Source organism: Rhineura floridana, chromosome 1, assembly GCF_030035675.1.
Source record: "Rhineura floridana isolate rRhiFlo1 chromosome 1, rRhiFlo1.hap2, whole genome shotgun sequence".
Classification (NCBI taxonomy): domain Eukaryota; kingdom Metazoa; phylum Chordata; class Lepidosauria; order Squamata; family Rhineuridae; genus Rhineura; species Rhineura floridana.
Genome location: NC_084480.1, coordinates 216,352,849 through 216,579,175, shown reverse-complemented (window position 1 = coordinate 216,579,175; position 226,327 = coordinate 216,352,849). Strand labels below are relative to the sequence as shown.

The 226,327-nt window shown below is 42.2% G+C and overlaps 3 protein-coding genes across 15 annotated transcripts in view; all 3 read left to right on the top strand.

Annotated features, from left to right (window-relative positions):
- Positions 1-6,090: 6,090 nt before the first annotated feature.
- On the top strand, positions 6,091-7,508 carry NHLRC1 (NHL repeat containing E3 ubiquitin protein ligase 1). Its single transcript, XM_061587683.1, has one exon. It carries the CDS (start codon positions 6,164-6,166, stop codon positions 7,340-7,342), a length of 1,179 nt encoding a protein of 392 aa, XP_061443667.1. The 5' UTR covers positions 6,091-6,163; the 3' UTR covers positions 7,343-7,508.
- Positions 7,509-20,051: 12,543 nt separating this feature from the next.
- On the top strand, positions 20,052-206,153 carry KIF13A (kinesin family member 13A). Of its 11 annotated transcripts, none has more exons than XM_061592869.1 (42): positions 20,052-20,107; positions 22,066-22,159; positions 60,863-60,875; positions 71,213-71,273; positions 72,850-72,942; positions 77,707-77,887; positions 79,486-79,573; positions 80,660-80,794; positions 82,593-82,705; positions 83,846-83,957; positions 85,197-85,409; positions 85,805-85,915; positions 100,025-100,159; positions 101,209-101,339; positions 103,657-103,743; positions 104,712-104,878; positions 105,440-105,650; positions 107,972-108,134; positions 108,539-108,679; positions 113,634-113,783; positions 116,629-116,793; positions 118,168-118,341; positions 119,622-119,773; positions 124,623-124,755; positions 124,844-124,990; positions 127,768-127,809; positions 129,765-129,864; positions 132,054-132,180; positions 134,284-134,339; positions 134,795-134,919; positions 153,066-153,242; positions 155,171-155,263; positions 155,454-155,606; positions 155,920-155,997; positions 156,340-156,384; positions 158,296-158,407; positions 163,203-163,328; positions 172,454-172,602; positions 173,081-173,185; positions 200,226-201,282; positions 202,776-202,909; positions 203,753-206,153. In XM_061592869.1, the coding sequence occupies exons 2-42, from the start codon at positions 22,098-22,100 to the stop codon at positions 203,921-203,923; spliced, it is 5,988 nt and encodes a 1,995-aa protein (XP_061448853.1). In that variant the 5' UTR covers positions 20,052-20,107; positions 22,066-22,097; the 3' UTR covers positions 203,924-206,153. The 11 variants fall into 11 exon arrangements, with proteins under 11 accessions (XP_061448853.1, XP_061448830.1, XP_061448842.1 ...); XM_061592846.1 differs by having other exon boundaries at positions 20,105-20,870; XM_061592876.1 differs by lacking the exon at positions 20,052-20,107 and adding an exon at positions 20,893-21,084.
- Positions 206,154-211,842: 5,689 nt separating this feature from the next.
- The window catches only part of SIRT5 (sirtuin 5), a 24,501-nt gene continuing 10,016 nt past the window's right edge, over positions 211,843-226,327 (top strand). Inside the window, exons 1-4 of one of the 3 annotated variants that reach the window (XM_061592834.1) lie at positions 211,843-212,026; positions 214,111-214,167; positions 214,497-214,633; positions 220,711-220,844. In XM_061592834.1, the coding sequence (XP_061448818.1) occupies positions 214,519-214,633; positions 220,711-220,844 (249 nt within the window). In that variant the 5' untranslated portion in view covers positions 211,843-212,026; positions 214,111-214,167; positions 214,497-214,518. The other 2 variants (XM_061592815.1, XM_061592826.1) reach the window with 2 other exon arrangements.

The window sequence follows — 226,327 nt, the reverse complement described above, 5'->3', positions numbered from 1 at the left end:
GTGTACTAAAGAACGATAAGGAGATTGCAGAGAAGCTAAATGAATTCTTTGCATCTGTCTTCACAGTGGAAGATATAGGGCAGATCCCTGAACCTGAACTAACATTTGCAGGAAGGGATTCTGAGGAACTAAGACAAATAGTGGTAATGAGAGAGGAAGTTCTAAGCTTAATGGACAATATAAAAACTGACAAATCACCGGGCCCGGATGGCATCCACCCGAGAGTTCTCAAAGAACTCAAAGGTGAAATTGCTGATCTGCTAACTAAAATATGTAACTTGTCCCTCGGGTCCTCCTCCGTGCCTGAGGACTGGAAAGTGGCAAATGTAACGCCAATCTTCAAAAAGGGATCCAGAGGGGATCCCGGAAATTACAGGCCAGTTAGCTTAACTTCTGTCCCTGGAAAACTGGTAGAAAGTATTATTAAAGCTAGATTAACTAAGCACATAGAAGAACAAGCCTTGCTGAAGCAGAGCCAGCATGGCTTCTGCAAGGGAAAGTCCTGTCTCAGTAACCTATTAGAATTCTTTGAGAGTGTCAACAAGCATATAGATAGAGGTGATCCAGTGGACATAGTGTACTTAGACTTTCAAAAAGCGTTTGACAAGGTACCTCACCAAAGGCTTCTGAGGAAGCTTAGCAGTCATGGAATAAGAGGAGAGGTCCTCTTGTGGATAAGGAATTGGTTAAGAAGCAGAAAGCAGAGAGTAGGAATAAATGGATAGTTCTCCCAATGGAGGGCTGTAGAAAGTGGAGTCCCTCAAGGATCGGTACTGGGACCTGTACTTTTCAACTTGTTCATTAATGACCTAGAATTAGGAGTGAGCAGTGAAGTGGCCAAGTTTGCTGATGACACCAAATTGTTCAGGGTTGTTAAAACAAAAAGGGATTGCGAAGAGCTCCAAAAAGACCTCTCCAAACTGAGTGAATGGGCAGAAAAATGGCAAATGCAATTCAATATAAACAAGTGTAAAATTATGCATATTGGAGCAAAAAATCTTAATTTCACATATACGCTCATGGGGTCTGAACTGGCGGTGACCGACCAGGAGAGAGACCTCGGGGTTGTAGTGGACAGCACGATGAAAATGTCGACCCAGTGTGCGGCAGCTGTGAAAAAGGCAAATTCCATGCTAGCGATAATTAGGAAAGGTATTGAAAATAAAACAGCCGATATCATAATGCCGTTGTATAAATCTATGGTGCGGCCGCATTTGGAATACTGTGTACAGTTCTGGTCGCCTCATCTCAAAAAGGATATTATAGAGTTGGAAAAGGTTCAGAAGAGGGCAACCAGAATGATCAAGGGGATGGAGCGACTCCCTTACGAGGAAAGGTTGCAGCATTTGGGGCTTTTTAGTTTAGAGAAAAGGCGGGTCAGAGGAGACATGATAGAAGTGTATAAAATTATGCATGGCATCGAGAAAGTGGATAGAGAAAACTTCTTCTCCCTCTCTCATAATACTAGAACTCGTGGACATTCAAAGAAGCTGAATGTTGGAAAATTCAGGACAGACAAAAGAAAGTATTTCTTTACTCAGCGCATAGTTAAACTATGGAATTTGCTCCCACAAGATGCAGTAATGGCCACCAGCTTGGACGGCTTTAAAAGAAGATTAGACAAATTCATGGAGGACAGGGCTATCAATGGCTACTAGCCATGATGGCTGTGCTCTGCCACCCTAGTCAGAGGCAGCATGCTTCTGAAAACCAGTTGCCGGAAGCCTCAGGAGGGGAGAGTGTTCTTGCACTCAGGTCCTGCTTGCGGGCTTCCCCCAGGCACCTGGTTGGCCACTGTGAGAACAGGATGCTGGACTAGATGGGCCACTGGCCTGATCCAGCAGGCTCTTCTTATGTTCTTATGTTCTTAAGAAACAGGACCACAAAATGGTGTAGACATGTCCCCTCATGAGTGCCCTTGTTGGAGAATTCTTCTCCATTGGGATCTTTTGCTGGGGGTCCTTAAATAAATTTGAAGACACAGTCTTGAAGCAAAAAGGTAGGCCTTTCTTCTTTACAAGCATATGCAGGGTCAGCTCCCCAGAAACATCCAGGAGAGACTGCACTGAGACACTGTGTGCAAGCTCTTTTATACTTTAATATTACAACATGTGACAGTAATTCACCAATCTTATGAGTCCTTGCTCACCCAACATAACAGTTCCTCCTCTCTACATTCATTCCAAACCAATCAGAAAGCATTAGCTAACTCCCTTGGTGATTCCAAGATTCTGTCCATATCATGTTACCATTGTCCTACTGTCTCTTCAAGACTAATGAATTTTGGTTCTAGTTAGAACAGTTTCTACTGTGAATATGTTTCAAGCATATGCCATTGTTGCATTGTTTTCAGATGGGTCAGGCTGACTCAGGCACACCTGGAAATATTTTGGACAAGTTCCCTGAGTTAAGTTTGGGAACTTAACTCAGGGTGTTTTGTGAATGTATGAGCACCCCCAGTTCTATTCCTTTGCCATAGTGGTTCTTGTCCTTGTATTTTCTCAGAAATCCCTTTTCCTTACTTATAAAATACATAGCTCAAGAGAGGGAATTATATTTAAAACACTTGGGCTCATTTTGAAGTCACACAAGCAAAGGAAAGCTGGGTGACTCTGGTTAACTAGCATCTTTTTAGCCTCAAAATATAGAGGCAGACAAGCAGGCTACCCCAGAAATACTTTTTTCTTAATGAACTTATAAAGTTGTAAATTTAGTACACTGATTTGTTTTAAAATCATTGCTATTTCTCTTTTCATTAAAACATTTTGATTATTCTATAAAACTTTTCTCCTTTAGATGGCATTCAAGGATCAAACATTGGAAATCCTTACTCATTTCATCAATCACAGCTTCTTGATTCTAAACAATAAAGCAATTAATCTCAGCCTTGTCAAATATCGGCGATTTGGCAGGAAAACAGGAGACTGCTGTGACCTGTTGCCATCGCAACAGGGTTTTGCTATTAGTCTGAATAAAATGGGAAGATTCTGTTTTTTCTATAAGCATGAACTCAGGGCCCCACTAGGCCTGCAATTCAATACTTAATTCTTTATCATTATAAAACATATACCCCCTTTTAATAGTTATGATCATACATGTATGGATATATAAAATTCCCCATTACCGTGCCATAGAAAAAAGGCACCTACATCAGCAGAAGCTCTCTGCACCTTTCTTCTGCTCGGAAAAGAAGGGAAGGGTGAGTGTCCAGTCCTAACATCCATCCCCAACAAGATCCCTGTCCCGTCTCTGTAACCCAACACCAAGTACAAACCCTCACATCCAGCTGCCATATAGACTGGCCTCCTGGTGAGGGTGGTGAAACTGGTGACTGCTATGACCCCCTCCCCCCATTCCTCTGACCTTGACTGGTACTGCACGGAATACCCAGGTGGGCACAACTGGGTACGGTCAAGGCCACCGAGGTCTTGGTAATGCACACCAAGTCAGCCACATCATCCATGATCAAATCATGGATGAGAGTTGTTTTACTGTGGAGTGACCTGACATTATGTAGCAGCAATGCCAAATTGGCGGGGGCGGGCATTATGGTTTCTTAGGGACAGGTTTGATCACGGCTTCCTAAAGAAGATATTGTCTTCCTCAAATGAAGCACTGACAACCATGGACAATAACATCCTAAGTGCAGAATGGACAGCCTTCACCTGTCAGAAGGAGAATATGTCCAAGATACCTGTGGTGTCCTTCACAATTCCCAGCATCCCCTCCACATCCTTTAAAATTAGCACACTGAAGTGATCCAATAAATTTAACATCAAGCTTTTGACACCTCTGAAACAGACGCTGCTGTAAAAGCAGTGTCTGAGTTGGATCAGATCAATGTGATTTTTTTAAAACAAAGAAAAATCCTCACAGTGGGCCTTAAACTCTGAATCTAAATATATCTTTGCCACCATGCCCCTGTAAAAGGACTGTATGGTGTGCTTACGCAACTCTGGCATGAGGCTGCAGACAAGTGTTGACAAAAACAAGATGATTAGTTCAATTGTCAGAATGGCAGGTGTCATTCATTACCTGAGCTGTTGTCTTGGGTTTATATGAATCCTTCCTCATTCAGCTGTTCCATCTGTTTCAGCCATTTGTGTCCTTATTGTAAGAGACTTTCTTGTACTATGAAGAAAATCCTGCAGCTGAAGAAACAGCTGCTACCACAAGAACCCTTTCTTTTGCTTCTGGGGAAACTGAGAGGCACCAGCAAGGAGAAGCAGCTGGTGGTGCATGTAGCAAGAAAACATTTTTCCTCTTTATTTTTTCCAGATGCTTTTCCATGGGAAAGTAAAGGGGTATCCCATCAAGGGTGAGGATGATGTTCATACTGCTGTTTTTTGTTTGTTTTTTAAAAGTCTGTTTGGTCATTCTCAAGAACAAAGACACACTGTTGTATGAAACTAATGACAAATGGGTAGTTGACTGGAGTGAAAAGCAATGTTTCCGGGCTTGATTCAAGGTGCTGGTTTTAACCTATAAAGTCTTACACGGCCTAGGACCGCAATACCTGATGGAACGCCTCTCCCGATACGAAGCTACCCGTACACTTTGTTCAACATCGAAGGCCCTCCTCCGGGTACCTACACATATAGGGAAGCTCGGAGGATGGTAACAAGAAAAAGGGCTTTCTCAGTGGTGGCCCCTGAATTATGGAACGATCTCCCTGCTGAGGCATGCCTGGCACCAACATTATTATCTTTCCGGCGCCAGGTTAAAACATTCCTCTTCTCCCAGGCATTTTAAGCATTTTAACATTTTAACATTTAACATCCTATTACATTTTACTATTTAGTATGCTAGTATATTGGCATTTTAATGTGTTTAAATTGTTTAATATTGGTTTTAATTGTATTTTGATGTTTTGCTTGCTTGTTGTGAACCGCCCAGAGAGCTTTGGCTATGGGGCGGTATAGAAATTTAATAAATAAAAAATAAAATAAAAAATAAATCTGAGATTTTGCCAAGAATGGCAACTTAAATGTGATATTATGAGGCAAGGCAGGACTTCTTTTCAAAAAGCCATTGATTATCAGTAGGTAAAGATGGTGTACCACTCATATGAAGGCCCCTTGGAAGGAGTAAAGATGGTCATCTTGTCCATTGGAAAGGGATAGTATTTTTAAGGTGCATTAGAAGGGCCTAGGTGAGTGACTAGGGGTCTTCTACTCAGACATTATAATTCTCTCAAAACCCTTTTTTTAAAAGTTCTTTGAATGTTTTAAAATGTACGTGAAAGACCCCATAGTATGACAAGCTACAAATGCACCTATGCAAATGTTTGCTATACAATTATTAAAGGTGTAAGAGCCACTCTGTGTGGGTGGGAGGATGATGAAATCAGGATAAAAGAGAGCAGCAACTGGGACAGAGGAAGTGCAGCAAGGGTTACAAAATAGAGCAGGGTTACAAAATGCCAGGTCCAGAAGAAAGTGAGAGAAGGACATTGCACAACAAATAAGAGGCAGCCACAAAGGTAGCCTTCGCTCAACAGTGTTACCTGATCTCCCACTAAATAATTAACAGTGCCTAGCCTTTTTTTTTTTTTAAGGCTACCAAAATGATTGATTTTGACTATATAACTGAGGGCAAAGTCTTTCGTAAAGCTACAAATGTTTCTGGTGCTGAAGTCTGCGGGACAGCTAATATGTTTGAAACCAACTTTCTCTCTCTTTCCACCCCCACTTTGTTTGTTTTAGTTGGCTTTAATCTAACAGTGATCCTTGATGAGTAGACTGATGATGAAACCCCAGATGTGCTGGATTTAAATTCCATGGGTAATGTGGGAGCATTATCAGTGTTCAGATTCATATTGCAATTGAATCAGGTGCATATTTATTTGCATTTTAATTCATGCTAAAGATAAACACACAGAAGGATAAGATGAATATGTAAGTAACTCCTGGTATCTTGGAGCTTCTTGCAGGTCCTTCTGTGAACTGATTCTTTTATTTTGAGTTTCCTTAAGAGGGCAGCAAACTACAGCCAAAGCTTTCATTGTGGAATGTAGCGTAGAATTCACTGCGCTTGCTGGGAAGGCCTCTGATGTAAGAGGGTCTTGTGACTATACCAATGTGACCAGATGGCATAGCACACTACCAGCAGAGCAACAATCCTCTTAAGAATTGCACAAATATCTGCCGAGGCCACAGACAAAATGCAAACTATGACGGAACTGCTTGATCAGACTGAAAACGGTCTGCTTGAATGCAAAGTGTGCTTTGAAAAATACAACCAGCAGAAAAAACGCCGGCCAAGAAACTTACCGTGTGGGCATGTTATGTGCCTGGAGTGTGTCACATCACTAGCCCATCCCAGGAGTTTTAAGTTGGAGTGCCCTTTCTGTCGCAGAGCTTGCAAATCTTCTGAGACTAGTGACTGCTTGCCGTTGTTGCACCTGATGGAAATCTTGAGCTCTTCAACTAATAATGCTCTAGTTTCAGGAAGGACAATTGGGACAGGTGAGGATATGAGTACACCAGCATCTCGGATCTTATCATTTCACCTCTCTTTTGGAGGATGGGGAATCCTGATCAATCCAACAGGGACTGCTGTGTGCCAGAGGTCTGGCTGTGTAGCAGTGGCTCACGATGGCAAGAAAAGGATTAAGCTGTTTACTTTCAATGGGAGCTGTGTACAACAGTTTGGAGAAAGAGGACAGGCAGGAAATGACATCAGGTACCCGATCGACGTTGCAGTCACATTGGATGGTCATATCGTAGTCACCGACAGTGGGGAACGTTCAGTCAAAGTATTCGATTTTAATGGGAGAGGCAAGCTAGTCATCTCACAGTCCTTTTGTTTACCATGGGGGCTGGATACTACACCTCAGAATGATATCATAATGACCGATTCGGAGGCTGGTACTCTGTATCGCCTGACAGCTGACTTTAAAAAGGGAGAATTAAAGGAAGTGAAAAGACTTTATTCTAACTTGTGTACCCCGAAAAAAGTAGCAGTTTCTTGGACCTCTGGAGCCATTGGAGTCATAGAGCATTTGATGGCAAAAGGACCAAGCTATGGCAGCACAAGAGTGAAGATCTTCACTGCAGACATGCAGCTCATAAGCCAGGTGGACACTTTTGGCCTGAATCTAGTATTTCCTTCCAAAATATTTGCCAATGCTATAACCTTCAGCAGGGAAGGCCATATAATAGTAACTGATGGCTATAACCAAGCAGTATTCTGCCTTGGAAAACCTGAAGAATTCCCTGTATGTAAGCCGATAATTACCCAGGGTCTTTCTTACCCATTGGCATTAACTTACACAGAAGATAGTTATCTGATTGTTTTGGATGGTGGAGATCATTCTTTAAAAGTATATAGTGCTAGCTGAAGTGTGCTTTTTTTGGGGGGGGGGGAGGTTTTGCTTTCACACAGCCTGATCCAGTCCGTAGCTTAACAGAGAGAATACATGTAAGTTCTTCATGCCTAACTCTCCAACTTAGGGTTGCCAGGTTCAGGGCCTGAGAATGATGCTGTATCTTTAGGAGAAGAGAAAGTCAGCCAAGTGCAGGTGTTCTTGCAACACTGTAATGGGAAAAACCACAAGGTGGAATTCTCCCTTCCCCCCTGCACAACTTTTAAAGATACAGAAGACCTCTTGGTTGCCAGGCCCGGCCTCCAATAAGTCTTCTGTATCTTTAAAAAGTGTGCAGGGGGAAGGGAGAATTCCACCTTGTGGGTTTTCTCATTACAATGTAGCAAGAACACCTGCACTTGGCTGACTTTCTCTTCTCCTAAAGATACAGGATCAGACTCAGGCCCTGAGCCTGGCAACCCTACTCCAACTCGTTTATGAGTAACTGATATGAGTTGTTTCCTGTTATCGATAGTGGAATTCAGTGTAGGTGATGTGAAACAGCCTTAAGGCTGCAGTACTATATCCATATACCTGTGAGGACGTCCCATGGAACTCAATGTATCGGACATTTATGTTGGCCATTGCCAAAGGAATTATTGCAGTAACATTATGGAAGCTGTATGTGAACAATGCTGGTATTTTCTGTGTTAGGGTCTGGACAGGATAGTGTTTCTCTTGGATTTTAGCAGGGGTGTAGTCATCTGGGGTTGCGGGGTAGGGCATAGACCCCTTCCTTTTTTGGAGCAGGGTCCCAATGTCTCCAGTGTCCTACGAGTCAATCAGCATGAAAGGGGAGCATGTTAGCTACTGAGAAGAGTCTTCTGGAAGCTATAATTGTCTTCTTGCTGAACCTGTAAAAGACATGCCCTCATCTACATTCATAGTTCAATAGAACTTTAAACAAAATAAGAGTCTGAAAGCTAATTTTATCGTATACTCTTAGAAGGTTGCATAATCTTAGAAGGGGACGTGGCTCTAAGGGCTGTGGCCAGAGCTTGGAAAAGTTACTTTTTTGAACTACAACTCCCATCAGCCCCAGCCAGCATGGCCACTGGATTGGGCTGATGGGAGTTGTAGTTCAAAAAAGTAACTTTTCCAAGCTCTGGGTGTGGCATGACTATTATGAAGGGCCCTGCCACTACAATGCTGGATTTTAGATGATACATGTGAAAGCCCCTCTTCAGCCAGATTGTATGATCCCCTGCATAAGCAGATTCATATTTCAGAGAATGGACAGCTTCTGTGCTAGTGCAGTCTCCCCCCAACCTGGTGCCCTCCAAATGTTTTGAACCCTAAATCCCATCCACTCTAGCCAGCATGGCCTTGCTGGCTGGCGCTGATGAGAGGCGCAGTACAAAACATCTGGAGGGCACCAGGTTAGGGAAGGCTGGTATCAGGTCATGCTTTTTGACATTGCACTGGCCATTGTGAGCTGACCCAAGAATGTCCCACTACGGCAGCAGTGTTAATCAGAGCTGTTACACTGGAAGCGATGCCTTCACCAGATGTGTGGCCATGTCATCCTACAAAGCATTTAAGCAGAACAAAACAGGGCGAAGAAGGGGCATGCTCAGGATGGTGGAAGCACGGAGATGACTCATTGCCATGTCATTATATTATTATTATTTCCACACACTTTGAAGCCCATTAAACTAGTGCAAACCTGCATTCCCAGGACACAGCGCTAACTCTTTTCAAAGGTGTTCCGCTGGGCGTATCTTTTATAGCACAGATCTGTTTCATCTGTTTCGCACTGGATACCTCTGAATCTGTCAATGACCATTGTAACTGCACATATTTATAGAAAGAGTGCCTCTTTGGCTGGTTAAATTAATATAATTCTTTCCATTGCAGATGTTAAAAGAAGCTATGTTTTAATTGCACTTGTGTGGATTGCTTTAAATACAAAAGCGTGAAACCTCTTATTTAGATGAATGTAAGCAATGAACTACACATTACACCCAGCCGTGTGCTTCTTTTCTTTTCTATTATTTATTTATTTATTTATTATTTTACCAAAAGCTGCCTCCAAGAGGGTGCGTTTCAGTGAAAGAACAGTAGGGAAGGGCTGCTTACCTATTTCCCTTCTGGCTATTTTTTAGTTCAAAGTTGCTCTTCTGCAACTTTACTGCTTTTTGTCCCATACCTATATAATGTCCCTGCCCTGTGTAGCTTCACTTTTGAGTCTGGGGGTGAGGGGAATGGCTGTAAGAGAAAAGTTACACAAAATCTCCCTCTTGACATTTTTCTCTGAAATTTGCATCAACAAAAGCTGCTTTCAGTTTTAAAAAAACCAGAAAAAAGATTCATATGATTGCATCTTGGCTCTCACAAAGTCTTTGGCATTGTTGCAAATTCTGAGATCCATGTAAACAGAAGGCACAGTGTATTCCAAGCAACACACAGCAGTTTATTTCCATTTGTTCAAATATAATGTAAAAGTGGTTTTAGAATGCTATTGAGAGCTTAAGGAATCTCTGATTATGGGGAAATCAGGTATTTTAGCTCTTTGGAATAAAACGAATGCAGTGCCTTGCCTCCACTAGTTATTCTGGTAGAATTGTTACTTTACACAGCTCTTCGATAAATTAAGGAAGAAACTGATGAAAAACTCATGAGAGACTATTCAAAAAAATTATTGAGACTGCGGTGGGAAAGGCATATTGCATCAAGATATGGTCTACATAAAATTTACCATGTGAAATTTTGTTCAAATCCCGTTGTATTTAGTAATAAAGGTATACATTTCATTTGTGGAGAAAGTGTTGGAAGTCCAATATCTCCTCATGCCAGAATCTGTGCTATCAAGTAAGCATTGAAATGGCACAATGGACTGAGGTGTAGCAGGTGTATCAGTCTTCATTTTCATCTGTAAAAGTGATATTTTAAATGATAACGGGTAACTCTGCCTTGCAGTGTAGGGAGGGCCAACTCACTGGCTCATCTTCTACACACTGAGAGCCAAAGCAGACATCAACACTGAAATGTCAGTAGGAAGTGGAAAGATTTGCACTCAGTTTTAGATATATAGAGGATTAAACTTCACTTTTTTAAAAAAAAAGCAACTGGTGGTGTGTTATTTTTATTGTATTTTTAATGTTCACCGCCCAGAGAGCTGTTACTAGTCGGGCGGTATATAAGCTTAATAAAATAAAAATAAAATAAATAAATAATAATTCAATGCAATGCTGAGTTGCTGGTTCTGTCAGCATAATGATTTCTCCTTGCGCAATGGAATGTTCTCCCCTTTTCCACCCCCACATGCACCTCAACTCTCGGGAGCAGATTTGGGGACAGCGCAGGTTACGCATGGGGAGGGGTTGCGCCAATCCACTTGTGCTAGCCTAGCACTAATCCTTGTGCAAATGCAATTATTTTGCTGAATACGGCCTGAAGTTAGCTGCACTTAGTTCCCACTGAAATGGGATGAGTTAACATATTACTGACTCATTTGAACTGGAACCAAGCACAACTAACTTGTCTTGATCCAGCCCAAGGTGGTTTAAGAGCATTTCTCAGTTATTTTTAACTATCCCATAGGATAAACTATAGCAACATTATCAACACATCTTGTCCAAGAGCTCAGGGCCCAGTGAGACATCATACAGAAGATCTATGATTGGATCAACTTTGTTTTTCCTTTAAATGGGCTGCAAGGCTGTTAAAATCTGTTTCCCTTCCTCCTCTGAAATCTGTAATCCTTTCCCATCGACACTCTGTATCTTATTTATGTATGTGCAGCTTTGTTTTCTTAGGATAGTCTACCAAGTTTTGTCTCCCAGTGTATTTGGGAGTAATGTGGATGCCCCACAGAAATGAATGGAGGCTGTGTGGCTACCACAACTCGAGTTGACAGATGCTCCATTAGTTTAAAGAAAAGATAGGTAAGAGGTGACAGGATAGAAGTGTATAAAATTATGCATGGCATGGACAAAGTGGATAGAGAAAAGTTTTTCTCCCTTTCTCATAACACTACAGCTCATGGACATCCAATGAAGCTGAATATTGGAAGATTCAGGTCAGACAAAATAAAGGTTTTTTTTCACAGAGTGCATAATTAAACTATGGAATTAGCTCCCAGGAGAGGCAATGAATGCCACCAACTTGGATGAGACAACAGATTCATGGAGGAAAAGGCTATCAATGGTTATTAGTAGTTAGAGGCAGTATGCTTCTGAAGACCAGATGCTGGAAACCACAGGAGGGTAGAGTGCTCTTGCACTCAGGTCATGCTTGCAGGCTTCCCACAGGTATCTGGTTGGCCGTGGTGTGAACAGCATGCTGGATTTAGATGTTGATCCAGCAGGCTCTTCTTATCTTCTTATGTTCTTATCTATGTTCAGCTTTCTCTTTATTCAGAAGAAGATCCTTATCATGCCATATTGTTGGTGTTATCTAGGTTAGTAGGAACTCCTAGATAAAAACAAAATACTATATGTTGCAAGATACATACTATAGGAATTTGCCCCCTGCACATTATTACATTATCTTCAACACACAATGATTAATTGAGCATAAAATCACATGGTTGTGTGTTATGAGCTAGTAACAGGCACAGCAGCCCATCAATTGTCTGTTATAGTTCTGGACCTTTATTTTCTCAACCTTAATTAAAATCAGTAAGTGCCACTTCGTCTAATGTGTTGAATGTTCTGTGAAACCCATACTTCCTCGCCTGATCCAACTAGTGAGATTTTCCAGAAAGCACATTTCTTCCCTGCACATACCATTTGCTGCATCCATGGATCACAACAGGATCTGCATCCAAATGCATCTCCAAGTATGCATGCTGTCTCCCCACATTAATTGGAATGAGCACTCAGATACACATCTTGATAGAGATGCACATTTGAATGGTCAAGCAGGAGTATGAATATGAAACCACTGAAAGCAATGCACTGTACATAGATCACATTTGACTTGCCTCTCAATCCTTTAAATTGCCTTAGAACCCCTCCTGATCTCCTTTTTATTGTGCATTCATGATGATGTATGCTCATTATGGCATTGGGGTGGTTATACGTGATCCAGCTTTTAATACTCTCTCTGCCTGCAAAGGTTTTGGGGTGGACATACCGTTTCATTTCCAGTTGGTGCATGTCCCAAAACTTCTTGCTGAAATCCTGCAACTTTTCATACCACAAATATTCTAGTTTGGTGGGGGATATTTTTGTCCTGCTTTTGTTGTGGTATAGAGCAACTGGTTTTTTTCAGGCCTTCACATCTCTGTGCAAGAGTGCCATACCAGACAGCAATGTGGTAACACTGCTGGAGCATTGCTGGACTAATAAAGCAGACTGGTATGTGGACAGTCCAGTATAAACCTACAACTAATGCACTATTATTGCATCAATGACATACTGTAGAATTCACCCACAAAAAAACACCAATCGGGAAAGGCCCATGGAGAATGCCTCCTAGAGGTGTGAAGGCCTGGAAAAGACCTAGAAAGATATGGGGAAAAGCTGGGGTTTCTTTTGTCCCCCCCCCAATTTTTCAGGCCCTCCCCCACAAAAATGTTTTTTTCCTTAAATTTTTTCAGTGTTTTTCACCCCAGCCCTTCACATCTCTAGTGCCTTCCCTCTGGAGAAGGAGAAATTTCACACAAAGAAGGGCCTGGTGATGCACCTCCTCTGAGACCAATTGCCCATTCACTTATGATCCTTTAGTTCATGAAGCTCTTACGGAGTTTGCAAATTTTATATTAGAAATAGAAAATACATTCTACTCAAGCTGCAACAGGAGTAGGGATCTGAGAAAGATCCAGAAAGGACTTGGAAACTGTGTTTTGGAAGAGGTTTGCCAACTGACAGTTATTGTTCTTTCTTTTAAAAGTAGTCCCCCTCTTCATTTCCAGGACATAGAAGCCAGGATATCCAGATCAGGGAGCACACATACCATTGTCTCTTTTTGGGAAGCGCCGTAGCTCAGTGGTAGAGCATCTGCCTTGCATGCAGACAGCCCCAGGTTCAATCTCCAGCATCTCTAGGTAGGACTTTCTGCCTTGAACCCTGGACAGCTGCTGCCAGTTGGTGTGGACAATGCTGAATTAAATGGACCAACTTTCTGACTCTGTATAAGGCAGCTTCCTATGTTCCTGTGCTCCTGACAGAACCATCAATGGGCCTGAGAGTGCTGTTAGGGCAGCCCCTCTCCAAGCTTCCCTGGGGCTGCCTAAGACCTGTGCGCCCCCTGAGGGAAGGCAGAAGTGAAAGTGCCTACACCAGGGAGTTTGTGCCATCAGCTCCTGACAGCTCAGCCTGAGAGGTCTCTGTTGCTCTACATTATGCCATTTATTTGTTTTAGTATTTTATGAGATCTTACCAACAAGCCAAGTTTACAAGCAGCTAATGGGAGCAAATGCCTGTTTTTTTATTGTATGTCTGTGTGTGTGTGTGGATCCATGCACACACACTGCCACTTTTGGTTTTACAGATTTTGGGATGCTGCCATTATGGTGAAATTTACTGCTTGTTTACTTACCTGGGAAGGTAGGCAAATGGGCTGCCATTTAATAGAAAGCTGGTGCTTATTCATTATAGTTTGGAATGATAGCTTTCAAGATTATCTGCATCCTTACACTGCTTTTAACATGCAAAGTTGTATTATTTCCATCTTCATGTATTGCTTCCTAAAAGTACAATTGAAGAAAAACATTTGTTTTGCGTACATAAATAATAACCTAACAGTATTCTCAAATCAGCCTCCTGCTTTGTTTTGCCAGACCTTCATCTCAATTCAGGATTCATGTTCACAATAGAAGTATGGGGATCTGCTTCAGCCATACTTGCATACCAGACATTCTTTATTGTAATGATGAAGAGCATGAATGCTTTTTAGGGAGGGGCAAATAATGGAAGGCTTGTCCTTTCTGCAGCGCCTGCTCATTTATGTTGTACATTTCACAAACTGACTGTGGCAGTTAATTGCTTTTTAGGGATAAGCAATTCATTTTGCAGATTTGTGAGAGCATGCAGAAACAAAAACTAAAGTGAATGCGGTGGGGCAAAGTGACTCAAATATAAGAACTTGGAATGTCTCATCTCTTTTTAAAAGGAAACCGCTTTGTTTTGCATTAGGAGAAAATATAAGTGGGAACATCCATATGTTTGTTTCTCTCACATGCAATGCTTCATTTACGATTCCTGACTGCCTGTCATAAAATGTTACCCTCACAGTGGCATTTGTGGGATTGATTAAATTATTGATTAAACAAAAGAAACCTGTATTTTCCCCACTGTCTGAGAGAATTGTGTGCCTGTTTATTTTAATAAAGTTTGATGGTGGGGTTCCTACAAAAACTTGATAGATTTTTTTATGTGTAGTTAGCAGGCATCAGAAAATCTTAGACCCAACTATAGTCTCTGACCATAGTCTTTTAATGCCTTGGGAAATGGCCTTAGAAGGGGAGAAAACACTACAGCGCTATCTTTGGGAACTCATTAAATCCTTCACAATAATCTTCTTGCTACATCCTGAAATAGTTTTAATCACACACTAGTGTGGCTTAGACAAGGTTAGCTACAAGCTGGAAAAGGTTCAGAAAATGGCAACCAATTTTTTTTCTTTCTTTCTTTCTTTTTCTTTCTTTCTTTCTTTCTTTCTTAAATTTATGTCCCGCCATTCCTCCCAACAGGAGCCCAGGGCAGCAAACAAAAACACTAAAAACACTCCATCCAAAGCAGGCAACTGACCAATGATCTGAACTCAGGAACCACCAGCCCATAGTGCCCCTGTGTTGCTAGGATTCAGACTCAGTTTATTGGCCCTCATCCAGCCCACCATCAAGTCCAGGCACCAGTCCAGGGCTTGCAGATCCTCTTCCGATTCAGATGTTATACAGAAATAGAGCTGGGTATTTGCTGATGCCTCACCCCAAATCTCCTGATGACCACTCACAAAGGCTTCATATAGATGTTAAACAGTATTGGTAACAAGGTGGTACCCTGTGGCACCGCACAGCACAACTGCCAGGGGGCTGAAAGACAATCACTTGATGCTATTCTCTGAAAACGACCCTAGAGGTAGGATTGGAACCACTGGAAACAGTAAAAATCCCACTCTATAAAGCTGTTTAGAGACATAACTCTCCTTCAAATACTATTTAATGTCAATAAGTTGCTTTGTTGTTGTTGATGGTGAAGAAATCAGTGGCACTTACTTCCAAGTAAATATGTAAGTAAATCAGGGTGCCTGATGCAAAACAGGTAAGGTAGTTTAATTTATTGGACCACTTTCTGATGACATTACACAACTTTTAAAGCTATACACAGTAATCCCACACTGCTTATAGTGCAAGCCAGCCAAAGTTAAAACAAGCATCATTGAAAATTGAACTTTAGAATGCTTTACTTTAGCTGGATTACGTATTTAACTGTGTCTCTTTTCCACTGTGATCAATATTGTGTATGAATATGTTTGTTATATATTGCTCATAAGCAGAAATCTCCTTTTCCTCTGAATTAATCCATGGCTTGGCCCACTGTCTACTTAAATTATCTGTTGAATTTATGGTGGTATAGTACATATTTGGTTCTACTATGACATCTTACTAATAAGGAAAACCTCATTTCTCTCAATGTGAGATACATTTGAATTATTCTGCATACTATTGAGAACAAATGTTACATTGTCTGTGGCGTTGGGATTAAATAATAACTTTGTTTATGAGAGGAGAGTGTAACTTCACAGGTGCCATAATAATCTAGCAATATCTGGCTCATTTTGTTAGATATAATAATTGTAAAGGTAGGAAAACAGGATAACATTTTTTCTTCTCACTATTTTGAAAGCAGGGGACTAGAGGATTATTTTCTACAGAATTTTAATGTAATTAACTATGTCATTAAAACAAGTTATTCACACAAATGTAGACATCAAGACCTGTTTTTGCACCTTTTGTGTTGTGCTGTATGGTAACAAGTTGGCACCACTAAAATCCTCTATAGTAGAAACCAAAAGACAATGGTTTGGATCCATTCCAGACTACCTTAGGCTGCAATTGTTTTCCCATTTATCTGGGAGTAAGCCCCATTGAGCTCAATGGGATTTAGATGTCTATTCCTATTAGATTGCACTATTAGTCATAGCTAATTTAACATAGTTGATTTCAGTTGGACTAAAGGATTAACTTGTCCAACTGATTTAAATGGGGACTAATATCTGACTAACATGCAGGGCAATCCTATGCTTAATCTCATTCCTCAGAAATAAATTGCATTGTGTTTAATGAGGCTTACTCCTGGGTACGTGCACATAGGATTGCGACCTTAGAATGGATTAAATTCATTCCAATTGATTGAAAGATCTACATCTAGTTACATGTAGTTGCCTCATGATCTCAGAAGTATATTAAAATGGATATGGACTGCCTCAAAAATTATGGTGAGTCTGAAATGGCTGCTTTTAACATTCCAGAGTATGTAGGTAAACCCTGGATCAGCTACAATGATGAAAACCTTCAATTATCAAAACCAAAACTGTACAAAATCCTCTGTATAGAGGATCTTCTGTATATCCAGTAAAAAATAACACAAAAGATATTATACAAATTGTTCCAATGACATTCAGCCTTAACAAAATGAAATTTGCCTTTGCTAATATCATATGGATTTAAGAACTGATGCATTCAGGGCTTATCCAAATGATAGGAAGGCCATTCCTCAGATTTCTCTACAGATTTCTCTAGAAAATAAATATGGTCTTGAATTTGGTAAAGGGGTATATCACTATGGTTTTGTCTAGAGAGTTGCCTAATAGAGGTTGGGAATTTGATTAAGAAACCTTTGGATTGTAGCCAATTAAGTTTTACTTCATTGAAATTAGTGGTCCTACGTTTGTCATGTTTACTAATTTCAATGGGACTGCTCTGAGTAGCACTGGCAATGATACAATTGATTATGTTCTTGGTCTTTAAACTGACACCCATCAGAGCTGAAGGGGGTTGGACAGAGAAATGAGCTAAAAACAGTTTGGAGCCAGCTTTGCTGTTTGAAATGTTGGAATGACATCCAAAAAGATTATCTGAAAATTGGAAGTGGCAGTGAAGAAGCAGCACAACACTAAGGAATGATGATTTAATTTGCCAAAAATTAATGGTCTGTTAAGAGCCTTTAAAATTGTATAGGATTTTGTGTTGTATTTTTCATTAACCACCTCAGGACCACTGGCTGAGAATAGACTATACATTTCAATAACTACCTGGAGATACTAGGAGCAGAACCTAGGATTTTATACTTGTAAAACACATGCTCTAAAACTGAGCTGGGGTCTAATCCTTATGGGCCATGTTTGCAGGCACAAGCAGCGATTTTGACAAGTCTTGGCCTTTCAGGTATGATGCTGCTTGTGTGGATTTTGTGCTGAAGAACAGATTCCATTAGTAAAAGTCTGCCCCTGTAACATTTGGCTCATTTCCCTTGAATTCTCAAGTTGTAACATCTGTCTTTCTTTGCAGTGTCTTTGTTATGGCACACCGTAGTTTGTACTATTTCTACTTCAGTATTTTGTTTAATTTGTATGTACAAATTAGCCAAACATAAACAGATGTGGCCCACCCTCCATATCATATGACATCAGGTGATTAAAACGACAAAGGAAGAATCTCTAAGTGTGCTCCCAATTCTTTCTTTCAAATTTGGCACCTTTTCTGTGACACTTTCTTTTGGAAATGGTCGGATATACTTGAGAGCATATGGTGATGTCTTATCACTTTAAAAGTGCAACAACAGCAAAACAATTCTGACCACTATGCAGAAATTAAAAGGTAAGTCCCTGTCTGCAGGTTCACCATCTATTTGACATGATACAAAAGAAACAAGAAACAGGGAGGGATAAAGAAAGCAACGTAAACCACTAATCTTTAATCTCAGCAGTATGATTGATCTGAATAGATGGGTTTCCCTGTCTATAGGTACACATATACACACATCCCAACAGCCCTTAGTCCCCTGGCCAATTGTCAGGTCCCAGCCAGGAGTCCCCATCAGAGGAATATCAAGAGACTCTGGTCTTGGACCAGCCCCGGGTCAGGCTCCTTCTGGGGGTGGGGAGCCTGGGTCTTGCAACGAAGCTGAGGAAGGGCTCTCTGCATCCAGGGTGATTCAGACATTGAGGCTGAACAGATTCCAAGTCCAAGGAAGAGATGTCACCTCAAACACCAGTTGGAGACCCAGCCCATCTGGAGGAGTGCCTAACTGCAGGCCGGGATTCCTTGGGAGTAAAGTCTGGCTGAAGGTGGTTGAAAGGAGTCAGCTGAGGTTTGGGGTGGGGTTCCAGCAGCTCAAAAAATCCAGTGCTAGGCTGGAACTATGTCTACATACTGATTCTGTATTTGACCTGTCGACTGATCTCCTGTTGTCTCCAGACCCGACCTTGGACTACCCTGGACCTGCCTCTTGCTTTGCCCTTGACCTGCTTTGCTCATAGACTGCTTGATGTTGACCTTAGACTACTCTGACTTTCCTTCTTGACTGGCCCCTTTGTTGTTATGGACTCTTGTCTTTGGACTGGCTCTGGATGTTGCCTTGTGTTGCCCTCATTTGTGTTATTGTTGGGAAGTCTCTTGCCTCTTCAGGAGCCTGGTGAGAACAGGACACCAATGGGTGGGGCCAGAGTGTGTTTCTCCTCACTTTTGCAGTCCTAAGGCAACTGACAGTTGGAAGAAAGTGTCCTTTTTGGCAGGGAAGAGAGGAAGCTAGCTCCCTGCAGCTGCTCAGTCAATGGGTGGGGTCAGGCCTGACCTGCTTTTACCATGATATTCTTCCTGGGAGACAGGGGGTGCAGCCTCTCAGTAGGCCAAGTCCCTTAACTGATAGCAGAGGCCAGAGCTCTGCAATCTCAGACCAACATGATCTCAGGCAAGGCACGATTCCTCAGTTTCCACCTCCCACCAGCAATGTGTGTTTTGTTTTAGTTGTTGAAGGTTCACTGAGACAAATGTAGGTGCAGCACTTTGAACAAGCTGAACAACTGGACTTCAACAAGTGAGCTGGAAATGTCAACTGGATCATGCTCCAACTTTTAAAATGGCTTGCACAAGCTATAATACTGCCATGTAGTCTTTTTTTTGTTTTTTAAAGCAGGGGTGGCTCCAGAAAAACTAGTTTGGGAGAGCAAAGGGATGGAAAAGATTAGAGGAGGGGCAGGACTTAATCCATGTTACATAGGGCTTTAATACAGTGATTAAAAACTGGGGAGTGGGAAACTTATTGAGGAAGGTCCACCACACCTTGGAGTCATTCAAGAGAAAGATAGGGGACAGAGGAGAGTGGGGAGAAAGGAGGAAAACAGATAACAAATATATATTGCAGATTGGGGTTAAAAATATCAAAAAGGTGGACTATCGTTCTACATCCAAGATCTCAAAATATTAGGACTACAGTATTGCCCTACATCGCTATTATTAAGTATGACTCTTAAACCCTGGTAAGCCAGGGTTCAAATGAAACCATGATTTTGTCTAAACATAAAGTGAATCTAGAGAAGGCTTCCAATTCAGGCTCCTACGATCTTCCTGAAAATGAGCAACTCTCCTCCTTCCTTCCTTCTCCTTCCTCAGTGCTGCCAGCCGTTCTCCATGGCGACACATTCTACCCCATTACTTCTTCAGCAGCCTCCCTTTGCCTTAAACTTAGCCTTGCGGCGGCAGCGTACATAAAGCATAGACGCAAAGGGGCGGGAGAGGAGGAGAAGAGCAGCGAGAACGGGACCCCACGGCTTTGCGAACAGCCTGAAACGGTATTTCCCCTTCTGATCGCTTCCGTTTGCGCTTGCGCGAACTCATTGAAGCGCCGCAGCCCGACGAGCGGGCAAAAAGCTCGCGCATGACTTTTAGGGATACTTTCTAACGCCATCTACCGTCCTCCCTTCCCAATTCACTCGGCTATCTTCGTCATTTTCCGAGGCGCCCCCTCCCCCCTCCCCGTCTGCCTGACCCTGGAATCTCAGCAGAGACTGAGGAGAGAGAGGGAGAGAGACGAAGGCAGGAACCGCCGTCGCGGGGGCTGGAAGATGGCGGTTAGGATGGGGAGGAGGCGGCGGCAGCAGCACGAGCAGCAGGCACTGGGCTGGGGAAAAAGGCAGCGGGGCTTGTCGCGCCGACGAGGCTGAGGAACGTAACGTTCCCGCCGCCGCGTCTCTTGGAAGCTCTTTATTTCCCCAGACACTTCTTCCCAGCTGCTTAGCGGCTCCCCTCCTTTCGACTCGCCGCTTTCCCACCGGCCCGGGATGGACCTCGGCGCTGCGCTTTCCCAGTTGGCAGCTTTGCTGTGGGAGCGTCCTCCTCGTCGAGGCTTGCTGCCGTTGCCTTGAGACGCCGCCTTTCTGCCGCTGGTTCCTGAGGGGGAGAGGCGGGCTCCGCGGGCTGAGTGTCTCGCTCCGCGCGAAGCAGGAGAACTCGCTGCTGGGTGGTGGGACCTCACGCTGCCTCTGCCCTCGCTAGGGAAGATGTCGGATACCAAGGTGAAAGTGGCCGTCAGAGTCCGGCCCATGAACAGGAGAGGTAATAAATAAATGAAGAACTGACGAAGGCGTTAATCCTCCCAGCAGCCCTACCCTGATTAACCCCGTCTTAATCTTCCCCCCTCTTGCCTCCTCCTCCAAGTTTGCAGAATTGTTGGGATGGGATTGGGGGAAGGAAGAGAGCGGAAAAAGAGTTGAGAATTACAGCGCATTGGCGTTATAGAACCTCTACCTTGTTTTTTTTTGGCCGGTCGGTGAGGAATAAAGGGAAGGGTGTTTGATTTTAACAAACTCTGTCTTCCTAGTCGGAGAAGGTCTTGGGAGCGGGGCTTAAGTGCAAACCTCTGGTAGTAAGACGAAGATCCAATCTCTTATCTACGTTTTATAACTAACAGTCCAGAGGTTTTCGTTGGATCGCAGCTCCCTTTTCTAATATAAGGGGCGTGGAGTTGAGGGCAAACCCCGTCGGTCCTTGTAAAGCTGCCTGCTACGAACTCGTCCTCTCGCTTTTTGGGTGGGGAAACTTGCTGCTTCTCTGAGCGATTTCCCCTTAGATAACCTCCCAGCCTGTGGCTGTTTTTCTTCTTTCCCCCTCAATCTTCCCCCCCTTCCAGTGGAGGAGCTGACAGTACTGTTTTGTAGTGTTGGGACAGTTCTCTGAAAAGTTTGTCATGGTCCTTTCCTTCATTCTTGGGGATAGATTTTTAAGTCCACTCTAACTTGGCTGCCCTTGTCACAAACACTGTGGTTAAAGAAAGCTAGAGCTTTTCTCCCTTTTAGTGCAGGTGTATGAGGGAAGTGGATCTTGTAATCTACAGTAGTGATTTGTGAACATGGGATTAGGGATGGCACACAACGGTATGATCTCGCATGTGTGCCATGAGTACCACACAACTCAGGCAATGGCACTCTGCCCTGAGGCAGATAGAGGAATTGCTATAGGTGCATCTTAAGTTAAAAGCAGCGCCCATTTGCTTTCTGTTTCCAGAAAGCACCTATTTCCCCATTAGGTGAGGATCTCTGCTAATTTGTAGGTCTCCAGCTTCTTTCTCTAGGGTTTAATTTTTATTTATGTGGGAGAGCAATGCTCATGCCATTTCCTATACTCTTAGTAGCAATGGGAGTTGTTTTCTAAACACAAGAAGAAACAGGAAAAGCCCTGCTGACTAGGGATGAACTGTATATATCATTCTGTAAGGGAATGTCTGACATTCTCTACTGCTATTATGTTCCAGAGCTGGAGTTGAATACCAAGTGCGTTGTGGAGATGGAAGGGAATCAGACTGTGTTATATCCTCCACCTTCAAACAGCAAGCAGGGAGAAAACAGGTAAAAATCCAAATCTATGTTCTTAAGCCAGATAATGGCATGTGCTTTGTTAAGGAAGCATTAACTGTTTCTGTAACTTGCTTCTACTAAGGGGGAAAACGTTCTGGGGCACAATCCTCTGATTCACAACAGTACAAATAAGGTATAACAGCAGTTAAACTACAACAATCCTGGTGTTTAGTTGCATGGAAAATAATTGGTTATGGATACTGACAACGTTGAATAATGTTGATAAACTGTAAACAAGATAAGCTACTAAGAATAATGGAAATCAAAACTTCTAAGTAGTGTTACCTTGTAAAATACATTTTTCCATGTAGCATTCTAGGTTGATTTGGGAGCAAGATAATACTATAGATTCTTAGGCAGCAGTTACTGATTCCAGTATACATTCATATGAGATGTATCTCCTGAATTCCCTATTAATTTTGCTTATTTGAATGAAGATAGAGTGTAGAAATAATTCATATCTGGCATTTATTTGTTACTACCTGAGAAGAATGGTTGGAAAAAATCCAAAATACCAATGTGCCACACTGTAAAAATAGATAGAATTTTTTTCTTTGTAAGGGGTCAGGAATAGACGATGTTCAGATAATACATAGAAGGAAAAATTCGTGTCTGGTGTTTTTGGTTTGTTACTGATTGTCATAAACACTTGACTCTGCAAATGTTTTCTTTGAATGGTATCTCGGTTGTAAGTACTTTTTAATAGGAAAATACTGTTTTGCCTAGAATAGGTGGGGGTGTACTATTTACAGAAGTGGTTTGTTGAGAACCAGCATTCATCTGTTGGGAAGGGAGGAAGGGTAGCAGAATGTTTTGTGCTGTTGACGAACTGTTTAATTGTAGGGCTTTTCCTTCCGATTCCAGTGGCATTTATTTTAAAGTTTGCCATAAGGAAATAAAGGGCAGTTGGTGTGTGAAACTGCTCACTTGGCTAATTTCATTTTTAAACAATTAAGTTAAGGCTTATTCCTGTATGCCAATACAACAGATTTCATCAGTGCAACATGTGGCTTGTGCTAGAATTTCAAGTTGACAGCAGCCTCCATTCTTAAAGATGCAATGCATTGGTGTCATCTGTATGTATTATACATATATTATACAGCACAGAAACAAGGCTTTGTGGTGACAAAATGGGAGCACAACTGGGGATGATTCCTTATACAGTGCACACAAGATGTTTTACTGAGTTATCTGTGTTGTTGTACGCCTGTGTGTTTCATATTTGTTCATTTAGATTCATAGGTCACTCTGTCCTAAAGGTTCAGGACAGGTTACAGTTTGAAAGTTAAAAACAATTGTGGAAACAATGTTTTTATTTTGGCATTTATATGCTTGGTTTATAGGATTTTGAACCCTTTTGAAATTAGCAGTAATTTAAGATATGCACATGATACCATACTACTAGCAGAAACCAGTAATGATTTGTAACTAATGCTGTTGAAAGTTAAAGAGGAAAGCACAAAAGCAGGACTACAGCTGAAGTAATGACAACAGAAGATTTATGTAACTTTAACGTTGACAACAAGGACATTGAACTTGTGAAGTATTATCAGTACCTTGGCACAGTCATTAACCAAAATGGAGACAATAGTCAAGAAATCAGAAGAAGGCTAGGATTGGGAAGGGCAGCTATGAGAGAGCTAGAAAAGGTCCTCAAATGCAAAGATGTATCACTGAACACTAAAGTCAGGATCATTCAGATCATGGTATTCCCAATCTCTATGTATGGATGTGAAAGTTGGACAGTGAAAAAAGCGGATAACAGAAAACTCAACTCATTTGAAATGTGGTGTTGGAGGAGAGCTTTGCAAATACCATGGACAACAAAAAAGACAAATAATTGGGTGGTGTTATATGCCTTCAGGTCGATTACGACTTATGGTGACTCTATGAATCAGCAACCTCCGATAGCATCTGTCATGAACTACCCTGTTCAGATCTTTCAAGTTCAGGTGTGTGGCTTCCTTTATGGAATCAATGCATCTCTTTTTTGGTCTTCCTCTTTTTCTACTCCCTTCTGTTTTTCCCAGCATTATTGTCTTTTCTAGTGAATCAGGTCTTCTCATGTTGTGTCCCAAGTATGATAGCCTCAGTTTCATCATTTTAGCTTCTAGTGATAGTTCTGGTATAATTTGTTATAACATTTGTCTTTTTTGCAGTCATGGTATGCGCAAAGCTCTCTTCCAGCACCACATTTCAAATGAGTTGATTTTTCTCTTATCAGATTAAACCAGAACTATCATTCTGTCCAGTGGAGCTTTTTTGTATTGTTAGGGATCTGTTGACATCAACTCCAGGAAATTGAGTTTTAGACCCTTCAGAGGCCCACATTGAATTGTTTGCAAGGCACTTTGAGGGTAAAGTTGTTTTTCTCTGTAGCAGTTTTGATGCCCCATCCATATATACTGTAGTCCCAGTGAGGTGTCCAGTACAATTTCTTGGGATCGGTTTCAGTTGATGCAACCTGACGACATTGACAAGGTGTTTGCGACGATGTGGCCAGCAAAGTTTCTTCTCGACTCTTTTTAATTTTTTAAAATTATTATTATTTATTTATACCCCACCTTTCGGCCAAAGGCCCTCAAGGTGGCTTACAAAAAACACAAGTATAAAAATACAATATAAAACACATCAATAAAACAATACAATTTACAAAATACAATTTACAAAATTTAAATAACTGCTCTTAGGCTAACAATGTAAAATGCACAACACATGAGGGAAAAGGAACAGGGAAGAACAAGGGGGGAAAAGCACTCTTGCCCTTCTTGGGTTATTACAGCCTGTTGAGGGGGTGTGACTGAGTAGGTCTAGGGTGTGGTCAATGCATATTTGCAGGAGGGAGTGGTCCCAGCCACCCTGAAAGAGGCAGTGATCTGACCGTTCTTGAAAAAACCCACCCTGGACTTAATTGGTTTGTGACAACTACCCCCAGTTGCAAATACTTCCTTTTTGGAGAAGGCGATTGAGAGGGTTGTGGCATAGCAATTGCAAGTACTCTTGGATGAAGCAGATTATCCTGACCCATTCCAATCTGTGTTCAGGCCTGGTTATGGGACTGAATTGGCCTTGGTTGCCCTGATGGATGAACTTTATCAGGAGGAGGATGGGGCAGTGTGACCCTGTTATTCTTACTCGATGTCTGGGTGGCATTTGATGTTATTGACCATTATATCCTTCTCAGCTGACTTCGTGAGATGGGTATTAGAGGCACTGTTTTACAGTGGTTCCAATCCTATCTCCAGGTTTGGTTTTAGAGAATAGCATTGGGTGATTGTCTTTTGGTGCCTTGGCAGTTGTGCTGTGGAGTGCTGCAGGGTGCCATTTTGTCCCCAATGCTGTTTAACATCTATATGAAGCACTTGGTAGCTTTCATCAGGAGATCTGGATGAGGTGTCAGCAGTACACTGGTGATACCCAGCTCTATTTTTCTGTATCATCTGAATTGGGAGAGACCGTACAAGCCTGGTCTAGTGCCTGGACTTGGTGATGGGCTGGATGAGAGCCAATAAACTGAGTCTGAATCCTAGCAAAGTGGAGATGCTGTGGGTTGGTTGTTCTCAAGTTTGGAAAATTAGTCAATTGCCTGCTTTGGATGGGGTTGTTCCCCCTCTGAAAGAGCAGGTTCATAATCAGGTGGTATTCCTGGATCCATCTTTGTTGCTAGAGCCCAGGTGACCTCAGTGGCTAGGAATGCCTTTTACCAGATTTGGCCAGTAAGGCAGCTGCAGCTGCTTTTCGACCGGGATAGCCTGGCCACTGTTGTCCATGCACTGGTAACCAGGGCTGTGGAGTAGGTATGCCAAACCTTTGACTCTGACTCCTCCTTTGACATTTTGAATTTATATTTTAAAAAGTTTGTCAATCGAAATTTATTTTGAAGTCAGAGTCGGTACATTTCTACTGACTCAGACTCCACCCAAAATTGCTTCCAACTCCACAACTCTGCCTCCACAGCCCTGCTGGTAACCTCCAGGTTGGATTACTGCAATGCACTCGATGTGGGGCTACCCTTGAGGTTGGTCTGGAACCTGCAGCTGGAGCAAAATGCAGCAGTGTGAGTGGTCCCTGGGACAGGATATTGCCAATATGTTACCCTGTTGCTGAAAGAATTGCACTGGCTGCCCGTTAGCTGCCTGGCCAATTTCAGGGTTCTCGTTTTGGTGTATAAAACCCTATGCAGCTTGGGACCAGGATACCTGCAAAATTGTCTTACTCCTTATATACCCAGTCAGTCACTGTACTTTGCAGGTGAGGGCCTCCTGCATATATCATCTTATCAAGAGGTCTGTTCCACAAAACATTGGAAGTGGACCTTTAGTGTTGTGGCACCTAGTCTTTGGAATTCCCTCCCCTTAAATATTAGACAGGTGCCGTCTCTGTTATCTTTGCAGCTCTTACTGAAAGACCTTCTGCTTTCAACAAGCTTTTAAAGCAGAAACTTTATGCCAGTCTGTGTCTGTGTTGGAATAACTTTTAGACTGTTTTTTGTGTTTTTGTGTGCCGCCCTTGGCTCCTCCTGGGAGGAGAGGTGGGAAATCAATAAATTAATTGATTAAATAATAATAAACTTTCCCCTATTTACTCCTCTACACCCCCCATTTCCCTCATGTTCCTCTGTTGTTTCCCTTGTATCTGCTTTTTAGATTGTAAGCCTTTTTTTTTTTTTTGGTAGAGCACCATATACTCAGATGTATATATAAAAATAAGAACTACCCTGGACCCACCATTTAGAGTTTTAACAGTATTCAGCACCTTGAATTGGGTACAGAAACACTTCAGGAATAAATGAAGATTAAACATTATTGGTGTATTGTGCTCCAAATAAGTATCACCCAGTACCAGATTCGCAGCATTCTGTACTGGCTGCAGTTGTGAATGCTTTTCAAAGGCAGCCAACATAGAGTACTTTGCAATAATCTTGCTAGATATAACCAAAGCATGTGGCCACACCTATCTTAAGGGCAGCTGCAGTTGTCACACTAGCTGAAACTGAGAAAAAGTACTTCTGGCCATAGAAGCACCTGACCCATCTACAGCAATGATGGATCCCGAGTACTCTCAACCTGTGAATCTTCTACTATACTATCATCTTTCTGCTGCCTTAATCACAACACTTGATATGGACTAGCATCCTAATGAAATTGTAGTACCTACGTTCACATGGACATGCTCAACTCTGCATAGAATCAAGCTGTTAGTAGGATGAATTTACAGGATTCTGCAATGTCACACTTTATACACCTTTAGGATTAAGGTTCTAAACTAATTTCTTCAGTTTTCCCCCAAACATTGAAAAAGATTGTTGTAATGAATAAATTAGTTTGTGAAGAAGGAAGATAGGCTTTTTAAAATATTGCATAATGTTTTAAAAAATGATACTATTTTTTTTTATTATGGCTTTTCTCAAAGAACATGAAGGCTGTGACTGACAATACAGGCTAATGGGTGGCATTTATAGTGGTGGATGTGGTTTGTCCTTTTATTTACCACTGCCTTAGAGGAAGTTGAGGAAAAGGTTCCAACTCTGGGGAGTTGGTGTTTGTTGCAAAAGCCTCAACTGAAACTTATCTAAATGGAGTGTCAAGTGAAATGAGACAATTACCAGCTGTCTGTTTTGTCCAAAGGAATTATCAGCTGGAAAGAAGCTGCTGCAGGCTTTCTTAATATCACCTGCCCGAGGTAGTGGATAGGATAACAGCTGACAACAGCCTTGTCTTTGTATATAGGAAACCGTAAAAAAAACAAAACCTGATTTTGCTCTTTTAAATTACCTTTCTTGATAGAAGTTACTTTTCAGTTTATGAAGTACTAGCGCTGATTTAGGTAGGATTATTATATGTAGAATCAACAAAAAACATTTATGAGCTGCTTTAGCAGTGTTTCAGTAATCGCATTCTAGCCAGTGACCTAGATACTATTTCAGTAGAGTACCATTCTCAAACGGTGCATTATTAAAACCCCAGAGTTCAGGTTACCAGGTTTGTGGCAGTGTTTCTGATATATATAAAATCAAAGTGGAATGTACTCTTATTTGTTCCTGTTTGGTTGCTGTAAACTGCCCAGAGAGCTTTGGCTATGGGGCGGTATACAAGTGCAATAAATAAATAAATAAATAAATACATTTACACAAATACTTTTTCCCTCTGTGTCTCTAGATACTGATGGTTGAACTTCCAGAGGTTCCTTTTTCTCTTCAGAAAAACCAGACAGTCCTCCTACAAATTTGGAAATAATCAAAGTAGATTTTTGAGGAAACATTTTCCATGTTGTTTTTGAATGGAAGATCTTAGCTAAAATAAGACCTCTCAAAAATTAGATCAGCTTCTGTTGGGATGGGGTCTACAAACACTTTTGAGTAGCACAGAAACTTATTATTTTTTTTAATGTATTTAGACATGGCCAAAGACCAGAACAAAGAAAAACAAAAAAGACACATTAATAGCAGAGCAAAATATAAATGAGTGGTTTAAACAATTTTCAATTAAACAATTAAAACAGTCAAGTTTATTTATTTATTTATTAGACTTTTATACCGTCCGACTAGCTATAGCTCTCTGGGCGGTGAACACAAGATACAATAAAATCACACAATATAATACAGCAAAAACATATAAAAATAAGAACAATCTGAAATCAATTGCAACAAAATTTAAAAATTAAGTTAACTTAAATTAAAATGCCTCGGAAAAGAGGAAGGTTTTAACTTGGCACCTAAAGGAAAGCAACGTCGGCGCCAAGCGCACCTCCTCGGGGAGACTGTTCCACAGTTTGGGGGCCACCACTGAGAAGGCCCTAGATCTTGTCACCACCCTCCGGGCTTCTCTATGAGTCAGAACCCGGAGGAGGGCCTTCGTAGTAGAGCGTAGTGTACGGGCCGGTTCGTATCGGGAGAGACGTTCCAACAGGTATCGTGGTCCCGCGCCGTATAAGGCTTTATAGGTTAATACCAACACTTTGAATCTAGCCCGGAAGCATATTGGCAGCCAGTGCAAGCGAGCCAGAACAGGTGTTATATGCTCGGACCGCTTGGTCCTTGTTAACAGTCTGGCCGCCGCATTTTGCACTAGCTGAAGCTTCCGAACTGTCTTCAAAGGCAGCCCTACGTAGAGCGCATTGCAGTAATCCAAACGCGAGGTTACCAGAGCATGTACGACTGATGTGAGGTCCTCCTTGCTCAAATAGGGACGTAGCTGGGCTACCAACCGAAGTTGGTAGAACGCATTCCGTGCCACCGAGGCTACTTGAGCCTCAAGTGTGAGGGAAGAGTCTAAAAAGACTCCCAGACTACGAACCCGCTCCTTTAGGGGGAGTGTAACCCCATCCAGGATAGGGTATGTATCCACCATCCGATCAGAGAAACCATGCACCAACAGCATCTCAGTCTTGTCAGGATTGAGCCTCAGTTTGTTAGCTCTCATCCAGTCCATTGTCGCGGCCAGGCAACGGTTCAGCACATCGACAGCCTCACCTGAAGAAGATGAAAAGGAGAAGTAGAGCTGCGTGTCATCAGCATACTGATGACAACGCACTCCAAAACTCCTGGTGACCGCACCCAACGGCTTCATGTAGATATTAAAAAGCATGGGAGACAAAACTGACCCCTGCGGGACCCCACATTGGAGAGCCCACGGTGTCGAGCAATGTTCCCCAAGCACTACCTTCTGGAGACGGCCCGCCAAGTAGGAGCGGAACCACTGCCAAGCAGTACCTCCAACTCCCAACTCCGTGAGCCTCTCCAGAAGGATACCATGGTCGATGGTATCAAAAGCCGCTGAGAGATCAAGGAGGATCAACAGAGTTACACTCCCTCTGTCTCTCTCCCGAGATAGGTCATCATACAGGGCGACCAAGGCTGTCTCAGTGCCAAAACCAGGCCTAAAACCCGATTGAAATGGATCTAGATAATCGGTTTCATCCAATAGCGCCTGGAGCTGGCCAGCAACCACTCGTTCCAAGATCTTGCCCAGGAATGGAACATTCGCTACTGGTCTGTAGCTGTTGACATTTTCTGGGTCCAAGGAAGGTTTTTTCAGAAGTGGTCTCACCACTGCCTCTTTCAGACAGCCAGGGACCACTCCCTCTCGTAAAGAGGCATTTATCACTTCCTTGGCCCAGCCAACTGTTCCATCCCTGCTGATTTTTATTAGCCAAGAGGGGCAAGGATCCAGTACCGAAGTGGTTGCACGTACCTGTCCAAGCACCTTGTCCATGTCCTCGAGCTGAAGTTATAAGCCTGTTAAAACCTTTTCAGATTACTTTAGTGTAATTGAAAATTTGAATGTCTACACATAACAGAAGTTGATCCATTGAAATATTACCTTAATTTTGCACATTTTAGAAATATTATTGAATAGAAAAATGGCAAGAATCTCATTTTTGTTAAGTGGTTACAAAGCGTACATTTGATGCTCTAACTATTAATATGTGAGAGATTAGCAAGCCTTTTAATGTAATTAATTGATTATGCTTATACGTGATAGTTATCTGTGCAGTTCAGAGAAGTCATGAGAGGTGTGGAGCAGTGTTAAATTTAGCATTCTGCTTGATTACTTAGGTACTGCAAGAAGTAAAATAAATTAAAATAAATGCAACAGTGACATTTTAATGTCATAGTAGTGAGGTACTAGTACTATAAGCACCTCAGTGTGGTTTTGATTTATGAAACACTTAATAGCTTTTACGGCAGGGGTGGGTAACCATTTTTCTGTTGAGATCTGCATCATGGGCAGTATGTTGAAGGTTGCATGCTGATGGTGGGTGAGGCTGAAGCCGATGATGGCTGGGGCCACTGTTTCCTTCCTCTCTTCCACTCCCTACCCATTCAGTGGGCTGTGCTGGGGAAAGGACAGATCACTCTTTCCAGAGGTCTGACCTGATTGCTTGTAGTGTCCCCTCTTCTTCTAGTACTCCATCCATTTTGACCTCCCCTCTGTTTTTCTCATCCTCCCCCCTTCTCTCCCTACAGGCTCCCTCTATCTGCATGAAATTAGTCAACCTGCGGCAGGTTCCCCACCCCTGTTCCAATGTATGTACATCTACAGCAGACCATCCCCCGCTTACTTTGTTGTGGAGATCGTGTAATATTTGTTACAGAAAGTTTAGTTAGATATTTGCAGTGAAGCTGCAAAATCACACTAAATGGTCTGTTTTGATTTTGAAGTCACAAGTGTGGGATGGCTTTCAAGGCCCCACGGTGTAGGTGGTAGTATTTTTTTCCAGGTGACTTAACTTTCTGTGAGATTTCTTATAAATGTGATCACAGGCCATAGTAATCATTTATGAAAAACCATCTCATCCTCCATGTTTGTGAAATACAGACTAATTGGGTTTGTGTGTGTATTTCGAAAGTATGTAATGGTTGCGTAATAAGTGAGCATATTATAGTCCATCCAGGGTATCTGCAATAAAATGTTGCAGGGTAGAATTTTCCTGTTTGAGATGACAGCCAGTTATAGCCTTTTCCCACTCAATTTCATTCCTGTCTCCTGGTTTTCTGTCATCTCTCCCCCTGCCTTGTTAATCTGTCAGCATTCTGTGCACACTGAGCATGCTCAGTCCTCCATTGAGCTGTTTGGGGTCTCTCCGCCACCCCCACTCCCTCTAAGGCTTTTTCCCCTAAAGATTTTTTAAATCTCAGAGTTCTCCTAAGCCTGCTAAAATCCTTTTTGTGTGTTGATTGTACTGCTTTGGCTGTGTAAGGATCTATGTTGGAAGAATCAGTTCATTGTAGTGTAGTATATCAGCAAAACTGGAATAGCAAGCATGAACATGTCCATGACTTGTAATAAAAGAATGGACAAATTTGAGGAAGCATGACCCCCCTTGACTAGGAAGAAATAGGCTGCTGCAAACATAGCTTAAATATCTTAACTCTTTTATTTATTATTATTATTTATTTAAAATATTTCTTTCAGGGCAGCTCACAATAAAAATACATTATTAAACATTAAAATAGATAAAAATACATAAAATACACTTAAGAAATCTAGGGGATTGATATTCAAAGGGGACTAAAGAGGTTAAAAAAGGAGGAAGTAAAATCAGTTTTAGGCTCAGCCTTCAGTCCCTCCTAAAGGCTCTCTGGAACAAGGTGTTTTTCAAAAATCTCCAGAACACCATTGGGGAGGGAGTAGAATGGGCTTCTTAGGGTAAGATATTCCAGAGCTTGGAGGCCATGGCTGAAAAGGCTCTTGTATTGCGTGTCTGCCAGTCTAACATCTTTCATTCCAGACACGCAGAGGAGACCAGAGGTAGATGATCTTAAATCATGGGCCGGTACATATGAGCCCAAGCGATCCCTCGAGTACATTGGTCCAAGGCCATTTAGGGTTTTAAAGGTCAAAACCAGCACTTTGAATTGGGCCCGGAAACAAATAGGGAGCCAGTGGAGTCAATAAAGCATACAATATGATCCCCACGCCATAATCCCGTTAACATTCTGGCTGCCACATTTTGAACCAACTGCAATTTCTGAACCATTTTCAAAGGGAGCCCCATGTAGAGTGCATTACAGTAATCAAACCTTGGTGTCACTGATGCGTGTGTCACTGTGGCCAAGGCAACCACTTCCAGGAACAGGTGCCAGTAGTAGACCAGTTTGAGTTGACCAAAAGTACTCCTGGCTACTGCAGTTACCTGATATTCATGCATCAGGGCAGGATACAGGAGTACTCCCAAACTGTGGACCTTCTTCAAGGCGAGCGTGACCCTGTCCAGAACAGGTTGCAGCCCTATCCTTGGCGCATCTTTCCCTTGACCAGCCACCCTTCTGTCTTGTCTGGATTAAGTTTCAGTTTGTTAGCCCATATCCAGCCTTTCATAGCCTCCAGGAACTGGTTTAGGATGAGCACTCCCTCCCTGCAATCAGATGGTAGGGAGAGATAGAGTTGTGTGTCATCAGCATATTGATGACATTATACTCCAAATCTCTGCAAGTCCTGTCCCAGCGGTTTCATATAGATGCTAAAGAGCATGGGAGACAGAATGGAACCCTTCAGGACCCCGTAGGCCAGCGGGCCAAGCAGTATTATTATTATTATTATTATTATTATTATTATTATTATTATTATTATTATTATTATTATTTATACCCCGCCCTTTTTCCAAACTGGAACTCAAGGCGGCTCCAGATAAAAATAAGTACATATCATTAAGAACCTATAAAAATATAAAACATATAAAATCAGCATTAAAACAGGATTAAACTATTAAGATGTTAAAACCAATTAGATATACTCTTAAAATACTGCAACCCAGTTTAGGAGCATACAAGTAAAACAATAACATACAGCATCCTCTTCAGTCACTACCCATAAAACCTTCAGTTCCAAAGGCCTGCCGGAAGAAAAAAGTCTTTAGCTGTCAGCGGAAAGACTGCACAGAGAAGGCCATTTTTGCCTCCCTAGGGAGGGAGTTCCAGAGCCTAGGGGCAGCCACCGAAAAGGCCCTATCTCATGTCCCCACCAGTCGCACTTGTGAAGGTGTTGGGATCGTGAGAAGGGTCTCTCCTGAAGAGGGCCCGGGCAGGTTCATATAGGGAGATACGGTCTGACAAATAGCCTGGACCTAAGCCGTAGTCTCCCAGTACCACTTTCTGGAACCTGTCTGCTAGGTAGGATCAGATGCACCCTAAAATAGTACCTCCCAATTCCATCCCAGCTAGATGGCCCAGAAGGATACCATGGCTGATGGTATTGAAAAGCAGCAACAGGTCCAGCAGCACCAACAGGGACGCACCCCCCCGTCTGATGCCCGGTGTAGGCCATTAAGCAGGGTGACAAAAGCAGTCTCTGTCCTATGACCAGGCCTTTCCATGTCTTGTATCTTCCACTGCTCAAAGGGCTTTTCGTTTGGAAAATCCTCATGCCTGTCAAAACACATTTTTATTTTGTGAATCTTGCAGGATGATTATGTTTGTGTGGATTGTTACTTTGTTCTTCACTTTTGATGAAAAGATTACACAAACAAAATGTAAATATTTATACTGTTTACATGCTACTGTATGTAAACTGTATAAATATTTACATTTACATGCTACCCATAAAATAACATTGAGAGAATCCCTTCTTTCATTGCAGGGTGAAAATAAGGGCTATGAAAAAAGTATCTTCTATACCTGCTAAAGTTGCACAGCTTTTACTCTATTTGTGCAAATTGGTTTTAGTCTTCCGGCCTGCTCTAAAAATTGATGAAAGCGATTGTGACTATTAGAGGAATTGTTCTCATTGCATAAAAACACCAAACTAATACATAATATCAATATTTTGGTATAGCTCAGGTTGCACCACCGCCCTTTAGATTCAGCCAAGTCTGGAGTTTTTATGTCTATATGCATTGTGAGCCTGTGAACAATTCCTCTTTCTTTTAAGCATAGAACTCTTTTAAAATATACTTCTACTCAAAAGTAAATCCCATTGTTGAATAGTGCTTACTCCCAGATAAGTGTGGGTAAACAGGGATTGCAGTCTTAGCTACCGAGTGGCCAGTTACGAGCATAAAGCTCCTGACCATGAAGCCAAGTGGAGGCTGAGGTAGTCTTAGATTGAAAGGTATGAATGTAACCTTTAGGATTCAAAGGAAAAAATATTTTTAAACTTCAACAAAATAAAAATAAGTGAAATAGTTTGCACATAGAAAATAAAGCATAACCATGAGCTCTCAATATATGCTCTTTCAGGGATGTTAAGTACTTAAAAGATCTGGGGGACAGGCATACAACACAAACATGCATAAATATATTGAGTACCTCTGATCAAATTAAGATTGCAGGTGGCTCGGTCTTCTAACACCACACTTTGAGGCGCATCCAGCTGCTCTGTTGGCAGAGTAAAAAAAGAAAACCTTTTTAAAAAAAGAGGGGAAAGGGCAGGACATCTGGGGCTTAGCACAAAAGGACCTGGGGCTTGGGTCCCCTAGGCCACAGGAATGTCCATATTATGCATGTTTGAAGAACATAAGCTCATTTCAGAAAGCTTTTTACATGTGTACTGGGTTGCTGAGCATGTTTTTGTTATCATTAAATAACCTGTAAAGGATGCCTTAAAATAGCATCTTGCAAGTGGCAGTTCTGTAAAAGCAGATAAGGGAGTATAGATAAAGTATAGAGATAAAGTATAGACATATGTGCATGGTGGTGGTGGCGAACAAAAAAGAAAGGCTCTCCCATATATTGGCAGAACAAAACATTCTTTCAAATGGATTTAGTAATCCTGTCTGGAAAAATCATCATGATTAGGTTTAGGAAAAGATTTTAAAAAATTTCTGTGCCCAGATAATTAAGATTGTGGGTTGTGCTCAACTAGTGTTAAGACAAATGTTCCATCAGCACAAAGATTTCTCCTTGCGCAACAGAATGTTCCTCCCCTCTCCTTCCCTCGCATGCCCCCTAAATCTGCTCTGGGTTTCTCCCCAACCCTCTGGAGCAGATTTTGGTACAGTGGGGGGTGTACGTGGGGGGAAGTTCTGTTAGGCTAGTGATAATCCTTGCTTTTTCACTTTTATTTAGTTGAATACCATCCATTGTGTCTGTTCCCTTGCTTATTGAAAGTGTTAAGTAGCATTATTATTGCTATTTTGAAAGCAAGTTGTGATGGACGATGTGTGAGTGGTGGCTGACATTCACAGTTAGGTAAAATGGTGTAAACTAGGAGTGGGGAACCTCCAACCTGTGGGCCAATCTTGACCCTTGAGGCCATTTCCCCCAAACCACCCTCATGCATGCATCAGCTGGTGCTACCCCTGGCGCCATGTGGACGGCGAGGTTAAATCCTCTGTTGGTTGTGTGTGCCTATTCCCAGCAGAGAATAGTGGTGCCCAGCCAGAGCAGCAGGATTTAACCCTCTGGTCATCAGGTGACAACTTGGGGGTGGTGAAGTCCTGCTCCGTTTGCCTGTGTGCCCCTGTTCCTATCAGCTGATGTTGTTGTTATGTGCCTCCAAGTCGACTACGACTTATGGCAACCCTATGAATCAGTGACCTCCAAGAACATCTGTCATGAACCACCCTGTTCAGATCTTGTAAGTTCAGGTCTGTGGCTTCCTTGATGGAATCAATCCATCTCTTGTTTGGCCTTCCTCTTTTTCTACTTGCTTCTGTTTTTCCAAGCATTATTATCTTTTCTAATGAATCAAGTCTTCTCATTATGTGTCCAAAGTATGATAACCTCAATTTCATCATTTTAGCTTCTAGTGATAGTTCTGGTTTAATTTGTTCAAACACCTAATTATTTGTCTTTTTCGCAGTCCATGGTATCCGCAAAGCTCTTCTCCAACACCACATTTCAAAGGAGTTGATTTTTCTCTTATCTGCTTTTTTCACTGTCCAATTTTCACATCCATACATAGAGATCGGAAATACCATGGTCTGAATGATCCTGACTTTAGTGTTCAGTGATACATCTTTACATTTGAGGACCTTTTCTAGTTCTCTCACAGCTGCCCTCCCCAGTCCTAGCCTTCTTCTGATTTCTTGACTATTGTCTCTGTTTTGGTTAATGATTGTGCCAAGATATTGATAATCCTTGACAAGTTCAATGTCCTCATTGTCAACTGTAAAGTTGCATAAATCTTCTGTTGTCATTACTTTAGTCTTTTTGACGTTCAGCTGTAGTCCTGCTTTTGTGCTTTCCTCTTTAACTTTCATCAGCATTTGTTTCAAATCATTACTGGTTTCTGCTAGTAGTATGGTATCTTTAAGATATGCAGTCTTAAATTATTGATATTTCTCCCTCCAATTTTCACACCTCCTTCTTCTTGGTCCAATCCTGCTTTCCGTATGATATGTTCTGTTTATAGATTAAATAAATAGGGTGATAAAATTCACCCATCTCACCCCCTTTCCGATGGGGAACCAATCGGTTTCTCCATATTCTGTCCTTACATTAGCCTCTTGTGCAGAGTATAGGTTGCGCATCAGGACAATCAGGTGCTGTGGCACTCCCATTTCTTTTAAAGCATTCCATAGTTTTTCATGATCTACACAGTCAAAGGCTTTGCTGTAATCTATAAAGCACAGGGTGATTTCCTTCTGAAATTCCTTGGTCCGTTCCATTATCCAACGTATGTTTGCGATATGATCTCTGGTACCTCTTCCCTTTCTAAATCCAGCTTGGACGTCTGGCATTTCTTGCTCCATATATGGTAAGAGCCTTTGTTATAGAATCTTGAGCATTACTTTACTTGCATGGGATATTAAGGCAAAAGTTCGATAATTACTGCATTCCCTGGGATCCCCTTTCTTTGGAATTGGGATGTATATGGAACGCTTCCAGTCTGTGGGCCATTGTTTAGTTTTCCATATTTCTTGACAGATTTTTGTCAAAATTTGGACTGATTCAGTCTCAGTAGCTTGTAGCAACTCTATTGGTATGCCATCTATTCCTGGTGATTTGTTTGTTCCAAGTATTTTAAGAGCAGTTTTCACCTCGCATTCTAAAATTTCTGGTTCTTCATCATATGGTTCCTCTGTGAATGAATCTGCCATCCTGGCATCTCTTTTATAGAGTTCTTCAGTGTATTGCTTCCATCTTCCTTTTATCAGCTGATGAGAGGGGCTTAAATCCTGCTCAGGATTCCATGCATACCCCTTTCTCATTCAGGAAGGAGTTTTCATGGAATCCTCTACTAAAACAATGTTTTTTCCCCTCCATTTTAGGAGAGCTTTTGATGCAAACCCTCAGGAATGGGTTTGCATTAAAACCCTGCTAAAACTGAGGGGAAAACCTTCATTCTAGCAGGACCTTAGGTGCTTTGAAGTTCCAACTTCAGGACTTTCCAGGCAATTGACAGGTGGGCAAAATTGAAGTCCATTGTGCAAGTGCATGAACAGTGTTGGATACAACACTAATAGTTCAGGCTGTAATCCTGATCCTATTTACCTGAGATTAAACCTCATTGAATTCAGTGGACCTTAACATTTGAATAGACATGGGTTGGATTGCATTGTTAGTCTGCCTTAGAAAATGAATACTGAAACAATCACATTGGTGTTTTATTTGATGGTTTCTGTCACTTTTGAATGTACTTCAGAGTTGTTGTGAAAGTTGAGATTCTTAGTATGTATTAAGGCAACAAACCAGGCACTCCTCCTATAAGAACTGACAATTGCTCAACAAAAACATAGAACTGCTGTAGAAGTGAACAGTCTTAGCCTAGTATGGAATGCAATTTTATCTACTTTTATTTGGAAGTCCTACCAATTTTAGTAGGATTTGCTTCTCCTGTAAGTACAGCTGTACTCTTTTTATTTATCCTTTCTGTTGTTGTGTAGTTTGGCTTGGTTCTGGATTTTCCAAGATGAGATTATTTTTATGCTAGTTGTAGAAATGCAATGAGTGCCTTTTTTGGCTTTCCTCATATGTAGAATCTGGTTCTTGAGCTAATTTTGTTTAAACTCTGCTATCTTTCATAGCCAGAATTATTTGCTTCCTTTCTTTGAGGAGTGAAAATAAGGATGTGTCAGCATGAGTGCAAATCAATGTGTCCCACGTTCAATGGACAGTAGTATGTAAATGCTATATTGCAATCTGGATTGTGCTGTTGATGGATTGCAAACTGTGACTAGGCAAGTCCCTGTTCTATATAGTTTTAAAGAGCTTCTGAGTCTGACTATTTTCAAAGTTAAATGGGAAGTGTCACCATACCTAGGGTTCATATCACTGTCCTGCTTAATCAGGGAATGCATTATGGTTGCTCATGTAGGACATTGTATTTTTTCCTTTTAAACAGGAGCCCATACCTTTCCAGAGGCAGATGAAAAGTAGCAGCTTCTGTAAATTTAAGTACAGTGCCCATCAGGGAAAGCATCTAGAATATTCCACTTTAGCAGTAATGTATAGGCTTCTCATTACCCATGTACCTTGGTTGGCACTGGTAAGTAGAAATTGCGCTTAGGCAACTAGATTTTACAGCCATGAGAGTGGCTGTATACTATAGTCAGCATGGATTTTTTGCATTCCGCAATGTTAAATTGAAAATACCCTCCATGCTATTCTGATGCTTCCTATAAGCTCATTTCAGAACAAAGACTTACAAAATGTATAGTCCAGAACTCAGAAATGCTTGCTTAACAACCCTCCTAATTTTCATGGCAATACACAAAACAGTCAGAGAGAATTGAGAGTTCAAAGTGTAAAAAGATGGGGGGGAAAACAGACCACTGTTGGACTTCTTTCTGTCAGAGTTCTCATAATCTGTTGAAATTCATTAAAAATCAGCCATGTTCACAGAGTACCTGTAATCCTGTTATTGACTTTTGACTTCTGCAGTATAAAAGTTAAAAAAATGTGTGGCTGATGTTTAATTAATTTAAGAAATTTAGCATTGAACTCAATGATAAGGCCAGGCATACTCATTAAGAACCAACTGTCAGTGTTCTAAAAGCCAAACTCCCAGCTGCTGGACTTGCCTTATCAGGGAGCCACACCCACACCAGACCTTTATTCACTAATAGGCAAAAAACCTTGTGGTTGAAGAACGTACCTATAGCCTACAGATATTTCTATCAAACTTTAAAAAGCAGGGAAATTGGGCAGCCATAGTGAATGCACCAGGGGAGCAGGAGAGCTGACCTCTTCTCTGAGATAATGTACTGCCCTACCAATTGGTCAAAATGCAAGCACAATTTGAGTTGGTCTTTCACAGTCCAATCCACTTGCTGTGTAACTTGGAAGAATTTGGTAACATGTGCCTCTGAGCATATGGTGAGTGGTGGCAACACCTGCCAGAAATATCTGTTGGCTGTAGGTACATTCGTAAACCGCAAGGTTTTCTGCCTGTTAGTGAACTGAACCCATGGTCAGTTTTGTGGTGATTGAACGCTAGTCAGTTATTGAAACATTACTTTCATATTGCAAGACTTGTGCTTTATGTTTGTAAACTGCTGTTTGTATCATTTTTGTGCCAGTAAATTAAGGTAATGATTCAGTCAGCTGACTGTGCTCTGTGAGGGTGGCCTTTGCCTTTGAAAGAACAGTTCTGTCTGTTTTATCTTTTCTATGCTCTGAGATTGTCATAAGCTAATTAGGTCTCTTGAATGTAGCTCAAGCTGTAGCTTGAACTGCATGCAATATGGAGTTTATTTGAGGGCAAAACAAGTCTGCTTATGGTTATTCTTGAGTTGAAAATATAATTTGCTAATGCTCAGAGATAATCTATTTGCTTCTCAGGTATTGAAGGAACTGGCTGAAGAACTCTAGGAACCACTGCCTATTATCTTTGGGAAATTGTGGAGGATGGGTGAACTGCTGGATGACTGGAGGAGGGCTAATGTTGTTCCTATCTTCAAAAAGGGCAGAAAGGAGGAACCTGGGATCTACAGACCAGTTAGCCTGACATCAGCTCCTGGGAAAATTCCAGAGCAGTTTATAAAGCGGTCAGTCTATAAATACCTTGAAAACAATGCAGTGATTACTAGAAGCCAACATGGGTTTATGAAGAACATATCCTGTCAAACTAATCTTATCTCATGTTTTGATCGGGTAACCTCCCTGGTAGACTGTGGGAATGCTGTGGACATAATATATCTTGACTTCAGCAAAGCTTTGGACAAAGTGCCCCATAATAATCCGATTAGCAAGCTAGCTATATGCTGGCTGAATGGAACAACTGTCAGGTGGATCCAAGTTGGCTTCAGAATTGTACGCAAAGAGTGCTTATCAACAGTTCCTTTCCAAACTGGGGGAGGTAACGAGTGGAGTACCACAGGGCTTGGTTCTGGGCCCAGTGTTCTTCAACATTTTTATTAATGATTTGGATGAGGAGGTGCAGGGAATGCTTATCAGATTTGCAGATGATGCAAAATTGGGAGGGATAGCTAATACCTTGAAAGAAAGAAAGAAAATTCAAAGGGATCTTGATAGACTGGAGCATTGGGCTGAAAACAACAGAATTAAATTTAACAGGGATAAGTGCAAAGTTCAATACCTAGGAAAAAGAAACTAAATGCACATTTATAAGATGGGGGATACTTGGTTCAGCAATACTACATGCAAGAAGGATCTTGGGATTGTTGTTAATCACAAGTGGAATATGAGCTAATAGTGTGTTGTGGTTGCAAAAAAAGGCAAATGCTATTTTAGGCTGCATTAACATAAGTATAGTTTCCAGATTGCATGGAGCATTGGTTGCCCTCTATTTGGCACTGGTTAGGCATCATCTTGAGTAGTGTGTCCAGTTTGGGACACCACACTTTAAGAAGGATGCAGACAAACTGGAACGGGTTCAGAGGAGGTTAAACAAGAATGACCAGGGGACTGGAAACAAAGCGCTATGAGGAGAGGCTGAAAGAACTGGGCATGTTCAGCCTTGAGAAGAGAAGACTGAAGGGAGATATGACAGCATTCTTCAAGTACTTAAAGGTTGCCACACAGAGGAAGGCCAGGATCCCTTCTTGATTATCCCAGAGTGCAGGACACAGAATAGTGGCCTCAAGTTATAGGAAGACAGATTTCAACTGAACATCAGGAAAAACCTTCTAGAGCAGTATGACAATGGAACCAATTACCTAGCGAGGTGGTGGGTTCAACATTGGAGTCATTCAAGAGTCAGCTGGACTGCTACTTGTCAGGTTTGCTTTAATTTGGATTCTTGCATTGAGCATGGGGTTGGACTCAATGGCCTTATAGGACTCTTCCAACTCTATGATTCTAGTTTGCCTCCATGGGACTGGAAGCAAAAAAAATGAACCTCCACAGATACTAAAGACAATGATGACTACAAAGCCCAGCCAAAATTTGCAAAGTTTGAAGAGGAGCATGGTAGAGCTGTAATACTAGTTTATTGATCAGACAAATATTCATGAATCTAAGAATGGCCTTGTGTCTGGTGGCGTGCTGTATTTCTTGCATTGTGGTGGCTGAGAAAAGGTAAGATTTGAAATTATGGAGAGTCAGGAAAAGGAAAACCATTTCTATTAAGCATGTTTAGTGGAAGGTATCTGGGAAACTTACAAAGCTCAATGCAAGTTTTATTCTTCTCTGAAATATTCACAAAACATGGAGAAATGCTTGTTGAATTCTTGTGCTAGGTTTCTAGTTGTTAGAATGTGTTGCATGCAAACAACAAGGAACAGCAAACAGGTGTGTAGTGGAGTTTTTTCTTTGTATTAGAAATATTTGGCTCCTTAGTTGACCAAGGACATTTGACTATAGTCAAATCCTCAACCCTACAGTATTGAGTGGAAAGACAAGTTGAGGATGTGAAACGGGGGAGGGGAATAGGCTTAGAAGAGTATATAATGGAATTGATTCTTTGGTAAAACAATATCTGTGTGTATAAGTAAAGTGAAGATGTAGGAGCTGTGTGTTCTGCAGTGTGGTTCCTGTGAACTTCCAAATATGGTAGGCCAGAAAATAAGAGTGAAGTTTTATTTCTGTTAAAAATGTAAGAGCAATTAACATTGCCAATTCAACTTTGACTGAGGAATAGTTTCCTAGTAAGATTTCGGGATGTTCTTTAGATTCTAACTGTTCAGGACTTGCAAAACTGATAATTTCCTGAATCTATATTATTATATGTAATCATCTGGAATTTCAACACGGGGCAAGCCAATATTTTTGTAAATACACTTTCTAGGTATATAAATGCAATAAAATAAATAATTAATTAAATAAAATCAAACCAAACTTATTGTCTCTGTGCATTATAGAGATACTGATTTCCTCTAATTTAAACATGATCTAGAAAGGCAACGTATAAATATTTTTAATTAAATAATGCTGCTATTTGCATACTTAGGAACTCAAGCTATGTTAACAGTCTGTATGCACAAAACAAATATTTACTACTCAAGTTGTCAATGTCCAAATAGATTTCAGATACTCTAGGCTGGATGAAAGCAATAAACTTAAGTTGAACCCTGACAAGATGGACACATGGTAGGTTGGTGGTTCTTGTGTTCAGGAAGTTGGTGTATTACCTTTCCTGGATGTAGTTGCCCTCCCCCTGAAGGAGCACCAGTTTAGATTAGAGGTGCTCCTTGATCCAGTGTTGTCACTTGAGGCTTCCTTGGCTCAAAGCACTGTTACCAGCTTCAGTTGGTTCATCGGCTACAACCTTTCTTTGATAGTGATGGTCTGGCCACAATTATGTATGTTTTAGTAACCTTCAGGCTGGGTTACTGTAATGCAGGGGGCTGTCCTTGAAAATGGTTCTGAAAATTCTGGCAGGTTAGCCTAGCGGGAGGCATGTTACATCAGTTCTAAAGGAACTACATTGGTTCCCTGTTCACTGTCAAGTCCAATTCAAGGTGCTGGTGCTTACCTTTAAAGCCCTAAATGGTTTGGGGCCCAAATACTTGAAGGAACTATCCTTTCATACTGACCTGCCTTATTTTATTTATTTATTTATTTGTTGAATTTCTATACCGCCCGACTAGCATAGCTCTCTGGGTGGTGTACAACAGAGGAATATAAATATACACTGTAAAATCCAATAATTCAGTGCTATCATTGTCAGTTTTTGTTACATCTTGATGATGTGTATTTATGTTATTCTTAAAAATGCAATAAAATACTGTTGTTGTTTTTAAAAAAGTTACTGAAGAGTTGCATTTCTAATTATGCCCAATGTGGCAAGTGCATGCCTTTCTTGGGGGCTTTCCTACAAGAAATGGGACAACAATTGATACACACTCTTAAAATATAAAAACCTCAAAACGCCATCTCAAAAGACACACATTTATAAAACCACATTGCCATTATTCTCATAACCATCCACTATCAGTAACAGTACACAATTATTATTTTTTCCTGTATAAAAACATAACTTACACAATTCCTTATAGAAATTTCAAAAAATCTGTAAGACAGAACTCCTAAGGACCCACAAAAAAAATACAAGAATATATGTCTTGGATGAAAAATTCAGGTATCATTTCTTTAAAAAATTGGGGATCGTTATTCAGTTCTTGTATTTTTAATAATAAGCAAGGTATATCTCGAAAGAACAAATTTATTCACAGAAACTGAAGTATTAATTCATTAATTACCCACTCTTCCATGTGACATCATACATAGTATATATTATGAAAGCATGGAGGGGAAGAATGTATTTAATTCAAGCTTTGTTGGGATTATAATTATCAGTTCCAAAATCCACTACATTTCTTTTCTGAGTAGAATTTTACACTTGTCTGATCTGATTTCTCTACTGGCCAAAAATGTATGTCTGATGTTGAATGTTCTTTCCTTCTAAGAAAGTCTGTACAGCAGATATACCCATCCTCTTATTCCTGATGTTGTAAGATGTTCTCCTGTTATTTTTAGAACTTTTTTAGTTCTTCTGCTCTTTTTAGTATTTTTTTTCTACATAAAATTTCTTACATGGGCATTGGATAATGTATGCCATAGTGGTGATACTGCATGTAGTGAATGATCCTAAATGGAACCATTCATTATTTTGGTGATACCCGAAACCAGACCCATGCTGGGGCTGCCTCCAGTGTTCCGGCTTGGGACTTCATGGCCTCCATGATGACCATGAGGCTGTTTCAAGTTGTCACCAGCTTGACACATAGGGCAAGGCACACCCTCGACTTGTTTTTTTGCTCCAGATGGAGAAAGGGGTGGTCTGGAGATGGGGGGGTGAATGTCACCCATTGTCACTTCCTGGTGAAGTTTAGACTTATGGCTCTGATCCTTCCCTGCAGGAGTGATAGACAGATTAAGATGGTCCACCCGCAGAGACTAATGGAATCCCCTGGATTCCTGAATGCCCCTGGGGAGTACCCAGTAGATAGAGCAGATGACCCTGTTGAAGCCCTTGTCATGCTGTGGAACAGCAAGGTATGTCGAACTCTTGACATGGTGGCCCTGAGTGCCCTCTCCGGCTTTGTGGAGCCCGGTTTGCACCTTGGTACACCAAGGTGCAAATCAGCTGGAACCAGCTGGATGATGGCTAGAGTGCAAGTGGCAAAAGGCGTGCTGTGAGGCTCATCAGGTATGACTAAAACATCATAACCTGTGCATCACCAACATGTCACCACACTGCTGAAAGAATTGCATTGGCTACCTATTAGCTACCGGGCTAAGTTCAAAGTTCTGGTTTTGGTGTACAAAGCCCTATACAGCTTGGGACCAGGATACCTGGAAGATCATTTTATCCCTTATATACCCTGTTGATCACTGCATTCTGCAGGTGAGGGCCTCTTGCATATACCATCTTATCAGGAGGTCTATTCTGCACAACATAGGAAACAGACCTTTAATCCAGTGGCCTCTACCCTTTGGAATTCCCTCCCCTTAAATATTAGACAGGTGCCATCTGTTATCTTTTAGGTGCCTACTGAAGACCTTCCTCTTTCAACAAGACTTTTAAGTAGAGACCTTATCCCAGTCTGCGTCTGTGTTGGAATTGCTTTTTAATATATTTTTAAAACTTCTTAAAAAAAAAAAAGTTTTTAAAGCTTTTAAAAATGTTTTTTTTAATATATTTTTAATGGTTGTTTTGTTTTAATTATACAGCCACAAGATTGCGCCTAGGCAACTAGATTTTACAGCCATGAGAGTGGCTGTATACTATAGCCAGTATGGATTTTTCACATTCCGCAATGTTAAATGGAAAATACTCCCGCATGCCATTCTGATGCTTCCCATAAGCTCATTTCAAAACAAAACCTTACAAAACTTATAGTTCTGAACTCAGAACGCTTGCTTAACAACACTCTCAATTTTCATGGCGATACATAAAACAGTCAGAGAGAATCGAGAGTACAAAGTCTAAAAAGAGAGAGAAAAACCTCAGAGCCCTTTTGGACTTTTTTCTGCCAGAGTTCTCATAATCTGTTGAAATTCATTAAAAATCAGCCATGTTCACAGAGTACCTGTAATCCTAATACTGACCTAATACTAGACCTTCATCTACTGCAGTTTAAAAGTTAAAAAAATGCCTGGTTGATTTTTAATTAATTTAAGAAATTTTGGCTGGGAGCCTATTATAACGTGGGGCATCCTCAGTAAGAACCAACTGTCAGTGTTCTAAAAGCCTCACAGCTGCTGGGCTTGGCTAATAAGAGGGCCACACCCACACCAGACTTGATTTCACTTGAAATAGTCATGGCTTCCCCCAAAGAATCCTGGGAAGTGTAGTTTGTGAAGGGTGCTGAGAGGAGACTCCTATTCCCCTGAGAGAATGGTTAACAGTCAGCCACTCTGATTGAAGGTCTGTGAGAGGAACAGGGCATCTCCTAGCAACTCTGAGCACCCTTCACTAATGACACTTTCCAGGATTCTTTGAGAGAAGCCATGATTGGCTTTGAGAGAAGCCATGATAAATTCTTTTAAATTGTTTTTAAAAGATGTGTTTTTAAATTTGTATATTTGTTTTTAATGTTTTTAGTTATTGTAGCTTTTGCTATGGGGTGGTATATAAATACACGAAATAAATAGATAAATAAATAATGATTGTCCAAAGTGTAATAGAGGCCTGGTGTGGATGTGGCCAGGGACAGCTTTGTTTTAAATTTGGGTGGAAGGTAGGGTTGCCAGGTTCAGGGTCTGAGACTGATCCTGTATCTTTAGTAGAAGAGAAAGTCAGCCAAGTGCAGGTGTTCTTGCAGCATTGTAATGGGAAAAACCACAAGGTAGAATTCTCCCTTCCCCCAGCACAACTTTGAAAGATACAGAAGACATCTTGGTTGCCAGGCCCAGCCTGATTAGTTTTACCTATCCTAATCATGATTGCATAGGAGTATATCCGATTCAACTCAATAATCATACAAATGATCAGACCTACCTTTTCCCCCCTTCCCCTTTCCTCTCCCTTTCTCTTCCCCTGCCCTCTTCTTTCTGCCTCCTCCCCTGTCCACTTCAGGCTTCCCTCCCCATGGTCAGTTTTACCTATCCTAAGCATGATTGCACGGGAGTAAATCCCACTGAACTCAATAAACATACAAATGACCACATCTATCCTTCTCCCCTCCCCCTCCTGCCTGCTCCCATCCCAGTCCTCCCCTCTGCCTTTCCTCTCCTCCCCCTCCTCCCTTCCCCATCCCCTGTGGTCATTTTCACCTATCCTAAGCATGATTGTCGTGTGTGTGTGTAAATCCCACTTAACTCAATAAGCATGCAAATGATCAATCCATTCTCAGCAAACTTGTGCCGGATCCCATTTCTTTCCTCCCGGCTTGGAAGAATTTGGTAACATGTGCCTCTGAGCATATGGTGAGTGGTGGCAACATCTGTAATCAGCCCAAATAATAGAAAGAAGATATGTCCTGTCCTGTGCTGATCTTGTTTTAGCTGGGAGGAAGCAACAGTATTAAGACAGTTGATATTGTTGAGATGGTCACTTTAAATATGTCTGATTTACTTGGCAATTTTAGTGAAGTTTTCTATAGGAAATCATTTTCTTTTGCTTTTGTTTCTATGAATATGTGAAGTACAGCAACACTTTGCAAAATTTATACTAAAAAAACTCCAAACATAATTGTGGAATAATGGCACTGACTTCTGCAAAATAGTCTCCAGTGGACCTCAGAAGTGTCTCAATTTGCACAAGATAAGACAGTGGAAGGTGAAATATATTCTAGCAAAATTCTAGATGTGCTCTATGTTTTTAATTGATCGTGAACACCTTGCCTTAAATAAAGTGGTTTAAACATAGCAGGCTGAAAACATGCATCCTCTTTTTTCCAACAGCTAGAGTCATTGCTGAAGTAGCAACATATTGTGATCAGTCTGATTTTACATCAAACTGCAGTTTCAGATTCAACTGTTAATGCACCCAAAATAGAAATAGAACATAACCTCCAATATAAAACACAAAAGGCTGTCTTCACCATCACATGACAATGACCAATAAAAAGGCTTTGAAATTAATAAAAATACATTTGACACAGATTTCTAGGATGAATAAGGAGGGGGGAAATTTTCTGGTTTAGATTCTCTGTAGACACATTAGTAACACAGGAAAGAAGCAAAGTAAGAAGAACACCAACAAACATACACAAATATAATTCTCCATCTTTGGAGATGGCAGGTGTTGCCACCACTCACCGTATGCTCAGAGGCACATGTTACCAAATTCTTCCAAGCTACACAGCAAGTGGATTGGACTGTGAAAGACCAACCCAAATTGTGTTTGCATTTGGACAACTTTGTAGGGCAGTACAATATCTCAGAGAGGAGTTCAGGTCTCCTGCTGCCCTGGTGCATTCACTATAGCTGCCCAATTTCCCTGCTTTTTAAAGTTTGGTAGAAATATCTGTGCGGTATAGATACATTCTTAAACCGCACTTTTTTTTGCGTATTAGTGAATATATTTTAAAGTCTGTTTTTATGATATTTTAAAGTGTTATGACGTTTTAGTGCTTTTGTTTGCCACCCTGGGCTCCTACTGGGAGAAAGGGTGGGATATAAATCTTATAAATAAATAAATAAAAATATTGCATGTATTGCAGATGTTATGCAACAGGCACAATGGCCACATGGATTATGACCCTTTGGAACTGTGGTTACCAGACATGTTGAATCCAAGAGTGAAATCAACCATTGCTTGTATCAACATCACACATGATCTGTATGTTGCCGTTGACTCCTATGCAGCTGTGTTTTGTGTAGGAAGTGTTTAATAATTGAAATGGCTTTCATAACTGTTATGAATTGTTCCTATCTTATGGATTTGGCAATAACTGCTTGGCCTGATTACCAGTGCTTTGTACATTTGCATTACTGTTGCTGCCAGTTCGCTCAGGATGAATTATATAAGGCTATCACTATTCTATAAGTCCTCCTCTTAGTAGCTTGGAATTGGCATTAGGAGATCAGAGTTACACATAAAGCTTCCACTTTGCTGCCTGTGTGGTAGAGCTGTGTAGACTCTATAGACAGCTTTCTTTTTTCTTTCTTGCCTTCAGGAACCAGTTATATGAAATTTAAATGGCTCTCGCTGTACGCTTTGAACTGCTGTCTATAAGGCTAGATGGGAAGATGACTTGCATGCAGCTTTCACAGTGCTGCATTCTATCAAATCATGCAGCGCCTTGGAGAGGCGTGGTGTGGCTCTGTCTTCATTAATGGCAACAATGGAGTTGCTGGGGACAATTTTGCTGCCACAGGTATTTAGGGTCTTTTAGATCACTATTCTTGAAACCTGGGCCTTCAGATGTTGTTGGCCTACAATTCCCAGCATCCCTGTCAGCTTAGCCAATGGTGAAGGGTGATAGGAGTTGTAGTCCAAGAACATCTGGGAACCTAAGGTTGAATAACACTGTTTTAGATGAATTAAGCTTCAGGTTAAGATTGACAGTTTGCACACAAGAGGCAGAAAGATCAAGATACCAGTGTAATTATATCATTCCTATTATTTAAATATTAAACCCTTCTTAGTAAGTGACAGTATTTTCTTTTATCCTTTCAGTTGGAGGCTTTCTTTTGGGTTGGCTATCAAATCTTCTGAAAGATCAAAAGCAAAAAAAAGTGTGCCCCTTGATGAAGAATGCAGCACTTTCAACAGGGCCTCATCAGCAGACCATAGTAACATGACAGGGATGTAGGTGGAGAGGTGGTGTCTTGGCTAACCTGATCCTGCATAGTTTTGGTATTATGCACAGAATTCAGCAACATTAAGATGTCAGAATTTTTTAAAAAACAACACCCTTAGTTTCTAACCCTTGAGGGTCTAGAGTTAGTCTAAAGCCTTTTTGGTAGTTAGTTAACAAGCTCAATATTATTGTACAACATATGATTAAATAAGTTAGTAATTATTGATTATCTTGACATGCCTACAGTCGTGTGTTTTGCAAGTGCAGTTGTGAATATTGAAAAAGAAAATAAAAAATTAATTTTGAAATTAAATTTATGAATGTGTTCTTTATAGTTTAATGAGAAACACCAGGGGATTAAAAATTAAGTATGAAAATGTTTATTTGTTTATTTCATTTATATCCCGCCTTGCTTTACATGCTAGAATCCCAAGGTGGCTTACATATGGTTCCCAGGTGGTCTCCCATCCAGGCCCTGACCAGACCTGACCTTGCTTAGCTTCAGCAAGGTACTGGCCTCATGTGCCTTCAGACCATAGCCTGGGACCTAGTGTTCCCAAAGTAAGATTCACAGCACTTCAATCAAGATACTACTGAGCCACTTGCCCCACACTTCCAAAACGGGAGTCTGGAAGTGAGCTAGAGAATGAAAATCCCATGCAGGAATATGAGAGAGAAAGGTGGGAAATACATTTCAAATCTTTGTGTAAGCAGTGTTGCATAAAAGTATGTGCACTAGGCAGGAGGAAACATGGAAGGTATGTATGCATGCATGTGCAAAACGAGTAATAATGAATAATGGGATCAGAGGCTCTGGGCAAGGAAGCAGAATAAACTGTCTATTGGTTGACCTCAATTGACCCATCCCTGATTTATAAAAAGTCACACAGGAAGTTGCTAGTATAGCAGAGAGATTAGCATTGCTGCTGCTGGAAAGTATTTTTTGTTTTGTTTTGAAGTAGCAATATCCTTTTTGGTGAACGGCTATTGCTTTTATTCTAAATATTAAAAATGATTACTCAGATGTTGCAAGCTATTAACTGTGTCATATGAACATATGAAACTGCCATATACTGAGTTAGACCATGAGTCCATCTAGGGCCATATTGTCTGTTCTTGCTGTCAGCAGCACCTCAGTGTTTCAGAAGCAGCACTTGAAGTTATTGTAAATTTTACCCAGCCCTGCTGCCTGAGATCTGTTTCTTGGAACTGGGGCTTCATACATGCAAAGCATGTGCTTTATGTCTGAGCAACTTGCATTCAGTTCCTATGCAGGTATTTAATTCCTCTTTAAAATAAGTTCCTTATTTAGGTACTGTTACACATATGTTCAAGAGTCTATAAAAATAGACAAAGCATATGTTGACATTACACAGTGAGAAAAAGTTAATTTAGCTTATTATTTTTATTTATTTATTTATTTAATTTAATTTATATACCGCCCTAAGCCAAAAAGGCTCTCTGGGCGGTGTACATAAAAGATAAAACAAGCAAAATATATAAATACAGTAAATATAACAAAATCAAAAGTCAGAACAACAAACAACAACAACCAAGCAACATCAGAATATAACAATAATAAGATACTGTTTAAAATACACGATAAAAACAATTATTAAGATACATTTTAAAATGCCTGGGAGTATAAAAAGGTTTTCACCTGGCGCCGAAAAGATAGCAGTGTTGGCGCCAGGCGTACCTCATCGGGGAGACTATTCCACAATTCGGGGGCCACCACCGAGAAGGCCCTAGTTCTGGTCACCACCCTCCGAGCTTCTCGATGGGATGGCACTCGGAGGAGGGCCTTAGATGTCGAGCGCAGTGTACGGGTAGGTTCGTATTGGGAGAGGCGTTCCACCAGGTATTGCGGTCCCATGCCGTGTAGGGCTTTATAGGTCAAAACCAGCACTTTGAATTTAGCCCGGAAACAAATAGGAAGCCAGTGCAGATGGGCCAGAACGGGTGTTATATGAGCGGACCTTCTGGTCCGCGTCAGCAATCTGGCCGCTGCATTCTGGACTAGCTGTAGTTTCTGAACTTATTAAAGTGAATGTAGTTGAAATAATTATGTAAATAGCAGTTGTGTTCTTCTCAAGCAGTACTCCTTATACCCTTCTCTTTGACAAAGCAGAATTCCTAGTTACTGTGTTTATCCGGAGTGACACATGAAGTGTTGTTTCCATTATCTTTCAGGAAATTGAGATTGTTGCATAGAAACATGAGACTTGGCAAGTGTATTTTTTGTGTTGTGGTTATAACAGTTTCTGGAAATATCATTAAAGGCAGATCCATGCATGCATACATCTCACTAGATATTTCATCCTCAATGATTCATCTGAACTGACTTAATTGAAGTGTCTGTGTTTAGGGGATATGAAACCTCTGCCTATGGTGTGTGTTCTGTGATGGCAGTTTTGTACATGTAAGTTATATTTACACCCCCCCAAACTAAGATTTTATTTCATTAAGCATATTTTCATGTAATGACAATCAAGGTAAATAGAGCAGTCCCAAAAGATAACCAGGCCATGTATAATGATGATAGAAGAATACCATGACTTGTCACAACACATGCTTTTGAAACACTCTCAGCCAGTTAGAATGCACAGTCTTATGTTTAAAGAGAGAAACCAATTGCTGCCTAAGGTCTCAGTAGACCATAAAGAACAAAATGAGGGCTGTGTGACCAAATATGACCTAAGCCAGCAGCAGGTGGCAGGGCAGCAGATGTGGGATTGCATTGTGTGCCTGACTTTCTAACACAGACTGCTACTGTCACTTTCCAAAAGAGAGGGGTGAGGCATGGGATTTCAGCGTGATGTGGGCACTGCAGCAGAGCCAATCCAAAGTTCCTGCCATTGTGCCTGCACTGTGTTGATCTCCCCGTGCGTCTCCCCACCTCTCAGTAAGCAGCAGTGATGGTCAATGTTGGGAAGCCAGGTGCACAGCGCTGGCTGTTGCTGACCTAAGCACGACATGCTGCAGTAAATGTGCCTGCAATGTGTAACTATCTCAAACAGAAACCGCAAACATATGTTGCTTGTACTGTACATGCAATCACAAATTAATGATACACTTGTCCATCTTGGTGCAGCTCTCTAACGATGTGAAATTGCTCACACATAAACTAAGGGTCCCAGATGCAGTTCAGCATTGCCATCTGTGTCAAAAGACATGGCCAGCCAGTTCAATGGGACCTTAATTACAGTGCAGATGTGAACACACATCCAAGTGAAAATCTGCATCATCTGCATACATGGAAGTTTGCTTTTTCACACAAATCTCCTTTCTGGACCAGAGAACTGTTATGATTAAAGGAATGTATGAACTCGCCATGTGGTGGCATTACAAATGAAATCTTTGAAAAGGTTTATGATATAAGCAGCAAGGACTACATGAGAGGATGTAAAGCTATACGTTTATTCTTTTATATCTTTAGGGAAATTTCAGTTATTCAGGATGCTTAAAAGACTTAAAAATTAAACCCCAAAGCTGTAGGTGTTGATATATTGACTTCTCCATTATTCCTTGTTTCAATTTTGGAAGGATACATCCATTAGTCTGCAAATTATTTTCAGGTGAAAGGTTAATTTTTAAGGAGGTGCTAGAAATTACTTGTCTGTTGATTAATGACTGTAAGTTTTGGGAGATTTTTTACTCAATTTCCATAATAATTATGACATTTAAGATAACCTATATGGATTTGGCTGTATTCTAGGAAATCTCATCCCTTTTATAATTCTCTTAATTTGAAATAGATTTGTTTTAAAGTTGTTTCCAATTAAAAAAAATGAAAATGTGTGAATGCTTCAAAGGACCATTCTTAGAAGACAGCAGGGACCAACAATGACAAAGGGACACTTTTCAACTAGCCTACTTCACAAACCCGGGCTTGTAAAAAGCCTCCTGTGGGCAATAAGTGTTATATCAAAGTGATCAGTCAGGAAAGCATATAGCTTTTCTTTATTGCATTGTCTGAAAAGAGAGACTAGTGTATATGTGAGGCCTAGTTACTTCTATGAACTTATTTGCAAGGCTGGGTTTAGTGGTAAGATTTTCTAGCCTGCCATAGAAGTCTTTACTTGCCCCCCAGATGATGAAACAAACGGCATCTGTGGGTTACTAGTGATTATATAGCCAGAAGAGTGGCTATATACTATAGCCAGCATGGATTTTTCGCATTCGGCAATCTTAAATTGAGAATAGTCCCCATGTCATTCTGCTGCTTCCCATAAACTCATTTCAAAACAAAACCTTACAAAGCTTATAGTCCTGAACTCAGAAACACTGGCTTAACAACCTAAGTTTTCATGGCGATACACAAAACAGTCAGAGAATTGAGAGTTCAAGGTGTAAAACAAGACAAAAAAATCAAGACCCCGTTGGACTTTTTTCTGTCACTGGTCTCATAATTGGTTGAAATTAATTACAAATCATCCATGTTCACAGAGTATTTATAATCCTATAACTGACCTTGCCCCGTACTCTGACCCTCATCTTCTGCAGTTTACAAGTTAAACAAACATGCCTGGCCGATTTTTAATTAATTTAGGAAATTTAACATTGAAGTCAATGATAAGCACGGACATGCTCAGTAAGAACCAACTGCTAGTGTTCTGAAAGCCAGACTCACAAGCTGTTTGGCTTGGCTAATCGGAGCCACACCCATGCCAGACATTTAGTTCAGTTTAGACAGTTATGGCTTTCCACAAAGAATCCTGGCAAGTGTAGTTTGTGAAGGGTGCTGAGACTTTTTGGAGACTCCTATTTCCCTGACAGAGCTCCAGTGTCCAGAGTGGTTTAACAGTCAGCCCCTTTTCTGGGAATTGCCATTTTGTGAGGGGAATAGGGCAACTCTACACTTCCCACGATTATTTGCGGGAAGCCATGACTGTCTTAAAGTGAAATAAAAGTCTGGTGTGGATGTTGCCAGGGACAGCTTTGGCTTAAATTTGGGTGGGAGACTATTCTACATTCTGTAGAATAAAAAGGTGGGAGAACCCCCCCGAAAAATAATGATTCTATTAACAGTGTTTTACTTTTGGAAAGGAAAGGGGCTTTCCCTCTGCCCAGTGCCTACCCATCCAATCTCCTCCTCTCCCCTCCATCTTCCTCCCTACCCTTCTTTCCCCCCCCCTCCCCAGGTCAGTTTCACCTATCCTAAGCATGATTGTACAGGAGCAAATCCTACTGAATTCAAAAAGCATGCAAATGATAAAACCTGCCCTCCCCTCCTCCCCCTACCTATTACCTCCCGTTTGCCCCTCCCCCTTCCAATCCCCTCCCCTCTCCCTTCCTTTCCTACTTCCCTCTCCTCTCCCCCCTTCTCTTTCTCCCATATGGTCAGTTTTACCTATCCTAAGCATGATTGTACAGGAGTAAATCCTACTGAACTCAAAAAGCATGTAAATGATCAAACCTTCCCTTTCCTCCTTCTCCCTCCTAACCGCTCCTTCCTGCACCTCCCCTTCCTCTTCTTCCTGCCCCTCTCCTGCCCCTCACCCTTCCCCTTCCAATCCCCTTCCTCCTCCCCTCCTCTCCCCTTAGACCTGCCCTCAGACCTTTCTTTCCCCTCCCCCTGTCCTCTCCTTCCCTCTCTCTCCTTCCCCTCCCCTCCTCCCATCTTCCTCCCCTCCCATCTTCCTTCTTCCTCCTCGCCTGCCACTCCAGCCCTCCCTGTCTCTCTCCTCCCAGATGGTCACTTTCACCAATCCTAAGCATGATGGCCGAGGAGTAAATCCCATTGAATTCAATAAGCATGCAACTGTTCAATCCATTCTCAGCAAACTTGCGCAGGATCCCTTTTCTTACCTCCCATATTAAAAAGCAGAGAAATTCACTAACAGACAAAAAAAAAAAAAGCCTTGCGGTTTAAGAACGTACCTATAGTCAATAGATATTTTTATCAAACTTCTAAAAAGCAGGGAAATTGGGAGGCGATAGTGAATACACCAAGGGAGCAGGAGACCTGACGTTCTCTCTGAGATATTGTACTACCCTACAGATTTGTAGCAATGCAAACACAATTTGGGTTGGTCTTTCACAATCCAACTCACTTCCTGTGTAGCTTGGAAGAATTTGGTTACATGTGCCTCTGAGCATATGGGGAGTGGTGGCAACACCTGCAACCAGCCCAAATAACAGTAACAAGTTATGTGCTGTGATGATCTTGTTTTAGCAGGGAGGAAGCAACAACATTAAGACAGATAATACAGTTCAGATAATCACTTTAAATATGTTTGATTTTCTTTGCAATTTTAGTGAAGCATTTTCTTTTGCTTCTGTTTCTGTGAATACGTGAAATACAGCAACATTTTGCATAATTTACACTAAAAAACCTCCAAAATGATTGTGGAAAAATGACACTGACTATTCTGCAAAGTAGTCTCCAGTGGACATCAGGAGTGTCTCACTTTGCACAAGATAAAACAGTGGGAGGTGAAATATATTCTAACAAATTTCTAGATGTGCTCTATGTTTTTAATTGACCATGTCCACCCTTCCTTAAGTGAAGTGGTTTAACCATAGCAGGCTGAACACATGCATCTTGGGCAGGCCAAGTTTGTTTTTTCCAGCAGCTTGATTCATTGCTTATTTATTTGTAAAAATATTTGTATACAGCTATTTCGTTAAAAACATCAAAGCGGTTTACAACATGTTTTAAAACAACCACAACTAAACAATCTGTTGTTTGTAGCCAATGCCCATAATTGTAGTGCACACATGTTAATGTTCAGGAGGTCTCCAAAACACAGCAGTGCAGCATATATGGCAGGCCTAAATAATGCCTCAAGCCAATCCAGCTGCAGCATTTTATTTATTTATTTATTTTATTTATTTTATTAGATTTCTAAACCGCCCTATAGCTTTCTAGCTCTCAGGGCGGTGTACAAAAGGTAAAAACAGATTAAAATACAATAAACATGATAACAATACACTGTAAAATATAGAAACAAAATCAAGACAAAGACAAATAAAATAAAATAAAATTAAAATGCCTGAGCAACCTTTGTCTTTTGACCAGAAGCCACTTGACTATTTACTGATAAGCAAATTCCCCATCAACAGTAGGTGCAAACACTCTAGACCAGCACTTGACAGAACAGATCTGAAGGAGATGGTATCCATAAACATTATGACATATCTCCCCCCCCCCCATACACTGACCCTTCAGGTTGTGCTCATGCTGCACATGGACGCAGTCAAGAAATCTCCCTAGCTCATCAACCCAGGTTTTGGTAATACACATTAGGTCAGCCTCCTCTTTCACAATCCAAGTTGTGGATGATGCCTTAATACCATCCTTTTGGGAGGAAGGACAGCATAGAAACGCAATTAATACGTTTTTTAAGAAAATGAGATAATGGGGCTGAATTGGCATCAAACCCATTGTAATTAAGTAGCAACATATTGTAGTCAGTCTGATTTTACATCAAACTGCAGTTTCAGATCCAACTGTTAAAGCACCCAAAACAGAAGTAAAACATAACCTGCAGTTTGAAACACAAAAGGCTGTCTTCATGATCATGTGACATTGACCAATAAAAAGGCTTTGAAATGAATAAAAAATAAATTTGACACAGATTTCTAGGACGAATAATGAGATAAATACAATTTTCTAGGTTAGATTTTATGTAGAAACAGTAGTAACACAGGATAGAAGGAAGGCAAGAAGAACACCAACAAACATACAAAAATGTAATTCTTCATCTTTGGAGATATAGTCCTGATTGCAGGTGTTGCCACCACCCACTATATGCTCAGAGGCACATGTTACCAAATTCTTCCAAGGAAGTGGATTGGACTGTGAAAGAACAACCCAAATTGTGTTTGCATTCTGACAAATTGGCAGGGCAGTGCAATATCTCAGAGAGGACGTCAGGTCTTCTTCTCCCCTGGTGCATTCACTATAGCTACTCAATTTCCCTGCTTTTTAAAGTTTGATAGAAATATCTGTAGGCTATAGGTACGTTCTTAAAGTTTTTTTGCCTGTTAGTGAATAAAAACACTAGTTGGGTAGAAGTGTATTAACTGTTAAAATGACTGGTTTTCAAAATGGACTGATAACATTTATGACAGCATGAAGACTTTCTTAGAAAAGCGCACTTGAAAGACAGTTGCTTAGAAAGTAAAACCAAGATCTTGATAATAAAAAATAAATTCTCTGCAAGGCAGACCTGGTGGAGTGCTTGATTGTGAGAGGGAATTAATAACAACAATACTGGAACAAGAATCTCATGGCATTCAACAATGACAAAATTATTTATGACTCACTGCATGTTTGCATGTTAACTTATTGGTTATTTTCAACCTTGAAATAATTGGGGGGTAGGGATAAGTGGAATATTTTAAGTTTTGTTTAAAACAGGCAACATTATTTTTTAAAATAGTTTTATTAGCTTCTGTTATAACAATAAAGTTATTCTTGTTGCAACTTCTGGTAGGATGTAACTTTTCATATTGTAGTTACAATGTTACTACTAACAATTATCATCATTGTAAAGGAATCTGTGTAGTTTCAGCCTTTGAGGATTATAGTACAGAGACACCGGAGTCTGCACTTCTAGTCCATGATGCATAAGCATCCCACTTAATGTATTAGAAGAGCTTGCATTCTGCATGAAACAGTTTTTCTTTACTTTATCAATAAAAATATGATAGCGTTATGACAGTAAGGTTTTTGATTTTATTTTCCTCAAAATTTAATTTGGTATTAATCTATGATGTACACAGTATTTTATAAATAGTGAATGGTAGTAGGAAAAGACAACTGAAAACTACAGTGTGGATTGTTCATCCCAAGAGCTGCTCTTGTGTATATTATTATTATTATTATTATTTATTAATTTATATACCGCCCGACTAGCGATAGCTCTCTGGGCGGTGAACATAAAATAGTATAAAAATACAATGAATAACAGAATAATATTAAAATACAATCAACAATACAATAAACATTATTAAAATTAGATCAATGTAACTTAAAATGCTTCAGAGAATAGGAAGGTTTTGACCTGGCGCCGGAAGGAAAGCAGAGTCGGCGCCAGGCGTACTTCCTCAGGGAGACTGTTCCATAGTTCGGGGGCCACCACTGAGAAGGCCCTAGATCTTGTCATCACCCTCCGGGCCTCCCTGTGAGTTGGAACCCGGAGGAGGGCCTTCGTAGCAGAACGTAGTGCACGGGCCGGTTCATATCGGAAGAGGCGTTCCGCAAGGTATCGTGGTCCCGCACCGTATAAGGCTTTATAGGTTAATACCAACACTTTGAATCTAGCCCGGAAACATATTGGCAACCAGTGCAAGCTGGCCAGAACAGGTGTTATATGCTCGGACCGCTTGGTCCTTGTCAGCAATCTGGCCGCCGCATTTTGCACTAGTTGTAGCTTCCGAACTGTCTTCAAAGGTAGCCCTACGTAAAGCGCATTACAGTAATCCAAACGTGAGGTTACCAGAGCATGTACCACTGATGTAAGGTCCTCTTTACTCAAATAGGGACGTAGCTGGGCTACCAACCGAAGTTAGTAGAAGTGTATTTTTTTTTACATTTGCCACGAACAGCAGATTAATTGGAGGTACTGAGCAAAACATTGGCGACTGGCATTCATGCTGTACCCCATGAAGCAGGTTTTGATTGCAGAGATAAATGTAAAATGAAGTTCCAGTTTATTATAATGGTGTAGAAATCTTTTTTGAGGTTGGGTGATTATACAAACTACACAGTATTACAAAACTACACAATATTACAAAGTTGGCTGCACCCTAGATTTATATCAAGGTACATTTAATTTTTTGTGAGACACCCCATCATTTTCCAGGAGTTCTCAAGTTATGTCTTCTGTTTTCCATTGTAGCTCTTTTACTCATTAGGCTACCGCTCAGGTCACTAGGAGATAGCACAGTGGATAATTTTCCCCCTTAAAGGTGCACTGATATGTTTTAAATAAGTTATTGAAAGTCCCTATTCTTAAAAAGATAACCTAATTTTTTAAAAATTAATACAAATATGACATAATTTCTTAAAACTAGGACAATCCATTGAACGCTCTGAGTTAAAGGTTGCGAACTCAAGAGACAATCGTGGAGGGAAATTAGGCTTGTAAATGACACAGTGGCCTAATTTGGCCGTGATGGCTAAACCATGCTACAGATTGGATTGTGCATTTCTTCTCATGTGTTCCGATTCCCTTCCACTTTTTATAGGAAACCTAGTTTGGGGGCAAACTGTGGTTTGTGGTAACCATAATTTGCCTGATTTGGACATAACACCAGACTATTACCGCGGATTTAGAAGTGACAGAGGGAACCAAACCAAACAGCATGGATATTTACTTTCTTCATCATACAAAAATACTGTTTTGTTCAGTAACTACCAGTCCTTGCTCTGGGAAGTTTTGGAAGCTTGAATTCTATGCATTGAAAGTATAGAACTTGCTCCCAACTTAGTGTGCATAGGACTGCAGCTTTAACCTTCAAATAGGTGACTGTGTTTAGTATCCTTTCATAGGTACAGATGTTGAGAGACATAAACAGAAATCTGTCCCTTATCCCTAAAATCAATGTACCTAGGGAGCCTGCCATCATTCCAGTAAGCAATAAAACTAGTGCACTCTTTTCCAGAGGGCAGCGTAAAGCTTTAGCAGTAGTTATCAGTTTCCTCAGTATATGAATGGTTCTTCCTCGAGTGTTTAGGATATTCAAAATCTTCTCTAAAATATTTGGCTTGACTAAAGGCAACCCCCCCTGATATGTTTAGTGAAAATTCATTTAACTACAACTATGTTCCCGAACTTTGTGTAGCATTGACTCCTCTCAAAATTATGGTTGTGGGATTTAGATTTTGTTTATTTTACATTACTACATGTGGACATAGAATGTTTCCAAAGTTAAATCTTCCTAGCTTGTCTAATTTTTTTAAAAAATTAGGATTTTTAATTGTTCCTTGAAATCATATTGTAATTGCATACTCTCCTGGGAGTTGAGCAGGTGCGTTGCTTCGTAAAATCTCATTGGTGTCTTTTATTTTTGGAACAGAAAAAATATTGCTTTCCTAAGTCGATAAATATTAAAACTCATCAGAATAATGTATAGTGTATACAAGGTGTTCTAATAGTTTCAGGCACTAACTATGCATTTCCTTTCTTTTTAATGCTTTCCTGTTATGTGGATAATATATTGACAATCCTTTTCTGCTGCTGCTGTATTTCCATTCCTCAGAAAATCACCTAAGGTAAGTGACTCATTTTTAAAAAAATACAGCTCCTTTTTTGTCAAAATAAAGATAACTTGCTCACAATCATATTTAACATGTCTTTCCACCTTCAAATAAATAGCTTTGCATTCTTTCTTAATATAACTTTTATTTGAAATGTGACAAATTGTGCATAAAATACAAAATACTAAGCAATTACATAAGTATAAACTGGCAATAAAGTTGCTTACAAAAAAGAAGAAAAAGAAAAGAATCCTATTATCTGTTTCATTTGCTACCTTCCTAGTGTAGATCTCCATAGCTGATCATATTGGAGGTTTATGTATGTGATCTGAGGAATTTAACAAATTGAATATAGGGGTACCATGTGATATTAAATTTATTTTTATGTGCTCTACCTTGCACTATCCGTATTTGTGATGTCAAGTTCTCAGCCAAAGCTATCGACCAAACACAGGTATACCACGTGTCCAAAGAAAGCCCTTTGAGCGTTTGCCACTTGTGAGCAATCTCAAGCCTAGTTGCTACTAATAGCAGTAGAACTAGTGTAGAAGAGTGTAACTTAATCCGAATTAATGAAAAGGTTTAACAGTCCTAATGCTGGGCATAATGTCAAAAGTTGTCTATAATTAGAGCAATCTCTGAGAATACCATTACTCAAAAGGCCTGGACATGGGACAATCGCACCACATATGCAGATATGATTCTCGTGTGCCACATTGCCTCCAGCAGTCAGGACTAGTAGAGTTGGTGATGTGGGACAGCTTACGTGGAGTCATGCACCATTTGTGTATAACTTTTGAAGAATATAGTATAGTATAGGTTTAAGGAGGAAATGGATCAGTTGATTACAATGAAACAAGGATGCGTTCTTTCATAAAGTTTCCCGACAATGGTAAGTTGTTCTTATACAGGCCTTTCAACCTATATAAGCGACCTGTTTCCCAATCAAGTAGCTTAAAACCATCACCTGCCTAATAAACAGAGAGTGAAAGGCAAAAGATATTAATGGGGAGATTGGTGGGGAGTAGAGATGTAAAATTTCTGGAAATTTTGAAGCCATGGAAAAAGTTTTTTTTTTTAATTTTTGGAAAAATTGAAAAAATGCAATATTAGCACTTTTTACAGATTGAAAGTCACTTTGTTACTTCAGGAACATAAAATATATCACATATGGTATATTAAAAGTACATTTTATTCAAACAATTATTTCAAATTGAATTTACTTTTTTTAATTTTTACTTTTTTTTGTAACAAATTGATCTGTAAGCTCCTGAACTGTAAGGAACACCTGAAATGTAAGGGACCTCTTTCGTTTTACCAGTTTATGAGGAGCAGGCAAAAAACAATAAAAAAAACCACAGAAGAAACCACCAACATTAATAACAAAGAAAATTATTTAAGTCTCCAATAGTCCTCCACAGTGTCAAGCAGACATAAAGCGTCCATTCCCATAAAAAGAACTGAGAAAAAAAAGGGGGACGACGACCAAGTTTCAATGAAACATTTTGTTCATCATGCTAAAATAAAACATTCCATAATCCATTTTCTTCATTTTTTCAATTTTTCAGAAAAAAACAAAAAAGGCATTATTTATTTGTTTATTTATTTATTATTTAATTTATATCCTGCCCTTCCAGCAGGAGCCCAGAGCGGCAAACAAAAGCAGTAAAAACACTTTAAAACATCATAAAAACAGATCTTAAAATACATTAAAACAAAACAACTTTAAAAACATTCTTTAAAAAAGCTTTGAAAACATCTTAAATAAAAAGGGTTAAAAACATATTGTTTAGAGAAAAAAAGGTTAAAAAATACATATTAAAATCAATTCCAACACAGACGCAGACTAGGATAGGTCTTAACTTAAAAGGCTTGTTGAAAGAGGAAAGTCTTCAATAGAAGGCTTTGGGGAAAAACAGGAAAAAAATGTTTTTTCTGAATTTTTCCGTTCCCCCCCCCCGGGCCTTCATATCTCTAATGGGGAGAGTTTGCTATACCAACAGTTCCAAACCTTAAAAGTTAATTTAAAAAGTGGGTTATCTATATTGTTTGTTTTCCAATCTTTGGGGAGGAATGGCAAGGCCTTGTAAAGCGGGTTAACAAGTTGTATGCCAATCCGTAGTTTGCTTACGTCATTGTGTATCAAAGGATGCATCTGTTGTAACTGAAAAGCATCAAAATAATATTGTAGGTGTGGTATCCCTAAGCCTCCCCTGTATCCCATGTTATTTTGAAATGTCTTACTAACCTTAGCTTTTTGCCCCATGTATAAATTTATTAAGCAATGATTGCCATATTTGTATTTTTTTGTTGGGAATAGCCACAGGAAGAGTCTGAAAAAAGAATGAGAATTTAAATAAAACAGACATTTTCACTGCTACTATTCGACCCAACCATGACATATTCAGTTTAGTCCACCTCTTGAGTTCTGAACGAATTTGGTATAATAAGGGGGTATAGTTTTTTGTTCCCAAGCGTGCTAGATTTTTGGTTAGATAAACTCATAGATATTTAAGTTTTTTAGGACATTCCTTGAAACTGGACATTCTCCTAGTCTGCCTCCTCTCCTCCAGTGAGACTCCTAGATACATAATCTTGGATTTGAGCATAGTAATTTTGAATCCTGTTATATTACCATAATTAGATAGGATATTCAATATTTCTCCAATTGCCTCTTGTGGGTTTGTCAACAGCAAAGCTATATCATCCACAAATAAACTAATGATATGTCAGGATCCATTGACGAATGGGCCAAAAATATGTGGGTTAGACTGAATAGCAATGGCAAGTGGCTCTATGGAGACTGTGAACAGGAGTGGGGACTGTGGGCACCCCTGCTTCACCCCACGACGTATTGCAAACCCTACAGTCAGTGCTATTAACCTTGCCATTGATTTGTCATAAAGCCACATTATGACATCTATAAAAGGCTGCCCCATGTGGAGTTTAGACATTAGTGCATGGCGATAATTCCAGTCCAGTCTGTTGAAGGCCTTACATGTGTCTAACGAGAGGAGAGCCAAGGGGGAACCTGAAGTTTTACTATGATGTAGCACATTTAAAAGCCTTTGAACTGGGTCTGAAATCTGTCTACCTGGCATAAAGCTAGTTTGGTCTGGGGAGATGTATTGACTAATAAAAGTGTTTAGACAAAAAGCTAGAATAGATGTAAATAATTTTTTGTCTTGATTTAATAGGTTAATGGGTCTGTAGGATTCCGCCAATGTCAGGTCCTTCCTCTGTTTTGGAAGGACTATAATACTGGAGTGGTTTCAGGATGGTGGGATTTGTCCTCTTGGACATCAGAGAAAAGAGAGGCCAAGTAGGATGCTAAAAGGTCCTTAAATGTTTTTGGAATCAGTGATTAAACTTCAATCTTTGGACTGGATAGAGTAAATCTTTCTATCCTCCTGTTGTTTCCGAATATGATTAGCAAGCAGTTTGGAATTTTTAAGTATTCAAAGTATTTTTAAGTATTCAAAGTATTTTTGTTTGGTATACATCAGTTGCACTGAGATTCTTGCCAAGTCTAGTTCAAGTTTTGCCCTTTTTTGGAGGAGAGAACAGTAAATTCTAGACCTTCCCCAATGTTTCTGACTCTAGGTCTGCAATTTTCTTTAGTAACTGATCTCTTTCTAGTGATTTAACCTTTTATGTGCTGTAAGTTCGCTGATACGAACCCCCGGATAACAGATTTCATTGCATCCTATACAGTTGAGGGAGATAAGTTATCATGGGAATTCAAGTCAAAATATTCCTTAATGAATTTTTCCAAATTGTCCCAAGACACTTTGTTTTGCAACAAGAAAGGAGAGAGTCCCCAACTGGGATCATGATATGTAGAGAGGCGTTGTAGCAGGGTCCAAACAGTGGCATGGTCAGATAGTTCCATACAGGGCTGTGGAGTCGGAGTCGGGAGCACTTTTGGGTGCAGTCGGAGTCGGTAGAAATGTACCGACTCCGATTCCAACTCCGACTCTGACTCCTTCATAAATGGCAAATGTATATTAACTAGTAATAACAAATTTACTGTAGTAAAATGGTAGCACAAGGCATTTCATCACCACCACGTGAATCCAGAGCTTGGAAAAGTTACTTTTTTGAACTACAACTCCCATCAGCCCCAGGGATTGGGCTCGTGGGAGTTGTAGTTCAAAAAAGTAACTTTTCCAAGCTCTGGATTCACATGGTAGTGATGAAATGCCTTGTGCTACCGTTTTACTACAGTAAATTTGTTATTACTAGTTAATATACATTTGCCATTTATGAAGGAGTCGGAGTTGGAGTCGGACAGTAGAAAAATAGAGGAGTCGGAGTTGAAGGTCTGGTGTACCGACTCCACAGCCCTGGTTCCATACAGCTAATTCCCACGTCATCCAATTTATCCCTCCAACTGGTAGAAGCAAGAATAAAATCTAATCTTGCATCATTTTGGAATGTCGGGACAAAACAAGTGTAATTACGATCAGTGAGATGAAGAGTTCTCCAGACATCAATCATGTGAAATCGGATCAATGGTTCTGAAAGTAAATGATGGGATTGGCTATCTGAACCTCTCAATCTTTGTCTGCCTAGTTTAGATTGATTTACCAGATTTAAATCTCCCCCAAGAAGCCACTCATGTTCCCTGAACAGATCCAAATCTGTAAGGGTCTGCTCCAGGAAGGAGAACTGATTTGAGTTTGGACCATAAACCGATGCAAATATGATTAATTTACCATCCAGGGTACCTTTAACAAAAATATATCAGCATTTTTTGTCTTTTTGGAAAGAGATTGATTTAAAATTAAGCGTGTAAAGCAAAACCAGCACAACTGCTCTAGATTTAGAAGTGCCTGGGGAGGTAAATTGTAGTGGATATTGCCTATGTTTCCATAGGCAATCTGTGAGTTTTCTGTGGTGTGTCTCCTGCAGAAATACCACATCAGGGGAGTCTCTTCATAAGGCATTGAACACTTTGCCCTTCTTAATTGGGTTGCCTAGTGCCCAGACATAACGATTCAGAACTTTTAAAGTATCCGGACCCATAATAGAATCTTAGGTAGAGATATTAGATTTGGCTTAGTATTTATACAATGAAACTTTAAACGATCAAAGAAATTTAAACTATTAAACCTTGTAGGAAAATATTCCTTCAACAAGTATGCCGGATGGGAGTACCAACAAGGGATACTCCCATGACAAAGGAAAAAGAACCAATGCTCAGGTAGGTGGAGACCCAATAAGGAACTCCTGCAGGGATTGAGACACATCCCTAATGGAAGCTCATCCCTTCCCACTACCACTGTTAAGTAACGAGAAGTACAGAATCTTTGCCAAAACACCCAAGAAGAGTTAGGAAATATAAGCTAACTAGGATTTCTGAGAGGTGGAAGGAGTTTCCTCAGGCAGGTCTGCGTTGTCTGGAGTAGAAATGCAGTATGTGACTCCCATTGGGTAAAATGTCTCAGTCCGTTTGAATCTTATTTTCTTTTGTGCCTTCTGGTGCTGGGGCTTTCTGCACCAATTCAGAAGATAGAGGATGTTTCTCATGCCCTTATGGTTGGAGACTTGGTGAACTACACCATCTATAGTGGTGAGCAAGTAGAAGGGGAAGACCCCGTCTATACTATGCCTTCTGCAGCTTCTCTGTGGAAGGGCAAAAATTATGCCTGCGCTGAAGAGTTTCAGTGCTTAAGTCATGAAGAAAATTAATAATGTTGTCTTGCCAAGAAATGCATTGTAGATTTTGAGCCTGCTTCAGAATGGCATCTTTAGTGAGCTGCTTCTGAAAGCAAAGGATAATATCTCTCTGACGTTTCCCATTTTGGGGGTTTTCAGGGCGCTTCAGAAGGCAGCCACAATCTCAGTTTTCCACCAGCCGTTCTATATTTAGCGTCTCTCTTAGCCATTGGAGCATAAAGGAGTGTAAATCCTGTTGTTCAGGGCTTTCAATAGACCACGGATTTTCAGATTTAAGCGACGTCTGTCAATCTCTGCCTCCTCCAGTTGAAGTTATAGAGTAAGATTATTGTGCAATAAGGATTTTAATTTCTCTGATTGTTTTACTGTTAAATTCATTGCCTTCCCCAGTGTAGTTACAACTTCAGAAAGGGTGTTCTCTACCTTAGTTACTCCGTCATCTATATAGGCTTAATAGCTGCTTTCCATTCTGCTGTAAGATCATTTTAGAGTTTATCAAATTTGGCTGTCATTTCTGCTAAAAGAAATGTTGTCACTGCTTCATCTTTTTTTGACAGTTTCACTTGCTTGGTGGCCATGCTTGGCTTGTCCTCATCAATGTCAGATACCTCAATATGGCTGCTTGCTATCTCAGCTCGAAATAAGTCTTCAGGCTTTTTTCTTGCTGAGGTTGTGGTCTTTGTTGCATATTTTAGCAGAAGATAATAAAAGTTCAGAGATTTGACAAGTTTAATGCACAATATGGCTAAAAGGTTAGTTGTGAGGGAAGGAGCGTACAGATTATGCCTCCATCTTCTCTGGGTGATGTTAGTACCCCCCTAGCTTTGCATTGTAATGGGAGTTAGGACCACTTACTGCATAATTTTTATCTAATTGGGTTCTAAAATCAGGTGCAGAGAAAAATTTAGTAAGTGGATATAAAAGTAGTCTTTCTTTGTAATATGAATTTGTAACATGCAAGTGTGTTTTGTTGATAGTCACATAAGGCCAAGGTGCAAATTAAGCAGGTCTGTTTTGCCTGGTGTACATATTGAACAGTTTGCATGTTAATGAAATCTGAAGTGACCCTCAGTTGCATAGTAGTGACCTGCATGTGGTGCACATCTTGGTCTCAAGGTTGCACATTCTTGTTGCTGTGTGTAGGAAGTAGTGTCTGTATACACACATTATGTGAATAAACCAAGATCTGCTTTTCTTTTCCTTTTGCGGAGATTAAAAGGATTGGTAAAATAATATGTACATCCATACACCTGGATTGCAACCTTCCACTAGGAGAGGGTTGGTTCATATCATCTTAATACTGTGTCCATGACCTATTCTATGAACAAAGGGTAGCTGAGGGCCAAAGACAAGATCATGATTATCCATGATCAGATCTCCCAACATTGATTTTGTTTTTTAAGTAGCTTTTAAGGGGATCTCCTTTTTTTAGTAGAGCATGAGCTGAGGGGTAGGGAGATGGTTAACCCTTTCCCTTGCACAATTTCCCATCTCTAAAAAGTCATTCCAAAGCTGCTTATCTTATACACTCTCTGTCTATTGTGTTAATGTTCGCTATGGAACTGTTTAGACAGTGAACCAGTTCAAATGACATGTTGATTATTATTCAGATACAGATTAAGGGTTTAAGATAAATTTGGAAATTATCTGTCCTTGAAGCAGCTTCTTTGAATTTGAGAATTCAAATGGTGACAATTGAAAGGAAAAGGTCTTCTTGGAGATGCGGTGGCATCGCTAACATCACCAAAGCCATACTGTAGTTAACCCACATAAAATACATATATATTCACAAGTTTTCTTGTGACAAATAATTGGAACAGAACTGAGTTAAAGAAGTATGAAACTTTTTTCTTCAATATTTTGTATGTATTTATCTCAACAGAACCATGAATGGTCAGTGTCATCAAGAGTCTGATTGGTGACAGAACTATCCAGTTTTTCTTTGAAAGAGATATACATAGTTGTGCTCCTTTCCATCTCCACATTTATATCAATGAGCCAAATATTGCTCTACCTGACAGCTGAGGTTCTGAAGTGAGGACAAAGCCACCCCCCATGGTTTTATTGTTTCCTTTTAAAAATAATGGACCGGTTATCTGAATGATGCCACTGAAGCTATAGACTAAGAAATTTTATTTTTGTAATGTTCTAATGCTGAATGGTTCTGTGAAGGTAGAGCGGAAGCTGTGGATAGCTGAGTGATCGCAATGCTTCTTGACATGAAAAAGCATAGGACAATGAAGATTAGCAAGTACATGCAATAAAAAAAGTCTTTACACATTATGGTAGAGCAGCAGGAAAGAGCTGAATTGTTAATGTGTCCATGCTTCTATACTTCCATACTAACTTACGAAGCAACTGTTCAGTTTTCACAAAGTCACTTGAAGTCCTAGGAATCTGAAATGCAGGACTGGAAAAGCAACATAATTCTATGGGAAACCATTACCCTAATCCAGCTGTGAATCATAGGCACACAAACACAGCTTTCCTTGTGAATTTCCTCAATCCATGTGCTAAATGGGGGCTTCACCAACAGTGCCTCCCTTATCCGTAATGCAAAGCTTGTCAGAAAAATCAGCCATAGTTATGGTCAAGTGCCTGCCCTGCTCTCTCCAGTTCCCAAACGAAGGCACCCTCCCTCGGTTATAGCCTCAGGTATCTCAGGCTGCTGCCAAGTTTGAGGGTTATTGATGGGTTTCTGCTAACTGGCCAGGTTATCCAGCTGCCCATATGAGTGAATGAGTTACTACATGGCAGCCTTCTCACATCATGCTAAACCACAATAAATGGTTTACTGCAGCCTTTCCCAACCTTTGGGTCCCCAGATGTTGCTGGACTACTAGTCCCATCAGCCTCAGCCAGCATGGCCAATGGTCAGGAATTATGGGAACTGTAGCGTGGTGTAGTGATTAATGTTGGACCTGGACCTGGGAAAACCAGGGTTCAAATCTCTACTCAGCCATGAAGCTCACTGGGTGACCTTCAGCCAGTCACTGTCTCTCAGCCTAACCTACCTTACAGGGTTATTGTGAAGATAAAATTGGGAGGGGGAGAACCATGTTTGTATGCCATCTTGAGCTCCTCGGAGGAAAAATGGGACATGCATGTAATAAATAAATAATAGTCCAGCATCATCTTGGGACCCAAAGGTTGGGAAAGGCCGACTTACTGTGAACAATTTATCATCATCATCTAGACTTTAGTCGCTTGTTACCCAAAGGTCTCCAAGTCTCTTACAACAAAAGTTTCTTACTTCATTCAGTAGGACAAAACAAGTCACAATCCCTGGCCTAAGCATTACATCTGAAGTGAATATGATAGCTTATTTCAACGAACTCTGAACAACCCTAAACAACCTAATGTTAAGCCAGGATTTGTTCTTGACTGACAATCATGGTTTGAGTAAAACAAACCAGGATCTCTGGTTCAGCCGTTAGAGCACAGGTGGCATAAAATCTCGGTCGGAACACAGGTGAGTTTGCATTACTGTATCTACCATGTGGCAATGGTGGCAACAAAGAAAGCTCACTTCTTCAACACTGCTCTGATCGTCGGCAGCCAGCTGTAACAATTTTGTGAGGCACTTTGGGGACAAAATTGTTTTGATTCAAAGTTGGACACCACGTCCAGTGGAGGCATACAGAGCACTGTCTGTTCCATCTGTACTGGATCAGTTTCCATTACAGTGGACTGATGATGTGGACAAACTGCATGAAGAAGTGCAGTTGACCACCAGATCCCTAGACTCCTGCCTATCTTGGCTTATTAGAGCTAGCTGAAGGAACTCACCGACTGGATCAATGAAGTGATTATCACTTCATTGGAGGAGGGGAAGGTACTGTCTGCCTTGAAGGAGGAGGTGATGACTACCCTCCTTAAGATGATTTTCCTAGACCCGACTATGTTGAACTACTATTGCCTTGTGGCAAATTTCCTCTTATGGGGCAAGGTGCTCAAGAGGGTGATGGTGGTCCAGCTTTTGGCATGCTTGTAGGAGACTCAGTATCTGGATCCATTTCACTCTGGTTTCAGGCCCAGTCATGGCGCCTTGGTCACTCTAGTTGATTACATTTGTTGAGAGAGATGGGGGAGTATGACTCTGCTTGTTCTCCTTGACTTCTCAGAGACTGTTGATACTATTGACCGTGGTATTCTTCTGGAGCGGCTCTTCAGGGTGGGGTCACTGTACTTCAGTGATTTTGCTGTTAACTCCAGAGCCATTTCCAGAAAGTAGGAAATCGATGAGACTTCCATTGTCTCTTTCAGCCAAACCCTTCCCATACCCGCCTCACATCTGAAGTCAAGAATGCTATAAGGTGTAGGGTGGGTAGGCATGGCTTGCCCAAAACTGTCTCTCAGACCAACTGGGAAGGCCTAGTTTGGCGCTAGTTTCCGCAGTCCTCATGGGAAACAGTTTATTGTTTACCATGACAAAGAATGCTACTTTTACTGCTGCCTATCTATCTCCAAGGCCATAATATCAGTTATAGAAAGTTGTTAGTGATCAGAAGAAACTAATTGCAAATAATCAGAAAAATCTGGGAGTTCTAAAAATATTTTAATTAAATGGTTTCTTTTTCAAATTTGCAAATGTTGCATTTGCTATTCAAAGAGGTATGAGTTTTAATTGTTTTTGGAAATTCTTAGTTTACTTTTGTGTTCTTATGCAGGTGTTTGCCTTTGATTACTGCTTCTGGTCTATGGACGAATCAAACTCTGCAAAATATGCAGGTATATTTAATTATGACTTGCCTTCACTGATGACTTATACAATTTTACTCCTTTCCTTATATTTAGAGGAGCCTCTATTTTCCTGATTACTCTGTTTACATAGTTCTGAATTTTATTTTGAGTTCTCCTTCCATTGTGATTTGCTTGTGTGCTTGGCAGGAAATCTAGTTTGCCTGTATTTTGTGAATGTTCTAATACCTGTAGATGAAACCATTGGAGGTTGATTAGTGCACATCTGAGTATTCTTACACTTTGACACCCACAGCCTGTCCTTTCTTTGTACCCATCTTAATTTTCTAATTATTTTCTAATTATATTTCTTTCATATTTTTTCTTATTGAATTGATTATGACTTCAGACTAGAAAGAAACAGTGGGATGAAGCAATATTCACATCGTGTTCATTTCTATATTTCCTTAGCAATAGAAACTGGGAAGAGAAAATTGACTATTGTAACAGAAATATCTACTTAAAGGACATCAAATGGTCTATTAAAACACATTACTTGACAAATGTATTGGATGGCAGAAATATTGAATTGTAATAAGGAAATCCTTGTTTCAAGTTGTTGACTATATGTGCTTTTCAGGAAAATGAAACTTTCTTCTTTAGTTCCATATTGTAAAGCAAATAGAATTATCTTTCTCTTGTTATCAGATGCAGGGGGAAATCAATTTTAAGTTTTGTCTATAATAAAATGACTTTGGTCTAGTATTTTTTATGCTTTGTGAATATACAGAATTAAAATATATGCTCACATATATTCATTCATTCAAATTCATCAAAAGAGTTCTAAGGAGACAGACATTAGCATTATTTAATTAAAATCATATAATCCACTTTTTTATATGTATGTGAGATATTGATTTGAAATATCCAGAAAAGAAAATACTGGTTTAGACAAAAGGACAGTTTTCAAAACATCACAGTTTTATATATCTTATGAAACTAATAAATAATTTTAGGAGCAGCTGTGCTGGCAGTGTTATAATACAGTGAGTTGATACAGGACAACCCAGTGCTATCATCTCTCTAGAAACAATACTGGTAACAGCAGAGGGTTGTATCCAGACTTGAGCTGCAGTCCTAATCTTATTTACCTGGGAGTAAGCCTCAGTGAATTCACTAGGACGTAATTCTGAGTAAACATGGTTAGGATCGCACGCTATATCCTGCTTAGAGTAGACCCAACAGGACTAAAGTTAGTCCTTGCTAACTTTAGATCCATTGAAATCTGCTGAACTTTTCTAAGCATGACTACATCTGAATTCAGCCTAGTGAGTGCACTTGAGTTTGTATCAGTACACATCAGTACACAACCAAATCATGAATTTTGGACCAATGTGGATGCAATAATTGCATATTAATTTGATGCATTTGATATCCATAGCCAAGAGAGTTAGAAATAAGCTAGAAACTAGGCATGAATTTAGATGTCATCTTTAACCAGCTAAAGCTTGATTCTTCACATCAGCTTTTTTCATGTTTTTTTTAAATTGCTTGGGTTTGGGAGGGGATGGTAAAACTTAGTTTAATTTTGAGGTTTTGTTTTTCAATTATGTATTAAATTTTATAGGTCAGCAAGTAGTGTTCAAGTGCCTTGGTGAAGGAATTCTTGAGAAGGCCTTTCAGGGTTATAATGCTTGCATTTTTGCCTACGGACAGACAGGTGAGAGGCTGGGTTTTTTTTGTTACAAGTGGGAATGTTTTATTGTTCCAGGGGCATTCCACCTTCCCTAACTTGGGTAGCAGGTACCACTTAACTAATATCCTTCAGACTGAACCTCTCCTTGAGTTCAGCGCTGAATTTCTCCTTTGTCATGGTTACTCTCTTACCCCACCTCTCTTCTCCCTTAATATGGCTGCATGTGTTTATATGCACACACAACTGCTCCTTACTTCAGTTCTCACTATCCTAGTTATCTTGCTTGATTTCTCATTTGTAGTCCTATGAAGCCATGTTGCTTTCCCTGCACAACAGCTCCCTTAGCCTGTGGTTCCTTTTTATGTCTTCTTTCATCATGGTTACAGAGAACATGTTACAATTTAAGCATTTAAAATTAAAATCATATTAGAGAAACCAGAAAAACTTCATTGGTTTTATTGTATTCTGTTGAATGAACTAGGTCATTGGTTCTCCATGGTCACTTGAAAATTGCTTGAGGTCTTGGTGGACTACTTAATGATTTTTCTGCCTGTTGTAGTAATTGTAATGCACTGTGCTAGCTGCTGTAAGATTTTTAATTGTATTTTTGTTGCTGCTTTTATTTCTTATGGATTGTTTTTTTTCTATTAATAATAAAATGCAATGTAAGAAATAAAAGAATCAATGAAATACAATTAAAAGTCAAGATGAATATTTAATATGATGGAGTTCCATCTCCTGTCTTCAATGACAAATCCACAGACATGCCACGGACCACCTGAGTGAAGCTCATGGAGCGTTGTGGTCTATGGACCGCAGTTTGGGAACACCCGAACTACATGGTTGTTTCTAACTCTCCTGAAGACAAATGTTTTCTGTTTGTCAACAAAAAGGTTGTCCCAAACCAGGGATAATCAAAATAAGTGAAGGAACTCCTGTTTCACTCAGTGGATTAGTAAATAGAAGCCACAGGTCATTATCACATTAGAGTAGAAGTCCTCAGAATATACCATCTAGTGAAACTGCACAGTAATTATAGAATAAGTAAGGGCATGTGTCTAAGTCCCTGCTTGATTATTGGTATATCTACAAATAATATGTTCACCTTGCTCAGTCTAGTATGTATAAGCAGCATCTGAAGCACTTTTTGATATTTCATATTATGTAAACAAGTCTCTTGAACTTGTGTCTTTAACCTGTTTAAATAAATGGGATATTCATACATGTGTACTTGAAAACAATTTGAAATTAATTATGGAATTGGAACTCAAATCAACGTATTTGAGTAAACATAAAACATCTCCCTTGAGTTAATTGCACTAGTGGATTTGCTTAATGCTACCTAAGCTTTGGACTGATCAACTTGTGTATATTTCTTGTGGTACCAAATTTATTCTATTTTAGGAGATAATAAATGGATCCAATACAACCAGATCTACCCATGTGTTGTATTTTAAGTTAACATTGAAAAGTTCAGTACTTGTCATCTAGCAAGAGTCTGGCCAGAGCTATGTTATCATTGAGAAATGGCTGTGAAACGGGATCATCCAATGGGAGCCATATTTAAATGTGCATATTTTTCCAGAAGGTGGATTGAGTTAACATACATTCTTAGGCTATTATCTTGTCACAGAAATAAAGCTCAGATGCAGGGTGATCAGCAGATGGTACAGAGAAAACAATAATGTGCGGTGAAGTAGGAAATCCCTGGTCAAATGATTCTACTGAGTAGATAGCCTGCTCTATCTCAGCTTCATCCTCCTACTTGCAGTATGGGAATAATACTGGGCTATTTTATAGGGCTGTTTCAAATACATGGTAATATATGTGAAGTGCTTTGAATATTTGATGCACTATATAAATGCTAAATATCATAATCTTATTTATGAGGTCATATCAAAGCACAAATGAGTTTTTCCCAATAGTAGCTACTTATTATAGAATTGTTTTTCAAGATCAAATAGAGATAAAACAAGCTCTTTCTAAATGGAGGGTGCAATCCAGCTTATGCTTACAAGGCTGAAGGGAGTTAGATGCGGGGGAACACCGGCTTAGCCATTTAGTTCTCTGCTCAACTGGGCTATGCCGGTGTAAGTCCCTCAGCCCAGCTCAGACAGGGCACATCCTGCTCAGCCGAGACTGTCGCAAGTGAAGCCAGCGTAAGGCCTGAAAAATGGGTGTGTTGGGGGCGTGTCAGCTGAGGGGACTTAGGTCACATCCAACTCATGTTCAGAGCACTCCTACAGGTCCCAATCCAAGCAAAAGTTACACCAGGAAAAGAGTTGGTCTAAGAAAATAATTACTTAAGTAATTAATTAAAGGGTTTTTATTTCTGGCCCCTGTGCGCAGTTCCCAGGTGAGCCAGCATTCAGCCAGCCCAGAGGTTCCTGAATGACAATTGGATGCAGCAGAACTTTATGCCGGTTTCTCTTGCTCCAGTACAACTTATGCCAGCTTCCCCTGAGTTGGATTGCTCTGAGAGTGGACAACATGTTCAGCATTAAGAGCCAAATAAGCTGCAGTTTTGTGGCTTATTTGCATAATGTTCACATATACAAATCCTTTGCAGTAACATTATGGGTTTTATGTTTGGTGTGTATGTCCTGCCACTTTTGCAGTGACAGGCTAAGTCTAAACAGCAGTTCTTTAAAGATGTTGGTTATGGCTGCCAGCTGAAATTTCGGATTAAGTCAGTAGTGAAAATATATGCCTCAGGTTTATAAAATTTTAGTCAAGTGTATGTTGCTTCAAGTTTACATAACCAAACTCTGCAAATGTCTGCTGTAGATAGTGTGGTGTAACAGTTAGTGTTGGGCTGGGTCCTGAGAGACCAGAGTTCAAATCCCAACTCAGCCACCTCACAAGATTGTTGTGAGGATAAAATGGGGGAGGGGAGAACCATGTGTGTATGCCACCTTGAACTCCTTGGAGGAAAGGTGGGATATAAATGTAATAAGAAATAAAATAAAAATTAACTCATAACCTAATAGCATTTAGAGATACAATTATATGCATATTTAGCTGAACTTAATTGGGCATACTCTTGAATAAATATGCTCAAGATCTGGTTGTGGGTCAACTTTAATTCTGTCTGACTTTGAGACAAATGATCAGTAAATAGACAAAGTTACATGTTCTTTTTGTCATTCTGAAAAAACAATCTTAGTTTAAGGATAACCAATGGTGAGATCAGTACTGAATGGTGAGATCAGTACTGTTCTATTCAGACAGGTTCCTAATCAAAACATTGGAATCTGAGACTACACAGATGCTTTCTCAAACCATTATGCTTTGGTCAGGTACACATAATTTTCTGAAAACTCAGTTCAGAAGAGGAGTGCATCAGTTCTTCTCTTGTGGAGATAGTTCCATTCTGGTTTTTCTGCACTTTTTATACTATGTTTTGATAGATATCCTTGTGCATCTCTATCTTGCAAATCATTAAGAGGACCTGAGGACATTACTTGCTATTTATACTCATGTTTAGAGGCAAATTTCGTGCACTTGACGGAAATGCATAAAGATAAGTCATATGCAGATATCTAACTACCAACATTTACCCTTTCCTTTACTTGTTTTGCACGTGTTTTCCACAAGTAGAGCAGCTGCATCATTTCACTACATTTTAGCTACAACATAAATAACTTTACATTCATAAGGTGAACCGATAAGTATGAGAAAGCAATCTGCACTATCATCATCCATACCAATGACATTGCAAGTTGTCTTATATTTGTGAGCTGAAGTCAAAAGTGCACCATCCTTGCAGAAGAGAGAGGTATCAGCACACTCGGAGTAACCCTAAGGTTTGCAGATAAACAAAAAAGACTTATGAAAGCCCTGCGGTGTAGTTAACACTAAATGTTGCAGTTCAGCTTCTGAGCAATTTTTTGTCTTACCCCTTATATGCCCAGTCGATCACTGCGCTCTGCAGGTGAGGGCCTCCTGCAGATACCATCATATCAGGAGGTTTGTTCTGCACAACATAGGAAACGGACCTTTAGTGTGGCAGCACCTACCCTGTGGAATTCCCTCCCTTTGAATATTAGACAGGCGCCATCTCTGCTATCTTTTTGGCGCCTTTTGAAGACTTTCCTCTTTCAACAAGCCTTTTAAGTTGAGACCTATCCCAGTCTGCATCTGTGTCAGAATTGTTTAATATGTTTTTTAATAATGTTTTTAACCCTTTTTTAAAAGTTTTTTTTAAATTCTTTTAATGCTGTTTTGTTTTAATGTATTTTAAGATCTGTTTTTATGATGTTTTAAAGGGTTTTAGTGCTTTGTTTGCCGCCCTGGGCTCCTGCTGGGAGGAAGGGCGGGATACAAATTAAATAAATAAATAGTCTTCGACCTCTTCAGACCTGAAACCCACCTTCAACCCAAACATGCGACTGGGGACTCATTTCTTAATTTTTTACCATTTATTTGAGTGGTGAAAGAGTAGCTTATAACAACCCTGTAGTGTAGTTCATTGTTTATATCCCTATAGTAGATTGAAGGGCTGTGCTGAGAGAGAGAGAATCTTCCAGCAGCCCTGCAGTGTAGACCACTGTTAATATTAAAGGCCAGAGGTAAGGCTACTTAAATTGCCCCCCTCAGATCTCCTCTCAGGTCACATCAAGCACTTAGGCCAAACCAAACAATTGTGTGGAGAACCCTCATGTTCCATTGACTTACCTGTAAACTGCTTGCACTTTTTAAAAACATAGGGGGGAAATAGGAATTTGTTCAAAAACTTAAGGATAGTTTTCAAAATCCATGTTTGTTTTCTATGTTATACCCTTTCAGGCTCAGGAAAATCCTTCTCAATGATGGGCAACACAGAGCAACTGGGTTTGATCCCACGCCTCTGCTGTGCATTATTTCAGAGAATAACTTTAGAAGAAAATGATTCACACAGTTTTAAAGTTGAAGTGTCTTATATGGAAATCTATAATGAAAAGGTCAGAGATTTACTGGACCCTAAAGGGTAAGTAATTTGTTACCAATGTTGGTCAACATGGCAGATTAGGAATGAGAGCATACATTGTGCACTGATTGCATCTCTAAACATCACTCTGCCCCATTCATGTATAAAGATGGGAAGGGTGTAATTTAAAGAGCCAAGTTGTGTGCTGAATCCTTTTCTGCCTACAACTTTTGTACCTCCAGTCCTTTCCCCCAGGAGTTCCCTGCCCAGCCCCAACCAAGTGTGCTTGGAGGAATAGACTTTGGAATTAAAAGATGTGTGTGTGTGTGGTTCACCACTGGTTATCTGCATGCTTCTTTAAATAGCACCTCACTACCCATGAGGCAGATTCTCTCAGTCTCATGGTCTGTCACTGTCATGTATAGTGTGAACTTGATTGTCCTTCCTACAGAAAGCTATGTTTACTAAGTGAAATGCGAACCAATGAGTGGTGATCATTAGGGAATCTGGTTTTCAGAATTTGTTTCATGGGATGTATACAAATGATAATTGCTGAGGAGCAATGGGAGTGATTTCTTTCTTGGCACCACTAATATGCTAGCCTGATATCTGTACAACAGCAGAAATAAATTAATAAGAGAACTTGCTTTTTGGGGGAAAGGCTGTCATTGTTCTTGTCTTTTAAAGACCTGCTGAAAAGCTTTCTGTTCTGCCAGGCTTATGCAGGCAAGTAAGATGTCTTTTCACAATAGCTGACCTTTGTTTTTATTGTATTTTTAATGTTTTTTATTGTATGGTTGTGGTTGTTTTAACTTGTTGTAAACTGCTTTGACATTTTTAACAAAATATCAATATACAAATATATTTATAAATAAAAAAATGTGTTAACATTTGAGGCTTTTAGTTTAGAGGAAAAGGTGTGTATGTATGTAACAGGAGATATAAGAGAGGTGTATAAAATTATACATGTTTTGTAGAAATTGAATAGAGAAACGTTTTTATCTCATAACACTAGAACTCAGGAGCATCCATTGGAGCTGAATGTCAGAAGATTCAGGACAGACAAAAGAAAGTATTTCTTCACACAGTGCATAGTTGAACTATGGAATCTACTCCCTCATGAGACAGTGATGGCCACCAACTTGGATGGCTTTAAAAGAGGATTAGACAAATTAATGGAGGACAAAGCTATCAATAACTACTAGCCATAATGGCTATGTTCTACCTCCACTGTCAGATGCAGTTTGTCTCTGAATACCAGTTGCAGGGAATCACAAGTGGGGAGAGCACGTTTGTTCTGAGGTCCTGCTTGTGGGCTTTCTGTAGGCATCTGGTTGGCCACTGTGAGAATGGGATGCAGGACTAGATGGGCCTTTGGTCTGATTCAGCAGGCGCTTCTTATGTTAATCCCATTTTTCGGTTGTTTCCCCATGTCTGTAAAAAGTCTGAAGACTTTTCACATTGGGACTGTGAAAATGAGGGCAAGTTAGGGGTTAAAAAAGTTGTGGGATGGGGATGACATTGAAAGTCATTTTGTAATGTTTTGAGAGACTAATTGTCTTTGTAATCAACTTTTGCATATCAAATAAATGAGTTTGTTTAGAGGTTGGCTGATGGTTACTGGTAAAATTTAGACTAAGACCATTTTATTTTCAAAGGAGTCGACAGTCCCTCAAAGTTCGTGAGCACAAAGTTTTGGGTCCATATGTAGATGGTTTGTCTCAGCTAGCTGTTACCAGCTTTGAGGTAGGTAAAGATTAAATACGTAGTTAATTTAATAATATTCCTGGAGTAAGGGGGAGAGAGCTTAACCATAGCAAGCAGCTCTGTTCTAGGGTAGGTAAACAATTGGGTGGATGTGCATGTGCACTAGCTGAGAAAAGAACTACACATACCTGTAATTCATATGGGGAAAGCAATTTGTCTTAACATTGAATAAATTAATACATGCATAAATATTAAAGATTGGTTGAAGAAAAAGCACAGATGGCATAGAGATACATTCTGAAGGAGAGAGTTTGTATATATTCTGGGCTCATGAGTTTTTTAAAGTAAGACACAACTTTCTAAAGAAGTTCTTATGTGGGAATCATATTAGGAGTACATTAGCCATTGATCGATTTCAGCTATTCTGATGACAAATTATGTCAGTCATCTGAAGAAAAATTAATTAAGCTACATTCTATTTTCTAAACTGTTTTGGGGTGAGAAAAGTTCCAACATTAGTAAGACTGTGATTCAGACTTGATGTAATTGTTTTTGGCTTTTATGCATAAAAGGTAGTGATTCTAGGTGAAACATCTCTTCGATCCAGTTAAGTGAAGATAGCATTAATGTAAGTGGGATGACGCATTGTCTTCCTCTGCCCAAATGGATTTGTGTTTGCCTGTTCAGTCATTAAAAATAGATTTTGAAATATAGGCTTTGACACGATGTTTGGACTTCAACTTATTTATTTAACTATCCAACCCCATCCAGAAGGCCCAGGACAGGCAACCAAGCCACCCCACTCCCACCCCAGCAAAACAAATGTTGTAATTCACTGAAATTTCTCTATCCTTTTGTGGGTGAGACCAGGGCCCCAAGTGCCAGCTCAAAATCGATTCATTTTAGAAATGTTTCTGAAAGGTACTTAGCCTTGGACTTTGAGTCTATAGTGGTGGAGAGTTGTATAAGGAGAACGGAAATCATGGAAGCGCTTAAGATTTACTGCTTTAAATTATCCCTGTGTTTGTTTGCATGGTAATTATTTTCATAGGCTAAACTGGGAATGTTGTGAATGGGAAGAACAAGTTTATAGTCACATCCATGGTTTTATATGTCATGCTCCAGGATATTGAATCATTGATGTCGGAGGGAAACAAGTCCCGAACAGTTGCAGCAACCAACATGAATGAGGAAAGCAGCCGCTCCCATGCTGTATTTAATATTATAGTAACTCAGACACTTTATGACCTGCACTCTGGTGTAAGTAAACTGAGCTTAAGGGCTTTTTGAAACATTATTATGTTGGCAATGTGATCCTTAACATGTGAACTTCTAAGTCCCATTCCATTGATTTCAGTGGCACCTCATTTCCAAATACTTACATTTAAAATAGGGGTATCAGATTCATACTGTAGAAGGGATGTTAATGGAAATGTATTGAAAATGGTTAAGTCTCAAATTAAAAGTTGTAATACATAAATAGTATTCCTTAATCTGAGACGGAAGAGCTAACATGATACCAGGTGACCTGATACCCTTAAACTTAAGATGCCATGCCAACCTGGTTCAGACAAAGTACGTGAAATCTCAACTGTCATTTGTAGACACATTTCTATTAGATACTGTGTTTTATTGTTATTATATAGATTATACAAGATTTTAAAAATCCAGTTTGGCATTTCTTATGTTACTTTGGTCTAATATGTCTTCATTGTAGCCTCTGTGCTGTCATACATGGGAATGGGCAAGTGTAAATCAGTCACCGGAAACCTCATGGAAGTAGTAGCTTGGTCAAAACATGATGGTCAGTACACATTGAGTAGTGTATTTTCCTTATGCATTAGGAAAAATAAGATACAATGTGGTTAGTAAAGTAGTTGGAATGGAAAACTGTACCAGAGATCTGTTGCCTGGTATTTAGATTTAAGACTGGTTCCAGCAGAGCAGGCAATTTAATATGCTCTATTGAGGATTGACATAGAATCATATAATAGTAGAGTTGGAAGGGCCTGTAAGGCCATTGTGTCCAACCCCCTGCTCAAAGCAGGAATCCAACTTGAAGCATACCCAACAGGTGGCTGTCCAGCTGCCTCTTGAATGCCTCCAGTGTTGGAGAGCCCACCATCTCCCTAGGTAATTGTTGTACCGCTCTAACAGTTAAAATGTTTTTCCTGGTGTTCAGTTGAAATCTTGTGTCCTGTTACTTGAGCCCATTATTCCATGTCCTGCACCCTGGGACGATTAAGAAGAGATCCTGGCCCTCCTTTGTGTGACAGCCTTTCAAGTACTTGAAGAATGCTGTCATATCTCCCTTCAGTCTCTCAAGGCTGAACATGCCCAGTTCTTTCAGTCTCTCCTTACAGGGCTTTGTTTCCAGTGTTCTGGTCATCCTTGTTACCCTCCTGTGAGCCTGCATCAGTTTATCTGCATGCTTCTTATAGTGCGGTGTCCAGAACTGGATGCAGTACTCAAGATGATGCCTAACTCAATGCCGACTAGAGGGGAACTAGTACTTCACGCGATTTAAAAACTATATTTCTGTTAATGCACCCTAAAATAGCATTTGCCTTTTTTGCAGCCACATCACACTGTTGGCTCATAGACTTCTACTTAAGAGGAATATGATAAAGATCTTTCCAAATTTAAACAGAATGCACATGGTTATCATTTGTTTAAAAGTGTCCTGATTGAAATTAACACACACATGGAAAACTAAAATATTTGGGAGAAGTTTAGATGAACATTAAAAACATATGCCTAAGTAGAAGGAAAGAGCTGCTATAGATTGTAAACCTCCTAAAAGTTTTCTACTGGCTTTCTCATGCCTGCGCACAGGAATCTGAATGAATACACAAATAACATTTACAAACAAGTTGAACCCTTATTTTTTCTTGGGGAATGTGGGGTGAGAAGATAAGGAAAAGTTGCACATGCATCTCTGTTATACCAGTCTAGGTGTTTTTCAACTTTTGTCTCACAGGGATTTTTTGTTTTGCACTATGTATAATCATAATAGGACCATTAATGTAGGTTGCTTTGTTTTTGTGTTTCTGTTTAGAACTCTGGAGAGAAAGTGAGCAAAGTCAGCCTTGTAGATTTGGCTGGTAGTGAAAGAGTATCTAAAACAGGAGCAGCAGGAGAACGTCTGAAGGAAGGCAGCAATATAAACAAGTAAGGCATTGGTGAATTTAAATTAATCAAATAAACATTTATTTTAGCTGCACTCATCAAAAGACCCTTTAAATCAAGCTTCTGATCAGGCTGCATTCAGATAACATTCAAAATCCTGAATGTTGCATTAGCTTCACTTCTCTCTAGGTTTTTTCCATTTATAATCCAGCCATATGACTAAAGTGAGATCTTTAATGTGGAGTGATGCCAGCATTCATAGAATGAAAAGGTGCTTGCACATTACAATTTCCTCCCACACCCATTTCCTCAGGCAGTTGTTGGATATCACATCAAACAGTAACCAAGAAAGAGTGTGATTTTTTTTTTCATGGTTGCAAAGTTCTCAGAAATTACGTTGCTTTCCATTAGAAATATGCAAGAATGATTAACAGATAAAAGGTCAATGTTTATAGGTGTGCTGGTCTCCGATAAATGAAGCAACAAGTAGTAACAAGGCAATTAAATACAATAACTACTGGACTCTCACAGAAACAAGTTAAATGACAACACCACCATATAGTTATAATTGCTTTTATACCATACTGCCTTCAAAATAAGAATATAAAAAGGTCCTTCATTTGTTTTGTAGTAAAGTTCTTGCTACTTAAACAAATGACAGATAATGAAATACAATCAACTATTTACATAGCTTTATAGTAGTCCTACTTTGTCATACATTTGTACACATTAATCTCTCCTTTTAACCCATTCGAGTAGTTTTAATTTAAGAGGTGCTTTGCTATTTCCTTAAGATTTCATTCTTTGTGAAATCTTGCCCTTTGCTGCTTGTGCCTCCCTTACATCTACCTAGTTCCTGGGTGGTCTTTTTCCCCTGTTATTGGGTGGTTGTTTATTTGACTGTGTGTAGTGCTACATATCAGTCACCTTAGTGAGCACCAAAAGTAGGTTATTGTGACCTGTGTGCAATACTCCTTAGTGTGTAGATCCATAGGCTTTACAATGCTATTTTATCCTTCTACAGATTTCAACTACTCTTAAAATCTTTTTTAAATCCTCATAGGTTATAGAGTTTATTATGTATCACAGAGCCTACTTTCTTGCAAGATTACTTTTTGTGAAACATTTTGCCAAATTGTATGTTAACATATTCAAGCTGATAACAATTTGCTGCTCTCCTAGGTCACTCTCAACACTAGGTTTAGTTATCTCGTCACTTGCAGACCAAGCAGCAGGAAAGGGGAAAAACAAATTTGTGCCTTACAGAGACTCTGTACTCACCTGGCTTCTCAAGGTAAAGTATGGCCTTGTTTCATATTAAGTAGAAATATCATAGACTAATAGCATACTATCTTGCACACCTATGTGGAAACTTCTTTGAATTAAGAAATATTCCAGATACAACCTCTTCCTGGTATGATGCATGTTTTTTCTTGCTATACTAAGATTTTGACACAACTGTTTACTTGCCATTCTGATTTTACATGTTACTTTGTAATGCTGACAGCTAAATATTTAATAGATGCTATTGGAGGTCAATGATTCATAGGGTCGCCATAAGTCGTGATTGACTTGAAGGCACATAACAACAACAACAAAATATTTAATTTGTTGTAGGTCAAATGCAGTTGAAAGAGATGCACCTTGATTTTGAAATTAGGATTGTATTCAACAAAGTCATTGTGTGAATGAAACAACTTCTGCTTACCCAATGGAATTGTGTAAAGGAGCTGCAGCCGCAAGCTCCCGTTCGACCGCCGCCGAAGATAGAGAGAACCGCAGCTGCGGTGTTTCTAAACAGCCGTTAGGCTAAAAGCTGGGCACGTAACAAGCGGCGGAGTAAGGCAGGGAGCTGCAGCCGCAAGCTCCCGTTCGACCGCCGCCTGAGAGAGAGAGAGCCGCAGCCGTGGTCTCTCTAAAAAGCCATTAGGCTAAGAGCTGGGGAGAAAAACGGCCCAGGCAAGGGCGAAAAACTCCCCCGAGGAAAGACCCCAGAATAACAAGACACACAGTGATATAGACAAGACAGAGGGAAGGGAACAGCGTGAGTAGACACACAAAGAAGAAAAAACCTCCACACTCTGTCACACAAAACAAAAATCTTATCTAGACGCTATAGCAATATATCTTGCATGGACAAAGGCAAGAATGAACTAGAGAGTGGGAGGGGCCTGACGCCCCTAGTCTTGACTTCAGAAACATTCTTGCCTTCGGACGATAGGTGGAGCTATTACCCGCTTGATGGCATACCTCCTATGGAAATCACCCTTCAGGTGAGACCAATGGTCCATTTCCCCTGCCTCTCCATCCCCCATGCTCCCTCAGATCTACCCCCAAATCTGCACTGGAGATTTGGGGACAGGGGACAGGAGGGCATGCAGGTGGAGGAGGGGGAGGGAAAGTAGTTCCACTCACACAATGGCTTAGTTGGATACAACCCTATGTTAAAATGTAATGAAATTCTACATTTAGAGCAGGAGTATGTTTTCATTTTATCTCACATACTTTATGCATTCCTTAATACACTCTTTAGGACAACTTGGGAGGAAATAGCCAAACAGCCATGATAGCAACAATTAGTCCAGCAGCTGATAATTATGAAGAAACACTCTCTACACTGAGATATGCAGACAGAGCTAAAAGGATAGTTAATCATGCTATAGTAAATGAAGATCCAAATGCCAGGGTCATCAGAGAACTACGTGAAGAAGTAGAGAAACTAAGAGTGCAACTTTCTCAGGCAGAGGTAAAACCTTAAAGAGATTTTACTTTTCTGTGTGTTCAATGTGTATGCTTTTGATTAGTTCCATAGAGATTTTACAACAAAGAAAAATAAGGTTAATAGTTTTGAATTAGCTACTATAAAACTTGTTTCACAACAGGATTTATTTAAAGATGAATTAATGCTTTGAACTTCTTTTGGGAAGGCATGGTGTACAAAAATAAATAGAATGAAGAGAAGTATGGGGTGTTAAGTATTTACACTCAAGTAGGAGATTCTGTTCCCAGTCCTTATGCTTTCCTCCAATTTATTTGACTGATAGTTTGGAAATGGAAGGACTAACAGAACAGAATTAAAAATTATCATGGCTGAATTGGAAATTATAAGGTGATTGTAATTGTCATATTTTAACTATTAAGGCCATGAAGGCACCAGAATTAAAGGAAAAATTGGAGGAATCTGAAAAACTAATAAAAGAACTGACTGTCACCTGGGAGGAGAAGTTAAGGAAAACAGAAGAAATTGCACAGGTATTTAAGTATTTTTGATATTCTTTCTGCTAAATAATTAAGTTGGTATATGTTGGCCTTACATAGCCTACATAACAGAGATGAGGAAGCTTGATATTTTATTTTTTAGCTCAGAAACACCTGTTTTTCTGCAGTAACATATTAGATAACATGGTTTGTTTCATCATCACATTTTTGTAGTACACTTGTGCAAAAAAAGTAATACAAGATAAAATAATGCGAGAAAGGGGACAAAAGAAAAATATAACACAATAAAAAGGGAGGCAAAAGAAAAATTCATGTTACAATACTTTACTAGAGAGAGAGAAATATATGGAAAAATATTACCTGTCACTTTCTCATTCCAAAATTGAATGAACAAAACCTATTTCCCAATAAATGGGCTGATCATTACTTTGTGCTTTTCTTTGATATGTTAATTTAATGTTTCCCACATTTTTCTTAGCCATTCTATTATGGTCAGGTAGTTTTTATCTTTCCATTTTTAGAACCTTTGTATTCCCAAAAGTGTTCCAGCTGTCATCATGTTGTTTCCTGCGAAAACTGTGCATCTCACCATTCAACCGTCTTTTATATATTAATTTATTTAAAATATTTTTTACTGATCTTTAAAAGATTCCAGGGTGATTATCAATAGTGTGATTAAAACTATATCATACAACTTATAATCCAATAAATACACATTACAAAATACAACAAGAAAAGAAGCAAATTAAAAACCTGAAAACGAAAGAGAAGAACAGAGGAACAGCTAGAGCATTGGGCAACTGAAGAAGACGTACCCTGGGAGCTAGTATCTGAGCTTCCGAGTGCTTTGCTTGCTCTTCTGGGTGCTGTCTGTTGAGACAGCTGAGGTCCTGGCTAAGTGCTGTAATGACTGGTATCCCCTGCCGGACCCAAAGTCCAGAGATAGGCTGCATGCAATTTTGCATCTCCTTGCATCAGTTCCTGGCTGGGTCAGGGGGCATAAAAGTCCAGCAGCCCTTGGTTGGTGGGTGTGCCACTGCTGTTGTCACCACTGACGTCTCGACTGCTTGTTGAAGGCAGTCTGAGCTGTGGTGCTGGAGGAGCCCAGAACAATAGTATCCATGTTGAGGGTGCCTCTAGTGTTCTGACTCATGACTTCTATGATTACCACGAGGCTGTCTCAAGTTGTCACTGCTCCAACACATAGGGCAGGGCATACCTTCGATTTGTTGGAGAAAGGGGTGATCTGGAGATGGGGGGTGGATGTTACCCCATTGTCATGGTCAGATCATTTTCCTCAGGTAGCCTGACATCCTGTGGGTTATAGCTCTACCTAGCATCCACAGGCAAGAATGGATTGAAGTCAAGACCTGGGGCATCAAGCCCCTCCCACTCCAGTTTCATTCGTGACGAGACCGAAGTCATGAACTCAGGACATACAATCAACATTCACTGTTTGTATCCTTTCACCCTCTTAATCTGGGGACATGGCTGGCCAGTTCTACGTTATCTTGTTGATTGCGTGCCTGCATTGCATTGGCCTATGAGTCACTTCAGCTGCCAGTGACTCATAATATAACGGCACACTCAACTAGGTCAGCAGCCACTTCAGCTGCCTTCGCTACCAATGCACCTCTTGCAGAGATTGCAGAGCAGCTGTATGGTCTACTCCAAATTCCTTCATAGGACGTTACAAGATAGACCGTTATGCTTCTGCTGATGTCTCCTTGGGAGCCATGTGCTCCAACAGGTTCTGTATGACAAGTAATCAAGGGGCGGTCCCTCCCTATTTGGGGCTGCTTTGGTACATCCCACATGATGTCAGGCTACCTGAGGAAAATGTGCCATTGATATCACCTGAAAGGTGATTTTCTCAGGTAGACTGACATCATGGCCCTCCCTGTTGGAGTTTTTCTGGGTATTTTGTATATTTCAAATTCTCACTCTTCAGAGTTATACTATTTAAACTAGTTAGTCAAGTCAAAATCCTTTTCGAACTGTTGAAGTGTATTTAGTCTCTAGGCTATTATTTGGGACAATGTTTTCCTTGCTGGTAGGCCTGTTGGCTGTTTCTGTTTTCACAGATATATCTCAATTTGGTCTCGTCATGAATGAAACTGGAGTGGGAGGGGCTTGATGCCCCAGGTCTTGACTTCAATCCATTCTTGCCTTCGGACGCTAGGTGGAGCTATAACCCACATGATGTCAGTCTACCTGAGAAAATCACCCTTCAGGTGATACCAATGGTACAGTTTTTGGTAAAGTTTGAATTTAGGGCTCTGATCCTTCCCTAGTATGCCCCTGGAGACTAATGGAATCCTATCTCCAGAGTCAGTTTCTGAGATTAGCATCAGGTTATTGTCTTTTGCCCACTGGAAATTGTGCTGTGCTTCAGGGAACCATCTTATCTCCAGTGCTGTTTACATTTTTATTAAGATGTTGGGAGTGGTCATTAGGAGATTTGAGGCAATGTGTCAGCAGTACACTGATGATACCCAGCTCTGTTTCTCAGTAACATCTGAATTGGCAGAGGACGTGCCTAAGATCGGTGCCTGGACTCAGTGGTGGGCTGAATGAGGGCCAATAAACTGATCTGAATCCTAGCAAGAGAGAGGTGCTGTGAGTAGGTTCCTGAATCTGGACAATTGGTCAATTGCCTACTTTGGATGGGGTCATACTCTTTCTAAAAGAGCAGGTTCGTAATCTGGGTGTGCTTCTGGATCCATCTTTGTCACTTGAGGCTGAGTGGCTGGAATGCCTTTTACCAGCTTTGGCTTGTAAGACAATTGCAGCCATTTCTGGACTGGGATAGCCTGACCACTGTCATCCATGTGCTGGTAACTTCCAGGCTGGATTACTGTAATGTGCTCTATGTGGGGCTGCCCTTGAGGTTTGCCTGGAAACTGCAGCTGGTACAAAATACAGTGGTGTGACTGCTCACTGGGGCAGAATATTGCCACCATGTTACCCTGCTGCTGAAAGAATTGCACTGGCTGCCCATTAGCTCCCGGGCTAAATTCAAGGTGCTGGTTTTGGTTTACAAAGCCCTATACAGCCTGGGACCAGGATACCTGAAAGAATGCCTCACCCCTTATACACCAGTCGATCACTGCACTCTGCAGGTGAGGGCCTCCTGCAGATACCCTCTCATCAGGATGTCCATTTCGCACAACATAAGAAGCAAACCTTTAGTGTTGTGGTATCTATGCTTTGGAATTCACTCCCCTTAAATATTAGACAGGCACCATCCATGTTGTTTTTTTGGCACCTATTGAAGACCTTCCTCTTTCCACAAGCCTTTTGAGTAGATACCTTATCTCAGTCTGCAACTGTCTTGGAATTGTTTTTCCAGATGTTTTTTGTTTAGAAAAAGATGGTTGGTTTGTAGTGTTTTATCACTTGTTTGCCGTCCTGGGCTCCTTTTGGGAGGAAGGGCCCAACATAAATTTAATAATACATAAAATAAAAAGGGCAAAATTTCAAAAAATAAAATAAAATTGTAAACATGCCTGAGGAAATAGGTTAATTTTCATGTCTTTATATTAACACTGCATGGCCAGGTTGCTACCACTGTACTGCCACGTTGTTTAGCATACTTGGTGCAGTTGCATAGGCTTTGCTCAGGGTTTAAACAAAGCTGCACACTATGTAAATGGCCACAAAAATAACAGTTGGATTAAAACTGCATTTGTTGTTGTTGTTATGTGCCTTCAAGTCGATTACAGCTTATGGCGACCCTATGAATCAGTGACCTCCAAGAGCATCTGTTGTAAACCACCCTGTTCAGATCTTGTAAGTTCAGATCTGTGGCTTCCTTTATGGAATCAATCCGTCTCGTGTTTGGCCTTCCTCTTCTTCTACTCCCTTCTGTTTTTCCAAGCATTATTGTCTTTTCTAATGAATCATGTCTTCTCATGATGTGTCCAAAGTATGATAACCTCAGTTTCATCATTTTCGCTTCTAGTGACAGTTCTGGTTTAATTTGTTCTAACACCCAATTATTTGTCTTTTTCGCAGTCCATGGTGTGCGCAAAGCTCTCCTCCAACACCACATTTCAAAGGAGTTGATTTTTGTCTTATCCGCTTTTTTCACTGTCCAACTTTCACATCCATACATAGAGATCAGGAATACCATGGTCTGAATGATCCTGACTTTGGTGTTCAGTGATACATTTTTGCATTTGAGGACCTTTTCTAGTTCTCTCATAGCTGCCCTCCCCAGTCCTAGCCTTCTTCTGATTTCTTGACTATTGTCTCCCTTTTGGTTAATGACTGTGCCAAGGTACTGATAATCCTTGACAGGTTCAGTGTCCTCGTTGTCAATATGCAGAAGCCCATACATACCCTGTTAAGCAAATAATTGTGACAGCTCAAATGGCGCTATATTATTATGAGCACCTGTGAATACTAAGGATGTCCACTTGAAGCAAAGCTGAAGTGTTCCAAAGTTGGGGGCAGGATATTAATTTATTAGGGCTATGTTTGGCCCAAATGAGTCATGTTTTAGTGTGTTTTTGTATTCTTTCATATTTTCTTTGTAAAATTTGGAAGGGAATATAAGTCAAGTAACCTATGAATTCATTTCAAATCTAATATTTGTTAGCACCCATTAACTAAGAACATAAGAAGAAGCACCTATCTAGTTTAACATTCTCTTCCCACAGTGGTCAACCAGATACCTATGGAAGCCAACAAGCATGACTTGTGGTCTGCTCATGGTCTCTAGCAACTGGTATTCAGAGGTATAGTGCCTCAGATACTAGACATAATATGTATCCATCATGACTAATATATCCATCATGATTAGTACTCATTGATAGTCTTATCCTCTGTGAATTTGTCTAATCCCCTTTTAAGGCAGTCCAAGCTGGCACTACATCTTGTAGTGAATTCCATAGTTTTACTGTGCCATAGTTTAACTGTGGAATAGGTGAATAATCTTTTGCCTATTCTGAATTGCTCATTGTTCAGCTTCACTGGTTGCCCCAGGTTCTAATATTATATGACTCAGAAGAATGTTTCCCCATCTACTTTCTCCTCAGCATGCATACTTTTTAACATTAAGTCTGTTTTTATGATGATTTAAAGTGTTTTTAGTGCTTTTGTTTGCCGTCCTGGGCTCCTGCTATGAGGAAGGGCTGGATATAAATCAAATAATAAACAAACAAACAAACAAATAAATAAACATCTCTATCTTGTCCTCTCTTAGGGCACAATCCAACTTGCATTTACGCTGGGTTGAGGGGAGTTGGATATGGTGGACCCCCGGTTGAGCTGGCTGGGTCCCAGCTCATCCAGGCTATGCTGGCAGAAGCCCCTCATCCCTGCTCAGCCAGGGACCCGCCAAGGAAGCCAAGCCTGGTATAAGGGGAGCTGGTAGAAAGCCCCAAAAAGGGGTGCTCTGGGAGCGTGTCAGAGGAGGGGCCAAGGGCAGGGGACATCCAACTCGTGTTCCGAGCTCTCCTGCAGGTTCCAATCCAGGCAAAAGTTACATCAGGAAAAGGGCTGGTCTAAGAAAATAATTGCAGTCGAAGTCAACAGAGAGGGCTACCTCCCCAATAGCGGTATTTGGGAGAGGAGGCTTTTACTTTCTGATCTCTTGTGCAGCTCCTGGCTGAGCTGGCAGTCAGCCAAGCCAAAGGGTCCTGAATGGCAATTGGATGCAGTGGACCTTTTCACTGGCTCCTCTTGTGCCGGCTCCACTTATGTGACTTCCCCTGAGTTGGATTGCTTTGTTAATGACCTTTTTTGTAAGTTTAAAAAGCCCCAAATGTTGTAGCCTTTTTTTACAGGGGAGTTGCTGCAACTCCATGACCATTTTGGGTGTCCTCATCTGCACCATTTCCAGCTCTACAATATACTTTTTGCAGTATAATGACTAGAACTGTGCACAGTATTTATTTCAGGTGTGGTTGCACTGTAGATCAGTATCTATATATGGCATTTTTATCTTTGGTTCCCAGTTATCACCAACATGAAATTCAGCTTTTTCACAATTTCCACACACTGAGTTGACATTTTCATTGAGCTGTTTATCACAGCTCCAGGCTCTCTTTTCTGGTGAGTCACTGACAACTCAGGCCCCATCAGCATATATGTGAATTTTGGATTTTTCACCTCAGCATGTTTTATACACCCTTATGTTTGACCACATTTCCCTTTTTAATACCCATTCACCCAGTTTGAAGGGAACATTTTGGACCTCTCCACAATCCCTTTTTGTTTTTACCATGCTAAATAAATTGGTGCCCTCAGCAAAATTGGCCACTTCATTGCTCACTCCAGATCATTTATGAAAAGTTTAAAAGCACTGGTTCCAATACAAGTCCATGGGGAGCTGTCCGTTTATTCTTGGTCTATTTTTCCCTATGAGTCCGGCCATCACAACGGTTTTAGCTCCACCTATCGTGCGAAGGCAAGAATGTCTTTGAAGTCAAGACTAGGGGCGTCAGGCCCCTCCCACTCTCCAGTTCGTTCTTGCCTTCGTACGAACAAGATTGGATCTATAGCGTAGCAAGAAGCATTTAGCTAAGTTTTGCGTATTTGTCTGTTTATTTGTCTTCAAGTCCTTCCTTTCCCTGTCTGTGTTTAACTTCCCATTTAAGTTTGAAGTTCCCCACAGAGACCGCGGCTGCGGTTATCTATGTTTTTTGACCAATTTTGAGCTTTTCTTTAAGCTGCTTTTTTCCCTTACTTGTTTGAGGCTTATTTGAGGCTTATTTGAGGGTTCCCACAGAGACCGCGGCTGCGGTTCTCTTCGTTTTTCGGCTGCTTTTGAGCTTTCTCCCCTGGCTCTGTTGCATCCATCGGGAGCTCGTGGCTCTATTTTTTCCTGTGCCGCGCGGTCCCAAGCAGCGCTCTGAGGAGCTCTTGGAGAGACCACCGCTGCGGTTCTCTCCCCTGCGGGAGCTTGCGGCTGCGACTTCCTGCTCTCTTTTTTGTTTTTCCCCCGCCACCCATCTTTAGCCTGCCGGGGTACTACCTCACCGGAGCCTGGTGCTACGGCTCCCTTTCTCCCTCTCTCTCCGTGAATTTAATTTTCACAGCGGAGAGCTTTGATTTTCGCCACAGAGAGCTTTGATTTCGCCGCGGAGAGCTCTTCACTCGGCGGCGACAGCGGCTTGCCTTCTGCTGCCTCTTCCGACACAGGCTTCTCTAGGCAATCTTCTTGTTGGGGTTTTTTAGAGCCGCTAGTGCGGCTATCGACCCCGCGCCTCCCCCTGCGAGACTGTGCTGGGCAGCCATTCCCCCAGTTCGTTACCAGATGACCGCCATTGCTTCTTCTTCCTCCGCCATTTTTGGATCTTTTTTTTTCCCCCGCTCTTTTTTCCGGGCGCCATTTTTAGAATTCAAATTTCCCACCTTTTTTGTTACCCTTATTAACCATCGGATACCTACCTTGCAGGCTATCTATCCGTATGTGTGTTGTATACGTGCTGCAGACAGACTTACACAGGGCTGATTTACACACAATTTTACTGTGGCTGTAATCCTAGTGGCTGGATTATATTATCAAGGCTGGAGCTCCAATCCTAGTGGGCTGGATTATATTATCAAGGCTGGAGCTTTAATCCTAGTGGCTGGATTGTATTCTCAAGGCTGGAGCTTTAATCCTAGTGGCTGGATTGTATTATCAAGGCTGGAGCTTTACTCTTAGTGGCTGATTTGTACTAAATCTGATTTATATTGGTCCTGCCCCCCCTGAGGTCGTGAACCAAACCTGAAACCCAGCCTACAGCACTAATCTGAGTGTACCAACTCTAAAACAGCCTATATTACATTAACGCTGATACCTCAGTGCATTCTGCCCCCTCTGTGGCAGTGCACTTCGCCATCTGCCAGTGTATTCTACCCCCTCCGTGGTAGTACGCTGTGCCAGTTCGGGTCTTTACATTCTGCCCCCTCCGTGGCAGTGTACTGCACCCAAGTTAATATAAGATGGCAGAACAGCCAGGCATGCCGCCATCAACCCGTATGGTGCCAGATCAGCCAGGCATGCCACAATCAGCCAAGCCACAACATCCTAACACGGCTAAGACCAGACATACCAAAGCACTGGCTAAGACAAAACATCTTTCCAGCCATAGTAAACCAAAGCGCCCACGTTATGTCTCTGTGCCAACCACAGCACAGGCACACATAAGCGATATTCTCCATTCCCCTGCTGCTGCCTCTGACGAGGAAGAGTTTGTTGGCTTTCCCCCGTGTTCGCCTAACGAACCTCCCTCCGTTTTACCGCCCCAAACATCTGTTCCAATAGTTCCTCAGACACATACATCTGCCACATCCGGTCTGCAGCTGTCTCCTGATTTCCTCTCCCAACTTCAAGCCATGCTGGCATTTTTCACCCAAATGCAGTCACTACCACAAGTTCCTGCCATACCTCCACTTAACATGGACCAACGTGCGTGCCATGAAGCTCATTCTTCCGGTTCACCAGATCCCTTTGATGTAGCCAGAGGCAGATGTACGGACGAAGCCTCGTATGCGCAGGAGTCAACTTTCACTGACCATGTTGAAGGAGACGACTGGAGCGACTATTCAGATCATGAGGAGGATACATCGTATCGCTTGTTTAATACCTCAGACTATCAGCCGCTAGCACGCAGGGTAGTTAATACCCTTGGTCTCCAGACTGCGCCTTCAACTTCGCCCGCCCCAGCTATCAAAGGGGCCAAGGTCCTCAAATCCCCTGCACCTACTGAACACTACATCCCGGTGCCGGACCTAATTACCAAATTAGCCTCTGAAGAATGGGCCCATCCACTCAAAGCTCGACGCTTCAAGAACCTGGCTGACAGACTTTACGCCGTAGCCCCGGACTTTGCCACCAAGTTAGATGTCCCTGGCATAGATGAACCAATCGCTCGCCTCGTTTCACGATCGCTTTTGCCCAGGGAAGGGGAATCCCACCTAAAAGACACTACTGAGCGACAAATAGACTTCGCCCTCCGCAAGAATCACGAGGCCACTGCCCTAGCCATGCGTGCCTCCGCTTCAGCCTCCATCTTCTCCAGAGCATCTATGATGTGGCTGGATGACCTTCTAGAGGATGCTAACCCTGATCCTGTCACCCTCAGAAGAGCACTATTGAAATTGCGTAAGACAGCAGCTTTTGTGGCCGATGCCACTTTGGATGCCACTCAATTAGGGGCATGAGCCATGACGGCTCAAATAGTCGCTCGTCGTACCCTCTGGCTTCGCCACTGGCAAGCTGATTCAGCGGCCAGATTGAATCTGTCCAGGGCTCCTTACTCCGGATCTCTACTCTTCGGCGAGGAAGCTCTAAAGGCAGTGCTGGTTGATCCAAAAGACGCCCACAAACTGGTTCTGGCCACAGTCAAGAACAGCGACCACAGGCTTTTCAGGCGATTCCCTTCCTTCCGTTCTAACCAGCCCTTTCGAGGAACGCGGCCAGGAGGACGAGGCCGCGACTTCAGACCCTATGACCCCAACGCATTCAGGGGCTCCTGGAACCGACGCTTCCAGGGCAGAGGTCAGTACCAAGGGCGCAGGGGCAACTCATCGTCTTCATATAAGGGAGGCCCTCGCCTACGCAAGTAGTCTTAACGCCCTCCCCATAGGTGGCAGATTACTTAATTTTGGAGGTCGATGGCTGCGCCTTACTAAGGTCTCCTGGATCAGGGACCTTTTCAGTTATGGTTATAACATAGAGTTCTGGGCAACCCCATCAGACAGATTCCACCCGTCTCCTTGCCCAAGGGCACCAGCCAGGCACAACATTATGCAGACAGCTATACACCACCTCTTGGACATAGCGGCGATAGAGCCAGTTCCCACAACTGAGAGGTCGGAAGGGGTGTACTCCCTCCTATTTGCTGTGCCAAAACGAGATTTATCATGGAGGGCGGTATTGGACCTCAAGTTTGTCAACCGTTTTGTAACATATCGCAGGTTCAAAATGGAATCACTCCACTCCATTACGGACAGTCTGCATGAAGGAGACTTCCTGGCTTCTATCGACCTTAAGGAAGCGTATCTCCATGTGCCCATTTGCATAGCCCACAGAAAGTTTCTTCGGTTTGCTTTTGGCCACCAGCATTTTCAATATAGAGCAATGCCATTCGGCCTCTCCTCTGCTCCAAGAGTGTTTACCAAGGTGCTACTCATCCTAGTGGCTTACCTCCGGACCCAAGGGGTTCATATCTACCCATATTTGGATGATTTGCTAATACGGGCCAAGTCGGAGGAACTGGCTCATCATCACTTAATGATCACCCTCAATGTTTTGCAGGCCTACGGCTGGCTTGTCAACTTCGACAAAAGCCATCTCCAACCAACCCAACGCCTACTACATCTAGGGGCAATGTTGGACACCCTGCAGGCAATGGTCTTCTTGGCTCCAGATCGCATCACTGCCATCACAAGCATCGCAAGGTCCCTGATGCAACAAACATCCGCAGACGTCATGCTTCTCGCCAGAGCGCTCGGGATGTTTATATCTACAATCCACATTGTGCCATGGGCTCGAGCCCACACTCGGCCCCTTCAATGGATTCTGTTGCCTTTTCAAAAAGACATTGCCAGCTCCAACCATCGCAAAGTTCGCTTGAGCCCCGCACTGCGCCTCTCCTTCCGCTGGTGGACCAAGGTTCAACACCTCTCCAAGGGCACGTCGTTCAGAGAACCCCGCAGAACCGTTGTAACCACAGATGCCAGCCTCATAGGTTGGGGAGCCCACTGCAACTCCCAGTACGTTCAGGGGGTTTGGTCCAACACAGAACAATTCCAAAGCATCAACTGGCTGGAACTAAAGGCTGTCCACTTAGCTCTATGTCATTTTCAGTCTCTGTTCCCTTTGCATCATGTGCTCATTCGAACAGACAACACGTGTGTAAAATCACATTTGAACAGACAGGGGGGCACCAGGTCTCGTCCTCTGCAGGACTTAGCCTCCCTCATCTTTGTCTGGGCAGAACAACATCTACAATCCCTGAAAGCAGAGCACCTCAGAGGGATTTGGAATGTGACAGCAGACTGGCTCAGCAGACAACAGGTCTTTCCGGGAGAATGGAAACTTCATCCAGCCATTTTCCATCGTCTCCAGTGTCGGTTCGGCGCCCTATCAGTCGACCTGTTTGCCTCCAGTCGCAATTGCCAGCTTCCCAGGTACTTTGCCCGATACCTGGACTCAACAGCAGAAGCAGTGGATGCTCTGACAACACCGTGGCCAGACGGTCTATTGTACGCCTTTCCTCCCATACCATTGTTAGCCAAAACCTTGAGGAAGGCGCGAACCGAAAGGGCACAGCTGGTTCTGATAGCACCATTTTGGCCACGCCGACCGTGGTTTTCAGATCTTCTGGCAATGTCAATGATGGATCCTTGGACACTTCCAGTAAGGCCAGACCTTCTATCCCAGGGTCCGGTACTGCACCAGGACCCTACTTGGTTCAATCTAACAGCGTGGCGTTTGAACGGGGACATTTGAGGTCAGCTGGACTGTCTGACGCTGTGATTGATATTATTTTGGCCTCGAGAAGACCATCTACCACCCGTATTTATCAACATACCTGGGTGGCTTTCTCCAAGTGGTGTCAGTCCCACCACCATGATCCATCCCAGGCCACTGTGCATCAGGTGCTCCAATTTCTCCATAGCGGCTTTATGATGGGACTTCGACCCAACACTCTACGTCGACATGCGTCCACTCTGTCATCCATTCTCTCAGTGTCCTCTCCTGGAGATCATATTTCCTCACATCCGTTCATCAAACGTTTTTTGAGGGGAGTCGCCCTACGCTCTCCGGCTGTTGTCCATCGGTTTCCCTCATGGAGTTTGCCGAAGGTTCTGCAGGCTTTGCAACGCCCTCCGTTTGAACCCATCAGGACTGTGCCTCTTCATATACTGTCCTTCAAGGTCTTGTTCCTGATCGCAATCACATCTGGTAGACGAGTTTCGGAGTTGGGCGCATTGTCTTCCGCTCGCCATCTCTGCGTCTTCCATAAGGACTCTGTTGTACTGAAAACTGATCCTTCCTTCCGTCCCAAGGTTGATTCAGTGTTCCATTGCAACCAGGACATTGTTTTGCCTTCCTTTTGCCCGAATCCTACCCATCCTCTCGAGAAGGCTTGGCATTCGTTGGATGTCCGGAGGGCTCTCAAGACCTACCTGTCTAGGACCCAGGATATACGACGAACTGAGTCTCTGTTTGTATCCTTTCATCCAAGGTCTATGGGGCATAAAGTTTCCAATCCTACCTTATCCCGTTGGTTAAGGGCATGTATTACTTTAGCATATGAGTCTCTGAAGCTGTCAGTTCCAGCTAGTATAATGGCTCATTCTACCAGGTCAGCTGCCACTTCGGCTGCTTTTGCCACTAATGCTCCTGTTGCCGATATTTGTAGGGCTGCAGTCTGGTCTACCCCACACTCATTTATAAGGCATTATAAAATTGATCGCTATGCCTCTGCTGACGCTTCTTTTGGCAGACGAGTTTTGCAACAGGTTCTTAATGACGATTAACACGTGGGTGGTCCCTCCCTGTTTGGGCTGCTGGGGTACATCCCGTTGTGATGGCCGGACTCATACGGAAAATGGACCATTGGTCTCACCTGAAGGGTGATTTTCCTATGAGGACGGACATCACGACCCTCCCAGTTGGAGGATGACTATATATTTTCTAATGTGTTCTATATTACTGTTACGCTATTATATTTAAATTTAAAAGTGAAGTCAAGACTTCTAGTTCTGTTATACCGCTATGTTGGAGTCATGTTACTATGCATGGTACTATGGTGTTATTTTCCTGCTGCCAGGCCTGTTGGCCTTGTTTTTGTATTTTTAGATATTTCTCCTTAGACTCGCTGCGAATGAACTGGAGAGTGGGAGGGGCCTGACGCCCCTAGTCTTGACTTCAAAGACATTCTTGCCTTCGCACGATAGGTGGAGCTAAAACCGTTGTGATGTCCGTCCTCATAGGAAAATCACCCTTCAGGTGAGACCAATGGTCCATTCACCCAGTTTGAAGGGAACATTTTGGACCTCTCCACAATCCCTTTTTGTTTTTACCATGCTAAATAAATTGGTGCCCTCAGCAAAATTGGCCACTTCATTGCTCACTCCAGATCATTTATGAAAAGTTTAAAAGCACTGGTTCCAATACAAGTCCATGGGGGGCTGTCCGTTTATTCTTGGTCTATTACCAATTAGTAATCCATAAGGGAACTCCTGCTCTTATCCCATGACTATTAATTCACTAGAAAAGACAATAACGCTGGGAAAAACCGAAGGGAGTAGAAAAAGAAGACCATACAAGAGATGGATTGATTCCATAAAGGAAGCCACAGACCTGAACTTACAAGATCTGAACAAGGTGGTTCATGCTATTGGAGGTCACTGATTCATAGGGTTGCCATAAGTCGTAATCGACTTGAAGGCACTTAACAACAACAAATTAAGTGGGAGTGTTTGGTGACTCCAGTCAAAAACTAGTTTTATGTTCATTGGTACTTCTAAATTCTAAGTTGCTGTTGGCTATTGTGAATAAATGTGAAAAAAGATGAAAAGCATGAGTTTACATTCTAAATGAATATTTAAAAATATTGTTATTCTGACATATTGACTAACGCACAGTTTATAAAGATATACACTGTAAAAATAAATGTTTCATTATTTTAAATGATGCTGGTAGGACTGTATGCATGTCTTCACTAGTCTCTGTTTGACTGATGAGCAAGAGTCATAATAGATGAAATCCTTACTGGATAGTGTTGCTCATATTTGTGCAACTTCTTTTGTTATCTGTTCTAGTCGTATTATCTTAGGTGGGTAAAGATGAATGGTAACTCTGCTTTTATTTCCACTGATACTCTTCCACATGAGGAAGGCTGCTATTGCTCACAGAAGAGTTTGTTTTATGCATTATAGTTGAGCATTGTGTGAGAAATGTGAATCTGAATCAAGAGATGATGATCCACTTGTGCAACCTTTTGCAAAAGTGGAAGCATGGAAATTGATATAGAACATACCTATTATAGTACTTTGTGAATTGTTGTGAAAGCATTTGTAGAGCAACATCAACAGTGGTTTTCTTCTGCCCAAGATTATGGCTCAGGCCATAAGTTTAGATTAATTGCAACTCACATCTGATGAATTTAAAATTTTCTGTGTATTTTACAGGAGAGACAAAGGCAACTAGAGAGTATGGGAATTTCTCTTGAAACTTCTGGTATTAAGGTTGGGGAAGACAAGTGCTATCTGGTGAATCTAAATGCAGATCCTGCACTCAATGAATTACTGGTTTACTATTTGAAGGTAAAAAAGCATCTTAATTTCATATTGTTTTGGAGCTTCCCTTAAAAAAATTATTATGCTAAATTGGAATTTGTGGGACTGTATCTAAATTGATTCTCAAAATGGGGAACTTTGCAACTGTTTCTGAAAACCCCCCAGTATCAGTCAATATTTTATTTGTTGAAACTAAAAGTCATTGCAAAACTTCTATTGCTCTTTGGTTCTTTGACCTGATAATTTGTTGAGATTTCTCTCAATTTAGCACCTCTTTGTAGGAGGCCAAAAAGGCTAATATAAAGCATTCAATGTTCTTGCTTCTTCTAATGCTATATAATTATTTTGGTCTAAGAAGGGGAAATCCATATTCTGTTTAAACCTCTGCTGTGTCTTATGCACCTAATCTATGCTGGTGTATATTTAGATTTAAGAATCAGTTCATTCATATATCTCAGGAGAAAAAATTAAATGGTGGGATAGTTAGCTATATGTATGCAGCTTATTAATAAGCACACTGATAAATGTGCATATCGATAGCATTTCAGTAAACTCTATCCCTAAGATTCAAGCCAGACTTTATCTGTCTCAAATACAGTAAACAGTACAGATTCACATCTATTATAGGGGATGGTTAGCGGTAGACTTCAGTTGTGTAATTATTGTGACAATTAAAACCTAGCTCTTTTATCTTTGCTCATTTCATGTTCATATGAACATGTTTTGTTAGAGCTAAGTAATGAACTCAACACAAAGCCTGTTAGTGTTATGAACAGAAATTATGAACAGTTAAGCTATGAAAACGTTCCTAGTTTGCCAAGGTAGTTGACTAGTTTTACACATAGCATTGTGTCTTGGTACTTCTGTAATATAACCAAGTGTGGGTCTATGTTTCTGCAAAATCAGTTTTAGAGAATTCTGTGTAGGGAGCTTGTTACCTCTGCCAGGCTAGCAATAGTGTAATGAATATGGGCATAGGATTTCAGGGTGGACTGCATATAGTTTGTAATTAAAAAGTCTGTACTTTAGATAATAGAAGCAGCAGATTTTATTTTCATTGTATCTGCCTGAAACAGGATCACACAAGGGTTGGTGCAGATACCTCTCAGGATATACAGCTGTTTGGCATAGGGATCCAGCCAGAGCATTGTGAAATAGACATTGCACCAGATGGGGAAGTTTCTGTCTTGCCAAAAGAAAATGCAAGGTAAGGGAAAATGTGAAATCAGTTTCATCTTACAAAAGGGTGACTTCGTTTGTAATTTATGGGAAAGGGCCCCGGCAATTAAAGAGGGAACTGTTCACATAGACAGTTTTGATACAGTCTTAATTATAAGAACAATAAGAAATAAGTGGTTGTGTTGTTCTTGATGCATACGCATACTGGGACAGATGCTTTTAATCTCCTCTGAGAATTTGATTTTATTTGGACCTGTTGGTGGGAAACCTTTAAGTGTCCATATACATTCCACAAAATTGGTATGTTGCTAATTGGTGCATGCATTTCTGAGTACAAGAAATCTGTTTCGCTTAAGACAATACTAGTAACTAGCATCAATAAGGTGTGGACACTGTTTAAACTGACTGATTTAGTTGTGGTTCACTTGTACACTTAACACTTGTTTTTCTTAGCGATATTTTTGGCACTTCCCAAAAGTATATTCATAGTCAAAGACAGTGGAAAGATTACAGAGCAAAATATTTTTGGAAAATATTTAAATCACATATCTACCTTTTAACATGAAGCTTGTAATTCCACACAAATACGTTTCCCTTTATTATTGTTGTTTTATTATTTAGACAATTTGTCAATCTGAACAGTTGTCCATTTGACAATCTGAACAGTTTAAATCTCTGCAAGACAGGGTGACAGCTTGAAGGATAACTTAAGAATGTAAATGTATAGAAATGAGCACAGTTTATTCCACATAAGATTTACTTATACCTTTTGCACGGTGTTCCTTAGTATGTTATACTGCAATGCTGTAGACTTAAGAGAAAATTCTAAACAGATGATATTCAGTGTTATGATAGAATTACATTGCTAGGAATTAGTCATTTTGACTGGCAAGAACAAAGAAGTATGTCACTGGAAAAAATTAATAACTAAATAAGCTTTGTTAAATTTGTGCTTCATCCAAAATGCCTAAATAGACACAAACCTTGTTACCAGAGTTACAACTAAGAATAAATTGCATCATTTCATTTCTGATTCTCATGGAGAATGAAAGTAACTTCTTTGTGATATGGAGATGTTTCAGTGGTAATCTTCCACACTTGGAACACAATCTTTTTTTCTGAGAAATGTTACCTTTCTGAGAAAATTAGGTGCACAGTGATTACTTTTCCTATTTTTGCATGCCTACATTTAAGGGCAGAACATAATTTATACAAAGCTGCCTCTCCAAATATTCCTCACATGTGGTCTTTTTGCTGTGGCTAATGTGAAATAAACTTCTTTTAGTCAGAGTAACCTAGTTTTTGAAAGATTTTTTTAACTAAAGAAACAACAGATGTGCCTCATTAAGGAGGTTTTAACTAGGTTTGTGCAGACTGCTTACAATGAATGGCCTGTGATTTAACTGTATATACTCCATGTTACATTGCTAAAACAGAGACTCTGTCTTTGCTGTTTACAACAAGGAGGTGCTCCTGCAGCAATAATAATTTGTCAGTAGGAATCAGCCTCTTTTTACAGCCTTCATGATTTAGCATTTTTTATTTCATGCATCTTATGCATGTTTAACCTGTGGGTCTAGGAAAAACTAGACTAGCGGTTTCTCCTAGTAGGCCTTTCCAGTACTGAATCAAGAGAAAACACTTCATTTCCCTCCAAGCGAAGTGAATTGGTAATTCATCTGTTGACATGTTTATCTCAGAGCTGAGGGGGACCCACAACATTCATTAAGATTCATAAGAAAATAACTAGTAAACAAAAGGGTAGAAAATATTGCAGCCTCTTTTGAACACTTAGCATCATCAGCTAATGCTAATTATACCTGTAGAAGCTCAGTATACCAGAACTTTTACCACCTGGTCTGTTCAACACCCATCATCAGGTTGGAATGGATTATGGTAAAGGGGTCTTTTCCTATCCTTGAAAACCTCTTAGCCTTCTCCAGAGGGGCACACCTCACATTTTTAGAACCATGGAAATGAGAGTTAGGCCCCATGGAAAAAGCACGTGTTTATGCAGCTGAATGTGCATATTTCTGCTTCCCTCCTCCACTAAGGTATTTGTATGTGCCTTGGTTGAGTCATGAGCCAGAATACCTACATCCTTCTCCTGATGTGTTTCATGTGAGTAAAAAGGTTTTCTGTAATATTGTTCCAGGCAGCCAGGTGATACACACAATAGTGACCAATGGGTTAGAGAGAATTGGTCTCCCTCTGCTTCTCCGTCTTTGAGAACAACTCCTGTGGACCAAAATGAGTAACATTCTGTGGCAGAAAGGAATTGCTGTTTGAGAACTCAGATACTAAAGGCTAATTTTGGTCTTATTGGTATTATGTTTTGTTTTCAGATCCTGCGTAAATGGCACGCTAGTATGTTCTGTGACACAGTTGTGGCATGGAGATAGAATCTTATGGGGAAACAACCACTTCTTCAGGTAGCCATTTCTCCCTCTCTTCTTCTTTCTTATTTAGAAATCCATGTCCAAATGTTAATAGTGAATTATTTTACTTCTAAAGAATTATTTGAAATATATTTGAATTATTTGAAATATATGAACTTCGTAGTTCAAACTTCTGAGGTGTCATATAGTTTTAAAGTTAGATTTTAGGAATCTGTCTAGGTTTTCATCCAGCAATATCTTCTCCTATAATATGTCTCCTATAATTATAACTGTGTTAGATAGAGCTTGAATTTATGAGTGTATTTTTTAAAAATTCTGTTCACATATATCAAGCTTTAGAGCAAGTACCAAGCAACATGCATTCTGACATTATCAATCTTTAAATCATGATGCAAGCAAATACTACATTGTAGTGTAGAAAATTGTATTTCATGGACCATTGTTCTTGGGGATAGCATGTCTTAGTATGATCTGAGTCATTGTTAGTTGTGGTGATATATGTTATGATGATAACTGTGTTACTGTATCTTTAAAGTGAATAGAATCTTAAGAGCAAGGCTTTTCAGTTGGTTTTTGTTAGTAAGTCAGTTCAGTTGATTGATGTTGTACATATATGTGTGCTTGCTTATTAATAACATAAATGTTCTAAATTACTACATTGAATTTGGAATGTCATATAGGAGACAAACACACGGTACCAGGAGTGAAATATATTGTGTGATGAAGCCAAAAGGTTTCAATGGGCAGCTGCAAAAATCTTGAGAGCTGAGTAAGTGAGGTCCTCTGTGTTGGGAATGGTTATGCACACAGTGAGCAAGAACTGCAATCACCACTATAGCTTTCTTTGTTTTGGAACAACCCTTCATCCTTTTCCATCCTACTCCTGACTTGTTCAGTGCAGAAAGTCTTATCTACAGAATCAGAACAGTAATTTTCATCCATCATTTTTAAAATATATTTTGCCAAGACCTTTAATGAGTACATTCTTAACTTTTAAATAGAATCAATCTACCTAAGAGAAAGCGACGAGATTGGTTGAAAGACTCTGAAAAAGAGCTGCTGATAGCGGAACATGATCTAGATGCCGATAGCGAAGCTTCGTCAGAACCAGACTATAACTATGAATTTGCACAAATGGAAGTGATAATGAAAACCCTGAATAGCAATGGTAAGAAAATGGTCCTTGGTCACTGCAAATGCCAGAGATGAGCACAAAAATTTCTAGATTGTGGCAATAGGTTTTTCTCCCACGCATGCAGATGACATCAGGTAGGACTTCAGCTCATAATTTTTGTTATGTTGAATAACGCTCATGACTTTCTGGGAATAGAGGTCTTAGTGGAGTAAATCATGTTGTTTGCCTAAGGTTATTTCTATTCTGACACACTGATTCCAATTATATTTACTAGGAAGTAAGTGGAGTTCTATGGGATATACCTCCTGCTTTGGATTATAGTCTTAATCGTGTTATTTCTTAATCATGTTATGGGGGGTTGTGGAGGAATTCTCTGTAAATCTGTAAACTTTTTCTAACTACTTTGTTCAACCTTCCTTTTCTTTACATGGGATCCTCTAGTGGAAAATAGTACTTCGAATCTTTTGTCTCTCATCCTCCTTTTTACCTTTGGATCATTGTAGCTGTAGAACTGTGTACTTTCCTGTGTTAAGAAATAACACAGTAAGAAGTATTACTAGCAACAATGGAAGTTGTGGCTCTCTCCTTGTCTAGATCCAGTACAAAATGTGGTTCAGATCTTGGAAAAACAATACTTGGAAGAAAAACGTAGTGCTTTGGAAGAACAGCGGATGATGTATGAGCGTGAGCTGGAGCAACTCCGACAGCAACTCTGTCCAGAAAGGCGGTATCAGCATTCTAGTGACAGTCTTTCAGAAGTTGCCCAGACCACTCAGCAGAAAGTGAACCTCTGGTCAGAAGAGAGGTGAGAGAACTGGTATTAAATCCATTAGTAACTGAGAGAGGATGATGATGGAGAAAAATATAATTCTGTGAATCTGTCGAGGGACAATCATTCTTTCAGATCGGAGTCATTAGTGACATTAAAGCAGCCTTCTTGCATGTTGTTAAACTTCGTATTGATTAAATTCTTCAGAATTAGGACTTTTGGTGGGCAGGGTATCTTTGCACATACCTTCTGTAACTAGAGCGTAGTTCTGTTTACCTAGTGATTCTGCCTGATTTGGTCTCATCCCCATCTTCTTCTCACTGTGTTCTCGTAAATAAAGGTTAAATTCTGCAATTTACAGTTTGGGATTTTTTATTTATTTTTCTTGGCTGGAAAGGATAGAAAAAATGTAAATTAAAACTTAACAAAATAGCTACTGTTGGGTTATTTGCTATAAAAAGCTGTACCTGCCATGAAGTAGTTTCACAGACTAAATTATATACAACAATTGTATATATATTTTTAACAACAGAAATTAAAACTTAAAGACATGAAAACTTAAAGACCAGTCCTATCATGGCACAGACATAATGCAGTGCCCATATGGGCAGAATTGCTGTAGGGCTTGCTGTGGGGAAGTCATTCATAATCCCCAAAATTATCTCTGAGGAAATCTCTAGGTGTGCTTGCTTCCTAGATTCTTAATGTGGGCTTATATTAAAGCTGAGCATGCTCAGTTTGTTGTAGAAGACAGGCAAGTCACAGTTTTCTTTGGGGAGAGGCATTTCTTTGTCCAGACTTATTTTTTGAAAACCTCTAATATGAAAATCTGAATGACCTGCCATGAACTTCAGGAAGTACCTAACTTCTTGTCCACATGACCCTAGCAACTTAGCTTATAGTGTATAGGACATTGTAACAGGATTCAAACGTTGAATCTTGATTTCTTTTTCCATTCATACTTGGATAAGAGGAATACAAAATAATCTTGCCTACAGCTGCTTGTTGTGCATTTAGAATGTAAAAAATCCACCTGCAATGTCCACCTTATCTGTCAAAGTCAGATGATACTTACATAGTGTATGCTTGCGCAGACCATGATATACATAAATGTGTTGATTCAGGATTGTTGTACCCATTAATTAAACTATATTTTGGTAGAGTATTGTAACTACAACTTTTTTGCTCATTTCTGGCTTTATGGGGCTAGGTTTGGATCAGCTGGAATTATGCTGCTATCAAAACCAGTGAGTGGTGCTATCTTGGGGGGATTTTTGAGCATTTGTGGCAACATTATGATACATGCTTCAAATAATTTAAGGCAAATGGTTACTGTGGCCCTCTAGAACTACAACTCACTTCATCCTGGTCCATGGCAATGATGGCTGCGACTGATGGGAGTTGTTCAGCAACATCTGTAGGGCCATAGGTTAGCCATCCCGATGTAAGATGACAATTTTAGTATTGAAGATTGCTAATTTATTCTGAGGAGCAGATAAAGGTGAGGAGACATTTGCTGATTATACACTCAATTTCGAACTGTATCTATTTACACTTAGGGTGTACCTATGAGCTAGGTATATAAAAGTTGAAGAAAGCTGAGAGTGGGTGCATAAAGATCTGATTGTGTTCATGTTGGTAATTGCTTTGGCAGAAATTGCATGCCACTGGAAGATAGCAGACTTTTCAGTGAAATATTTGATTTCCAAGGTCTGTCCAACTTCTATACATGAGAAGTTGACAAAACATTGTAGTACTAGAAGAGGACCTAAAGTTGAAGGACAAATGTTCAGATACTTGGATGCATTTCATAATATTTATGGGCAAAGGTACCCAAGCACTGATCCCATCTTCCGTGCATGGGACACTGTGGAGAGATGTGTGCCCACAAATTTGTTAATGCTTTAATGTGTTGTAAGCAAATGTGAATTCAAAGAAGAAAATGAGTAATGTGACAAAAAAATCAGTATTCTAATTTTTGTTGAAGTTATAGTTCATTATTAACAGAAAATAAAAATACTAAAAAAAGCCCTTAGCTAGATGCTTTAGATTATCAAAGGAACCACATTATAGCTCTGCATAGAGATTTAGGTTTCATCTAGAGTTATATATAATTTTCTTCAGAATGCCTATAAAGTTGGAACAGCATGTGCTGGAATTCATTTTGTTCCTGAGCAGCATATTCTAGGTAGCCTTGACATGTATTTTAAAAAATAGGAAGCATTCTTTCGCTTACAGCTATTTTTATCTCTTGCTAAAATCTTTGAACATAATTATTTTAGATTTTTTAAAAATCAAAACTCTAAACAAAATAGATTCTTTTTCTTTATGCTCTCCATATTTCTCCCCCACCCCAGGGATGAGTTATTTCGACAGAGCCTGGCAAAACTAAGAGAGCAGATAGTTAAGGCCAATACGTTAGTGAGGGAAGCAAACTTCTTGGCTGAAGAAATAGGCAAGCTAACAGATTATCAAGTGACACTGCAGATTCCTGCTGCTAACCTGAGTGCAAATAGGAAGGTAAGAAAATTGGTAATTGAAATTACTTTGCATAAGCCCTCAAAGTCATTTGGGTCCAGAAATAGAAAGTAAGTGAACACATAATCTGAATTAATATAGCTTCTCTGATCTTTCTGTCTCAGGAAGCATGTATAACACCTGTGCACATATGGTAGAAACAGAGTATTTGTGCTTGTGCTATCTTGAGTGCCGCCAGTCAGTTGTGGTTCTTAGTATTATACTGAGAAAATGAGTTTAAGTAAGACTATTCTCATTACATATCAATTTCCATCACATATAAATAATTTGAATGGAATACAGAAAGATTAATTAGCTGTGTAACATGTTCTAGAATACAAATTTGAAAAACTTAATCACTTAGTTAAAATGTGTATTTTTATTTGTGTAATTTCATCTTTGTTCAGAGAGGGGCAATAGTAAGTGAACCAGCTATTCAAGTAAGAAGAAAAGGAAAAGGTATTCAAGTGTGGACCATTGAGAAGCTGGAAAACAAGTTAATTGACATGAGAGATCTGTATCAAGAATGGAAGGAAAGAGTCCATGAGGTATTCAACCACAGTTTTTCAGAGTGGCCAAAATGTTACTCTTTTTATAAGAGAAGTATATATGTAAACCTTATATACCACAGTTGTGCATGTTCATGTGGGAATCTCTGCTCTGTCTATCAAATAGCGCTGCCACATTGAATTTCAGTTGTATAATTATCCCTAAACTGTTATTAATGCCCTTGTACAAGTCTGAGAACAGACTACATTGACTAAATTGAAAAGTAGTATCTCTCTAAAACTATTTCTGTATTATACAGCCACAAGAATAGCTGTATACTATAGCCAGCATGGATTTTTGCGTTCTGCAGTGTAAAATTTTTTACACCTGATGCCATTCTGATGCTTCCCATACGCTCATTTCAAAACAAAATGTTACAAAACGTATAGTCCTGGACTCAGAAACTCTTGCTTAACAACCCTCTAAATTTTCATGGTAATACACAAAACAGTCAGAGAGAATCGAGAGTTCAAAGTGTAAAAAGAGGGGAAAAACCAGATCCCCTTTGGACTTTTTTCTGTCAGAGTTCTCATAATTTGTTGAAATTAATTAAACATCAGCCATGTTCACAGAGTACCTGTAATCCTATTACTGACCTTGCTCCATACTCTGACCTTCATCTTCTGCAGTTTAAAGGTTAAAAAAATGCCTGGCCTATTTTTAATTAATTTAAGAAATTTAGCATTGCAGTCAGTGATAAGCCCGGGCATGCTCAGTAAGAACCAACTGTCAATGTTCTAAAAGCCAGACTCAGAGCTGCTTTGCTGGGTCACACCCACGAAAGACATTTATTTCACTTTAGACCAGCCTTTCCCAACCAGTGTGCCTCCAGATGTTGTTGGACCTAAACTCCCATCAGCCTCAACCATTAGCAACAACATCTGGTCCAACAACATCTGGAGGCACACCAGTTGGGAAAGGCTGCTTTAGACAATCATGGCTTCCCCCAAAGAATCCTGGGAAGTGTAGTTTGTGAAGGGTGCTGAGAGGAGACTCCTATTCCCCTGACAGAGCTCCAGTGGTCAGAGTGATTTAACAGTCAGCTGCTCTGATTGAAGGTCTGTGAGGGGAACAGGGCATTTCTTAGCAACTCTCAGCACCCTTCACAAACTATACGTCCCAAGATTCTTTTGGGGGAAGTCATGACTGACTGAAATAAAGGTCTGGTGTGGATGTGGCCAGTGACAGCTTTGGTTTAAATTTGGGTGGGAGACTACAGGTGCCTGCTGTAGAATAAAAAGGTGGGGGAAACGTTGAAAAAAATGATACTGTTCACAATGTTTTCCTTTTGGAAAGGAAAGGGGCTTCCTCTCCGCCCAGTGCCCGCCGATCCAATCTCCTCCCCTCCCTCTCCACTCCCCCTCCCTCCCTCCCCCTCCCCTCACTGCTCTCTTCGTCTCCTCCCTCCCCCTTCCCCCATGGTCAGTTTTACCTGTCTTTAGCATGATTGCACAGGAGTAAATCAATAAGCATGCAAATGACCAAACCTGCCCTCCCCTCCTCCTCCCTCCCATCATCTCCTTTTTGCCCCTCCCCCTCCCCTCCTTGCCCCTCCTTCTGCTCCCCTCCCTTCCTCCTTCCCTCTCCCCTCCCCTCTCCCCTCCCATGGTCAGTTTTACCTAGCCTAATCATGATTAACCAGGAGTAAATCCCATTGAACTCAATAAGCATGCAAATGATTAGACCTACCTTTCCCCTCCTTCCCCTCTTCTCTCTCTTCCTCCTGTTGGAAGTGGGGCAAGAACAACTCCTGTTTTGTTCTTTTGTTTAAGTTCCAGAAGGAAGATAGAGCTAGGGTCCTCCAGGTGGACAGGCTTGTTTACCTTTTACCTGTGATGCTATGACTGACTTCCTTCTGTTGCTAGACTGTGACGTCTTTAGGGAAGCTTACCTGCCCCTCCTCCTGCCCTTTCTGCTCCTTTGTTCTCCGGCTGTCCAGGAGAGAGGGAGACATCCCTTTGTCTCTGCTCTCTCCTAGCATGGGGCTAACTCCCGCACCTGGGCGTTACACCTCCAACTTAGCTAGCTAGTTAGAACTAGGTTTTCCTTTTCTATCTACAATGTATTTCTATAAATAAAGTAGCTTATCTTATTTTACTAAGTCTCCAGTCTCAGTGATGCTGATGCAGGGTAAAAGCCTGCTGTCTTAGGTAAACACACGCACACGTTGGCACACTCGCATTTCAACATCTGCTGTTACTCTCTGCTGCTGTGGTGCTGCTTTTAAATGAAATTAAGCAACACAACTACACACAGCGCAACATCTCCTACCCTCTTCCTTCTTCCTCATTGCCTGCCCACTTCAGCTTTTCCTCCCTCCCTCCCTCCCTCTTTTCCTCCTCCACCCACATGGTCAGTTTTACCTATCCTAAGCATGATTGCATGGGAGTAAATCCCACGGAATTCAATAAGCATGCAAATGATCAAACCTGCCCTCCTCCTCCCCTCCCTCCTCCTCCTCCCCTACCCCTGCCCTTCCCCCTCCTCCCCTCCCCATCAGTCAGTTTCACCTATCCTAAGCATGATTGCATGGGAGTAAATCCCACGGAATTCAATAAGCATGCAAATGATCAAACCTGCCCTCCTCCTCCCCTCCCTCCTCCTCCTCCCCTACCCCTGCCCTTCCCCCTCCTCCCCTCCCCATCAGTCAGTTTCACCTATCCTAAGCATAATTACAGGGGAGTAAATCCCACTGAACTCAATGCAAATGATCAATCCATTCTCAGCAAACTAGCACAGGATCCCAGTTCTTACCTCCCAGATTAAAAAGCAGAGAAAATCACTAATAGGCAAAAAAAAAAAACACCTTGTGATTTAAGAACGTACCTATAGCCTACAGATATTTCTATCAAACTTTAAAAAGCAGGGAAATTTGGCAGCTATAGTGAATGCACCAAGGGAGCAGGAGACCTGACCTCCTCTCTGAGATACTGTACTGCCCTACAAATTTGTAAAAATGTAAACTGAGTTTGGGTTGGTCTTTCGCAGTCCAACTCACTTCCTGTGTAGCTTGGAAGAATTTGGTAACATGTGCCTCTGAGCATATGGTGAGTGGTGGCAACACCTGCAATCAGCCGAAATGATAGAAACAAGACGTGCTGTGCTGATCTTGTTTTAGCAGGGAAGAAGCAGCAATGTTAAGATAGTTTATATAGTTCAGATAGTCACTTTAAATATGTTTGCTTTATTTTGCAATTTTAGTGAAGTTGCCTGTAGTAAATCATTCTCTTCTGCTTCCGCTACTGTGAATATGTGAAGTACAGCAACACTTCGCAACACTAAAAAAAACCTCCAAAAACAATTATGGAATAATGGCACTGACCATTTTGCAGAATAGTTTCCAGTGGACATGAGGAGTGTCTCCATTTGCACAAGATAAAACAGTGGGAGGTGAAATATATTCTAGCAAAAATCTAGGTATGCTCTATGTTTTTAATTGACCATGGCCACCTTTCCTTAAGTGAAGTGTTTGAAGCATAGCAGGCTGAAAACATGCATCTTGGGCAGGTCAACTTTGTTTTTTCCAATAGCAGGATTTATTGCTTAAGTAACAATGTATTGTGATCAGTCTGATTTTACATCAAACTGCAGTATCACATTCAACTGTTAATGCACCCAAAATAGAAATAGAACATAGCCTTTTGTGTTGAAGGTTGTCTTCACCATCATATGACACTGACCAATAAAAAGGCTTTGAAATTAATAAAAATGAATTTGACACAGATTTCTAGGACGAATAATGAGATAAATACAATTTTCTAGGTTAGATTCTATGTAGAAACAATAGTAACACAGGGTAGAAGGAAAGCAAGAAGAACACCAACAAACATACAAAAATGTAATTCTCCATCTTTGGAGATTGAGATGGCTGGTGTTGCTACCACTCACCATATGCTCAGAGGCACATGTTGCCAAATTCTTCCAAGCTACACAGGAAGTGGATTGGACTGTGAAAGACCAACCCAAACTGTGTTTCCTTTTTGACAAATTTGTAGGGCAGTACAAGATCTCAGAGAGGAGGTCAGGTCTCCTGCTCCCCTGGTTCATTCACTGTAGCTGCCCAATTTCCCTGCTTTTTAAAGTTTGATAGAAATATCTGTTGGCTAGAGGTATGTTTTTAAACTGCAAGGGTTTTTTTTGCCTATTAGTGAATCACATTTTGTTTTATTCTACATATGAGATTTCAATATAGCGTGCTCCTGGCCTCTTGGCATATGTTTACAGAGAAGTGTATTTCTTATCATAAGTGTTGCAATATTTGTAGTATTGTCAAATTATTATGCAAATGCATGTTAATATTTGGCCTATGAGGAATATCAAATTTTCTGATAGAAATATGATTTTCCATAATCTCTTCCTTCAGAGCACATCAACGTGAGTTGCGCTATTTTAAATGAATAGATAAGAGCTTATGTAACTCAGGATTCAGCTGTAAGTTTGTTTCAGTATGAAATGTTGTTTACTTGAATGTAATGATCAACATATGAATTTATACAATGTAGTATTTATTGTCTGCTTCAAAAACAAGTATGGCAAGGGCTTTTGTTATTTCTGCTATATATGTTTGCACATAGGGAATTTTACTTTGGATCTTTTCCAAAACCAGAATTGGGTTCTTGAAAGTATTAGTACTATTTATTTGTAAAAGGAATAAGCTTCTGGTATTCATGATGGTTGGGTTTCACCACACGTAGCACAGTATGTAAAATGATGGCGTTCAGAGTGATGTTCTCCTCTCATGGATTCCTGTTCTAAATATACTCCTGCTGGCTTCTGCTATTATCTCATCTGCCCTACATAGATATGTTGCACAATGATTAACTGGGGGTTTGAAAATGACTTTATAGGGTGTTTGTTCATAATTATTCCATAATTGCAGATCCGTGTTGAGTCACTGTGTTGAATCTTTTATGTTTTTGAAGTGTTAATTGTGTGTTGTTTTTTAAAAAATAGACAGATAGACTTACTGGGAAAAGAGGTGATCCTTTCTATGAAGCACAAGAAAACCATAATTTAATTGGCGTAGCGAATGTCTTTTTGGAGTGCCTTTTCTGTGATGTTAAACTTCAGTATGCAGTGCCAATAATTAGCCAGCAGGGGGAGGTAAGTCCCTGTTGAATTCTGTCCTGTTTTGCTCATGTAGATGAATCTTTGCAATGAACAATAGATGTGTTATGGAAGAAAGGGCTCAGTTACACACAGGGCAAGTAGGTGTACTCTGCCTTTCCTTATTTGCAGTGCTGATTGCAGCATCTGCTAGTTATGGGAGTAAGAGAAGGGAAAGTAATGTGGATTGAAAGGAAGAGCAATAAATATTTTGAAGACTACTGATAAAATGGGGTAAAACCACACACGGGGCCCTCCAGACATTCTTTTTATTATGCATTCATCACCATTTGTGTTAATTATACTATCAGGACAGTTTTCAGGGTTTCAATACGGCTTTCAATACCATTTGCACCTACAAAAGTTTATTTAGCTGCAATTGGTGCATGTCTTATAGCTTCCTGCTAAAATCCTTTAACTTTTTATTCTACAAATGTTTTGGTTGTTTTTTTACTCCTGCTCTTAACCTGCTATAGTGCAAGAGTGCCTTGGCAATGTGCCAAAATATATCCACTTCTTATGATGCAGCCATTCCCTCATACTTCTTGTTGATGCTGGGATACCAGCATTCCTGTGGCAGGGGGGTTGTGTGTGGAAATGAGTTATGGTTTAGCACCATAACTCTGCCTGAACAAACACTGCCTGAACAAAAAAAAAATTAGAAGTGTACAAAGGAAAGTATGGTGGCATGGCTTCATAGAACAACTAATGAGCTCAAGGAGAAAAAGGACGAAATGGGGATAGCAGGAGCATGGACAGAGCTAAAGTGTGTATGCTATGTCAGAAAAATGGGGAAGCACCACAGAATAATTGATAAAATGGGATGATGTGTGGATGGTCCAATATAAATCGAATTCAAACACACTATTAATGCATCATCAACAGAATGCAGAGGCCAGACTGCTCACAGGAGCAGATTACTGGCAACATTTTACTCTGCTGCTGGAACAGATGCACTGGTTGTCAGTTTGCTGCCAAGCCAGGCCCAAGGTATTTGTGTTCATTCACAAAGCCCTCAACAACTTGGGCCCAAAGTACCCTAAGGACCACCCGACTCCCTGTGTTCCATCTTGATCACTGAGATCTTCTGATGGGGCAATCTTAGTGGTTCCTCATGCTCCTGGGTTTTAGTTGGCCTCTACCAGGGACTGAACCTTTAGTGTGGCAGGCCCTGCCCTATGGAACTCCCTACCAATAGACATTCGGGAGGAACCATCCTGTCTTTCTTTCAGGTATCTCCTGAAAAAACTTTTAGAACAGGCCTTTTAATATGAATTTTCTTTTCCAACCAATGCAGTACTTTTTGATGCTTTTATTATTGTTTTTAATGATATTTTTATTTGTTTTTAATTCTATCATGTTTTTGCATTTTGTAATGCCACTTTGATGTAAACATTTTAATGTGGGCTAGGATTATGACTGTGGGCTAGGATTGTGATGGGTACCATGGCACGCTGAGACTATGTGCTGATACAGAAGTTCCTCAGCGACAGAAGGGATTAGCAACTGACAAGGAAATATAATGCAACTGTTCGACTAGCAGCAACAACTGGAACATCAGAACAACATCAGAAGAACCCAGGTCCTTGCCGCTGCTTCTTCAACAACAGCCCTGTGTGGGGCTTTCTGCATGGGGTCTCCCTGCTTGGGGGTCTCCTGCTCAACAACAGCCTGGCACAGGGCCTCTTGTGCGGGGCCTCCTGGCGTTGGGCCTCCTGCTTGACAACAGCTGCCGCCTCCACGTCCTTCTCCTCCTCCTGCTCTAAGCACGGTTCAGATCCTCGAGCTGGAGCTCTTGCAGCTGCCCTCCGACATAAACTTCCAGCAGCAGCAGCAGCAGCAGAAGCCGAGGAAACAGCAGCTGAGCGAGCCCGAGGACATGGAGAGGAAGACAATATTGAACCAGCAAACAGCTTCGCTGTAATAAATGCCTGTCGCCCTTCTGCCTCTCAAGAACTGCTGCCCCCGCTAACACCACCTCCTCTTTCTGGCGGTGCAGATAATGATAATGTTGTTCCCTTTTAATTTAATTTTTGTATATTGTATTGTTTATATTGTATATAATTGTATTTTTATACCTGTGTTTATTTTTCTTGTAAGCCGCCTTGAGGGCCTTTGGCCGAAAGGTGGGGTATAAATAAACTAACAACAACAACAACAACAACAATAAAATAAATAAATAAATGTTGCTCTATACCCCTGCAATAAAACACCAGTCTGGATGGGCCCACAGTCTAGGGACAGGAGGAGTTCTGTCCCACTTAAATCAGTGAAGCAGTGTACATACAATGGAAATGTTTTGGGCAGAGGGCAAAAGATCGAGCAACTGAATTTCACAACCAAATCTTGGACTGCATACTACTTGCTCCTCCAAGTAATGCTCCAGTGCTCCTAATCTGGAAAAATCAAAGGGAAAAGTTGGTGAGTACACTGAAGGCAATTCAAGGGGTGGTATTCAGCTAAGTCCTACTCAAAGTAGACCCTGTGAAATTAATGAGCCTAAATTAGTCATGTCTGTTAACTTGAATGGATGTATTCTGAGTAGGAGTAGCATTGAATACCACCCAAAACAACTATCAATATCTTTTTTTAATTTTGTGTAAATTTGCTGAGCAAGCAAGGTTAGATATAGAGCAATGAGTCCTACACGTAAAGTCTGTAGGCTCAAGTTGGTTCTGAGACAGGTTTCAGAATGGTAATATGTGACTTACAATTTTTATGTGCATGCTATTCTTCCATTCAGTTGAAGGTACAATTGTATTTATTTATATAAATATCTAGTGGGATTACTGACGTTATGTGGTGCCCTAAGGTCTTTAATCTTAATATTTTTGTAATGCAGGTTGCAGGGCGTCTGCATGTTGAAGTGATGCGTGTCACTGGTATTGTCCCAGAACGTGTAGTGGAAGGAGATGATTCTTCTGAAAACTCCAGTGAAAGTGGGAGCTTAGAAATCATGGACAACAATGGAGAAATTATTCACAGACCAAAAAATCTCACCTGCAGGGTTAGGGCAATCCTATATGTATTCATAAATATTTTACCAATATCATACTCTAAACATAACCTAGGAAATATCTCTGTCTCTAGTTCAATTCCCAGTTGGTTTTCATACCTCTTCAGACACCTTTGTTTTTAGCTGACTTATATTCACACTATAATCATCTTGGATGGAAGTGTTAGAAAAAGTAAAGCCTACTTTTTTTTAACAAGTAAAGTCAACCAAATTTACTTTCATTTAAAAGATGCAAGAAGTCTATTGGCGCTGGTTAATTTACCTCAGGCGATGGTATTTCAATGCTTGTCTAGCAATACATATGTATGGACAGGGATTATCGATTGAAATTATACTGATTTGTTTGTTAAACATGCTGAATACATTGAGAGTATTGAGATTATTTTAGGAGCCTACCTGTGAGATAAAATTAGTCTTTTTTGAAACTTAATCCTCCATTTTTATAACAATGTTCTGAATATAAAGATCCTCTGTGGCGCAGAGTGGTAAGCGGCGGTAACGCAGCCGAAGCTCTGCTCACGCCCGGAGTTTGATTCCAACGGAAGAAGGAAGTCGAATCTCCAGTAAAAGGGGTCGAGGTCCACTCAGCCTTCCAAATGTTAGGATCTGAAGTTCAAAATCAACCATAACAGATACAACTGTGTCTTACAGAAAGTTAGGGTATGTGGTCATTACAATTCCAATTTATGCAAAAAAAATTTTTTATATATATTTTTTTAAAAAAGGTTTTTTAATACATACAATAACAAACACTAAATTCGTACATATAAGGTTTGTAAAGAGACAGGAAGAGTGTCTCCTGAATCAAAAGTATCTAAGTTTTTAGTCCATACTCATGAATGAATACATACATAGCTGCTATAGTGCTTTTTATATAAACTGCTGGTACTCTTGCTTGTAGACTTTAAATCTGTATCTCAATGGAGCAAGATGCATATATTATGGCCAGACGCGTTTCGACTTGTGTGTCTTTCTCAATGGCTTTTCAAGCATATATTAACAGATTTTCACTTGGATGAAAAGTAATAGGTGCAGGATAGATGCATTTCCATTAGTTCATTTTTTATCCAGTTCCTCTGGACAGTTTCTATCAGCAGCATTCATATAGAAAACCCCTCAAAATACATGGGGGTAAAATGAGTACCCGGCATATGCTGGGGGTAAAGAAAGGCCGGGGAAGGAACTGGCAATCCCACCCCATATATACGGTCTGCCTAGTAAACGTCGCAAGACGTCACCCTAAGAGTCGGAAACTACTTGCACTATAACTGCGGGGACACCTTTACCGTTACCTTTTCTGAATATAGCTGAATATATTAATATACATATGTCAGTATACTGAATTTCAGTTTTATTGTTGTCTAGGTAAAAATTAAAGAAGCTACAGGGTTACCATTGAATCTCTCAAACTTTGTCTTTTGTCAATACACCTTCTGGGATCAGTGTGAGTCAACTGTTGCAGCACCAGTTGTGGACCCAGATGTGCCTTCACCTCTGATGAAGGATCCTGAATTTACAGTGATTTTCTGTCATTGTAAGGTAACTATTTTTGTTGGTTTAGAATACTATGAAAATATATTTGACTCCATAGTATATATATTTGACTGTATCATACTGTACAGTGAGATGGAGAGGATAAGAGGGATTCTGTTGCCTTCAATAAATAAACACCAAATCTTCCAAAGGTGTGTGCTCATATAATGAAAGACTACCCAAACCTTTTTTGTGTCTGTTAGCATAAACATTTTTAACAGCTTTTAACAGTTATTACCCCCTGGACATCCCAAAAACAAGTACAAGCCAAGAGGAATTGCTTTAAGACTGTGTCTGTTCCAGTTTAAGTGTGGGGGATACTCTTGACTGTTTTGAGCAAAGGAAAATCTAGACAATCTTTTATTGTAAAGTGTGAATATAATACTACTAATTGCAGACAAATTCTTGCTAAATAAATTTAATAATAAAAAGAGTATCTAAGTCAGAAATTAGAGGGGGGGAAGTAAACAACACCAACAAAAAAATTACTTAAAGTAGCTTCTGTTTGTTTGTTTTTGCTTGAATAGGACTACCAAACAACATGAAGAAAGGTTCCCAAAAGTTTTTGTGTGTGTGTGCAAGAAGCCTAAAACCTCTTGCATAAGTTATCAGACCTCCATATCTCCAGTTGCATAGGTTAATCAGAATCCTGCAAATCTCTAGTGATATCAGACACTGGAGTTATGTTGGTTATTTTAATTGTGAATCCCAGTGGAAGTAGGAAGGCAGACAGAATACACAACTTGCTCATTAGGACTCCTAGTCAGAGAAAAGGTGTTATTAGCCAGTCACTATTATGGAAAATGGGATTGGAAGGAGGAAATGAAATGTTTAGTCACATCAGTTAGCAATGATTAATGTGGCAAGCCTCCTGGTCTCTAAAAATGGAGCTTTGTTATTCTTAAAATGATTGGCAGTAATGTCAAGTTCAAGTTCATCTCAATAGAATAGGGAGTCAAATACTAAATTTATTGTATTTATCAACACAAAACATGGAATTTTGACTACATGAGTTCATATAATTGAGAAAAGTATTAATATAAAATTGAGATCTGTTTAGCACTGCTTGAAAGCCTCAAGATGATGCATGTTAATGAATATTACCTTTTCATGCAATTATTTCTCTCCATTAGGAGAGCTTTCTGCCCAAGAGAGCATATTAATTCTGAGCAAAGATGTGTTATCGCAATGTCATTTGAACATGCACTCTTTTTTTGTTGTTAACCGCAGAACTGATAAAAAAAACGTATTTTAAGTCTTCCTCAGTAAGTATTCCAATTTTCTAGGATTATGTGGTGAATGTAACAGAAGAATTTCTAGAGTTCATTGCAGATGGAGCACTTGCTATTGAGGTATGGGGTCACAGATGTGCTGGAAATGGCAGTTCCATATGGGAGCTGGATTCTCTTCATGCAAAAACCAGAACCTTGAGAGACAGGTAAACCTCCATTGTGTATTCCTTGTGGCAGTTAAAGCATCACCACAAATATAGAGTGGAAATAGGAGACTATAGCACATGTGCCAGGGATGAATGGAGGGATAGAAAGAGGGTGATGGGTGTGATTGTGAAATGTATGCCTGTGAGAGAGCATGCATTGGTGGTAGGAGAGAGAAATTGGGGACAAAGAAGAGATTTTCTCCCTGGATGATCGTCCGTCAAGTGGATCTTGTGCACTGCCTAGCATCCACAGGCAAGAATTACAGTCAAATTTTGAGGGGACTAGGTGGCCTCAGTCACGTGACCCCCCAGTCCATTTCCTGCCTTGTCATCCAGGCCTTATCCTTTAGCTCTGTAAATTCCTTTTTTGCCTCGGTCATTTCTATCTGTTTTTTCTGGTTTGGAGTCTGCACCTGTTGTTTTCCTTGTGTTGGGTGAGTCTGGGTGTGATTTCTTCTTACTTTTTCCCTCAGCTTGTTGTTTTTTGCCTCCTCCTCTCCCCCCCTCCCCACCTTCAGGCAGGGTGAGATCACAGTTTCTCCTCAACCTTCACAGTTCTCTACATTTTTTCTCATACCTTTTCCATTGGACTAACACTATTTTTTGCCACTCCTCTACCTTACTTGCTGTCTCCCGCTTGTGTCAGTGTTTAAAGTGAAACAGACAAACAACAAATCCTCTGCTCTTACTTTCCTATAATGCTTTCTTCCTCTTGCCAACCTTCCCTGTTCCCCATCTGGGTTGATTGTAGCTGGAGTGGTTATTTTGGGCCAAATCAGAGCCCATCGCTTGGTGCTGTGCTAGAGGAAGTTTTTTCTTGTCACCTTTGTTTCCCGCTCACTTCTCCCCAAAGATGCAATGGTGCAAAGATTGGATTATGCTCTTTGTAAATCTCATGAGACTACTGCTCTGTCCATTTGAGTAGTTTGTGCAGCATTGGTCTTCATTTGGGCCTCAATGCTCTGGCTAGATGAACTCATAGATGATCCTAATCAGGATCCAGATTGCATCAGGAAGAATCTGTTGAAACTGAATGGGGAAGCTGCTTTCATTGCAGATGCTACCCTGGATGCTATGCAATTCTTTGCTTGTTCTTTGGCTGCCAGGATCATCAGCAGGAGGACGTTGTAGCTTCTCCACTGGGATGCTGACACTGGTAATCCGTCTACAGCTTCCTATGTTGGTTCTAAGCTCTTTGGGCAGGAGGCCCTCAAGGAGGCCTTAGTGGACCCAAAAGGAGAAGCGAAAACTAGTGATGGCAATGTGATGACAGGCGTTCCTTTTGTAGGTACACTCCTTATCAGTCTCTCAGCGTTTTCAAGCCAGCAGGGCTTCAGGCAGAGGCCAGGACTATCACTTCAACCATCAGTCCTGGGGCAGAAACCATTTCCAAGGGAATTCTCAGGATCAATCTGGGGGCAAGTTCGCCTCTTTGAAGTTTGGTCTCAAAGGCCGCAGAGCACAAGAGCAACAACAGCAATATTGACACCAGTCTCTGGTGGGGGCAGGCTCCTGCAATTCTTGACAGCTTGGGAACATCTTATTTCTTAGTGATGCGTACTAGAGGCAGTCCAATACATTTACAAGATAGAACTGCAGGCTCCTCCTCCCACCAGATTTGTTCCTTCCCCGGTGTCCAAACATTCCAGGAAGCGTGAAATAGTAGTGGAGGCATTATGGCATCTTCTGCAAATTAAGACTATTGAGCTTGTGGAGCCCCTCAGATTACTCTTCTGTGGTCTACTCCATCTTTTTCGTTGTGCCCAAATGTGACAAGTTTTGGAAAGCTATCTTAGACCTAATTTTTTCAGCCAGTTTGTATGTTAACAAAAATTTAGAATGGAGGCCCTTTCTTTCATCTTTGTAGCCTCCAGAATAACTCAGCTTGATAGACCTGAATGAGGCATTAGTCCATGTGCCTATTCACCCTCATCACAAGAAGTACCTGCATTTTGCTTATGGTCATAATCATTTCCATTAGGCCTTTTCTCCATGCTGAAGGTGTTCACAAATATTATGGGCACCAGTATATCCTTTAATGGATGATCTGTTGATTCACTCAGAGTGGGCCTTCCAGTCTGAGAGAGACATTCAGAAGATTCTAGTGTCTCTGGTGATCCATGGTTTCCTCATCAACAAAAGCAAGAGTCACCTAGTCTGTACACAGCACCTGCAACATCTGGTTGTGATTTGGGGCACTCACCAGGTACAGATTTACTTCTCGATAGAATTAGGTACCGTCAGAGAGATCACTTCCTCCCTCTTATTGATGCACTCAGTGGATGTCACGTTCTATCCAAGGCTCTGGTCCTGCTCATGTTCACAGTTCAGAGTACTCCAGGGGCCTGCCATCAGACACGAGTCTTGCAATGGGCTCTGCTGCCTTACCAACAGGTCATTATGTGCAGCAGACATCAAATGACCTTCTCTCCAACCCTCAGAGGCTCATTTGTCTGGTGGAAGTCCCTGAGCAACCTGGAGAACATGACTGCAGATGGGGTCAGTTACCAAGAAGTGTCACCAGGAGAGTCTTCACAAAGATCCACCTTTGATATGCACCTCTCTTGGTGAATATGTTTGCCTCTACCAACAATCAGCAGGTCCCCCACGTCTTCACCTGCTATCAGACACCTCAAGTATAGGCGGTGGATGCTTGTGATAATTCCCTGGCCGTGGGGCCTGATGTACGCTTTCCCTCCAACCACTCTCATCGTCCAGACTCTGAGGAAGCTTTGGGAGGAGCAATCTGAACTGATCCTGATAGTGCAGTTCTAACCACATGTTGACCCAGTTCTCTGAACTCTGCCTCTTGAGGGCCAATCCATGGATGCTTCCTCCTCAACTGAACTTGCTGTCCCAAGGTCCAGTGTGGTATCTGGATCCCAGCTGACTGAAGCTGACAGCCTAGTGCTTAAGCATCACCGTTTAAAGAAACCAGATCTCTCCACTGTGGTGATTAACACCATAATGGCATCCCACTCTCCATGGTGCAGTATTTATCAGGTCTCAGCTATTTCCTGTGTCCTTTCTCTCCAATCTTTGGTTAGTTCACACTCTCTGGTGAAACGATTCCTGAGGGGTGGGTCCTTGCCCACCAGTGTTGCGCCGCTATCCTTCATGGAATCTTCATAATGTTCTTCAGGGTGCTCCAAATCTCTACGATCTGCATCTCTCAGGATCCTCTCATTTAAAGTTCTTTTGTTGGTGGTGATCACTTCTGGTAGATGCATCTCTGAGCTGAATGCCATCTCCATTGCACAACATCTCAGCATTTTTCAGAAGGACTGAATCATCCTACACACAAACACTTCCATTGTGCCCAAAGTGAATTCCTCTTTTTATTGTCAGCAGGACTTGATTCTTCCAACATTTCACCCGAATCCATTTTTGCCCTTTGGAGGTGGTGTAGCAGCCCTTCAGAGGGTGTTAGAAGACTATATTAACCATATGAAACACTTAGGATTGACATTCCTTTTGTTTCCTTTCATCCCAGATCTCTGTGGGGGAAGTGTGCAATTCTGCTTTGTCATGTTGGCTGAGAGCTTGAACCAATTTAGTGTATGAATCTTTAAGATTACCTGTTCTCCAGTCAGTCAGTCAGTCATAACTTTATTGCTTAGACATAGGCCATCACATATCAAACATCATTCATAAATATAAAACAGTAAAACCAATAGGGTTAAAAGAAGGAAAATTATAAGGCAATACAATTACAATATTTTGGTTAAAACCTGAAATCCAATAGTAAAACCATTGCATGAGGTAACCATAGAGTTCCCCTAGAGACCCAAAGAAAACTACCTAGGCAGGGGCCTGCGTAAATGAGTTATTACCATAAGGTATCCCCCTGGCAATCAATCCCATGGTCTGAAATAAATTTGGCACAAATCTTTTGTGCTGCCAATGCAAAAAGGGAAACCCTATATGTTACAGAGGGGTCCGTATCCGACATAAGATAAGAAATCTTGTTGTCTTTGTGGACCAAGAGCGAACACGCCAACAGGCTTTACAAAAATTTGGCTCGAGGATGCGAGTACAAGGGGCAGGACAGCAAGTAGTGAGGCAAATCTTCAACCTCCAAAACATAATGGTTTGTTCGATTAGGTCAGCAGCGACCTCAGCTGCTTTTTCTGTGAATGCTACCATGTAAGATATCTGCAGAATGGCCACTTGGGCATCTCCCAACACCTTTATTACTCTTTATAAGATAGATACATATGCCTCAGCTGAAGCCACTCTTGGGAGGCGTGTGTTACAATATTTTTTCAACAGTCCTAGGCAGCTGATCTACTGTTACCATCCCTACTGTTGGCTGCTTTGATACATCCCACTTGATGGACTGTCATCTCGGGAGAAGGGATCATTGGTTCTTATCTGAAAGAAGTTTCTCCTGGATGATAGTCCATCAAGGCCCACCCTGTAATTTCTGGGGTAGGCTAGCTGCCTTATTTACTGCTACTTTTCATTATGTTTCTAAGATTTTCTTGTTTCAGATGTTTTTTCTAATATTGCATCTGTATAGTTACAACTACTTATGTAGACTTTGATCAGAGGAAGCTGATGCATTTATTGGTCTGTATTTGTTGCTTGTGATGTTCCTGTGATGGTCAACCTTCAGATTTGTCATGAAATGGACTTGGGGTATCATGTACAGCGAGGCAATGTACTTTCTCAACTTTGCTTAATTTCCTGCCTTTGGACAGTAGATGGTAATCATAGCCCACTTGAAGTACTACCATCCAGGAGAAACTTCTTTCAGATAAGAATCAACATTCCCTTCTACAGATTTTCCACTAAAGTGTAAAGAACATTATATATGCTATTTTTACTGTTTTTGGATTGTGTCTAGGTGGAATGAAGTCACACGTCAAATAGAAATGTGGGTTTCAATTCAAGAACTGAATGAAATGGGGGATTATACAGCTGTGGAACTCCACCAGGCAAAGGATGTAAACACAGGAGGGATTTTCCAGCTTAGACAGGTACAGTTGATTTTCTTCCCCCTCCCCCCAATTAGAATACTAATGTGTGTTTACATTAATTTGCATGTTTCCCTGCTTACATGACTAGGGTCACTCTCGTAGAGTTCAGGTGATGGTTAAACCAGTGCAGCATTCGGGAACATTGCCGCTTATAGTAGAAGCCATTCTGTCTGTTTCCATTGGCTGTGTGACTGCCAGATCAACCAAATTGCAACGGGGCCTGGACAGTTACCAGGTAGGATAACTGGCTTTAGAGTTCTAAATTGCTACATTTTGTTTTCAGTTGTGCCTCTTAAGGTAGTGTGAGAAATGTGTATGTGCACTTTAAGCAATATGTGGATGATAGTTTATCAAGGGACATTAGCCTTAACAGCTAAATGTAACCTCATGTCTTGAATTGGTGCACCCCAAGTTCATGTACTCTCTCTTCCTCCTCTGTATGCATGAAGAGGAGATGGGTGGGGAATGTCTGGTGCATGGGACACTTTAGGTCTTGTTATGAAGGATCAGTGCCTGGGAATGGCCATTTGAACAGGCAATTTTTTTACAAGCCAGTGGAACAATTGCACCATAGTTGTCTGTCAGTTCTCTAAGGGCAGGTCATTCCATAGTGTAGGGGCCTCTATAGAGACCTTTTCTCACTATGATTCTACCCCCTGCTCAGCATATACAAAGCTCCTTGCCTTTCCACCTTTTCTGATGGGAGTGCTCACTCCACCACAACCGGTCCACCAGCTCCACCAGTCTCCTCTGATTACTGTTACTTGAACTTTAGCAATGGTATCCAAGTGCTTCAGAAGGATCCTCTTCATTCCACTGAGAATACTGGAAACTTGCTAAGTGCTTCCTATGAAGAGGATGGAGTGTGTTTTTTGGAGTTTTTTTCCAGTCACCACCACTAGTACCAACACCATACATGAAAGGCAGGAACGGCAGGGAACACTGACAGATTGGTTTGTGGGGTGGAGGGTTTGTGGGGTTTTTTTGTCCATTGCAGTTGCTAGTACCACCACAGAAAAACAAAACAAAACAGTAGGAGGCTGGCAGGCCATTCAGAAAGGCTTGGTGAGCTGGTTTTGGCCTGGGCCAGTTCCCCATCCATGGGTTATAGAACCAAACTGCAGCTTCTACAGTTTGCACATAATATGGAATCATGCTTTATTCGAAAAGGAAAACCAGATACTTTTCTCTTCTTGAGCACAAAGGAAAAGAAGGTAGAATGAATGCACAAGCCTGAGGCTCACCTTGATTTGTTCACTGTTACCTGAACCAGGCCAGCTCATGACATGACACAAATTTACATTTGAGACTTTCCCTATCCCCTCTGCAATCACTGGCTGCTGCTTGCGTGATGTCATGTTGCACCCTGAAATTTACTACATGTTACCAGGGCAAAGAGGAGTTACAGGCATGTTATCCATATTATCTAGTTATAATCCATATAATATAATCCATATTATTCCACTCTTGGTCTGATCCAGTAAACCAAGCCTTATGACACTTTCAGATTTAACAGATATAGGGGCTATGTAAACTGATCAATGTGAAGAATCACAGCACATAATCATACTTAGTTTGAGTCGTGTGAGACTGTTAACTTTTTAACCTATCTCTAATTTCCACAAGAGCATGTGTGTCGTCATCTTTCCTAGAATTTACATAGCCATGAGCCCGAGTTTGCATGTCATTGCAAGCTAGATTGTTGCTTGTTTCCTCTTCTGTATGGCAAAGGCAGAACCGGGGGAAGGATGAAAGTGGCTGCTTTCACACTGCACTTTATTCCATTATTCTGATGATTTCTTACATGGTAATTTGCGCATTATATTTGACTTTTCACACGATGTACAAGCTAGCTCCGGAATTCTAGTGCAATGTAGTGCAAGTTTAGTGCAAATTTTCATGATAAATGATACCAGAAACAATCTGTTAGCAAGGCTGGGAACCTGGAAAATTGCAGGAGTTTTTTGCTAGCTGCAACCACTCATGTGACGGGCATCCCAGCATGCAGTGCATTCCTGCCCTTTAGTCACATGGGGATTTTTTGCCTGACGAAAATTGTACCTGTATTCTGGCATTGGTGCAGATAGCAGCAGCATTTCCCACACACACCCCTGTGTTGATACAACTAAATAATTTTAAAAGTCAGATCATAAAGGGAAAGGGCTCTCATGGCAACAGGACAAGATCTTAGACCTCCTACACAGTGGGCAACAGTGCGCATGTGTATAATGAGTGAGGGATGAAAACAAACCGTGTGAAAGACAGTTGTGCGAAATGCCGGTATATCAGCTGAACAAGCTGCTGTTCCTTAACGCAAAAGGTACTGCAGTGTGAAAGGAATTTTAGAAATTAGGACAGAAGTGCTACCTTTTTAATCCATTAAACTAATGCAACCAGCCCTATGTGTGAAAGCAACCAGTGTTTGTATATATTAAATCATAGTTTATTTTAAACTATGGTTTAACATTAAACATGAACCAGGCTAATATGTGATCGCTGCATACCCATTGTTATATACAAAGATCTGTAGATTGAGGGCATAATGATAAAGACCCACCAGTATATTAGCAGTAATGTTCCTCATGTGGTGGAAGAACAGGTGGGTACTCCTCCCATCAAGCATGCCCTTCAAAAGATGAACTAATGAAATGAAGAGAGAAAGGGGGAAAAAACCCTAATGTCTTACAACATGAAGATAACATTTACACAATTTCTGTCTCTAGAAAGCAAGGGAATGTCATTGCATGAATTTGGCTTCTGTGTGATCAAGGGATTGGCTTGGAAGCCCTGGCTCACATATCCTTTAACAGTATGGTACAGGGCAGAGGCACCTACCTGCCCCCTTCACCATGCCTGTGGGTACTGAGGCTTTATATAAACATAGAAAGTAATAAAATAAGGTTTTATGTTTTTTGTTCTGATTTGTGTCCATGTTGTGTGTTCTTATTTAGAGTTTATCAGCAACAAAAATGCATGTTCTGTATGTTTATAAAGTTTATTTTTTTCTACCAGAAAGGAGATGATGATGGTGGTGGTGATATGGATAGTTACCAGGTATTGCTGCTGTTGTAAAATCACATGGCATGGGGCACAGCTAATGCTAATAGTGATCAACTCCAAAGAGTCGCTAGAACCATTAGCTTCTGAAACTCTTTACATTAAAATGCATTGATTTAAAGAACAAGCATATCAATTTAATTTGAAAATACACTCTGTTCTTTTGTATGGTATTTCTAACTGTGGATAACTTAATAACTGATTTTGATTATTGAAAATAGTTTTAGTCCACTTTTCCATTAAAAATGCACATGGTAGCTTACAACTTAACTGAAACATAACAATAAAACAACAAAATAAAAAAAATGCAAGAGATAAAAGACAGCAGATAAATTTCAGCAGCCAAAAAAGCCAGGGGATTAAAAACCAGGTCAAATGAGGAAAGACCATCAAAGAGGGGGCAAAACAAACTTCCTTAGGAAGGAAGCTCTAGAGCCTGGGCAAGGCAACAGCAAAATGCATCTTGTATATCTGAAACCAAACACAATGCATATGTTGGTGTGATGCAAAGGAGACATAAAAGAGAGATTTATAGACATGACTCATCATAGCAGGATACAGACAAAAAACCAAATACTTTTTTCTTAACTTAATTATATCTGAAATCTTAAAGCATTTTTACAAATAATTATCATCCAGAATTCTTAAAAATGGACTCCCTTCAAGTCGATTCTGACTTATGGCGACCCTATGAAGAGGTTTTCATTGTAAGTGATATTCAGAGGTGGTTTACCATTGCCTTCCTCTGAGGCTGAGAGGCAGTAACTGGCCCAAGGTCACCCAGGGAGCTTCACCACTGTGTGGGGATTCAAACCCTGATTGTGTTTTCAAATATTTACATGCATTGTTAAACTAATTTTTTTGAAAAGCTAAGGCTGTAAATTTTGCTTTCCTAATAACTACAGCTTTCATAATTTTTTGAATTAAGTAACAAGGCTTCCCAGTTTTAAGGGTTTTAAAAATATTTTAACAATAACCAACAATTAGTAGTGGTATAAATTTAGATATCTTCAAATATTTTAGTTGTACAGTTGTTCCAGAAATCTACAGCTCAACCTACATGAGATGGCTGATCCAAATGTTTTCATCCAGATCTGACCCAATCCTGTAGAATAAGGAAACTGGGAGTCCAATTTAAGGAGCATAAGGGATACATGGGTGAGGAGAGCTGAATCTTCTCCCACCGCTCAAAATGCATTGCTTTACCTTCTTACAATCTTCTCCCGAAGCACTCTTCTCTCATTTCCTGTATTAAACCCGGCTGAGGAGAAGATGGCTTTGGGGAACAAACTGCAAGTAGATAAACCCAGAGGCAGAGGGCATGTTTTGCACTTCCCACCCATGAGAACCCCTGCTTCCTTCTTTCTACATGATTTAGGCAGATTCAGGTTTAAATATGCCGTTCTGCTATCAGTGTTTTGAGCCTAAATCAGCTACTAACTTGCTTCAAGCGATTTGTGGTGCTTCCTGGGTAACTTTTTATGAAGAATGAATCAAACATTCCTTTAATGCCAGAAAGCATGACTGCATGATGGGTTTTTGTTTGCATGGGGATGATTTAGTAACATTGGTAGCAGCTATTTACGATGGAATTAATGCAGGTTTGAGGGTATTTATGTTGATGCCTCTGTTAATCTTCATTTTCATATGTTACTAAATAGTTTGTTGACCAGTGCATTATTGTTCTGCTTAGATCTAAATCACATATTTGCAAGAGATGAAATACACAGATAATTCTAACTATGGAGTGGGTGATACAATTCCAGCTTTTCATTCTTTTTGCTGTTTGCAAGTTGGGCGAGCTTACCTTCTTGGGCAATGTACTATTTAATCTAAATGTAAATGAAAACTATTCATTCTTTTCCAAACAAACCTCTTCCAATCAAAGCTAAAAGCTGCATAAAATTCAATGTGTATGTTGAACATTAAAAAAATCACATCATTTTCCATAGGAAGAAGACTTAAATTGTGTGAGAGAGAGATGGTCCGAGGCACTCATAAAACGCAGAGAATACTTAGATGAGCAGATTAAAAAAATCAGCAATAAACAAGGTTTGTGGCCCTTGTGATTTAATTATAAGAATCCTGTGTCTCTTTTTATCAAATAGAATGCTATTCTAGCATATTAGATTTAAAAAAAACCCTGTATTTAAAAACAAACTGTATCTTGAACGAAACATTTAGTGCAGTAACCATTGTGATGTGCAACTCATTATAAGGCGAAGCATTATAAGAATTTTCATTAGCTTTATTGGAGCTAATTTGCATACATTGTAATCTAAAGACAGCTTGTAACTTTGTTACCCTTGAATACTTAGATCTATGCTCTATAAGCTATACTGTTTTAACATGCTATATCTCTCCTTCCTAGGGATGTATGCATGAGGCATTCAGAAACCAGGGAGTTTATAACCCCCATTGCCCCCTAGGACAAGCAGGATGACATGGTACCAAAAGAATTGCATCAGCCACCTCCTAAGACTCTGCCTCCATTTCCTGGACTTTTTCAGTTTCTGGACTTTTTCTTTTCTCTATATATATATCAGTAAAGAAGAAAACCCTTTGTTCTTTCTTTCTCCTCTCTTTCTCATGCCCCTCCCCTAACCTTTTCCGTGTCATCTGTTGGGAAGTGAGACCTTAGGAGAGAAAAAACAAAGTATGTCCAACAGGGCTGTGGAGTCTGTATGTCAAACCTTCGACTCCAGCTCCGACTCCTCTATTTTTCTACTGTCCGACTCCAGCTCCATTATTCTTCTACTGTCCGACTCCGACTCCTTCATAAATAGCAAATGTATATTAATTTTTCTACTGTCTGACTCTGACTCTCTTCATAAATGGCAAATGTATATTAATGTATTAATATTAATAAATTAATATTAATATTAAAACATTAATTTTATTTTGAAGTCAGTCAGTACATTTCTACCGACTCCGACTCCACAGCCCTGATGTCCACGTGAATAAGGGAAAGGAAAAAAAGGCCAGTTATCCCTCCCGTTGGTCAAACCAACCGTGTCAGAGAAAGCTACTGCCTTGTCTCTGTAGTGCTGTCCTATTACAGTGTGTCTCCACAAATTGAGTCCACCTTTTCCATTGCCAACCAAGCTAAGGGGTTTACTGAAGAGGGAGAGCACCAGGGTGCAATGGAGTTTGGGAAGGATTTTAGTCAGCCCATTCTCTCTTTTTATACTCTGGGATTTTTATCTTCAGCTGGGGTTTCACAGGGTGGCAGTTTTGGGCAAGTCTCTGGAGAATCTCTCCCATCTAGATCTTCTAGAATGCTTGACTCCAGCCATTCAGACCTTGACTCCCACCCATTTGGCAGCCTCCATTGTACAGGCAGCACCGCTCCTTTACTGTCTCCTACAGGCCTAGTTAGCACTTCTGAGCTTGGCAGCCCCTCCCTCAGCCACCACAGCCCCTCCCCATCACCACACAGATCAGGCTAATGTTTCTGGGCTTGGCTGCTGTCCACCCAACACTGCAGCCCATTTGTACCTCCAGTAGGGCTCTTTTTCAAAGTCTAATTAAGGAGTCTTCTCCATATATACCTTCCTCTCACCTTGTACAATAACTAAGAGAGCCTGTTGCAGTGGATCTGTCTCAGTTTGTTGCTCAGTTTTTTGAGATTCATCTGCTTCCCCTCCTTCCATGGACTTAAGCCTTTCTGAAAAGATTTTAAAATCTAAGCATTTTTCCACATGACAGTAATCCTTGAGAAGAACCATGAGGAACTGTGGTTGTCCGAGAATGCAAACAGTATCAAGAATCAGTCTCCCAAACCTCTGTTGAATCTAATTGCAGACTAGAGGGCAGAGACCCCACTCCCTTAAGAGAAGAGTTTTACGTAGCAAATACTGTTCTTGTTTGCTGTGCCTTTGATATGCTGTGCCTTTAAGGAAAGGATTGGCCTTCACACAAGAACCATCCTTTGTCAGGTGATCGAGTATGATCTTGGGCTCAAACATCTACTTGTGCTATGCCTGCTCTGAGGGATTAGCTTTCCTTTCTAAGCACTCTCTCACTTTGTTCACAAGTGCTTCTCTGCCTGCTCTTTTTCCAGCTCAGGCCAGAATCTTAAGAGCTGGCTGATGTAATCCCTTGGTACCGTGTGACTGTGTATCCCAGGGCAGTGAGGGTATTAGCCTACAGTTTTCTGGATGTTTCCAGTGTGTCCCCAGAAAGAACATTCTTAGGACATGACCAACATTCTGTTTTCCCCGCCCCATCTTCCATTATAGATAAAACAGAAGATGACATAGAAAGAGAAGCACGGCTTGTAGAACAGTGGGTAGGGCTAACAGAAGAAAGAAATGCTGTGCTGGTCCCAGCACCAGACAGTGGAATCCCAGGTGCTCCAGCAAACTGGTGGGTGGACTGCAATCCTTTATATTGAAATTTGCTTGCAAAATAACTTTAAGTGAATATTTGTATGCAGATAACTGGATGGTAAAGATCCGAGGGAAGAATAAGCTATTACAATGCTAAGTGTATTTATCAGACCGTATCTCCCTATATGAGCCTGCCCGGGCCCTGAGATCCTCAGGAGAGGCCCTTCTCTCAATACCCACATCTTCTCAAGTACGACTAGTGGGGACGTGTGAGAGGGCCTTCTCAGTGGCTGCCCCTAGGCTTTGGAATTCTCTTCCTAGGGAGGTAAGAATGACCCCCTCCTTGCAGTCCTTCTGCCGACAAGCAAAGACCTTCCTATTCCAACAAGACTTTGGAATTGAAGGCTAAGGATAGGGCGTGAAGGGTGCTGCATTGCTAATGTCTATTATATTATTTTTAAACTAGTTTGAACTCTTTTAGCTATATGTGTGTATGGTTTTAATATTGGAAATAGTTTAATCTTATTTTAATGTAGATTGTGTATGTTTTTAATTATATGTATTTTTTATCTGGAAGCCGCCATGAGTTCCAGTTTTGGAAAAATGGCGGGGTATAAATAAAGACAATAATAATAATAATAATAATAATAATAAGTGTGTGTCTGCTTTTAAATTTTTTAAACTTTATATCCCACAATATGTCGCAGTAGTGCCCTCAGTTCAACTAGCAACATATTACACCTAGAAATAAAACTGCTGAGGTGAAGTGGTTGTTTTATTGCTTGTCTATGTATCCTGAAGATTTATTGTTCCTCGCCCTAAGATCTTTAGATTAAGGGCAGGATATATATATATATATAAAGAGTTTTGCAGTAGTGTAATGGAGAATGGAGATTTGTATACAAGTATATTTACAAATTCATTAATATTTCCTGTTCAGTGTCTTCATATGATAATTATGGACAGTATTATCTATGAAAGGAGTTTTATCTGTTCTTTTGCATGCAAAAATGTAAAGTTGTGTTAGCAAGATCTGGTTAGATTTATCAACTTGAATATCTGTTTGGAAGTACAATATTCAGAATTCATACCAAAGCAGCTTAAACAGTCTTATTTATAAGTTATAACTAAGAGAAGTATATAGCACTTTTATGTCTTTAATGGAAATGGATTTAATATTTCATACTTTTAAGGGTAATGATGAATTCCTGCAAAATATTCCGCATAATGGCGGTAAAAAGTCCTGCAAAAATAATGAGATACTGTACGCATAGTGTGCCAAACATGGATTTATTTGATATTTCTTCAGAAGCAAAGCATTGGGGGGGGGGAGAGCCAAAACCAGCCTAGCTAACTAGTCCACAAGGCAAAACTATCTAGACTAGCTTCTAATATCCTGGAGGGAAATTATAGAGATACAGTAGGGCCCCGCTAATACAGCGGGTTAGGGACCAGGCCCCCGCCGTAAAGCGGAAATTGCCGTAAAGCGGAACCCCATTGGCTATAATGGGCCGCGTCGCGCAAAAATGACGTGAAAAGGTCGCAAAACAGCAAAATCGGCTTTAAAACGGGGAATTTCCCCTGATAGAAAGCCACCGCATCAGCAGGGCCCTACTGTACTTTCTCCTTTCTTTATCCACTTTCCCATCCCCTTTCCCAACTGTAATGCAATAAAACAATTAGATTCAGTTGCATCCAGCTCCAAACCCTTAACATCAGAATAAAGCATAAGCAGAGCCTGCTGGATCAGGCCAATGGCCCATCTAGTCTAGCATCCTGTTCTCACAGCAGCCAACTAGATGCCTATGAGAAGCTCATGAGCAGGACCTGAGCATAACACTCTTTCCTCCTGCAGTTTCTAGCACCAGGTATTTAGAAGCATACTGCCTCTGACGGAGGTAGAATGGAGCCATCATGGTTAGTAGCCATAGAACACATGACATAATACAAGGGAATGCTTTGGGAAGGTGGTACTGGGAAAAGGTATGATTCCCCCCCCAAATCTTTCTCCTCTGTTTACACTAACATTTTGTGGGTACCCACTTGTCAGTGTCTATTTTTTATGCGTTGAGTTTTCCATTAAAATGTTTGTGCCTGTTAACAGTTTGTATTATTTATTTGGATGCTTCCTTATTGTTAGGATTCCACCTTCTGGAATGGAAACACACACACCTGTACTTTTCCTTGATTTGAATGGTAAGTTGCAGATAATTAAGGAAGTGGAAGTATGAATTCATGTTGCTTTCATATTTTTTTTATTGCTGTGTGGGAATCTGAAGTGGTTCAGATTTGGACTTGGCAATCTTTAGAAAATCTAGTTTTTGTTATTGAATATGTTCAGCTGTTGGACAGTAGAGTTATTCAATAAATATGTAAAAACATGTTCTTAAATATCTTTATCAAAAGTTCCAAAATGCTATTTTGGAATAATTTATATTTGCTGCCATAGTCTTGTATTTTTGGGTAACAAATTATATTAAGTTGATGTATAAAAAAGGAACATGAGAAACGTGAGTTTGTAATATCTTTTGTCATTCCATCCTAAACATTGTTTTCAGTTATGCATGATTTCTGTGTAATATAAGATTGGGGTAGAGTATTCTTTCAGACTGAAATTTGCTGTCATGTAACTTAATTTTGTTTCTTGTTAGCTGATGACCTCAGTGCCAATGAACAGCTTATAGGTCCGCATGCATCAGGAGTAAATTCAATACTACCGAAGGAGCATGGAAGTCAGTTCTTTTATCTGCCAATCATAAAACACAGTAAGGATGAGGTAAATTACTAATAAGCAGTCCTATACAGTAGATTTATGGTAATTTTATTTTTACTATTTGCTTTCATTAATACATTTTATTTGCATTTACTACATTTAATGCAACTTTCAGATTTCAAATAAGTTTACTCTGTTCTGCTTTATTTTTAAGTGTTTTAAGTATTTTGATTCAGAAAACATGTTAACAAAATAATATTTGATTAGCTCTTAATTCATGTGAAGTTGACAAACTTACATTCCCAAGCATCAACATTTAATATTTGTTAGTGGCATAAAGAGTGCTTTTAAAAAGTCTGACTCCAGTGTTTTCCTCTCAGTTGCTTGGCTCTCATTCTTTTGGCCTTCTGTTGTCTTTTCTGCTTTCTTACCTTAAAAAAATGTTTTTCAAGAAAGTGAAAAACAAATGAAACATTTATTTAAGATATTTATTTACAGCTTAATCATTTGCATTTCTAAGTGGTGTACATAAAAATGAGCCATACATAAAATAAAACAATAAAATCATCATAAAACCATTATATAAAACACAGTAAAACATATAACACAAGATGTCTAAGAAAAAAATCAGAATTAAGTTGTCCCGTGTAGGTAAAGCTGATCTCAGGAGGGTAATGAGCTCCACCTAGTGGCTGAAGGCAGAAAGACGCTGATCAATTTTTGTACGAGTCCTCTGGTGTTCCCTTGACTCTATTGCTCAGTAATCTTTCTGCCTTCACCAGAGTGGTATCATGTGCTCTCTGCTCCTGATTATCTGGTTCATGCCTGTAGTATAGTCTTATTTGTGCTTGTTGTTGTCTGTCAGCTTTTGTTCTTGCCTTTACCTTTTTTTTAAAACCCATTAATCGCCTTTCTCTGTATCCCCTGAATCCCTCTTTTAGCTGTTGCTTTGGACTTTTGCTTGTTTTTCCCCTCAGGGGGTCCTTTAGTCTACCGCTGAAAGCGGGAAAGCTCCATCTGACATTTGTTTACCGCTGCTCTGTCTTTTTTCCTGCCCGACATTTTTGGATTGCAGTGCTTTAATTATTATATTTTAGTACTTCAGCTCTTTGCCATCAGTTGCTTTTTATGCACATTGAAGTCCATTTCTCCCCACCGCTGGAATATTATCTCCCCTTCACTTGTTAACCACCCCCAGGAGAAAAAAAGAAAGAAAAAAAATCATTTGTCCCGCTTTCCTTGTAAATCCTGATAAGCAAGTGCTCTCCTCTGCCAGTACTGGTTGAGTTCTTGGACATGGGGAAGGCTAAAGCTAGTCACCAGTTACTCAACCCGCTTCAGAACCCCAAGTGCTTTTGCCGTAGCAGTTTTGCCTTCAGTAAAGCAGATTTTTGTGCTGGCGCAATCACTCCAAACACAGTTATAGATATGGGCAGGGCGACAATGGAACCACAGCTAAGTACAGCTAGCATGTGAGATAGGGGATTGGGTTCACATAGCCATTAAAATTTTTCCCTTGCCAGTGCATGGGAGGACTGCAGAGGAGGTGGAGGAGGCAGTGGGGGAGGTATCCCAGTGTCATGCCTCCATCAGTTGAGTCGTCAGAGGAGAATGAGGAGCAGTGTATTGGCACAGCAGACCCAGGAGAGGGAACAAGCAGACTCACCCAAGACGCAGTTCCAGATCTCCCACTGCTGGAAGATGTTCAGGACACAGCTAGAGCCCCTCAGTCAGACTCAGAGAGTGAACAGGAGGCCTCTCTGCCCCCTGTAGAGTGAAGGTGTCTGCAAGTGGCAGAGCAACACAGGCATTCTGGCCGTTTAAGGCTACAAGCTCCCAGGAGTTGGTCTGATTGCTAGCATCTGAACCAGGGAGGGGAGTGAGAGGCCTTTTGCCCTTCGCTGGAAGCAATGTTGGATGCCAGCATCATACTCTTGCCAGCCATGCTAGACCCTGTTGAGTCTTGAAACCAGGATTGCCTTGTTGGAATATTGAACCTTTGATTTGCTACTGACCTTGCCTTTGGAAGATGAACTGGTTTGTGAACTGAGACCCCTCAACCTCCTCCCTTGCTTATCCACATGCTTTTCAAACCTTATCTGCTTTACAACCAAGCCCCTGCTTAGGCAGCTCATAGCTAATTGTTTTACAGCACCATTAATCACTTTGGTGCAGCTGGCAGAGATTGACACCAGCACTGCCTATTTGCAGTGCAGATGGTGCTGCCCAGAAGGTGCTGCACAGATCCTTATGCTCATAGGAACAGTTGTCTGGAGACAAGGAGGAGCATTTACAGGCCAACTCACTTCAAGCAGTGTTCTCCTGTCAATCCTCCCCTGAGGAGTTCAGGGGCTTCATGGATGGCATCTGTCAGCTGGCTCAGGGCATTGTCCAGACTCGCGGCATTGGACCTTAGACCTTAGACCTTGAATTCAGAGAAAAGAAGAGATGAAACTACTTCTTCCACTTCATATCCTCATATCCATTTCCTCTCAATATACTCAACAAACTATTAACCATGAAAAATCAAAAAATCCAAATATCCAACAATGGAATCTGATATTAAATAAAGAAAAACTAGTAATACTAAATTTACCAAGACCTGCTAATTGGCTCAATTACAAAGCATGAAGATATCATCTTTGGGAATTTATCGAATTTTTACTCCCGGGTAAGATTAACCTTAATTCAATCAAGTCAACTCAGTATCTATCTTATAATTACACATCGATTAGAGCACTAGTAACTTTTCATGATTCTGCCACTGCAAAACTTCTATATCGAGAAAGATCGTCCTTAGCTACTCATCACATCTGGATAACAAGATTTTTCGACAATTATACTCCTGTAAATTTATGTTCACTGGATCCATCTAAGATAAATGACGATGCTGATAAATCTTCTCAAATAAACTTTCAAAATCATATCTCTTCAGCGAAGTTCCACCAAATGCAAGTCATTGAGAATCTGAACATGAAGTCCCATTCCAACAGTGTTCCTAACGACAAGAAAAATGAAATCTTACCTGAAGAGTTCTTTCTTCTTGAGTCTTACAAAGACTTTACTCTAGTTGAGCAGTCAGAGATAATTACCAGACTAAAACAACTATTATTTGCCCTTGAAAGTAAGAAGTTTTTAAATAATTCTTCTTTTTGCCCTGAAACAACTGTTAGGGATCAGAAGCAGTCATCTTACTCAAAAGCATTCTCATCTAAAGAGAATCAACAGAAAATCTCTCAATCTTCAGAAGAAACGGATCAAATAATAAATTATCAAGAAAAAAATCCACAACAGTGCCCAAACTGACTAAGAACCAATTCTCCGGCACTTAAGGATAGGGGCATATGTAAATCCGGGGGTGATGTGACAAAAAGGGATGGGGACCAATGTATACAAACGTTGGGCGGCAGACGATGGAGTGGTGCTGATGGCAGACCATGTCAGACTAGAGGAACAAGGGATCGATGTGTAATATCCATCCCTTGTTCCAGGTCTGCCTATAACCTGAAGATAACTGGGGGATGCAGGATTCCAACCAACCTTCGTTTGCTGTTGTGCAATGCCAGGTCTGTGGTACAGAAAACATCTTGCATCCATGATACGATCTTGGATGAATGTGCAGACCTGGCATGTATAACGGAGACCTGGTTGGACGAAGCCTCAGCACCTATTCTAGAGGCAGTGTGCCCGCCAGGTTTCCGTTATGCACAGCAGCTGAGGGAAGGAAGGTGGGGAGGGGGAGTGGCTGTCATCTATCGGGAGTCTCTGGTCTTTGCCAGGTCTCCTCTCCATGGGACCAAGTTTGTTGACTGCATGTACTGGAGGCTGGGCCCGAAGGGCAGTTTAGGGATCCTGCTCGTGTACCGCCCGCCTCGCTGCACGGCAAAATCCCTGGCCGAGGTGCTAGAGGTGGTCTCGGGTGTTCGTATGATGTCCCCAGAATTGTTGGTGGTGGGTGACTTCAACGTGCACGCCAAGACCACTCTCAATGGAGCCCCTCGGGATTTCCTGGAAACCATGACTTCCTGGGAACTGCACCTTAGTAATACTGAGCCCACCCATGTAGCCGGTCATGCTCTCGACCTTGTATTTGTCTTGGGGGAGGAGAAAAGTGCTCTGAAGTTAGGGACTATTACCTCTACCCCTGTGTCATGGTCAGATCACCATCTGGTAAACGTAGACTTCTCGATGCCACACACCCTCTGCAAAGGCACAGGACCTATTAGAATGGTCCGCCCCAGGCGTCTGATGGATCCAGAAGGATTCCTGATTGCGCTAGGGGAATCGGAACCTGCTGAAGGTCACTCAGTCGAAACCCTGGTGATGGACTGGAATACAAAGATCACCAGGACATTAGACCGTGTGGCCCCGAAACGTCCTCTCCCCCTAGGAAGATCCCAGACAGCACCATGGTATGCACCACGGTTGTGTGCTCTGAGACAGGAGGTGAGACGACTAGAGCGCCCGCTCCGAAGATGCCCGGACACAAGTTAGAGCAGCAGTAGCTGCCTATCATGTGGCAATAAAGGCAACAAAGAAAGATTACTTTGCTGCCTCTATTGCATCAGCAGAATGCTGTCCCAGGAGGTTGTTCCAAGTGGTCCGAAGCCTGGTCGGTCCAGTTGTTCAGGAACCCTTGGAATACTCAAAGGCCTCCTGTGACAATTTAGCAAAGCATTTTGCTGATAAAATCGAACATCTAAGAAGCTCGATTTCGCATACCGTGAATGCAGATAGTGGACCAGAGTTGACCAGTCATAATGTGATCCAATGGGATTGGTTTTGGCCTCTTCCTTCTGAGGATGTGGACAAGGTGCTGTCAACTGTGAAACCTACCACCTGTCTCCTTGATCCATGCCCGTCATGGCTCTTGATGAGCTGTAAAGAGAAATTGGGCGAAGGGATCAAGGCGGTGGTAAATGCATCCTTGAATGAGGGTGTATTGCCATTAGCCCTCAAGGAGGCAATTATAAAGCCCATTTTGAAAAAGCCCTCCTTGGATCCCCAAGATTTAAACAACTTCCGCCCAATTTCAAATCTACCATTCTTGGGCAAGGTCATTGAGCGAGTGGTGGCCAATCAGCTGTCAGCGCACTTGGATGAAACGGATTATTTAGATCCATACCAATCGGGTTTCAGAACTGGACATGGAACTGAAACAGCCTTGGTCGCTCTGGTGGATGATATGAGGAGGGCATTAGATAGGGGAGAATCCACCTTTCTTGTCCTCCTAGATCTCTCAGCGGCTTTTGATACCGTCGACCACGGTATCTTGCTGGATCGTCTGGAGGGATTACGAATAGGAGGCACAGTATTAAACTGGTTCCGTTCCTTTCTCTCCAATAGGCACCAGCAGGTGGCATTGGGAGATGAGGTTTCAGACCCTTGGCCCCTCAATTGCGGTGTGCCACAGGGCTCTATCCTTTCTCCCATGCTATTTAACATCTATGTAAAACCGCTGGGTGCTATCATCAGGAGATTTGGGCTGCAGTGCCACCAATATGCGGATGACACTCAGCTCTACCTCTCATTTAAGTCCTCACCAGAGTCGGCTGTGGAGACCATGTCCAAGTGTCTGGAATCCGTGAGTGGATGGATGGGAAGAAACAGGCTAAAGCTGAATCCTGATAAAACTGAGGTACTGCTCGTGGGAGACAAGGGGGGGTTGGGAAACATCGACCTGGTATATAATGGGGTAAAATTGCCCCTGAAGGACCAGGTCCGCAGCCTCGGGGTGATCCTTGATTCCAAGCTGTCCATGGAGGCTCAGGTTTCATCGGTGTGCCGGGCAGCTTGGGTTCAATTGCGTCTCATACGAAGACTGCAACCCTACCTTCCTGTCCACCAGCTCCCACTCGTAGTACACGCTCTGGTCACCTCTCGTTTAGACTACTGCAATGCGCTCTACGTGGGGTTGCCCTTGAAAACAGTCCAGAAATTACAGCTGGTACAAAATACGGCGGCTCGTCTACTTACGAACACCCGCCGTTATGATCATATTACCCCAGTGCTGTACAATCTACACTGGCTTCCAGTTATTTTCCGGGCTCAATTCAAGGTGCTGGTATTAACCTATAAATCCCTGTACGGTTTCGGCCCAGTATACCTGATGGAGCGCCTCCAACATCATAAATTGTGCCGCCCTACAAGATCTGCCACTCAGGGCCTCCTCTCAGTCCCGTCAACTAAAGTGATTGGGTTGGTGAGGACTCGGGAGAGGGCCTTCTCTGTGGCGGCCCCCACGATTTGGAACTCCCTCCCAATAGATCTTCGACATGCCCCTTCCATATATATATTTCGCCGAGGCCTGAAGACTTGGCTTTTCCATCAGGCCTTTATGAACTTGAGACTTCTAAGGTGTGAACTAGCTTCAGAATTGTATTACTGACAACTCTACTAAATATTGTAATTTTGCATTGTGCTGTACTGGTTATATTGTTTTTCTTGTATCATATTTTACCATGTATTTTATCGTGCTTTATTGTATGCCGCCTAGAGTGGCCATTGGCCAGATAGGCGGCCTATAAATTAAAGTTTATTATATCAGCCCACACCCCTTCCTCCAATGTTTGCACATACACTCCAACAACTAAGAAAGCTGCTATGAGGAGACTTCTCTAGGGAACTAGCTTCTAGAGTGAAGCAAATAGTGTCTCAGCTAGCAATACCTCAGCAGTTTCCACCAACCTCACAGAGGCTGCACCACCATGGATGGGGATCATCCTAGTCTAATGCTACAGTAGGAGGAGTTGCAACTGCAGCAACACCCCCTCCCTGGGCCCTCATGATATTCACCGGGAGTTGGTAGCAAAACTACACAATGTCCAACCTAGGGAGACCAAACAGGGCATACAGGATAACCAAGAGCAAGATTTACTGGTCTTGGATGAAGGAGAACAGAGTGGCACTTCCGAATCAGAAGTAACCTCCAACCACCTGTTTCAAGACTCGCACTTCCTTATGCTGCTTTGCAAGACTATGGAGACTATGGACCTGAAGGACAAGGTTGACTCTCAACCTCCTTCTTCCTGCAGGGTCGCCACCATGTGCCCAGACCATCAGCCCAAATCTAGAGCAGTGAAGCTGCCCATCTTATTATCTAACATTCTCAACTTTGAATTCAACACTCCGTTACAAAATAAGAAGCTTGTGGCTAGAAGCATTATGTTCTAGAACAACTGTGGATGGATCACCTTCAACTTCCCCTAGTGGATGCCCCCATCAGGGGCCTCCCAAACCCATCTTTGAATCCGAAAGATGTGGATCCCTAGTTGAAAGATCTCCTGGAATGGAAGATGGGCATTGGGCTTAGGTGAGTCCATGCAGCCAGTGCCTTCTGAGGGTGGCAGCAACTGCATCGATACTCACTGGAGCTTCATTACCGTGGTTGGAGGAACTGTTAGACATCCCTCAACAGGATCAAGATCGGACTAGAAAATCTCTTCTCAAGGTGTCAAGGGCTGTAGCCTTTATGATGGATGCATCTATGGAAGCCATGCAGTTTGTGGCAAGAGCACTTAAAGCAGGAGTCTTCACTAGGCATTCCCTATAGTGTCGGCATTGGGAAGTGGACGGAACAGCCCATAATAATTTGGCGTTGGAGTCCTACGTAGGAGGCAAACTCTGTGGAGATGCAGCGTTGGACAAGGTGAAGGTAGAGTTCAGGGACAAAAGAAAGGTAATGCCTACATCCAAGAAGAAGGAAGAGAAATGCTTTTCTCACAGAGCGCCTCATCTGTATTTTCACACTCAGTCCTTTCATGGTTCCAGATCCTACGATAGGGGTAGAGAGGCTCGAGCATTATGACCCTTCTGGTACCACCAGCGCATAAACAATAGGGGTCATCAGCAAGTCCCTAGTTAATTTGGCTCAACCACCCAAGAGGAGGCAAGTAGCAATTCTGATGTTCCCCAACTGGCAGTGGGAGGACGTCTTCCACAGATGGTAATTCATCACATCAGATCTCTGGGTTCTTCAGACTTTGAGGCTGGGGCTCCAGCTGGAGCTCATTTCTTTCCCTCCTCCATTCTTTATTCCATCTCCCCTGTCGTCTTCCCCAGACAGGAAGCTCAGGGTTTAGGAAGCCATACATCATCTTCTCATCACTGCAGCAATAGAGCCTGTTCCTCCCAAGGAGAGATTCCAGGTCATCTATTTAATTTTCTTTACAGTCCCCAAGAAAGATGGGTATTGAATCTGAAATTCTTAAATGAATGCATCAGGTACTGTAAATTCAGGATGGAGACTGATGTCCATCAAGGAGGCACTTCACAAAGGGGAATATCTCACTTCAGTAGACCTCAAGAAGACTTACTTTCACATGCCCGTATTCAGGCCCCACAGACACTTCCTGTGGTTTGCAATCAACAATCAGTACTTCTAGTACAGAACAATGCCCTTCAGTTTCTCATCGGCCCGCAGAGCATTCACCAAAATATTGGTGGCACATCTCAGACTTTGGGGGTGGTGGTGCATGTCTATCCTTACCTGGATGATCTACTAATATATTCCCCCACTCTGACCAAAGCATGAGAAAATGTCCACGTGATGCTAGTGTGTTTCAAGGATTATGGCTTCTTAATCAACCAGGTTAAGAGTCACATTTGTCCAAGCAAATCAATACAGCACTTGGGAGTAGAGCTGAACACTGTTCAAGGAACCTTGTCATTTGCATGCAAGAGGATCAACAAAATTCAACAAACAGCTGCTGCTCTTTTGAAGGAGACCTCGGTGGATCTAATGCTCCTGATGGTGTTAGGTCTTATGGTTCCAACAATACAGATAACCCCATGGGTGAGACATCATTCTCGTCAACTTCAATGGGCACTTTTACCTTTCCAGTCCAGCATTGCTTCCCACCTGCACCTGAGGGTGTTTCTGAGCCAACAAGTCTGCAGGTCCCTACTGTGGTGGATACAAGAACCCAATGTTCGGCAGGGGGTCTCATTTCGGGATCCTCCTCAAACAATAATAACTACAGACACCAGCTATCTGGTTGGGGGGCAATGTACGAGGGTCATATGACTCAAGGGTCGTGGTCTCTGGAGCAAACCTCTTTCAATCAACCTTCTGGAGCTGTGTGTGATACAACTGGCATTGCAGCACTTTAGAACGATCATGGTACTAAGGGCGGTCCTGATAAGGACCGACAACATGACTGCCAAGGCAAATGTCAATCAGTAAGGGAGCACAAGATCCAGAGCTCTCCAGGAGGAGACGTCACTCCTCTTCAACTGGGCCAAGGATCATCTAGAGTATCCGGTGGCAGAACGTGTATGGAATGTGGAGAACATACAAGCAGATTAGCTGAGTCGGAAGTGGGTGCTCAATGGAGAATGGAGACTAAATCCAAAAGTTTTCAGAAGATTGGTATCCTATTTCGGAAATGTTGCTGTAGACCTGGTTGCGACCACCACAATCGTCAAGTAGACAGATTCTTCTCCAGGTACGTTGAGCCCATAGCAGAGGCTACAGACGCACTTATCTCCTGATGGCCACCAAGCCTGTTGTACGCCTTCCTGTTGTTCCTGCTTCTACCCAGAGTGCTTCGAAGGGTCCGAGAAGAGGGAGCAAGAGTTCTGTTGGTAGCGCCATACTGGCCTTGCAGACCGTGGTTCTCAGAGATCTCCACTCTAACACAGACTCCACCTTGTTGTCTCCTGTTCAGGGAGGACTTGCTGTCTCAGGGCTATCTATATCATCTGGATCTGGAGTGGCTGAACCTTCATACCTGGATATTGAACAGAGATGATTGATCAAATCAGGTTTGTCTATGGCAGTCTTTGGTACCACAATGGCATCTAGATGCCCATCTACAATCTGACTGTCTGAGGGTACCTGAAAAGTTTTCTTAGCATGATGCTCAAAACAGAACATCCACACCAAGAGGTCATACAAGAGGTTTTGGCATTTTTACAAGGTGGCTTATCTATGGGGTTGTGGCCTAATGCACTCTGACAACAGGCTTCAGCTTTATCTACAGTGCTGTCACTTTCGGACAAAACAATAGGTTTGCATCCATTCTTAAAGCGCTTTCTACGAGGAGCCACAATTACAGCGCCTCCGATTCAACATCTATTCCCTACCCAGGACCTGCACAAAGTGCCTAAAATATATTTGTCTCTGCTTACTACCTTTCAAAGTCTTGTTTCTGGTCGCTGTCACTTCAGTCCTCAGGGTATCCAAGCTCAGAGCCCTCTCTGTGGATAAACACTTCTGCACTTGTGGACAGGGTGGTCCCGCAGACTGTGCCTTCTTTTCATCCTAAGGTTCTGTCTTCCTTTCACTGTCAGCAGGAGCTTATTTTACCCTCCTTTTATTCGTCCCCAGTTCACCCTACTGAAAAAGCATGGCACTCCCTGGATGTTCAGAGGGCCCTGAAAGTATATATTTCTAGGATGAAGTCCTCCTGTAAATCAGACTCACTATTTGTATCTTTCCATCCAGCCTCTTTGAGGAAAAGAGTCTCCTCTTCCACACTAGTGTGATGGCTTAAAGCATGCATAGCATTGGCGTATACTTCTTTGAACCTATTGCCACCAGCATGGATTGTGGCTCACTCCACTAGGGCTGCTGCAACCACAGCCATGTTTTCACTTAACGCTCCTCTAACTGAGGTCTGCAGAGTGGCTATGTGGGCTAATGTGAATATGTTCATTAAACATTACAAGACTGATTTTGTATGCCTTGGCTGAGGTGGCATTTAAAAGAAGAGTGTTACAACATTTTCCATATGAGTCCGGCCCTCACTGCGGGTTATAGCTCCACCTATTGTGCGAAGGCAAGAATGTCTTTGAAGTCAAGACTAGGGGCGTCAGGCCCCTCCCACTCTCCAGTTCATTCTTGCCTTCATATGAACAAGATTGAGATTTCAATAGCGTAGCATTTAGCTAAGTCTTTGGTGTTTGTGTTTTTGTCTGACAGGGTGTGAAGGTTTTGTCGTTTGTGTGTATCCAAGTGCTTCCCTTCCCTCTGTCTTGTATTTAACACTGTTTGTGTGAAATTTCTGGGGAATTCCCTTGGGGGGGCTTATCCCTTGCCTGGGCCGTTTCTTTCCCCGGCTTTTAGCCTTAGATCTTAGAGAGACCGCGGCTGCGGTTCTCTATATTTTTAGCGGGAGCTTGCGGCTGCAGCTCTCTGCTTTACCCCTTGTTTGTTTTAGTGCCTTCAGGAGTCACTTTTCCCCTACGAGGCCGTTTGTTTCGCTGCCTTCCTGAGCTCTGCTGCGGCTTTTTGCCTCGCGGACGTCCCTTTAAATTCACTCCGGGAGCTTGCGGCTGCGACTCTCACCTGGGAGATTTTTCAAGCCCCGGCTGTCGCCTCCAGACTTGTGGCTTTAAGTTCTCGCCGCGATAGTCTCTGTAGTCGGCGGCGGCGGCGGCTTCCTCTACCGCTCCTTAGCTGCTACGGTGCCTCATTAACGAGCCGCGATTTCGCCTTTCAGCCACCGGCTATCGCAAGCTCATGAGACTGTGCTAGACAGTTTTTCTGTCAGTTTCGTTGTCGCCTCTCAGTGTCCGCCATTACTCCTCTGCCATTTTGAGTGTTACTTTTCCCGCTCCATTACGGGCGCCATTTTGTTTGTCCTGTTCTTTTCCCGCCCTTTTTGTTTAGACTTTCCTGCACTACATAAAGGGGGATTTTTTACCTTGAGAAAGCTTTTCTTGTATGTGAGTTATAGATAGGACTACTTAGCTCTACAAGAGTTCCTCTCTCACCTGACTTCTACTACTGCCTATTGCAACAACTGGCTCTCGGCAGCTATTGAACGTCAATGGCTCCATCAAGGCTGTGACTGTGCTCCAACCTATTTGAACTGCAAAGAGGAGGAATCACTCGTGGCTGTGCAGGCGGCTCATACGGCAGCACGCTTTTTGAACTGGACATTCTGCCCCCTTGTGGCCGTGTCACAGCCAGTTGCTACTGTACTAAACACAACTTAGTTGAACTGTACATTCTGCCCCCTCTGTGGCCGTGTACCAGGGCGATCTACACTGTACATTCTGCCTCCTCTGTGGCCGTGTACCAAGCCTGAAATATAGTCTGCATTATTCTGACGCTATTACCATCGTACATTCTGCCCCCTCTGTGGCCGTGTACCAAGCCTGAAGTATAGTCTGCATTATTTTGACGCTGTTACCATCGTACATTCTGCCCCCTCTGTGGCCGTGTACCTAGACATCTGCCAGTGCATTCTACGCCCTCTGTGGTCGTGTACTGCGCCTGTTCGGGTCTCTACATTCTGCCCCCGCTGTGGCCGTGTACTGCACCCATAGTAAATATAAGATGGCGGAACAGCCAGACATGTCTCAGACAGCCAAGCCACAACCATCTAAGGCAACTAAGACTAAGCATACCAAAGCACTGGCTAAGACTAAACATCTTTCCAGCTACAGCAAACCCAAGCGTCCACGCTATGCTTCTGTTCCGACCCACACCACAGCAGTCCAGGAACAGCTGACGGATATATTTCATTCCCCCGCTGCTTCTTCTGATGAGGAGGACTTTCCTGGCTTTCCTACTCAGCCACCACTTAGCCAGCCTCCTCCCACATTGCCGCCCAGGGCTTATCCTCCGTCACAGCCCACTGAGCCACCTTCTCAGGCACAACCATCTGCCTCAACGGGGCTGCGACTGTCCCATGAGTTCCTTTCGCAACTTCAGGGCATGCTATCATATTTCACTCAAATGCAGTCACCACCACAAGTCCCCGCCGTACCTCAACGCACGGTGGATCAACGTGTGTGTCATGAGGCAAATCCTTCCTGCTCCCCAAATCCTTTTGACGTAGCTAGAGGCAGATGTATTGATGAAGCCTCGTATGGGGAGGAGTCAACCTTTGCTGATCACCCTGAAGGAGACGACTGGAGTGACTATTCGGAACATGATGAGCATACATCATATCGCTTGTTCAGTGCCTCCGATTATCAGCCTCTAGCGCGCAGGGTAGTTAACATTCTTGGTCTCCAAGCTGCGCCTCCGACAACTTCCACTCCAGCTACTAAAGCGGCCAGGGTCCTCAAATCCCCTGCACCAACCGAGCACTACATCCCGGTGCCAGATCCCATTGCCAAACTGGCCACCGAAGAATGGTCTCATCCATTCCAAACTCGCCGCTTCAAGAACCTGGCTGACAAACTGTACTCCCTAGCTCCTGACTTTGCCACCAAGCTAGCCGTCCCCGGCATAGACGACCCAATCGCTAGCCTAGTTTCACGATCTCTTTTGCCTAGAAAAGGAGAATCCCAACTAAAGGATGTTACTGAACGAAGATTAGACTTCGCTCTCCGCAAAAATCATGAAGCCACTGCCTTCTCCATGCGTGCCTCCGCATCAGCTTCCGTCTTCTTCAGAGCAGCAATGATGTGGCTGGACGATCTTCTAGAGGACCCTAAACCTGATCCTGTCTCTCTCAGAAGGTCACTGATAAAGTTGCGCAAGACAGCGGCGTTTGTGGCTGATGCCACTTTGGATGCCACTCAACTGGAGGCACGAGCCATGACGGCTCAAATAGTTGCTTGACGGACCCTCTGGCTTCGCCACTGGCAAGCTGACTCTACAGCCAGAGTGCATCTTTCTAGAGCTCCTTACGCTGGATCTTTGCTCTTCGGCGAGGAAGCTCTAAAGGCAGTGCTGGTTGATCCCAAAGACGCTCACAAACCGGTTTGGCCACTGTCAAAAACACCGATCATAGGCCTTTCAGGCAATTTCCCCCCTTCCGCACTAATCAGCCCTTTCGAGGAACGCGGCCAGGAGGACGAGGCTACGACTTCCGATCCTATGACTCCAATTCCTTCAGGGGAACCTGGAACCGACGTTTCCAGGGCAGAGGTCAGTACCAAGGGCGCAGAGGTACCTCATCGTCCTCATATAGGGGAGGGTCTCGCCAGCGCAAACAGTTCTAATGCACTTCCTGTTGGCGGCAGACTACTTATGTTTGGAGACCAGTGGCTCCGTCTGACTAAGGTCGCCTGGATCAGGGACCTTTTTTGTTCTGGCTATGCAATAGAGTTTTGGGCGACTCCACCAGACAAATTCCATCTGTCCCCTTGTCCCAGGGCGCCGGCCAGGCACAGCATCATGCAAACAGCCATACATCACCTGTTGGACATAGCTGCGATAGAGCCAGTCCCTACAACAGAGAGGTCGGAAGGGGTGTACTCCCTCCTATTTGCTGTGCCCAAATGAGATTTGTCATGGAGGGTGGTATTGGACCTCAAGTTCGTCAACCGTTTTGTAACATACCGCAGGTTCAAAATGGAATCCCTCCACTCCATTACTGAAAGCCTGCAAGAAGGAGACTTCCTGGTTTCTATCAACCTAAAGGAAGCGTATCTCCATGTCCCTATTTGCATAGCCCACAGAAAGTTCCTTCGGTTTGCTTTTGGCCCCCAGCATTTTCAATATAGAGCGATGCCATTCGGCCTCTCCTCTGCTCCGCGAGTGTTTACCAAAGTACTTCTCACCTTAGTGGCTTACCTCCGGATTCAAGGGGTCCATCTCTACCCATATCTGGATGATATTTTAATACGGGCGAGCTCTGAGGAGCTGGCTCATCGTCATTTAACGCTCACCCTCAATGTTTTACAGGCCTACGGCTGGCTTGTCAACTTCGACAAAAGCCATCTTCAACCGACCCAATGCCTACTACATCTAGGGGCGATGTTGGACACCCTGCAGGCGATGGTGTTTCTATCTCCAGATCGCATAAATGCCATCATAAACATCGCGGGCTCCTTGATGCAACAAACAACCGCAGACGTCATGCTTCTAGCCAGGGCGCTCGGAATGTTCATCTCTACCATCCATATTGTGCCATGGGCTCGAGCCCACTCTCACCACCTTCAGTGGGCTTTGTTGCCTTTTCAACAGGACATTGCCAACTCCAGTCATCACACAGTTCCTCTGAGCCCCATACTGTGTCTTTCATTCCGATGGTGGACGAGGGTCCAACATCTTTCCAGAGGCACTCCATTCAGAGAACCTCGCAGGACTGTTGTCACCACGGATGCCAGTCTCATCGGCTGGGGAGCACACTGCAACTCCCAGTACGTTCAGGGAGTTTGGTCCACAGCAGAGCAGACTCAGAACATCAATTGGCTGGAGCTCAAGGCGGTCCACTTAGCTCTAATTCATTTTCAGTCTCTGTTCCCTTTGGACCATGTCCTCATCTGAACGGACAACACGTGTGTAAAATCACATTTGAACAGACAGGGGGGTACCAGGTCCCGTCCTCTGCAGGACCTAGCTTCCCTTATCTTCGTCTGGGCAGAACAACATCTACAATCCCTAAAAGCAGAGCATCTCAGAGGGATTTGGAATGTGATAGCAGACTGGCTCAGCAGACAACAGGTCATTCCGGGAGAATGGAAACTGCATCCGACCATATTCCAGCGTCTCCAGCGTCGGTTCGGCCTCTTCTCGATCGACCTGTTTGCGTCCAGTTGCAATTACCAGCTTCCCAGGTACTTTGCCAGATACCTAGACACAGCAGTGGAAGCAGTGGATGCTCTGTCCATACCGTGGCCAGACGGTCTTTTGTATGCCTTCCCTCCGATACCGCTGTTAGCCAAAACGCTGCGGAAGGCGCGGAGCGAGAGGGCACAGTTGGTTCTGATAGCACCATATTGGCCACGCTGACCGTGGTTCTCGGATCTTCTTGCAATGTCGGTGATGGATCCTTGGACACTTCCAGTCAGGCTAGATCTTCTATCCCAGGGTCCAGTATGGCATCAGGATCCCACTTGGCTCAACCTAACAGCGTAGCGTTTGAACGGGGACATTTGAGGTTGGCGGGCCTGTCTGACGCTGTTATTGATATTATCTTAGCCTCGAGACGACCATCTACCACCCGTATTTATCAACATACTTGGGTGGCCTTCTCCAGGTGGTGCCAGTCTCAACACTGCGATCCATCCCAGGCCACTATGCATCAGGTGCTACAATATCTCCATAGCGGCTTTATGATGGGACTCAGACCCAACACTTTACGTCGACATGCGTCCACTCTGTCGTCCATTCTCTCAGTGTCCTCCACTGGTGCCCCTATTTCCTCACATCCGTTCATTAAACGCTTCCTCAGAGGCATTGCTTTACGTTCACCGGCCGTAGTTCACCGTTTTCCCTCATGGAGTCTGTCCAAGGTCCTCCAAGCTTTACAACGCCCTCCGTTTGAACCCATTAGGACTGTGCCTCTACGTCTACTGTCCTTCAATGTCTTGTTCCTGATCGCCATCACTTCTGCCAGACGGGTTTCGGAACTGGGCGCATTGTCTTCTGCCTGTCATCTCTGTGTCTTCCACAAGGACTCTGTTGTGTTGAAAACTGATCCTTCCTTCCATCCCAAGGTCAATTCAGTCTTTCATTGCAATCAGGACATTGTACTCCCTTCGTTTTGCCCGAACCCCACTCATCCTCTAGAGAAGGCTTGGCATTCGTTGGATGTTCGGAGGGCTCTCAAGACCTACCTGTCTAGGACACAGGAGATTCGACGAACGGAGTCTCTGTTTGTATCCTTTCATCCAAGGTCTATGGGGCATAAAGTAACCAATTCTACCTTATCCCGTTGGTTAAGGGCATGTATTACCTTAGCATATGAGTCCTTTAAGCTGCCAGTTCCAGCTAGTATAACAGCTCATTCTACTAGGTCAGCTGCCACTTCGGCTGCTTTTGCTACTAATGCTCCTGTTGCTGATATTTGCAGGGCTGCTGTTTGGTCTACCCCACACTCGTTTATAAGGCGTTATAAAATAGATCGTTATGCCTCTGCCGATGCCTCTTTTGGCAGATGAGTGTTGCAACAGGTTCTTAATGACGATTAGTATGTGGGTGGCCCCTCCCTATTATGGGCTGCTTTGGTACATCCTGCAGTGAGGGCCGGACTCATATGGAAAATGGACCATTGGTCTCACCTGAAGGGTGATTTTCATATGAGTACGGCCCTCACGACCCTCCCAGTTGGAGGATGTATAGATATTTTACTAAGCTGTTATATATTACTGTTACGCTATTGTATTTAAAGTTACTAGTGAAGTCAAGACTTCTAGTTCTGTTATATCGCTATGTTAGAGTCATGTTATTATGCATGCTATTTTCCTGCTGGCAGGCCTGTTGGCCCTGTTCTTGTATTTTTAGATTTTTCTTTATAGACTCGCTGTGAATGAACTGGAGAGTGGGAGGGGCCTGATGCCCCTAGTCTTGACTTCAAAGACATTCTTGCCTTCGCACGATAGGTGGAGCTATAACCCGCAGTGAGGGCCGTACTCATATGAAAATCACCCTTCAGGTGAGACCAATGGTCCATGTTCTTCCATCTTGACAGACAGTTTGGTCTTTGATTCCCACCCTACATGGGTCAGCTTGGGTATGTCCCACCTGAGATCAGTGTTACATGCACGGGAGAAGGGACCTTTGGTCTTACTGTGAAATGGCCTTCTATGTGCATGTAAAGATGATCTAAGGCCTCTCCCTAATGTTGTCTGATGATGATATTCGTCTTTATATGTATTTATGTTCTCAGCAGAGAGTACATGGCAGACTTTGTTTTAAAGGACATTGAGTAGCATAGGAGATTTTCGGCTTATCATTGGATAACTGAGCAATAGGGTCATGGGAAGACCAGAGGCCTCCTAGAAAAACCGATCAGCGTCTTTCTGCCTTCAGCCGCTAGGTGGAGCTCATTACCCACCTGAGATCATCTTTACATGCATGTAGAAGGCAATTGCACGGTAAGACCAAAGGTCCCTTTCCTTACTGACTTAAGTGTATCACTGTCACAATGTTCATAGGTGCTAATTCTCTGGTTCTGTATTGATTCTAGAACTGTATAAATAAAGTCCAGTTTCTCAAAATTTCTGTGAAGGAATTCCTTCCTATAGATATGTATAGCTAGAGATCCTCTTAATTAACATAATATTCTATTCTTTCCTTTTCCAAAGAAAATGGTAAATGCATTTATTTCTATGCTGTTGCTAATGATAAAAATGCCTTAATATATGCATAGCCATCAGTCTGTGTTCTTTAATCAATGTATTTTTAGTTGTTCCAAAGGAATTGATTGTGAATGTAACTGTATTTCATGGCCTATGATGTCCTCAGTGCCCTGTGATATGTCCATCTAATATTTCAGAAATATTAAAAGGTTAGGGCAAACATTTAAACAAATTTAGGTCAGTTTCTTTTTTAGTATCCTACCAAATTGTGCCCTTAGGTTTCAGCCACTGCTGCATGGGACTCTTCTGTGCATGATTCAGTGCACTTGAATAGAATAACACCTCAAAATGAGAGAATCTACTTGATTGTGAAAATTACAGTGCAACTCAGCCATCCTGCTGCAATGGAACTGGTGTTACGTAAAAGGATTGCTGCAAATATTTACAATAAACAGGTAATGCAATCAGCTTAGAGTATCTTGCTTTGGCTGCATCTATTTTTTATCTTAACTGTTGGGATCAAAATAGAAATGATAAACTTAATAAAACCAGGAAGCATGTCTATGCAGTGTTCTTTTACAGTCATCTCTAACCTATCAAATTCTGTATAAAAGAGTCAAAGTCAATTTTGTACTTCATTTGACAGATATCAGTGTTGCTTTTAAACAATTAATTTTGACCCTTTCTTCCCACTTTGTATTTACACGCCATAAGATTTGACAGTAGTAATTATTTGTCAAGCTCAGGTCTAATGTCTGTCTTCTTAACATGGTACAGGAGGTGTTTATCTAGTAGTCCTGTGTTCTGCTAATGTGAGGTGTCTTATTGAGCCTGTGGCCAGTCTCTGTGGGATAATTTTTCTATAGTCATCTTCCCTTTGTAACTTTGACAGTTTTAGACAACACCCTCCCTTAGATCTATAGGCCATTTTAATATACTTATTTCTTTTAAACCTTCCCGCTGAATATAAGGCAGTAATTTTAGAACTACTGTTTGCTTCTATGTCAGACAGATGTTAGGTGACTCTTTTTATCTGCTGTCATGACTGGCTCCAGGTGTCTGGGGGCAAAGGCTGTCAGGGGGGCCCTTGCCCTCTTGCTTTCCTCCTCAAACCACCCTCCTCCTCCCTCTTGGCCTCACCCTTTTAAGGTAAAACAAAACCCAAACATAAAGACTGGGGTGACAGAGGAATCAGACAAGAGAGAGAGAAGGAATGCCAAACCTCTGTCTGTAAGTTCATTGGGGACATTCTTCCCATGGCTCCGGAGTCCCTGTTCCTTCAAGGGGAGTGTAACCCCATCTAGAACAGGCTGAACATCCACCATCTGGGCAGGTAAAGAGCTCACCAACAGTGTCTCAGTCTTGTCTGGATTGAGTTTCAGTTTATTAGCTCTCATCCAGTCCATTATCGCGGTCAGGCAACGGTTCAGCACATCAACAGCCTCACCTGAAGAAGGTGAAAAGGAGAAGTAGAGTTGCGTGTCATCAGCGTACTGATGGCAACGCACTCCAAAACTACTGATGACCGCACCCAGAGGCTGCATGTAGATGTTAAAAAGCATGGGGGACAAGACCGACCCCTGAGGGACTCCACAATGGAGAGTCCAGGGTGTCGAGCAGTGTTCCCCAAGCACTACCTTCTGGCGACGATCCGCTAAGTAGGAGCGGAGCCACTGCCAAGCAGTGCCCCCAACTCCCAACTCCGCGAACCTCCCCAGAAGGATACCATGGTCGATGGTATCAAACGCCGCTGAGAGATCAAGGAGAATCAACAGAGTCACACTCCCCCTGTCCCTCTCCCGACAAAGGTCATCATACAGGGTGACCAAGGCTGTTTCGGTGCCAAAACCGGGCCTAAAACCGGATTGAAACGGATCCAGACAATCGGTTTCATCCAAAAGCGCCTGGAGCTGGCCGGCGACCACCCGTTCCAAGACATCTCTTGGGCAGCATTTCACAGTTGGGGAGCCATCACTGAAAAGCCCCTATCTTGAATTGCCATCCTCCACATTCCCTTGGAGGAGACATATAAAGAAGGGCTTCAGATGACATATGCAGGGTCCAGGTAGGTTCATGTGAGGAAAGACAGTCGCTAAGGTATTGGGGTTTTTGAGCCACATAAGGCTTTATAGGTCAAAAACACCACTTTAAATTGAGCCCAGAAACTAACTGGCAGCTAATAATCTTGATAAGAGGATGTTGGTAAAAACATGTTTATTTAAGAGGTGTACACTGAAAATTTATCTGAGCCATAGATTGCAATTTTAGGATTGAATGCAAATTTCAAAAATAGTTTTTCCTAGTATGTTTATTAGCTTGCTTACTTGGTCACATTATTCATCATGTGAATACTGTATTCTTAAAAATATTTTTTGTTTTTTAGAGTTTTACCCAAAGTCTCAAACGAAGAATATCCCTGAAGAATATGTGGTATGCTTCTGGTGTGACCTATGAAATTGTATCAAATATACCAAAGGTAATTTCTACTATACTTTTATCTAGACATTAGAATAAATGGGAAGATCAAAATAGAGGAGAATCCTGTAAACTGCTTTCTCAAACTACTTTTTAAAGTATTTTGAAGTGGTCTCTGTATCTGGAAAAACTGCATAATATTGCGTTCCATTTGTGTCCCAGTTTTAAAACAGATACAACTTAAATTTTAGGCCACAGAAGAAATTGAAGATCGGGAGACTTTGGCTCTGATGGCAGCCAAGAATGAAAATGAAGGTACATCTGATGGTGAAACTTATATTGAGACGTATACTCGTGGAGTGTTGCAGGTGGAAAACATTTTGAGTCTTGAACGATTAAGACAGGTGAGTAGAAAAAAGCTCCTTAGGTTAGTTGTCAAAAAGTGGCCACAAGGGATGTCTCTTATTTTCATTTTCTTTCCCTGTAGTATTAGGTTGTTGGCAGGCATGGTTGATGTGAACTTGCTTTTGGGATGCAGTTTTGATGTAATACTGCATTCTTATTCTGTCTTCAGAAGCATCAAACCTAATTAAAATAAAAATGAGTCCTCTGTAGAAATAAATGTACCTTTTTATATACTTTCTGAAATGTGCTTTAATGGTCCAGATCTATAACTGGAACAATGAATTTCAGTTTACTCATTCTGTTTTAACACAGGCAGTCACAGTCAAAGAGGCTCTTTCTACTAAGACTCGACACATACAGAGGAGTGTCAGCACACCGAACGTCCACAACGTAAGATGCTCTTTAAGGGTGGCAAATTCTTATATTACTAAAAAATGTGAAGGTTGTAGACAAATGTATACCATTTTCGACCCTGGAATAATGAGATTAGTCTGTAGAATAAGTTGTCAAAGGAAACTGTGGAATATCAATTGAGGATAAACAATAGATGGAGATTAAGGCTATGAAGTTCTGATGCCATGCTTGCTAGCCTCTCATACTCTGAGTTTACAAATGCAATCTAGGCTTAGTAGTGGGTAAGGAGACTGCAGTTCCCTTGTGGAGCCAAACCAACTGCTTTAGCAGGCTGATAGCATTCAATTTGGCTCATATCTATTCATTGTTGTGTTTTAGGTATCCTGCAGTCGTTTAGATCTTTCTGGCTGTGATGAAGATAAGGTATGGAAATTCAGAAAAGTGAACAAGTGTGGTGAAACCTCTAGTCTTGTAAGGTGTTTGAAAATGCAGTTGAGTAGAATTGCCTTTTCCTATTTGATACAAGAAAAGCTTAACCTTTGTCTTTAGTAATGTATTAATTTTGAAAATAATAAGTTACTTAGAACAGGAATCTGGAATGTAATATGGTGGGTTGTATGTAACTAATTCCTACTCAGAGTAGACCCGTTGAAATTGATAGTTACATTAACTTCACTGGGTCTACTGTGAGTAGGTCTGGCAATTAATACCACCCAATGTTACTGACCGGAAAAAATCAAGGTAAATTTCTGTAATTCAGCAAGGGTTATTTGTCATTCTATATGAAATGTTTTTCAGTTATTTCTCTTGAGTGGCAGAGGAGAGAGGGCACAATCAATTTCTCAGGGTAGTTAGTGTAAAATCAGTCAATTAAATCCAGGAATTTCCTTATGTAGGAGAAATTTTCTTCTCCATTGGGGTCTTTTGCTGGGGGTCCTTGAATAAAATTCAAGAGACAGGCTTGGAGCAAAAAGGTAGGCCTTTATTAAAAAAAACAAGCATATGCAGGGTCAGCCTCCCAGTAACATCCAAGAGAGACGGCACTGAGGCACTGTGTGCAAGGCTTTTTTATAGAGTACACTTACAACATGTGACAATAGTTCACCAACTTATGAGTGCTTGCCCACATAACATCATTCCAAACCAATCAGAAAGCATTAGCTAACTCCTGTGGTGATTCCAAGATTCTGTCCATATCATAAATGTTACCATTGTCCTACTGTCTCTTCAAGACTAATGAATTTTGGTTCTAGTTGGAACAGTTACTTATTGTGAATGTGCTTTCAGGCATACTCAGTACATTCCATTGTTTTCAGATGGGTCAGGCTGACTCAGGTACTGGAGAAATTTGGACAAGTTCCCTTGAGTTAAGTTTGGGAACTTAATTCAGGGTGTTTGGGAATGTATGAGCACCCCCAGTTCTATTCCTTTGCCATAGGGGTTCTTATGTCCTTATACTTCCTCAGAAATCCCATTCCCTTGCTTATGAAATACATAGCTCAAGAGAGGGAATTATATTTAAAACACTTGAGCTCATTCTGAAATCACACAAACAGAAGGAAAGAAGTGGTTAACTAGTATTTGTTCTAGCCTCTTAGATATATAGACAGACAAGCAGACCACCCCAGATGTACCCTTTTTCTTAACTTTGTTTTAAAATTATTATAAAATCTTTCTATTTCCCTTCATTAAAACATTTAATTGTGCTATAGGACTTTTCCTCTCTAGATGGCATTATTGCTATACATAGGAATTAAACTTCAGCAATTTTCATTAATCGCTACTTTCTCCCGCTCCTTGATTCCGAACAATAAGTAATTAATCTCCAGCCTAGTCAAATACCAGTTGGTTTGCCAAGAAAACAGGCAGTCAGTATGACCTGTTGCCAATGGCAACAGGTTCTGAGTTAAATATTAAGATTCAGGTTTTTCCTATAAGAATGAATCTCAGGGCCCCTATAGGCCTGAAGTTCAATATTTAACTCCTTATGATTATAAAGAAATGTGCCTTCTTAATATCTATGTTTATATATGTGTGGATATATAGAATTCCCCATTACTTATTTCACTGTGAAATAATAGAGATTACAGAGTATTTTTGTAATCTATTTTGACAAAATAAGGCTGCACTCCTAGACACACGATAGAGTTTATTTCTGAGTAAAAATGCACAAGATTGAGCTGCACAAAAGAAATCAGAAAAGGTTTCATAATAACAGATGTACATGAGAGAGAGAGAAAACATAGACTATTCTGAAAGAAACTGAACTCTTCTGATTTTTAGCTTGCAAATTAATATTTTCTTTGTTTTTTTCTGGGTTGTTTGTCACTTTAGGATTGGTCAGAAGGTCATCCAGATGTATTAGATTGTTCCTTCAGTTATCAAGATGTATCATGTTATGGTACTTTACCTAGGGATTCACCTCGCAGAAATAAAGATGCCTGTGGTAAGGTTTTTATTGTGTTTAGTTTTAATTGGGTCAGTAAAAGTCATTCTTAAAAGAAAAGGTCGGTGATATAAAGGGTATTTTCCTCTGTTTTACTGTTTTCAAATTCCTAGTACAGTAGGGCCCCGCTTATACGGCGGGTTAGGGACCAAGCCCCCGCCATAAAGCGGAAATCGCCGTAAAGCGGAACCCATAGACTATAATGGGGCCATTGCGCAAAAATGACGCGAAAATGTTGCAAAATGCTGTAAAATCAGCTTTAAAAGGGGGAATTTCCTGCCGCCGCATTAGCAGAACTCCGGAATGCGAAGTGCCCGTAAGTGAGGCCCTACTGTATATTCATTAATGGGTAAAGTAACATTCAGTCCAAAACTGTGCAATGTTTTAATCTGCTAGCAAAGACTATTTCTCCCATGTTCATGAAGGTTAGCATATGGGCCCTTTGGTGTACTGCAAGTATAAAAAACAACTTCAAAAGTAATTCCTACTAGCACCCTTTAGGTTACAAAGTTAGAATGGGATGCACTTCTCCAGACTAACCACTCAGTGTCATATGCCAATGAGTTTTATCTCTTTAGAACCAGCATTCATAGACCAGCTTTGTTTTCCAGCCATAGATGGTCTAGTGGCATTGTGTGGTCAGTCCAGTGGTATTATGTGTTCTCTTTCTCAATAATAATAATAATAATAAATTTAATTTCTGTGTCGCCTATCTGGCCAAAGGCCACTCTAGGCGACGTACAAAACAGTTAAGACACAATGAGATAAAATACAATAATACAATAAAAAACAGTATGAGAACAATACAGCAGCAACAATATTAAAACAGGGTAGGAGGCATTTCAGTCACAGTAATTAACCCTCCCCGGAGATCCCAAAGGCCTGTTGAAAGAGCCAGGTCTTTAAGGCTTTACGGAATACATTTAGGGAAGAGGCGTGCCGGAGATCTTGTGGGAGGGAGTTCCAGAGAGTGGGGGCCGCCACTGAGAATGCCCTCTCTCTTGTACCCGCCAATCTAGCTGTTTTTGTCGGCGGGATTGAGAGAAGGCCTTGAATGGCTGATCTTGTCGGGCGGCATAATTGGTGGCGTTGAAGGCGCTCCGTAAGATAAACTGGGCCGAGACCGTATAGGGATTTAAAGGTTAATACCAACACCTTGAATTGGGCCCGGAAAACAACTGGAAGCCAGTGTAGATCGAACAACACTGGTGTGATGTGATCCCGGCGGCGACTATTCGTAAGTAGTCGAGGCGCCGCATTTTGTATCAGTTGTAATTTCCGGACCGTTTTCAAGGGTAACCCCATATAGAGCGCATTACAGTAGTCCAAACGAGAGGTGACCAGGGCATGTACTACCAGGGGGAGCTGATGAGCAGGAAGGTAGGGTTGCAGCCTTTGTATGAGGTGTAGTTGATACCAGGCTGCCCAGCTCACTGCCGAAATCTGAGCCTTCATGGACAGCCTGGAGTCAAGTACAACCCCAAGGCTGCAGACCTGGTCCTTCAGGGGTAAACTCACCCCATTGAACTTCAAGTCAACATCTCCCAACCTTCTTTTGTCCCCCACAAGTAGCACCTCGGTCTTATTGGGGTTCAGCTTCAGCTTGTTCCTTCCCATCCATCCACTCACGGATTCCAGGCACTTGGACAAGGTCTCCACAGCCAACTCTGGTGAAGATTTAAATGAAAGATAGAGCTGAATGTCATCTGCATATTGGTGACACTGCAGCCCAAATCTCCTGATGATTGTCCCCAGCGGCTTCATATAAATATTAAATAGCATGGGAGAGAGGATAGAGCCCTGTGGCACACCACAATTGAGAGGCCAAGGGTCTGAAACCTCCTCCCCCAATGCTACTTGTTGGTACCTATCGGAGAGAAAGGAACGGAACCACTGTAATACAGTGCCTCCAATTCCCAATCCCTCCAGGCGATGTAAAAGGATACTGTGGTCGACAGTATCAAAAGCCGCTGAGAGATCGAGGAGGACAAGAAAGGTGAATTCTCCCCTATCTAATGCCCTCCTCAAATCATCTACCAGAGCGACCAAGGCTGTTTCAGTTCCGTGACCAGTCCTGAAACCCGATTGGTATGGATCCAAGTAATCCGTTTCATCCAAGTGTGTTGACAACTGGTTGGCCACCACTCGCTCAATGACCTTGCCCAAAAATGGTAGGTTCGAAATTGGGCGGAAGTTATTGAAAACTTGGGGATCCAAGGAGGGCTTCTTCAGGATGGGCTTTACAATTGCCTCCTTGAAGGCTGATGGCATCACACCCTCTTTCAAGGAAGCGTTTACCACCGCCTTGATCCCCTCGCCCAATTTCTCTCTGCAGCTCATAAGGAGCCACGATGGGCAAGGATCAGTTAGACAAGTGGTAGGCTTCACAGATGAAAGCACCTTGTCCACATCCTCAGAAGGGAGAAGCTGAAACCGATCCCAACTTACCGGCATGCAACTGGCCAACTCTGGTTCATCCACTGTATCCACGGCGCACGGGATCGAGCTCCGTAAGTGTTCGATTTTGTCAGCGAAGTGCTTTGCTAATATATTACAGGAGGCCTTTGACTGTTCCAAGGGTTCCTGAGCAACTGGACCAACCAGGCTTCGGACCACCTGGAACAGCCTCCTGGGACAGCACTCCGCAGACGCAATAGAGGCAGCAAAGAAAGCCTTCTTTCCTGCCTTTATTGCCACTTGGTAGGCAGCTACTGCTGCTCTAACCTGTGTCCGGACATCTTCGGAGCGAGATTTCCGCCACCGGCGTTCTAGTCGTCTCACCTCCTGTCTCAAACTACGCAACCGCGGTGTATACCATGGTGCTAGTTGAGTTCTATTCATGGGGAGAGGACGTTTCGGAGCCACCCGGTCTAATGCCCTGGTGATCCCATCATTCCACTCCTTCACCAGGGTTTCGACCGGGCGACCTTCAGCAGGTTCCAATTCCCCTAGCGCAGTCAGGAATCCTTCTGGATCCATCAGGCGCCTGGGGCGGACCATTCTAATAGGTCCTTCACCCCTGCGGAGGGGGCATGGCATCGAGAAGTCCATGTTTACCAGGTAGTGATCTGACCATGACACAGGGGTGGAATGAACCACTCCCAACTTCAGACCACTTCTCTCCTCTCCCAGGACAAACACAAGGTCGAGAGCATGACCGGCTACATGGGTGGGCCCAGTATTACTAAGGTGCAGTTCCCAGGAAGCCATGGTTTCCAGGAAATCCCGAGGGGTTCCAGTGAGAGTGGCCTCGGCATGCACGTTAAAGTCACCCAGCACTAACAATTCTGGGGACAATGCCCGTACAGCCGAGACCACCTCCAGCACCTCGGCCAGGGAGTCTGCTGTGCAGCGGGGTGGGCGGTACACCAGCAGGATCCCTAAACTGCCCTTCGGGCCCAACCTCCAGTACATACAATCAACAAATTGAGTCCTATGGAGAGGAGGTCTGGCAAAAACCAAGGACTCTCGGTAGATGACTGCCACGCCCCCTCCCCGCCTTCCTACCCTCGGCTGCTGTGCATAACGGAAACCTGGTGGACACATGGCCTCAAGAATGGGAGCAGAGGCTTCGTCCAACCAAGTTTCCGTAATGCATGCCAGGTCTGCCCGCCCATCCAAGATCATATCATGAATGAGTGAGGTTTTCTGAGCCACAGACCTGGCATTACATAACAGCAGTCGAAGGTCGGTAGGAACCTTGTGTCCCCCAGTTTTCGTCTGGTTCTGAGCAGACCCGGAACATGGGATGGATATAATGCATCTATCCCGTGTTCCCCTATTCCGGCATGGTCTCAAGAGGGAGGCACAGCCTAAAGATGCTACCAACTGAACAATTAATTTTGTTTTACATCATGCATGCAAGGCTTCAGCCCTTTCCACACATTCAGCACTTGCAGCCTCTGTCTTCAATAGAGTATCTCTTCTTGGATTGACAAACTCTTGAAAAATCCATGTCAGGATGCTGACAGAATGCAAAAGACTGCTAAAAATTTTATGGGCTGCAGCTTTTGTGGCAGATGCTATGCTGGATACAACTCAGTTGGCAGCAAGGTCAACAGAAGCTGTTTTGCTAGCAAGAAGGTCTATGTGGTAGAGGCATTGGGAGGCAGATTCTTAAAGAGTGTTGGGACAGGATTTACTTTGAAGTTGTTTTTGGCTCTTAGAGCACCAAAGTGCCCACATGCTAATCTTTCAGTTGAGAACACTGGTTCCTTCTCTTACTGACACAACCAGAGATCTGGGACATTCCAAGTTCCCAAAATAAATGATCTATGAAGAATAGCTTCCTAGGCTTCACTTACAAATCTATACATAAAGCTCTTTTTCAAGAAAGTATTATACTAAAGAATCTTGGCCAGGCTTTTTTATTTGACTAAACTTCTATTGGAAAATGGAAATGGATTGCCTTCAAGTTGATTCCAAATTGTGGCAACCCTATGAAGAGGGTTTTCATGGTAAGCGGTATTCTGAGGTGGTTTACCACTGCCTTCCTCTGAGGCTGAGAGGCAGTGACTGACCCAAGGTCACCCAGTGAGCTTCATGGCTGTGTGGGGATTCGAACCCTGGTCTCTGAGGTCGTAGTCCAACACCTTAACCACTACACCACACTGGCTTTCAAACTTTTATTAAATTATTTATTTTAGAGAATCAAAAATAACAAAGAATAGATTACTTATGCAGCTTCTTCTTCCCATTGCTTGTATACATATATTGAAAATCCTTCATTCAGACGATTGCATAGTCCAATATTTATTTTACATTTTCTATCACAACTTTCCTACGGTGAACTCAGAACCTGTAAGTTCAGTGGCAGAGCAAGGATTTGAATGTGGGTCTCCCTGGTCCAAGTTCAGCACTCCAGCCACTACACCATACTGGCTCCAGAGGCATGGTTTTAATATTGGCATGCTTGGAGCAGGTAAGTTGTCTCTTTTGTATCTCATTGTTTAGAGCTAGTGTGGTCTAGTGGTTAGAGTGTCAGGCTTGGGATTCATATTCTCATGCAGCCAGGACACTCACTGGATGATCTGGGCCAGTCACCATATCTCAATCTAACCCAGCCTTCACCAACCTGGTTTCCTGCAGTTGTCATTGGACTCCCATCATGCTCTTCTGGCTGGGGCTGGTGAGAGTTATAGTCTAACAAGATCTGGAGGGCACCAGGTTAGTGAAGGCTGGTATAACCTAGCTCACAGGGTTATTGGGAGGATAAAAGGTAGAGGGAGCTATGTATACCACTTTGTGCTCTTTAGAGTAAAAGGTGGGGATGGAAATAAGATGAATAAATTGGGTAGAATGAGCACAAGCAGAGCATGCTATCTCTTAAAATTTTCAACAAGATTGTATCTCTGCATCTCCAGGTCCTAAGCCCAACTGCAGCTGAATAAGTAATAAATGACTATATTCACTAGGGCTACATAATTACATTTCTGTCTAGTAACAACCTTACTAGCATTTGAATGGAGTCGAACACGAGAGTAGACAGACAATATGTTTACGGATCATAGCTCAGAAGTAGTGTATATTTTGTATGCAGAAGGTCCCAGATGCTCTTACTTAGCATCTTTAGTTCAAAGGATCAGTACCAGGTGATCATCTTGAGATTATAGAGAGCTGCTGTCAGTTATAGTACTCAATAATACTAAGCTAGATGGACAAGTAGTCTGACCCAGTATAATACAGCTTCCAATGTCTCATTACCTGGCTCCTGGTGAAGAAAGCACAGAATTATTTTCACCAGGTAGCATGCCATCACGTGGGTTATTGCGCCATCTAGCGTCTGAAGGCAAGAATGCACTGAAGGAAAGACCTAGGCTGCTCATGCCCCTCCCATTCCAGTTCATTCTTGCCTTCTTCCGAGGTAGTTGTGAAACTATGTTTAGTGAGTTGTTTGTGTGAGGAATGAGTGTGTGAAGAGGGGTGAAAAGTGGGAGAGTGGCACTGCAGGGCTTGTTATTTGCCTTTTGGTTTTCAGTAGCCCTAGTGCAGTTCAACTTTCTTATTTTCTATTTTTTGGATTTTTTACCCCCCCTCCCATTGGAGAGCCAGTGGTTTCTGCAGAGCAGGCAAAGCCAGTATTTTACCTCATGGGGCTCGCAGCAGCAGTCCCGGCCATTTGTTCCCTCTTCCCACCTCCACTCCCACCAATGCGTGGCTTGTGGCTGCGGTCCTGGGGGTTTATTTTCCCTTCCCACCTCCACTCCAACAGCATGAGGCTTGTGGCTGCAGTCCCGGAGGTCTGTGAAGCCTCCTTCATGAGCTCCTGCCCCCTCACCTTTTTTGTTCCAGGGCTCAAGGCTGCAGCCCCAGTGGATCATACTGGAGCTCACGGCTGCCAAGCCTCCTTTGTGAGCTCGCAGCTGCAGCTTCTTTCCCCTCACCTTTTTTCGTCCCAGCGCTCATGACTGCGGCCCCAGAGGCCCATAGTGGAGCTCAAAGCTGTGGCTCTAGTCAACTGCTGGGTCAGCGGAGTTTGCTGACGCGGTCCATCTGGAGCTCATGGCTGCGGCTCCCTTTAGATCTTGCTGTGGTGGCAGCTCTGAGCACTTGTCCTTCCCGCCTTTGCGCAAATGCCTGCCATTTTGGCCACTTGTGACGGCTCTTGCCCTTATCAGCACTTGCACCCATCATTTTTTTCCCCTTTTCCCCACCTTTTTTTGTTTCCACCATTTTGTTTTTTCTGTTTTCCTACTTTTTTTCTTTAAAGGGATGTTTTACTCTTTGGGCATTTCTTACCACCTCTGCTGCTAAGTAACATTGTTTTCTGCCCTCTGCATATAGGGGTGCATATCTATCTGTCTGTCTGACTGTCTGTCTGTCTGTCTGTCTGTCTGTCTAATCTATCTATCTATCTATCCTAATCTATCCTAATCTATCCTAATCTATCCTAATCTAATCTAATTTACACACACATATATAAAAAAACAGAGAGACAACCAAGTCAAAGTGCACCAGAGTGGTACCACATTCTCCTACCGTGTGCATGTACCCACGCTCTAATTTCATTGTGCCTCAGTGCTAGTAGTGCACTCGGGGCTGTACCACTCCCCTCATCCTTGGGAGTGTACCCATGCTCCCTATTCACACCGCACCCCTCTTCCAGTGCGTGTATTGACCAAAAGATACTGCACCTCTCTCTGACATGCGTGTATAACATGGCAGATCAAGCACCAGAGGCAGGCCAGGCGCCAGTTGCAGAACAGCAGTGCACAGCCACCGCCATACAAGGCAGAAGGCTTCTAAGCACCATTCCAAGACTGTGCCCAAAACTAAACAACACTTCTACCCAGATGGCCACTAAGCGAGCACGATATGTGTCATTTCCAACCTCGTCGGAAAAGCCATCTACCTCGGCCACTGTTATAGGGCAGGGGAGATTGACAGCCCTCTTTTACTCTCCAGCAGGGTCATCGGAGGAGGACTTTGAAGGTTTCCCTAATCAGACATCCTTTGATGGTCTGCCTCAAACGATTTCGATGGCTATGGCCCAAGTCTCTTGCCAGCCTGATGCAACTGTTTCATCTTTGCCTCAACAGGTGCAGCCAGTGACTCTGGACCCCCAGATGGGCACACATGTTTCTCTGCTGGGGTTGCAGTTGACGCCAGAATTTGTCTCTCAGCTGAAGGATACCCTGTTGGGCTCATTCTCGCTAGCATAGTCGCTTCCACAGGTGAACCCTATGGGCCAGTCCGTGCCACCCTCAGGGAGATCAGCTTGTACGCAACTTCACACCAGCATTACTACTTATCACTGCCATTTGGAGGTAGCTTGAGTGCTCTCACCAAATCCCTTCAATGTTACCAGGGGCAGAATTGGAGCTGAGCTGATGGATTCAGGGGATTCCTTGATACCATATGAGGCGGAAGGAGATGACTGGAGTGGTGAATCGGAGGTGGTGGAGGATACCTCTTACCACTTGTTTAACTCAACAGATTATTTTCCACTATTTCTCAGAATGCTGGAACTCTAGGTCTCCAATCTCCGCAGGCCGAACCAATGCCTCCCCCAGTGAAGGGGGCCAGGTTCTGAGAACCCCCAGATTTTCGGATCATTTCCATCCTGTTCCGGACCCCGTTGACAAGCTGGCTAGGGAGGAATGGGCTCAGCCCGTTGACAAGATGGCTAGGGAGGAATGGGCTCAACCTTTACATGCTCAGTGGTTTTCAGCCCTGTCCAACAAACACTATGCCCTGGCTCCAGATTTTATGAATCGGCTGAATGTTCCGTAGTGGATGACCCAATTTCAAGTTTGGTGTCCAGATCTCTCCTTCCAAAGGAAGAGGACTCCCAGCTCAAGGACCCATCTGAAGCTTCACAAGTCAGCTGCTTTCATGGCAACACCATCGTGGACACAACTCAGTTTGCAGCATGGGCTATGGCAGATACCATGGCCAGAGTTAATCTCTCTACGGCTCCATACACAGGAACAATTTTTTTTTTGGGAAAAGGCCCTCACAGCAGTATCAGTAGATTCCAAGGAGAAGCAGAAGCCAGTCTTGGCCACAAACAAAAAGGAGGACTGGAGATCATTTAGGAGATTCGGTCCATTCCATCCTTTTCAGCCTTTTTGAGGAATGCAGCCTGGTGGGAGAGGCCTTGATTTTCTATTTTTGATCTTCCAAGGGAACTTGGCCCAAACAACAATTCCAGGGTAGATCTCAGCACCAGGGAAGACAAGGTTCCTTGTCCTCATCATCCGGAAGGGGAGATTGTCAGCGGAGGCAATACTGACACCATTCCTGTCAGAGACAGATTACTCCATTATGCAGAACAGTGGCTATGTTTGACGATGGACTCTTGGGTCAGAGATCTCACAGGGCTCAGTTACAAAATAGATTTTTGGTTGACCCCCCCCGAACAGGTTTCTTGCCTATCCTCTGCCCCATTCTCTAGAGAGGTGAAGTATAGTGGAGGAAGCCATACGGCACCTTCTCGAGATCGCAGCCATAGAACCAGTATTACTGGCCGCACATTCTGTGGGGGTCTGCCCCTTCTTGTTTGTGGTTCCTAAGAGAGATATTTCGTGGAGACCTGTGCTAGACCTCAAGTTTCTCAACAGGTTTGTGAAATACCGGTGCTTCAAAATGGAGTTCCTAGCCTTGATCATAGAAGCTCTGCAGGAGGGGGACTTCCTGGACTCCATCGACCTGAAGGTGGCATAACGCCATTTTCCAATCTGCCCTGCCCACAGATGTTTCCTGAGGTTTGCTTTTGGCCAGAACACTTTCAATATCGGGCCATGCTGTTCAGCCTCTTTTCTGTTCTGAGAGTGCTCACCAAGGTGATGGTCACCCTAGTTGCCCATCTCTGTCTCCGGGGGTCCACACTTATCTGTATCTGGATGACCTACTGCTCCGGGCAGAGTCCAGGTATCAGGCCTTGATTCACGTGCATCGCGCTCTTGAAACCTTGGTGGACCACGGGTTCTTGGTCAACATCGAAAAGAGTCGCCTAGCTTCTACACAACATCTACAGCCCTTGGGAGCCATTCTGGACCCAGCTCAGGCCATGGTTTTCCTATCACCAGTGCTGATTACAACCATCAGGGATATGGCACAACTCCTGATGCATTGTTCGGGGCGTATGTGATCTTGCTGGTGAAGGCCTTGGGCATTTTCGTATCCGCCATTCATATTGTACCTTGGGCTCATCATCATACTCATCCATTCCAATGGGCCTTTGTGCCATTTCAGTCGGACATTGCCAATTCCACGCATTGAGAAATTTGTCTACTGCCCTCACTGCACTCTTCCCTCCTGTGGTGGTCTGAAACTCGGAACCTCCGGAAGGGAATTTCATTCAGAGAGCCGGACAGGATAGTAATTATGACAGATGCCAGTATGATCAGTTGGGGGCCCCACTGCAACTCCCAATTTTCTCAAGGTACCTGGTCCGTGTCAGAGAAGGGTCACAGCATAAACTGGCTGGACCTAAGGATGGTCCATCTGACCCTTCATCATTTCCAGCTGATCCGGACAGACAACACCTGTGTAAAATCGCACTTGAACCAGCAGGGGCGCACCAGGTCCCAAATCCTCCAAACGGAGGCCACCCTGATATTCAACTGGGCCAAGAGTCATCTGCTATCCTTGAGGGCAGAACTCTTCAGTGGGGTTCTGAATGTCACTGCAGACTGGCTCAGCAGACAGCAAGCGATTCCAGGAGAGTGGAGACTACATCCAGCAGTGTTTCGCCTCCTCCAACACCGTGTCTGCATCCTGACAGTGGATCTGTTTGCTATGAGTCACAACTCTCAGTTTCCCCAGTACTACTTAAGATACCTAGATTCAAGGGTGGAGTCTGTGGATGCTCTTCCGTTTCCTTGGCCGGACGGCCTCCTGTATGCTTTTGCTCCTGTTCACTTTTCCTCCTGTTCCCTTCCTTGGCAGAACACTGAGGAAGCTTCGGCACAAACAGGCTCAAATGGCTCTTCTAGCTCCCTACTGGTCTCACCACCTGTGGTTCTCAGACTTGCTTTCCCTATCAATAGCAGATCCTTGGAGGCTGCCAAGAAGGCCGGATCTTCTCTCGTACGGGCCGATCTGGCACCCAGATCCCGACTAGTTGAATCTGATGGCTTGGCGTCTGAGCAGACACAGTTGATCTGCACAGGTCTATCACAGGAGGTTATTGATACCATTCTGGCCTCTAAATAGCCGTCGACAAATTGCATTTGTACATGGTCATGGTCTGTACACGGTCTGCTTTTCCCAACTGGTGTGCTACCTGGGCTCTTCAACCTTCGCAAGCCGCTGTACAACAAGTCTTACCGTTTCTTCACAGAGGTCTGAAGATGGGATTGAAAGCCAACATCTTGCATCACTAGGCTTCCACTATATCTACAATTTTGTCTGTTAACCCTTCAAGTGTTCCCATGGGCTCTCATCCACTGATTAAACTTTTTTAAAGGGAGCTGCTTCCCATTCTCTGGCAGTGTGTCACCGTTTTCCATCCTGGAGTTTACAAAAGGTGCAGCACCGTCCTTTTGAGCCCCTCAGGGTGGTGCCTTTGTGACTGCTTTCCTTCAAGGTCCTTTTTCTGGTGGCTGTCACTTCAGTGAGAACAGTGTCAGAGTTGGGAGCATTGTCATTGGCCCATCATCTCTGCATATTCCATAAGGACTAAGTTGTGTTACGCCCTGATCTGTCCTTTCGACCTAAAGTAAGCTCTATGTTCCACTGTAACCGGGACATCGTACTTCCATTGTTTTGTCCTAATCCTGTTCATCCACTCAAGAAAGCTTGGCACTCATCAGATGTTCGCAGAACCCTCAACATTTACCTGGCCCGTACCCAGGACATAAGGCTAATGGACTCTTTGTTTGCATCCTTTCACCCAAGAACCCTGGGAAAAAAGTCACTAAATCCATCTTGTCTTGTTGGTTGCACACCTGCATTGCACTGACCTATGAGTTGCTTAAGCTTCCGGTGCCTCGCAATATTATCACACACTCGACTAGATCTGCGGCCACTATGACTGCATTCACAACCAATGCACCTCTTGCAAATATTTGCAGAGTGGCGGTATGGTCTACCCCAGACTCATTTATCAGGCATTATAAGATAGACCAATATGCCTCTGCTGACACTTCTTTTGGGAGGCGTGTCCTGCAACAGGTTGCTTCTCATATGTAGGCAGTGGGTGGTCCCTCCCTATTGGGGCTGCTTTGGTACATCCCACATGATGGCATGCTATCTGGGGAAAATGGACTGTTGGTCTCACCTGAAAGGTGGTTTTCCCAGGTATCATGCCATCATGGCGCTCCCTGTTGGAGGCTGCCGGGATGTATTGCATTGTATCACCTGGTCTTACATAGTTTTACTAGTACAATTTCAGTTTTACAATTTCAGTAAGTCTATAATGTGTGAATGAGTCAAGACCTTGTTTATATGTTCTGGAGTTTGCTGCTCCTTTGTTTGGGCAGGTGCCCTTATTTTCCTTGCTGTTTTGCCAATTCTGTTTATTACTAATACTCAGATATCTCACTTCGGTCTCATCATGATGAACTGGAGTGGGAGGGTCATGAGCAGCCCAGGTCTTGACTTCAATGCATTCTTGCCTTTGGACACTAGATGGCGCTATAACCCATGTGATGGCATGATACCTAGGAAAACCACCTTCCAGGAGAGACCAACGGTCCATTCCAAGAAATTCTTGTTAGGATTGGCTCTTTTGCAAATATGGCTGCCTTTCCAAATGGATTCCTGCCCTTTTAAAATAGAGACTAGAAATATCAAACTGGTCAGACCTTTAAATTAATGATGAATATTCACCAGGTCCACCATATATGGTTCAAATTAGAGAAATCTTGTTGAGAAAGCTGGTGGTTGGCCTTTTTGCCACATTATTGTTTTATATGATTTGATTTTGATTTTTAATATTTCTACCCCATCTTTTGGCCAAAAGACCCTCAAGGTGGCTTACAAAAGAGCACCAATATAAAGATACACCAATAAAACATCAATAGAACATCAGTAATACATCAGTAAAACAATAAAAACAATACAATTTGCAATACATTTCAAGGGTGTCACAAACTACGGTGCCATCAATAGACACAGCAGGTTACATAATAGTATAAGCAGAAAGACAGTTGCTCCTCTGAGGAGCTTACAAAGATAGAGGAAAGAGAAGTGGGGAAAAATATGTGTACATGCATTTTCATGACAGCATGAAGGAAGAAGAGGGAGATTTAGTAATAGCAAGGAAAGAAAATTAAAAACTGCTTAGGGAACAGGGGATGAAAATTGGTTTGAGTACTAACGTAGTTTTGTAACATGTTTTAAACATCCAAATTACATATGATGTGTTACTTTATGCTGGCTTTGAGGGCTGTCTGGATACTTTATCATTGACTGTTGGCTTGTGTTAAGCTGTGAGTGCAATGACATTCAACAGATGCTACAAGTCACATTGTGAGTAATTGCCCATTGTATACTTCTAGAAAAGAATGGCAGACTTTAATTTTAAGACTTCCACAACTAATGTTTGGCCCTCTTTGCAGTCTGTGCTGAATACAGACAAGTTTCTTACAGAAATTAATTGAAGCAAAACTTTTTTGATGCAAATACAGGGAGTTGTTGGTGAAGTTTTTTTTTACAGTGTAAATAGAAACTTACCTGTTTTGAGACATGTTGGGCTAGTTTACATGTAATGCTAAATCTCAGGGAAACTTCTGGAACAGTGTGAGAGACGGCACTGCTACTACAGGATGAGTGGGAAAGTCTCCCCCTGCCCACCCCCTGCTTAATCAAAAGCCTCTTCCATGGAGGTCAAGTCTGGATCCAAACCCTCTCTGTTACTCCACTGTTATTTCTATGTAAACATTGTCATCTTATCATAAATATCTTTCTCTTTATCATCCTTATCATAAGAAGGATGAAGACAAACTGGAACGGGTTCAGAAGAGGGCAACAAGGATGATCAGGGGACTGGAAACAAAACCCTATGAGGAGAGACTGAAAGAGCTGGGCATTTTTAGCCTTGGGAAAGAGAAGACTTGAGAGAGAGAGCACTCTTTTAAGTAGCACGTTGTCAGGTAGTTGAAAGGTTGTCACACAGAGGAGAGCCAGGATCTCTTCTCAATCGTCCCAGAGTGCAGGACATGGAATAATGGGCTCAAGCACAGGAAGCCAGATTTCAGCTGAACATCAGGAAAAACTTCCCAACTGTTAGAGCAGTATGATAATAGAACCAATTACCTAGAGAGGTGGTGGGGTCTCCAACACTGGAGGCATTCAAGAGGAGCTGGACAGCCACCTGTTGGGTATGCTTTAAGTTGGATTCCTGCATTGAACAGGAGGTTGGACGTGATGGCATTATAGGCCTCTTCCAACTCTACTATTCTATGATTTATAAGTGGTAAGGAAAAAATGAACATATCTGATAACGTGGTACATTTTGAGAATCTAATATCCTCATGCCATCATGATTGTTTCCTGTGGTGTTTTATCTGTTCATTTTGTTTATTTGCTTGTTTATTTTTGCATTGATGTTAGACTAACTAACCTATTGTGTATATGTGTTTTTTCCCCTTACCTAAGGTTATGTATCGGAGGGTCCACATGCATCAACTGTTAGTCCATTTAAAGCATTTTCTCCACAGCCACCCAAGTTTTTCAAACCTTTAATGCCAGTAAAAGAAGAGAATAAAAAAATATCTGTTGAAACTCGGCCTCTACTTAGCAAAGAGGTAGGTAGCTAGAAAGTGTGAAGTATCATTAAGGTTTCTGAATCTTGATATATTTATGTGCAATTAGTAATTGTATTTACCAGCAAATCACTCACAGCTTGCATTTGTGATATGGAGAATTTGGAATCCTACAATAAAACTGCAATTCCTTGTTATTCTGGGTTGGAATGAATATCTTATTTTGTCATCTTTTGGTCAGTGTAGTTGCATGGAATATGCTTTTGCTTAAGTAGTGTAAACTGCTGTCCTAAGTTGTCAATTTCTTTTAACCATAGCATCATATTTGCAAAGTATGCCATATTTTCCACAGCTTAAGCCTTTTAAAGCCAAATATGATGTTGCATGGACTTTTATATTTAACTTAAGCCATTCAACCTCCTTGCCTGGGTTGTTTTAAAAATATGTCCTCCTGTCTTACTAACTTGCATGGGTTTGTAAATATCTTCTTTGTGTGATTTGTGTGTCTTAACCTTTGCAGAGCATGCCATCATCTCAGGTACATAGCGCTGGTTGTGTTATGCCCTCAGGAAGTATTGCCAGTAGCATGCCAGTAGAACACAATAGCGTACATGAGGAAAATATTGTAAGTTTTGCATCAGTTTCTGTCATAATGCCTGGTGGTGGTTTAAGGCCCTATCATGGGCTATAATTTATGCTATAATTGTGAAGAGAAAAGATTGCATGCTGGCTTTTATGTATGTGTATGTGAAAAATGCATAATTTGTGATAGAATTGATCATTCATATATAAGTTCTCAAGGGAAAAAGTGGTACATTGGGCTTTTTTTACTGGTAAACATGAGAATGTCAACATTCACGTATTTTCAGTTTTTCCATTTTTCATTTATAGGGTTCATAGCCAGAAGTGTGACTTAGACTGAAAACAATAAATGATAAAAGTGTGTAGCAGTGTAGACTTGCCACTCACTTGCTTATATATTTGAAACATCTGCCTTCATTGGCTTCCTCACATAGGTAATCAATTTTATGAAATGTGTTGTTGCAGAGCAATTTCAAGAGTCCCTGGATAACACTGGTTATCTGGATCCACTGCAGTCTTGGTTTAGGCCTGGTTTTGGGACTGAATCACCCTTGGTTGCCCTGGTGGATGACCTTTACTGAGAGAAGGATAAGGGAGAGCGACCCTGTTACTCTTATTCATTCTCTTCGTGGCTTTTGATATAAATGACCTTGATATCCTTCTGGATCAACTGTGTAGGAAGGGTATTAGAGGCATTGTATTACAGTGCTTCTGCTCCTCCCTGCACAGTTGAGTCGAAAGAGTAATATTGGGGGAGTGCTCTTTGTCCCCTCTGCACTTATACTACGGGGTTCTGTAGGGCATCATTTTGTCCCCAGTGTTGGGTAACATCTATATTAAGCCAATAGGAGAGGTCATTAGCAGTGTTTAAGCACAGCACCAAAAGTACACTGATAACATGCAGTTCTGTTTTCCCATAACATCTGAATCAGGACAGGCTATGCAAGCCCTGGGAGCAGCACCTGAATGTGGTGGATGAGGGCCAATAAACTGAGTATGAATCCTGGGAAGGTTGAGACTCTGTGGGTAGGTGGTTTCCATGTCCAGAAGGTAGGCCGGTTACCTGTTCTGGATGGAGTTGAGCTCCCTCTAAAGGAACAGGTACTTAGCTTCGGGGTAGTGCTGCATATATCTTGTCACTGAATGCCCAAGTAACCTCTTTGGCTAGGAATGCCTTTTATCAGCTTCATCTGGTCCACCAGTTATGTCTGTATTTGAACTGGGACAACTTGGCCACTGTCATCCATGCACTGGTAACCTTGAGACTGGATTACTGCAATGTGCTGTATGTGGGGCTGCCCTTGGGCCCAATCCAGAAGCAGTAACTAGTGCAGAATGCAGCAGCTAGACTGCTGATGGAGACAGATGGCAGACAGCATGTGACACCTTTGCTAAAACATCTGCACGCGTTGCCCATATGCTACCAGGCCAGGTTTAAAATTCTTGTGATGATATACAAAGCCCTTGAACATCTTGCATCCATGATACCTTAAGGACCACCTGAGACTTTGTCCCAGCCCATTCACTGAGATCATCCAAAGGAGTACTGTTAGTTGTCCCCTCTGTTACAGAGTCCCAGCTGGCCTCAACTAGAAGTCAGGCATTTAGTGTTGCTGGTCCCATGCTGTGGAACATGCTTCTAGCAGAGATTCAGCAAGCATGCTTGCTTTTGATTTTCAGCTTCTCTTGAAGACCTTTTTATGCCAACAGGCAATGCAGCTGTTCAAAGTTTCTTTTGATTAGCCAGTCATCTTAATTGTTTTGTACAGTTTTTAATGATGTTTATCTTTTAATGTTGTACACTGCCCTGATATTGCAGTATGTAAATGGTAGTGTATACATACTTCTATAAATATAAATTAATTAATTACCACTACACAATCTCTAAATGCTTGATTTGAGTGCTATAAAATAATGAAGTAGAGAATTATGAAAATCTCTAGGACAAATATATTTAGGCACTTTCATAATTTCAACAGCTATTAAAAGTGTACTTGAGTAGCATAAAGTTTCAGTCTACATTATGAGAGACTAGTGAGGTTAAAACTCAGCTAGGAAAGATTTCTACCCAAGTAAAGCTGTTCACTCTTAAATATTTTTGTACAAACCAATATTTTATATAAGAATGTATTGGCAAGGGAAAATTAAGAAGCTAAAGTGAAGAAATTATTATAATTATTTATTAATTTATGTACTGCTTATATGTCAAAATGACTTCTAAAAATGTGAAATCCAAAAATGTTTTTCACAGGTGTTTCAAAAGTAAGCAAGTAGTGTGTGGAAAAAGATTCCTGAAACATTTGGTGTGTAATTTCCAGAGCTTGGAAGATTACTTTTAAAAAGTAATAAATTACAGTTACAATTACATGGCCTCCAAAAAGTAGTAATTACCGTTAAAATCACAATTGCTCTGAAAGTAACTGATTACTTTATTTTTTCTCAAAAATAATCACTACAATTACATGTCAGTTACTTAAAAAAAACACCTACAAGGTGCTGGCCTTGGCTTCTGCACATCTAAGTAGCTGCCCTGCCCAGAACCTGAGGCACGAGACAGAGGCAAGGCTTGGTTTAATTCTCACTTTATTAGGCTGATGTTTACATCCAAAGCAGTGCACTTCATAAACTGTCTACTCTAGCTCACTACTTTCCCTAGCTAAACTACCTAAACAGTCTCTGCAGCGTGTGGGGAGAGTTGAATCGGCACTAGAGCCTGGGCAGGCACCTGTTTAAGTAGGGAAGGTCTTTGCCCATAACTGACAGCTCCTCCGAAGTTCCACCCTCTCAAGGTTCCTTTTCTCATGCCGTCTCGCATTGGGTGAGGGGGGCAAGCCTCCGACAGCACATCTGACAGCAGGGCTTCGCTAGGTGACGGCTCGGCTTCAGGGAGTGGGAAGCTGGTTGGCGGAGAAGTGTTTGAAGTGCCAGGTGGAGATTTCTGCAGGGGTATGGTTGGCACATGTCAGGGGTCGCTTCCCAATGGCTCAGGTGAGGGGCTCTCAGGCGGAGTGGGAACTGCCTCGATGGGGGGCCTGGCCGAAGGAATCTGCGGGCTGACTGCACCCCCTTCAATGCTCCCAGGGACCTTGTCCTCATCTGACTCCTCTCCCTGAGCTAACTCCTCTTGCACCTGAGGCGCAACATCATCCCCCCCTCCATGCACTATCTCCCCCCACCCCCTGGGCTTGGGCTTGTCTGGGTAATCGTCATGGAACTCCCTCACCAAGTCTGGCACATGAACATCATTGGCTGCTTCCCAGGAACACTCCGTCTAGTAGTATCCCTTCCAGTGAATCAAATATTGAAACCACCCTTGGCTCTTCCACGAGTCCAAAATCTGCTCACTTCATATTCCTCTTGCCCATTCACTGCAATGAAGGCGGTGGCACCTCTGGCATTCTGTGGGGATCCGGAGGGTGTTTCAAAGTAAGCAGGGACCGATGAAACACTAGATGTATCTTGAAGCAAGGAGGCAGCCTCAGACGAAAAGCCACTGGATTGATTTGAGTCTCCACCTCGAAGGGGCCCACCTTTTGATCTTCTAACTTATGGCAGCACCCCTGTGTAGGCAGGTAAGGTGTGGACAGCCGCACCCTGTCTCCCACATGGATTACGGGCCCCTCCTGTTGATGTTGGTCTGTAGCTCTCTTATAGTCCGCCTTCGCTTTCTCTAACTGTTCCTTTAAGAGCTGCTGCATCGCCTGGAGCTCTTGCACAAAGTCTTCAGCTGCTGGAACAGAGGGGCTGCCATGTGGGGCGGCGAACACTCGGAGGTGGTATCCCAGATTGGCGAAGAATGGGGTCTGTTACGTGGTAGCGTGCACTGTGTTGTTGTAAGCAAACTCCACTAAGGGCAAAAAGGACATCCAGTTGTCCTTCTGGTAGTTGACGTAACAGCAGAGATATTGCTCTAACGTGGCATTCACTCTCTCAGTCTGACCATCCGTCTGTGGGTGATGAGACGAGAGTCTCAGTTCTCTCTGCGGCAGTTGCCACAAGGTGCACCAAAACTGAGCCGTAAACTGTGCCCCTTGGTCCGAAATTAACTATCTGGGAGGACGTGCAATATGTACATGTGGTGCACATACAGTTGAGCCATGTCTTGTGCATTTGGCAGTCCTGTGCACGGAATGAAATGGGCCATTTTGGTAAAAGCATCCACCAACAAACAACACTGTTGTCTTCCCCTGTGAAGAGGGGAGGTCAGTGATGAAGTCCATAGTTACCATCTGCCAAGGACCCTGGGGAGTAGAGAGTGGCTGTAAGAGACCTGCCGGCCTTCCCATGACGTGTTTAGCTCTGGCACAGGTGGGGCAGGACTGGACGTAGCGGTCCCCCTCCCCCTTCATCTGGAGCCACCAAAACTCCCTGGCGACTGATTGCAAACTTTTGAAGACTCCAAAGTGCCAGCAGTGGGGGAGTCATGACACTGGTGCAGGACTTTGGCTCTCACTTCCCCGGGGAGCACGCACATAGCATCGTGATGATACACACACCCCTTCAGCATGTAGCCCTCTGCACTTCCAGTAGGCTGCTCCTCTAACTTTGAGTGTTTCTCGTGGACAAATGGATCTTGCTCTTGGGCCAACCACATATCCTCCACCCAGGAGTCCTGGCACACCCCTGCCACCATCTTCTTAAGGGGTATGATCAGTTGCAGCGGTCTTAGAGTCGGGTTCTCCAGGTATTCCAGTTTGCGGGACAGGGCATCTGCCCGCTTATTCTGTGCCTGAGGAATGTAATGGATCTTGAAGTGGAAGTGAGCGAAGAACTGCGCCCAGTGCACCTGTCTCTAGTTCAGCTTATGGGCAATGTGGAGGCTCTCCAGGTTCCAATGATTGGTGCACACCTCGATCTCGTGCTGTGCTCTTTCCAAAAGGTGTTGCCAAGTTTCAGATGCATCCAGAATGGCCAGGAACTCCTTTTCCCACATGGTGTGTAGTTTTGCTCTGAACTGGTCAACTTCCGCAAAAAGTAAGCGCATGGTCTAAGACCCACCCACCCCTGCTGGTTGTAAAAGCACAGCGCTGATGGCTATGTCTCACGCATCCATCTCCACCACAAAGGGTCGAGCTGGGTTCTCGTGTTGCAGTATGGGTTCCTTCAGCTCCTTGAAGGCTCCTTGCACAGCGTCAGTCCAGCAAAAGGGACCCGGTCCCTTCAGGCAGTCCATGAGGGGCGTAGTCTTGTCAGAGTAATTAGCAATGAATTGATGGTTGTAGTTGGCGAATCCCAGGAACCGCTGAAGGTCTTTCTTTGTTTTGGGTGGCTGCCACGTGAGGACACAGTGAACCTTGCTTGAGTCCATCTCCACCCTGGTGGGGGGAAAGTCCAGCATGGTCAGATCAAAGCCACACTTCTCCAGCTTGGCATAAAGACGATGTTCCCTGAAGCGTTGTAGCACTGCTTGCACATGTTCCTCGTGTTCCGCTGGGGAGTCCGAATAGATGAGGATATCATCCAAATACACAATCATGAACCGGTCCAAATAGTCCCTAAATATGTCATTCGTGAAGCTCTGGAAGACCCCTGGTGACTGGGATAGTTCAAAAGGCATGACCAAGTACTCAAACTGTCCATAACATGTCTTCAAAGCTGTCTTCCACTCATCCCCCTTCTTGATTCGTACCAGATTGTAAGATCCCCTCAAATCCAGCTTGGTATAAATCTTGGCCGACCGCAGTCACTCCAGCATCTCCGTGATGAGCGGCAGGAGGTAGCTGTTGGGAATGGTGATCTTATTCAACTCTCGGTAGTAGTTACACAGCCGTAGCTCTCTATTCTTTTTCTTAACAAACAGCAAAGGGGCCCCGGCCAGAGACTGGGAGGGTCGAATGAAGCCCCTTTTTAGATTAGCTTCCAGGAATTCACTTAGCGCTGCCAACTCTGGTTCCGACAAAGAGTAAATCCGCCCTGAAGAGATGTGCGCCCCTGGTATCAGATTTATGGTGCAGTCATATGGTCGGTGGGGGGGCAACTGATCTGCTTTCTTTTTGTCAAACAGATCCCGGTACTCCTCATACTTGTCCAGCAGGACAACTCCCTCCTCCAGTACGACTCCAGCCACAACATCAGGGGGCGGCTTCTCTCGTGGATGGCAGTGCTGATGGCAATATTCTGAGATAAACACCACCACTGCTTCGTGGGGTTGTGCTGAACCAACCAGGGCATTCCCAACATCACTGGGAAGCGAGGCAGGGAAGCCACATAGAATGATAGTCTCTCCACGTGTCCCGGGATTTTCATTTCTAGTGTCTCTGTTGCCCTGGCAACAGTTCCTGACTTTAAGGACTGCCCATCAATGGTCTCAATGGACAAGGGCTGCTCAAGCATTTGGGTGGGCATGCCATGCTCCTGACCGAAATTCCAGTCCATAAAACTTGACGAAGCTCCACTGTCGATCATGGCGCTGACCTGAAGACTTCACCCTGAAGGAAGAGTCAGTCGTACCGGCAGGTGAAGGGTGGGCTGCGACGGGAGGGGTTGCTGGCAAGGCCGCGGTGTCAGTTTTGCTCCGAACTCTATGGCTTCTACGAGAGCTGGGATTTGAAGTTTTCCTGCACCTGAGCTCTTTCTCCCGTTGAGGGGCATCCTCGGACCAGGTTTCCCATAGTATAGACATAACCCCTCCCTCCTGCGCTTCTTCTCCTCTGACAGATGTGGTCTAGCCCCTCCGATTTGCATGGGCTCCACCCCCGATGAAGTCTAGGTTCCCACGCTAGGCGGGAAACGGATGTGGGGGAGAGGTGTGGGAGCCTGAGAACATACCTCGCACAGGGTGAGGGGGCGAGCCTCCGACAGCACATCTGACAGTGGGGCTTCACTAGATGACGACTCAGCTCTAGGGAGCGGGAAGCTGCTTGGCGGAGAAGTGTTTGAAGTGCCAGGTGGGGATTCCAGTGGGGGCTTGTTGGCACGTGCGAGGGGTTGCTTCCCAATGGCTAAGGTGAGGGGCTCCCATATGGAACTGGAACTGTCTCAGTGGGGGGCCTTGCCGAAGGAGTCTGCGGGCCGACTGCACTCCCCCTTCAACAGTCCCAGGGACCTTGTCCTCATCTGACTCCTCTACCTGAGCTAACTCCTCTTGCACCTGGGGCATAACAGTAGCCTAAAACAACATTAAAAATAAACACACACATACAGAGGTAGTAGAATAATTCTTTTTATCCGTAAGATAGCAATGGCGGTCTCTCCACTGGTAAGGGAGGTGGGGAGGGAGGCAGAGGCCACTACTCAGATCTTTGCATGTCAAACCAAGTGCAACCCCACTCAGCCAGCAAGCATAATCTCTCTCACTGAACCACCTCCTGGACCCTGCTCTGCTACCAACTAAGGGACACTCACCCAAGCAAACTTTTTCCCAAGATGCAAAAAAGTTAAAATACTGCAAATACAGCACAGTAGCCAGAGAGGGTGGGGGAGGCCACTTTGTGTGCCAAATGCAAACACAGTATTCACACACACACACACTCAAGTACGTTGTCATCTTTCATCTCCAGTTCTTTATCTCCATTCTGCTGCTGCCTCCTCCTCCTCCTTTATCCATGTTCTTGCCCTCCGGCTCCTTTTTCCATTCACTCCATTCTTCACCACCACCATCATTTTTTTTAAACAATTGTTTTCTCCACTCCACCCTGTCCCACTCTCCACCTCCTGCCTTGTTGCCTCCTAGCCACCCACAGAGCACGAGGGAAGAGCGATGCTTCACTGAAGCCCAGTTTGAGGCACATGATTTTCATCCGCAAATCAGAGAAGTAGAAGACTTCCCCTGCTTCCCCCCAAAAAAGTAATGCTGGAAACATTACAATTACTCCACAAAAGAAATAAAAGTACTCCTAGTTCTATTACAATCATTATTACCCACTCGTTCCTCAAAAAAGTAATGAATTACAAGTAATTTGTTACTTGTAACTAATTACTTCCAAGCTCTGGTAATTTCTTTAAGGGGTTCAGAATTAGTAATACTATTCTCAAATGTGGTGTTGAGATCACAGTAGTAGAGTGTTGTATGACCTGAAATGACAGTATGTGGAGTATTGTAAGACCTGAAATTCATTCCTGTAAACTAGAAAGTGGTGCACACGCTTTTGAAATTCAGCTGCACAGTAGTTGAAAATCTTACCTGTAATCAAACTGAGTTCAGCACAATTTCTTACACTCAACCAATATTTTATATATAATTATAGGGCCGCATTCATGGACCTATGTTAATTGTGAGTTGGCTGAATCAGGTTCTGCCTTTATAATGAGAAATTGGGGGGGGGGGGGTCATTTGGGAAATGGTTTATTCATTTATTTGATTTATATCCCAGCAGCAGGTTTGTTGCATTAGGTCAAGGGAAGCATCTAGTATGTGCTTTTGTCTAATAGTAACATGTTTGTGTTTGTGTTATGTGCCTTCAAGTTGATTACGACTTATGGCGACCCTATGAATCAGCGACCTCCAATAGCATCTGTCATGAACCATCCTCTTCAGATCTTGTAAGTTCAGGCTTCCTTTATGGAATTGATCCATCTCTTGTTTGGTCTTCCTCTTTTTCTACTCCCTTCTGTTTTTCACAGCATTATCGTCTTTTCTAGTGAATCCTGTCTTCTCATGATGTGTTCAAAATATGATAACCTCAGTTTTGTCATTTTAGCTTCAAGTGATAGTTCTGGTTTAATTTGTTCTAACACCCAATTATATGTCTTTTTCACAGTCCATGGTATCCTCAAAGCTCTTCTCCAACACCGCATTTCTAATGAGTTGATTTTTCTCTTACCCCCTTTTTCCACTGTCCAACTCTCACATCCATACATAGAGACCAGGAATACCATGGTCTGAATGGTCCTGAATTTAGTGTTCAGTGATAAATCTTTGCATTTGAGGACCTTTTCTAGTTCTCTCATAGCTACCCTCCCCAGTCCTAGCCGCCTTCTGATTTCTTGACTATTGTCTCCATTTTGGTTGATGACTGTGCCAAGGTATTGATAATCCTTGACAAGTTCAATATCCTCATTGTCAACTTTAAAGTTACATAAATCTTCTGTTGTCATTACTTTAGTCTTTTTGACATTCAACTGTAGTCTTGCTTTTGTGCTTTCCTCTTTAATATTCATCAGCATTCATTTCAAATCTTTACTGGTTTCTGCTAGTAGTATGGTATTGTCTGCATATCTTAAATTATTGATATTTGTCCCTCCAGTTTTCACACCTTCTTCGTCTGGGTCCAATCACATTTTCTGTGTGATATGTTCTGCATATAGATTAAATAAATAGGGTGATAAAATACACCCCTGTCTCACATCCTTTCCGATGGGGAACCAATTGGTTTCTCCGTATTCTGTTCTTACAGTATCCTCTTGTGCAGAGTATAGGTTGCGCATCAGGACAATCAGATGCTGTGGCACCCCCATTTCTTTTAAAGCATTCCATAGTTTTTCGTGATCTACACAACCAAAGGCTTTGCTATAATCTGTAAAGCATAGGGTGATTTTCTTCTGAAATTTCTTACTCCGTTCCATTATCCAACATATGTTTGCAATATGATATCTGGTGCCTCTTCTCTTTCTAAATCCAGCTTGAACATCTGGCATTTCTCGCTCCATATATGGTAAGAGTCTTTGTTGTAGAATCTTGAGCATTACTTTAATTGCATGGGATATTAAGGCAATAGTTCGATAATTACTGCATTTCCTAGGATCCCCTTTCTTTGGCATTGGGATATATATTGAACTCTTCCAGTCTATGTGCCATTGTTTTGTTTTCCTTATTTGTTGTCAGAATTTTGTCAAAATTTGGACAGATTCAGTCTCAGTAACCTGTAGCAACTTTATTGGTACGCCATTATTCCTGGTGATTTGTTTCTTCCAAGTATTTTAAGAGCAGCTTCCACCTCGCTTTCTAAGATTTCTGGTTCTTCATCATATGGTTCCTCCATTAATGAATCTGTCATCCTTGCATCTCTTTTATATAGTTCTTCAGTGTATTGCTTCCATCTTCCTTTTATTTTATCTCAGTCAGTCAGTGTACAGTAGCATCCCACTCATATGGCAGGTTACATTCCAGACCCCTGCCGAAAAGTGAAACCCGCCGAAAAGCGGAACTCCGTCAATAAAATGGTGTCTGACACCTGAAAAACACCAAGCGGAACAAGTGTCATATGAGTGGGGCCTTACTCTAATTGAAAACCGCCGTATTAGTGGAATGCCGAAAAGCGGGCCGCTGAAAAGCTGGGCCCTACTGTATTCCCCTGTTGATTATTCAACATCCCTACTCTTGGTTTAAATTTTCCTTTAATTTCTCTTATCTTTTAGAATAAAGCTCTTGTTCTACCTTTTTTATTATCCTCTTCTATTTCTATACAATAGTTATTGTAATAGTTCTCTTTGTCCCTATGTACTAGTCACTGTATTATTGCATTTAGGGTTCTAACCGTGTTTTGCTCTGCTTTTGCTTTTGCTTTCCTTCTCTCTTTAACCATTTTAAGAGTTTCTTCAGACATCCATTGAGGTCTTTCTCTCTTTTTATCTAGAGGTATTGTCTTTTTACATTCTTCCCTGATAATCTCTCTTGCTTCAATCCATATTTATTTATTTATTTGAAATATTTCTATACTGGCCTTCTATCCTATAATAGGGCACTCAGGGCGGCTTACAATAAAATCAGACATGTACATAATAAAATTGTACACAATAAAAATCACAAAAACATTAAAATAAATTAAAATACATAAAATGCAATTAAAATACATAAAATATATATACATATACAAACACATATATGCATATATAGGGAGTGGTACTGAAGGGACTACTGAGGTAAAGATTAACATAGAAGGCATAAAATCACTGTCCGGCTCTACCTTCAGTTCCTCCCAAAGGCTCTCCGGAACAAGATCGTTTTCAGAATTCTCCAGAAAACCATCAGGGAGGGAGCAGAGCAGGCTTCTTGGGGTAGTGTATTCCAAAGCTTGGGGGCCACAGCTGAAAAGGCTCTCTCCTGCGTGCCTGTCAGTCTGTCTTTCACTCCAGGCATGCAAAGGAGACCAGAGGGAGATGATCTTAAATCCTGGGCAGGTACATATGGGCATAAGCGGTCCCTCAGGTACATTGGCCCAAGGCCGTTTAGGGCTTTAAAGGTCAGAACCAGCACTTTGAATTGGGCCTGGAAACAAATTGGGAGCCAGTGGAGTCGCTAAAGCACAGGGGTGATATGCTCCCTGCACTGTGCTCCAGTTAACATTCTGGCTGCTGCATTTTGAACCAACTGTAATTTCTGAACTGTTTTCAAAGGCAGCCCCACATAGAGTGCATTACAGTAATCAAGCCTTGATGTCACCAATGCATGTGCCACTGTGGCCAAGTCAACTGCTTCCAGGAACGGATGCAGCTGGTAGACCAGTTTAAGTTGGCCTAAAGCACTCCTGGCTACCGCAGCCACCTGATATTCCAGCAGCAGGGCAGGATCCAGGAGGACTCCCAAACTGCGGACCTGCTCCTTCAAGGGGAGTGCAACCCCATCCAGAATAGGTTGCAACCCTATCCCTGGTGCAGTTTTCCCCTTGACCAGCAACACTTCCGTCTTGTCTGGATTACGTTTCAGTTCTTCTGGTTCTCTATCAACTAAGTTTAAAGCCTCAAATCTGTTCATTATTTGTTCTTTATATTCTTCTGGGATGTTGTTTAAATTGTATCTTTGTGTTATGATTGTTTTGTTGTTTTTAGCTTTACTCTGATTTTCAATATTACTAGTTCGTGATCTGTACCACAGTCTGCTCCTGGTCTTGTTTTTGCAGAAAGTATGGAACTTCTCCATCTTCTGCTACCAATTATGTAATAAATTTAATTCCTATATTGACCATTTGGTGATGTCCACATGTACAGTCATCTTTTCGGTTGCTCAAAAAATGTGTTTGCTCGAAACAGATTATTGGCTTTGTAGAATTCAATAAGTCTTTCATCTGCTTCATTTCTATCTCCTAAGCCCATTTCCCCACAATTCCTAGTTCTTCTCTGTTCCCTACTTTTGCATTCCAGTCCCCCGTGATTATCAGCACATCTTGTTTTGGTGTGTGATCAATTTCTTCCTGTACTTCTGCATAAAATCTCTCCAATTCCTCTTCTTCCGCATTTGCCATCAGAGCATAGACTGGGAAACATGTTTGTAGTTTTTTTATTTCAAAGCATTTTTGTGGCCATTGTTAGCAAATGGGATTTCCTAAGGGTGTCCCCCCCTCGTTTCCCCCACCCAAATCTATATGAATCTGTGGTGAGAGAAGGATAAGTGATTGAATAGAATGTTCCATGGAGTGAGAGTGAATGTCAACGAGAGAGGATCAGTTGGAAAATAAGTGTGGTTTTGTAAGGGACAGAAAAGGACTGGGAGCTAGAGAAGAATGAGATCTGAAAATGTATTTATTTAATTAGTTATTATAGGGCCATACTTTGTTAAGGGAAACTCAAGTTTCCATACCACAATTATAACTATGAATGAATGAATATTTATTGCGGTCATAGACCAAAATACATATATGCATCGATAAAAGTAACAAAATACAATAAAAACTACTTAAAAACAATTAAACAGTTAAAATTTCATTATAACCTGGGCTACATCTATATCTAACCCTCAATTTGACATAGATCTTCTGCATTGGATAGCAGCAGAGCAGAAACTAGCAACCTTAGCTGTTATCTGTGGAGTCTGATCGGATAGAAGGTAATTTGCATAAAAGGCCTCACTTCTACCAGGGAGATTTTGTATAATTGGAATCATTAACTGAAGTCTGAGATCTCGATATAATAGGCAATGAAGTAGCACATGTTCTACCGTTTCTACTACCCCACCACCGCATGGGCAGAGTCTCTCCTTATAAGGGATTTTTTTATATCTGCCCTCCAAAAGTTCCGAGGGCAAGATGTTAAACCTAGCCCATGTAAAGGCTCTTCGGAATTTAGATACAGACAACGTGGTTAGGTAAGAAGCAGGTATAAATGGCCTTGGACTGTATCTGTGTTTGGCAATTAAGATGGCCTTAAAGATCAACATCTCAGATCCGTTGGAGGATGCTCTCTTTGGCTTTTGTATGACCCAGTTTAAGGATCACAGGTAGGGAAAACCCTAGACTTAATATTTTGGTGTTTATCATCTTTTCCCATTTGGACTGGAAAGCATCTGATAAAATACATGGGGCCAGGCCCACAGGGGCAAAGATGATTTTTAGCCATGCTTTAATTCTGCCAATCCAGATATGAGATTCTATAGTAGGAAGCCCGACCTCTAAACAGAGAATAAAGCTAGGGACACAGCAAGGAACAGCCAATAAAGAACAGAGAAAACTATTTTGGACTGTTTCAAGAGGGGAATACTCGTAGGTGCTAGCTTGTGCCCCATACAGCAGCTGGGGGATGATTTTTGTCACAAATACTTGTATGGCTGTGGGAAGATATTGACCTCCTCTGTTAACATAGAAGGAGAGAAGCGCCTTCATAGTTCTTTGAACGTTAGCCACAGCTGCCTTTACTTGGGGCCCCCAGGCTCCCTTTGAATGAAAGATCAGTCCCAAGTATCTGAAGGATCCTACTTGGTCAATAGAGTGCTTGTTTATCCGCCATCGATGTTTTGGTCTTTTATTAGAGAAGGCCAAAACTTTCATCTTATCATAATTAATTGACAAAGATTCAGTGCTACAATAGTTTGCAAGTGCTGTCAGTATGCGCCTTAAGCCAATACACGAGCGTGATAACAGGGCTATGTCATCCGCGTGCATAAGAATAGACAGGGATCTCTCAGCTAGTCTAGGAGGCTGTGAACAAACCTGCTGCAAACTCTCAACTAGCGAATTAATGTAGAGGTTGAACAGGAGAGGGGCTAAGATACATCCCTGCTTAACCCCTTTATAGGTGGGGATAGGCCTAGTTAGATGTCCTACGTTGTTACATCTAACTCGTAAACAAGTGTTCGCATATAAGCCACGTATTAGACATGATAGGCGCTTATCAATATTGGTATCCTCTAATTTCTCCCATAGCTTTTCCCTGGAAATTGAATCAAAAGCTGTCCTGAAATCAATAAAAGCCACATACAGGGCTCCTCCAGAGTAAGTGGTATATTTATTCACCAAATGCTGCAGAACAAAAGCATGATCTATGGTGGATCATTCGGCCCTATACAGTTGTAACAAGAAGTGGAGACAGTAGGTTCTATGGCTTATAGTTTGAAAATGGCGTGATGGATTAATTTGAAACTTGGCAGTGTAGGAGAGGAAGCCTGGAGGATGGTCCATACCAAATCTGGGATAGAAAGGAAAAGAAATGGCTTATTTTCAATAACATTTATTGAGAGACTCTGGCATGTTGACAAGTATTGTGCATTTTTCATCAAGGTATTGTATGTTTTTCTTTCTTTGCTAGAGTGGTTTTTCCAGAAAGATTTCTCTGTTTGTTCAGCATGTTTTGGGAAATGGATTGTTTTAGGTCAAAGGGAAGTCTAATATGTGCTTTTGCTCATGAGTTGTGTCATATATTGGTAGTTCTTATTAAAATGGCATTTTTTGCCAATGTTAGTCAAAATTCTTGCTTATTTGCTTGGGGACCTTCAGGTATCAAGCAACTAATAAATCTATTATTGTTATTATTGTTGTTATTATTATCTGCTGTTGCTTGACAGCGCTTTCTGGACAATTTTAGCCTCTGGAAGTATGGAAGCTTGCTGTAGCTAGGCAAGATTCTTACTGATCAGAGCTCAGCCTAGACCACACAGTTCAAAGAAGATGGGGAGAAGAAATCACAGGAAATGAAGAAAAATAGTTTGAGAGGCATGGAGAGGAGGGGGGAAATATATGTTGAGGTATATAGTGGCTGGATTTCTGACAAGGAAGCTTTGAAAGCACAGGAGAACCTTCAGGAAAAAAAGAGGGAGGAAGATTTAGGGAGCAGCCGTGTGTTTGTGTGTGCTTTATTGTATGAATTTCATTTTTTTCCATTGCAGCCTTTAAGGGCTAGGCTTGACAGGCCTGCTCCTGTGAAAGGCATACAAAATGCAGAAAACAGTCAGGGTGATTGTAGGGCATGAGACTCAACATGACCCCCTGCTAATTGCACTCAATGAGAGCCAGTTGTTACAGGCAAAGAAGGAACAACAGCCAGAAAGGTTGTCAACCCTAGAGACACAGAAGCCTGGCTAGGAAAAAAAGTTGGCAGCCCTTATTTCTAACTTTATTTCACTTAATAAATTGGCCACTTAATAGGCATAATACATTCCATATGGATTCTTGTCCTAAATGATGAGTGAAGTCATTCCTTATTGAGAAGGATATTCCTCCTTTTCTTTTTCCATGCAGTTTGTTGTTTTCAATTTCAGGTTTGCCTGATGAAAGAGTTGTAGGCCTAGCCTTCTCAAAATGTAATCAAACTCAATTTTAAAAACCCTATTGATTTAACATGTTGTGTTAAAGGCTTTCCATGTTCACTTAGGCTCCAAAATACTGGGAATTTGCAGCTATTAAGGGACATCTCCTTCACATTATTTAATTGATATATTAATATTGATGTGGTATAGTATCTTATCCTTTGGCTTCACCATTACCTTGGACTAGATGACCATTGGTGTTGAGGTAGTGAATCCAAGTGCCAGATTTCACTAGAATAGACACATGGAGCTGTCACTGTTCTTTTATGTTATACTTGGTTATGGGCAGCTAAGTGGACTTGATTATGCTTTCGAGAAACTAGCATAATCACAGCATTATATTTTCCCCAGGTAGCATACCATCACATGGGTTATAGCACCACATGCGCCATGTTATAGTGTGACATGGGTTATAGCGTCGGAAGGCAAGAATGCACAGGATTCAAGACCCTAGCTGCTCCTTCTGGTCCCACTCCAGTCCATTCTTGCCTTCGTCCGAGGCTGTGCTCTTGTCTACTTTTCTTCCCCACTTTACTGTAGTGAGTTTTTGTTAGGTCTGTGCATTTGGGATTGCGTGTGGAGAGTGTGTGGTGAGAGAGTGTTTGTTTTGTTTGTTTCATGGGGTGAATTTTTCTTGCCCTTAGGTCCTGCAGAGCTTCCAGCCCTCTCCACCTCCTTAGTCCTCTCCACCTCCCTTGCAGGGCTCACGGCTGAGGCCCCACAGTTCTCCCTGCTTGGTATCCAGCTCCTGACAGACCCAGCTTCCTTACCTCATGAGGCCCGCAGCTGCGGCCCCAGAGGTCTTTTGGTCTTCTCTCTCTCCTCAAACAGTTTGTGGCTGCAGCCCCTTATCTTTCCCTGGCCAGAGCTCACAGCGGCACTAGCTGGTGTCCTCCTTGACTGGGGCTTGTGACTGTGGCCCCTCATCCTTTCCTGGCCGGAGCTTGCGGCTGTGGCTATGGCTGGCCATGGGGATGGCAGCACTGGCTGATGCCCTTTTCGATCAGGGCTTGCGGCTGCGGCCCCGATGCTTCTCCTGGCTTGAGCTCACGGCAGCAGCTCCAATTGGCCGCTGGCGTGGCAGCGCTTGTTAGTGCTCTCCTGTCTCGCAGGCTGATTGCTGGGGACAGCGGTGTTCCATAGTGTCTTTTCATTTTGCACTGAAGTGGCAGCAGTCTCTGTGTTGCCTATACCCCTTGGCCATGTTGCTAGCTGAGGGTGAGCCCTTTGGAGCTTGAAGCGATGGCTCTGGGCTGTTGGGACTTTCCCGTCTTTTCTCCTTGGCCGCCAGTTTGGCTGGGCTCAGCTGCCTTTGCCTTCCAGCCTGCCATTTTGTTTGAATTTTTGAACTCTCCCTAAATCAACACATGCCTCTACGGGGTGGGTGTGTATCAGCATGAAAGCACTGCAGCCTTTACTGTGTGCGTGTGTCTTAAGCATTGAAATCACCACACCCCTCTTCTAGAGCCTGGGTTGGACTTCAGGTACCACACCCCTGTACTGTGTGTGTGAAATCATTGCACTCTTTGTCTACTGCGTGTGTTGGACTTCAGGTACTACCCTCCTTTATCGTGTGCATGTGCCTCAGTGTTTGCTTCACGACACCCTTCTTCTTGTGCGTGTGTTGTGCCTCAGGGTTAGATTCACCGCACTCCCCCTTCTTGTGCATGTGTTGTGTCTCAGTATTAGATTCACTGCACCCCTCCTCTTGTGCGTGTGTTGGACTTCAGGTGCCGTACCCCTCTACTGTGTGCATGTGCCTTAGTGTTAGATTCACCAGGTACCGCACCCCTCTACTGTGTGCATGTATACCATGTCAGGTCCACAGCCAATTGTGGATTCTCTCAATATGCTATCTGAGGTGAAGCAGCATTGTGTTTCTGCCAGAACAGTCTGATACCTCAGTACCTCAACCAGTTGTGGGGTCCAAGGTATCAAAGCGCAAGGCCTCCAAGCACCATTTCTCTTCTATTCAGCTGGCTGCCAGGCAGACACGGTAGGCTTCCCTTCCAAGTTTGCTGGAAGCGTCCTCTACTACGGCCAGTATTGCTGTGGAGCAGGCTAGATGAGAGGTCTCTGTTACTGGTCAAGAAAGACTGGCAGCCCTATTCCACTTTCCAGTGCACCCCTCCATTGCTCACCAGCCTCTTGCACCTGCACTGCTGGTTCGCCAGTCACTGGTGTTGTCCTCCACTGCCACTGAGCCCATCACAAAGGCTAGGGCTCAGTCTCCTGGCACTGCCATGTTGGGGCCCTCTTTAGCTCCCATTGGCCAGTTTGATGCTGCTGTCATGTCACTACTTCAACAGACACATCTAGTGACTACAGATACACGACTTGGCCCTCTGCCAACCACTCAAGTACCTTTATGTGGGCTGCAGTTGACTGTGTCTGGTTATTTTTGTCCTTGGCTGCATCTCTTGGTTGCATTTAGAGCTCAAACCGCTCCTCTCTACTGGGTGCAGTTACGCTTGCCCTTGGTTGCATTTCAGCTGACTGCGTGCAGTATTTTTGCCCTTGGCTGCATTTGTTGGCTGTACTTAGAGCTCAAACCGCTCCCCTCTACTGTGTGCAGTTATTTTTCCCTTTGGCTGCATTTCTTGTCTGCATTTCAGCCGACAGTGTGCTGCATTTAAGCCGACAGTGTGTGATATTTTTGCCCTTGGCTGCATTTCTTGGCTGTAGTTAGAGCTCAAACCGCTCCCCTCTTCTGTGTGCAGTTATTTTTGGCCTTGGTAATCTGCCACACCCCTCTACCTGTGCTTGTGTTGATTAATCAGGAATCTATCCATATAACGCCTGGTACCGCTCCTCTCTACTCTGTGTGTGTAACCATGGCTGGGCCATCCTGTGCTATTTTTATGGTTATCACTATTGAGGCACAGCACAGTGATATGCAGCACTAGCCATTCAGCAATCATCAGTTCCATCTATCTCCCACTGGGAGGAATGTTGAACCTCAGTTTGGGCTTCACCTTGTGTGCACAGTTCTTCCTAGGTGTGACATTTTAGTCCCGTCAGGCCCTAAGGTAAGCAGGGCAGCCAAACTTGGGCCTTCTAAGTATTCCTCCTCAGAAATTTCACCAGAGCAGCAATGTTTGGTGGCAACAATGCTTGTGATTGAAAGAAATTGGCAGCATTTTATCACCCTCCGCTGCATTTTGGGTCTTAGCCTGTCCAGTGATTGTAGAAAGGGCTGATGTAGTCCTCTGCTGAGGAGCTTCCTGCCATTTTTATGGTACCTCTGTTCCCACTTGGTCCTAGTCTGTCTAGCGACTGTAAAAGGGTCTAGTTTTTCTGCTCAGAACCTTTGGACATAGTCCTCGGCTGAGCAGTATTTCCACCTTTTTTTATTGAACCTACAACAGTAGGTTCAATATTTCTAAGAGACCTGATTTCCTCTCTTACTAGACCTGAATAGTGGCAGGCTGTTTCCAAGGGCAACAATAGAATAATGTGGTGCCTCCTCTAGGAGGCCTCAGAGTAGCAAGGCCTGAACAGCAGCAGGCCATTTCTAAAGGCACACTAAAATAACCTGCTAGTTCCTCTAAGGGACCTCAGTGTAGTGAGGGCATATGAATTGCCTCATGAGCCTCAGCTCAAAGCTCCAGTTCTCCCAAGGTTTGTGCAGCAGCTGGCCATGTACAGAGACAACAGTGGAATAACTTACTTGCTTTTCTCAGGGTGCTAAAGTATGTGAATGGCCTCATGAGTCTCAGCTCAAAGCTCCAGTTTTCTCAAGGCCTGATCCGCAGCAGGCACTTTCCAGAGGCAACTGTAGAATAACCTGGTGGCCCCTCTGTGGGGCCTCAGGGTAGTGAAGGTACTTCCTTATGAGCTTTAATTCAAAGCTCCACTCTGTTCCTCAGTACAGTTGCATCCCTTCATAACTGGCTGTGTAAATTTATGCAGCCCTTCATATCTGTATGTGTAAACTTTTGCAGCCCTTCATAACCTGATGGCTTCCTTAGGGGGCCTCAGTGTAGAGAGGGTATACAAATTGCCTAATGAGCTTCAGCTCAAGGCTGCAGTCTGCTCCTCTGCACAGTTGCAGTCCTTCATAAAAATCTGTGTAAATTTTGGCAGCTTTTCATAATATCCAGTGACTTCCTTATGGAGGAGGTTCTTATGGTAATTTGGCAGCCCTTCATAATATCCAGTGACTTCCTTACAGAGGAGGATCTTATTGTCACCCCGGTGGGAAATCGTAAATAGTAAGATAAGTGAATTAAGCTGAATACAGTACAGCTCTGTCAACTACATGAGAATTCTGCCCTGTCTAATTCTAGGGTGTCAATGCAAAGCTCCAGTTTGCTTCTCTGAACAGTTGCAGCTGTTCATAACTGTCGGAGTAAATATTTGGATTTATCCAGAGACTTCCTTGGAAGCTCTAAGGGTCCTGTAGCTATCCTCCGGGGTAAACGTAACTTAGCAAGATAATGTAAACTAAGCCGGTTGCTCAGTTAAGTCTTGCCCTTCACAAGCAGGTTCCTGGACGACTTAAGACAGTTTAAAATTCCATTTAGCCTTTGGTAAGGCTTGGCCATTTCAATTTGTGTAACTAAACTCAAGGTTACTCACACTGGCATATATGTGCTGAGGCGCAGTTCTCCTGGAAGGTGGTGCTTCTTCAGTCAAGTCCTGACCTTCATCTGCAGGTCCCTGGGTGACTTATAGCAGTTTAAAACTCCATTTTATCGATTTGTGTCACCTGACTGGCTGGAGTTGAGGGAAGTCCATCTGGCCCTTTGTCACTTCCAGTCAAGATGTCTGCATGAAATCGCACTTGAACCAGCAAGGCTCAAACCCTTCAGGCAGAGGCCTTGCTAATATTCTATTGGGCTGAGAGACACCTGCTGCTCTTGAAGGCAGAACACCTCAGCGAGGTCCTGAATGTTACTGCAGATTGGATCAGCAGGCAGCAAGTGATTCTGGGGGAGTGGAGGCTACATCCAACAGTGTTTCTCCTTCTGCAACACCACTTCAACACTCAGCTTCCTAGGGTTTTTCGAGGTATCTAGCGATAAAGGCTGAGTCTGGAGTCTCCAGTCTCCTTGGCCGGACAGCATCCTATATGCGTTCATCCTATTCCCCTGCTAGGCAGAGTATGTGGTTGGCATTTTTCAGCTAGTGTGTCTCCTGGGGGGCTGCAACCCTCCAAAGCCACTGTCCAGCAGGTCTTACAGTTCATTCACAGAGATTTGCAGATGGGCTCTCATCCTCTAGTTAAACGTTTTCTGAAGGGAGCTGCTTCGATCGCTCTGGTAGTGTGTAATCATTTTCCATCTTGGAGCTTACAGAAGGTGCTGCAAGCACTGCAGCATCCCCCATTTGAGCCCTCAGAACAGTGCCCTTGCAAGTGCTTTCTCTCAAGGTCCTTTTTCTAGTGGCTGTCACTTCGGCTTGATGGGGGTCAGAGTTGGGAGGACTATCATCAGCCACCATCTCTGCGTATTTCATAAGGACTCAGTTGTTTTACGTCATGATCCATTCTTCCAACTCAAATTAAGCTCTGTGTTTCACAGTAACCAGGACAGTGCAGTGCCGTCCTTTGGTCCTAATCCTGCTCACACACTCGAAAAAGCCTGGCATTCTCTAGATGTCCGCACAGAGCCTTCACAGTCTACCTTTGCCGCACCCAAGACATACGGCTAACTGAATCCTTGTTTGTATCCTTTCAATAAAGTGACAGAATCCACCTCTTCTTGTTGGTACTCCTTCAAGCTAAAAGGTTTGCAGCCACCATGACTGCATTCACAGCTAATGCATCTCTTGCATTCATCAGGCACTATAGGATAGACTGCTATGCTGCTGATTATGCTTTTTTTGGGAGGTGTGTTCTGCAACAGGTTGTTTCTCATGCTCAGACAGCTGGTAGCCCCTCCCTACTAGGGCTGCTTTGGTACATCCCACGTGATGGCATGCTAGCTGGGAAAAATGGACCATTGGTCTCACCTAAAAGGTGGTTTCCCCAGATATCGTGCCATCACGACCCTCCCTGGTGGAGGCTGCCTTGGTATATTATTTTCTATCATTTCTTCATATATTTCATGGAAATGTATTTCATGGAAAGGTTCTTTTAATTCTACTATGTTTATAATGTTTTAATGAGTCAATACCTTTGTGTATGTGTTCCTTTTCCTGGCTGTTGCTACTCCTTTGTTTGGACAGTGCCCTTTTCTTTGCTGTTCTGTATGTGACTTTGGCATCATCTTAAATGAACTGGAGTGGGACAGGTAGGGTCTTGACACAAAGATTGATCTGAAGAAGTATATTTTAGGAAATTCAAAACAAACATTTAGATTGCAATTTTAGCAAGATAACAGAGTAGAAAGTTGCATGTGGTACTGGAGGCAGTACAGAAAGAACAATAGCATTCCCCTGCATATTTGCATGTGCACAGTTTCATCAGTTAATGAGGGCTGATTACCTGTTCTGCATTCTGTGAAGGGAAGGAAGATGTATACTTACTGACTGTATAATAACACAACCCAACTCCCACTCCAGTGGTTCTCCTAAACCCGTGCCACTGCCAGGCCAGTCAGATACAGATATTATATTTATCAAAGGTACTTACATTTATTTATTACAAGATTATTGTGCACAAGCTCATCTAGTTAGTTTAAAAATAGTATAGTTAAATGAGTATACTCTTTGTTAACTTGTTGCTGTCACTTTAAATACCAACAGCTTATATTAAACACCTTTAAGGAAGCAGTTAGTTGCTCTTCAGTCAAATCGCACAATTATTCTCTCCACTCAATTTAAGCCTCACCAACGCTATAACTGAAGATTCTTCTAGAAGCCTCTTTTTTTCTAACCTTTTGCAGGAGCAAAGGTGAATCTTCCTTCTGGTGGTCCTATCAGACACCAGAGACCAATATTCCAAGCTGCTTCTCACTTTTCCTATTAACGCTGCACACAGATTCTCTTCAGCCTAAGCTAAGTGATCCAGCTATTTTTGGCAAGTCTTTGTCCACCAAGCCACTCCACCTGCCTCTCAGGTCTTCCTTCATCTTCCCCTGTCCTCTTCCTCTGCTGTCTTCTTTTTCTGGCTGAGTCCACACGAACACCAATCAGCAACAACTCCCAACTCTCCAACCGACTAACCCAGCTTCCAACTGCCAACTAGCACTGGGCCATATGTACACTTCTTCTGGCCATTCTAGCCCCGGCTAATCACATTATCTAACTGAAAATTCTAAACCTGTACCCACCAATCAAAATATGCATACTTTCAATCCTTCTTTTGCATATTGAGGATTCTAAGTCACAGCTATTAGTTAAGGACCCATGTGACAGTTAAACTAACTTTCACCAGACCAGACAAAAAACTTCCCACATCAAACACATCAGAATGCACATCAAAATACATATGTCAGAACACCCCACACAATATCCACTAAAACCCAATTCAAATAAACAGGATTTCTTCTCACATTCCTAGAAAACTAAAAGGCTAGTAGAGCCACTTTATAAATGACATTTTTCCTATGTATTGTCAGATAAAATCATGAGTTGTATCCAACAAAGTTGTCCTGTTAGCACAAGGACGTTCACCTGTGCAATGGAACTTCCCTCTCCCCACATCCCCTTCCCTGCATCTGTTCTGGGAGTTCACCCAAGCCTCTGGATCAGATGGGAGGGGTACATAGGGAGAGGAGAAGTTCCATTGTGCAGGTAGAAGTCCTTACACTAACAGGACAAATTAACAATATTGTTTACACTATTGTGAGAAAATTACATAAGTGTCTTGTTTTGTCTTGATTTTCTATGTATGAAGGCTGCTGAATATGCTGCTGCTTTTAATCATGCATAACTACAGCAGTAGAGACTTTGGGCTGATTTCATTGCCTCAGAGCAAGGCAATGCAGACCAATAATTCCATGAGAAAACAAGGTTTTCCTTGTGCCTGATCTATTTATTATACAGTAATAAAACAGTTCCACTGTTTCAACTGTGTCAGTATTGTTGATTGTTTAACAACCTGTCTGTGAATGCGCTGCCCATGACTAGTTTCATGAACAAACTACTTCTGTACTGCCTCTTGGATCAAATATTTAAAATCCACGTGCATCTTTTGACTGATAGAGAAGTATGTTTAGTTCTAAATATTTATAATACAAAATTGAAATAATATAGCAAGATGGTGGCTAGGATGTGAACAGGAGTGGACAGTTAAACGGAACTTTTCTAGAATATTCTTGTAGACTGCTTCACCACAGTTGGCATCTTGACATGCATTTGTTGTGTGGTTACACATGGCAAGCAATTTAATAAAGCATCATCATCATCCAATTTGATAAAGCTGCACAGGTGACTAAAAAACAATGTACAGAAACACATTGTGTGTGTTGTACAGTACAGTAGGGCCCCGCTTCTCGGCGTATGGTGGTTTTCTTCAGGGTCGGGGGAAGGGGGCCCATGGGCGTGCGTCCAGACCAAGGGAACGAGCAGGCACGGGCGGGCAGCTCCTTTCCTGCGATCCGTGGCAGGCTCCCTCACCCGTTTAAGGTAGTTTGGGGTAGTTGCTTACTTGGTTCCACCCCACCTCCCCATTTCTACCTACCTAGCCCTGTTCTGGTTTTGGGGGGACAGTGGAGGCTGCTAGAGTGGGAGTTCGCTGTAGTAAGGCCCGCTTGTTGCTGTGCCTGCCTGCAGCTTGCTGCGGCGGTGGCAGCTTCTGTCCCTCTCTGTTGCATCGGTGGTGCCTACTATAGCAGCCTGCCTGGAGCTTGCAGCAGCTGCTCGAAGGATCACTCCGGAGCTCGCAGCTGCGACTCCGGTTGACTTGGGGGGGGGAGTCTTTGATCAGCAGCTTCTTTCTCTTCCCCTGGTCGAGGGTTGGATCGGCAACGCCTGCTACTGTGGCCCGCCTGGAGCTCACAGCAGCTGCCCAAAAGATCATACCAGAGCTCGCGGCTGCAACTCCGGTCGACTGTGTGGGGGGAGGCTTTGATCTGGCTCTCCCGTCTCAGAACTCGCCACTTCGGTCCGAGCGGTTTTTCTGGAGCTTGTGGCTGCTGCTCCAGTCAGCTGGGGGGGGGAGTCTGACAACATACCTAGCGCCAGCGCCTGCGCGACCATTTTGTTGCGGCCTTTTTGGCTCCTCACCATGGTATGCTCCACTATTCACCACTTTTCACTTTTTGGCAGGGGTCTGGTCCCTAACCTGCCATATGAGTGGGGCCCTACTGTATAAGAAATAACTGGCACTATAGTCTCTGTGGCCAGTGAAAAAATGTTTCCATTGGACCAACCAGCAAGACCTGAATTGAGACCAGACATTGTTGTTTAAAATGAAGGAATTAAACTCCTTGATCATGATCTATAGCAGTGGTTCTTAACCTTTTCCACTGCAAGTACCCCCTTGGATTTCCAAAATATGCTCTTGCACCCCCTGAAAAAATACCATTTTTTAAAATTTTATTTTAATGTGTGTTTTAGCCTAACTTAGCTAAGATAAATGAGTTTTCCAAAATCTTTGGTTGGGCCTTGCACCCCTAGAAAAAGTGTCTCACACCCCCGGGGTGCATGCGCCCCAGGTTAAGAACCACTGATCTAGAGGAATGGTGCATCTAGATGCAATAGACCCAAATAGTTTTTCTCAGACCACACTGTGCCCCACTCCCATCTGCCATGGCTCAGTTAAAACTGAGGGGAGCTCATCTTTTTGATATATTATGAGGAGTTGGCTAATTAAAATAAAAATTGAGCATTTCATTGGATGTGCACAAATCCCTTTAGTTACAGATATACAAATGTTTCATTGAATGTTATATGGTACTTAAACATATATGCAAGAATTATTTTTTTCACAAATATAATGGGTGGCTCATAGCCCACAGAATATACAAAACTTACCAAATGGTCTTACGTGGTTTTATAACATCCTCATGCACACACAGTGTATTCACAAAAGACATTGTTTGCAGATCTTTCTCTTTGTGCTCTCCAAATAGATGTCACTGAATAAGGCTTTCTTAAATTGAAGCACATTTGGCAAGTTATTTGGAATAAATTTTGTTTGTATCCTTTACATTTCAAGGCTCTGGACAAAAATATTTTGGTTTTCCATTGCTGTGTTATTGGGAATCATTAGAAATATTTTGTTAGCACAGCCAGGATTCAAAACCTTTTATTGAATACACTGTGTGTGCATATTATAAAGCCACACAAGACCATTTGGCAAGTATGTATGTATGTATTTATATTCCATCCTTCCTCTTGGCAGGAGCCCAGGGTGGCAAACAAAAGCAGTAAAAACACTAGTTTAAAACATCATAAAAACAGACCTTAAAATACATTAAAACAAAACAACTTTAAAAACATTCTTTAAAAAAGCTTTAGAAACGTCTTAAATAAAAAGGGTTAAAAAAACGTATTGCTTAGAAAAAAAGTTTTTTTAAAAAAAAATATTAAAAGCAATTCCAACACAGACACAGACTGGGATAGGTCTTAACTTAAAAGGCTTGTTGAAAGACATATTGTATACTCTGTAGGCTATGAGCCACAGATTATATTTGTGAAAAAGTCTTTAATTCTTGCATATATGTTTAAGAAATATATGATGTTCCATTAAATCTTGACTTCATTTGTATATTTGTATTTGGTGACTGTTCAGGGACTGTATTCTCTGTGTCAGGCTTTTAAAACCCCTGAGCAGAAATTTGGATTCCAACCCTTAACACTTTTTTGAGAGATCTGGAAAAGTAACCATCTTTACTTCCACAATAATCATACTCTTAGAAATAATGTGAATGGCAAACGCTCTTGAAATAGCCACTGCAGAACAAGTTATGTTGAAACTAAGTGAAATTAAATACAGACAACCTACACTGTGCTTAAAATAAAAGGATAATTTGACTACTCTGTTTTGCAAAGGTAACATATCATACACAAAATATATAGTTAAGCAAAAACCAGTATCAGTCGCCAAGTATCTGACAAGCTTTCCTGTTCTTTCAGCTTCCTGGATAGCCAGCAGTGTACTCCATGTATTTTGGTTTCATGTAGTCAGCTTAGGGCACAAATTGTGAGAAAATTTCATAAGTGTTTTGTCTTGATTTCACGTTTGGAATCTGCTGTGTGCTGCGGCTTTTAAATCTAATTACAGCAAAAGGGACAAAAATCACTTCCATATCAAAGCAGTTAAAATTTTGCCTTCATCTTTATAGGAAACCGAACAACGTCATTCTGAATGAGAAAAAGATTTAAATAGTTAAATATTAATGTTATGAGCGTAACTTTTATTTAATATGATTGCCAGATCTGGTTTGGAGATGGTTACGATTACTAGCACATTTGCTTACTCACTGAGCCCCTAAGCAATGCTAACTAAACAGTATTCTCAGTACTTCCTTTACTAGGTATTGATCTGGTGGCATCCAATGCTACTTGAGTGGATTTTTGCTTGTGTAGCAGGACTTCCCCATTTTCTCCTCTTCCACGCAGCCCCTCGGCACTTCCACAAAATTTGCTCCAAAGGGTTGGCAGAACCGCTTGGAGCAGATCTTTGGGATGCACAGAAGGCTGCTGGGGGGGAGGTGACGAGGAGAAGAAGAAGAAGAAAAAGATTAGCTGCATAAGCAGGCAGACGACATTGGATGTCACCTATACATTCTGCAGTGATAACTTGTCATGCCTTTTCTTAAAATGCAGAAGTAGTAACTATATATCTTTACAATTCTAGCAGGACTCTGAGGATGATGACGAGTTGGAGGCCATTAACAAGGAGCCTTATGTGCCTGAGGAATTTGCTGACTTCAGTGTCTACAACGCTAGCCTGGAAAATAGGGAATGGCTATCCTCAAAAGGAGACTTTGTAAACTCTCGTGTTCTTGAGAAAGTATCTCGTAGCCCTACCACTAGCAGTATTACTAGTGGCTACTTTTCCCACAGTGCCTCAAATGCTACTTTGTCTGATATGCTTGTTCCCTGTAGTGATAGCACAGACCAACTGGCCAATCAGATGAGGGATTTAGATTCTAATGACCATTCTGTAGCCCATTTAGCCCATGATTTAAGATCTTCAAACAAGGAGACTTCAGAACCAGAATGGGACTTGGTTAAATATAAGACATTCGTTTCACCAGTCAAAGGAATTAGTGCCTTAGCAACAGAGATTCCGATGTATGAAAGTACTAGCACCATTCCCACACAGTTACAGTGCTCAGCGTTGGATTCCTCAGGTAATAAAAAATCACAGCATGGGATTGAATTTTCATTTCGAGAAGCAACAGTTGAACACACTTCAAATATTTTTGAGGATCATGCATTTACAGAATTCATGGGTGTTGAAGATGGAAAGGATCTTGAATATTCTGTAGGTCCACAGTTCTGTTCCCGTGGCTCTTCTAGTAGAAAAAAAAAAGTCTCAACAACTGGAATGAACTGTGCTTCAGACTTCTCAAATATTTACAACCAGGACAGTCCTATGAGCCATTTGCAGTCTGCACCACTGGAATACCAGCAGTCAAACAGTATTGAAAATCCTTTGTCTATCAGACCAAAAGAGGCTTCATATTGTCAGATGCATGCAGATTCTTTCCTAGCAGATGACTTCAGTGGAAAAAATTATTTAGATGTCTCTGGTTGTGAAGATGTTACTTCTGAAGAGCACCCTAACTGGATGGCAGTGGGGGAACAAGTGTATATTGGTAGTAACAAGGCAGGCATAATCAGATATGTTGGGCCTGTGGATTTTTCAGCTGGTACCTGGGTTGGTGTTGAGTTACATTTCCAAACAGGTAAGATATGAGCCTTTCCATGATATGTTTAGAATCCTAGATGCATGTTGTCTAATAATATTTGTAAATCCCCATATTTCAGGATTGGGGAACACCAACCTGTAAAATTAGTAACACGTATTGACCTTTATTTGTATCCCATCTTCATTCATGAAACTTAAGGCACCACACACAGACTTCTCATCAAGACCCTAGAGGAAGGGGTGCAGACTGGGGTTGAGTCCCCCCCCCCCAGATAATCTGTCAAAAAGAAAAGGCAAATTTATAAAGAAGAGAGAAAGCTGTAACCTGGCTTCTAGGACCAAGTAACTGATTCTGCTGTCATGGACAGTGATTCCATTGGCATGAGAGCAGTGCTTATTTACTTATTTAAGTCATTTCTATACTGCTTTACATTTTTGGGGGGGAAATCCCAATGCAGTTTACAACCTGGATTAAAGCACCAAACAAAACATCACAAAATACTAAAAGAAAACATAAAACATTAGAAGTTTTGATGTGGAGTGGGGAACTCTGAACAGTGAACTTGACAGCTGAAGATTTTGGGGATTGTGACCAGGAGTTTTCCCACTGGCTTCTTTAGTTAAAGACATCCACAAAAGCATGTAGTGCTCATCAGTAGCAGCAGAAAAATAAGCAACAAAGAAAATGTCTTGAACTGTTCATGGATACTATATAGGACATTAGTTGCTAAAAAGTCAAAATTAATGAATATCTCATTCAAGTACAGTGAATAATTGTTTACTAAATTAGTATGATGATCAACAGTTGGTATAACCAGGCAAAAGTGGCATCATTTTTGCAGAAATTTGTTGAAGCCTCTTTCTCCATTAAGGTAGTGGAAGAGCAGTGCAACCAGTAGATGTATGAAGGAGTGGAGGAGGAATTGCAGTCTTCCAGTTTCTCAGAATAAGCCACTTTACATATTGCAGAAAATATGGGTGCCACAGTATTCAGTCACATCATATTTTGTAACATTTGAATGTACCCAGATGATGCAGTTGGTTGAAGCTCCTGTGCATGTTTTCTGATCACACACTGCATCCTTCATTTTGTGAATTTTGTCTGCCCTTTCACCATGCTTAAGGCTTATATCTGATCAGCCTTTAACCCAGCCTTTCCCAACCAGTGTGCCTCCAGATGTTGTTGGACCACAACTCCCATCCTTCCTGACCATTGGCAATGCTGGCTGAGGCTGATGGGAGTTGTGATCCAACAACATCTGGAGGCACACTGGTTGGGAAAGGCTGCTTTAACCATTCACTTTAACCTTTCACCATTATTCCCTCTTGACCAACTGGTTAGCATACCATGGTTAAGAGTGAATCTTCGTGTTAACCATGGCTTAGACTAGTAGCAATCTCTGTGCCGTAACCTTGATGTAGTGTTAATTCCTCTAATGGTTACAGACTTCTGTATCTCCAAGCTAATTCTTATTGCATTCAATCACAGCTTCACAAGGTGGTTTTTTAATTATTTGTGCTTATTTTAAGGGAAACATGATGGAACTGTAAAAGGAAGAGAGTACTTCCAATGCAAGCCACGACATGGAGTGTTTGTTCGTCCTGAATGCCTCACTAAAGCACCAGCTCCAACAAAGATACACAGTAGCACTTCACAGTCTCAGGTATCCTTCAGCATGGATACACAGAAGAATTCAGTTCTTCAGGAGTCACCCTCTTCCAGAGTAGAGGCAGAACCCCTCTGTCAATCAGGAGATGCAGCTGCTTCTGCTTTTTCTAGAAAACAGGAGATCAGGAAATCATGGATTAACTGAAGCTGCCGTTTTGTTCTTGTTTTTGCACTTGCTGCACACATCACTGTGTAGAAACACTTCTCAAAGTAGTTGTATAGCTTTTACTGAATGTTTGACTCATGAACATAATTCTCTGGTTCTTCTAAAAATAAGTAATATATATATTGACTGTGTATCATTTGCCTGCCTAAAGGCAGATATGACTGCACATTAAATTACAGTTAGGCTGCAATCCTAAATTCACTGACCTGGAAGTAAGACCATTGAACTCAGTGGGCTTACTTCTGAGTAGAAATGTATAGGATTGTGCTGTTTGTAAATAAAAGTGTGAGGTACTTGACTATTTGTTACTTAACAAATTAGATCATACAAAATATTTTATTGTGTGGGAGGGCGGTGGGATGTAAATATGTATTTGGGGGGAAATCTAAAATATGCTGTTACTTACCAAAGAACTTGTAATAGAATGATACAATTGCTGTTTATATCTTGATTTTTATTTATATGTTTGTTGTAATTGCTTGGTGCCATTTCTAGTGGTTAACACCAGGCACCATGCTGCCTTATACCCTACGTTTATTAAGCACACTGAAGAGACTGCTTTCATTTTATTTTTGTCTTCCTATGGGCCTGCCACTGTGCCAATTTGACATTATTAAAAATCGTAACAATGCCTAAAACTTACATGTTTGGCATTTTTCATGTGCCAACTAGGTCTACCAGACAATCTGGATGCAGAAACAGTATTACTGCAGAGAAGGAGGTAGGCAAAAATTTCAACAAATAGCTTTTTGGGAAAGTAGGGAGAAAACACAAAGCAGCAGTAATGAATCACAACTACAAATCATGCACTGTTTGTTGCTGTCTATGACCAAGCTCAGATAAAAAGTTCAAAAGTGTTTTAATCTGTAAAGTTCATCTTTAATTGTGGATTTGTATTATGCGTTTGAGGTGTTGGGAAGCTATTCTATGTATAGATACTGTCTTGAATATTTGTAAAGTAGCAAATGGTAAAAAAAGAAAAATATGAATAATTGTATTCTTTATATTTTAGAAAATAATTGAGATAATGGGACCTTACAGACAAGCTGCTGCTGTTCTTCAATGTATGTGTATAGTAAGCTAACTCCTAGTATTTGGCAATTACTGTAAATAAGTGTAATTTATATTATATTTCTGCTATACTGTATTTAAATGGTACAGAACATTTGTGTGTTAGAATACAGATGGTCTACTTCAGATTTTATAAATGTTGTGCCTGTTTGACTTCTTATTCTGTAACATAAGAGTGTTATCCATTATAATGCTTAATTAGTTACTAATTCATGCCCTCATAAATGCTGTATTTACCTTTTTTATATACTGAAAAGAGGATACAGTATTAAATGGGGTATATACATCTCTGATCTCATCAAAAGACCCTGCAATATAATTTTTTAACATAGATTATGGGTACATACTATGATTGCTACTTTCAATTTCTAAATTGTTCAGATTATTAGTATGTGGCTCCTGGGAAATAGCTACACTGCCATGCTTTTTTTAAAAAAAAAACTGTGATCTTAAGTAACAGTTATTTGTTCCAGCAATAACTTTAGCAGTACTCCTCTTCTATATTGGCTGCACCATCAGTGTAATATGGAGTTTATACTCCTGTTTGTTACATTACACATGTTTAGATATTGCATTACACTGGCTTAGCAAGATGTGAATGAACCTAACTACTTTCTGGCTTCTCACGCTCCCCTGTCCTCCTCTCATACAGCAAGGAGGAATTTGGAAACTTCAGCTTCTGCATTTGATTAACTGCAGTTTGTTTTGTTCAAACATGATAAACTGTGGTTAGCAATAACAATGCTTAATTTAAAATAAGCCAACTTCAAACGTGGTTTATGAAACTAGCCTGTTTAAACAAACTTTTTAATGATCACAGCTCACGGTTCCTGTGTCTGAGAAATTGGTCAATTGCCTGTCTTGGATGGGGTTGCCTTGTTCCTGAAGGAGCAGATACACAGTCTGGGGGCGCTTCTGGATCCAGTTCTTATGCATCCTGGAGGCCCAGGTAGTCTCAGGGGATAGAAGTGCCTTTTATCAGCTGTGCTTAGTAAGACAACTACTACCATACCTGGACTCAGAAGAGCCTCACCACAGTAGTTCAAGCATTGGTGACTTCAAGACTGGGTTACTGCAGTGCACTCTATGTGGGACTTCCCTTGCACTTGACCCAGAAACTGCAGTTAGTACAGAATGCTGCAGCCAAATTACTGACAGGAGCGAGACACTGTCAGCATATAACACCTCTGCTCAGGGATCTGCAATGGTTGCCAATTTGCTACCAGGCCAAGTTCAAGGTGTTACTATTGGTATATAAAACCGTAGCAGCTTGGGACCAATTTACTTTCAGGACCACTTTACCCCGTAAGTGCCTACTCTAGCACTTCAATCTGTAGAACAGGCATTGTTACAGGTGCCATGTAATATATGTTCTTGTAAGAAATCTTTTTTTTAGTATGGCAGCACTTTGGAACTTCCTGCCTATTGACATCATACAGGCGCCTTTGCTATATTCTTTTTGGCGCCTGCTTGAAACTTTTGTTTAGACAAGCCTATCCAGATGCATAGATGCTGATGTGTTTTAATTTTTTTGGTCTGCTGTTGTTTTTAGTTTGTTTTTAAATGTTTTTAACTTTTATCAATAATTTTAATGTCTATTATAAACCACAGAGGTTTTTTTACAACCAAGCAGTGTGTGTGTATATATATATCTATATAGATAGATATAGATAGATAGATATAGATATATATAAATGGGTTTGGACTATGCAGCAAGCTATGTTTAACTACACAGAAAAGTGAAAACGTCTGAACTACTCCTCCTGGCCGTGTGAGAAGAGAGGAGGGGGAGTAGGATGGATTTGGCTGTGTCTCACTAAACTGTAGTTTGGCTGCATTTGGATATCAAGCTAGTGTGTCTGCTCCTATTGTGATGAAGTCTTTTTACTGCTGAAATTGTTTTTTGAGAAGGTAGGTGAGACTAAACCACTGTAAAGCACAAAAGTGCTACTAAAATACAATAATTTTTTGTAATGAACCTGGAATAAATAATAAATATTTGCTCATAGGAAGTGCTGCAATTTGTAGTTAAAATTTTTTTCATTTGAATCTGAGTGTTCAAATTAATTGAGCTTGTCTAACCCTGATATTGACAGATGTCTTCATAGCTGGATATATTTTGTGCACATTATTTATATTACCCAGAGCTAGAGTTTCCTAAGAGCTTCAGATAAAATATTGTAAAATTTCTACACTACATTAAATACATTCATTCTTGGGGAAGGGAGACAGAAAGAGCCACCAAGAACATTGTTTGCTGTATTATGAGGGCTAGAGTTTTCAGTGGCATAAATATTCCAAAAGGAAAGCTTCAAGTATGTATCATAATACTTTATAATCTAGACAGCTTTTAGTGTAGTCCAATATTCTACACTCAATAACCTTTCCTAATTTTTCCTATTAATGCATACAAATAAATACGTTTCGTTGGAATAGGTAACCTATGTAGCTTTTTTAGTTTTGAGACTGGCATTTGGCCATTTTAGAAATGCTATTTAGGGAGATGTTTTAAAGGTTCTGGGAGAGATTTGTTACATAAAGAGCTGGCTTGTTTGTTTTATATTATGAACTCAAGTGTATTTTGCTAAACATTACCTTTCTGTCATAAAAAAAATATTCAAAATAGGGCAATAGGTTGCTCCTAACATTTGATCAGAGAGGGTTCTTTGATTTCCCCCCAGCAAGAATTTTCTGCATCTTTTTTAACAAGCTGTGTGACTAATCTATTCAGACACATTTTCAGATGTATCCATTAATAGAAATGATTCCTGAACCAATCTGTGGATGCAGATTACTGTAAGTCACATTTACCAAGAAATCATATGTTAGAAAAAACAAACATGTTAACAAAAAGGAGATATGACATTTTAACAATTCAAGAACAACATCCAACAAATTCTAATTCAAAGTATCCAGCCTTTTTGAACTTCACTCTCTTTGTTTTGGTTTTCATGTAAAAGTTGACAGTTGCAGGTATGAAACAACAGCAGTGAAAAAATATTTAGCTATGCTTATCTAATACTAATGCTGAGTCATTTCAACTACTAGACTTCTAATCTAATTAAAACGTGACATCTGGTATTTAACCTACCCTGCTATTCTAAGGCTGCAATCCAATACATGTCTACTCAGAAGTAGGCTCCATTGGTTTCCATGGGACTTACTTCCAGGTAAGTGTGAATTGGATTGCAGCCTAAATGTGCAATCTTTTCTACATAATTCAGTCGTTCCTAATTCTGTATCCAGATATTTTATATGAGTGTTATATATACTCTTAACTATAATACATGCATTGAAACCAGCCCACTCTTACATCACAATAGCCACAACCACTGTTGGTATTTGGCTGCTTGAAGATGTTACAGCTGGTTCCCACTACACTGTTTATTAAAACTGTAGTCTGGATAGCTAAGGACTGGACATCTGTGTCTAAAATAGAAATTTTCAGCAACCTTCATCTTAGTCTTGAATTCAAAGTTTAACAATAGCTTTGGATATATTAAAAGGAATACTTTTCATTAATATCTTAGTATCTTAAGAACCTCCTGAACCCTTACATCCCAGCTCGATTACTGAGATCATCTGCAGGAGCGGCTTTGGTTGTCCCCCAAGTTGGCAAGGCTCGTTTAACATTGGCACGAAATGGAGCCTTCAGTTTCATCAGCCCAGTTCTTTGGAATGCTCTGCCAACAGAGTTTAAGCAGGCACCTTCTGTTTTAACTTTTAAATGCCTGCTGAAAACATTTCTGTTCTGCCAGACTTATGCAGCCAATTAAGAAGATGTCTTTTTGCAATAGTTGACCTCTGATTTTACTGTATTTTTAATGTTTTTTACTGAACGGGTTTTTAAAAACTTCTTGTAAACCGCTTTGATGTTTTTAAATGAAAAGCGGTATACAAATGTATTTATAAATAAATAAAATATACTGAGATTTTAGTGTTGAGTAGAGCAATATCAACCTTCCCCATAATTACATATACTTTCTGATCTTTTGCCAACGTCATTGCAATACAGCTCAGGCACTTTTGCCTGTCTGACTGATGAAACTAACTTTTAGAAGTGTCACCATTTACTGAGCAGTTAACACAGTGGCACTATTGTGAGGGTACTTTTCAGTTGGCAAAAGGGAAACCATGTTGGAGATGGGGAGTGAATGTGTACTGTGAATGTGTACTTAAAAACCTACCTCTGCTTTAACATTTAGTGGGGACCTGGATGGCTCTGAAATTTTCATCTCAATGGTAGATGTTAAAATGCTACATGGTAGTTCAGACTGCATCTGTACCTTTAAATCAAATGGGGAAATGAGAACTAAAGAACTGGCCAACAGCTTAAGCCTTATAACACTAGATGGTACATCTTGATAGTGAAAGAAAGGGTAAGTAAACTTTTGAATAGTGCTTACAGTCTACCCAAAGAATAAATGGTGAATATTGTATCTTTCACCCTCATTCTCTTCAATCAAGAGGAGGCTTTACTTTGGTTCCTTTTAGTCAAGTATGTTTGTGCTGGGTGAAATGTCCATCTTGTCTTACCAAGGAAAATGGACATGCTTATTACTTTCGTATAATTTCATTGCCAGGTAGAAACATTTTTATTCACAAGTGCATTTCCCGATTATATTTTAAAGTTTTTCATACTGATGCTGCTTTGATATTGACATAAGAACATGAGCCTTCTGAATCGGGCCAAAAGCCCATCTAGTCCAATATCATGTGCTTACAGTGACCAAGCAGATGCCTATGGGAACCCTGCAAGAAGACCTGCAAGCACTCCTCCCCACTTGCAATTCCCAGCACCTGATATTCTGAGGCATACTGCCTCTGACAGTGGAGGCAGAACATAGTCATCATGGCTAGTAGCCTCCATGAATTTGTCTAATCTTTTAACGCCTTTCAAGCTGGTGGCCCTCACTGCTCCTTGTGGGGCCAAATTCCATAGGTTAACTATGTGTTGTGTGAAGAAGTACTTTCTTTTGTCCTGAATCTTCCAACATTCTACTCCATTGGATGTCCCAATGTTCTAGTATTGGGGGGGGGGAGAGAATTCTCCACTCAACACAATGCAGAATTTTATATACCTCTATCATGTCTCCTCTTACTTTTTATATGTTGTAAACTTTTCTTACAGGGGACTTGTTCCATTCCCTTGATCATTTTGGTTATATTTTTCTGAACCTTTTCCAGCTCTGCAATATCTTTTTTGAGGCGAGGGAATCAGAACTGTACAAAATTATTCCAAGTGTGGTTGCACCATAGATCTGTAAAGTACAGCATTCTGATACTGCCAGTTTTATTTTCAGTCCCTTTTCTAATGATCTCTAGCGCTGCACCTTTTTCACAGCTGCATACATTGGGTCAATGTCACCATTGTGCTATCCATTGTGACCTTAAGGTCTTGTTCCTGTTGGTCAGTTGCCACCAGTGCATACCCCATGTGCATATATGTAAAATTGACCTTTTGCCCCAATGTGCATCACTTTACACTTGGCTTACACTTAATTTCATTTGCCATTTTACTACCCACTTGCTCAATTTGAAAAGATCTTCTGGAGCTCTTCACAATTACCTTTTGTTTCAGCAACCGTGAACAATTTGGTATTATCAACAAACTTGGCTGCCTCATTGTTCACCCCTCACTCTGTATCATTTATGGACAAGTTAAAAAGGACAGGTAGCGATACTGATCGGGGGGGGGTCCACTTTCTACATCCCTACACTGGGCCATTTATTCCTACTCTCTGCTTCCTGTTACTTAACCAGTTACTGCTCCACGAGATCACCTGTCCTCTTATTCCATAACTGCTAAGCTTACTCAGGTACTTCATCTCTTGTCATCACTATTTGTTTCAGTTGCTCAGAATCCCTTCCTGTAAAAGTTAGTTCAGGTACAAAGCTATCATTCCACTTCTCTGCAATCTCTTTATTCTGCTTTAGCACATCTTTGACTTCCTTTTTGTCCAAAGATTCAACAGCCTCCCTAGTGGGTTTCCTGCTGCTAATGTATTTAAATGGTTTTTGTTGATCGTCCTTATGTTTTCATCAATGTGCTTTTCAAATTCTTTTTTAGCATCCCTCATTGTCTGCTTGCATTTCTTTTGCCAAAATTTGTGTTCCTTCTTGTTCTCATTTTGACAAGACTTCAGTTTTCTAAAGGAAGCCTTCTTCCCTCTAATAGCTTATGAGTATCCTCTGCGGGAGAGGATAGCAGTTTGCCCCCCAGGAAATTGGTCTCTTTTGAGGCATCATTTCCCTCTTTCTCAGAGTGATGTCCTCCTTCCCTGAGACCCTCTGTCTCCATGGCAGCAGGGGAGCTCCCATCCTGGGAGCAGGACACAGTTATCATGTCCCAGATGGCCTCATCTACCAACCTCTCTGCCTTCCTGAGTTTTTCCAGGTCAGCCACCTTGGCCTCAAGGGAACAAGCCTGTTCCCTGACAGCCAGGATCTCTGCACTGAGGACACACCTGTCCAGCAGCAGGCAGCTAGCTGTACTTATGACAAACTGCAATATACTGGAAAGCTGCTATGCCCCTGCTAGCATGCTACATATGTATTTTTGTAGCTTGTTTAGTTATTTGGAAGCCTGGGATTTGTTAGGTCAAAGGGCAGAACTGCAGCTTACTCTGCCCTGGTTTTCTCACCCTGCTCCCATACCCACTCAGCTGCTTAACCTGTCTCTTTGCTTGATACTTTGTCACTGGAGCTGAAGGCTCCTTCAGCTGGGGCTCAGTGGCTAGGCTGTTGTAAATTTATATGCTCCGCTAGCTAGCCCTAGCTGCTAGCACAGCCAATAAGAGCAGGAGGGGCGGCTCAAATTCCCAAGAGGAATTTGAAAGGCGCGGGGGGGGGGGGTTGGTCAGTTTAGCTCCCTAGAAAAGGGGACGCTGTTAATGTTCTTGCAGCAGAAGTAACTTTTGATTTTATAGCCTGTTGCAAATTTTGGTGCAACTTTTAACCCATTTCTGTATTAGTTTTAATTGAATGTATTCCTTCACTTTTTAAAAATTGTACAGCAACGTGAGTGCTATGTTCAAGGACCCAAATGTGCCTAATGGTGGTTATAACTCTATACTGTAAATGTTTACTCGAAAGCAGGTCCCATTGAGTTCACTGTAGTTTACTCCCAAGCAAATATCCTTACCAGGGAGTGAGCCTCATTTGAACCCAGCGGGACTGGGCTGCATGCTCTAAAACTAAAGATGTATCTAAATTAAAAGCCATGGCTGCTGAGATCCAGACACAGTCTCCACCCCCCCCCCCGTCATTCAGAAGGGATTGGTTCCAATATAATTTTAAAACATTTATTTTTTCAACTATTAAATATATTTTAAAAGTCACTTGGAGTGAGTTTTAATGTAATTTCCAATGCAATCATATGCATGTCAACTAGGAAGTAAGCCTCATTGACTTCCATAAGACTCCCAGGTCGGTGTGCATACGGCTTTAGTCTTCTGCTCTCCGCAATCCTATTCTGTTTTGATCCGCAAAAAGTCTGTGAGCCGGAGGTGCTGAATGGAGGTTGTGTGGCAGCTGTCCGTCCATCCATCTCAACCTATAGTCTCCGAACAAAGTTAGAAGTGGATTTGGAGCTTTGACACCGCAGGTGGGCTTCATCACTCCCGCCGCCTCAGGTACCCTAGCAGTAACCTCTGAGGGTCCGGCTCCCGCTGGGCGCCCAAATATGGAAAACAGGGAGAAGGCGACGTGCCGCACTTCACGCAGGGCCTCCACTCGCGCCTGTCGGAGGCCGCTCCAGTGGTTGGGCCCGCCTTCCTCCCTTCGCGCCTGCTTGTTTTCGTCGCTCCTGTTCCTGCGGCTCGGCCTGGCGGGGGCGGGGCCTGACTAGGCGTACAGCTGGAGACGGTGGGGGTGGTGAGTAGAGGTCGCGGCTGCTTTGAGGGGGCGGAGGGGGGCTTGCGGCCGAGAGCGCCAGGGGCCCCGAGAGTCGTTTCTCAGCTGCTTCTACCGGCCAACTCACTTGGTGGGTCGGTGGGCTGGGGAAAACGGCCAGGCTCGTTCCTTACCAAGCTTCAGGGCAATGAAATAGTTTCTTCACCCCAATTTCCCATTCACAGAGAACACTCGAAGGTACATAGGGGATGTGGGGAGGGAAGGGAGTTTCTGTCTGTCCCGGCCTTTTTGCTTTTCTCGGTTTGCGGAATCGTTCTCTTTCGCTGATAAGTTGCTGTAATAAAAGGCATGGTGCTTTTCTCTCCCCCCTCTCAATTTTGCATCAGAAAAACTCCTTGATTTCTTCACCTGTATACATACTAATTTTAAGAGGGGCGTTTATATTTCTGCGAAAAACGTTTTATGGGCTTGTCTTTGCAGCCTCCGTGACTGTTAGTTCTGTTTTACAGCAAAGGAAACACGCTGGCACAAAATGGATTGTTCTCAACCCCATGTAGTCAGTTGTGATATGATTTCAGCAAATGTCTGAGGTCCAGGGTCAGAGCTTAGCATACTGGTGCGCATATGCACCTCTCGATATTGCTTTCCTCCCCCTCCTTCCTTTTCATTTTTAGTAGTTTTATTTTTTACATCCTGCCATTATTCCAAAGAACACAAGTGGTTTGCAGGTAGTAAGTAGATTCAGGCTTACTTAGCTTCAGTAAGATGGTGGCATCGTGTATCTCTAGAATATGCCCTCTCCTCTGCCGCCCTCCCTACCCCTACACATTGTTCTTGGATCCTAATCTGAAACAAACGGTTTTTTGAATGCAACCATGCTGCTTTTAAAAGGGTTCAGTACTTAGTAATGTATTGAGAGGGATGCCAAAAATCCTGGTGAGTGAGATGTGAGATAAATATTTTGTGGCTGTTTTCATTTGTGATTTATTATTATTATTAATATATTAATTAATTTTATATCCCACCCTTCTTCCCAGTTAGGAGCCCAGTAGGTGATTTGCAAACTAGCATTCTAAATCTATTGCTATCCTTGTAGCCTCTCATTTGGGGATCTCTGTACAAGCATACACATTCCTTCAGAGTTTGTTTTGAGCCATTTACCATGAGCCTAGGAGGACCTAAACAGCTCAACCTATTGTTTTTAAAATGTTCTAGCAGCATATATAAATCAGTGTATAGCAATATTACATTCAGTGCTTTTTTGGTAAAAAATAATAATGAGGTGCCAGCACTCATACCTTGATAAAAGTGCTGTGAGTTGCAGCACATAATGGGCAGCAAAATAATTAATGGTGCCGATGAACTCCATCACACACACAAAAAACCCCACTGCTTACTTTCAAACAATAGACAAAGTTTTCAAGAATCTGGCACCTGACTCTTGGGGTAGGGGAAAATCAGGTTGCAAAGCTTGGTAGGGTTTGTGCGTGAGAGACAGGATGGGTAAATTGCAGGGTGCCCCCAAATTTCTGTGCAAGGTAGCAAATCTGGATGGAAAATATAGATGAGTTGAAAGGGGCTATCTAGTTTTAAACATTGCTCACACAGGGAATTTAGGACTAAGGAGAATCTTTGTTTACAAAGGAGATTTTAATAGCCCCAATAAATTTTCACATAATATTAAAAAGAACATAAATACATACAGGTATTTGTTTTGTCAGAAATGTATGAGAATCTCATAAACGTCATTTAATTCAAACCCAGCTGGAAGATAAAATGTTAAATATTATAACTTAATTCTGCCATATTAAAGGACAAAGAGTCCCTCTGCTAAACCATGGCTTTGAAAACACTAGTCACCTACAGCAAAGCACTTCCATTGGCCACACCTGGAGGGAGAACAGGTTGATCTGCCGATCAGTTGTGAAATCTCTTTGAAGTGAATTAAAAAAAATGCACTCAAGCTGATCCCACCAGGTTCTACAGTAAAAAGGGGTAGGGGTTGACTAGCGTCGTGTGCCCCCTTTTTCAGAAAAGAGGGGTGGAGATGTACTGGAACCGGCAGAACAGTAAGTGTGTCTCTACCCTATGTTTGTGGTCTGTAGGTCAAAGTCCCATGCTCTCTCCCTTACCAGCTATTGCACCTAATAACAGACACACAGGTAGGTAGATGGCCTTCTTTCTTCTTGTTTTAACTCTTTAGAAGTTTGCAGTACCATGAGTGTTGGTATTCCACTTCTCATGCTGTCCTTGTGTGCTAGAATCTCTCTTCTCTCTGGTTGTTATCCTAAAGTGTGTTATGCTGATAGCTATCTCTTTTTGAACACAGTGGAAAGTCCTTAAACAGGCCAGTGAGGGAGCAGGACACCAACCACAATGGAGGAGGAGTCCTAGATAACTCAGCTTGATTAAGATACTTCATTTCCCTGTGGACTGGCTCTAGAATTGTCAAATATGTTCACATTTTTCCATTTAACTTTTCTCACCCCAGTTAGGACTGTACAGTGATCCTGATGAATCTTTTCCACTTTACCGTGAGAAGGTTGGTTTCTCAAGTATATTGTGGACTAAAACCTGCTTCTTCCAAGAAACAGAGGACCTGCTTTGAAATGGCTCGACCTAGTTCAAGTAAGTTTAGATCCTCCCCATTGGGTGTGTGTGTGTTCCCACTTAATAAGGTGTCTGCAAACTGGTTCTTTTTGTTCCTTGTGTAGAGAACGAATCTTGAAATCTTAAAAAATTGAAACCTTCCATTTGAATCACTTAGGCTTTAAGAATCACTGTTGGTGCAGACAAATTGCTATTACATTTTGTAAAATGTAGCTTTGTTGATGCATCACCTTCATAAGGAGACATTTTCTATCCGTCTTCCTGTTTTAAGAGCAGAACTGCATATCATCTTGGTAAATGTGAATGTAGGGGAAACTTAGAGGGAGAAAAGAGTGCCAGCTCCTCCTGGGCCAGCTGCTTCTCCCTCACAAATGCTTCCCCGCAGCTGGGCTTACTTCTGGTTTCAGTACCCAGCTGGATTAAAAAATAAAAAGGGGTGGAAGGAGAATGTTTGTATTCCTCATGTCTTCCTGATAGAAGGCACCAGGATAGTAGTGCAGGAAAAATGTCATTTTTGAGGCAGGTAATTTTTTCAATGTATGAGAAGTCAATGTATGAGCTAATTCTTTATTTCAAAATCCTTTTAAGGATGGTCTTGTTTTTATAGTTCAGCATAATCTGCTGATTTCCTTCAAATTGTGCTGGATTGTGCGATAATTAATAATGAATTTGAAATGCATTGTAATAGGAAAAGCTCCAACAGGCTATAGTAACTATGAGGGGGTATGATGGTTTTTTTCAAAAAAATGTTTTAAATTGTTTTTAAACGTTTTTGATGGTTTTTAAATTTTTATTTTAAATTGAACTGTTTTAACACTGATATTTGCCACCCTGGGCTCCTTTGGGAAGAAGGGCAGGATAAAAATTTAATATAAATAAATAAATAAACTTGTGCCCCAGAAGGGCATAGCTGATTGTACAGTAAATAGTTAGAATAAATTGGTTACAATACTTGGATCCATGCAATTGACTTCATTTTTTAAACTTTTTTTAAAAAAAAATAAATACTATAAAGAAAATGCGGAGCTGTCTTCTATTGTGTTCAGCCAATGGTCTGTGTAGCCAGGTACTTCAGTTTGGAATATCAGCAGGTCAGGTCTTATTTCTCAGCACTTTCTTGTTCTGCTATCTAAGATCCCTTAACTGGGGCCTCTTAAATGCAAAGTACGCATTATATTTTATTCGGTTTTTAAACATGAACTGGCTAACTGGGGAACAGCTGCAGCACTTGGACTAAAGAAGACCTGTCCTGTGAGTGAGTATCTGAGCATCTGCTGCTTGCTTCTCTGGGTTGCTGTCCCTCGAGACAGCTGACGTCCCTCATAAGTGCTGCAAGAACTGGGACCCCCTGCCTGACCCTGGCTCCAGAGAGAGGCTGCAGTTAATGGCGCAGCCTTTTGCATCAGCTCTTGGCTGGGTCAGGAGGCATAAAAGCCCAGCTGCTCTTGGGTGGCACGTCTGCCACTGGTGGGGTCGCCACTGAGGGGGTAACACCAAAGATGGTCGCCCCTTGGGGAGCCCCAAGGGCGAGGGCACTACACTCTTCTATCTCTTTCTTTTTTTCCCTAACCAATCTGGAGGAGATGGGTAGTGGAGAGGGTGTATGGCTCATGTGTAGTTCCTGCGCAGGGTGAAAGCCTGTGCAGTGAACTGAATGATAGGAGAAAGTCACCAGATGTCTTCAGAGTGAGAGTCTGTAATTGGCAGAAGGCTGGCCCTCCCTGAGTGTGAGACAGAGGGGGAGTAGATGTGCCCTGTGTGAAAAATATTGAGTTGGGTCTGACTGTTCTTAATTCTCGCAGAGGCCTATTGGGATAATTGGTTCAAGTAGGTTTTGTTGGTGGGCTCTTGTTGGGTCCATATCAGGTGTTTAGGAGGAGTCTTAGTAAGGAGGGACATGGGTGATGCCACCCCAATTTCAGTGATCACAGGTAGAGGGAAGTGTAGCCATGGGGAGGTGGTGAATTACCATAGAAGACGAGGGCAAAGCTGTCTTGTTGCTTGCTGCCACACCTCTCATGGATGGGATCCTCATTGCTCATCTGCTGTGCCCACTGGTCTGCATCTGGTGTTTAACACCAGATCGGTACACAATGAGACCACACTCATCCATGATTTGATTGTGGATAAAAGTGCCGATTTGGTGTGCATGACCGAGACCTGGGTGGGTGAGCTGAGAGGAGTTCATCTGACCCAGCTTTGCCCACCTTGATACTTGGTGCAGCACCAGCACAGGCTGCAAGGACGGGTGGGAGGAGTTGCTGTGGTCTACAGTACATCCATCTCTGTCACCAGGAAACCACTCATCTTGGAGCTGGCTGTGAGGGCCTGCACCTGGTGTTGGGCCAAGGAGACAGTAAACTAGGCTCCTGCTGGGAGGAAGGGTGGGATATAAATCAAATAAATAAATAAATAAACTAGAGTTGCTGCTGGTGTACCGTCCACCCTGCTACCCAGCAGCTTCTCTGACTGAGCTGGTGGAGGCCATCTCGGCTGTGGTATTGGAGGAGCCCAGAATGATAGTCCTGGGTGATTTCAATGTCCATGCTAAGGCTGCCTGTAGTGTTCTGGCTCGGGACTTCATGGTCTCCATGACAATGGGGCTGTCTCAAGTTGTCACTGGCCCAACACATAAGGAAGGGCTCACCCTTGATTTGGTTTTTGCTCCAGAGGGAGGAAGGGGTGGTCTGGTGATGAGGGGTGGATGTCACCCCATTGTCATGGTCAGACCACTTCCTGGTGAAATTTAGACTTACGGCTCCGATCCCAGCAGAGGTGGTGGATAGATTAAGATGGTCCACTCCCAGAGACTAATGGAATCCATTGGATTCCTGAATGCCCTGGGGGAGTTCCCAGTAGATAGAGCAGGTGACCCTGTTGAAGCCCTTGTCACACTGTGGAACAACAAGGCATGTCAGGCTGTTGTCACGGTTGCCCCCAAGCGCCCTGTCCGGCATTGTGGAGCCTAGTTTGCACCTTGGTACACCAGTGAGTTAAGGGCAATGAAGCAAGCTGGCTGACAGCTAGAGTGCAAGTGGCGAAAGAATTTCTGTGAGGCTGATTGGGCACGAGTAAAACATCATAACTGTGCCTACTGTGCAGCGATGAGGGTGGCGAAGAAGGCCCACTTCTCTGCCACCATTGCATCCCCAAGTAGCCATCCGGTGGAGCTTTTCCGTATTGTCAGGGGTCTGTTGACATCAACTCCAGGAAATGGAGTTTTAGACCCTTCGGAGGCCCACTGTGAATTGTTTTTAAGTGATTTGAGGATAAAATTGCTGGTCTCCATAGCAGTCTTGATGCCCCATCCACATCTACTTAGTCCCCAATGAGGTGTCCAGTGCAACATCTGCTGCAACTTCTTGGGAACAGTTTCAGTTGATGCAGCCTGATGACACAGACAAGGTGCTTGCGATGATGCGGCCAGCAACTTGTCCTCTAGACCCTTGCCCTTCTTGGCTTATTAAAGCTTGCCGAGGGGGTTTGACCGAGTGGATCCAGGGTGTGGTCAAAGCATCATTGCAGGAGGGAGTGGTTCCAGCTGCCCTGAAAAAGGCAGTGATACCGCCACTCCTGAAAAAGCACACCCTTTACCCATTGGTCTGCGACAATTACTCACTGGTCACAAATACCCCCTTCTTAGGGAAGGTGATTGAGAGGGCTGTGGCGCAGCAATTGCAAGTACTCTTGGATGAAACAGATTATCTTGACCCATTCCAGTCTGGGTTCAGGCCTGGTTATGGGACTGAATCGGCCTTGGTGGCCCTGATGGATGACCTTTATCGGGAAAAGCACAGGGGGAGTGCAACCCTGTTGTTCTTACTTGATCTCTCAGTGGCTTTTGATGCCATTGACCATGGTATCCTTCTGGGCTGACTTGGTGAGATGGATATTGGAGACACTGTTTTACAGCAGTTCCGATCCTATCTCCAAGTTTGTTTCAGAGAATAGTATTGCGTGATTGTCTTTCGGCTCCCTGGCAATTGTGCTGTGGGGTGCTGCAGGGTACCATCTTGTCCCCCATGCTGTTTTATATGAAGCCCTTGGGAGTGAAGCCATCAGGAGATTTGGGGCAAGCTGTCAGCAGTATGCTGACGATACCCAGCTCTATTTCTCTGTAACATTTGAATTGGGAGAGGCCGTGCAAGCCCTGGACCGCTGCCTGGACTCGATAGTGGGCTGGATGAGGGCCAGTAAACTGAGTCTGAATCCTAGCAAGACAGAGGCACTGTGGGTTGGTGGTTCCTGAGTTTGGATAATTGGTCAGTTGCCTGATTTGGATAGGGTTGTACTTCCTCTGAAAGAGCAGATCCTTAGTCTGGGGTGCTCCTGGATCCATCTTTGTCACTAGAGGCCCAGGTGACCTCAGTGGCGAGGAATGCCTTTTACTAGCTTCAGCTGGTAAGACAGCTACTGCCCTTTCTGGACAAGGATAGCCCAACCACTGTTGTCCATGCACTGGTAACCTCCAGGGAGGATTACTGTAATGCGCTGTATGTGTGGCTGCCCTTGAGGTTGACCCGGAAGATGCAGCTGGTGTAAAATGTGGCAGTGAGACTGCTCGCTGGGGCAGGGTATCGCCAAAATGTCACCCCACTCCTAAAAGGATTGCACTGGCTGCCCATTTGCTACTGGGCCAAGTTCAAGGTGCTAGTTTTGGTGTACAAAGCCCTATACAGCTTTGGACCAGGATACCTGAAAGACCGTCTTATCCCTTATATACCCAGTCGATTACTGCGTTCTGCAGGTGAGGGCCTCCTGCAGATACCATCTTATCAGGAGATCCATTCTGCACAACATACAAAACGGACCTTTAGTGTGGCAGCACTTACCTTGTGGAATTCCCTACCCTTAAATATTAGACAGGCACCATCTCTGTTATCTTTTTGGTGGCTATTGAAGACCTTCCTCCTTCAACAAGCTTTTTAAGTTGATACCTTATCCCAGTCTGTGTCTGCGTTGGAATTGCTTTTTAATATGTTTTTAAACCTTTTTTAAAAAACAATATGTTTTTAACCGTTTTTTTAAGATGTCTTGTAAGCTTTAAAAAAATGTTTTTAAAGATGTTTTGTATTAATGTATTTTAAAGTCTGTTTTTATGATCTTTAAAGTGTTTTTAGTGCTTTTGTTTGCCGCCCTGGGCTCCTGCTAGGAGGAAGGGTGGAATATAAATCAAATCAATCAATCAATAACTTGTACAAATCAATAGTGTGTATACTAAATTAGTTGCAACAGTGTGCATACTACCAAATTGTAGGGTGAATGAAATTATTCATGCATTGCAGTGTTCTTAATAAAACAATATTTTAGCATTTACCAAATTGTAGGGTGAATACAATTATTCATGCATTGCAGTGTTCTTAATAAAACAATATTTTAGCATTTACCAAATTGTAGGGTGAATACAATTATTCATGCATTGCAGTGTTCTTAATAAAACAATATTTTAGCATTTACCGAATACATACAGTAGGGCCCTGCTTTTCAGTGTTCCGCTAATATGACGCAAGCCCCATCCTCCAGCCCCTTGTTCTCCTCCTCCAGGAGTGGTGGCGCTATCAGCTGTAGCGCGGGGAGCTTCAGGGGCCAAGCTCTGTCAGCTGGAGTGTGGCGGCTGGAGTTCCCCATGATACAGTTGATCGAAGCCCCTGAAGCTCCCTGTGCTACAGCTGATCACTCGTTACAGCTGGAGCGCAGGTGCAGCAGCAGGCTTTGCTCACTCACACTCTTTCTGGATGGGGTATGTTCCATTCTTTGGTGGTTTTCGCTTTTCTGAGGGGGTCTGGAACCTAACCTGCCGTATGAGTGAGGCCCTACTGTAAATGTTTGTAGGGTCAACATGCAAACATAATTTTGTGTCAAACATATCTTCCAATTCTTTACGAGATAAAATTAAAACACAGGCAAAACTGATTAGGCTCAGAGAGGCTGATTTGCCCAGGGCCATCCAGTCCAGAAATTTTTACAGTTAAGAAGGAGTTTCAGTTTTGGTTTCCTACTTTCAAATCAAAATAGCTTTGTATATGTTTAAAATGTGCCTTTTAAAAAGTCAACAAATCCGACTTTTTTCCCTTTCCCTTTTCCTTTTTTTCAAGATATGGCTGATTTTCGAGAAGTATTTGCTAAAGCAAAACATATAGCTATTGTTACAGGAGCTGGTGTCAGTGCAGAGAGTGGTGTTCCAACCTTCCGAGGTTCAGGGGGCTATTGGAGGAAATGGCAAGCTCAGGTGTGTACTGTTTGTCTATATTTTCAGCATGCTAAATACTGTTACTTAACATCCTTACAGTCTAATCCTAAACATGTTAGGCATAGGACTGCAGCTCTAATAGCTTTCAAGGAATGCAAGAACATAAGTTTGTTTATTTATTATAGCATTTATATCTGCCTTTCCACCAAGGAGCTCAAGATGATGTATATGGGTCTCCCCTCCTCATTTCATTCTCACAGCAACCCTGTGAGGTAGGTGAGGCTGAGAGATATTGGTCTGGTTCACACAACATGATAAGCCAAACTATGGTTCACCAAAACTGTACATGTGTGCTGACTCCTGGAGAGGCGCTCTTGCCTGCTTTGTTCCTCTCTGGTCCTTTTAGCTTGGTGTAGCAGCTAAGGCAAAGTTTGGCTTAGCATGTCATTTGAACCCAGGCGGACAGATAAGTTCTGCTCTCCTTCAGCATGAGCTATAGCCAAGAATAAACCTTGACTGCAGGTTGTGAATAACAAATAGATAGCTTAATCATGACCCTGGGTCCAGATGATGTACTAAGCCATTGGTTTAGCTGCCATGCCACGCTGAACTAAAAAGACTATGAGAAACAAAGTGGGAGCAACTGGTAACCTGAGTTATGTGTGAATGTGGCCAGCGACTGACCCAAGATCACCAGTGAGCTTCATAACAGAAGGATTTGAACCCTCTCAGGTCCTAATCTGATACTATCACCACTACACCTTGATGTTGTTATGTGCCTTCAAGTCGATTACGACTTATGGCGACCCTATGAATCAGTGACCTCCAAGAGCATCTGTTATAAATTATGAATGAATGAATCTTTATTTTTACCCTGCCCTTTTTCCAAAACTGGAACTGAGGGCAGCTTAGAAATAAAAACTACACATAGGTAAAAAAACATACAAAAATATACAATTAAAATAGAATTAAACTATTCGCGACATTAAAACCATGAAACATACACTTAAGGTACTAAGACAATTTAAAACATTAAGAATAGGACCATAGAACAATACAACAGACCTTATGAGGCCCTATCTTAAACATCTTCTAGTCCAAAAGCCTGTCAGAATAAAAAAGTCTTTGCCTGCTGATGGAAGGATAGCGAGGAAGGGGCCATTCATGCTTCCCTAGGAAGAGAGTTCCAGAACCTGGGGGCAGCCACCGAGAAGGCCCTATCTTGCGTCCCCACCAATCGTGCTTGCGAAGGTGTTGGGACTGAGAGAAGGGCCTCTCCTGAGGATCTCAACGCTCGGGCAGGTTCATATGGGGAGATACAGTCTGACAAATAGCTTGGACCTAGGCTGTATAGAGCTTTATAGGTCAAAACCAGCACTTTGAATTGTGACCGGAAACAAACTGGCAGCCAGTGGAGCTGTCATAACAAGGGGGTTGAATGGTCCCTGTAACCAGCCCCAGTTAGCACTCTGGCTGCAGCTCTTTGTACCAGTTTAATTTTCCGAACAGTCTTCAAAGGCAGCCCCACGTAGAGCGCGTTACAGTAATCTAAATGGGATGTAACTAAGGCATGCATCACTGTAGTCAAATCAGGCGTCTCCAGGAACGGGCGCAGCTGGCCTGGGCAAAAGCACTCCTGGCCACTGCAGAGACCTGGGGCTCCAAGTTCAAAGCTGAGTCCAGGAGCACACCCAAACTGCGAACCTGTGTCTTCAGGGGGAGTGTAACCCCATCCAGCACAGGCTGAATCCCTATTCCCTGATTTGCCTTTCGACTGACGAAATTTCAGTTTGTTTGCCCTCATCCAGTCCATCACTGATGCCAGGCACCGGTTCAGGACCAGGACAGCTTCCTTGGCTTTAGGTGGAAAGGAGAAATAGAGTTGGGTGTCATCTGCGTACTGATGACACCGAACCCCAAACCCCCAGACAACCTCACCCAGTGGTTTCATGTAGATGTTAACTTAACATGGGGGACAAAACTGAGCCCTGAGGGACCCCATATGTCAACAGCCAAGGAGTCGAACAGGAATCCCCCAGCACCACCTTCTGGGTTCGTCGCTCCAGGAAGGAGCCGAGCCACTGCAACACAGTGCCCCCAAGTCCCATCCCGGCAAGGTGGTCCAGAAGGATACCATGGTCGATGGTATCGAAAGCCGCTGAGAGGTCCAGTAGAACCAACAGGGACACACTCCCCCTGTCCAGCTCTCTGCATAGGTCATCCACCAAGGCAACCAAAGCCGTCTCTGTCCCGTAGCCGGGCCTGAAACCAGACTGGAATGGGTCAAGATAATCCGTTTCATCCAAGAATTTCTGAAGTTGGGCAGCCACCACACGCTCTATTACCTTACCCAGAAATGGAATGTTGGAGACAGGCCGATAATTACCCATTATAGAGGGATCCAGGGAGGGCTTTTTCAGCAAAGGTCTTACAACTGCTTCTTTTAGGCACGTTGGAATTCTGCCTTGTTGTAAAGAGGCATTTACCACTCCCCTCACCCAGTTGGCCAGTCCCCCTCTGGCACTCTTAATGAGCCAGGAAGGGCAAGGGTCTAGCAAACATGTGGTGGCTCTCACCTCTCCAAGGATCTTGTCCACATCCTCGGGCTGTACAAATTGAAAAGAATCCATTGTTATTGGACAAGCAGGAGCCAAAGTTACATCCCTTGAGACTGTATCAATTTTAGCGTCCAAGTCGGAGCGAATCTGAGCGACTTTATCTGCAAAGTGCCGTGCAAATTCTTGACAGCGGGCTGTTGAGTGGTCTATATTACCCTCTCGGGGGCCTGAATGTAAAAGACCCCTGACCACTCGAAACAGCTCCTCTGGATGGCTCCCGGCAGACGCAATGGTGGCAGAAAAGAAAAGTTTCTTCTTTGCCCGCACTGCCACGGAGTAGGCCTTCAAATAGGCTCTAGCCCGTGTTCGGTCAGACTCGTTCCGAGTCTTCCGTTAACGTCGCTCTAGTCCCCGTCTTATTCGTTTCATTGCCGCCAGCTCCCAGGTAAACCAAGGAGCTGGTTTGGCTCCACTCCGTGAGAGGGGACGCTCCGGGGCGATCGTGTCCACCGTCCTGGCCATTTCCCCATTCCAGAGGTCAACCAGGGCTTCAACATAATCGCCTGCCAAGGTGACAGGAAAATCCCCAAGAGCCATCAGGAAACCGTCTGGATCCATCAGCCTCCTGGGGCGGACCATCCTAATCGGTCCCCCACCCCTGCAGAGGTTCTGAGTCCCAGTGAGTCTAAACCCAACCAGGTAGTGATCTGTCCATGACAACGGTACTACAGAGAGTTCCTCCACACCAAGATCACCATCATCCCAACCCGCACAGAAAACAAGGTCCAAAGTGTGGCCAGCAGCATGAGTGGGGCCAGATAATACTTGAGACAGACCCATGGTTGTCATGGAGGCCATGAAGTCCTGAGCCACTCCTGACAGAGTGGTCTCAGCATGGATGTTGAAGTCACCCAATACCACAAGCCGTGGGGACTCCAACACCAACCCCGAGACCACCCTGGCTAGCTCAGGAAGGGAGACTGTTGAGCAGCGGGGTGGGCGGTACACCAACAGAATCCCTATTCTGTCCCAGCCACCCAACTTCAAATATACACATTCGAACCCTGAAGACTGTGGGAGAGGGCACCTGGTCAGGGAGATGGTATCACGATAGATCACTCCAACTCTACCTCCCTGTCCCCCAGGTCTCGCCTGCTGTTGCACGGAGAAACCTGGCGGGCAAAGGTGGGAGAGATTAACCCCCCCAGCTTCATCAAACCAGGTCTCCGTGATACAAGCCAAGTCAGCATGCTCATCCAGGATCAAAACCTGAATGGCCGTTGTTTTACCATTCACCGACCTGGCATTCACAAGCAGCATTTTCAACGCAGGGGAACTGTCACCACAGCTGTCCAGACTATTTGATTGGGGAGACAGTTTGGGGGCAACCAACACCCTATTACGCTTCCATCTCTCCCGATGACATAACTGTCTCCCCACTCCGTATCTCCCTCTGCCCTCCAAACATGAATGGCAGCCCCCTGGTTCCCCTACCCTACCCACTTATATTGAAAACACATCCTTCCTTAACAGCAGGCAAGACTATAGTCTTAAAACCAACACCCTACAACCGACAGGTAAGTATCAAACAAATTAAAAAAAACCTCAAAATAAAATGGCTGGATAGCAAGTAAGCAAAACAGCTAATTCAGGTCATGATCCTAGTCCTGCAAAAAGCAGGGAAACCCGATGGAAAAGCCAAGTCCAGGCAGCAACAACAGAGCACCCCAACCTCTTCTTCTTCCTCCTGCAGCCTCCAACAAAGCGTCTATAGTCCTCCTTTTCTACTGATATTGATCCATACCTTGCAGGGATCATGAGGCACTGGGGGGGGTAATCGTGGGGTGGCGTGGAATACAGTCTTCTTCACGTTTGTGGTGGGTCTCACTATGTCAGAACCAACAGTTTTCCTTTGTGTCCTGGTGATAACTTAATAACTTGACTCCTTCCTTTTAAAGGACTTCCTCTGCTATAACAGCATTACTGTTATAGTACTGATGTTGTTGTTGTTATTACTGTTGTTTCTGAACACTCAGCGGCATCTCTTCCGACTGTGGTGTTCTGGAGAGATGTTTAACTTTCCTCTGCCCAGCACACTCTCAAACAGAGCTTGAGTTACAGTAACAGAGTTACTGTTGTTACTGGACACTTATTGCCGTTATTACTAGTAACTCAATGGCATCTCCTTCTCTCCCCCTCTGTTAACGCTGTTTTGCATACACGACACTGCTTTTAGCATAGCTCTGCTATGCCTCTGCCCAGTTTACTCTTAGGCACAGCTCTTCCCACTACAGCGTTCTAAAAACATTATAAAAGATGTTAGCTCTCCACCAGCTGTTTTTAGCTTACTTAGCTTACTTAGCTATTACTATTGCTGTTACTGGTGCTGTTGCCGGCGTCCTTATCTCCCTTATAGTGTTCAGGCCTCTGAGTTCCTCCAGCTGCAGTTCTTCAGCTAGAATATCTCCCAACTACTGCAGCGAGGTTCAACAAGCAAGCAGATAAGCAAACATGTCAAAATGCAAATAAATTAGACTTGCTGTACTCAAATCCTTCTCAAGCTGAAGACCAGGGAGGCCAGGGAGTAACATAAATTAGATAAACAGCAGTTAACGGCGGAGCACTTGGCGAACATGTCTGCTCCTCAGGACGCCCTGACAGCATAAACTGTGCTGTTCAGATCTTGCAAGTTCAGGTCTGTGGCTTTCTTTATGGAATCAATCCATCTCTTGTTTGGCCTATTTCTTTTTCTACTCCCTTCTGTTTTTCCCAGTGTTATTGTCTTTTCTAGTGAATCATGTCTTCTCATGATGTGTCCAAAGTATGATAACCTCAGTTTCATCATTTTAGCTTCTAGTGACAATTCTGGTTTAATTTGTTCTAACACCCATAGTATCCACAAAGCTCTCTTCCAACACCACATTTCAGATGTTTTTTCTCTTACCCACCTTTTTCACTGACCAG

Excerpts from the sequence above, each read along its gene's own strand:
- NHLRC1 (XM_061587683.1), top strand. The coding sequence starts at position 6,164 with ATGCAAACTATGACGGAACTGCTTGATCAGACTGAAAACGGTCTGCTT.
- KIF13A (XM_061592846.1), top strand. The coding sequence starts at position 20,816 with ATGTCGGATACCAAGGTGAAAGTGGCCGTCAGAGTCCGGCCCATGAAC. Across the intron at positions 79,574-80,659 it reads TAGCTGTTACCAGCTTTGAG|GATATTGAATCATTGATGTC; the intron begins GTAGGTAAAGAT and ends GTCATGCTCCAG. Across the intron at positions 119,774-124,622 it reads ACCAGAACCTTGAGAGACAG|GTGGAATGAAGTCACACGTC; the intron begins GTAAACCTCCAT and ends GATTGTGTCTAG.